At 36.5% G+C, this 286546-nt stretch overlaps 22 protein-coding genes, 1 long non-coding RNA gene and 1 pseudogene across 26 annotated transcripts in view; 12 read left to right on the top strand and 12 right to left on the bottom strand.

Annotated features, from left to right (window-relative positions):
• Positions 1-7131, top strand: part of LOC146133280 (sushi, von Willebrand factor type A, EGF and pentraxin domain-containing protein 1-like) — a 19198-nt gene extending 12067 nt beyond the window's left edge. Inside the window, exons 17-21 of the mRNA XM_083396481.1 lie at positions 2092-2205; positions 4837-5022; positions 5602-5805; positions 6036-6227; positions 6606-7131. Of these exons, the coding sequence (XP_083252607.1) occupies positions 2092-2205; positions 4837-5022; positions 5602-5805; positions 6036-6227; positions 6606-6796 (887 nt within the window). The 3' untranslated portion in view covers positions 6797-7131. The remainder of the gene's footprint in view (positions 1-2091; positions 2206-4836; positions 5023-5601; positions 5806-6035; positions 6228-6605) is intronic.
• An 860-nt stretch (positions 7132-7991) lies between these two features.
• On the top strand, positions 7992-15587 carry LOC146133279 (CUB and sushi domain-containing protein 3-like). The gene is made up of 9 exons (XM_083397708.1): positions 7992-8070; positions 8818-8964; positions 9486-9707; positions 10236-10376; positions 10916-11092; positions 11430-11627; positions 12360-12548; positions 14595-14833; positions 15573-15587. The coding sequence occupies exons 1-9, from the start codon at positions 7992-7994 to the stop codon at positions 15585-15587; spliced, it is 1407 nt and encodes a 468-aa protein (XP_083253834.1).
• Positions 15588-17390: 1803 nt separating this feature from the next.
• LOC146133278 (uncharacterized) lies at positions 17391-18853 on the top strand. Its single transcript, XR_014501649.1, has 4 exons — positions 17391-17483; positions 17648-17786; positions 17942-18020; positions 18154-18853. It is a non-coding gene; the product is annotated as an uncharacterized LOC146133278 (long non-coding RNA).
• A 2422-nt stretch (positions 18854-21275) lies between these two features.
• Positions 21276-22318, bottom strand: LOC146133277 (uncharacterized). The gene has a single exon (XM_083397707.1). The coding sequence runs from the start codon at positions 22068-22070 to the stop codon at positions 21276-21278; it is 795 nt and encodes a 264-aa protein (XP_083253833.1). The 5' UTR covers positions 22071-22318.
• A 12-nt stretch (positions 22319-22330) lies between these two features.
• Positions 22331-23359, bottom strand: LOC146133276 (uncharacterized; annotated as a pseudogene).
• Positions 23360-23383: 24 nt separating this feature from the next.
• On the top strand, positions 23384-51269 carry LOC146133275 (complement receptor type 2-like). Its single transcript, XM_083397706.1, has 26 exons — positions 23384-23440; positions 23894-24032; positions 24945-25073; positions 25556-25632; positions 25881-26037; positions 27587-27741; positions 28010-28136; positions 28281-28393; positions 29539-29719; positions 30229-30370; positions 30825-30954; positions 32641-32866; positions 33417-33554; positions 34593-34763; positions 35170-35340; positions 35869-36036; positions 36517-36687; positions 41463-41651; positions 44766-44924; positions 47694-47864; positions 48129-48227; positions 48790-48966; positions 49378-49458; positions 49729-49905; positions 50448-50633; positions 51088-51269. The coding sequence occupies exons 1-26, from the start codon at positions 23384-23386 to the stop codon at positions 51267-51269; spliced, it is 3873 nt and encodes a 1290-aa protein (XP_083253832.1).
• Positions 51270-52313: 1044 nt separating this feature from the next.
• LOC146133274 (inorganic pyrophosphatase-like) lies at positions 52314-59056 on the bottom strand. The gene is made up of 9 exons (XM_083396537.1): positions 58872-59056; positions 57636-57697; positions 56971-57144; positions 56562-56675; positions 55964-56063; positions 54153-54363; positions 53833-53902; positions 53545-53587; positions 52314-52523 (listed from the first exon to the last, which is right to left on the bottom strand). Exons 1-9 carry the CDS (start codon positions 59050-59052, stop codon positions 52495-52497), a joined length of 984 nt encoding a protein of 327 aa, XP_083252663.1. The 5' UTR covers positions 59053-59056; the 3' UTR covers positions 52314-52494.
• Positions 59057-62591: 3535 nt separating this feature from the next.
• Positions 62592-65725, top strand: LOC146133273 (phytanoyl-CoA dioxygenase domain-containing protein 1-like). The gene is made up of 2 exons (XM_083396440.1): positions 62592-64468; positions 64529-65725. Exons 1-2 carry the CDS (start codon positions 64103-64105, stop codon positions 64985-64987), a joined length of 825 nt encoding a protein of 274 aa, XP_083252566.1. The 5' UTR covers positions 62592-64102; the 3' UTR covers positions 64988-65725.
• A 10-nt stretch (positions 65726-65735) lies between these two features.
• Positions 65736-88899, top strand: LOC146133272 (DNA topoisomerase 2-alpha-like). The gene is made up of 37 exons (XM_083397445.1): positions 65736-65919; positions 67122-67280; positions 67784-67938; positions 68167-68312; positions 68602-68699; positions 69145-69228; positions 69586-69714; positions 70662-70766; positions 71207-71308; positions 71382-71450; positions 71726-71863; positions 72183-72285; positions 72498-72688; positions 73546-73671; positions 74156-74232; positions 74389-74528; positions 74858-74967; positions 75535-75748; positions 76361-76482; positions 76757-76905; positions 77397-77483; positions 77802-77946; positions 78677-78817; positions 79516-79719; positions 80590-80785; positions 81172-81263; positions 81743-81880; positions 82461-82556; positions 83048-83257; positions 84071-84149; positions 84397-84450; positions 85077-85253; positions 85652-85715; positions 85857-85950; positions 87970-88048; positions 88242-88300; positions 88433-88899. Exons 1-37 carry the CDS (start codon positions 65776-65778, stop codon positions 88664-88666), a joined length of 4710 nt encoding a protein of 1569 aa, XP_083253571.1. The 5' UTR covers positions 65736-65775; the 3' UTR covers positions 88667-88899.
• A 4133-nt stretch (positions 88900-93032) lies between these two features.
• Positions 93033-106145, top strand: LOC146133271 (dicarboxylate carrier UCP2-like). Of its 2 annotated transcripts, none has more exons than XM_083397544.1 (8): positions 93033-93182; positions 101151-101618; positions 101931-102504; positions 102832-103000; positions 103285-103466; positions 104494-104635; positions 104916-105035; positions 105421-106145. In XM_083397544.1, the coding sequence occupies exons 2-8, from the start codon at positions 101493-101495 to the stop codon at positions 105440-105442; spliced, it is 1335 nt and encodes a 444-aa protein (XP_083253670.1). In that variant the 5' UTR covers positions 93033-93182; positions 101151-101492; the 3' UTR covers positions 105443-106145. The 2 variants fall into 2 exon arrangements, with proteins under 2 accessions (XP_083253670.1, XP_083253671.1); XM_083397545.1 differs by lacking the exon at positions 93033-93182 and adding an exon at positions 94399-95223.
• Positions 106146-108351: 2206 nt separating this feature from the next.
• On the bottom strand, positions 108352-246052 carry LOC146133259 (acireductone dioxygenase-like). 2 transcript variants are annotated; one of them, XM_083396791.1, is made up of 6 exons: positions 246035-246052; positions 122433-122584; positions 114237-114356; positions 111575-111672; positions 110585-110666; positions 108352-109639 (listed from the first exon to the last, which is right to left on the bottom strand). In XM_083396791.1, the coding sequence occupies exons 2-6, from the start codon at positions 122550-122552 to the stop codon at positions 109517-109519; spliced, it is 543 nt and encodes a 180-aa protein (XP_083252917.1). In that variant the 5' UTR covers positions 122553-122584; positions 246035-246052; the 3' UTR covers positions 108352-109516. The 2 variants fall into 2 exon arrangements, with proteins under 2 accessions (XP_083252917.1, XP_083252918.1); XM_083396792.1 differs by lacking the exon at positions 246035-246052 and having other exon boundaries at positions 122433-122733.
• On the bottom strand, positions 138532-141820 carry LOC146133270 (cilia- and flagella-associated protein 77-like). The gene is made up of 5 exons (XM_083397104.1): positions 141672-141820; positions 140561-140773; positions 139714-139935; positions 139435-139539; positions 138532-138958 (listed from the first exon to the last, which is right to left on the bottom strand). Exons 1-5 carry the CDS (start codon positions 141732-141734, stop codon positions 138830-138832), a joined length of 732 nt encoding a protein of 243 aa, XP_083253230.1. The 5' UTR covers positions 141735-141820; the 3' UTR covers positions 138532-138829.
• Positions 142841-145490, top strand: LOC146133269 (uncharacterized). The gene has a single exon (XM_083396963.1). The coding sequence runs from the start codon at positions 142866-142868 to the stop codon at positions 145164-145166; it is 2301 nt and encodes a 766-aa protein (XP_083253089.1). The 5' UTR covers positions 142841-142865; the 3' UTR covers positions 145167-145490.
• LOC146133268 (peptidase inhibitor 16-like) lies at positions 145805-149981 on the bottom strand. The gene is made up of 6 exons (XM_083397705.1): positions 149968-149981; positions 149132-149318; positions 148292-148468; positions 147132-147261; positions 146751-146858; positions 145805-145878 (listed from the first exon to the last, which is right to left on the bottom strand). Exons 1-6 carry the CDS (start codon positions 149979-149981, stop codon positions 145805-145807), a joined length of 690 nt encoding a protein of 229 aa, XP_083253831.1.
• Positions 158523-162846, bottom strand: LOC146133267 (uncharacterized). Its single transcript, XM_083397704.1, has 7 exons — positions 162652-162846; positions 162109-162234; positions 161474-161635; positions 160468-160594; positions 159991-160089; positions 159095-159248; positions 158523-158636 (listed from the first exon to the last, which is right to left on the bottom strand). The coding sequence occupies exons 1-7, from the start codon at positions 162803-162805 to the stop codon at positions 158523-158525; spliced, it is 936 nt and encodes a 311-aa protein (XP_083253830.1). The 5' UTR covers positions 162806-162846.
• On the bottom strand, positions 165807-169434 carry LOC146133266 (putative methyltransferase DDB_G0268948). The gene has a single exon (XM_083396970.1). It carries the CDS (start codon positions 169278-169280, stop codon positions 168375-168377), a length of 906 nt encoding a protein of 301 aa, XP_083253096.1. The 5' UTR covers positions 169281-169434; the 3' UTR covers positions 165807-168374.
• LOC146133265 (uncharacterized) lies at positions 170652-181300 on the top strand. Its single transcript, XM_083396969.1, has 15 exons — positions 170652-170933; positions 171210-171332; positions 171969-172077; positions 172159-172238; positions 172327-172450; positions 172932-173066; positions 173457-173597; positions 174160-174326; positions 174568-174693; positions 174875-175027; positions 175629-175763; positions 175903-176052; positions 176189-176311; positions 176416-176482; positions 180740-181300. Exons 1-15 carry the CDS (start codon positions 170668-170670, stop codon positions 180932-180934), a joined length of 2094 nt encoding a protein of 697 aa, XP_083253095.1. The 5' UTR covers positions 170652-170667; the 3' UTR covers positions 180935-181300.
• Positions 183997-191057, top strand: LOC146133264 (sulfotransferase 6B1-like). The gene is made up of 7 exons (XM_083397703.1): positions 183997-184231; positions 185115-185225; positions 185848-185954; positions 187741-187882; positions 189143-189258; positions 190079-190247; positions 190948-191057. The coding sequence occupies exons 1-7, from the start codon at positions 183997-183999 to the stop codon at positions 191055-191057; spliced, it is 990 nt and encodes a 329-aa protein (XP_083253829.1).
• On the top strand, positions 192819-201182 carry LOC146133263 (cytochrome P450 2H1-like). The gene is made up of 10 exons (XM_083397702.1): positions 192819-193491; positions 193766-193911; positions 195254-195362; positions 196381-196490; positions 196553-196674; positions 197030-197037; positions 197785-197910; positions 198523-198667; positions 199111-199274; positions 199888-201182. Exons 1-10 carry the CDS (start codon positions 193198-193200, stop codon positions 200200-200202), a joined length of 1539 nt encoding a protein of 512 aa, XP_083253828.1. The 5' UTR covers positions 192819-193197; the 3' UTR covers positions 200203-201182.
• Positions 207533-214914, top strand: LOC146133262 (cytochrome P450 2U1-like). The gene is made up of 9 exons (XM_083397343.1): positions 207533-207714; positions 207988-208133; positions 209459-209567; positions 210610-210719; positions 210782-210903; positions 212010-212134; positions 212762-212906; positions 213350-213513; positions 214127-214914. Exons 1-9 carry the CDS (start codon positions 207652-207654, stop codon positions 214439-214441), a joined length of 1299 nt encoding a protein of 432 aa, XP_083253469.1. The 5' UTR covers positions 207533-207651; the 3' UTR covers positions 214442-214914.
• LOC146133261 (solute carrier family 22 member 21-like) lies at positions 216370-226031 on the bottom strand. The gene is made up of 13 exons (XM_083397701.1): positions 225886-226031; positions 222828-222932; positions 222203-222332; positions 221688-221791; positions 220653-220807; positions 220102-220226; positions 218934-219014; positions 218575-218684; positions 218342-218424; positions 217994-218138; positions 217387-217479; positions 216525-216758; positions 216370-216442 (listed from the first exon to the last, which is right to left on the bottom strand). The coding sequence occupies exons 1-13, from the start codon at positions 226029-226031 to the stop codon at positions 216370-216372; spliced, it is 1584 nt and encodes a 527-aa protein (XP_083253827.1).
• LOC146133260 (serine/threonine-protein phosphatase 1 regulatory subunit 10-like) lies at positions 228980-241909 on the bottom strand. Its single transcript, XM_083396815.1, has 13 exons — positions 241699-241909; positions 240792-240972; positions 240245-240338; positions 239354-239440; positions 239065-239208; positions 237760-237876; positions 237461-237622; positions 237019-237198; positions 231762-231918; positions 231040-231184; positions 230125-230266; positions 229657-230004; positions 228980-229266 (listed from the first exon to the last, which is right to left on the bottom strand). Exons 1-13 carry the CDS (start codon positions 241872-241874, stop codon positions 229220-229222), a joined length of 1980 nt encoding a protein of 659 aa, XP_083252941.1. The 5' UTR covers positions 241875-241909; the 3' UTR covers positions 228980-229219.
• Positions 246053-263502: 17450 nt separating the features above from the next.
• On the bottom strand, positions 263503-264858 carry LOC146133258 (uncharacterized). 2 transcript variants are annotated; one of them, XM_083397470.1, is made up of 3 exons: positions 264775-264858; positions 264544-264680; positions 263503-264070 (listed from the first exon to the last, which is right to left on the bottom strand). In XM_083397470.1, the coding sequence occupies exons 1-3, from the start codon at positions 264841-264843 to the stop codon at positions 263593-263595; spliced, it is 684 nt and encodes a 227-aa protein (XP_083253596.1). In that variant the 5' UTR covers positions 264844-264858; the 3' UTR covers positions 263503-263592. The 2 variants fall into 2 exon arrangements, with proteins under 2 accessions (XP_083253596.1, XP_083253597.1); XM_083397471.1 differs by having other exon boundaries at positions 264544-264727; positions 264802-264843.
• Positions 264859-264907: 49 nt separating this feature from the next.
• On the bottom strand, positions 264908-267130 carry LOC146133257 (uncharacterized). The gene is made up of 2 exons (XM_083397566.1): positions 266856-267130; positions 264908-265332 (listed from the first exon to the last, which is right to left on the bottom strand). The coding sequence occupies exons 1-2, from the start codon at positions 267015-267017 to the stop codon at positions 264946-264948; spliced, it is 549 nt and encodes a 182-aa protein (XP_083253692.1). The 5' UTR covers positions 267018-267130; the 3' UTR covers positions 264908-264945.
• Positions 267131-286546: the final 19416 nt, after the last annotated feature.

Genomic DNA, 286546 nt, shown 5'->3' with positions numbered 1-286546 from the left:
ACCGTCAGTATAGAGCAGGGGTTCTTAAACTATATATGGCCATGCCCCCCCCCCCCCCCCCCAAACTAAAAAATATGTGTATTTTTTTACTTATAGGCAGCTTATTTTCGTGGTTCCCTAGGTAGTATGGCCTATTTTCGCCAAAATAAGACATATTTTTAAGCTTTGTAGTGGTGTACGAGCTTATGGCGCCATATAATGAATATTTAAAAAAAATGGTAAAATTCGTTTCGCGCACTCGCGCAAAGCGGCGTTTTTCAGATTTGCAGAGACGGCTTAAGTGACCGTACGCTGACCTCGACTATATAATAACCCACTTAAATCCAAGTACAATTAAAAACTTTTTTGTTGTTAGTGCAAATCTGTATCAGAACCAGCCTGCCAATATACTTCATCCGGCCCGCCGCCTCTTTGACAAATTAGACACGAGTCCATTTTAAATACTTTTTGACTATTTTAAGTGTGTAAATGCGAAAAATTTTCGCGCTTCGCGCTAATGGTCTTTATACATCCAGCGTGTTTACGTTTTGATGGTATTTTTGAACTAGACCAGCGCTTCTTTATTGTTGCGCCGTGAAAAGCTGCCAAGTGGGTCGCGGACAAACGAAAAACGTATTCAAACATAATCGACAAATAGATTAACTATAAAATTTATCGCGTTTTCTCAAAGTAGTTTTATTACACTTTTTAATAGTAGTAGGGGGATGACGACGTGTGGACTCGAATTTTAAACCAAGTATACGCTTTTTTAGCGAATTTGCGCCAAGACTTTACTGCCTCCTTAAAAGTAATTATATACACTTTTATAAAGTGCAAAAAATCCGAGGCCCACCTGATTCACAAATGTTATAAAGTTGTAATAACACAAAATCTCATTTAACATATGTTGTGCGGCCCGCAGGAGTTTGGTTTTGGCCCGCGACTACTACACAAAGGTTGCCGACCCTTGTGTAAGGATTTGAATATCCTATCCAATGTTAGGATTAACTCTGCATAGAGTTTTGCTCGTTTCCGGAATCTTATTTGGCAAAAAACAACTACAGTAACTTAAAAATTGAGAGAAGTGTCATGAAAGAACCACAGCTGACCGCAGCAGACAACGCTGGTTTTATTGCGACGTGCCCTCGGCGCTTTTTCGGTGGCATGTGCGGTTGCTCTCGCCTTTTCGGGAAAAAGCAACATGTGTAGACAATAGACATGGTAGCGTCTTTCAGCGATATTCTTCATACCGGGTCAAACTAGGAAACCGGCCCACTGTAGAGGCTAACCTTATTACTTTTTCGTGCTTTCAAAAGGTCTGTTTTTCGCGTTATTTTGCAGGAGTTAGTTTATTCGGCCAGCCGATGTTATTTTTACCTGAATTTTGACGTTACGCAATGGTATGCTTTTGTGACGTCATATCTGAAAAAATTGTGATATCATATCTGAAAAAAATTCATGGCCCTCCCCAAACTGAAATCCTAGATCCGCGCCGGTTCATGGACCCCCTAAAACTAATTTACGGACCCCCAAAGGGTCCATGGACCCCAGTTTAAGAACCCCTGGTATAGAGTGTCCTCACTATAGCGATTCATTTAAAACAGCGACTGTCAAAAGAACAACATTTCCACTTTTTCAGTGTACAGTGCAGGATGGATTCGTACAATTTCTCCCCATTTTAGGTTGATTAACATAGGGTGTAAACAGCATTACCTGCCCTGAAAGTTAAAACGTTATATTCACCTTCGGGTGGGGGTACAGAAAGTAGAACCCAGGTGCACAAAAGTTAATCCACTGGCGAACGTAGAAATTTCAACCTTTGCAGTTGACAGTGCGACCAATCAGGATATTCACCCTATTAAACTTATCTTACGAAGAGAACACAAACACGAACACATAAACGCCAACAATTAAAACATAGGTCTGTTATGATCATGAAAACTATGTTTTTTTTTTACTTTACATAGAATATGTATCGCTAAAACAGGTTTACACACAAATCATAAGCTTCGCAGTGTGTTTTGTTTTTTTGATTGCATTAAAATTAAACCCTTAGTTTTGTCTAAAAATTACAATACTTTTGTAAAGACAAAAGTTTACTACCGATTATAGAATTCAATCCTTGTGCTGGCAAACCGTGTCGAAACGAAGGGAGGTGCATTGCAAACGGGGAACACTTCCGCTGCGATTGCCCTGCGAACAAGGACGGACAACTTTGCGAAAAAGGTACCGCAAATTTTGTAGAATTAATTTAATTCATTTCGTGTCTGTAAATGAATTACTCAATCCGTTTGTGAAAAAATGTTTTGACCTAACTTTAGTGTATCTAATGAGAAATTTTGAAAGATTTGTTCACGTGCAACAGTAGATAACTATTTAGTACTTTCGTGTGTTTGATTGTAATTTGTGCATTTTCTTTTTATATGCAAAATAACGTAATGAAATCAGTTGTTATTTTAAACACTTCGTTACTAATTCTTAATGACTTTTAAGAAAGTTAATTGTATTGGTAACTGTCTGAACTTTCACCTTAAGTTAGTAACCAATAATTTCAACTGGGAGAGGTGCGGCATGGCTCGATATTTAATAAAAATAAATTAATTAGGTATTTTTGCAAATAGAAAATTACCTTGGACTCCAACATTTTAAATTGAATTGTTTGCACAATTGCGCGTTATCATTGTGACGTGAAGGATTTTTCACAATACAACTTCGCTACACTCACTCTAAAACAATGGTTCTTAACCAGGGTTCGATCGAACGCTTGGGGTTCGACGAAGCTGTTTCAGGGGTTCGGCGAGAACGTCCTCTGAAACATAAATGCTGTTATTTCCAGCTAAATTTGAATCTCTTTTATGTGCCAAGGGCAGGCGTCATCGGACCTTTTAAATTGAAAGTTTGACCACTTCAACCTATATAAATGCTTTATAATTTGATTATGCCCAGTTTCAGTTGCATATTAGCGCACAAGTTGGCTACAGAACAACAGGTGTTTTAAGATTAAATGTATATGACGTCATGTTAGAGCAGGGGTCGGCAACCTTTTGTATGCAGTGTACCAGTTTATAAATAATATCAAAATATCAACAACTTATGTGCCAAGCATTTTTCTATGTTTGGTTTTGTACTGGCAAACAAGGCTCCGGAGACAGTTAAAAACAACCCGAGAGACGGTTAAAAACAACCCAAGTGTCCAACTTGGGCCAAAACGTTGAACCAGAGTCCAGTGGCGAAGCCAGCCAAATAATGTAGGGGGGGGGGGGAGACTTCGAACCTTTTTTGTTTAGCGTTTGCGATTGAACTGCCGTATGGAATAACGTTTCGAGCGGCAATTGACTGAGTTTTAATACAATACTCAAAAACTATTCAAAGAGCAAAAACAAAATGACTATAAAACAGTAGTAAAACTACATTAATCAGCATGGCAAACGTAATACCAACTACATCGTTTGTGTCGTTACAGTGCATGACAGTTAAAGGTGTGGCATGCCTGTGATCGACTGTTGTGGTACTGCTCATAAACGGTACGAAACAAATTATTAGGATTACAATATTTATAAAATTTTTGGAGGGCCAAGGCCCCCGTGGCCCTTCCCTGGCTACATCGTTACCAAAATTTTGCGCGGGCCGTATATTATATACAGACCTGCCTTAGTGGAAATTAAGGTTTTTGTTTTAAACATGCCAGTTGCAAATTTGTTCGATCACAACGGAACTAAAAAGGTGTTTCACAAGAATATAGCACAGAACAAAAACGTGCATGTAGGTTATATTTATTTCAACCTTGACCATCCTAAAATAAATGTAATCGGAAAAGCAACCCCAATTAAAAATACTTTTTTGAAAACACTGCTGCAAAAACCTCAATCAAGTTTGTTTTTCTACGCCTATATGCTCGAGTCCGACTTCGGCCAAATGTGCGATTTCTTTAAGTCGCGATTCTGGTTCGTACCTCACCACTTACGTAACTAAAATACAATGGATATACAGCAATCCACTTATAGGGCTCATGGACAATATTTGGCGCTGGCCTAGAATCCTAACACAACGAACATTATTTGGGTTTGGGTAGGTTAAGCAATATTATTAAATAATAATACTTGACCCACCCTAACCCAAATATTGTGCGTTGATTTAATAATTTTTTTAACGCTATGGTTGAATTCTGGAACAGCGCCATATAAATCGGCTTTCACAAACACAATACTGTGCCCCCTATTTTTTCCGCCGATAACTAGAAGTGGTAACTATCAGTTTCGCTTTTAGCTTGGTCTCTCAGTTGTCCAAAAACAAGCATTCTTACTTTTAATGTAATATACCCTGCTTATTGCAATAAACATCACGTCAATTTTAGGGCATTGTAACGTAATACCAACGGTTAGCCGTCACAAAAATAACGTTAAATACGACAGAGAGACACTAATTTGTGACACGAACACTTCTGATCGAACTGGAAATATGTGCAACCGAGCTAGTGTTAGTGATGTAACAAAAATGTTAATAATTTGGTAATGGTTGCATTTTGTTAAATCATGTGACGTGACCACATTGGCACACGTGCTAGGGGTTGCTGACCCCTGTGTTAAAGTCATCCATGACAACTTTCATGTTTACCCGAAACAAAAATTCTGATTCCGGCCAATTTGTTGAAGGCAATTGGGCGAAAATTTGGGGTTCGACAAAAGCTTGCAAAATAACATGGGGGTTCAACAGGTTACCAAAAGTTAAGAACCACTGCTCTAAAACAAACGTCTAACTACGTTTTATTTTGTGATCAGCAGTATAAAAACAAAACATTTTCGTTATTTTAAAAATACACAACACCGAAATCAAGTTCCTTATATTTCTTCTCAAAAGATCGTCCATGCCAATCGCCAAGGCTTCACAGCACGGTAACCACTCTAAATCCAATTGAGGCAATAGAGTATGACGTGGGCAGCATGTTTAGATTGCGATGCAAGAACCAAAACCATAGTTTGATCGGAGGACGAAACATGGTTTGCGTGATCGGATCGACCTGGTCGAATTTCGACACATTTTGCAGTAAGTTAAAGTGACTTACTAAGGTAAATTCAAAGTAATTCACTTTTTTCATTGTTCCGTTGTTGTGTAACATCGAAACAAAATATACGATAGGTCGTGCACTTAAGTATTTTACTGTTAGCTAGAGATGTCCGATGTCAAATGATAGTGTTATTTGACCACTATAGGAAACTACAGGTGCTAATCCGATGGCAAATTGTCATCGATGCGAAGCCATATTTAGTTTGCAATTCAACGAGGCAATTGCTACCGTGAAATACAAATTTCTATCAACAAATTCAATTACCAATAAAACACAACATTTTTTTACACGATTTAATAAGAGGATAAAGGCTTTGTAAATTGCCATTTTATTGCTTTTGTTGGCATCGAACTGGGAGGCCATGATGTTTGCCCCCCAAAACGGGTATGCCTATCAGAATACAGTACTAACTATTGTACATCCCGGCATGTATTTATGGTCGTAACACAAAACCAACTATTTCGATGACAGATTGCGAACAGGAATCCCTTTGTTATTTTACGTCTTTATAGTCACGTTTCAACGGTTAATTGTGGTCATTTTCCTTTATATGTCAGGAGCCCAATGCAATGATCCAAACCCGGTTTCTCCGATCCAACTCACATCCAACTCGAAACAATCCGGACCTTATTTGGTGAATGACGTCATTCGATTCAAGTGCAAGAACTCCACATCGCCACCGATTGGAAATTCTAAACTGCGATGTCTTGGAAGTGGTTTGTGGAGCGGGGAATTCCCTATACGATGCCCACCGCGACAAGGTAAATCACTTTTAAAATTACTATACGGCCTGGGATAAATTTGTACGGTTGGATTTAGCATATAACATTATAGCAAGCAAGATTTGTGGATTGTATAGACAATTCTGCTTTTGTTGGTCACGACAGATAGAGTTCTTTTGAAATTACTTTGTTAAACCTATCTTCCCCGCCCAGGCGTAGGTCTTGCAAAATGATATTGTAAAACGATAATCCAACATATTTTTACCCAGTTGTTGAGCAGAGGAGAGAATGCCCTGTAATCCCCCTGTCCGACCATCTAAGGGTGGAATATAATTCTGGACATCGCCGGGTCGGAAGCATTGCTATATTTTCATGCGAAACAAACTACAAACTAAAAGGAAGCTTCACGGCAGTTTGTAGGAATACTTACAGCTGGTCCGCGAATGCTCCTGTTTGTGAAGGTATGTCTATAGTACGAAAACATAAAAGCGGATGTTGTTTAGCTTAATTAGTAGCCTAAAGGCTTTTTGGCCAACAATATCGCTGTAAGTTGCAACAAAACTTGGGCTAATTTCGTTTCAACTTGAATACCTCAGAGCTATTATTGCCATTATACCGTACAATATTAGTTTGCAGACTAATATTAAGCCAAACGGTATAACAGATCCTTTTCACAATAGAACAGTGTATTCGACATTTGCAGGCGATAACTTTATTTTTTGAACTTAACTTTTGAATTTAACTTTATTATTTTTCAGTTTTAAAAACTCGTACAAGAACAAACTCCAGAAAAACTCCTAAGTGTAAAATGAAAATGGCTTGGTTCGTTTTTGTTGCAGCCAGAGGATGCCGAGTGACCGTCCAGATTCCAGATGGAGTAATTATCGACTTCTTTCCCGGACGAGATTACAGCACGAATCACCAACTCCCCGTGCGCTGTAAAAACAGCAGTCCGCCTACGAGCGACGTGATCACTTGTCAGGGTGCTGGTGTTTGGCGTCCTTCAATCAACAGCGACTTGTGCAATTGAGAATGCTGTATTCAGAACCAAATCCTTGCCTACACTCAACCCACCAAATTGCCGCCAAAGCGCTTAAATACCATTCCTTTAATAAAGTACTACATTAACAATTGCGCTGAGAGTTGCCACTCGCTATTTTAGGAATTGTTTTGCAATAAATGTTGATACATATTACTTTGAAAATAAAATATATATCCATATGTAATTGTAAGAGTTTTTGAACTCTTGTGCTGCTGTGTATATTTCGCCAAAATAGAGAAAATAAAGTTAACTAACAATAAAATGAGTGGCCTATAAAAACGTGTTTATAAGGATGATATCTTTGACTTTGGCATTCGTTTACCAGCTACATTACGATTCCGTGCGTACTGTACCCCAGAGAAAATTAGTTATGCTAAAATATCAAAGCAGGCGACAGCAACTGGACTGTAAAGTATTTCCTTTCTTTATTTATTTTTAAGTGTGTAATCATTGTTGGCTGACGTTGAAATGTTTTTTAACATAATGGATTTTATTGGGAAGCTTTCGTACTACGTGAAAATGTTTGTTACATGACACTTTCCAAATATTTTAAGCCATTTTTTATGGGTAAACAGCACTGTGAAATCACACATTTTAAGTGAAGACGGAAATGCAATTTTCTCAACAACAATTATATTAGGTTAACAGTTTTTAGTCGTTATGTTACCGTTTTAAAAAGGTTGAAGGTAAATAAAAACTCCAAGGGGGCGGTTCACAGAAGTCTCGGGATTATTGGTTTTAAACGTAAAATCGCGCACTTTTTTTTTAAAGTAAAATATGTGCTTAATCAATTAAAGTCACCGTCAGACCACTTATAGTTTGTTGTTTTAAGTAATTTGCTAAACAACATAACAGTGAAGAGTGGGCTCAGACTTAATTGCCGTCTAGTCGGCTAATCGCCAAGTTTCGTCACAGAAACCAACTTGCTTTCGTTTACATTCGCGTTGAATGCCTATTCTGAGTCATGCTGATGCTCGACGAAGCACGCGCCTTGCGCTGCCTCCAGGCGTGTAAGCATAACTTGGTGTAAACTGTAGCTTTTTCCATCTGTTTAAAATCCTCAGGCGCTTTCTGCGTTAGTCAGAACGAGTGTTTTCCTGCGCTGAAGAATAACCAATTCTTTAATTGAACATAAGAAGATTTATTGATGCATTTGTAGTTCAGGGTTTTCTTTTAACAACCAATGTTGCGTTTGCTGATCACCTTCGGTGGTTTTTCTGCACTGATAACCTTTTTCAATCACTTCCAGGCAGCTGCGGCAGGTAATAACTATTAGATTCCTAGTGAGTTGGGTTATTCAAATAGTGCAACTGTTTGATCAACAAATAGCCAGCGGGACACAAAAAAACTAAGTCATGTTTAAGATCAGTGGGCAGCGTTGTAACCTCAAGACAAAATTTAAATCGATGAAGGTTAGAATATCGTGGCAAATACTGATTACTGTAAGTACAATTATCCCTAAAAGCCAACTTTGTCATACATGTTCAATAAGACAAATGCTACTCTACCATTACTGACGTAACGTTTTGACTTGCATTACATCAAAAATATATTAAAAATAATAATTTTCGACATAAGCGTGCACACGAACGGCAATGCCACTAACGAAAATGGCCTTGACCTTAGTTTTAGTATTCATATGTCCTTCAAATGTTAATTGTTCGTCCAACAAAGATGCAAAATTTGTTGGAAAATTGTAACGACAAACAAAAAAGGGTTCAGCATATAATAAAAATGTTAGGCAGAAAATAGGTAAGTGCATGTTTCAGAAAGGTTTCGCGGCGTTGTTTTGATTTAATTTGATGGGGGAATATATATATATATAAACAACTTATATATATTGACGAATTTAACCGAACAAAGCGATTCCAGCTACATAACAAGTAATAAGGCAAATATATAATATCCTTTGTGGCTAAAAAATATATTTTGTTTGCATTGGGTTTGAGTAAAAAAAAAACCCGTAGCTAAACAATTGACGTTTATTTGTGTTTTTGTTGTTGGAGGAGTCACGTGTCAGGCAAGGAACGAAACAGCGGCCAATGAGGTTGCAAGGAAATGTCGCAAGCAATGTTATGTGGTGGGCGACAGAAGATGCAAGGCAGGAACAGTTTGTCTCTGCGACCAAGAGTGCGGCATGTCATGCATTCGACTGAGTAAGCTAAAAAAAAATATTTTTTTGAATATTTGTGCCTTGCTGTTCGTATGCTTATAGCTAACAGTCCGACTTTAAAAAGCCTCTAACGATTTTAAGCGTTGTCCGGTAATCTGCTATTAAAATTTTTTTTTGTTTTAATTTTTGTAAGCTAGAACTGCTAGATATAATGAATTGCAAAGCCCATAATCCTTGTTTCGTGCATAGTGTACCCTTGCTTAAGCTAATTTCAATATAAGGGGGGAATAAAAGTTAGATAATATTTCAATAGTTTCATTCCCAATAAAATTCTATGTTTTTTGAAAACCCGTGAAAAGCGTAACTGCAATAAACTACTGAATGAATTTAGTGTCTGTAAACGTTTAATGTTATTTCTTTTCTGCTAAACCTATACTATTTTTATATATTTTTGGGCGTTTTAGGTGAAAGATGATTTTCTATTTTCATAACATTCTGTACAAATATTACCCAAAACGACGAAAGCATTTTAAATCAAACTCTAGACAACTTTTTATGTTACAGCAAACTATTGTCCTCGGCCCAGAAAAATTGCCCTTTCGAGGCGAATTATAGTTACAAGGAAAGCTAAGAATGGTTCACACGTACCCGTACTCTTCCCGCCTTACAAGTACAATGACACGCTTCAATACCAGTGCGCGCCTGGTTACAAGCAAAAGTTCGTCAATTCCAAGCAGTTCTGCCATGGAAGAAGGAACTGGACCAAGACCAGCTCTTTTTGCATACGTAAGCTAAAGGGTTGATCGAACTATTGCAATGTAACCTGTTTGTTCGAGTGTTGCAAAAGTACCAGGAAAACAGATATTATATAGTTATTTATAGAAGGTGTGCAACTGTGCATTTTATCAGCTCGAAATTATCACCTAGTATTTTCAACTGCATATTATTACCATTGTGATAACTCCAGTTTATGCTACGTTAGAAATAGCATGTTACGACGTAAAATTACATCGTTTTCATTTAACAAGTGTTATTGCTTTTCTTGAAGAATTCGTAAGGGCAAAATTCACAATGTTGTTGTTATTAGTGATAAGAAATGAATGTTATATGCTTCTAGTTCACTGGGCTTTTTCATGGGAGAGTCTAACCAAGAATATGTCCACTGTGCCCTGTTCGTGCAACACTTATCAGTCATCGAAACTTATTAATTGACATGGGCAACAATTACTATGTCTGCAAAGGGCAAACGAAAGCCTTTGTAAGACTTTATCACTAAATTGATATAACAACAGTATTTAAATTTACTATTTTTAGGAGCTTGCTCAAAGCGTCACGATTTAAACATCGGGCCTTTCGGTTCAAAATGCGGAAATGAATGTGACCGAAACAGCGATTGCCCAGATGCGAAACTGTGCCTTTGTGATGGGAATTGCGGAAGGAGTTGTGTGGATCCGGGTGAGTATCGAAATTCATGCTCAATTTGGGCCAGAACCAAAAATATTTTTATAATTAATCGTGTAACGCAACTGAATGACAGCGCCGCATTAGGGAACGGTTTTGCCGAAATTAAAGTCTTAACTCCCACAACTTGTGAAGCTGTACAGTTGTTGTCTCTTGAGTTAAATAGAAAGTCACGATCTTTGCTCGTTACGTGACGCATTTCATTTGCCATTTTGCGTTGTTTGTGTAGTAGAAAGCTGCAATATCAATTATGTCCTTGTTTTCGTTGAAAGACCTTTGTACTGTTCGTTATGTTGCAGGGAAAATTGCAGTATATATTTCTGGCTTACCCAGGAATATGTTTGACCTTATCAGTTTCATAAACCAGGTAAAATTAAAAAAATCGAACCTTTCAAAGATTTTAAACATTGAAAATCAATGGAAAATCATGCCGGTTTAACTGTCACTTTTTAGAGTATATTTTTTTGTGGCCCCGATTCTTCATGAACCTCCAGGGGTCAAAGTTCGAACCTAATAACGTTTTTTTTTCACAGACACTGACTGCGGAAGTGCTGAGTCATCAAGCAATTGCGCAATCGAGTACACGGGACGGGGGATTCACCGAGTGGCGCATTACGTGTGCGACGAGGGATTCTACTTGCACTCGGGTTCTCCTTTCAGGAAATGCACGGGGGCTGGAAGGTTTGATGGAACCCTTGCTGTCTGTAAAAGTACGTTTTGGTAGGGCAGATAAATTTCATTTTACCAGCGTCAAATATATAACTATACTGCTAGTTTGTAAATAGAATACTTTTAGTTGTTTATTGTGTTATATTAGGCAATACATTTCTGTCACCTTGTACCAATCTTGAAGTAATTTGCAACACATTGTTTAAATGGATGCTTGTGAAAACAGCTTGGCTTTAAAGTTGTTGGATTACCAATAAACACCGTGAGGTGAAACAAACATCAGCTTGATGTGATTAGCAACATTTTCACAGCAGCTGTAATGCGTTAAATATATATCCCTGGCTTTATTTACGATTTATTATACCGCATTTCTCAAAGGAGTGAAATGTGGCAATCCAGTATATTCTATACGAGCCACGGGCGGGGAAATACTCGACAACGAACCTGTACCATACTACGTGGGTGATCGAGTAACCTTCACGTGTCCTCCAACGCATCGCCTATTGGGATATAGCAACCGAACTTGTGAGAACAGCGGACAGTGGGGCGGTGTGCTTGCAGCGTGCGATGTTAAAGGTAACTTTGTGTGAAGACGTGGCAGTATTTTCAAAGGGTTGCATCTAAAACACACAGGATCTCGCCATGATCTCTCGTATCGCAAGGGTCGCAAAGATTGACAAAATTGCACCGATTATATAGTCATCAGAATAAGGATCACTAAAATCAAACACTAGAGTCACAAGGATCGCTAGGGTTGATAGCAAGGACGGAGAGGACGTTTTCGTTTTAAAGTGTGTTTGTTTTTTGTTACCTTATTGCAATATTTGTCTTATCAAACATATGAAAACAAAACAATATCCAAATACCAAAGTGTCATAAGCCTACTTTTAGTGTAGCTTATAGACGCAGTATTCTTCTTTATCTGGAACGAACGAATTTTCAATTTTTTTAGGTTTGCTTATGTATAACTTTTTATCTTGCCGATAAAATACAATGAAAATCCAAATTACGTAAAAGTTCCCGGAACACATAATAAACTTTATAATATAACTTTACTGAAGCAGGACACATTTAAACTGATGTTACCACAGAATTAAAAAAAGAGAACAAAGTAATCACATAGTATAACGCCAACCCCTGTTCTGTTTCTAACCTCGCCCAAAACAGAGCGCAAACAGTCGTTTTGCCTTCTCTAAAAAGTCTTAAATATTTTGGTGTTAAAAAACCGTACTATCTGTTGCCTACTAAGTTAGGGTTCTTGTAGGCTTGTGACAACCAGTTACGACACTTTTTGTGTTAACTTTGCAGACAATTTTACACGCTGTCCGCATCCGGGAGTTCCGGTCAACGGTCGTCTTTTAACAATTGAAAGAAACTTTAGCGTGGGTTCGGTTGTGGAGTTCGAATGCGATCGAGGTTATCTTATGCAGGGCGACGCCCAACAGGAGTGCCTCTACTTTCTGCAGTGGAGCGACGGCGGCGCACCCAAGTGTTTTGGTTGGTTAAAAACATTAGTTGCGCTTTATTTAGGTCATTCGTTAAAAAATAGGAGATGTGACTCGCAGACCTTAAGCAAGTAATTAAGTTAATCAGTGAAATCCGATTTATAATTTAAGTAGGATGAACCAAATCCGTTCGAAAGAAACAGCAAGTTCGGACAACATATTTTCAAAAAGTTACATATTTTCAAAATAAGGGGGGAAATCACCCCTAAGGGGAATTTCCTTGTTTTAAGGGAGAAATTTGGGCGTTGGTCTAGAACAGGGGTATCCAACAAGCGGCACGCGTGCCAAATGTTGCACGCGACCTAATAAAAAATGGCACGCAAGCCCTCCCCAAAAAATACTAAAATTGTTATTTAGCCAATTGCCAAAAAAGCTCGATTTGTTATTCAGCCAATTGTCAGAAAATACTAAGTTTGTTATACAGCCAATTGCCATTGTTTGTCCACAATATAAAACAATCGCGGCAATTCACATAATATTATATAGCTTGGTGTGAAGAAACGAAAGCTCACCGAGATACACTTTGATGTAGTGATGCGCATTTCTACTAGACAGTTTTTTTTCAAGTTTAAATAAACCTTCTTATTTTTGGTAAAAAAGCGCTTTTATGATTAAAAAGAATTGGTTCGGCTACGAAACTTTGGCACGGGAAGAAGTTACAAGTTAAAAATTGGCACGCCGACATGTTTGGGTTGGACATCCCTGGTCTAGAATCTCACCACAACGCATATTATTTGGGTTAGGGTGGGTTAGCGTTTGAGTTTGGTTGGGTCAAGTATTAATAAATATTCTTATTATTGAACTGAATAATAATACTTGACCCACCCTCACCCAAACACTAACCGACACCTTAACCCAAATATTTGCGTTAAGTTTGAACGCTGCGGTAGGATTCTGAACCAGTGCCGGAATTTGTAGATTGTATGTTTGTGTTTTTTTTATCGACAGTGTTTTTGGTCTGTGCTCTACAGAGATAGTAAAATTAGAGTTAAAAACTACGAAGGAATAAGCATAACAGTATCATTCATAATAATACCAATTTAAACCAAATAAAGCATTATTTGTGGCGTAAAAATTGCGAACATATATGCAACATGGTTTATGAAAGCAAGTTATTAGCAGAGTTCACTACAGTTCAGGTGTTTTCGCAAGCGAAGCCAGCACTTGAGACTGAAGTGTACAGTTCGTATTATTACTTCACAAATGCGTTATGTGTAGTCTCTGTTATTATTTGCTACAACATATTGTTTTCATTTAAATATCATCGAGCGTATTTATTACTTTAGAACTTTATAGCAAATCAAAAGCTTACGATTTTGGAGAGGTTATACTTTATTTTGTATTGTTATTTATTAAAAAGTTTATTTGCAAGTACTAATTTTCGTAGGGAGGAATTGAGTCTTAGATAGAGGTAAAATGGGTCCACGATTAGCTATGCTCTGTAGACAGAAAAGTGCACATGTTACAGTAAAGATGCAGATTTAGGCCTGTAGGATTACAGTACACATGTAGATGTATATAAACCAGAAATTCATACCACGTTTTAAGTTTTTCTTTACCTAGGGAGAGACACATGTCAACATACACTGGCCATAACCAGAAACACACTTACAGAAAAAAGTATGTATTAAAGCAGGCGAATATAGGATTTTTTTTTTGAGAAGGGGCATGAAAATTATTTTAAAGATGACGACCCAAAGTTATACCTAAACCTGACGCCAAGATCTAATCTTAAGAAAACTACACAGTTCGTTTAGTTTGTTAAAGTTTTAGGTTAGAGAGATGTTACTTTCAATACGAAAGCTATATTACAAATATGTTATCCATTCACACAAAGGGACCATGATCCTTTGTATTGTTTAAGTTGGCAAACTTTTATTTTGGGAGGTGCGATGTGTAATCCAGACGCAAAACTCAAAAAAAATGAATTTACGTAGTAAAATAAGGCAAAAGTATCCAGTTTGGAGGAGGCCATAGCCACGTACTTTCAAAATGACCAAAGTATATACACCAAAGTATATATAAACAATGATTTCAGATCCAACTTACGCGGACCAACACTTTCAAGGAATCGACGGTTTTCTGCGAAACATCAGAGACCTGCAATCGCAACCCGCACCAAGGGCTTTGGCTGGGCGAAGCGCGAATGTGGCAAACGTTTTTAATCACGAGTTATACTTTGTGATCGACGCAACAAGATATCATGACCCTTTTCACGAACGGAGCGCCGGATTGGTGGATGAGTCTGTCGACGTGCTAATCAACATCCTTTCCGAGGTGTGTACCGTTTTCAGATATTTTTAATTTATCGTATACATATAGGTGACCTGAAATAAGCTATGTTGCCAGGCATAATATATAACAGAGTGTTGCTCTTCCAGCAGAATATATAATAGATTGACGTTTCGACGTGCTATACAGAACGTCTTCATCAGGATACTGACGTTACATGTAAAACAGATTCCTTATAAATCAAAAAGTAACAATTCGTGCGATTACCCAGTCAGAAATTTTAATGCGGGCCTTACTCGAACTATCATCGGTGTTAGTATGGCCCATTACCAGATTACCACAGAAACCCCATAGATATATCCCAGCTGGGAGACCGGAAAGGTAACATCGGCCCATGTTAGATTTTCTTTGATTTCCCATACATGGCATCCCACATATGATTCAAGCGTGAAACAAGCCTGGCCAATTATATTCCTGCTTTACACCAATTTTAAAATAGCAAGCAATCAATATTTATTGTCATTAAATTTCCGCGCACAGATGCACAATAACAGCACGTACAAAAATATCAAACGGTTATTTAAAAATAAATGTTAAAAACAATTGAATAAAACGGCTTAAAAGAATAACTTAGGAATGATTAAATATAAACACAAATAGAAAAAAAGAATTATAAACATTGCTGTAATAAAAAAAACATGGATACAACTTTTGACATTACACGAGTTACAAACCGCAAAATACTGAACAATTAAATCATAAGTTATGGCCAATTCTTTCACAGAGTTTTGACAGTTGATGGAATGCTTAACCAAGAGGTTCGTAAACAATAAATGGCTAAATGTAACTGTTGACGGTATACTCATAAGTAAACACATATTAATGCAATTTATGCCTGAGTTTTGGTTTTCATATCCACTTGTAATTGTTTCTTGGTGGTTACAAACACAATATTGAGTGTTGAGTGAGGATATGGAACATCTGTAATAACATAATTAGTGTTAATGTATGTGTATACATGTATATATACACATAAATATTAAAATTATGTGCTAGTAAAACGTTTGAACTAACTATGTTTACAAAAGCAACAAACCAAATAAAGCCTTTTTCTTAATAAAAATAATTCATAAAACATGTAATTATAATTTAAATTTATGTTAGTCACTGTATTTTAGAAAAAATCCTTACCTTGACAGTTTATTTTTGTTCTTTGATAGCATTTATGTAATATCTGCATCCCTGTGTGGATGTAGCCTGTTTAGCAAAAAAGTGCTTGCAGGAATGCTTGTCTGTAGATGACTTTTTGAAGTGGTGCACTTCAAGTTCTAAACAAAAACAGTTAAATGGCAACAATTTTTATAAAAATGATGTGCTTGTAGTTGTACCCTCCAAATAATTACACAAAACACATATTTAACAATATAGCACACAGGAAAGTATGGCAAGTGTACACACAATTTTTTTAGTAGACCTAACCTGCACCCCAATTTGCCTATGATTCATAAGTGGGGTGAATTTTAATATTTTATGCACTCTCATCAAAACATGCCATACTTTCCAGACTAGGTTATACTGAACCAAAAAATTCAATAAACACATTTAACACAATATATTATGTATGTAGAGACAATCATTTAAATCAAAATATTTATATAATGATATAAAACAACAAAACTTGGAATAATCCTCACAGTAACAAAAAAATAAACCATACCTTTTTGTACCTTTCATACTTTTTTCTGGCTTTCAATTATAAAGAGTATTCCACTTTCTGAAAATAAATACATGAAATATCTAAGGAATGTATATTTTTATACAGAAGTAAAATAATTGTTCTTGTGTAAACTGCTTCAATTATAACTTAAAACGAGGTCCTTGTAAGAATTATTTCTTCATTTTATAGGTATAGTAATAGTTTTTATGAACTTTCATTATGGATACTTAGTATTTTTCTGTTACAAAATCTTTAAAACCAAGTGGATTAACTCATAATTTGAGGAGGGGTCGTGACTTTTTTAGTGACACCTGTCACTACTACCTGTCAGTGACAGGTGTCAGTAAACTACTGACAGTTTGAGCCCAAACTGTCACTACTACTGCCAGCTGTCAGTAGGGTGACATGCGGCTGCTTTGAGACTAGTGACAGGTAAATGTTCTGTAGTGACAGGTAAAGTTTCTTAACGTCCTGTCACTACAATATTACAGTTTTTTTTATGGTAAAACGAAACTTTGAAGGAATAGTTTTGATAATTTACTTTGATAGAAGTGCTGGTTATCGCATCCCAGATCACATCAGTACGAAAAAGGTGAATACTATCCGTTAGGAAGGTAGTAAACTCTCGCAGTGACAGTTCAGCCGATGCGAACAACTTTTAACAGCCTGTCACTATGAAATTTAGCTCGTATTTGCGGCTTAATGCAACTTTTATCAGTTTATAGTAATGTTACACCTCATTACTATTATAGGTAATATATTTCACTAAAAAGTAGGATAAACATGTGTTTAAATGTCGATATTCTACAGTGACAGGTAAAAAACAGAAAGTTGGTTTATCTCCAAATAGGTTTGTTGCAATAATTTGATGCCCTGTTTGTTTTAGAATTAATTAACTAGGGTTTGGTAACTAAAAACATGTTTATGTTTTAACTTCATTAATAACACTGCTTCTGATTTGGATTAATTAGTTATATGGTAAGTGCTATTTTTATGCTTTTGAAATTACTTGGGTAAAATAATTTGTTCTTTTAGTAAAACCTAATCAAAAAGGTTTGGTTAATCTAATATTGTGTTTTTTAGTATTACAAGATTTGAATGACAATGCAGTGATACTATTGTTGTCATTTTATTTTATCCAGTTGGAGCAAATCAAGCTGAATTTGTTTTACAAAGCATTCCCAATCCCTTGAATGATGATCCTGGTCTAAGTTATCGAGTTTGGCTTTCTTAAAGTGCTTGGTTGCTACCAAAACTTTGTTTGTATCACGGAATGACAAGGTTTGTTTATTTTCCAGCTTTTAATGGGAATTTAAAAAATTATTTCAAATTGAATAATATTGCAATTTATCGTTGTAAATTAAACTACATATAAATTTAAAATCAGCTCCGCTCAAATAATCAACATTAAATTGAGACTTTTTTTGTGAAACTAGGTGGTGGTTGACTAGAAGAGGTTAAGAGCCGCTGCTGTACATCAAGAGAACCGCTGCTGTACATCAACCATAAATAAAGGTATAATAATACCATTTAATTTCCTAAACTGTAAAACAAAGTTTTAGCTGTTATTTAATTTTAAATAAACAGTATCCTTATATACTGATATATCTGTAAAACGAACCTCTAATTTTGCATTATGTATTTGTAGGAAGGTCTGGCTACTACTTTTAGTCTGAAGAATACTAACAAAATTCAATCAGATAAGAAGAGCATGCACAACTATTCAACTTTACAGGACCCACCTAAGCAGTTGTTTTTTGTGTAATGACTCTAACACTTTTTTTAATAATCTTGGGACTTCAAAGTTTATAAAAGAAACCCAAACTAAATTTGTTCATGTTTAATAATACTGTATTTTATTTATATGTTGTGTTTATGACAGACGCTGGTAATACCAACAGGGGTCGTGATTTTTTTTCCAGAATAAATATAATGTTATCCAAAATGCCCTTGAGAACTGAACTCATTATGCATCTGTTTTTCTGTTTGAAATAATGCACTATAGTAGTGTTAACCAACTCTTTTACCTTTCAATAAACAAAGTTAAATGGTGTAGCTATTCTTTTATTTCATGGACCATAACGAATAATAACAGAATCAACAATTGACATAATACAACATCTGCAGGGAAGAGGGCCAGAGGTTTTTAGTAGCGAGAGCAAAGTGCCATGCCGAAACTAATCGCTTGCTTTACCAAGAATGGTTATGTTTGCAGTAGTAAGCATCAAGATTCTGTAATAACTCTTAATCTCAAATCAATTAGGTCATCTTTGCTGAGATTGGCATCGCTAATGTTGTTCAAGTCAAAAAGAAAAGGATTTTGAATCCATGTTTCAACTTGCCAATCCTGATTTGATTGACATGCGTTGTGGTAGATGTAGTATTGTAGTGTAAACGTGCAAACGGTAGGCAGCAGCAGATTTATTATAATGCATACCGGTACAGTTTATTCTTGAGCTTGACACATGTGCATTGAGAGAAATCTCGCAGGTGCACTGCCGAAAAAATCCGGGTGACCGGGTGCAACAAACGTCAAAAAAGTACACTTGGGGTGCATTTTATGATTTTCCAAAACTCTCTGTATTGCACACATTGCACTGTAAACGTATGTGGGGTTCAGTTTCGATTAGTTTAGAAGTGCACTTTTGAAAGGTTAAAAAAAACTTGTGGGTGCACTTGCCATACTTTCCACAGTTGCCTGTCATTACAGAATATTGTATTTACAAAGTTGTATTGAACTGCAAAAGCAAGCTAAATATTAGAGTGACAGGCTGATAAAAGTTTTTGTTTACCTGTCACTACAGAATAATGTAGTTACAAAGTTGTATTAAACTGCAAAAGCAAGATAAATATTGTCGTGACAGTGCCACTGCATAATATCAAAGTTTAAAACACATGTTTTTTTAGTAAAATAGGCTAAATTCATAGTGACAGGCTGTTAAAAGTTGTTCGCATCGGCTGAACTGTCACTGCGAGAGTTTACTACCTTCCTAACGGATAGTATTCACCTTTTTCGTACTGGTGTGATCTGGGATGCGATAACCAGCACTTCTATCAAAGTAAATTATCAAAACTATTCCTTCAAAGTTTCGTTTTACTATAAAAAAAAACTGTAATATTGTAGTGACAGGACGTTAAGAAACTTTACCTGTCACTAGTCTCAAAGCAGCCGCATGTCACCCTACTGACAGCTGGCAGTAGTAGTGACAGTTTGGGCTCAAACTGTCAGTAGTTTACTGACACCTGTCACTGACAGGTAGTAGTGACAGGTGTCACTGAAAAAGTCACGACCCCTGTTGCATAATTTAGCTAAAACTGATAAGATGAAACAATATAGTTTGAAGTGGTATTGGGATATTTTCTAGTTAAACATTTTAACATACAAATTTAACATTAAAAAAAAGAAAAACAACAGACATTTTGACTTACCATATGGGGATTTGGTTTGAGATGGACTTTACATTTCTTCATCATTTTTTCTGTTCAAAGACAATGTAGCGAGCCCTACAACCTTCCTTAGCTGCATAGTAAGTTTCGTTGTCCACAAGCTACAACAACTGCACTTAGTTTCATAACATTTTCATGATACGCAAAAACTTAAAAACTTGCGCTGCTTCTTCAATGCATCCGTTTGGTAAAAGAAAACAGTTCACTTTTTGAAAAAGGTCGAACAACCCGCAACAATGGTTGTCATTGTGACGTAACGTTTCCCGCCAACAATTTTAAATTTTTTAACGGTGATTTTGAAAAGTGTTGCTGGTAATTTTAAATTTCATAACGACGAATTTTTTTTTAAGATTATAAAACATTTAAATAAATAAAAATGTTACACCTGGTAGTGGCCAAGAGCTTACACATAAAATGTTACGTTACGCTCGGTCGATTTTTATTTAAAAATCGATTTCCTGGCGGAGTCTCATTAAGAACAGTTTAGGTAACCAATATGTTTGGTATTATTAGTACAATGACATTTTCACGCTTGATCCATAAAACACACATTGGTTATATCACATGTTTTCCAAAAAAAATAGTTTATCCTCACCCTTTTGAGCTCATCGTAATTTGGTAAAACTTAGGAAGCTCAAAACATTGAACCCGTGATGAACAAGTAATATTAGATATTTAATTTGTTTAAAGTCATTGATGTGGGCTTAAAAACATGCAGGAAATACCATTGACCTATCTTCGATTTTTCCGCGGGTTATCATAGAATATCATAGACACAGTTTACAAAAACCTCAGCAATTTTTCCACTTACAATAAAAAACTACTTTTTTTGTCGCTAAAAATCTTTCTGCTTTGTTTAAAGTGAATTATTTGAGCTTAAAAACCATGCAAGAAATATCATGGGATAATCTTCGATTTACCCGTGGGCTATCATAGAATATCATAGAAACAGCTCATAAAAACCTTAGCAATTTTTGAATTTACAACAAAAAACTAACGTTTATGTATCAAAACATCTACTACACAACATCTTACACTAAATTTCGTTAAGATAAGTTATCTTAATTTATCTAAGATAGGCCACTGCTAATTCGAACATGCCTAGTTTATCTAAGATAGGCCACTGCTAATTCGAACATGCCTAGTTTATCTAAGATAGGCCACTGCTAATTCGAACATGCCTAGTTTATCTAAGATAGGCCACTGCTAATTCGAACATGCCTAGTTTATCTAAGATAGGCCACTGCTAATTCGAACATGCCTAGTAAGGCCCAGGGATAACTCCAAGATAATTTCTGACTGGGTAAAAACTCGTACCAACGCTCATTGGTGTAAGAGCGCGCGATAGCTAATCGGCATTAGAACGTCAGTTTTTACGTTCATGGTGCTGGCGCGTAAATGTATGTTCCACGACTCAAGAAAACCGCGCTTGTGGTAATCGGTTTCCTTCGTCAACACCTGAGCAGCAGAAAAGTTAATTCTGTGCTTGTGGGTAGTTGCATGGCTTGCCAACGCTGATTTTTTGGCATCCTTCTTGCCCACATCCCTTTCGTGCTCCTTCCGGCGCGTATTTAAACTTCTACCCGTCTCACCAATGTAAATTTCGTCACACTCACCGCACGGTATAGCATACACCACACCCCTTGTCACAGTTGCATCAACCGGGTCTTTTGGGTGCGACAGCATCTGACGTAGGGTGTTAATTGGTTTTATCCAAACCGATACACCGAAATCGGTCAGCATACGACGCATAACATCAGTTAACTTCGGTATGTAGGGTAAGGTGACGAAGGCTCGTTCTTTGCACTGGATCTGCTTACGCGAAACCTTTTTAGGATCACGAAGAATCCAGTCCGGGTAGCCATTTAACCGTAGGGCATCATGTACCCTGCGCAATTCGGTTTGAAGCATCGCAGGGTCCGTCGTCAAGCGTCTGGCCTGATCTTTAAGTGCTTTGACAACAGCTCTTTTCTGGTACAATGGATGACTAGAAGTAAAGTTCAAATAGCGCATGGTACTGGTCGGCTTGTGGTACACACGAGTAGAGAGTTTGCCATCCGCCGCTTTAAGAATCTCCACATCTAGGAAGGGAAGTCGATTCTTACTTTCCAGTTCCATAGTGAATGCAATTCCTTGTTGCACGTTGTTCAAATGATGAAGAAACTCTTTTACCTGACGTTTATCGATGATACAGAAAGTATCATTACGTAACGTCGCCAGAAACGTGGTGGTCTGGCAAAAACTCGTAAGGCACGTCCCTCCACAGACTCCATGACCATGTTGGCAACTGCCACTGACACAGGAGATCCCATAGCCGTGCCATACATTTGTTTGTAAAACGAACCTCTGAATATAAAGTAGGTTTGTTCCAAGCAAATGTTCAGCCCCAGATGGATGTCATTATGAGTCCATGTGGTCCTGTCTTTAAGGCTGTAATCCTCCAGTAACCTTGACTCGGTTATTTCCAATGCGAGATCGATTGGTACGTTGGTAAACTGGGATGTTACATCGAATGAGACCATCATTTCATCTTCGCACAGTGACTGCTGCGCTGCTAAAGCTTCTACAAACTCTGCAGAATTTCTGACAGTAAATTCTGTGCTTCCAAACAACGGCGCTAAAAGTCGAGCCAGATATTTGGCTAGGTTGTAAGTAGGGCTTCCAATAAACGACACGATTGGACGAAGGGGCACGTTCTTCATGTGGACTTTCGGCAATCCATATAAACGAGGGACAGAACCATCTGTACTATGCAGGTGATGAAACATCGCATATGAAATGCATTTTCTTTCCTTGTGCAAAACACCAACAAACTTGGTAAGCACTTGTTCCGTTTTTTGGGTGGGGTCACGTGGCAGTTTCTTGTAAGTACTGGAATCGCACAAATACTCGTAAATTTTGTCGTCATAAACCTTACGGTCTAAAATAACAGTACTATTACCTTTGTCAGCTGGTAGAATGGTAATATCGTCATTGGAGTTCTTTCACTGCACGACGCTCAGATGCCGAAAGATTGCAAGGGCTGGCCCTGTGACTCTTAATGCAATTAACTAGCTTGCTTTGTATTAAAGTTTTGATATGCGAAGGTCGTAAATATATACCCTTTTCCACACAAGCCAACATACGTGCCTTTGGAAATTCTTCTTCTGGAGCGTTCCGGTTGCATTCACGACTTCCTTACGCTTAGGGGCAATCGAACAGAGATGTCGTTCCGTGTTAATCGTGAGTTGACGGTGAAGGGCTTCATTACCCGATGTAACATACATTTCAAAGCGACACATGTGCTGGTGTGAAAGAATTGCGGTTGAACTGAGCAAAAGCTCTTCTGAGAGATCAGAGCATTCTTTTATCCGATGGTGAGAGAGGCCTATGTGCAGTCGAATGAAGGCCATTCCGCATTTCCACATTATCTTTTTACCTGCTGCCGAATTATGAGGCGATCTAAGCCGAAGCGATCGAGGCAATACATTGTCACTAAGGCATCTGTGGTTGAAAAAAAGATGCACTTTGTGTCTCACAATGGTACGTCTTAGATCAACGTATTTCCGCAACTGCGAAATGACGCTGGGTCCGTACAGACCTTTAAATTCATGAAATAAGCTATTGTTGCCAGGCATAATATATAACAGAGTGTTGCCCTTCCAGCAGAATATATTTTTTTAATCGCACGAATTGTTACTTTTTGATTTATAAGGAATCTGTTTTACATGTAACGTCAGTATCCTGATGAAGACGTTTTGTATAGCACGTCGAAACGTCGATCTATTATATATTCTGCTGGAAGAGCAACACTCTGTTATGTATAGGTGACCTATTTGTATTATTTTTAATAGCCTTTAAAAGTGTTTTGAACTCTTCGATAATTTTTGTTTTAGTAATATACGGAGTTCGGGTCTTTAGAATTACCCACATGGTATTAATGTTTGTCAAAATTGTTTCAGATTGCTCAAAAAGATAAGGCCATTCCCTACGACTTTAGTATTGTCGTGTACGGTGCTAAAGTTCGTATATTACAGCACGTCAACACCGACAACATTTCCGCCATTACCGAGTTTCTCCTCGAAGTCAAAGCCGACAGAGGTATTGGTCAATTTTTATTCTAGTCTAAACAAGTAAATAAGCCTTCGCTCAACATACTACCATTTATAGCAATTTTATTTCAAATTAAAAACACCGGAGTATATTTTTAAATAAACCTATTTTCTTTCTCATCAAGGCTTTTCACAGTAATCATTGCAATAAACACATGGAATAAAGTGGAAGTGTTAAAATGAGACGCGAAACGGAAACAAAAATATAATAGTGAAATATTAAGTTAACGAACTCTCATTTAAATTTTGTCTGTGATTTGCTCACCTTTGAGTTTCTGGACTATGAAATTGTTTTTATGAAATACCGGTAAGACTTAAAACCGGGGAATGGCCAAATCTCACCCCAGGGAACACAGACGTGTCGACAACGGGGTCGAGAATACACCAATATTCAAAAGTCATTTTTGGAAAGATAAAATCAAAGCCACCAGCCAAGTTCAATGGCGATGTATTCAAGATCAAGAACAGCATTATATTAAATTAATATTTAAAGTTTTACTTAGAAGTAACTTCCGAATGTGTTCGTTGGTTGGACTAATGTGGTAATTTGAGTATTTAAGTTTCAAGAGGGTTTTGAAATTTGACCCCCAAAACATTTATTAGTTGGGGATGAAATAATGAAGCAAGTTATGAACAGAGCCTACAAATCTAAACAGTGCAGATATTTTTCAAGCGAGACAAAACTTTTTTTTACTACAATTGCATATATTGTTTTTATTAAAATATGTTCAGCAAAGCAGATTGCTAATATTTTGGTTTTAAGGTAAAAAGCTTGCGATTTTTCTGAAATTATGTACTCGTTTCGTATTGACGAATTTACAGATATTGTTTTTTTAGTGGGAAACTGAGTTTTATTAGCGGTTAAAGAAGTCCACGGTATGACTAACGTTTTGTTTCACAGAAAATTTGCAGGAGCAGCTGGGCTCACCAAGTAACCTTTATGACGCTCTCGCCACACTCGAACGAATCATGGTTCGGGCGAGGCGCAAGGATGGCGACACCAAGCGAGCTGTTTACGTGACAGTCAATGGTGAGATGTTGCAAGTTACCGAGCGAATAAACGCCAAATACCTTTATGATATAATTTTGGTTCCTGTTTAATTTTTTTGGCTGGTTACTTTGAGACTTCAAAATTGGCTGTCTGCATAACACATCTAAAAGACATTGTTTCAAATTGTAAAAAAAAATGTTTCCACTTCATCTGTGTTCAACTATTTACGAAAATGAAAACTGGATAAAATACAACGAACCAGTCGCTTTTGAGTTAGCTATGTAAACAAGCTAATATACAACTGCAATTGGTAATTTATCAGGCCAAGACTGCAAAGTAAATCGTTAAGAAGTTCTGCGAAAGAAAGATTAAAAGGACCAAAGCCGAAGGTCATTAATACGGTTGCGCAACTCTCGATTTAAATGTTTTTAAATCATCAATATAGTTTAATGATAAGAAATATGATATTTGTCGCATTTCCTAAGGTGAAAAGATTAAACATTTTCTTGCTTTGCATTAAGGTGAAATCAACCGAGGTTCAGACATTTACGTTCTCATGCAAAGATTTATCGGCAGATTCAAAGACAATGCTCCAGATGTAAGACTTTTAACGTCATTCTTTAAACAAAAGTGTCTTTACTTTAAAGTATACTATTGGAAATATAACTCGCCTATTATATAGAGATTACCTAATTAGCAAAGTAAAAATTATTCCAATTCTAATTAATATTTATACGAGTGTTTTAAGTAGAGCAATATAGTTTGTTAAATCGTGTTGTTTCATGCTGAATTTGATCCAAAAGTGATACTAAAACGCCTTTTTTCACAAAAATATATTTACTCAAGTTCTCCGTCATCATCTCCTGTCTCGACTGCAAACGTGACGTCTCCTCTTTATCACACGACGTTCTTCACGTTGCTACGTCACCGAGTCACGTGCTGGTCAATAAGGACGCTTATAGGTTCAAAGAGTTTCTTCGGAAAGTGGAAACACATCAAAACGGTAGCTGTTTATATCCCTCACATGTTGTGCACCAGTGTTCCCTCTAATTTATTACCATGTGCGCAGGTGCCCAACATTTTGTCACAAGCCGAAAATATATGTTTTTGTGGTTGTTAATAAAAACGTGTATCGAAAAAATTAGTGCCTCACCATCTAGGAACCTCACCGCACGTCACTGGTCGTGGGTCTATAGACACCGAGAACTTATCAAAGTTCGTAGTTCAAAAACTTGCAAATACAAAATTACGAACCAAATTTCGCAGTTACTAAACTGCCATCCGATCCGTCAGAAACTAGTGCAGTTCTAAGCGAAAAGGTAAGACAATTAAGGCATCCAAAGGATGAAAAAGTTTGACTTTTCAATTTGGGCACATTTTTGGTTGTACGTACCTCAAACAAAACTAATTTGGGCACTTTTTTGTTCCGTACGTAGCTCGGATAAAGCCGAATTGGGCACTTTTTTGGTCGTACGTAGCTCGAATAAAACTAATTTGAGCACTTTTTGTTCCGTACGTAGCTCGGATAAAACTCATTTGGGCACTTTTTTGGTCTTACGTAGCTCGAATAACTAATTTGAGCACTTTTTTGGTCTTACGTAGCTCGAATAAAACTAATTTGAGCACTTTTTGTTCCGTACGTAGCTCGAATAAAACTCATTTGGGCACTTTTTTGGTCGTACGTAGCTCAAATAAAAGAAATTTGGGCACTTTTTGTCTGTACGTAGCTCAGATAAACCTAATTTGGGCATTTTTTTAAACTTTCGTGAAGCAAAAATGGGTACATAAGGTATTATTTGTAGTAATCTTGCAAAATAGTGGAGGGTCGAATTTAAGTAAAACAACTTTTATTTCATTTTTTTTGCTTGCGCACTAAAAAAAAAAAAAAAAAAAAAAAAAAAAAGTGCGCAAGTGCCCAAAGGTTTGCGCAAAAAATGCGCTTAACGGGAACACTGTAGTGCACTATGTTACACTTTTATCATTTTAGCCATAAACTGTATAGTATCATATTGTTGTCGAATCCGATGCCTGGTCTTGGTGTCGGTACATGTCCGGCACTATAGGGTGTTATAGGTGTCAATGGAATACTTAAATATTTGTGCATTCTAACATATTTTCACCTTAAAGGGTATCTAGAAAATAACTTAAAGAATAAAAACCAATTAAACCTAATTAGGTTTTCTAGCGGTGAAGAAAATTTTGGCCAACTTTCTTGAAAAACTTTACGTTTGCACGTTTGAAATTTGTTCATACTTATTTTATTTTTTTTTATCATATCGCTGAATTCATTCGGTATCAAATCAGAATGGCGTACATTTTGCCCAAAATATTTATTATCGGAATTGAGACAAAATACAAAGTATCCGTTATTCCTACAGTCACGCGAGGTCAACTTATTATGACGTATTCCTTTACCTAATAAAAGGTGGCGTTTTCGCTCACTTATATGTAGTGACGCTGTATCTTTTCAAAAACTTTCGGAAAGTCGCAACTGGCCTTTATTAAAATGTCACTGTTAATTTCGAACTTCATATTACCAATCCGATTTCAAGATACTGTAACCGACGCCTGCGGACTGGCGGGCAATGTTGGGGGTTTGAAGAAAAGCAGAAGCACAATTGGTCGCGTGATCCACGGCAACGACGCCCAAGATGGCGCCTGGCCTTGGCAAGTGGTGATTCTAATGGGGAGGTACCTGCCAAACAAAGTAAGACGAACTGTTTTGTGTATGACGACTTTTATAATATTGCGGTTTAATCTCCTTTCCCGGTGCAGCCTGACTTCATGTGCTGATAACGTAATGTGCGTGATTATTGGAATGTTAGACACTGGCGGCATCAAATACAGGCTTTTCTAATGGCAAATTAAAAGGTTTTTTATACTAGTAAAACTTTTTTTAAGTAATCGATTTTAAGATGTATTCATAAAATAACCACTCCGCTTTTAGATAAAACGTTTTTAACTTGCGCTTCTAGATTCGACAGGGTGTCTACGGTGGAGGATCTATTATAAACAACCAATGGGTCTTAACAGCCGCGCACATTTTCCGATATCTGTGGCAAGACAATCCTGACTGGTTTCTCCGTTTACGGGTCTTAATGGGTAAGTGCTGTGTTAACTCTCGTTGTACCAAAGCAAAGGTGGCCCATAAAATAACCTTAAACTCAGACTGCGAACGACCGATTCAGTTGAAAATTTTAAGTTATAAAACAGCAGAAGAAGCTTATACCGCAAATTCTTTTCCAGGCACAAGTGACCTGATACCTCATTCACACGGATATTCCACTCTGAAAGTTTATCAACCTCAACAGATTTTCATTCACCCCAAGTACAAAAATTTCGACTACGACGCCGCTTTGGTATTTAATTATAATTAATCCGTAAAAAGCATATTTATTCAATAGCAGTGGTTCTTAAAGGTATGAATCGTGCGAAAGTTTTAAAAAGGCAAAAGTTGTCATAGGTGCAAATGAGAGGGTGTTCGCGGACCAATTTGGGTAGGTGAATCAGTTTTAGGGAGTCCGCGAATTAAAATATTTCAGTTCTATATGTTTGCAATTTTCTTTTAAATCGGTTTTATGAGTGACGTTTTTTTCACCGCGAACCATTAGAAATGATAACGAATTTTGGAAAACACTGCTCTAACGGCTAGGGCAGCGGTTCTTAACCGTGGAGGCGCCAAGCAATTCTTAGGCGGGAGCGGGCTCTACTTCAATATTTCATTTTTTTGGCAGTGATTTTAATGGTTACGTTTGGGTTGGGCACCACTCCTACAGCTGTACAGACTCTTTTCGCGCTACGCGCAAATCTTTTGTTTTCTACTTTTGTTTACTTTTTTTTAGTATAAAGTAGATTTGAGTGCCATTACATGTTTTCATATCGTCGAAGGTATAATTGCTCTATTCAATTACAATTTTGCTAACTCATAGATAAACAATAAAAGTTATCCCTGTTTGAACAACTTTTTATAGATTTTATATATGATCACAGCCTCACAGACTACAACAGGGGATAATTTATAATGTTTTCGCAATATTGCCGTTGTCTTGTGTGTGTTGCATTTTTTGCATAACGCATTATTTAATATTTGGGCTGGATATTTTTAGTTGCGCTTGACAGTACAGCCTCACAGCTGTGTTTGTGGAGTAAATGCCCTTACAACACGTTTGTCAAAATCAACTCTATAAAATCAGTGTATCCAGCACAAGTAATTTCAGGTGTGCCCATTCCGAAACACCTCCTGAATTACAGTTTAGACAATTCAACCAAAATAAAACTCAATTTTTTTCGCGCTTTGCCTGACCAACAATACGCTTCACTAATTTCATGTTGTCTCAGCGATCTGAAAAAATATTAAGAACCACTGGTCTAGGATATTTAATTAATGTGGTAATAATTTGACTACCAACAGGTTAGAAATATCGACTGTGCATTACCGAACGTAAAATATGATCCATTAGGTGAAAAAGAACCATAATGGTTAAACATTCAATTAACTATATAGGTCCGCCTTGGTCGTGAATACGTCTTCCATGAAGGTGAATTTGTGCCCCACAGCACAGTGGGCTGGGTTAATTACACCCGGAACATCAAGCCTGTTTGCTTGCCCTGCATGAAAGGCTCCTGTCTCCGGCAGCAAGATTCTGGCGCCCGAAGCCCACCGAACGTTCAATGCGCAAATGAAGGTATGTCTCAAGCTTTACAAGCCTCCTTCCGAGGTTAATTACAATCTAAAATGAAACTGCTTTGATTGTTGCATATTAGAGTTCGACGTTCAGTTAAAAAAACTTAAAAAAAACATAAAGGTACAATAATGTGTTAAGCGCGTCTTTCGTTAGTCAAACTAAATTTATGAAATGCTAAATTTCCTTAGGTTTCATAAAATTTTGACTTCTAGTTTGCGGCACACTAACAAAATAAAAAAATCGCTGCTAACTTCCACAAAACAACAATATTGTACCTTGGCATCGCCCTTAGTGCACGAAACGCAATGGTTAGATATATAAAGAGCTAAATTATGAGCTTTCTAAAATATATAATGTGCATTCAAACCCTTTATGCCTGGGCGCATTTAGATTTCTTATATACAAATATGTGATTTTTCAAAATCAGACAGAAAGTTTCGCGAAACGCTTGGGAATCTTTCAAGGTATACAGTTTAGGAATCTATAATGTATTTTTGATTATTTTTAAGGAATGGAACTTTCTAGAACCAGGGACACGAGTATTCACGTGGTGACTGGGTTCGGCCATACCAGTCCCATCTCAGATGGAGAATTCACCTTTCTAACTGACTTTCTACAACAAGGCGTGGTGCGCGTCAAAAGCAACAAAGAGTATGATTACGCGTTAAATTTACGAAGTTAAACCGTTTAACTTTTTTCTTTCTTTTTTTCTAAGTTACGTTTTCTATTTTCAGTAAATGTAAAGTTTCATGCCATAATTAATCGTTTTAAAAACGTCAACTCATAGAAAACCACTGCAACTTTATTTTACATTTAGAAAAATTAATAAGGTTTGCTGCCGGAACGCCATTCCGGTAAAAACGTGTTTAAATGTTCAAAAAATTATTTTTATTTGGCTATCCCGCCAACTCTCTGAATGTGCTTTAACAATAATTTTAGTTGCATATTTGATTTGTGCATGGCATCGAACGATGGCCTCACGTTTCCTAAGGTTGCTTTTTTTTAGACGTCCCGATATGACGTAACTTAGTCTATGAAAATTTTCATACGTCCGGAAAAAAAAATTATTGTAAGAAAATTATTCCACTTTCACCCATGCATTTAGATGTAACGCTTCAACGAAGTACATGAACACCAAAATTCCATATACGAGTCGAATGTTGTGTGCAATTGGTGACCAAGGCCAAGTAGTAGATGCCTGTTCAGGGGATAGCGGAAGTCCGCTTGTTAGAGAGGTGAGTCCTTACGTGCTATACTGAGCTTAAAGCGTATTGTATTTACATTAGTTGGCAGTAATTGTTTTTTCTTTAAATGTTTAACTGTTAAGCCAATATTGTTCAATATAATTTTACTACTAATAGGTTAAAAAGACTGAGTGCATAACGTAAAGTTACCTGGTACCCATCATATTAGCTCAAATGAACAATCTAATTTATTGGAAAAACAAGGTTTTATAGGTCTACCATATGTCCTCTTTTAGGAGGATTTGTCCTCTGTTTGCAAGAAAAGTAAATGGTCCTCCGAGGACGCTCAAAAATGCCCAAATGTCCTTGTTTTCGCATTTCAAGTTAGTTGCTTAGACTTTCAACAAGACTTTTAGACGAGACGTTGTACTTTATTCCCAAAAATTGAAATATGCTGAATTGCTGGTTTATAAAACGTTTTCCAACACATTGCCCTATACCAGCCCTACCTTCTTAATTGTTATTGCAAACATTGCGCCATAAAAATATGTTAAAAATCGCGCAATTTTGCTTTTGCATTATGGTCCATAATGTAAATGTTTAACGCATTTTTTCTCTTTGATGCAGCCACAATAGTGCTAAGAAAGAGACAGCCTATTAGTTGGATAAGTTTCGAGCATCTTAACGGCTGTATATAATCTCAATGATATTTCGTGTAAACAATTTCACGATCTCGTTAAAAATGGTCATTCCTTATTGGCAAAAGTTAAGGAAATCGCAGGTATTCATGGAATGAATCTGAAAAATAAATTTGATTTGTTGTTTTGGTTACTTTTGCCTGCAACTACCAAGGAAATGTAAAACATAAGTAAACTCAAACGTAACAGTTCTACTTTCGTTCTACTTCCTGGCAAAAAATGTCCTCATTTTGGGTGATATAAATATGGTAGCCCTAAGGTTTTAGACCAGTGGTTTTTAACCTGAGGGTCGCAAGAGTTTGTCTAGGGTCTTTTAAGAAGAACTAGGCTTAAAAAAATAAACTTATAAAACTAAAGTCGTCAAAGCATAAGCACAGCGATTGTATTTGTAACGATTACTCTATAGTGAACTCGGGTTTATGATGTCGCCATTGCGTTTGTTTAGACTAAATTAGTAGCCCAAAATATGTACGATGTCCATTTTACGACCCTCGCACAGCACTTTTGCATAGGCCTACTCGATAACAAACATTTTTCCGCAATAAATTTCTCTGCATCGCCATACTCCCCCCCCCCCCCCCCCACCTAATTAACAAAGGAAAAAACAGCAAAATATTACTGACTTAAAAGATATCCTTGATCTTTGTTAAGATTAGTTTAGTTTTACACGTATGGAGTAACTGACGCGAATATACGTTTGCCCGCTTCTTTTTCCTTAAGTTATAAGACCATAGTATTTTTTTCTGTATTAGGCAAAAAGTTGTAATAATGCGAGTCGACGCTAAATTTAGTTGTTCAAACCGCCCAGATATCTGAACATTTTTTGGCAATTTAAATTAGATTCTGATTTACTCCATTGGGTAATGTAAACTAGGCCTAAAACAGTGGGTCGCGTACGTTTCCGAACAATATAAAAAGCGTTCCGACAATAAAAAGGTTGGGAACCACTGATTTAGACCAAAGCATTTAATCTGACAAAAAGTAGCTGCATGGTTGCAACGTTTTATTGTCAATTTTTAAAACCTAAACTTTTGTTAAGGTTTTTGACCAGACCAGTAAATCAAGTTGCTGGTTGCAAGTTGGCATCGTGAGTTGGGGATATGGCTGTGCAGACAACTACACAGACGCGGCCGGAAACAAAAGACACTTTCCTGGTTTCTATACCGACGTCTTCACCATTATTCCCTGGATCCGTTCTCTCCTCGTTCCTAGCACGTCACCGGAAGTGGAAGAGGTAGAAGGAAAGGTCGGAAGCATTTTGCAAGGTTTGTCTGACTTGTTTAGTGTTTGTAAACATTATACTGCGGTGTCCAACACCGATTTCACTGCCACGAATTTGGACCTCGTTTTATCGAACTATAGAAACCAAGCAGGCTAGCAAGCCATAAGATTTGGGGGGGCAATTGCAAAAGTGGCAAAACCTTGAATATAGCAATCTTAAAATTGATAAATGTGATTTTATTACCAATCTCACTACGCGTTTTTTATTTGTTTTAGTTAACAGGCTTAATTAAAATGTTTAGAAAATGTCAGTAAAAATTACAATTCAACAACATTGTCTTTTAGACTTGATTCAAAGTTACTAGAACTTGGGCATCAGTTGAGGGTATATGTATTTTTGCTATAGGGATACCATCAGGAAACAAACAATAATGTGTCAATTAGGTTGTTTCGTTTGTTACATTGTCAGGCGAAATAGTTTAAGGTTGAATACGGTAGATTGTGTTCAACGCGCCCAGTCTGTTTATTGTGCAAGAATTTAGGAATTCATTAATTAGGCAGTGATAACTGATTTGATGTTGCGCCTTTTTCTAGCACCGGCTTGCCAGGCCAACCACAGCTTGCTGGAGTCTGGGAGGATATGCCGCAAATCTTGCAAGCTCGATTCGGATTGCCCAGTGAAGAAAAAGTGTTTGTGTGACGGAGCGTGTGGAATTATTTGCTTCAATCCAAGTAGGATAATTATGCTATAAGTTTAATCCAATCTATAGTTGTTCCAGAACTATTTTAATTGGTAACCCTCTGTTTTGGAAAATAAGCGGGCCTAATAAACACAGTACAATTTTCCGTTAACGTTTAAATCAGTATTAATACAAAGCCGCTTGGGCATCACCCAAATCAAATGTATTAAATATGTTAAAATTAAATGGGTAATATATACTAGCCTACAGATAACAAAAAAAAAACAGTTAATTTGTTTCAAAGAAGTTGCTCTGGTAACCACTGATCTAAATTTTGTATGCTTGTATTATTCTAGCCTATATCAAAAAAGCAAAATGTTTATTTTTTTAGAATTGAAATTTTTGCTATAATTAAATTTAAAAAAAAATTTGAAAGATTTTATTTTTTAGCGCTACTTAGCTGGTTTTAAGTTACACCCAATGGCCAATGAAAAAATAATCGGCTGTTTTCGCAAAACAGCTATATGTTTAATCTAATCTAGTGGGTTTCAAACTTTTTTAATTGGTAACCCTTTTTTGAGAATAATGGCGGGCTTAGTCATTTTTTTCAAGCATGGCACAATTCTGTTAACGTTTAAAACAGTATTAATACAAAACCGCTTTCACTCCACCCAAGGACAGCACCCATTAAATGTATTTGATATAATAAAACTAAATGAGTATAATATACTACAGATAACAGAACTCATCAGTTAATTTATTTCAACGAAGTTGCCTTGGTAACCACTGATCTAAGTTTTGTGTGCTTATATTGTTCTAACTTGCCTAAGCGTCAAAAAAGCGAAGTGTTTATTTCATCTATTTGGAGCATTTTTCTATAAATGAGTTTAAAAAAAGTTGGATGATATTAATTTTTTACCGCCACTTAGCCGGTTCCAAGCTAAACCTTATGGCAAGGGGAAAAAAGTGTAAAACATCATTAAATTGTGTAAAAAATGTTTGGGGTTTTGACACAGATATTAAATGGAACAAAACTTAATATGCTAGGTAATTCGCAAAAAAAGCGAAATATTATTTATGTGTTCCTTAGACGCGCTTTGCGTTGAACCTTCGCCCCTTGCGAATGGTCGAATCATCGGAGAGAAAACGTACGGAAAGTCGGTGACGTATAAATGCAACCCTGGATATAAGTTGGTTGGACAGACGAACAGGACCTGTCGTTCGGACAAAAAATGGAGCGGAAAGGCGCCGGTTTGCCAAAGTAAGAATAAGTGCCGCGTAGATCGTCAATATACTTGCTCTCTGTGATAGAAAATGGCTGCTCAATAGCGCAAAATACTTGTCACGACAGCTCTGTTGCGGTGCTGAGGCATTTCTTTTATGGAAATTATGAATTCTTTCATTTAGTACTTAACCAAAGTTATATTTGTGGTTATTTCAACATAACAATATATAGTTACAAAAAGCATTAATTTCAATTATTTTTCTACCAGAAATTATCGGATAGAGACATATTTATTTCTTGTAAAGAACAGTGTAGCAACTATAATTGTTTGTTTCCCGATATGTAAACGTAAGCTGTCTCCACTCGAACTCTTACTGGTGACTAAAAATTAAGTTTTTTCATGAGATTCCACTATAGGTAAAGTTACTATTCGTTTTTTTAGGGTTGTTTTGCAGAGAATTACAACCGATCTTGAACGGCCGGGTAAAGGGCGAAAGAGGTGTGGGTGATGTCATGAGGTATTCGTGCAATCCGGGTTTTCAAATTGTCGGAAATGCAATCCGTCGTTGTCAAGCAGACTTTCAGTGGAACGGAACAACCCCATCCTGTCGCGGTAAATTTAATAGGAACAAATAACTTTGCGCTATGTTAAGGCGACACGTTTGTGTTCCACTTGACTTTTATTAATCATTTGCAGTTTTCCTTGGACGAACCGCTGGTGGCTCAGTATCGTTAAACGCGCGCTAAATTAAATATATAAACTGTAGGCGTTGCACGGGTTAAATGTAGTTGCAAAAACTTATTGCAATGTTTTAAAAAAGGCTATTTTTTTGCCTCAGAAACGCAAGTTGACGATTTCAGTTTTGGAAGATGGCACAGCTATTTTACTTCACTTTTTTTAAATACTTACACCTAAAAGTTGACTTTTCTGCTACAAAAAATATTTTAAAAACTTTTGTTTTTGCAAATAGTTTAATACCGACAAATCATATCGAAATGACTCGTTAACTGCAATCCCAGTTGATCGGTAAACGTTGAAGCCTATTGAAATTAATTTCAATTAAAAGAAAAAAAAAACTGTATATTAATAGTAATCCTATGAAAGAAACCATGATCGTTCAACTTCAATTTTTACATGTAGCAATGACGTGCACTAAGCTTAGCATCACAAATGGGCGTGTGCGAGGGGGACAAGCAGTTGACGATGTTGCCAGCTTTTCTTGCGACCCTGGTTTCAGACTAAGTAAAAACGCACGTCTTGTGTGCCGCGCGGACGGACAATGGATCGGCACAAAACCCATGTGCCTGAGTAAGTATATTTAATATATTTCTAGTATAAAATACGCTTGGAGCACTGACCCTAATGCGATGGTTGTCATGCAAACTAAGTAGCGACTGACAGGTTATATAGCTCAGTGTTTCCCAACCACTTTCAGTTTGCGAACCTCTTTTATTGCTAGTTTTTTTGTGCGACCTACAATGTGATACTGGCGTAGACTACGTACTGTAATAGTTAATGCGACACAACACATCTAGTTGTTACGTTACGTAATGATTATGCAGTAATTTCGTAATGTTAATGCAATAATATCCCGATCTAATTGAAATCTGTAACATTTAGAAATGATTCGCGACCCACTGGTTAGAAAGCACTGATATAGGTTAATATGTGTCACAACGTTGTATTTCTAGATGGTTGTAGCAGTGCTTCACAATTTAAACATGAGCATAAAATCATTAAAAATTATTCTTAACCTTTTACGGATATATGTTGCTCACGTCACCGCAGGAATAATTTGCGCGATTCTACCACGACTTTTAAACGGAAATATTCTGGGCGAGAGAAGAATAGGGCAGTCGGTCACCTATAGTTGCGGACAGGACTTTTCTCTGAATGGAAGCAGAACTAGAACATGCCTTAAAGATGGCAGCTGGACAGGGAATGCCCCAACGTGTGAACGTAAGTTATTGGCCCAAGAGATTTGTAATTTCATTGTGTTTAGGTGGTGTACACTCCTAACAGCCAAAAAAGAATTAGGATTGCAAATGCGAAACAAAAACTTAAAATAAGAATATTTGGACCAGTCAATTGTGGTACCCTGAACTCCTTTGACTTACAGCAATCTTCCAAGATTTTGACAATAGCATACACGAAAAGCATCGTAGCTTGAGAACTTTCCAATGTTCGTAGTTATTATTCATATCCCCCCAAAACATAAGAAAACCCGGCTCAAAGAGGTTTCGAAGACAATATAAGCACTTATACTGCTTTAAAAACTAGTAGGGTAGTTGACTCCATCACATAGATTTTTTCGTCAAGTTTATCAATGTGTTTTTCCTTCATGCACAAACTTCTGAGTGAGTTAAACGCATTTTGGACTCGGCTGTTTGTTACACCAGGGATTACCTGCTATAGTCTACAGCCACCTCAAAACGGAAAGGTCTTTGGCGGAAGAAAGATTGGACGTTCAGTAACGTACAGTTGTGATGGTAATTTCCAACTGATTGGGAGCAACACGAGAACTTGTCTAGCCAACGGTACCTGGACTGGAAGGCCCCCAATATGTAAACGTATGTTGAGGGTTACGATTTTGTTCGGTGTACTATACTTATCCTCCTTGTGTTGCATTTGCAGTAATATACATCTATTAAAGTCACGATAAATTGATAAGCATCATACCACTACTATTGTGTTTGTCATAACTCGTGTTTTGTACGAGATATTGTCAAGTTTGTTAGACAACTCGTGAATATTTTTGAATTATCGAAATCTAGTTAAATGAAATAAATACCTTCACTTTTCTACTTATAAAAACCTGGCCATTTTGATCTCGTGTAGATAAATTAAAATAAATATTGATTGGTCCTACCTTCATCGAATAGTTATCATTAAACTTATTCATGCGTTAATTAACCTAGGAATATTCTGCGCGATTCTACCTCGACTTTCAAACGGCTTTATTCTGGGAGAACGTAGAGTGGGACAGTCGGTCACGCACACATGTCGACCGGGTTTTACCCTAGCTGGACGCAGTACGAGAACATGCCTTAGAGATGGTAGCTGGACGAGAAAGCCCCCAAAGTGTAAAAGTAAGTTGGAGTCGCAGGACATCGGTTTTCCACCTTAAATTGCTCTGTGGTGCCCCCTGTTTAGCGCAACTGATTAAATCAATTAGGCGTACTTGTGTTTCGGACCCTCTGTTGTGCTAATCGACCGTTAAGCAAACTGATTGAAAACAGACAAACGATTTACCAACCTAGAGAGTTTTGCAAGCGATAACCACTTAACACAATATAAAAAACAGTCCAAAGGAGCTTAAACCATCGCTTACTCACCTTATTTTCATTGACTTATCGAACTTAAAAGATTAAATAAATATTTAATTACAAAAATGTATTTTTACCTCGGTTATTTGTGACACCAGAGACATACCCTGCGAAAGTCTACAGCTATTTTAAGATAGGACGTTCAGTAACGTACAGTTGTTATGGTAGTTTCTCACTGATTGTAAGTAACACCAGGACTTGTTTGGCCGACGGTACCTGGACCGGAAGGCCCACAACGTGTAAAAGTATGTTGAGGATTAGGTTTTTGTTCTGTTTGGTATCTAACGCCACCCAACGTCTAACATACTTGCGGTAGAATACGAGGGTTATATTCGTCAATCCTCTTAAGGTTGTCATTGGTTATAGAAATTTATTTGTGGTTGAGGTAAGTAACTATATTTTACAGTTTGTCCTGTTTTGCCCGCAAGGTTATGTCAACTTATTAGACAACCCATTTATGTGAACGAATAAACAGCAAAGTAAAGCCTAGTTACATAATTTAAATATATCGTGTATAGAATTCAACTTGATGTTATTATAAAAAGACGTTTTATTGGACTTTAGTGGAGAGCCTTAGTATGGTTTACCTTTATCAGATATACAGGCTTTAATTTAACTAATTTAGGTTTCAATTAACACAGGGATAATTTGCGCGTTTCTACCAAGACTTTTAAACGGAAATGTTCTGGGCCAAAGGAGAATGGGGCAGTCGGTCACCCATATTTGTGGACCGGGGTTTTCTCTGAGTGGAAGCAGAACGAGAACGTGCCTTAAAGATGGCAGCTGGACAGGGAATGCCCCAACGTGTAAACGTAAGTTATTTTTTACATAATTTGTACTTTTTATTAAATCGAGCATTGTGCTATAATATACACCATAATGGAATTATCGTTTACAAGGTTTATTACGATTAAATAAAATTTGAGACGTAAATAAACTTTCTTGACATGAGAATAGTTTATTGGATAGATTATACCTACTTTTTGCTGTGTACCAGTTTATTAAAACAATGCTATTTACAAATTCATTTTGTGATGAATCACCTTTTCCATAACGTGTTTGTAAAATCCTCTAATTTAACCCAATCTTAAGGCCCGTGTTTTTCTTATGGAGTCCCTTGCCCCTTGTTGGAAACAAGGGTCTCAAATTCAAGTGCTGGGTGTCAATGGAATTCTTTAGAGTGCATAACCAGCAACCTTATCTCGAGCGGCCTAAGGAACAGTCAAAATTGCGCCGAGATAAACATATTCGTTTATTTGGTATGATTTGACAATGCTTTTAATTAGAAGGAGTGTAAGGCTTAAGCACATAAAAATGTTTGTACATTTATCAAGATGATTTGCTTGGCCTGACCCGCACAAAAATCCTGTTGGTCGATACGACACCAGAAGGGTTTGATCACATACACACGGTGCAGGCCTATCTATATGAATGTATTTAAATTCGACAGTTATATTTTGGTTAATTTATTTTTCTTCAATACATTGAAAACACACCATAGCGGCGAATACCAAATAGTAGTTTTGGGAGAACAATTGCGCATGACCTGGTGCCGCACCCCTAAAACATTTCATGGGCACAACGTTAGTGTCTAGGTCAGGGATGACGAACCTTTTTATTGCGCGGGTCACAAACACGACCTTAATCCTTACAAAATGCACAATTGGGTCACAAATATAACTATATGCTAATTTTACGCAAAACTTTGCTGCTGCGTCGTTTTGAGTGTTATTGCTTGGGTTAGTATTTTAAGGTTATTGGACGATTTCCAAATTTGGATTCCCACGAATAGTACGAACCAAATAGTTAACAAATGCTTCAGTATTTTTTATGAATTCGGATGAGTTCAGCATAAAGCTTTTCAGCATGGTTTAATCATTTTTGTCAACATTTTTAGTTTACGGGCTCTTAATTTTCTTAAAGGGTCGCCACAAAACAAAATGCTTTTAGTTGTCTGCTTTACTGTACGTATTTGTTGGTTCCGTTGAAAGAATAGAACCTTTTGGATATTAAAAACTCCTACAAACGGATTCGCGCGAAGCGTCGAAAATTTGCTTTTATGTGTGTTAAAAAAGGAGCAAATACAGTGTTAGGAAAGCGATCGTGGCCGCGTGCCGTTTTATTTGTTATCATGCTGAAAAATAATAGCTTAGATTTTTCTGCAAGCATGAATCTTTTCAAGAGCCATACGTCGCCACTAAAAGAGCCATAGGTTCCCGACCCCTGCTATAGTGCTATCTAACCAACAATTGTTTTTTTTTAATTTATCCTTTCCTAAAAATGATTGATAACATTTTGGTAATTCTAGAGTGACAATTGGATTATTAAAAATGTGTGATGGGTCACTTCGTGACGCGGGTCAGTGGTTCTCCATCCCTGGTGTAGGTTGTTTGGACCTAACATGGGTCAAATTAGTGGCAAAATGTATGAAATGCAAATCATAAGTCGAAACACCACAAAAGTGTCAAAAATTTGGAAACCCCCCCCCCAAAAAAACCTGCAACATCTTGGAGTAGGTTCGAATTTATTGCAGAAGATAGGGCTATAACTAAGAATAATGAATCACATGAGGCTCTGAAAATGATAGTTAGCCTATAATTTTTGGAAATTCTTTGAGAGCATTGATTTAGTTTAGAGTTTCATTTGCGCGGTCTTGTCAGTTACGCAATTCATTTCACCGAATTGACTTTAATGCTAAAGTGCAAAATCAGAGTATTTTTTAAGAGCTTCGAGTTTCAAGTCGCTTTCAACTCGTTATTAATGTATCTGGAGATAGTTTTGAACTATAAAAAATATACAACATGGGTTGTCTAATGATGAATTTTGACTGTCAGATTTACACAGCTGGTATGATTTTTAGCCTTGTCTTGTCCTGACCACCCGCCATTCGAAAACGGCAAGGTAGAGGGCAGTTTAAGCTATGCATCGATCGCGACCTTCACTTGCAACGAAGGTTTCCGCATCGTCGGAAATGCGACACGCCGTTGTCAAAGCGACGGTCAGTGGAGCGAAACTGAGCCGTCGTGTGTTGGTAGGTATTTTTAATATAATTTTTTTTAATCGTGGGGGTCACCAAACATTTTTGGAGCTGGATAAGTGCAAGGTCGGATCAGCGCGGGCTGGATAACTGTTATGATTTACGATTGCGGACTGGAAATAAATTCTTATCGAACGTATGAACTTGATAAACTTTACACGAAGAAAATATAATAAAATATGCAGTTAAAACTGTAGTTTTATAATTTCGTCAAAATTTTGTTTTAAATTGCTTTCGACAACACGTTAACTGTACTTCATGTTCATCAAGGAAATATGCCGAGGGCTGGAGTAATTAACCCGGCGGGCCGGATCTAGCCCGCGAAAATTAAAAATCGCTAACACACTAAAATTAAAAATCGCTTTTTCCAGCTTCTTCCTGCAGCTTACAGCACCTTTCGATTGCAAATGGTTTTATCGGGATTAGCAGTTCCGTTAGCCCAGGGGGGACGAGTCAATCGGTGATCTACCGCTGTGGCAACGGATACACTTTGATAGGAGAGAAAAGGAGAACCTGTCTCAGCAACGGTCTTTGGAGCGGGAAAGCCCCGTCGTGTCAGCGTAAGTGGTAATTTGTTGCCAAAATTGCTCTTTATAAGCCAATACCGCCTGCCCGCTAGAGCGAAAACATATAAAGTTCAAAAAAACAACCGCCAACTACGATTTGTACAGATTTTACGTTTTATGTTGCTGTAATATCAAAAATCTATTTTAAAAGTTTACAACAAATTAACAGCGATAATAGTTATCTGTAAAGACAGTGCCTTGAGTCATTGACTTGACTCAAGTGCACTTAAGTCACTGTTTTCAAATGACTTGACTAGTCATAAGTCCTTTGAACAAAATGACTTGACTTGACTTAAGTCTTTTTAACAAATGATCCTTGACTTGAACTTAAATCATTTTGTCGAATAACTTGAAATTAAGTTAAAGGTTTTTTATTAAAATTTATCTCAAGTTTTGTACATTTAACACTTTTATTGCTGTATATTGCGTTTGTGGTATTTTTTTAGTTAAATTTTTGCTTATAATCGGACGAGTTTACCAATTTTAATAGTTTAACAATTCACTTTTATGTCAATGATATGACTTGAAATTGACGCTATCATAATGACTTGACTGGCACTTGACTTGGGCAACCGATGACTTGGACTGGGACTTGACTCGTTATTTTTGCAAAAGATTTGACTTGGACTTGAGTTATTTTTTTAATGACTTGACTAACTGGGACTTAAGTTATTTAAAAATGACTTGTTTACAACACTGTAAAAAAACACTTTGTGTCAGGACGATTTTGCCCGGAAATCCTGCCTCTCAAAAACGGATTCTTGATCCGTGGGAATCTGCTTTCGCCTGTTGCTTCGTTCACTTGCTTCAAGGGGTATATTCTTCGTGGGAGCAAAAAACGCTTTTGCAGTAATGGACGGTGGAGTGGAATCATGCCAAATTGCAAGAGTAAGTTGGGACTGCTGTGTTGTGTTTAATTTATTAATTACAAACATAATTTACAAAAATAAAGTCAGATTTAATTTTTATTGTTGAAACGGTTAAACCAAGGTCATCTATTTTAACAAAATACCTGTAATAGCGACTTAAAATGTATAAATTGATATTTAGTTAAATTCAATAATTTGATTTGTTTGCCAATTAAAACAGTTTATGTGGTGCAGCTGTAGCGCAACGCAAGCAGGGATTATTCTCATGCTTTGTAAAATAATACAGCTCAAGCAACATTAAACATATTTGCCCGAACAATTATAGCCCACAAAATAAGTGAAGATTTATCACACGCGCTGTTCTTCAGAGGCGAGCTGCCCCGAGCCAGTGCCCTTGCTGAATGGAGAGTTTAAACGGGACAAATCCAATTCCAACCTGGTGGTTTACAGTTGCAACAAACCCTTCACCCTGCGGGGAAACAATACCCGAGAGTGCCTTGCTGGAACTTGGTCGGGATTTCCTCCGTCGTGCGTTTGTAAGAATCACATCTGAAGCTATTTGGCTAGATACGTTTGGCGTAATTTTTTTCTAAATGGCTTGATATTAGGGATGCTCAAAGTAGAATATCGAATCCTTGGATTCGAATCCAGATGGGATTCGAATCCAATTCTGCCGTTTATTTCGGGTAAATGGAACCGATATAATTTAATGTTTTACCGCGGATTGTTTCCCCTAATTGCACAAACGCGTGTGGTAAGTTGGCCTGTCGCCGCGGCGACCAATGTATAGTGCTTGCTTTAAATGTAACCTGGTAGTGCAGTGTCAGCGTTTTTTCGGGCGACCAATTACCGCGTCTCGCGATAACGTTCGTCTAATAATTAAGTGTCAATCAAGCATTATTGGGCGAGCGGCCAACGTGTAATGTCTGGTGTGAAGTTCGCAATTTCCCTAAATACTGAAGTTGCAAAAGTAACATAGCGTTGCAAAACGTCCTGGCCGTCCACAAAATGCGCTATGGGGTTACTTAAGGTCAACTTTAGACCAATATTCAGGGAAGTTATGCAGTTATGCACCACGTAATTGTCAAAAATTCGTTATGTCAATAATAACTTTGTATTCTTCGCAGTACATTATTTGGCTGCATAACAGATCATGTTAGTCAAAAAAGAAGCAATAAGATTAACAATGCTTTCAAAATCAGGACCGAATTGCTTAAGACTTCTGTGTGCAGTGTTGCATTTTCTCACTATTGGCAAAAAATATAAGTTTTGGACACAACCTGGACAGTTGACATATTACAGTTTACAGAACGGCTTCAGATGACAGTTGTTAAGAATGTTAAACATATGAGAGATTTTTTTTATTATAATATACACATGTTAGCACATTGTTTGGGCGATTTATTGCTGTGATTGTAGGCCCTGTCCTGTGGGGTAGATTAAGATTAATCCCTTCCCCAAACAAAATCGAGGTTAAATAATTTAATAAAAATATACTAGGATTCGCTATTCTGGATTCGTTATTCTAGATTCGAAACCTATTATTCTAGAATACCTTGGGATTCTACTTTGAACATCCCTACTTGATATATATTGGTTAATGTATCGAAAAATGTTGAAGAGCAATAGGAATAGTAAAATAATTGTTTGAAACGAGGTAAAAGTGTGATTCGTACTTAAACTTGAACTTGTCATACTATTATTAAAAAACAAGTCGGTGGTTATTGCTCAAATTTATACATTTACTTTATAAATATTTTAGTTTTTTTTTTTTTTTTTTTTTTAAGTGCTATTGTTACGTTTTTCAATAACGTAGCGATTCCGATTGAAGTTCATGTTTTACACCAACATTTTTTTTGAAGTCCCAGTAAAAAATATAAATTATGCATTGAAATGGTTTGCACAAGGCTTCGACTTGTCTGGATCATCAATGACAAAATCTATTTATCGGTCCGATTTATAGTTGGCTATAGTACAAATCACTCCAATGCATGTTTATTCGTAAAATACTATTTGACAAAGTGTTGTTGCTCATACGCAAACCCTATACGCGTTGCCTAGGGAATTTAACCCTCCATCCACTTGACCCTCAACTTTACTTTGCAGTGCCATCTTTGTCTCTTTTACTATTTTATTCAGAGTATTGTTCTTCATATTTATATCCTATACGCATTGCCTACACCTACAGGAATTTAACCTTCCTTTAACCATCTACTTGACGCTAAACTGTACTTTGCAGTGCCTCTTTGTCCCGCCCTTCGGCCGATAGAGAACGGCAACGTGCTTCTCTACGCCGACGTGGCTGTGTACAGCTGTGACGAAGGCTTCTTTCTTAACAAGCCGACTCACCGCTATTGCAAGCAGGGCGTCTGGGTAGGCGACGACCCATCTTGTTTGGGTAAGTTGCTCCAATAGTCTTAATGCGCGTTTTGCAATTCTCAAACACCTACTATATATACGATACTCGTGTGAATTATTTGCGTGAAAGTTTGCTATAAGGATCGAGTATTAGGAATTCGAAGGCTTTGATAGCGGATATATAAAACTACTGTTTTTCCAAAGCTTTATTGGAAATAATCAGATGATATTGGAGTCTATAACTCGAATGTTTGATAGGCACGTTTCCTGTGAAAAGTTAAAATGACACAAAGAAAAAAAAAAGACCTGGCATATAAATAATGAAACAAACGATTTGCCTAAACCTGTGAATAGTAATAAAAAATCCATATATGTAGGCCTACTACAAAAAAATATAACAAAATTATTATGTGAATAGCCGTGACATCCTGTGATGTATGTGTTGCACACACAGATGTGTAGGCTAACTGCCGTTAGAATCCGTTAAAGTTAGTTGATATTAACTTTTTTGTTACTCGTCAAACAAAAATATCCCACAGAAAAAAGTCGTCTACGCAACTCTTGAAGAGTTTTTAGGTATTTTTGGTAAACGAACAGAACGTTTTGATGCACTTGTAAGATTACAGTGAATAGCACTAACTTAACTTTTCTCGACCTATTGGGCTTTTTCATTCATTTCCAAGCTACATTACAGATACACGCGGCATATATAGTTCACCTAAAACATATATAGTTCACCTAAAACAGTGGTCGGCAAACTTTTTTGTCGCAACCCAAATTACTCTTTTCAGAGTTATTAAAGGCCCACTACGCAAAACCACTATGAAACAGTGGCGGATTCGGGATATTTGATTTAAAGGTGAAATATTACAAGGCACCTTAAAGCCCAACTGTAATGTAAAACATGCTATAAAACGAAGAATGTACGCGCGAAGTGAAACATTTTTTTTAATTACATATATAGTTAAAGTTGGCCAAAAATATAGTTTTTGACAGGCTCTCAGGACCACATTTGCCACGATGGCCTTTCCTAGCTGAGTCAAATAAAATTCTATGCCACACTAACTTTTGAAATAAAGTGCAATGAATGTACATCTATCACGCGGCCCGCGACTACATTATAACACTAAGCTATTCAAAAGTAGCTCGAGGCCAACAATAAAAATGGATTTACGGTTCACATTTGCGCCGTCGCCTACAGATTGCCGACCACTGACCTAAAACATGTTGTATCGCGAAAATGGAAGTTCATTAAATGTGACTAGGCTACTTGGAGTTATTACTTTAAGCCTGGCAACTTTTGTTTCAAAGAAGTTAAAATATTGTAAAACAGGTGGTTTGAGGAATTACTTTTTTTCGTAACCAATTATAGGGTACAATTTAATTTATTATTATAAAATTCAAACCTGACACGGGTCAGATAGTGTTGGGAGGTTCGGATTAACTTTTTCTTAAATCATTACCGATATTTTTTAATCGTTACTATAATTGATTCACCAATTTAGTAAAGTTAATGTAGTGTAATTGCTAAGGTGTTTAATAAGTGCTGGTATGTTTTTGTTAATAAATTCTGAAAACGTTGGAACAAATGTGGGGTTAACAACAAACTAGTATTCTGTTTGTTCGGGTTTAAGAGCTTTTTCAAAAGCTGCAAATCAATCTCCAGAGCATAGGTAGCAATAATATATTTTTGCATTCAGTTGCAGTATGCCCGCCCCTTGCGCCAATAGCAAACGGTCGATTCAACTTTGTAATCCGGAGATCGTACAATTCCCTCAGTTATACCACATTTCTGTATACGTGCAACGAAGGCTATCAACTCCGGGGAAGTACCAATTCGAGATCCTGTGTAGCGGGAAATTGGACGGGAGAGGTCCCAACATGCGAAGGTTGAAAGCAGCAATTTAACTAACATTTATCCAGTGATAACAGTTGTTAGATGACCAGTTAATTAAATTTTGTTCTTTTAAACGATAGACATTAAGTGCGTTCTTTTGTAACTTGTTTAATCTTTTGCTTAACAATTTGGTTAATCACCGAATGGTGAAGTTTACGTAACAAATTATTGAAACTTGTTTGTTAACCTAGACAACCGTTACACGATAATTTATTTTTATTTCGATTTGACGTAGCGGGTAAATTAGTTTCCAATTAACATGCTTTAGACTTAATTTATTTGTAAATTTGCGCTACTTGCCAAAAATATTGGTGACTTAATTCATTTTATATGTGATTTTTATTAATGTCCAGCCTAGCACAACAAAACACAAAAATTCGTCGGTTTTATAGTTCCGTTTGTTTTTTGTCAAACCAGAAAAAAAACGTTCTTGTCCGCTTCCACAAAGAATTCCAAATGGGAGGGTAGAGGGACGGGGTTCAACAGTAGGGGAGACGATCTCGTACGTTTGCCAGCGGGGTTACAGAATGCGAGGAAATACTAAGCGAACTTGTCAGCTTGATCTGAGCTGGTCAGGAACAACTCCGTCATGTTACGGTGGGTGTTTGTAGTTTTTACGGTTTAACTTTGAAAAGTAATTTCATATGTTGATGAATCTTGATTGGTAAAGACTCGAGTTCAAAAACAGCATATGTCACAAAATACTAATTTGGACGTCTTTGTTCATACTTTTATATGATAAGGCACGTTTATGCAAAAAATTGTAAATTTGCACACAGTGACACTTCAGTTTCATTTATTTTGTTATTTGAACTTCTTTATCCAATATTTTAAATCAGCTGTTATTAAGTACCGGTATGATGAACATTGCGGAGTTTGCTCACTCTGTTGAAATTTTGCACTGTCTTTCAGCAACTAGTTGCGGAAGAATTCCTCCGATAGAGAACGGTCGTGCTGTCGGCGCGTCTCGGATCGGAAGCGCTGTGTCTTACATTTGCGACGAAGGGTTTTTGCTTAGTGGAAACGCCAAGATCTACTGCTTGAGAAGCGGGGGCTGGGCCGCCATACCTCCCTTATGCAGACGTAAGTGTCGGTCCAGGACCCTTTGAAAAGGCTAACCGCGAAGAAACATTCTCTTGTTAATTAGGACCAGTATTACATCTGCGCAAACATATTGTGTGTGTGTGTGTGTGTGTGTGTGCGCGCGCCTTTGTCGATGTGTATACTTACCCTATTTGCGTGTGCTCGTATATCGTTGTGCATATGCTTCGTACTGTATGGAAAAATAGATAAGGCGTGGCAACCCTATAAATCCGTTTTTTTCCTATTTTGCTTTTGTTTTTATAGGAGGGTGTTTGGCTGCGAAACAGATGTACAACGCGGTCCCGCAAAATCACAAAATAGTTTACCGACCTGAAGACAGGGTGACATATGTTTGTAAGAATGGTGAGTGTTCTGTTCCCTAACATCTTGTCTGTGTTCGGTTATACATTGTCGGTTTAGATCAGTTTTTCAATCTTTTCCCTTGCGGTACACTGATGAGGAATTAAATGTTTAACGGAATATTTACGAAAAAATACCTTTTTAGCATATTCGGATACGGTTAGCACAATAACACTTTTTTTTATAAGTATATAACGGACCTCCTGAAAGTGTCATGTCATAAACATCGAGATTCAGGTAACCCGTAATCCTCTCTGCGGTACGCAGGGAGCGGACATTGAAACCTTTTACAGTAATGTAATGAAATATATATATATTAAACTTCAACGTGTAAAGTGACTTTTAAAAATCGCCGCCTAACAGCGTATCTTATTTTCTTAATTTGCGTGTCTTACTTATTAACCGTTCGTACGTCAAATTTGCCGTTATATTTTAACGCAAATGGTATATGTGATTAAACTTTGTTGGTCTGTGTTTAGGTTTAGAAAACTATTGCAGGCTCTGTTTAAACTTTTATTAAAAATACATTTTTAATTATTCAACTTCGTAGTATTTTTGATCGTAGGTGGCGGAACTAGCACCGAGGTCACATGCTTGTCTTCGGGTGCCTGGAGTGAGTTCCCCCCTAATTTGTGTCAGGGTGACGTTTGCGAAAAGCCAACCACCCCACAAAATGCACGGGTCTTCTCGTATGGCGATCAATACGCTGTTGGATCTGTCGTTTACTTCACGTGTGACAGAGGTACAACACAGTAAATAAATTCAGGGTACATTATTCTCACGAAGGTGTGCGTTTTAATTTCACTGTTACTTTTGTGAAAAAAAAACACCATTAGTACTGAAACTAGACTTCTTTGCAAAAATAATATTTTTAAAACACTTTTTTATGAAACAAACACAAAACCTGAAACTGAGTTTTACCACTATAGAAAATATATGTTATAACAAATTATTTTAATGCGTAATGCATGAAAACTATATTCATGTATTGGTGTGAGTTTCCTAAACGAACTTTGTTAATGTGGCTAGGTTTTTGACTTACTCGGTGACCAAGTCCGTTACTTTAGTTGAGGATACATTACAAGACCAAATATTAAATCAGTTAAGCACCGATTTTGTGTTGAATATTATTTTTACTTCATGTGTTACATAGGATACCAACAGATTGGGGAATATTCGTTTATAACATGCTCTGTGAACGGGACGTGGATAGGAGAATACATCAATTGCCAAGGTCGGTTGATTGATCTACAATTTAAAAAAATATTGTAAAAAAATTTGGATTTTTTTTGTTTTTAAATAAAAGTAATATATTTTTTAAAAGTACTGTAGAATGTCAGCAAAAATATCGGTCTAAAAGTAACGATACCGATCTAAATTGTTATATTTAACGTTGTAGAAATGTAGAACCAGAAATGTAATAGTTAGAAAACTTGAATTAAAGTAGGCTAATACCTGATTTACTTTGATGAGGGTTGTTTTTTTTAACGCAAACGGTTTGTAGCGATTCAATGTTCGGCACCTCGGCCACCGGAAAACGGATTACTTAATGCCGGTCTCTCCAACTTTACCTACAAAAGTCAGGTGGCCTATTCCTGCCTGGAAGGCTTTAAACTGGTGGGAAACGCCACTGGCACATGCAGTGAGAACGGAACCTGGGGAGAGGTGCCGGAGTGCATTGGTAAGATTGTCAGGACTGCGTTTCTGTTAACACATGAGAAAAAAACAGAAAATCTTTAGGCAATTCAAAATAAAAAGAATGTGGTATTTACCTCTTTTTGAATTAGTAAAGATTGAAGATTTCTGGTAGGGTAGCTTGGATTATGTATTCACACTGTCAGCACGTAGATCAGTTTTGTGAAATATGTGAATGACTTAATTGTTTTATTTACTGCCATTTTACGCGATTATTTTTTGGTTTTAGTGTTGGCAGAATGAACTTATTGATTTTAATAGAATGAACTTATTGATTTAATAACTTTTTTATGCCAATGACTTGACTTTCAATAAACTTTCTATGACAATGACTTGAAATTGGGTATTTTTTTGTAAAATGTTACTATTTTTGTAAAATGTTTTGACTGGGGCTTTAGCGAATAAGTGAATAGCCTTTACAATAACATATATATTGAGTTGTTTGCCTATAAGTGGAGTTGTTCAATCGCGCAAATCTTAGAAGTTAGTTGCACATACTGTAACATCCGACTGTTTTCTTTAAAAAAGGAGCCAGTCAATGTCCTTCCATCCCAACGCCAACCAACGGTTCGTCTTGGGTGAGATCTGGAATAAACAACACGCCCGGTACAATTTTGCTCTTCGAGTGTAATTTGGGGTACGTTCTACGAGGATCGGCGACCACCATTTGCCAAGAAGATTTCACGTGGAGCAAACCAGCACCGATTTGTGAAGGTTAGTTTGATGTTCTTTTAATGATCCTCAAAAATGTACGGTTTTACTAGAAATTACTATAGCCACTATTAGGACAACATACCCCAAAAAATTAGTTTTAAAGATAAAGCTTATTAACAAGCCTCCAAACAACGCTGAGAGCCTTCAAGAGGGTCAAGGATTATTAAGAAAGAGCAGACTATAGATAAACCTGGCTAATTGTTAGGTTCGAACTTATAACATCGATTGTACTAGGTTTGTTGATAGTATCGCATAAAAGCCGACAGCCGGTGTCCTTCCGTAGCATTAGCATTCGTCTGATACGCCGGGGGTATCGGTGCATATTTACAGATTGCAACAAGTATTTGCTTGTTTTGTTTGGAAAATTGAAAAAAAGGTTGTATATAGGTGATTTATTTAATGGTAAGCTCCCAAATTCCTACTTATTGTTTTTCACCTTAATTTCATACTTCAGAACGGGGTTGTCGGGTTACAAGTCTTCCGACTGGAGTGCGGGTTGATTACTTTCCCGGGCGTGATTACGGCAGGGGAGAAACACTGTCGTACAACTGCTCCTACCGGGAGACGCCAGTAAATCACACGATCACATGCGTGGGCCGGAACAAGTGGAACCCGAGATTGTACACCTTGTGCTAATGGAAATCATTCTGTCGACTTTTCTTCCTGTGTCTTCTATTTATACGTAGGCCTACTATTGTGGCTGGCCCAGCAGACCTCAAATCTTTGTGCCCTGTTGAGATTTACGACAGCACAACTTTGATCGTGTTTTCTTTCAGTGTCGATTCCAGGAGGGTAAGTCATGCCCCGACCATTGTTTCTTCTGACCTAATGTTCTAATTTAAAAAAATGAGCATCGCAAGAATCGATTTTGCGCAATATAAGCACTTAAAAATCAACTAATTACCGCTTCAAAGGTACAGCATAATGATGTATTTTTTTAGTTCGTTTTATTAAATTGCACTTCTCACTAAATGTTGAGTTCAACCCCACCTGATGTTGCAGTTTCGTTGTACATTTAAACTCTCTTTTAAGTTAGTGTTAATAGCACAAAATAAAGTGTACATAGGCTACAAACCAGCGTTTGTTAATTGAACAGACGTTTGAGAAAAGTTTTTTCAAGGATGTTCTTTGTTTACTAGTTATATAGACAATATTCACAAAGATAGATTATAAGTCCGGAGTCCGACTCTGGCAAAATTAACCAACTCTGACGCGGTTTTGACTGGGTCGCCGAGTGCAATTGGTCACTTGTTCACATTTATTGATATAGGTTCTAAAAATAAACTACCAACTGCTCTTGGTAAAATCCGACAACATCGGTGACTTAACTTCTCTTAAGTCAACTGTAACAAACTTTAGGAACAAACTTGATTTGTCGTCGGAACACATTTTTACGGCAAGTTGTGATAGAACTTATTTAACGCTCGGCGAAATATAACTACTGTAGTTTGTCAAAACGTTTTACATTATATTGATTTTTACAAAGCGTGTCACTTTTAATTGGTCAAAGTAGCTCACGTTTTTTTTACAACAGAACTTGGTACATTATTATAACTGACAATATGCCGACAGTGAGACTGCTTGGCTTAACGCCACCTACATTTCTGCAATTTTAAGAAGACTGCTTTTGTCATTTCAATAGAACAGGATACATTCGACTTGGTAATACGGTGACTTTTTTAAGACGAAACACGGTGCGAGTGAATTCATCACGATAAAAATCTCGAAGTGTCAGTTTTACGTGTAGCGCATAGGATCGAATTGCAATTAAACAAATACGGAATAAGAAATATGATTTGACAAACATTTCGACGTCACAGCACATGACCCTGGCGTCATAGGGTTCGCGCGTAATTTGAAGTTACTTCTTCAAGTAGAACCAACGGAATGCTGCAAAATAAAATTTCAGAATTTTAGTTTTAATCAATGTTTAAATATAAAGGCGTGTGATTAGGAATTGGCAAGTAGGTCGGAACAGCCTGGAAAGGCGTTCTGGTAAAATATTATTTGCAGATACGCAGTAGCACAAAAAGCAACTGTTCTTTTTTACCAGGCTATCTCGGATACTTGCTTTAGAATATAGATGATTTTTCAAGGGTTCAGTTAAGCAAATTATTCTATTTTCTGGTTCAAAGTAAAATATCGGATCGTTAAGATTCAAATCCAATTGAGAATATATATAATTTTTTTCTTAGTTTTACCGAGGATGGTCAGGATACGCAATAAGTTTGGATAAATGCCTGCCGCTGAGGCGACATATTAATAATCTCCACTTTTAAATGTAGCTATGTTGTGGGGCGCCAGCATTTTTTTTGGCGACTATCTACTTGCCGTCAGCCTACAGGGTTACTTAAGGTTAAGTTTAGGCTAATAATCAGCGAGATTACACACAGCCTAATTGTCATTGGTTACGCAATTCTAGCGGCAGTAATGTTTTAAATTTTGCAGCAAAATGATTGAATGCCTAACAGATTACGTTTGTAGTAGAGCAGAACTGATTTATGAAACGGACATAGGTCATTAATAGTTTATTGTGTTGCATTGCACTCAATATATGGTGAAAAAATAAAAAATAAGTTTTCACAAGTATCTGGTATCCGGCTTTATGTTTTTATTTTAATGTAGGTGTGCATTATAATTTAAACAGCAGTTTAAAAAACACTTCTTCGGAATGTTAACCATTTGAAAGTTTATCCTTTTATTACAATCATACACTATAAATGTTAGCCAAAGTTATTTGAGATTAATTGCTATTGCTATACTAGGATTCGTTATTCTCGATTCGAAACTAGTATTTTAGATGTTCCTGGGATTATACGAACATCCCTCTATAAAGAAAACTTATTGTCCTTATCCCGAGAAATGCCAATCACAAAGAAAAAATACAGCATGCTATAAGTGCAGCACAAACCTTTTTGGTCGGTGACGGGAACAGCATCGCAACATTCTGGTTTCTGTTACAAAACAAAAAACAATTTTAAATACAGCAAAGAAAAGATTTTTTAAATGTTAAACGCAGTAACTTTAAAGTTGGGGCCTGTTAGAATACCAGTAAAATAAATAATATTGGCAACTTTTTGCTGACCTAGCTTCTCAAACGGTAAAATATAAGACAAGAATTACTAATTAATGGAAATAACAAGTCGGAAATAAAAAAACTATTGTGACTAGATATACACACAAAACACGGCCAACGTACCTGAGCAACAATGTTTGCCGCATCTTCGTGTTTGAGCTGACACGAAGTGCCGTCGCACTGTGTATTAGACCTAACAAATATACGTCGATTATAAGTAATGTATCTTTAACAACAACTGCCTTTGTTATACATAAAACAGGAGTCTCGATATGAAATAGAGGGTCAAATAAATCACACAAGCTCAAAACTTATCAGTATACTTTGTGCGACAGCGTAAGACACAGTCAACGAACAACAACTATATGCAAGCTCAAAACTTATCAGAATATACTTTATGCGACCGCGTAGGACACAGTTAATAAATAGCAACAAAATCTTACTTGTTCAAGTCGGTCTCGGCCTTGTCGTCGATCATATCCTTCCAGAAGCCGTTGGTCTCCTTGATGATCGCTTCGGCGAACGCTCGGTCCTTGAACTGGCCGTCGAAGGCGAACGTGTTGAGCGGCTTGCCATCGGCCACTTTGTAAATTCGGAACCAGTTGCGTGTGTCGTCCAAGTAGCCTGGCTTTAGTTTTTCCACGTCGTCGATATCTGAGGACGAAATAGCGGACTTTTTATGGTGATATTGGGATCTGATATTTTAGGCAACAAGTATATTGTAGTCCGATCATACCGAATGCCGTAATTATAATCGCCAGACAAGAAAATAGAATTTAAAACGTGTGAAGTTAACTCGTTATTTTTTAAGCTTTGTATAAGAAATGCACAAAAGTGTATAGGATTTACGAAGTTTGAGTTAAAATTACTAGATTTCTAATATTTATCGGTAGATTTATCTCCTAAGATGCAACACGCAAATTCACGTTGTAAAGCAATAAAAGAACAAGGCTTTTTAGTACTGTATTAATTCAGTACTGAGATCAACTAATAACATACCTACCCTAGCAGCGGGTATCGGCTTATTAAAGTATTATGGGTCACCTCTACCAACAAACAAACTCTATGACAATTTGTAACGCCGTTATCTTTATGGCCAATATGAGCCAAGTCATTTGAGTATGGGAATTTTTTTTACTGGTACACATTGCTCGTGTTAAGTGCTCGGTTATCCGTTGTTGTGATGTAGTTTTACCATAATTGGTAGCAAGATAAGTTGTTTTTCTGTAATATATTTCAACTTATTCAACATCAGAATGTGAACACATGACCTTTGACAATAATAATCGGGCTTAGTAATATACACGATTCAGTTAATAAATAATAATACTTTTGTGTATTTAATTCTTTCAAGTACTTTGGCACCCTTAATATCGGTGATACTTACTGTAATGTTTGTCTGCTCAATGCTCATGGGTAACGCTCAGCACATCAATGAGATATTCCCAAACAAAAAAAAAATCATTTAGAATTTTTTTTTAAAAGTAATCGGATGTTACATTGCGTCAATTTGAACTATTCAAATCGCCCGTCAATTTTATATCAACTATTTCTTTAATACTTGCTTACTATGTGAATCGCTTGAAAGCAAACGTCAGAGTTTGTTTATTCACAGGGCGGAACTGGTAAAAAATCATAAGACTTTGACCCTTGGTTGTTTAACTTTCAGTCTTGATCAATGAAACAAACTCAACTGCGAAATTCGCAACAAGCGTCAAACGTTTCGTGATTAAATTGCGAAACTAATGAGATATGGCTTACCAGTAATTTTATTTTATAGATAAAAGCCTAGAAAGTAGGGCCTTTCTAATAAAATACATGTACATAATGTTTAAAAAATATTATTTGTTATAATAGCATCGACAGATTTTACATGGGTATTGGAATGTTTTACTGGGATTACTTAAGCTTGTAATGCGTTGTCAGACGCGTATAAATCAATATTTTCAAGGTAATAATTAACTAATGGGAGATTCCAATCTCGTTCACCCATGTCAAGCACCTACTTCCATAGCTCTAATCTTAATTAAAAATGTAAAACTAATGTCAATCGATAAATCAACACAAGGCCATTACAAGTACACCTTTTACAGTTGCACTGTTATAGCTTTTCCAACAAGGTGAATCAAAATTTAGTTAACCATTTCTTAATATCACGAACATATCCAAATAAAACAGATATTAACCTGCATGTAGATAAGTTGCATAAACAACTATTAATATCTAAAAAAAACTTGTAGCCATGCAAATGTACCATTTAAATCTTTAGCGTCTGGGTCATTAACATCAATGGCAATCACTTTCCAGTCTGTTTCACCTTCATCAATCATTGCCAAAACTCCAAGCACTTTTACCTGTATGGCCAAGAAAAATATTATGATTTTAACAAACAGAGCAACCATCAGGTTTATGGCTATACAAAGAGTGTAGTAGTAGCAGTAGTAAACTACTATGGGGAGTTTCTCACTCAAATGATCTAAACAAAGTCAATGGCTGGTCTGAACTTTCAAAACCTGTCAAACCAGTTATGTGTATGGCCAACATGCGTTGTTCTTACAACAGTATCAAATCAATTTAATTTTAAGGTTGACTCTGTACCATGGGACGAATTCATATAATCCAAATGACACTGATTTAAAAATCAGTAGTTTTTGTAAACAATATTTACATGAAACTACTGAACACCAATAAACAGTTTTAAATATAATGTAGGTCAAAAATATGTATTACTGCAAATATTTAAAATGATACAACATTCTGTCGGATGTTTGTATTTTTTGTATGTGCTTACTCGTTTTGTATCGATACAACAAGTAAAACTGCAGTATTTTTGCATGATTGTAAGAAGTTACCTGAATGACATCACCGCGGTTGCAGACTCTAGATCCAATTTCGCAAACATCAATTGGGTCATTGTCCCCAGTTTGCTTGGTATTCTGATCAACGTGCTTAGGATTTTCCCATGTCTGTAAAATATAATTATACATATCACTCACTGCTACTGACCATGTAAGTTTCTTCAATATTATATGAATTTAGCGGATTTTTCTGTACAGCAACTTAAAAAAATATTAAAAACATATCCTTGTCTCAACACTAACAAAAAAGAGGGTTAAAAACACCAACGAAAAAGAGGGTATCTTATTTCATGCGGACACAATAAAGTTAGGTCAAAAAAAAAAAGAGGGGTAGATTTGTTTTCTTATTTTATGTACACATATTATAGTAAGGTTAACATCGGCCTGCCTGATAAAATATTACCTGTGGAATAGCACCATAATTCCAAATGTAGCCTTTGTATGGGTAAGTGTTGGCAACATATCGCAGGGCTCCCTTCTTAACATCCTGCTTAATTGGGTTAAGGTCTTCCTTAGTTGCAATTTCCATTTTAGGATTGGTCCACCTAGGCACTTCAACTACCATGTTGTAGATTTTCTAGACAAAAACAGCAATATTTCTAAATAAGGTTTATTGTTCTCTGTTTTACTTGACTTATCTGCCAGGTTAACACAGTGTTTAAGATTATTTTTAAGCCATACTAAACTTAGATTGGCTATCAAAATGTGTGAAGGGATATCAGTAATGTGACTGTTATGTAACACAGATGTGAAGTATCAATTTACAATGAACTGACCTATGACAAATGCAAATTGATTTGACATTTTAAAATTGGCACTAAATAGCTATAATGTATATATAAATCATTCAAATGAAATTATTTTTAAAGCATATTTTATGTTTTAACATATTTTTGAAATATTCACAAACTTATATTATAAGGTAGGTAGTTAATTTTTATTCATTTTTTGAACATTAGAAATGAAAACCAAGTAAAGAGTTTTTGTAGAAAGTACATTTTGTTATAAATGTTTTTATTTGCTCTAATGTTATTCAACATATTAACAATTCATGCATTTTATTGTAACCTTATCCCCATCTGCAAGCCATGGAATGTCATGGAGTGGTGAAACATACTTTCCATCCTTTTCTGAAAAAAAACATTTAGATATGGAGATAATGGTATTACAAATAGTTTATTTCCAAAAAAATGATTAAGGAAGATGTGTGAAGAAAAGCTTTACTGCTTTACACATGATATATTTATGGGTTACGGTTACACATAAGGGGTTATAAGGTTGAATCCTAACAATTAAAAACTGGATAAATTAGATTGTTAAATAACACCTTTTTATATTGCCATAGCACAAACCGAGGAATAGGATAAACGCACGCGCCAAAATTGTATGCGGTTTTGAAAACCCTATCAACCAAGAAAATAAGTACTTTCACTTGATGCCAGTCTGTATTCTGTGGCAGGTGCACATCCAAGATTTTTTTGAATCTAATTTGTGTGCACACTATAAACAGTAGTTTGCACAACCAGATTGAAAACTTTGAATTTTGCGCAGGGCAAACGATTTTACAGCTTAAAATTGCGAGGCTGTAATCAACTTGAACTGAAATTTGCCTGTTTGTAATAACGTTATTTCTAAAGCTTGCATGGCAGAAAATACAGAAATTTACTGAATTTTGTTAATATGACAGAAGTTTTGCACATTGAAGAAACTTTTCGCTTCTGCATTTTTTGTAGATTTTACACAAAATGCGCAGCCTTCGGGTGCGGCTGAGTGGGCAACTGCACGGGAGATTTATCCCAAATTTTCAATCTGGTTACCACCTAAATTCCAGCAAAAGGTTGAGTTGTGCTATATTCCCGAACATCAGTTATGCATACAGCCTTGATTACACATCTGTACCCCCCAAAATTTGGGCATAAAGTGTAACAAAAAGTGTAACAAAACGCAGACTGGACGTCAACAAATTGATCACTTAATTAATTTAAAACAACTTAACTTAGTTATTAGTATACAAAAGTAGTTCAGGTAGCGCAATAAAACATTTTTTTTAGTTAATCTGGTTAAAGTTTATAGCTTCTTCGGTATACCTCTTTGGAAAGATAAGATATACACATGGATGGGGGCTCTGTCTATTTGGTACCTTGAAAGCAATCCAAAAAATTGTCTACAAATACTAAATACCGCAACGCACGTAAGCATTAATATTTATATTAAGACCGTTTTTTTCCGTTACTTTCTACGTAGCATAACGATGGAGCGCTGTAAATAAACTTTTCCTGCAAATATAGCGGTAACACATCTCACTGTAATATATTCGGTAGTCCAGTGTATTAGGGGCTCCCCTTTCTTCGAGTTGATAAGCCATTCTTCTGGTTGAACTGCAAAGATGTGGTTCTGATGAACAAGACAATGCGGCTTTAAGACGAAGGATCCTCCGAGAAGCTGAAAGGGACGTGGCAAGTTTTCCAGAAAAAATCGTTGACATGTTGCCCGGCCAACCATGCGGAACGGTAGTAGTTTTCGCGCATCGTTGCGTTTAGCAAACCGATTAAAAATTTCCTCCTAGGCAGGACCAAAAAGATTACGGCACATAATCTTTTGGGAGGGCCGACTTTACTGATATTATAAAAAAATGGTTTGTATAGCTGACAATTTTTTTCAATATACTGCACGGAAATGTTGTCAACGAGCTACGGCGAAGTTTTACTTTACCATTAGGCCTATAACTACAGGTAATATATGTTGTAAGATTAGCAGTCTATGTTTCCTGCTTTTCTGTTGTGCCGTGGCAACGCGGCAAAACGTACCATTGGATAATGTTTAAACTGAAACATCTATTGTGTTTGCGAAAAGTTTTAGGCCTAATATGAAAAGCAAAATAATGCATGCCAACTTTAGTGTGTCTCTAAACCAGGGGTTCCCAACCTGTTTACGATCTCGTACCACTTGGACGCTCTGTACTGCCACGCGTACCACTTTGTTTAGAAGATTGGTTCTTAACCGTTTTTCTACCGCGCCCCCTTTGGTAATTGTCCTGTGCCTTGTACCACACTTATTAAACAATATTACTAAATAGATTCGGTATTTTTCAAATACATTATCACTCAGACAGCATAAAAATAGAAAAGTTAACTCCTCGTGGCGCGAAGCGCAAAAAAATTGCGCTTCTTGGTTTGTATTGGCTAAACTTTAATTTGGGAGACACAAAAGTTGCTCGGGCTCGAAATATTGGTTTACATCGAGCTGATTTTGACAGACATGATGTGAAAAAATAAAACATTGCGGTAATCGTGTTTTAAAAAGTGTGATGACATACAATAGGCTATTAACTGCAAATAACATTACAATTGTCGCAAAAAAGCATTTGCTAGTTTGCGCGAAGCGCAAAATGTTTTCGTAGTTTTGCTGTTAAAATTGACAAAACACAGTTTGTGGAGAGGGTGGCGTGGTGCACAACTTAGATCTTCTTCAACCATATCATACTGTTGTGACTAAACAAGTAGCAAATATTGTCCCAAAATTCGAGAAACTATACTAAAACATAAGTAGCCTCAAAGTTCGCAAATCGTAAAATTATAAACCGTTTTTCTTCAGTTTCTTTTCTAAACATGTGTAATTGTAATGTTATGCACAGGACAGCATACAAGCAGATTCAATAACTAACGCAACATGGAACTGATAAAATTATTATAAAAAGTTAAATATTTAAAGGTAGAGCTTGCGCCCACCAAAGAATTGCTTGGCGCCCCCCTATTGACAATCGGCATGACCTGTATTTTGAAAATCGTAATGGTACGAAAGAACAAGGTTAGTTACATAACTAGAATAGGCTTCAATAGGCTTTAATTTTTTTGTTGTTTGGAAAAAAAAACAGATAAACAAAATATAAAAGTTGTGAATCCAGGTTTTAGTGAAAAAACGGAAGCTACTCGCGTACCACCTGAAAGACCTTCGCGTACCACAGGTTGGGAACCCCTGCTCTAAACGCAACCACTGACAGACCTTCTTAACGCCGCCACCTAAAAGATTTCACGTTAGCCACAATAAAACGCAGCAGTCTATGGTTTTACGTGAAATACGTTCTCGAATTAATAATTATTTGGTAATAAATTTGGGGGTTAAGAGTTTTGTCGCCAAATTAGCACTAATTTCTAAACTAATACATCTGTTTGACATATACAGCTGGCCTGCACAACATGCGGCCCGCGCAACCTTTTAATGCGACCCACATGTAGCCCACGACCTATTATCATTTACAGTTTAACTATAAATAAATTTATTTTTATGTCAAGAAACGTGACATTTTAGAACAGTATTTCAACCTTGGGATACTGTCACCAGCGGGCGTTAAAATGTTACATGAACGCGAGTCTTTTCTCTAAATGGGGGGCATCAGGCGTTTATAATATATTTATCTATCACATTTAAAAAATGTATAGAGCACGCTACCGGTACCAGCTACATTTTCAGCCTTACATAGCAAATAGACGACGCTTTTTCATTCTCTGCAGTAATCACCCAGACGGTCTAGGCCAGTCGTTCTCAACCTTTTATAGTTCGTGGCCCCTTTGATAAGCTCTCGACCCTCTGCTTGTAAAAAATACTTAGCATTGTATTTACGTATTTTCATTCGTTTTACTTCTTCCATTAAACAAAATTTAACGAATAAATGCACTTACTATCTATGTACCGTTTTTAACAAATCAGTTACCACTTTAAATCAAACTAACTAATTAGTCAAGCTTGTTCTCGGACTCCGCCAAGGTATTCTTTGTATTCGACTCTGTTTTGTCACTACAATAGTCAAGATCAGACCTGGGCAAAATACGGCCCGCGGGCCAGTTCCGGCCTACCAAGCCATTTAATCCAGCCCGCGCATTTTTTGTACTTCGATCGAAAATATTTCGTAATAAAAATATGAACGAAAATTAGCATTAACGGCCGGTTTCAACCCTCTGAAACATACCGATTCACATTTTGCCAACCTAATTTTGCTATGCTTGTTTTTTCCCCGATTTATACCGTCTTTGCAATATGTCAATTGTTTCAAGGAACACATCGGCAACTTAGCTTCAACAAGCAAAAAAGGCATTGTGAATATTAGCGTAAAAGTTGACGTTGAGTAACTCCGTAAGCAAGCATACATTGCGCATTTAACGGTGGAATGGAACTCTTTAAGGACTGGCGAGTAAATCAAAGAACGTGACAAAAAATGAGTTACAATACGTTACAAAAAAGGTCAAGTAAAATCACATATTTTAAGTTAACTGGCAAGTTTCGCAATACTACGACCTAGCTAGAGAGTTATACCCGTGGCCCCCCAATGACAGCTTCGTGGCCCCCTTGAGGGGCCGAGGATCACGGTTGAGAACCCCTGGTCTAGAACCTAGGGGTACACCTCCCTACAAATAAATATAGATAATTATATAATTATATTATATATATATGTTTGGAGTACCGGTTTTAGCACGTTTTGCCTTACGATGACCATTAAAATGTTGATCAAATTATAGTATTTTTGATGTTATTTATTTTTAGACCATTATTGTTTTATAATTTATAGTCTTGTAAGCCTAGTGTTGGTTTTAGAAATCACATTTTAAATGTTTAAACTTTGAGTACATAATTTCCCGCCAAAGTTGTATTTCTCAATTTATTCCAAAATAGCACAATAATTTATTTTAGGGTATTACTGATAAAATCTAACAAACTCCAATTAGCATATTTGATAATTATTTACACAACATGTTCACTTAAAATTATCATGATTTAAATACGAGAAAAAATTAGAGTGTAAGGTGTTAAGCAAGTTGAAAATACTCTATCGGTTCGTTTTTACAATTTTTGTTCGAACGCTTTTCCTCACGTTTTTACAATCTGCTCTTCGCAGATTGCGGTTTACTTTAACTTTGTAAGGACTTTTAATTATTTAGCCTAATAATTACAATTGTTCGCTTGATATGCCTCGTGCTGTGCAATTACGTTGTATTTATAAATTTAAGACTTGCCTGAGCTATTATATCAACTAATGTGAATCAGTTTATGTCTATGTAAACATAATTTCTTCTTTTGTTTGTTTAAACTTCTTACTTCATCTTAGAACGATTGTTTTAAGTATCGTTTGAAATTGTAGGGTGCGAGTTAGCCTTTTGCTTTCGTTTGGTCGAGTGATATTATTATATTTATTCTCCCATATTTATTTATTGCAATTTTATTTTTGACAACTCGTTTTGTACTGTAAAAAAGTGGTAGGATTCCAGACCAGCGCCCTATAAAAAAATATTAACGTGCTACGTGCATTTAATTTTCATGAAGGTAAAACAATTACATATTGTTAACCTTTAAAAGTATAGTCAGTAAATCTACAGTTTGTTTCAACATACAACCTTTACGTATAATCCAGATTGGAATTTTTGGAATTACCGTTAGCGCGACGTAAGTTTTGCACCTGGGTGCATTTTAAGATTTTCTGATGCACTGTTTGCCACACAAGCATTTTACATATTTTGGGTGCAGTTTGGATTTTTTGTCAGGGTGTACTTTTAAAAGGAAAAACAAGCTCTAGGGTACACTTGCCATGTACTTTTCACAGTGGCTGATCGACAAGTGTGAATTCAACACATTAGCAAATAGAATACTTTATCCGGAATGAGGAATGTATTTTTATATTGGAATTGTGGATGTACCAAAATTAATCACACACATTTTGCTGCCTTGGTTTAGGTTTCCATCTAAGGTCTTTGGTTTAGGTGGTCTAACTATTTTATGACAACATACCTGTGACTATGAATTATTTATCGAATTTTTTCTTTCATTTTTGGCACCTATTTTTTCTGTTTTATGGCTGATTGTTTGGCCAACGTGGACTCCCATTCCGCCATACTGCAATTGAGAATTAAGTATGGAAGCAGTGTAAATAAACTTCATTACCTTATAAATGTTCATAAGCTTGACTTTTCAAAATTTTTCTAAATTAAAACATGTTTCTCAAAAATGTCCAATAAACTGCCTGTAGAATACATTGGTGGGCAATAGGTTGCTATAATGGAGTTATAACTGTGGGTTTAACTTTTTTCTGAAACAGTAACCCTTATTGTGTTGGTAGTGAAAACCTGTTTATATTTTAATCAGTCAATTTTGAAATGATTTTTAGTTTTTAAAACAACATGTTAGAGCTATAACGCAATGGTTCACTTTGCTCTATGCAACAAAAATAACTCTATTAATGTATTGCATTAGGCAACCCAATTTTAAGCTAAAAAAAATATACAAACCGAAAAAACTTCACTTAGTTTGCAAGTTTTACATTTAGGCGCCTCTTTGCAATGTCTGTACTATGTTGCTATTAATCTTAAAACACTGCTTGTATTATGTAGATAATTCAAATAATACTTTCCACTTTAAAATATTTAGTAAAATAATATGGGTTTGTGGCTACTAAACGCACTATTCAAACAGGAGGATACAGGGTTTAATAAATTTTTCGACGGCACTCAACCCGAAGGTTTAAGAAGCAGGTTATTTAAAAAGTAAAAATGGGTGAATTTATGTTTAGTGATAACCAAAAGCAAAAATTTGAAGAAGATGGTTTTCTTGTCTTGGAAAACTTTTTCACTGATCTGCAGTGTGACGAAATACAAAAAGAATGCTATAAGCTTGTTGAGGAGATGAAACCAGAAGAGCACACCGTGGCTTTTTCCACTGACAAACATGAGCAAATGAAATCCGATTATTTTCTACAGAGCAACGATAAAATTCGTTTCTTTTGGGAACCATTGGCAAAAGGTGCAGACGGAAAGCTGTTAAGAAACAAACATGAAGCACTGAATAAAATTGGTCATGCTCTTCATATTCTGAACCCTGTTTTTAAGGCTGCAACCTTTGACAATAGAATCAAAACAGTTCTTCGTCGCCTTGGCTTTGTTCACCCAGTTGTACCACAAAGTATGTACATATTCAAGCCCCCTGGCATTGGCGGAGAAGTGAATCGTCACATTGATGCAACTTTTCTTTATTCTGACCCACTAAAACTCATGGGGTTGTGGATACCGCTTGAAAATGCGACAGAGGAAAATGGCTGCCTGTGGTTTGTTCCTGGATCTCATAAAACCACACAGGTTACCAAGCGTATGGTTCGTAATCCCATTGAGGGTGCTACTCCAGCAACAATATTTGAAGGTGACATGGCAGACTATCCATTTGACCAGTACAAGATAACTCCAGCAAAACGAGGATCACTGGTTTTAATTGATGGAAAAGTGCACCACTTCAGCAAGCAAAACAATTCAGCTAAATCTCGGCATGTTTACACATTTCATGTTACAGAATCCAACAATACACAGTGGAGTCCACGCAACTGGCTACAGCCTCCAGATGGCAAAGCTTTTCCAACTGCCTATAATGATGCTACCATGTTGTAAACCAGCAATTTTTTATTTATTTTTTTTAATGAAGTTAGCAGTTTGTCAGTTTGTCTAATCCAAAATGGAATGACACTAAGAATTGTTCAAAAACACTTTTCCATGGTGATTGAGGTTTAGAACCAATTTACAAGTTTTATGCAAAATAAATGTATATTTTGCAATATTTTAATCTGTGTGTTCATGTTTCGCTGTTAAACAGCTATTTCTTATTTATTTAGTAGACTAAAAAGTAATTGGTATATTGGAGTTAAAGACAGGGTGTAGAAAGCTCCGCACCTTTGTAGTAAAAAAATATGTTTTTAGGTTGGGAACAGTTGTTGTATTAAAATATTGTATTTAGGGTGTTGTTCTTGAATATTTTTTCATAAATTTAAATATAAATAATGAAATTCAGTGAGCTGATAAATTTTCAGTAACTAAAACAAATTCTGAATATTTTTCTTAATTTTAGACACCCAATTTACGATGTAAAACAGGATGGGCCAGTGTTAATTATTTTGTTTCAGATATGTATATTCATGCTGAGTTATATTTTTTAAATGCAGTGTAAACATTAATTGTGCTATATTGTCACATAATTTATCACACTACTTATCATCTAGTTTTATGATAAACCCTTCATAGTTGTTTAAATTATCTAAACACAGTTTCAAATAATGTGTATTATGCTTTTTTGCCGCAGTAAGTGTAAAGTGTTCTTCAACTTAATTATGTTACCTCTATGAATTTTTCTTGTATAGATTTTTACAGTAATTGACGTGAAATTTGACTTGGATTTAATTTGTATGCTTACAAGAGGTATATTAAGATGTCCACAGCATAATTTAAACAAGTCATTTTTGCTGACACAAGCCAGTTACTTGCCTTGCCTGTTCGGCCAAAGCAATTCCTTCGTTTTATTTTCCTCATTTGTTGGAACGCATCAAAAGGTATATAAACAAGCTTAATTTATATTTTAAATTTTATCCAGATAGCTCACAAATTGTTTACGTTATATTGACAATATAGATTAGTTTATTAGAATTCAAAATGTTATTTAAAAAGTTTAAACACTACCTTGCTTTTCCTATTACATTTGTTTAAAATGTTGACAAAAAAAAAATATATATTAAAAACCTATCTTGAGCATTTCTAGACGAGCAGGAGGACATGCTATCCGGCAGCAACTAGTACAGGGGTCGGCAACCTTTTTCTAGTCGCGGGCCTAAACCAAACTAGAAAGATCTCTGCGGAGCGCACAATAAGTTAACTAAGAATTGTGTTATTAAAATGTTAGAACAACTGTAAATCAGGCGGGTATCGTTTATTGAACTTAAAGACATATTTAATTACATTTAAGGAGACAGTAAAGTGTTGGCGCAAAGCGCGAAAAAAAGCGTTTGTTTGGTTAAAATTAGAGTCCACACGTCTTCATCCATACTACTAATGAAAAGTGTAATAAAATTACTTTGAAGAAACGAGATAACTTAATTAGTTAGTCTTTATTCAATATTTACTAAGTTTTTAAAAGTCTGGGCCTGGCGAGCCAAGTGAGCACATTTTTTTGGTATACCGGTATTTCTTTCCAGTTTTTATTACGCTGCCGAAAATAATAAAATGTTTAAAAAAAGACAAAAAATTTAAATACGTTTTCTGTTTGTCTGTGACGCACTCGTCAGCTTTCCACGCCGCAACGGTAAAGAAGCTTTAATCTTTTGAAAAGACATTACAAAACGTAAACCACCGGATGTATGAAGATCAGCTCGTAGCGGGAACTCCCTTAGTTAAAATAGTCAAAAAGTATGTGAAATATACTCGTGTCTATTTTGTCAAATAGGCGGCGGGCCGGATAAATTACTTTGACGGGCCGTAGGTTGCCGACCCCTGAACTAGTACAACGACTTTGTAACTCACAAAACAACAAATTTTAAAGATTTAGCTACCGTAATCTGGGGATATTTTGGCCCAGACCGGTCAGTGTTGTTTTCACAGTATAAGGCCATTATTTTCCTGTTTCAATATCAAACTAAGATTGTTTTAAAAGTTTCCGAAAATTCCCGTTAATTCCCAAAATTTCCATGGAAAGTTTCCGCTCTGAAAATTCCCGGGAATTTTGCAACCCTAGTTGACATTTAAAAAAAATTCTATGTAGTCAAAGATGGAGTTTGAAGGTTTACCCACGACACCAGAAAAAAATTCTGGAAACAAGAAAAGACTTTCTGTTGAGAGAATCTACCAGAAAAAAACACAGCTCGAGCACATCTTGCTTCGACCAGACACCTACATTGGGTCTGTAGAACCTGTCACACAGGTAGAGTTTATGAATGGTTATTTAAATATTGATTTTACAGGAAAATTTGTTTTTGCCTTATACATTTTTTTTTTCTAAATTGAAGCTTTGCATAAATTGTTATTTTCTTGAAATTTGTTTTGCCTTGGTTTTTACTAAAAGTATAAAATGGCAAATTGTAAGTTGAAAGTTAGTCTTTATCAGTCAACAAACAATAAACACTTAACACAATAATGGTTACTAAACCTTAAGTTCCTTGATTCCAATGAATTACACAAAGTTATCAACACTAATAACAATTAACACAGAATAAATATAAAACTTAACTTACACCGCAACAGAGTAGATGTATGTTAACACTAACACAGGCGCGTCTCAAATGAAGGACAAAACGAGACATGTTTAAACGAGACAACATGTACGTGCTCTAGTCTCTGTTTAAATAAAATAAAACACTAAGGTTAACATAAGTGATAACTATATTTAATAATATTTTTGTAATTAAAATGCTTTGTTGTATTTAGCCTATGTGGGTTTGGGATGAGGGGAAGGGCATGAATTCTCGAGAAATAACTTTCGTTCCTGGTCTGTACAAGATCTTTGATGAAATTCTGGTTAATGCTGCTGACAACAAGCAAAGAGACAAAAACATGAGCACTATAAAGATCGACATTGACCCGTAAGTATTTTAGACAACTTTTTTAATATTTTACTACCTTTCATAGTCATTGAAGTATTATCTTTTTTATGTTAAAGTAAAACTTGTATATGCAAAATGTATTCGTAACAAGTATAAACAAGACTTGGTGTTTCTATGTTTAGAGGGAATCGTTGAATTAAACACGATCCTGAGTTTTCTGCAATTAAAACCTTATTAAATTTATTCATTTACCTTTTTTATATTCAGGGATAAAAATCGCATTGCGGTTTGGAATGATGGCAAAGGTATTCCCATTGTCGAACACAAAGATGAAAAAATGTATGTACCCGAAATGATTTTCGGTCACCTTCTCACCTCTAGCAACTATAATGACGATGAAAAAAAAGTCACAGGTTTGCATTTTACATAATGTGTGTTCTACTGACAGTTTCACAAGTTATTATAAAAACATTTAATATCTCTGACCTACCTTAATACAAAAAAGATACAATCGCTTCCTGTATACAAGTTTATGCTTTTAACTTTTATTTATCTTTCTTTGCACTGTGTGGATTCTAAGGATGGGCTTAAAGCAACTTTTATCTCATATTAATTTTGGTTTCTATATTTCACTCTTTTTTTATGTGTTACTTGAACATGTCTCACTTGAAAAAAATAGCACAATTTACATGTTTTTGGTAGGTGGACGAAATGGATATGGTGCAAAATTGTGCAATATCTTTAGCTCCAAGTTTACTGTGGAGACATCATGTAAGGAGTACAAAAAGAGGTTTAAGCAGGTTGGTTTAATTTTTAATTTAAAAAACACTGCATTTGTGTCTTGGTGTCAACAGTCACTTGTTTTTGGTGCTTTCTGACAACTGGTAGAATGCAAATCAGCTGTTTTTCCTATGTATGCCAAATAAAATGCTTTGCTGTTATTTGTGGCATTTATATTAAAAAGACAAACATCTAATAAAATACTAAATAACAAAATGCATTGATTTTGTAATATCATGGTCAACAGTTCAAAAGAAATGGCAAAACATTACCAAAACTAAGTATATTATCAAAATAAAAAATGGGATAATTACAAATCACCACTGAAAGTAGAAAGAGCTGTTAGTTTGTAAAACATTTTTTTATATAACGGGCACACACAGACTTTTGCCAAGTAAAAATATTTTCCGTAGTAATTACAGGTTAATATGACTGTTGTAAATACTTTACAAACTTCCTTTGCAGACCTGGTCAGGAAACATGTCAAAGAAGCATGAACGAAAGATCTCGGCCAGCAGCTCAAGTGATTTTACCTGTGTTACATTTTCTGTAAGTTAAAATTCATCTACAAGAAAATAAAAGATAACTTCAAACTAATGAACTTTGTAACTTGCTTACTTTCCTTTTATAGTGTTGCAACTTATTTTGAATCATTTTTTTTTATGCACGTTAAGTACCTTTTGGAAAGTTACTTATCGCAATAAACTAAAACCTAATATAATGAGCAACGCAACTGTATTGAGAAAAACAGCCACAAGAGCCCTTTACAAGATAAAAATATGATTGTAGTGTCAGATAAGGTTTTATTTTATTTAAAGAGATTTTAAATTTATGTTTTAACCCTTCATTTTATTTACATTTTTTACATCTTTTATGTGTTTTAACAAATTTGTTTGCTTTATTTAGCCTGACTTAGGTAAGTTTCATATGGAGTCTCTCGACAAGGACACAGTTGCACTTTTATCTCGAAGAGCTTATGATCTAGCTGGAACTAGCATGGGTGTTAAAGTTTACCTAAATGGAGAAAAACTTGCAGTAAGTTTAGTACATGTAAATCTCTCCATTTTTTAAACACTTTTTTGCTCAATGTTAAAATTTATGATCACTTCTAATGTATTTTGGTCCCGGCACTTTACTTTTGAAAAGACCATTTTTTTATCGCTTAATAATTAGAAACAGATTAACTGTTGTTGACTTGTTTCCCCCTATTCCATTTGTTGTTAAACAGGTAAGCGGGGTGTAGGGGAATTTATTATTTATGTTATTTATTTCAATTAAACCATCATGATTAAGTGAAATTGTTACTCAATGTTGTAATTATATAGAAAAACTAGTTTGTTTCCTTTAAACTTGGTTTCAATTCAACATAATTTTAGTACAAGGACAACCTTGAACCAAGCGCTTTAGGCAGGGGTGTAACAGACTAATCGGCTCAAAATGAAATGTCCATTGTACAAAGACATGTCATGTCCACTGTACAAAGATTTTCAAATATATGCTGTTTCAACTGAATGAAAGGGGTAAGGCAACTTTTCACCAGTTAGCATTATCAGCAAAGCCTAATTAAAAAATGAGGGCATGTCTGTATGAACCTGAAGCAACATAATTACCTTGCTGGACATACTATGTGACTGATTAAATTATAATTGCCCCTTAAATTCTGTCACACTGCGCTTTGTGTACTTTTTGTTTGTACATACGTGTGCACTGTACAGACATGTTCACTAAAGTATCATTTTACAAAGTTCATTACTAAGATTTATCGATTGTGCCCTAATATAGATCCTAAAACATTTGTCAATTTTTAGGAGGTCAGTGATCACATTATGTTTAAAGTGTACAGCTGTTTTTGTATGCATGGATAAATAAATCTAAAAACAGGTCTGTCGAACATATAAATATACCTAACAGTGGGTTTTAATAGCATTAGCTAGCTGAATTTCAGAGAATGATTATTCTAGTTAAAAATATTTATGTTTCAGGTGAAAACTTTTAAGGATTATGTCACACTTTACACAAAAGATGTGAAGTCAGAAACTGGGGAAGCTCTGCAAGTTATCCATGAGAAAGTTAACCCAAGATGGGAGGTATTTACATTTTGCCAACTATTCCCTTTTACTATGATGCTGTCAACAGTGTTGTACTAATTTGTACTTGACTTTCATGCACTTACTTCATTTGTTTTAAATGACTTGTCTTGCGTAATATGACTTGCAAGTTGCAATATACCACTAACTTGTTTTTGGACTTATTTTTTGGTTAAGTGGAGACTTTGACATTGACTTCACTATTTAATTGTTGAGAATTACTTGTCCGGGACTTCACTTTTTTTAAATGATTTCTTTACAACACAGTATGTTACTTCATGTTATTAATTATATTTTTGATTTAGCATTAATATTTTGTCTACTCGCTAAACTAAACAGATCAACTTGATGCTAAACGTTTTGTGAATTGAAGATCACAAATGTGGTCACTTTTGTTGTATGGTGTAAACTGATTTATCTTTGACTTTATTCTCTTATAGATTTGCTTGGCCCCTTCAGACAAAGGCTTCCAGCAAATGTCTTTTGTTAACAGCATCGCAACAACCAAAGGCGGGCGGCATGTTGACTATGTTATGGACCAGGTACAGTTGTTTTATTAGGAATTAAAATTTTACTAAGAACAAATACTGTTAAAAATTTACTTTGTTTATATAGGCCACTAAGAAACTGGTTGAGGTTATTAAGAGGAAGAATAAAGGCGGTGTTGAAGTCAAGCCTTTTCAGGTGTGAATATCTTATATCTTTTTATAAAGCCTTAATTATGAACTGGATTAGAAGGGGTAAATGAAAAGTCAACGATTTGCTATATCCATACCCACGTTCACTGAATTAAAGATGTAGTAAACACCCGCTTTGTAAATCATTTTTTTAATGCAGTTTTAAAAGATTGCTAAAAACAATATATACCTACCTCTAGTCTTGAATTGTTGATTAGGCTTTTCCAAGTTAAACCTATTACTTTGCATTCACACATTTTTTCTTTTTAATTGCGGTTTTAGATCAAGAATCACTGTTGGGTGTTTGTCAACTGTCTGATTGAAAACCCAACTTTCGACTCACAAACCAAAGAAAACATGACTTTGCAATCGAAGAAGTTTGGTTCCACTTGTTCGCTTAGCGAAAAGTTTCTCAAAACGGTTTGTCTTGTATTTTACAATAAAACATTTTATGACACTGTTCTAATATTTTAACTAATATTTATTGGATAATTGGTGTTATTACTCCACCTTTTTGTTTTGTTGTGTAACTCCAACTGAAAATTTGTCAGGTTTTACATTTTTGAACTTTAAGTTAACTTGAATCGGATTTTTAAAAATGCATAGGAATGTGTAGACAAGATTGTGAAAGGTTGTACTTCATAGAACATGCTCGGCATTGAACTTACAATGTCGTTTCCCTGCAATATTTGTTGTACATACGACTTCACGTTGTACTAATTCAATAACAACTTGTCAGGCATCCTCCAGTGGAATTGTCGACAACATTATGAACTGGGTTAAGTTTAAAGCGCAGAGTCAACTGCAAAAAAAGTCGGCCGGAAAATCAAACAAGCTTAAAGGTTTGTGTTTCACAATATTTAACTGTTCTAGATAATATCTGGAAATGATGACACAAATAATTAATGAAGCCACATTTGTCGGCTACTGAGTTTTATGTATTCATACACTGATTCAGATATTTCTACGTTATTGGTAAATTGTATATATCTAATAAAATCTTGTTAATAATATTCTTACGTGTTGTACCTAATATTCTTATGTGTTGTCAAAGGTGTACCGAAACTGGATGACGCGAATGACGCGGGGACTCGCAACTCGATGGACTGCACCCTAATCCTGACCGAGGGGGACTCGGCCAAGACCCTGGCCGTTTCGGGCCTCTCTGTGGTAGGGCGCGACAAGTACGGGGTATTCCCCCTTCGGGGTAAACTGCTCAACGTGAGGGATGCGTCACACTCTCAGGTAAACCTATTCCAACCTGAAATAAATGAATGCACAAACAAGCTGAACAATATCTCAAATTATTGTTGATCGCTAGTCGCTACACTATTTGTCATCAGTTGGACGAATATTTTTTAACCTAAAATATGTTCTACATTAGCGAATTAGAGTCGTTCGTCAGTCAGTCGTTTTTTTAAGATTTACGGACGACTATTAAATTCAAATCAAATAGTTAAAAAAATGTTGAGTAAATAGCTGCTAAAAATGGCAAACAAAAAGAGTTGAGAGAAGGGCCCTAACATCAAACCACCACCGAAAAAAGTTACAGCAAATACTGTTCAACACATCTGAAGCAAAATCGTTTGAGCTTAATCACGTTACAAACCAGGACTCCGTGTTAACCCTGTTGGCTTGCGTATGCCTTATGTTGCGCTATTAAAAGTGTAATACAGTTAAAATATTGTTAAATGTAATTAAAAGCTAAATTTAAAAAACAATCTTTTAAAAATCAGGTTTCTTTCGTTTTTGTAAATGATTTTGACTCGAAATAGTTTTTGACCTCACCTGTAATTTTTGACTGTTTGGCCAAGTCATAAAGAAATCGCCCTTGTCAACGCATTCGTTTTCGTTCGCCAATCAAACACGTCAAAACGGGATTTTAAATACCCCGTCACATGTTTTGTTTCCATGTTTTACCAGTTCTTCATATCTTAAAGCTGTGTAATGCTTGCAGGAACCCTAATATTTATTTATTTTCAAATGTGTTGCGCTCGCTTCAATGTTTTGGTTTTGGCGCTGCTGTTACAACAGTATTAAGAAGTCCCTATTGTGAGCTGCTAAACCTCTCTGACGTTATCTTCAATTGACAATGTTTGTAGATCATGGCAAATGCTGAAATTAACAACATTATCAAGATCATGGGCCTTAAGTACGGGAAAAAATATGACTCGGATGACGAACTGAAGACCCTGAGATATGGAAAGCTCATGATAATGACAGATCAGGTTTGTTTAAAAGAATGTCCAGTTACTGCATAAACTACATAATTGGGAGTGATGACAGACCTACTCAATGAAGCCATTTGTGGCAAATGTGGCTTTAAGTATTCATACTGTCTGACCCATATTTATGTTCATCGTACTGTATTTTCCACTTGAAAAATTTATCTTATTAAAGAAAAAGGTAACTACAATATAGAAAAAAAATATGACGTATTTTTATGTCTTAATATAAATTTAGCCTCGATCTAAATGTTTAAAAAAAAAATAAAGTTGTTTTGCCATTGCCAGAATTTGGGTTTTAGGTACATTACATAGACCGAAACAAAAGCAGAAAAGCTTTTACAAATATTAGATGATCTACATTATTATGTTACGTTTTAAACCCTTAAATGGCTGCAGTATCTATAGTGACTATACAGCCCTACCCCCAAGTTATTTAGAGTTAGTATTCGGGTTGTTCTTTAAAGCTGCTTCTTTTTAAAACCAGGACCACGATGGATCCCACATCAAAGGACTTTTGATAAACTTTATTCACAGCAACTGGCCGAACATGCTACAGAGAAGGTGACAACTAATTGCTGATTGCAAATTGAAGTTATTTATTGATCAGTTTTTATACCCGCTTGTTTTCCGCAAAAAATTAAACTCTAAAGACCGGTCCTTAAAAATTACGCGTCATGCAATTGCCTATAATAATTATTACATTACATGTTTAATCAGGCTTTTGGAGGAGTTCATCACGCCCATTGTAAAGGTTTCGAAGGGAACTCAGGTTCTTGCGTTTTACACCATTCCCGAGTTCGAGGAATGGCAGGATTCAACCGACAACTCGAAATCCTGGCGAGTAAAGTATTACAAAGGTATTTTCTCAATTCTCCCTTTTAGACAAGTACGTTAGCTTTACCGTTATTTTTAAATAGATAAATTTAAGTAAAATTATCCATCAATATATTATAATATAACCATGTTCGGGATAATATTTTTTAGCTCACGTCTACCAAAAAGCCAATAAATTGTATAATATTTATAATCGTGCAGACTTGTCATTGACAATATTTTGTCAAAAGCTAGTTTTGCCCTGACATCAAAAATCATATATTTAAAGCCTTGTCCTGACATAGACTAATAGATCACTCAGCGTGATTACATGTTTTGCCTAAATCTAAAAAAACGCTCACTTTTGTTTCAGGTTTGGGAACGTCGACCTCAAAAGAGGCGAAATCTTACTTTGCCGACATGGCGCGTCATCGCGTAAGGTTCAAGTACTCTGGTCCTGATGACGATGGCTGCATCGACATGGTGAGCTGTTTAGCTAAAAGGACAACAGTTGGATGAATGTTGCCCTTGCTGTTGATTTTGCAACACTATTCAATTGTAACACTGTTACAAATGATTTTTTTTGCGCACATACAACTTATTTTGCCGGTTTGGGTGTGATGACAGAGTAAATTAGAGAAGCCACTTGCGGCAAATGTGCCTTTGAGTATTCATACTGTCTGACCCGGATTTGCTTAATTTTTTCCTGTAGACAATCTGCAATTGTTTCAAGCAAATTTTCTCTATTTAAAACTGAAAGGTAGAAACATCGGCGCACAAGCTAAGAGATTACAAAGAGTGTACTGTACACTTATCGTTTAAACATAACATAACCACTGATTTCTAGTCTACCCTAAAATGAAACATTTCTTATTTCTGACCAAATGATATGAAATAGTACACCACACTGTAGCACACCTCTACAAACACATACGCTCAAACACCAACAAGATCGTACGAACACTCGCGCACACATACATACACTAAAAAATAATCATTAAAGCAATAACGACATTATTCCTTGCTTCACACCAAGTATTTTGTTGTCAGGCGTTCAACAAGAAGCGCGCCGACGACCGTAAGGAGTGGCTCTCCAACTACATGGCGGAGCGGAGAAGATGCAGGGAAGATGAACGTCCGGAGCCCGGATCCGACCTCTACTCCGCCTCCACGAGGCACCTCTCCTACACGGATTTTGTCAACAAGGAGCTGGTGATGTTCTCCTGTGCCGACTTGGAGCGCTCTATTCCTTCCATGGTGGACGGTAGGAGAAGTTATATAAGTATTTGACACCCTACATGGAGCGGAATTAGTTTATTTGTTTTGTGAGTTAAGGGCGCCCGTCCTTTTAATTAGAGCCGTGTACAACAGAGCTCGTTAAAATCGAAAGAGTGATCTTAAAAAATAGGTCTCGAGCGATAATTCCAGGCGTAAAACCTGTAGGGCACTGTGATATGTCAACGACAGATACGCCTCAAGTATTATTTACGCCTGAAAAGTGGCACACATTCAGAGTTTTCCTGTTAACTTTTGAAACTTTGCATTGTCCAAAAGATTGCAAAAATTATGTTTTTAAAAGTCTGCTGTGAAGTTTGTTACCCGACGTAAATTAGACAATTTTGTTTTGATAATGATCAACTCGGGAGTGATTACAGAACGAAAACAAGGAAGCCATTCGTGGCAAATGAGCCTTTAAGTATTCATACTGTCTGACCCGACTTTGTGAACATTTTTTGTTTTTTTGTTAAGAGAAATAACATACTGAGACTAGGATAAAGACGAGCTATATCGTATACAAAAAGCGTCTTTATATTTCTAACTAAACATAGCCTACTTGCTTTGTAATCCGAGTTGAAATCCAGTGTTCGTCTTTTAGGTTTGAAAGCAGGCCAGCGCAAAGTCTTGTACACCTGTTTGCGACGAAACGACAAACGGGAAATCAAAGTGGCGCAGTTGGCTGGTTCGGTTGCAGAACTATCGGCCTACCACCACGGAGAGGTATAACAATGATATTGCTTGTCTCGTAGCCACGCGCGCTTCGGGGGTTCAGGGATAGAATTAAAAAAACAACTTTAAATTTAAATTACTTACCTTTAAATCCTTTTAAATAAGACACCGGGAAACACTAAGTAGACATCTATAGTAGTTTGCACTAAGAAGAAAATATTCGTCTCTAATTTAAAAATCGCCTCCGTCTAAGAGAATATAAAACTTCCTTATTAGCATCAAAAAAATACCCGATTAGTCCTACATATAAGGTTGTTGTACCCAGACTTCTCTCAACTCCACAATCGTGAACATGGCGCAAAACTACGTGGGCTCCAACAACCTGAATCTGCTGCAGCCAATCGGACAGTTCGGCACCAGGTTACACGGAGGCAAGGACGCCGCCTCGCCCCGTTACATCTTCACCATGCTTAGGTATGACGCTGCAGCCGCCGCAGAGTTACCGGGTTTTTATAGGTCAGGCCTTACGTGAAAGAATCGCAAGGCTGAAAAATGGGCCGGCGTTAAGGTTTGAACATACGTCCTGGCCGTATCACAAACTTGTTTTGCCAGCTAAGCTATACACAGACTGAGAGGTGGAGCCGGCTTGGAATCCACCAAGCACTGTTATCTGGTTCATGCTGTTTGCAAAAGTCCAATTTCTTTGAGGTGATCTAGTTTGCAACTTAGATGACGGAGCATTGAAGCATTTATACTTATGTGGGCAATGGGCTTGGCTCAAGTGGTAGATCACACCTGTAGATACATTATGTAAGAATGCTTCAGGGAGTTGTAAGGTGTTAACAAATACTCCTACGCGAAAAAATCCACTGACTTGTTGCTTGCCTACCGGGTCCGATGGTTTTAATCACACTAGATTGTATTTTATCACATAAATACGTCATGTGTGCCACGTTTGCTTACAGTCCGTTGACTCGCCTGCTCTTCCCAACTGTTGACGACAATCTGCTAACGTGGCTGTACGACGACAACCAAAAAGTCGAGCCGAGCTGGTGAGTGCAGTGCTTAATCAAGTCTTTGATATTTAAAAAAAATATAAATGTGTTTGTTAAATGTCGAGCCTTCTGAATCGTCACATTATTTATAGTTTTAGGTCGTTAATTTTGTAGTTAAAAGCTGCATATCTTTTTTGAAACTACTGTTTTTAAAAAAATGTAAATGTTTTCTATTTTGTTTGATAATAATCGTCTGATTTATAAGATACCGCTTTAAAAAGCTCGTACACAAACGTCAACTTAAGTGAGATGAAGGTATATCAAGTGAAATGTTTGAAATCAATATATCTTTTTGCATTTTTATTTTTACCCCAGGTACTGTCCCATCATTCCTATGATCCTGGTGAACGGGTCGGACGGCATTGGGACCGGTTGGTCATCCAAGGTACCAAACCATGACGTCAGGGAAATCGTCGAGAACTGCCGCAGGATGATGCGTGGCGAAGAACCCCTGGAAATGGTGGGTTAGGCTTTTAAACTTGATGCATCGAATGATGTACAAATCCTAACCGTTTAAAACACGATTAAGTTATACTGTATTCTGTCGTTGGCAAAATTATGTTCGTAGTTTATTTGTCGCCTAATTTTTACATGTAGTTTTAACATAAAGTCTTCGAATATTTGTATTTATTTGAATAGTCTTTGTATTTGTTGGAAATTTAAACTATATCGTTAGAAAGTTTTTAAGCTATATCTTATTGCGGTGGGCTTTTCATTTATACAGTACTGTTTTTGTTTTCTTAATAATTTTGTTAAACCTATGGAGTGATTCAATTTTGGGCTTTTAAAACCTGTAATTTTTCTTTCAAAAGTTTTAATTTAGTTCATAAATGTGTGGCAACTGTGACATGTATGGGAGTGATGACATACCTGAATCGTGAAGCAATTTGCGAATGTAACTTTTTTGTATTCATACTGTCTGACCCATTTCGTCTTCTAAATTATATATTTGCATTGTTTCCGGATAAGCATCGGTAAAACTGCAAGTACTCTCTTGTGAGAAATAGTCTGTATTTTTGTCGCCTAGTGCATATATTTAATTTTGTTAGTTCAAATTTTTTAGGTCCGAAAATCGAGTCCGTATCACTTGTTGTGAACTGTAAGTAATATTTCAACATTAATTAAACGCCAAGCACTTTTAAATAGTAATGCTAAAATGTACTTTTATAACTTTGTAATTCGCTTGCCAGATTCCGAGCTACAAGAACTTCAAAGGCGACATTCAGGCGCTAGATTCCGAAGGAAATCGCTTCGTGGTAAACGGCGAGGTCTCGATATTGGACGACCAAAGTCTCGAGATCACCGAATTGCCGATCAGGACATGGACGCAGGTAAAACTAAGGCGTTTTATACAAGATTTAAAATGGTATTTAGTATTTATTAGCATGAGGCAAACAGATGTTGCGATTCGTTCACTTAACAAAAAATAAAAACCCAAGTTTTTGTACAATTTGTACAGCGTTAATTTCTCTGGGTTTATGGGAATCGTGGTCTGCGGTTTTTGTTGTATTTCAAATTATTACAAATACGTATTACTCTGCAAATTATATACTAAAGTGCTTTTTATGTCGCGGAAGGAAAATATTTAGGAAAAAACAAGCAAGAGATCGATGGTTAATGGCATTTACTGTAGTGAATCACTTGTGTTTATGACGTAACGTAACGATTACGCTTGACGAAGAAGCACGTATTTAGTCGGATAGCATTGGTTTCCCTTTTACGGCCTCCAGAAATTTCCACCACACTCGATAGCATTCAAAACTGAAAAGGGTAAGAACAAATCCACGAAAACAAAAAGGTTGTAGTCAAAAAACTATTTCCAAAAATAGACAATGATCAACAATACTGTAAGTGTACTACAATTGAGTATATAGATAAACTTCAGACTTACTTCAGCGTTTAATTGACGGCAAACCTAAAGACGATAACAATATCGCATGTCAAGTTTAGCACAAACTGTTTTTCGAACAGTACCGAACGTCATTTTTTGCGTCAAAAAACTCCACCCTATACTGTTTTCCACGCGCAGCCCTACAAAGAGACCGTCCTCGAGGCGATGGCGATGGGCACCGACAAGATCCCGCAGCAGATTACAGAATACAAGGAATACAACACCGACACCAGCGTGAAGTTCGTCGTCAAGATGTCGGCGGAAAAACTGAAGGACGCTGAGCGAAGAGGCCTCCATAAGCATTTCTCACTTCAGACCACACTTACTTTCACCAATACCCTGGTTTGTACTGCTGCTTGTTTATGTTTATTTAGGCACGTTTCAAGTTTTTATAGTTTCAAATGAAAAGCAGTAGGACCTTTGCTGAATCTAGTCATTGCTAAATCTTCGCCTCAGTAGATTTGGATTTAAAAGACATATTAAGCGGTTTTGGTAAATAAACAACGACAAATAAAGTTTACAAAAAAACGCAGCAGTGTATCTTGAAGCGAGGTTCAGGCGCTTTAAAACGAGCAAACTGAAAGTGAAATCAATAACACTAGTCACTTCATGTAAGTAAAACTACGTTTTCTTCGCATTTAAAACAAAACTCAAAACCTAGGCATTTATCCTAGCGAATAGCTTTAATCAATTTAATTCACCCGAAAATTGGAATGATTTTCTTTCTTAGCCTTTAAAGTAGCTGCAACGCTGCCTCTCTAACATTCAGCCAAACAATAATCTATTTCAGTGTTTCGCAACCTGTTTTGGCTTGCGACGCCCTACAGAAATTATAAATAGTTCGTGTCACAATTGCTCGGTTTTTGCTACATGGTTAACTGTAACGTTACAATAAACAAGATTGAAACAGCACATTAACTGTGCAACACAGTTAAAAAAATCTTTATAATTTTTTGCACTTTTATCGAACACAATAAAATGTATCAGGTATCGAACACAATAAAATGTATCAGGAAAGAATTTAAATTGCTTTAAATTTAAAAAAAAATGGCACCGTCCCAGTTGAAAACCACTGGTCTGATGAATAAACTCTATTCGACAAATCTGCCCCTGATGAATTAAATCCACATGCTAAAATTACTAATTAGCGACTTAACAAACTGCCCTCGACCCCAATCCACCCAAAGTCATTGAACCACTTTACGCTTCCAGGTGGTGTTTGACGAGTTCGGCTGCTTACGCAAGTTCAACAACGCCGGCGAAGTTATGCGCGAGTTCTTCAACCTGAGGCTTAGGCTCTACGTCAAGCGCAAGGACTTCGTGATCGGCCTTCTCACCGCCGAATCCAAGAAACTCAGCAACCAAGCGCGCTTTATCCTGGAGAAGATCGAAGGAAAGATTTCCATCTGTGAGTATCTTGTTGCCGCTTCGTTGTTGCGTTTACCGACGCGCTGTTGCGGAAACGGCTTTTCGCCGGTACGTAAAGCCGTTTGACTGGAACCCATAGCCCTTATACTTTTGAATTCCAATAAAGCGGTTGTTAATGAATTTCAATAAACTCACTTTCAAAATTCTATAATAACAAAAACTATGCCTAAAATGCTCAAATTGCAAATAGTAACATTTTTGTATAACATTATTAATTAGTTCGGTTAGTCTTCGTGGTTTCTTTTGGTGTGTTTGGTTGCGTGTGGTACTTCACCTACAAATCTTGTGGTAACGTATTTTCTATTTCTTTTAACATGGTTTATTTAAAAAAAAAACTTCTGTTGCTTATTTTTCTCCCGATTTTAGTCAACAAGGCCAAGAAGGTCTTGATCAAGTTGCTGGTCGATAATAAGTACGACTCGGATCCGGTCAAAGCTTGGAAACAGTCTGTTCAGAAGGTGACCGTTTTGTCCTCAAGGAAATGTAATCTATTTGTTTTAATATCAACGTAACATAACGCCGTTTTGCACGAGTAGAAGCATTGTCTAAAGCAGTGCTTCCCAACCTTTTTCAGTTCGCGACCCACTTTTAATGCTAGTTTTATTGTACGACCAACAATGAGATGACCAAACGAATAAAGTTACATAAAACCCCTTCATCTTCACTACTGGCGTCCGTACTGAAATAGTTGCCACCAAACACATCTAATTGTTACGTTTTGGTTACATTTTAGCATAAATGTTACGTAATAATAATGATGTAGTAAATCTAGTAGAAAGTAGTAACATTTAGAAATGCTTCGCGACCCACCTGAAATAGCTTTGCAACCCACCAATGGATCGCAACCCACTGGTTGGGAAGCACCGATCTAAAAGATACGGTCTTTTCCTGCCATTCATGTCTCGATTTCCTTAGTGGAGAAAATATTTTTCTTTAGGCCGTCGAAGAAGAAAAAGATGAAGAGGAAAGCGAAGGAGAGGTGGAAGAGAGCAACAAAGGTCCGGACTTCAACTACATCCTCAACATGCCTCTGTGGAGTTTGTCCAAGGAGCGAAAAGACGACATTCTCAAACAGGTCGGTATATTTGCTGTCAAACGTGTTTTATTGTTTTTGTGGGGTCAGATACTTTTCAAATTGTCCGCGACAATTTTTGGTTAAAATATTTTGGCAATTGACACGCGAAAAAGTCTATTATCGCCGCATCTAGAATAGTGTTGTTTGCTCTTAATTTTTTTGCCAATCTGGGTAATTATTTTTCATTACTGTTAGAATTGCTTGATTTAAGATAGTGGTTCCCAAACGTTTTTAGCTTGCGACACACTAAAGAAGTCTTAGATATTTCGTGAAACACTTTTAACAGAACAACAATAGAGCAATTTTACAATCGCCTCTAACACACGGCAAACTGTATGTAAATGTCTCAATATTATTAATTTGGAATGGATAGTGCGTATTTAAGTCTAGAAAGCTTGCGTGCATGCCTATTGATTAGTAATACAAATAATTTATCGGGAATCACTATTTTAAGATATCAAAGCGCCCCAAAAGATTCGACTTGTGTTTGAAGTTTTAATTAATGATGAAAATCAGTTAGTGTTTGACGGACCAATCGGTCGAAATGGACGTTTTTCTAACCAAACATTTCTGCCACCAGAGGGACGCAAAGCTGTCCGAGCTGGAGGACCTCAAGAAAAAGACTCCTAAAGATCTCTGGAAGGATGACCTGGATAAGTTCATGGAAGAACTCGATGTAAGTTATTTAAATTTCTGCTCGGACCTGAACTAATATTATCTAAAGCAAAAAATGATACTGGAAATTTTTAAACAGAACTATTTGTTTATATCATAATTATCATATACTTCGTTTATGCCAGCTGTAATTACTTTTCCGACCATAAAGAGCGCATATATAGTATTTCTTTTCAGTAAAACACTATTTTTCCTTTATACTAAATTAGTTAACCCGGCGCAACAAGTTAAAAAAGGATTATTAGAATTTGTTTTTCAATTAATTTCCAACATTTAAACATGACACAAGAAACAACAGAAATAAGGTCAAATCGAGTATTTTCTTGAGAAAGTTTGCTTGTTTAAAAACGCGCCCTCTTAACTTTAAAATCTACCCGGCACGCTTACAAGGTTAACATCTCAAAGTTAGCTTTAAACAACCTGACCAACAGAGGCGAATGCGACCGAAAGCGCATAAAATAAAACCTAAAATCCCCCATAATTTGCGCGCAGAAAGTGGAACAGAAGGAACGCGAGGACATGATGCTGAGCGACCAGGCGCAACAGGCCGGCAAGAAGAAAGCAGCAATGCTGGGCAAGGGAAGGCAGAAGGCAAAACTGAAGCAGCTTACCGAGACGAAGCCCTCTCCTCATGGCATCAGGGTCGTGCCAGTCATTGACCCTGCGCTTAAGAAGGTACCCGGTGGCGGCAAGTCCAAAAAGGTTCGCACTCAACATTAATTTTTTCTATTAGTGAGGGGTATTTTTATAGACCTAAATATATATTTTTTCCTTGTTCAGTGTACTTTGCTAGGTCAGTATACTTGGATTGTTTAAATCACTGCTTCCCAACCAGTGAGTCGCGACTCATTGGTAGGTAGCGAATCTATTTATTTATTTCAGGTGGGTCACGAAGCATTTGCAAATGTTACAGTTTTCTATTAGATCGGGAAATTATTGCAATATCATTACGTAACATTTATGCAACAATTTAACAACTACGTAACAATGGGATGCGTTTTTCCGCATTAACTATTTCAGTACGAACGTCAGTACTAAAGATGGAGGTTTTATGGAACTGTAAAACCTATTTCCAATTAGTTGCATTTTCAATTATTGCCTAACAATTTGACCATATCTTACTGTTGGTCGCGCAATAAAACTTGCATTAAAAGTGGGTCGCGAACTGAAAAGGGTTGGGAATCACTGGTTTAAAATATTGTTGGGTTTAAATATATATATATATATATATATATATATATAAATTATTTTTTCGGTTTCGCTGACAAGATAACCAGATGGAAAGACGTTTTCCATAAATTAAACATTATGACGTTTGTATCGTTCCGTTGGATATTTAATGAGAACACTTTCTTATATGGTTAAAGACGCAGACTTTCAGTTGTAAAATCGCAAAAACTGTAGAATTTTGCAGTCAAAACTATGCTGAGTAAATAAAAGTTGTCATTTTGCTGTTCTGCTGTTATTATAAACCCGATTACGATTTTTTATCAGGATTGATACTTTATATCACAGATAAAGAAGGAAGAAGACCCGACTGTGAAAAAACTTGATTCTTACTTCAAGGAAGCCGAGATAAAGAAAGAACCTGAAGGTTTGTATCTTTTGTTTATTTCAGATGTTTTTTGCGCATGCGGATGCACGAGTTTAGTTAATAGCTGTGATTCGTGAATCCGGAAGGAAAATATTAATTTTACCTGGCCATATTCTAACGTACAAAATTTTTACCAATATCTTTGTACCTTTGCTATAATCATTCCATCGACGCTTTACCATTGGAAATTCTAGTGTAATAAATAAAGGTATTTCAAAATTTATTTGTAAACTTGTTTTCTACTTAGACGAAATGGACGGCGATGCCCCTCCATCGCTTCTGAGCAGAATACACAAATCTGGTAAGTTTGAGTTTGACGCATTACTCACTGACCAAAATCCCGTAAAAGTAGCCACCGCCTAGATTAGTGATTCTTGAACCTTTTAAAGCTTCAATAAAGTAAATAAATTCAAATCGAATTTACTTACTCCAAAATATATTCACTTGAATATTGTTACTTTGTTTTTATCAAAACTAAGTGATCCACCCTAAGAAAATGTAATCCTTAGTTTATATTTCACATTATATTTCGAATACATCGCCCATTTTATAAAAGCGCTGCCCGCAAGGTTTTAAAAACTCTTTGCTGTAAGAGGCCTAATAACAAATAAACCAATTGACAAATATTATTAGGATTTGCACTAAGATTTTTTCCTAAACCGGACGCTTAATAGTGTATACTACGAACTTTACGACTACGGTCAAAATAAGTTAGAAATATATCAAGCAGGCATGCCTTGAGACTTGAATTTTATTTTGTGATTTAGACAAGAAAATACGTAAAAAAGCAAATACCGGGGTTCCCCAATTAATGTTTTATTTATCAGAGGCTGTTATTTAATTAAAAAGTCTGTCATGCAAATTCGTTCAAACAGTTTGTACCGACTGCGCTTTATTAACCACGAAAAACATACGCGTCGTTCGCAGCTGAAAAAGAAAAAAAGGCGACAGCGAAAACCAAGCAGTCAACGCTCAGCTTTAAACCTAAGCCAGCCGTAAAGAAGAATCCGTGGGACTCAAGCTCCGGATCGGACGCGTCCGAAAACAGCGACGCGTTGGTGGACGACGGATCCGACAGCGACGATTTTCTTTCCAAGCCTCTGAGTGAGTATAGAGCTAAAACTATTTGTTAAGTCGAAACCGTCGTTTAGGATGCCTTGATAGATGCTTATTGTAACCCGGAACGTTTCGTAATTTTTAAAAACAAGATGTTTGTATGCATTTGTGCTGCATTTAAAAAACTCACTGTTCATTGGTTGACTAAATTGTATTGCCTTGTCGCGTTAGGAGAGTTTTAGCAGTTTTGTTTTATAGAAGGTGTCCCGCGATTTTCTACAAGCTAAGAATTTTGAGAACAACTGGTCTTGGGCGTGCCTGTTGTTTGACTGATTTGCAATATCAACAGTTTATAAATTGTGTTTGTAGTTTAATTTTAATGAAAAATTAATTGTGTAATCCTATTTTGTTGTCACAAACCAATCATAACTGTATTTTTCTTTCAGAATCCAAGCCGAAATCCAACCAACTAAATATTTCTGATGATGAAAGCAGCCGCCAAGCCAGCGAGTAAGTTTGTTAATAATAACAAAATACAAATACACATATCGAGATGTGCCATTTTTGGGTGGTAAATATTAATGCAAAAACGAATTTCATACCTGATTCAAGAACTGTAATAACAAAACTTTGTTTTTTTGTGTGTTTCAGAAATCCCTCGGAGAACGAAGCACCTGTTCCGATCGAGGCTCCAGTTACAAACGGCGATTGGGACATGGTTATGGGAAACACATCAGTGCCGAAGGTACACGAATGACATTTATATGCTGTAAAAATCATTCGGCTTATTAGCCCGGGGTGGTAACCTAACATTAAACTTTGTTCGCGTGACTTTTTGTTTCCGATTGTCGACCCTTGTCTAACTGAGTCGGGGCTTTGCTCAAACATGAAACGACGACAAGGCTTCTTCTCGCCTAATCCATAAGGGCCCATGAGCTCGGCCTAGTAAAATCGAACCACCCGCAAAAATGTTTTTTTAATTGTGTTGACCATGACATTTATTTTATTTTTATTTTTTTTATTGTTTAAGAACAGAAGTTACAACGGATAAAATGAAAGTTACAGCGAAACGGGTAAATACCGAATTACACGGTTACCGGTTACGATTACATCGATTATGATTACGGTTAAGGGCTGGTGAAAAAGAAGAAGGAGCAGTATCGTGCTGTACGATTTCTCCCTCACAATTTTCACCAGGGCTAGTCTGGTTTGTCGTCGGTCCTTTGTTTTCCATCTTTTCTAGGTTTGTGGTGCCTGGGTTTTGGCTTCAGTGTGGGGTCTTGTAAATTTTTCTCACTTTTCTGTGGACTTACATGCTGTCTTTTGGTGGATTCAGTTCTCTCCGGCGTATCTTTTGGTTGTCGGCTTGTGCGGTTTCTGTCTTGTGATGATTGTTCCGGTGTGGTTCTTTTTCCTGTATTTGGTGTGAAGTGGAGGGTGGGACCTCCCTTCCTTTAGTTGTTTCTGTTGCAGATTTATTGACTTGTGCTGTGGTGTTGGAGGGGGTATTTTCAGTATTCTTTTGGGAGATTGTTAAGGGTGGAAAGTCCTTGTTGTTTAGCTTCCTGTGTTGGTTTTCTGTATTTTTTGCATTAGGACATGCTGTTGCCCAATGACCTGGTTTGTTGCACTTCTAGCAGTTTAGAGTGGATTCCTGTTCCCAAGATGGTAGGATTGTAATTTTCTGACCTTGTAATGTGATTTCTTTTGGGATGTTGTGACGATTTGCTTTTTCAAGGTAAATTCTTACGAAGGCATTGCGTATATTAGAGTATTTTGGGTGCGTACATCTTTCCGTTTGTTTTATATTTTCCATTTTGAATTCTTCAATCCATTCCATGATTTCTATATTCTCCCATTCACAAGGAACAGGATGTAGAGTGATGAGTTCCCATGGTTGGTGAGGATCCTGGGCAAAAACTGTCATACGTTGTCCTTTGAATTTAAAATAGGTGCGGTCTTTGAAATCGTCGGATAACTTTTGTTTAAATTTTTGCGTGGACGAGGTAATTTAAAAAATTTGGCGTTTTTTGTTAATCGTTCGGCATCCTAGTAGTTCATCCATAGGATATAGGTCGGACATAAAGTCGAGAAAATCCTCCACAGTAATCGGTTCATGACACAATACATGCATATAAATGGTTCTCGTATAGTAATACACCATGGTTGGGTATGTTTTACGTTGCGGATAGCGATGTATATTCATTAGGAAGAAGTTGACTTTTATCGGTCAGCGTTAGAGGGCGCTATATAGCAGAAAATTTGGCCAGGGCTTCGCCCTTTATCGGGTTGCCTACTACGGCGGGGCAATCATGTCCAATTAACTACGTCACTTGTGACAAGGAGGTCTAGTACCTCGTAACGTCACACATAATATTTCAACAAGTATATCTGTTCGGTTCGGCGATCGATCCTATGAAAATAAGGTCGTCCGGACGAACTTACCTTGCTCAAATAGAATTTATACTGTATGTATTACAATTACAACCGATATTAAAAAATCGTCGAGCGATCCAATTTTAGATCTTTAAATACCTACAAACTTTTTTTGATAAGTCTTGTATATCAGGTTTGTAGAGCTCTTCTGGCAAATGTCATTTTGCTGATATTATGCCTGGCAGCAATAGCTTATATAAGTCTTGTATATATCTTTGAATATAAGGACCACAAGGGCGCTCTGGTACTGCAATGCTCGTTCAAACCTTTTTCACCGCCGCGTCTATTTTACGACAAACGCAAAGTTTATCACTCTTTTATCTTTTAGAAAACCACTGCTAATACAAAACGCAAGAAGGTGAAAGGCAGCGTGGCAAGTGACAGCGATGGACTAGCGCCACCAAAAAGTAAGAATTACTGTTCGTCGCTAATTCTATTAAATAAATAAAACAATAAGCGAAAAAACGTAAACCTGTATATTTCATGTTAAATAAAAGCACCTGACGGCAACTTTTTAGCTATTTAACTGCACTTTGTCTTATTTACTCAAAGGGGAAAAAATGGTTTTAGTTCAAATCTTTATGTGGATGTTTTTTGTAGAAGTAGCGAAGGTGACGGCGGGCAGCAAAAAGGCCCCAGCTAAAAAGAAGGCTGTCCCTGTAAGTATAGTTGTGTTGTAAAAATGTTAGGTTAACCTTTGTATAGTTTAACTCCTGTTACCTAATATAATTCACACGTCGTTGTTAGCAATAATAGCCTTGCTCTTAATAAACAATTTACGGTCGCTGCAGGCACCCAAAGCGGCACCAAAGAAACCGGCCAAAAAGATGTCGTGGAACAGCGACGAAAGCGATAAAAGCGACGTAAGTGATGCCGGAAGCGACGGTGATGCCGGAAGCGACGGAGGCGATTACAGCGGCGAGGACGTTGATTTTGATACCCCAGTTAAGCCCCGGGCTGCCACTGGGCGCCAAAAGCCGAGAGCCAAGTACACATTTTCTGATGATGACGATAGCGACTTTTAAGCAGTTGTTATTTTCAAAGATGGCTAAGCTAGTTTATCGCTGTTTTCTAAGGTTCGGAGTAGACCATAGACAACGGTATGTGACCGAAGAAACACACACTTGACAACTGCCAGAACATTTTAGCATGATTTTGCGCGTTATCCCGTTTTTCGAAGTTTATTGTTCGTTTTGTAATATCAATTCAACAAGCGTTTGCGGTGTTACAACCTATAACGCTGTGCGAACAGATTTACTGTTCGGTTCTGGCGACTGTTGCTGACTATTGGTGACATTTTTGTGTCATTAGATATTGTTAATTTGGTTATCTTTTTTGTATACGAAAATTTATGAGAGCCGTTTCGTATTTTGAGTGCAAATGCGTGAAAAAATTAACTATAAACTGGCAACCTTTCGAAATTATTGTATTTTAAGTATTTTAATGAAGTTCTTTTATTTTAAAATATAACTTTATACAAGTTTATGGGGCTTATTCCTTCGTCAAACGCTTAAATTCAACTTTTGATTGTATAATTTTAATAATTTTAAATAGTAACTCTCTTCGTTAGCCTTTTTACATTTCTGATGAGACTATAACTTTCCGTGAATTGTAAATACTCCCTGCCTTTTCTGACACGTTCTTACGGCTTTTGCTTTCCACGTAAATTCACCTGAACCTATTTTATGTACAATTTATGGTTAAACGTTTGTATTCGTCGGCTGGTGTTGATTCAGAAAGTTTAGTCATAGAGTTTTGACGGCCTAGATTCCCAACTTGGTGTAATACAACGAGTTTTAGGGGTTTCGAGTGTTGCCAAACTAATGTAAAACGGAATCCCTTAATTAAGGTGTACCTTACTTCAGCAAATGTTTTGCAGAAATCAAAGAAATTTTTTTATGCATTAATTTAAATATAGCCTAAATGCTCGATGGACAAGCACTATGAAGAGTCGGCAAATACAGAAACATTTATTTTGTTCAGTATCCCGTGATTTATTGGCCTCTCAGACATTTTTAGACCAGGTCAATGTTATATACATTAAAAAACTTTTTTTACCAAACACATCGCTTCTCGCGCAAAGAAGACCGCTCAATATTATAAATATCTATTCGATATTTCGAAAAGTGAATATACGCACTAAACAGTTACTCAAAGGGCAGGGTAAACAACATTACTATGCAGCAAAATATAGTGTTGAAATTATACAAGTGAACCTAATTTACTGTTTTTATAGGTTTACTTCACTGTATTCAAGCAAATTACCTGGAGTGAAATCGAAGTGTTTCAAGTTGATATATTTTCAAATTGAAATATCTACTTTAATTGTGTGCTTAGCTTGAAAGCTAGGCCAGGGTTTCTCCACGGAGCGGTCATTGGGGTGCCGCGGGCATAACTCTCTAGCTAGACATTGAAAACCAAAGTGTCACTATTTTTAAAAATTACCAGTTAACTTAATTTTGTGTTTTTATTATGACTGTAAACCTTTCTTGCAACGTTATGTAACCCATTTTTCTAACACGCGCTTTGACTTGTCAGTAGGGATGTTTAAAGTGGAATATTAGATCATTTTTATTCGTTTTATCGCGGAAAGTTACGTCTTATTGGTCGTTCGCGACTGGCAAGTTTGGTTAAAGGCCTGTCGTTGTGGCGAAACAATTACTGTATTACTGCTTTATGCCAGTAGCCATGCAGTGTGGTGTCAGCGTTTTTTCGGACGGCCAATTATTACTTGCCGACCCTTGCCTAATCATCAAGTGTCAGAAAAATGCTAGGCGAGCACCAAAATAGTGTGCAATGCCAGGTGCAACGGTTTCGGGCGTTCAGTTGCAAAAGAAACATTCCATCGTAAAACGCATAAAGTACGCTACAGGGTTGTTCAAATATACAAGGTCATTTTTAGGCCAAACATCTCGACGAATGTAGTGACATCGCTTGGCACACTACAAAACAGAGCCGAATATAAAAAATAACCAGGTGGCGTCGAAGAACAAGATTTGTAATGACTGTTAATTTAAATTAAAATGCCTTATTTGTACAATTTTTAAAAGTAAGTGCATTTATTCGTTGATTAATGGCTGTATTTGTTATTAACGTGAAGAAGTAAAATAAGTAAATAGGCTACGTTAAACACAATGCTTGGTATTTTTTAAGCAGGGGGGCCACGAGGGTCGAGAGCCTTTCAAAGGGGGCCACGAATCTTAAAAGGTTGAAAACCACTGAGCTAGGCCTACTAAGCGCAAAGATTTTAGTATACCGGCGGGCACCATATATTGCAGTAGGCCTATCAGACAATGATAAATAAATAGAGATTAGTTTTATTGCAAGAGATCTTCCATTATCTTTAAAGTTTACACGTTTGAGCCAGGGCTGCGGAGTCGGTTAAAAATAAGCTGAGTCCGACTCCGGCGAAAAAAATAAACCCAAGTCCGACTCCGGTCAAATGTGCGATTTTGTCTAGTCCCGAGCCTCTACAGCTTGTATTTCACCAATCTACGTAACTAAAATAACGTGGATATTCAGCAATCCACTTATAGGGGGTTCGTGTAATTCATTCACTCACAATACATGGTTGGAAAATATTCCACCATATGCTATTCCACCTTTACAATTTCCTATTGGCGGCCATATCAATTTTAAAATTTGTTACTGCGCATGTGCATGTCGGGCTAGGGAATCGGGTAGTTTTACAAGGTCTCACTTGAGTCCCGAGTCCGACTCCGACTCCGCAGCCCTGGTTTGAGCAACTCTGCACCTGTTCGGCGCACATGGTACAGATAACTGACGTGAGGTGTTTTCAGGCTTCCAACAATACTATTTTTTTACGTATTCGACAGAGTCGGTTTGTTGCTAAAGTTCTATAGGTACTCGAATAAAACTACCCTAGTCCGGCGTACGCTTGTTCTTTACCAAATTCAAAACCGATAAGGCTGTAAAGCCACAGTGGGATATTTTCCAATCACGTATTGTGAGTGAATGAGCTAAATGACAACCCTATGAGTATAGCTGTGCCCCCTAACGGAACTAGATAATTTGGAAGGGTAGATCTAGGCCCAAGGGTTTTGTTAATTGGCTTTGTTAACTCGTTATTACGTGCTAGACGTTGTAATGTCATGTAGCTTTGTTTTGAGTAGCACTAAATATAAAGTATTTTTCTAACCAAACTACGCATGTGGGTAATTTACTTTATACGACTATTTGTTTTGATCTTGCGCATGCAAAGCAATTGTATCCCCGAAATTACTTTTGTGGACCCCTGTTGTAGCTTCATTTTTTGCCATAATAAATAATCATACTTTAGCTATTTATTGCGATAAAAATATTTTCTATATAGGCTACAGCTAAAAGGGTAAAGTGAAATGGTCTCATCGGCCTCTGTGAAGTAGGCTATAGGCCTATTTAATTTTACCTATATCGTTGTTCAATTTTTACAAATAAAGAAGATATATGACATCAGATTTGCAGCAAATCAATACTTTTGATCAAGTTTGGATATTGTTATTCCGTTGCCTGTGTTTGCGCTAGATATTTGGATATGTTTGGCATAAAAATATAGGCCAGTGATTTGCAAAAAATAGTGTGCCGCAGAACTTGTTATTTTGCAAAAGAACCTATTTGTACAATCAAATTTGCACAAAGCAAGTATGCCAGACTTAGATGAAAACATTATGGTGTTTGCCTGCTTGCCGTGTAGTTACTACCTTGTCGCGAAGTGCGTAATTGTGACACTAAACTGTATAGATTTGTATTAAGTTTGCCGCGCAGCCTATTTGTTTTTATTTATTAGTATGATGCAGGTTGAAAAATTTTGAGAACACTGATATTGTCGAATAAAAATTAAAAAAAAAAATAATAATAATAATACCGTGGTTGTACTTTGTTAAATTGTAAGATAATTACGTGAATTTAATTGCTGAAAATTTGTTGTCAAATCTGAATAAGAAAAATGTTTTGATTGGTCTGCCGTCATTTCAAAACGTCTTGTTTTCCTCGTTTTATAAACAGCAATAGTTACGCCAAGGCTGCAAATTCAAATATTTTGAACCTTTGTTACTATCCTTTATCCCAAACTCCGGTAAAGTAAGCCCTGCCAACAACCACTGTCAGCGCCCGTAGTCTGCCAGTACTGGAGCGTTGAACCAACCCAACCACGCCCACATCCACAAGCAGTGAAGCGATTGCCTTTTTCTTTTCGACCTTTGAACCATCCTTTGTGGGCTTCGCACATTTTGTAATGATGTAAGCGTGACTCAGGCAAGTGACAATGCTTTAATAAATCAGGAAAGGTTTAAAAGGTTTGCTGCGTCTCGTGCAAAGTATATAGCTATTGTTTAACCTTGTGCTGATATTAGACGTACCAGTGTCAGGAGAGTTTTGGACTTTTGCTAGTTGCTAAAACACCGATATAGCCGCGTTAATTTACACTGTCACACAATAACGTTTACTGTGCTTTTTTTACGTTGGATCTTGTTTTCTTGTAGAATCTACTAATTGGTTAAAATTTAATTCTGGTTGAAACCTTGAGACTATGAAAGACAAGGGGTAAGTGGTGTATAAATAAGTTCATAATATACCTATTTATTTTTATGTAACTTACAAAACTACTGACAAGTTAACCAATATAAGCTATTTTATAAAGCACGAACCTCTGAAAGTAGTATTTTATATGGGTCTGGTACTGCCGTCACATACATCACAAACCGATTTGCACTTTGGCGATAATTAAAGTCCACTCAAAGGACTGACATGTTGCAAGTGCATGTAATGTAAAACTTATTAGGACTTAAATATTTTTTACCTACCGTCTTTCGCCCCATCATTTAAACGTACCGTATAAGTTACGTAGAAACGGGTGAGTAATTATATACGATGCCCTATTTGTAAATTAGCCTATATTAAATCTCAGCCTGCGCCTAACTGTTTGTGTCCGGAAACGTATTAGGCTACGCCATCACTAGTGTATGTGCCAATACACCCGTGATTTAAGACAAAACGCCAGTTTCGTAAACAACCTGTTAGATCGTTTTGGAATTGCTATACCTTTTGTGTTCTGGCAAAGTTTCCCGCTTTTACGTCAATTCAACATATAATGAGTTGGCTACCTTAGTGAAGTTTTGACGATACTTGATAGGTTTGTTTTTCAAAAATACGCTTACAGTGCAACTTTCGTTTCGTTATTAGGTTGCAAATGTCCGTTGTCGTAATTTTCGACATCACAACCTAAAGCCCGTTCTTTTGTTCAAGTTTGCTTTTCCCCGAACGTCTAAAAGCAGCACCGGCTTTCAACAGACGCAACCATCCTGTTTGACTTGTTTCGCAATCTTTGTTTGTGCCAGCAGACCGGCGTCAGCTTGCTCGTGATTGGCTGAGACTTTATGGGCGTCGGTCGTCCCACGAACATTTGACCAATCACGTTTTAGTTCGGTGTGTTGCGCAAACACAAAGACTGAGCTGTAAGAGCTTTTCGTCACGTGCACAAGGATATTATTGCGAAACGGATTTTGGAGCAAACGCCCCCGATAAATGACGCACGTACCTTGGCAGGCTTTATGACCTTTGTTTGTCAAAACTAAAACGTAGACTATGGCTTCTATGTAGTCAACTCATATGAACCCTGATTTTTCAGGTTATTTACAGGCTAGAAACCAAACCATAAACTTTCAAGTCATCATCTGGGGGTTATTACAAAAAAAAAAAAACGGGTTTGCGTTTGATTCTCCCGTATTATTGCATGTGATAAATCAACATCATACACACGATAAATGTATTATATTGAATTTCTCCGAAAATCAAAAGCTGGCAAGCTTTTCAAACCAAAGTTAACGAATCTCGTCAAATTTTAATTGGAAATTCTGCTGGAATTCTTTGCAACGTATACCCGGATCTCTAAAATATAAACCTCACAAACAAACTCCGATGAGCTCACGAAATATAGTTCCGTGTAAAATGATACAGAATGTTACTGTAACATCCTGTATCGTATTATTATCCGCTTTTAACAAAGGGGCATTACTTTCATGAAACTCATAAACTTGTGCGCACGTAGTTTCCCAACCGAAACGAAAATTCAATATGCACATTAGCATTTTTTTGAAATAAACAAGTCGCAAAAAGTATAAATAAATGCGCTAGCCAATGTGGTTCGGTCAGTGAAAATAGCTTATGCAACCGTCAGATAAAACTTTAAGCATAATGAAGTTTGTAAATTATATTTCGCAAATAAATAGTCAGTCAACATAAAGCGTTTATAATACTTGGTCAAGGTGCGTCATTGATTTAATTAATGAAAATAAAACTCGAAAAACAGATATCTTGATTACTTCAAGATTACGTTTTGCGTTTAGCTTTTCTACTCAATTGTCAGGTCAACTGTTTTAAGTATTTTTAGAAGAGTATTTTTTGTTTTTAAACGAAACACTCAGATTAGGAATTGCTGAATCACTCAAAAATAGCGTGTATTTAATGCAGGGCATTGCTTTTGTTTTGTGTGTGCTTTATATTGTTGATAATAGTTTTAAAAAAATTATTGTTGATCGGAAGTACACAAAGAAAAAAATAAATAAAACAGTTTACAACATGACAGGTAAGCTAAAGCTAGTTTTAAAATTATATAGATCGACGTTAAAACGGAAAATTGCGAAACTTGGTAAAAGTTTGATGGGATGAGGAAAAATGAATTTTATTGTCCATATTAACTTTCACGCTTTAATGATTAATCTACTTGTTGCCTTTGTCCTTGAAATCCCTGTACCGAGCGCCGATAAACCTTTGCAACCCTTTCCAGACGGCGACAAACACTTGGATAATGTCGCAATTTTTCGTTGCTCACAACAATGGGCGTTGTCCAGGTCTCCTCCAATCAGGAGCCTTTATTGTCTGGCCGCATGACGTTAGACCCATCATATATAATATCTCAATATCGCTGGTGGTTATATGGAACAGTTATATTTCCTTTCAACGTTTTTCGAGCACGTTAACTTGACAGACACTATAATTCTTGCCGAAACTGATCGTGCTTTGAATTATATATTTTTCAATTTGAAGGGAGCATAGAATTGGTTTTATTTAGAGTTTGAAAAGCTACAATACTTAGAAAAACACATAAAATTGTTGACTTGCCTTCGTAACACTTCGCTCTCTGTAACACTTTATTTATATGTTCTAGTTGGTACTTAGTTCCTCTCAACACACCATGATAACAAAGTCGAAGGTATTAACTCATCTAACATGACGTATATGTGTGTCTATATACCTGCGTTCAGCTCTCTCAAATCATACTATGTTTAACCTGTGAATGCGTTGGCTGTATTTCGCTGCGGTTAGGTGTTATGGTAAACCAGACAACCTTGTCAAGCCAGTATTTTATCATTCATAACAAAGAAAATGAAAATGATTGTAGCTGCTTCAAACTCCGTGCGATCGCAATTTTATTTTATACTGATCCCGAAAAAACAAACGTCGGTTCACAGTGTAAGTAAAATATGCGCGGTTGGTCACTGAAGCGACAAATACTTACGCCCCTGAGCGCAAGGCTGATCTATAATTGGTTGGTAGGGCTTAACATCGAAGCCTCTGCGGGTTAGTTGAACTTAGTGCTACTGAAATGTTGTTGACCTGGGAAAAAGGTTGTGTCGTTTTTATGTGTCAGATTGTCAGTTCGCTGAACTGCACAGAGTAGTAAAGGTTTTGTTGCTGCAATTAGTTGATCAGCGCTAATAGTCGAGATGCTTGCTAGCCTAAACAGCTGAATATTTTGAAGCCTACTGAGATAAAACTCGTATAAAAGTAGGTAAAGCTTTTAAACTTACCAATAGGTTTGCATGGTACAGAATGCATTCGATTTTCAATTCAAGATGGTTTTGTGATGTGCGATTATCTTTAAAGCGAGCTACATGCCATAAATATGGTGCAAGCTAAAATTCGTATAAAGGTAGTTAAACCCTACCAACTTACGAACAGGTTGTCATGGTACAAGCAGAATGTATTCGCTTGGCAATGTAAGAAAGTTGTGTGGTGTGCGATTTATGTTTTAATGTGAGCTACATGCCCTACTGATTATAATGGTTTTAGCTGATATCTCGGTTTACAACTGAGTTTAATAAAACACGAAATTAAAAAGGTGCCAATCAAATTGCTGAATATCATTGCATTTGGAACACTCCCCCTCGCACAAACAGTCACGATTCTTCCGATTATATCTTGTTATGTTACACGCGACAATATTCACACGCGAAAACTGGCAATTTCTGATTTCGGGGGAAGGGGGTGTGTCGTTGAATTGCGCGTCACCAAATCTTATCCTGGCCCGTGATTGGACCATCGATGTGGGCGGCTGTTTTCTGATTACTGTAACGCAGTCAGCTTATTTGGGATGCTATGTCTCGAAATCGGGTCATTTGACTGTCTCGCCTTAAAGCTGCAGGAACGAAGGTTTACAGACCTTTATTCGATACCAGCGCACTGAAATTAATTAAAGGCGTCTACTGCGACTTGAATTAAATCAGCTATTCGCTAAACAATTTTTATAGTTTTAGTTTGAATGTCAACTTTTTTGAGTAAAATAGTGCACTTGTCATAAAGTTTGCCAACAAAATACACCAGAGATAAACTGTTACTTCTATCTAATGTGTGCAGAAAAATCGTTTTGTATTGGTGAGATACACACCAAAGTAGTTGATAGGCGCATGAACAGAGCGAGACGAACTCTTGTTTTAGTTTTTTATTTTCGATAACTTACAAAAAGAAGCAAATTGCACATTTTGCGAACCGAGGCATCTTTGCAAAACAGATTGAAAAAATATTATAGGCGAAAGCCAAGAAAATAGTAAAATGGCGCCGACTGAAACATAATCGGTAAAACCCAAAAGCGGTTTTCGTAAAAGGAAAAAGTACGTTAGAGACAGTTCAAAACATTGCATAGGGCTTGGCGACAATTTGAGCGAATGTCTTTGAAACCTCTTTGCTCACCGGCTGCTGAACCTGTTGCTGGTTTACCATCGGTGGGTTCAGGACGAACGGCGAACCACGGTCAGTATGCTTTTGCATCCTGGGCGGAACTCTAGAAGTTGCTTCCCCGAACCTGGCCTTTAGATGTCCGATGATTTCCCGGCGCTTGGGGTACGCAGGATTCGATTTCGGGTTTTCTGCTTCGAAATACCCCAGCTTGCTTACTGTGCTCTCAAAAAGGAATTGTTGGTGTTGCTGCTGCTGCTGTTGCTGTAAATTGTGTTGCTGTTGCTGTGTAGTTTGTTGCTGTTGCTGTTGAATTTTCATCAGGGACTCGATCACGCGGTGCTCCGGAATTCTGGGAAGTGCCGCTACTTTGGCCACTTGGGGCATGACGTTTGGGCATGACGTCATCGCCACTCCGGGGGCTTGTTGAAGTGCGTGAGTGTTGATTGGGTTCGAGACTTGGATTAAAACAAAAGCTTAACGGTTTTTAGGCAAACGTTAATATTTAAAAAAGTTTTAAAATCGAAGAAAACTTAAAAAAAGCGGCAACTAAGTTGTTTGCGCGTTTGCGAACCAAAATTTTAGCCCCAAATAATAGTCCAAATCAAACCTTGTAGCTGGGGAAACGCCGCAAGACCCGCGGGCAGGCGTATGGTGGTCGGTGATTGGTGGAAACCGGGTGCTGTTGCTGGCGTTTCGCCTGGGCGTAGCTTCAGAATCGGGTTCGACCTGCAATAAATCAAGCGTGGCGATTTAACGACTTTTTGCAGCGAGGCATAAACGATGTGCTAAACCATGACTTGGCAATGCAGCCAGAAAAAAGGGTTGTTTTCAATCAAACTCTTAAACTGTACTTAATTTAGTGGCACCATAACCGTTTACCCATTTACTCACCGTACTAAAGCAGTTAACGTGTTGCTGTGATTCTCTTTATTTATTTATTTATTTACATTTTTTTATATTTAATAAGTGACGTGTTTGTTGGGATTTTTTATGATTTTATAGAGACTGTTGGCACTATTACATAGCGAAATAAAACATTCGGAGTGTTTGCAACTAATTAAACTATGATTTATTTCTATTGCATGCTGAAACTAGGGTGCGAGGAATGGTGAAATGACGAATTGATTAATCCTGATTTAATTCAGGCCGAAACCGCATTGTGGACCAATTTTGGTATATAGCGTCGATTCGCATATGTCAGTTGGCTACCGTTGATTTAATCACACGCCGTATTTCGAAGCACGCTGTTGTTGACAACCTGTAGCTTATATTGTTACACGTAACGTATATACTCACTACCTACGTGTTACGTTTAAACCTACGCAATATTAAGAAAAAGCGTTAGTCACTCGCAAAGTGGTTGGACGTAATCTCTTATCACGGCCAGCTGTTATGCATGATGCAGATTTACTGCCTAGTGGTCAGCGGTGGAGATAAAAGTGTTTTTATATGCGATTCAGTTCTGATCGATTTCGTAAACTACTCTATGACACGGTCTTAATTGCCCAATACCTAGGGGATGCAGGTTATGTTTGCCTAATTTGTAAGTTATTTCCCAGAATTTGTTGCGTTGCGCACAATGCAGCGCTCAACATGTTTCCAAGCCTATTATAAGCTTCCGGTGAGCAGCGAGCAGCTAGTTCACCCCGGGTCGCCAAAGCCTCCCGCTCTACAACACGAGTTTTGCGGACAGTGCGTTATGTGGTCATGTTACTGGTTTATTAAAAGATTCGTGACTCTCTTATTTTTTTGCTTTTTGGTCGAGAAATTGCCCAACTGTTTTAAATTGCGTGCACGACTGGTAAACGCCCCGTTTGAAGGGTTTGCTTTCGACCCCGTGTCGCGTATGTTGGTTGTATCAAACGTAGTTTGAAATTACACCAAATTCGGAACAGAATTTGGTAACGTGGGAGAAATAAAAGGTACCATAAATTAATTGAAAACATTAAAGATCTTCGTTAAAATTATAGCGATATTAAATGGAACTGTGTTTTAAGATGGCTACAGAAAAGACAACCAACCCGTTCATGTTGTAGCCCAAGCTAAGCCAAGTCTTATCCTTTCTTTATAATTCTAAAGTTTAGATACAAAACTGAAACAAAGTTAGTCGAATCGCGAACTCGGTTGTTTTGCGAACTAACTTGACAAGGCCGGCAGGCAACGAAGGAGGTATAAAGTTGAAAGATGGAAAGTAGACCAGCGAGTTCTCACATCGGTTCGTACGCTCGCTTTCTTCGTCCAAAACGTTTCGCAAAATGTCGTCTTCCAATCGGTTGAAATCAAGGATCTAAAATAGTTTTTCAGAAACTAAAAAAGAGTTCAACATGCAAATGAGTATTTTTTTCTAAATCAGTATTTCCAGTATTTCCACGTTTTTTAATATTGTGTTGTTGAGAGTAATACTGTTTTTTTGTTGCGTGTTTTTCCATTAAAATAAATAAGGAATGATGTTTATATCCTTCCGAGTTGTGAACTGATAGGTCCTTCCTGGCTTATCTACAGGATTAATCGTTCATGCCACCTTATGTCGTACTAGTGGTGTCATTTTGACCTTTAATAATAATAGATTCAACAGCTTGTGGAGCCGCTATGCTCCACTTACAAACGAAGCAGTAGGCAATAGAGATTTATAGATGACAAAAAGCAATTGAACAGGCCTAAACAGTAATCAAAATTAGGTAGCATAGGGTTAAACTTGCCTAACTGATAAAATGATTTGCAAACGAACTGTAATTCTAAGACAAACAGGTGTTGAATTGTTATAGTTCAGTTTACCACACTTAGTTGAATGCTATAGTCCGTAAAACGTAGATCCTACAAACTGTCTGCCATTTTCGTCAATATTTGTTTGTAAATAGCCCTTCTAGCGACAAGCGAATCGAACTTACTTTGCTGGAATCGTCGTCCCACCGTCTATTGTACACATCGTTGTCTGTGTTAATATTATAGTTGCTGTTGAATCCAGGAAAGCTATTGGTAGTAGGGCCGCTATGCAAAAGCCAGCATCTTTGCGCCTCGTTCGGAAGAGCACACGAAGTCATCTGGTGGTAATTTGTTTAGTTCTTCTTGTAAACGGTTCTTGGTCGGTAGAAAATTAAATTGATTTGTGCAGAAATAAATGTTATTTTGTTGTGTTTTTAAGTCTGTTGCTGTTGTTGGCATGGCAGCTGTATTTTTGTTTTAGATATTGTGACGTCACAGCTTGCTGTACATTTGTGCATTTACTAGTTAATCATTTGCAAAACAGCATTTCATTTTATAAAAACAAACAAAGGGAGGCTTTTCCAGTTTTACCATCAGGTTGACTGTGTCGTCGTTTTCTTAGCTTTGTAATGTTGTGTAAGGTCAATCGTCAATGTTTCAAGTGAGTAAGTGTGGCTTCGTGTTTGTTTTAAATATTCGGGGAGATCTAATCCATATTCGACAAGTAGCTTGCAAAATGCAAATCAATGAAAATTGACGTAGAATAGGTATTGTATTAAGATATTAATAAACCCTAATCAAACCGTTGCAAATCTTGGGATCACCGCTAAATAATATTTATATTTTTTGCAGGTGGGTGCCAACGTTTAGCTTCCTTGGTAGCATGCGGACTGAAAACGTGTCTTCTCGCCTGAAAAGCGGTCTGAAGGACGACAACAACAACAACAGCAATCAAAACAACAGTAATCTAAGCAGAAATAACATACAATCTTTTCAAACCCAACAAGAAAAAATTACGAACACAAAACAGAGTACCCGAGACATGTGGGCCTTTTATTATTGTTAGTTAAGAATTCTATTTGTGTGAGTACGAAGTTTTCTGTTTACTGCTGCTATTTTGCGAACCGTTTTGCACTTACCTGAACCAAGTACGCCTTTTGTTACGTCACAAGCACTTACTTTACCAACTTAACAATGTCGCCTGGAGCGTCATCAGTCGACGGCTTAAGCCTGCCCATGAAAATAGCCAGCGCCGGACTTGCTGGCTGCACGGCGGACCTCTTTACATTTCCACTGGACACAGTCAAAGTTTGGCTACAAGTAAGTATGCATTGTAAAACAGCTGTTCGGCCGTTCCAAATGTTTACAGTTCCTTACTGGTTATAATTCGCTGCTGTTGTACCATCTATGTTTTATTTCAAAACTTGGTTTTCAAACCATTTATTTTACATATTTATGCCTTCCATGCTATTTCAACTTTGGCAACTGGTTTCGTTAGTGTTAAAAAAATTGTGGTAGGATTGTAGACCAGCACCCAAAACTTTACCAATCAGTCGCCTAATAAAAACGGATTAAAATATATACAATAACTGACAGTTGTCGAGAAGTTATCGCGAGTGTTGCCTGTTTCAGGTCAGGGGCGAATCCCAGGGTAACACGGCGGCACCGGCCGCGCGCCCGATGACGTCATCAATGACATCCCAAACGTCGATAATTAAGGATTCCAAAAAAGCGACCGCTACCGGCGGCGTAGCACTCAAGAAGTCGGCGAGCCGCGTCATCAACCCGGCACGGGTCCTGGGCGAAAAACACGGCATTGTCAGCAATGCCACAAAGAAGTTCCCCAGCAGCATGTTGCGCATGCCTGGGCCCATTGGCAAGCAAGTGGCCAACATGGGCAAGCCGATGCAGCAAAACCGGCACCTGACCGTGCATCCGAAGTACGCCGGCGTTGCCTCTATCAAGCGAGGCAGTGCGCTCGGCCTGTCACTCAGCAACGAGGTGGTCCGCGCCTCCATGAAAACCACCGCGTCCGTCGAAGCCCCTGCGACCCTTGTGGGGGCTGTCGTGCATGGGGTGCGCGCCAACGGGATACTGAGCCTGTACGGGGGCCTCGGCGCCGGCCTGCAGCGCCAAGTGGCTTTCTGCGCCGTGCGAATCGGCCTCTACGACACTGTTAAGGAGTTTTACCAGAAATTTATCCCCGGTAAGTCGACGACTTTGGTGTTATGGTTCTTTTTCTTGTTATTGATGGGCGAAAACGAAATTATAATTTTTTACATTAATACTTCCTCTCCCGCTTTGTATGTGCCACCATAGCAAACGTTTTTATGCTTTTCAAAAAAAGATTTACAATTAATTAGTTTGTCTGGGTATCATTAATTTCTTGTCTCATTTGTGGCCAGCGCTAATAGCAGGACTTCCGTTAAATTAATTGAGGAATCGGTTGTTAAACAAAACATCCAGTAATCTGCAAATGACTTTTATGTAAGTTTGCAAAGTTCTGTTTTTTTAACTTATTTACTGCCAACAGGAAATCCAGAGGGCAAGCAGATTCCACAGCGCATTCTGGCGGGTTCCTCTTCTGCCTTTATTGCCGTTGGCCTCTTTCAGCCGACAGAAGTCGTAAAGATTAGGATGCAGGCGCAAACCCGACAGCCAAAGGCCCAGCACATGTACAAGAACAGTCTGTCAGCGTACAGGTGAGCGTTTTGAATGGTCTCCGATCAATTTCCAACCAGTAGTTAATTGAATGCGCTTCGTTACAGTGGGAAAAAATGAGCCCAGACCGACTTTAATATTCTTTCTGTTTTGCTTATCGTGCAGATGAAGTAACTTTGAAAAGCCTGCATTAACAAATAAATATTCTCACCAAACCTACTTTGTTTGCTTTAGGCCGAAACTTTCCGCTTTGTCATGTTTTGACAAGTGTGAAAAGCCCCATTTATTATAACGCACAACAGAAACAAACGTCCGTTGCACGCAGGCAAGTGTTCAGAGCAGGCGGCATAAAGGAACTGTGGAAGGGCCTTGAAACAAACGCTGCTCGACTGGGCGTGGTCAACGTGTGCGAACTGGTCACCTACGACATTGTTAAGGAAACTATACTGGACTTGAAGTTGCTGCGGGACACGCCTGTCTGCCATTTTACTTCCGCCTTTATATCCGGTAAGAAATCCCTATATACCTAATGTTTTTTTCTGATACTAATGGTGCCCACACAATTGAAAGTTAATTTATAACCTAACAAGACTGCGTCTAAAATATAGATTTCGCTAGACTGATGTTTGCTTTATCAAAAATTAAGGTTGAAATTTATTCATGATGGTCCAGGCGATTCCTGTTGTATTTTAGAACCACTTTATGCTGTTTTGATCCGGTACTTTTAGAGCTCAGCAAAGCGAGAAATATGCTAAAAGTCTGTGTTTGTTTTTTACGTGGCTTGTGATTACACTCTAATCGTCACTTTTCGGATTTAAAATAACTATATACATGTCGCCAAATTGTAACAAAACATTGTGTACCCCGGGAGTATCCTAAACTGAATGCAGTATGAAATACCTATAGTCACTTTCATTCAGTAAGCGTTTTCCCCATACCCTACACCGAATTTTCAGGAAATGGTTTGACCGACAGCAGCTGCTTTCACTTGTAATCAAACACCAAGAGTTCGATCGAAGGTTAATTATTCATGGCCTTTTTGGTCGGCAGTTGATTTCATGGGATATTGTTCGTTGTAGTGAGGCCCGCTGCTGCGTAGCGATGTGTCCAGCTTCCAGAGCTGATATCGGTTTATTGATCGGTAGTTCCCTGGGATAAGTAAAACCTGTTATTGGTATTGTATCGACTATCGCCGCGTGGTTTTGACAGAAAATGGAAAGAAGATAGGCAGTGCGTTATTCGTTGCAAAATGGAATTTAGTATCTATAGACGAAAGCGACATTTAATCGATTAAAGCGTTACATTCCGTCAGACCAATACTATAAAGTGTTTTTTAAGGGTCACATGTCAATAAGTTGTTTTATAGATCAGGTACTATTGTCCAATTGAGACAATATCATTGTCAGTCATCAAAGAAATATAACTCACATTCGTCTGAAATAAATAAAAGGTCCGCAAAGTTTGGCAATTTCAAAGTACATATTTTCGCACAGTTTGTAAATCTGTTAATAAATCGTTGGTATCTTTCTTCCAGGCTTCATAACGACACTGGTGGCATCTCCTGTCGACGTTGTAAAGACTCGCTACATGAACTCGGGTCTGGGTCAGTACAGAGGACCGATACACTGCGCCAAGACCATGTTGCTCAACGAGGGACTTCGCTCCTTCTACAAGGGGTGGGTAGATTGTTGGGTGGTTTATAGGAAGTAAGCCTTTGTAACTCTTTGATCTGGTTACCTTGTTTGTCGTCGTTACACTAATACAGTATTTTGTGTACAAGGAAAACAGGAATGTTCAGTGATTTATCAAGTAAACAAAATATTGTGAAAACACAACAGTATTTGTTAAAAAAGGGCCACATATATTTCTCAATTTATTTTTATTTATTTTTTTTATGTGATACTCCTTGTGTTTTCAAAAACAATTATAGTAATCTTTTGCATTCTCCCTCGGCAGTTTCGTCCCTTCTTACCTTCGCCTTGGTTCTTGGAACATCGTCATGTTTGTGTCCTTCGAGCAGTACAAGATCCTCTCCAAGCGCCTCTCTAGCGCTTACGTCACCAGCGATCCCTCAGCGTACGTCACAATGGAATGATGCACGTGCTTGATATTTCCACCGCGTGGCGCTCTCTTTAGCGCCACCGGGCGTCTGTTTTTTCCTTTTTTTTATTTTGTTTTTTTCATATTGAGTTCTCCGTCCACAATCTTTCATCGACAATCTTACTGTCGTTTGTTCAAACTTCAAAGCATGATTTCACTATTAACAGCACATTTTAACCGAAAGTGCATGACACCGCTAAGGATTTTAAAGCGTACTAAAGTTAGATGCACTACCACAAAAAATGCGTTGGCTAAACTGAGAAAAATCGCATTTTATATAAACATAATATACTGGGCCTTTTGCTGGGGCGTTCAACGCTTGTACACTGTGTGTATAGTTACGCTACGTTCCATATTGTAGAAATCCAGATAGCACATCGTGATCTCCGGCCTAGTAAAGTGAGACAAGTACATCCCGGACCGGAGAAATCGACAAGAACCCAACAGGCGTTAACTTGCGTGGAAAATTGACCTTACTCTTATCTGCAGTATTTCGTTTTGGCTGATAAAAAATCTGTGTCGGCATTTTGGGTGTTTATTGCTTTACGAAGGTCGCGGGTTTGACGCCTATCTCTCCAAATTGGAGGGTTACAGTATCTGTCGCAGTAGCAAAATGTGCAACTTTGTGCGCGTTCATGGAATGATGCATATTGTAGCAAATTTGTCCTTTGTGATATCAAATTTTCAAAACTTTACATGGGTTTTCGTCTTTCTTTTGAATTTTGTTTTTTTTCGTTTGGGTTTGTACAGAATCGCTAGAAGCTATTCAGAATGGCTATACTCTCCGAAAATATTTTATTGGCTACGCCCAGTTTTACTTTTAAATCGTGTGCGACAACTTTTTATATATCCTAAGTCAAGGACTGTTTTTCTATTTTTATTTGTAAACGCTGAACACAAACTGTAATAGTCTTATGATGTTCAACTCTTACTAAAATGTATAAATCGCACTAAATTACGAGTTTCGCCATGCGAACAGGTTTTTTTGTGAGTTTACTGTTTAAACAAAATTTTACTCGTTAAAAAATAAATTTTAGCATTCCTAATGAAGTTTAGCACCCATGGAGTGTACTAATGTTTTATAATTCAGACCGGCTCCTGTCGTCTTTATATCGGCCTGAAATAACATTTCTTACCTTCTTCCTAATTTTTAATGATAGACTTTCGGGATATCGCGCTTGAACAAATGCGGAAATTATAACTCGATGATGGCGATTATAAATCATCGCATTTCTGTAGCCGGTCCATGTATAAAATATTTTACCCAAAAGGAGGTGTTAGGTGTCTTTCGTCATACCGAGTTGACTATAATTTCACTGATTTTTACGTCGCTGTATTTTTTCCACCTGCTTGAATATTTTACGCATTTTAAATTCGCCACAAAGAGAGTAATAAAAAACTTTTACTACAAAAACTTGTTTTCTGTTTCTGATAAACAATTTATTGAGCAAAGACCCGAAAATTTTGGCTTTATCGATAACAGAAAAAAATGAATGTTGGAATTCCGTTTGAATCTAAATTGAATGGTATATTTGTTAGGTTATTACCAAAATTTTGGTTTCCTAAAGTTGAATGATAATAAAAAAGCATCTGGCATTTTTTCGTTGTGTGTCAAATCCATTTTTCGTATTATAGGGTAGAGTGCAGGGTATGTATTGTTATTTGTTGGTATTATTCGAACTTAATGTTTTATAACAAACTTATTGACGTGGCCAAACCGCAGACCTCTCACCATTAAACATTTGACCGTGTCTATAAACAAATAACACGGCGATGTTACCCGTTACCACGCCTCTGCTAAATGCTTCGATGGCCAGACGATGTGTACAAAAGCTGTGGGCATTAAGCCAATCGAGGCTAACGAAACTAACCAACTGAAATAAGGTAACAGACTGAAGTTATTATACTGGACGGTTAGTACTGTGCATACTCCTGTAAGTTGATTGCCGTTCTGATGCTATTCAATAAAATCGGATCCGTTTTATATCTTGCTGTGGCTAAGCTGTTGGAACTCGCAAACTTCAAGCAACTTCAAGCATGGACTCGGTTCAATCTAGCATAAACCTGCATCAGTCTTCAAACCATTTCAGTTTAGCCTTGCAAGAGTCTAGACACACTGACATCAATTTCACATAATTTGTACGCAATAGATTAATGTGTTTACATGCGCTTGAGCAGGGTGAGACAACTATACCGTTTTTTTATTTGTAAATGAACTTTGAATAACGTTTGTTACTGACGAAGTGCATAATAAACATTTTGGAAGTTTTTCTGTTGGATTTTGAGAGGAAGGTAAGAATGAATCAAATATCTTTCCCTTTTTTCTTTGTTATATAGCCTACACTGTTAAATATTGTTGACATCTATTTCGTCAAAAAACACGAGACTCATTATAGTGCACCATCGTTCGTGCTATTTCCAAAATGATTGCTTTCTAATTCACGAGCCGTTTAAAGTTAATTATTGAATCTGAGATATTATCTAACGTGAAGCCTGGAATTGACATTCTTCAGCCAGAGGACCGCCGTGGCGCAACATATTGGCTACCTACGTATTACGGACATACGACGCGGCTTCGACAACAGGAGTAGGTTACATTATCGCTAATCTGCGAGGTGGCGACTCTTACCTTATGGTAGCCTACATTTAAAAATTGCTCCCCACAGTTTTGCTCTCGTTCTGAACGAAAATCAACAACAACGTGATTTGATGTTTATGCAGATATTAAATTGTAACTGCTCTTTCAGCATCTCTACACTTATTACACTGTTGTCGCAACAAATATACCTTATACTGTAAAGCCAAACCGGAAGTCGTATCGCTTTTAGTGCCAATCCACCGCATTGGCGTCTAGTTTACGATTTCGAATTTCAGTATTGAATCTCCTACTTAGCATTTATTTCTGTTTGCGGCGGCACGATATAAGATGCAGGCCTAATCAGGAGTACTAAAGCTTTAGTTTCGTTTTTAGATGTTCTGAAGTGTTCAATTGTCTGACAACGTTTCAAAAGGGAGATTTAGTCTTATTGTTTATTGGAAAACAACCACAAGGTAGGAGTACCAGTTTTCTTGGCCGTGTGGATTTTAAAAGATAACCTGCTATCTAGTATTTGGATTTAAGCTGCGTTAAATTCATGCACATCTAAGAGCAAATGGGTATAGTACTTTCTCTCTACAGTTAAATTTATTTTTTTATATTCTTTTTACATTCACCGTGGAAGATTGTCCAAAAATATTTCAACACATTTTAATGAATTTAATAGCTAGTTTCAAGTCATAAATTGCATACTGCATTTTCCTTTATTAGCAACTCGGATTACAGTCGTGCTTTTTTCTTCAATCTACGTCAGTCCATCGATGTGTACAAAGAATTAAATTGACAGTTTGTTTAATACATAATTCTTTCGCAAGCAGAAATGAAGAAACCTTTTTACACTATGGTGTTCTGTGGAACGAAATAAACGCAACACCAAAATGAACATAATTGGATGGCAGACATGAAAAATACACAGGAACTCAACATTTTAATCTTGTACCGACTAAAAGCTAAAAGAAGCTTTTTATTTGAAACAATGGTTCTTAACCTTTTTTTAGCCGCAACTCCCTTTGATAATTTTCCTAGTTCTAAGGCTGTGGTGTCGAGCACAAAAAAATGTCTAGCGCAAAAAATTAAACATTGCGTAATTGTTTTTTCAAAAGACGTCACGACACACAATACGACGGAAATATTGCAAAAACATAGATTCGCGCAAACAAGTCCAAGTCCCCCTGTTGCTAGCCTGTATGGATAAAAAATATATAGTTCGAAAGGGGGATAACCTTCATCGTTTATCTATAAGTTAGCAAAACTGTATTTAAATAGGGCCGTTATGCCTTCGATGATATGTGTATTACTAATAGATAGAAAAATTACCAATAGAACTCAAACAGCCTTTGGGCTCCAAAAAAGTCAACAAAACTGGAAACAAAAGATTTGCGATTTTTTTTTGCATTTTTATTGTTATAGTTGGCAAAAAACAGAGTTTGTACAGCTGTAGGAGTGGTGCCCAACCCAAGCTAAACCATTAAAATCTCTGCAAAAAAAATAAATATTAAAGTATAGAGCTCGTGCCGCCCTAAGAGTTGCTTGGCGCCACCCCGGTTAAGAACCTCAGATTTAAAACGTGTGGCCCAACAAAAAAAAAACATGTGACAACCATTTAAGCGCGCCAAAAAAAGAAATATGCGATGAGATAAAATCAAAGGCTCTGCGGAAAGTCTAAAATTAGTGTTAAACTAGTCAAAAATATAACAGTAAGCTTTAGACGCACAAATAGATATGTACTACAGTTTACACAAATAGATATGTACACTTTAACGAACAGGCTAATTTGTTAGCAGAGCTTTAACGAAAATGGTGATTTATTTTGCAAATAAGGCACTTCTTGTGGCTTTTATGGCGAGTTCATTTTTTTCTCTCAATAAGCGGTTTGTGCGAAAGTGCCCAAATACTTCTCTCTTGCAGGCATGCTGTCAGCAGGCCTGTTGTGTGGAGTCCAAACCGGTTCGCCAACAAACAAGCGAAGTGCCTTGATATAGTCCTGTGAACAAAACACATTCACTTATTGGGTTAACTATGGCGCGACAATCGTCGACATGCTGCTTATCGTTTCGTGTGCGTCAATTTAAATCTTTTATACGAGGTTTTTTCTTTGCGGCTATTGATTAATTATTAGTAGTAGGGCGATTATTTTTTGACCTAAAAATGAGAAATTTTGACCTGAAAAATTGAAATTTTGCCAAATTTTGACCTACTAAAAATACATTGATTTAAAGATCATATTGTTGTTTGAGGTACTGCATTAGTGTCCTGGCGTTGTCAACGAAATGTTTTTGATGTTTTGCTGACTACTGGTCGAACAGAAATCAGTTTTTTCGGGTTTATGCAAAACAAGACGCTGGTTATTTTAAAAAAAAGTTGTGTAAATCAGTTCAAATATTAGGTAAAAATAATTGCAGAAATTAAGAAAGACTGAGCATATTAATAAAATAGAAAATGGGAAAGTTGCAAATCACAAGCGGAAGACAGCAAATACTGGTCAATTCATTTGTCCAAATCAGAGATAAGCAACTATATAAAGCAAAAAACGAAATTCGAGCTGAGCCTGTTGCAATAAACTAGGCTTGGGTGGTTAATTGTGCCGGTTCGCGTATGCCGCATATTGCCCTAATGAAGATCAAATGCAATTAAAATGTCGTCGAGTCTAATTCAAAAATAAATTTAAGGTGTAAATTTTGACAAAATTTTGACTTTTTTGGACAAGTCAAAAAATAATCGCCCTAATTATCAGTCATTGTCAGTTGAAACCTTTGGTTGAGCATGGTTTGGTTGTATTTCCTGATGAAGGGATCTTGGATAGGGATAGTCGAATCGTAGGATAATTAAAAGTACCGGAAAACTTCTTTCAGTATATAAACGTTTTAAGTTAAAACTAAAATAAAGAGAAAAAACGATATATGGCTAGTTAAATTAATTGTCCACATACATCGTGGTCCAACGTGAAGCGGTGATATATACCGGCAGGTAGAATTAGCAAATCGCTTTTAGTCATCTTAATACGAATCCATCTGCAAAACAAAAATACATCACAAAGAGATCGATATCAAAAACCGTAATTTGCTTGGCAATTTGCAATAATGTGTACTCATCAGACGTATATATCTTAGTTGTTAGACGAACATGGTGTTTGCATTAACAATATCACCTTATTAAAGCACGATCTAAATTTTATAGACAAAGATACCTATTAGGTTGGTGATGTAATACTATATAAACTTTTACTCAGTAAAAAAAACGATTCATACGCCTATGTGCATATTTTGCAAACCATTTATGCCTAACGTTTTCCAAAAGCAAAAATAATTAATTTCACTAATTCAGTTTAACAAAAATAAGCTTGAATAGACATAAGGCTTCCAATTGTTGGTCAAAAATTATTAGTCGAGAGCAAGACAGTGACGATGAACGACAGAACAATTAAAGTTTGACTGAAGTCATTATTACTTGTTGGTTTGATATTTGCTATTGTTGTCGTTCATAAGTTATTTACAGAAAAAACAACCCCCAAAAATCGCTGTGGGAATTTACATAAATCGTAGTGCAAAGCAACCCTACTCGAATCTAAAATATTCAGACTTAAAAAAATCAATAAGCGACCCCATTTGAAAAACAAGCCTCATGAAACAGCTGCATAGCGCGATCTTTTAAATCACTGCAATAATATGCAAACCATGCGGCAACTTTGTGTGGTAAATCAGAGGTTCTCAAAATATGCGTCGCGACACCTGGGTACGTCGTTTCAATTTTCTAAATCAAGTCACAAAATGATTCCGTTTATTATACAAAAGTACAGGGTTAAACACTGGAAAGAATCCGCCAATTTTATTTGTTCGCTAAGTTTGGGAGGCTTTTTACCGTCTGTTGAATAACGTTCAGGAACCGCAAACATAAAGTTGTGCGAGTTTAACTCAGTTACCTGTCGTCAAAATCCCGCACGTCAAAGTATCCAGAACCGTCCAAAATCATGCGGATTTCTTCGTCCGTGTGTAAATGCTCTTCGAAGAAGCTCTTAATCTAAATTTACAAATGATGTTCTTAGTGAAGTGAACGCGATGTTCATGAATCACGCGCATTCGTGTTTCCTCTTTTTTAATGGGCGATTGCCCATTTGAGTTATGTCTAATGTAGGCCAAACAGACTCCAGCAAGAATACCGAAATTATAATAACACCAACGTGTGAATATTACATTGCTTATCACACAATAAGAACAAAACAGGACTATTACCTAATAGTCGGAATCAACACGGACACAGAATAAGAACTAAACCATCAGAATAAGATGTACATAACCTTTTGCCTAACCCTTAACCCACTCCTCTAACTTTTTCACTGCTCCAATAATCCAACCGTAATATTTTTTTCATCAATGGTGTAGAGTTGTAGACTGTAGGATAACTGATAAAAAAGATCCACAACAATCTCAACTTGAACTTGTGAAATCCTTAAAACTTTTCCCACTGATATACTCACTACTTAGAGTCTAAGTTCCCTTGCCATCGACTCGCGTTGAGCAGGTCATATAGACCAGCGGTTCTCAACCTCTTTAGCATAAGGACCGCTACAATTTTCAAAACAAATTTGGCCAGTGGACCTTCAAAAATCAAAATCAACCCTAAATTTAATAACGCGACAGTATGCATCTAAAACACTTCTTAGCTTTCACGTACAACTTTAAGACTTAAACGAGCTGTAGCCTACTTTTAAACAGCTGGCCAAAACACTTGCAGCATTGTGACGTAAAATAAAGTCCAACGTAGACCATTAACTCTATCTAACGTCACAATACTGCAAAGTAGCTAGCGAATTTCAAAATTTAATAGATAAGCGTTCAACACCATGAATTTTGCAATTGAGATATAAAATTGTAATATATTTGGCGGACCGGCAGGAATGTTGACGCGGACCGGCGGTTGAGAACCACTGAAATAGACCCAATTTGCTCTATTCACAATCTAGAGAGTTGGGTTTCCCCAACAGTATGCGAGGTGCATCACCTAACAATCTCATGCACAGAGGTTTGATGTCATACGGCAGCGTCCTATCGCCCCATACCTCACCCCACTTCTTGAGAGGTTACTAGGGCCATTTAAATATTATTCGGATGAGTTTAAGTCTTATTCCATACTAGATACTCCTGCTAATTTAATTTTTACATTATTTGCACATACTTGGTAACATAAATCTTGGTTTGGAACACACAATTAAATCAGAACAATCTATAATACCATGGCATTCGGACCAAAAACATAATTAACCAAATCCACAGTAATAATCACAACAGAATAAGATCTTAAATGGTCTAAATAGAATTTAAACCTGTCGGTTAAGTTACGAATTTATTGGAATAAGGCCTAAATAGACAATACAATGCCTAAAGTCCTAAACTATAGGGCAGTGGTTCTCAACCAGGGTTCGATGAGACAAAAAAACGAATACTGAACGAAAATTTGGGGTTCGAAAAACGCTTGCAGACTAACATGAGGGTTTGACAGGTTATCAAATGAAGCAATGCCAAAAAAGGGAGAAGGTATGTGATGATTGGAGCACACCGCCGGGTTTCAGACGTTTTGATGTCTACGCTTGGGTGTACCGTATATCCTACTGTATCGGCACTGGATTGTTTGGCCCTTTTTGGGGGGGTTAATAATGGGTGAGGCTAGAAGTTGGATAGGTGTGAAATTATTAGTGGAGTTAGTGGTGAAGTTAGAGGTGGCTTAGGGTTAGGTAGAAAGTTGTATAGGACTTTTCTGCCCATTTAGGTCCCAACCTGAAGGATTTAGGTCTTATTCCGATTTAGATGGTATTACAACACTTAGGTATTAGTCCTATTTTGGTCTTATTCCAAACTGTTTTTTAATCCACGTTGGAGTTGTTCTAATTTTTGGACCTATGGGTTGTGTAAGAGCCCTCTGAGGTGTGTAAACTATTTCAAACCAATGGCAAAACAAAAATATCTTGTTTGTTACGAGCATGATTTTCTTATTCCACTCTACTAGATCTACTTTTTCGAATTCACACAAACTACTCAAACTTTAGGTTGAAAATAGAATTGGATAACATGAAATAAAAAATATAATTTAAAAGGCCATTGGATGTGAACAAATTAAAAAATACTGCGAGCCGCATGCGGCTTGCCAGCATGGTTTTTGTGGCTCTTCTAGTCAAATCGTAAAATTCCAAAAAAATTGTAAAGGCTACCAAGAGTAATGTTTATGAACGTTTCTCTCCTTTTTATTTCTTTATTTAGGTAAGCATTTCCTTTATGACGTAACACTAGACATAGAATCCAAAGAATTAGTTAACAGCAAGTCAACGCAATTTCATTCCTAAGGTTTCAGAGACCAGCAAATCAAACAAACAACTGACATTGAAAAATATGGTGCGTGTTATTTTATTCTTACCGTTTTGTAACTTTTATTATATTACAACTCTGTTATTATTGCTGAATTTGCAGTATTTACCGTTTTTGTAGTGAGATAATTTTGAGGCCCTCTGGTACTTGTATTTTCTGCAAATGGCTCTTCCATTGAATACATTTGCCCACCCCTGATATATATATATACTCATGGTGTGTCACCTTTTCATCATAATTCGGCAACTTGTCTCGAGATATGCTGATAAGGTCATTGTAGGTGTAACCTCTTTCCTTTAACAGCTTCTGGTATTCTGTATTTGACTCGTAGGTGTCAGCATCAAACTAAAAAAGTTAAAACATAACAGAAAATATGCAGAAGCCATGATGCTCCCTGTTTGTACCATTATCCAAAACACCTAAAACATTTAGGTACACATGCAAGGATGTAACTTAAAAATGAATAACTTATAAGAGCCTGGGCATATACAGAAATTCCAAAAATGGGGGGGGGGGGGGGGAGCAGAAAAGTGTTCCCTCTAAGCCTAGGGTGTACAACTGTGAGATAGAGGCACAATTAGCACAGTAAAATTTGCTTTTTGTGCACTTACATCATCCCGAGTTTAAAATCTTAACATTTTTTTTTGCAAAAGCATTTGCATAGGCCATTGTCATTAAAGCTTGTAGTTGAATTCAAGTAAAAAAATCAAATCCTTATTAACGATAATGATGTAATACATGGCTGGAATTTACTTTGCCTAATCAGTTTTTTATCCTTTATGCCGTGGATTGTTTCTGTTGTGGAAGTACAATGTTTTTACATAAAAAACAAGGATAATTGGAAAACATGGGTTTACAGTAAGCTTGCTCAACACAGCAGTGGAGTGTTTGTCAATATTTTGGGATCATGAAACTGGAATTAATAAGCTAAAAACAAATTGATAAACAAATACACAACCTTTTTCACTTGCGACACACTAACATAAAGGGCAAGATTAAGGCTGGAGTGATGAGTCTGCAGACTATAGTCTATTGCCTTTAGTGTATGTTTGTTACTTGTCAGCTTAAAGGTACAATGCAACCAACGTTGGAAACACTCAAATTATGGGATACTATTTCAATCACACCATAGACTGCTACTATTTTTACAAAACCTTTGCTTTGTGCTGACTGATGAATATCTCCATATATGGACTTCAATTATACACTAATAAGTTTACCTGTTTACATAAGCAAAAATTCCGGGGTCAACCCCTGATAAGCAACTGTTAAGATGCTTAAAAACTAAACATTTTAACAAAAAAAAAAGTCATAAAATTCATGTCCCAACGTCGAACCGAGTTTGGTTTTGTCGCGCAACTAGACAAACCTACACCAGATCCACAGTTTAGCGTTGCCACTGTATGGATTAAGATTTAGATACTCTACAAATGCAAATTGCGCCAAATCATCTACCTAATGCTGTTTTTTGCTGTTAGTGTAAACTTATAAAATCTCAGCAATATAGCCCTTACATTGTTAGTAACACTGTTTCAACTTTATTTTGTAGACAAGATAAACACGCAAGATTTTTTATTGCGCTTCATGCAATTTTTAAGTTCGGTGCAGCCATTTAGCTGTTATGTCAATATTACTAATCGTTTTATGCACCCAATTAGCCTCCATCTATCTATAAGGTCAAAGTTCTTAACGCCAGAAAACGAATAAACAAAAAACTGTTGTCGCTCCGTGCAAACTTAGCTTTCGTTGCATAAAATTGCATATCACAGTTTGTTAGACAACGCACACTGCTTAATATTACTTAAACTATGAATTTACAGTCTGGCGTCAGTTGTGACTTTATAATTTTTTTAATAGTTTTATTTAATAGGAAATTAATAGGCCTCACACTAGGATAGCTGCAGGTCCACCAAACCTTAATTCAGCACTGCAAACAGAGCTAACAAAATTAGGCAGTGACCCCACAAATTTCATGTCAGTCGACAATAGACACATGAGCAAATAACCAACGCAGCCCATGGCAAATTGAATGTTTAAAGGCGCAAAAAGTATTGTGAATTTTGAATCCAGTTTAATAATAAACAAACATAAGTTATTATTAAAAATGGGTTCTGGAGAATGCTGACCGTGCAACATTATCCCGGTATATAAAAAAAATTAAGGTTACGTGTTAAGGCTGGTTCACACTAGACGCGTTAACGTCTAGCGCTAGTAGCTGGCGTCTAACGGCTTATGTCGGCCAGTTCACACATAACGCGTTGCCAGTGTTAACAGCAAATTTCCTCGCTTCTAACCGAAAGCGTTTTCGTTAACGCTAGACGTCTAGTCATCTAGTGTGAACCAGCCTTAAGAATTAAAAAAGAAGGAAAAAGTAGAATAACAAACAAAAGATATACAAAAAAGGAAGCAGAAGGGAGGTCATAAAGTTTTGGATTGGCATGGGGTTGGGAGTTGGACGGTTTAGCTTGGTAGAACAGGAGGGTTAAGTTGGTACTAAAGGAGGGAGGTTAGTTTAACGAACAGGTGCGGAAGGATGACACGCAAAATCGTGAAGCGTTCCTTATAAAAAAATATGTGGGGTGATTCGGGTTAAAACTTTCCCGATTATCGACTTGCGTACGCTAACTTGCCCTGATATATTATATAAGTGGCATCTGCTTTATGCTCACTTGCTCCGCTGATCTATAGTTTTAAACTGATCGTTCGTTTATTAATTAATACAATTCTAACCACTTCAGCATATTGTGGTTGGCTCGCGAGTAATAGTCATGCAACCTGACTTTGGTGCAAAGAAACCGTCAATTAGAACGCCCTTTATTGAATAAACAATATAAGTTCAACCAAACGTAATTTCGAGCCCTATAGATTCCCCATTTGCTGTAGGACGTTAATGATTAATATTTGAAATAGTGATATTAATGACGTCATTAACAGGAATAAAAGCTAGTCAGAAACAGCCAGTCAGCTCTAAGCGAATCTTTAAGACGCAAACGAAAAACAAAAAAACAAGGCGTTAGGGCAGACAGCGAACAGCCAGGCGCATTAACTACACCTAACTCAACCGTTTTCAAGGAGAAAAAGAAAACAGGGCGCTGGTTTAGAATCCTACCACAGCGTTGAAACAGTTACTAAAGCAACGCACAATATTTGTGTCAGGGTGTTGGTTAGTGTTTGGGTGAGGGTAGGTCAAGTGTTATTATTTAATATTATTGCTAACCTATCCAACTCCGCACCCCAACCCAAATAATGTGCATTGTGCGGTAGGATTCTAGACCAACGCCAAAAAAATACTTGATCTAATGTTGTCAATCGGAACTGTCCTTTATATTCTGTGTACATGAACTTCTGTTTTATTGCAAAATTGTTTCTGCATACAGATAAGAGATTGGTTTAAAACTAAGAGTTACCCGATTTCTTACATTGTTACCAACCGATACCCAGGAAATCTAACCGAACCCAACCCGTATTTGGGTGATGTTTCCAAACGTTTCTTTTAGAAATTTTAATAATGAGCTGCTTGCTTTTTAATACGTCACAAAACTTAGATTTTGAAAATCAAAATAAAAAAACATTTCAGTTTAACCAACTAACTCTATAAAACTATTTTTTGCATGTTAACTTTGTATGAAGCTAAACAAAATCAAAAATTTATTTGTATTTCAGGAACAACTATATCATTTTGTTTTATTAAAATATTGGCCAAAATTTACTCATACTGATACAACTGTAGAAGAGAAATATCAACTCTAATACAGAGCAGCTAACCTTAAAGAATAAAGAAAGGTAAAAAGAGAAAAATATTCTGCTGCTATGGTCGGCCCAGGTACAAACAAGAGACGATTTCGTTTTGCATCGGCTTAAGACATGTCACCAAACTACATTAAAAACATTGCCGCTTATAATAGCACTTACAAAAAAGGGGGGAGGGTGGTGTCTGAATCCAAATATGCTAAACTTGAATTAAAATTTAAAAAGATAAAAAAATAAAACAGGCTTTGACTAATCTTTATATAAATATGTTAAAATTATAAGACATGTATGACCAACCTTTTTTGGACAAAATATTTGTTTTTTAAGTTTCGGATGCAAAAAAATTATCACAGTTTCAACAGCCACGGTAACCCTGTCCCTTAACATTACTGCCAAGCTACATAACCCAAACTTACAACACTTTTTTGTTATCTCAAGACCACAAGTCATAACATAACTCCTTTTAACCAGGGCTGTGGAGTCGGACTCTGAACTCTAGTAAGACCACTTAAAACTGCTTGAGTCGACATATTGTAAAGGTGGAATAGCAAATGGTTGAATATTTTCCAACCATGTATTGTGAGTGCATGAATTAAACGACATTCCTATAAGTGGATTACTTATTTTCCACGTTATTTTAGTTACGTAAATTGGTGGAATACAGGCTGTAAAGTCAGTGCCAGACTTGAGACTGGACACAATCGCCCATTTGACCCGAGTTGGACTCAAGTTAATTGGTTTGGCAGGAGTCGGACTCAGGTTATTTTTTAACTCACTCTGCAGCCCTGTCTTAAATTACTGTAGTTATATGGTGGGTGAATAACTGGCAAAAAGTAGTTTATAAAGCTTGTAAAAACTTTATACTGTTTTAAGAGAATTGTTACAATAAGGGATTCATAGTACAAAATTTGCTTGGCAGGAAACAAATATACCTGATAACCAATGCGGTCAAACATTTTTAACTTATATCACGCTCGAACTACTTTAAAACAAGTCTAAAAACGTATGTAGATACAAAAATTCTGTTTATAAATGTTTTTTTTTTTTTCGCTCTTGTCAATCTGATTTTAGTTTGCCAAAAACAGCTTATCTATGTAACAGTGTTGGAGTAAGAAAAGCAGACAAGTGCAGCTGCTTTGGCACAACTTTTTGTTACCTAATTTACCTGTTAATAGCCTTGTTTATTGCCTAAGCATGTCAAGAATCATACATTCCTTAGGCCAACACATCATTAGTTTAGTGGCGTGTCCAAAAAAACGAAGGATTTAGGCAAAAAATGCTTGTCACCAGAGGGCTGGCAAGATTCTGCCAGCCTGTATTGTATGTTTGTTTGTAACATATACATCATTAAAATTGAACATATATATCACAAACCCATCTGCCTTTCTCATATGTTTTACATTTTTTTGGCATCTTCGCAGACAAAAGGCGTCCTCTGTACTGTGGCACTCAAAAAGTTTTTTTAAATTGAAATTTTATAAATGCATTTTTTGCGCTTAGAATGAATGTGTTTCATCTTTAAAATATGAATGAAAATTTGTATAATAGTCAGTTTGGATTCTCTAAAACAGTGGTTCTTAAACTTTTTGAGACACGTCCCCCTTTTACAATTTTAACCAAACTCGCGCCCCACCTTGTTTCAAAATAAAAAAACATTAAGCATAACAGCAACTTATTTCTAGGTAAGTTGCATTAATGCGAAGGATGTTTTTAACCCAGCCTAACCTAGGGTTGCCATATTTTGAAACGCGGAATTTCTGACAAAGTTACCGCGGTTTCAGTGGCCAATTCCAGATCAGGGACTTTAAAAACACTCAAAAATGATGTCAAAATCAAAATGGGATGGAGTATGGATTTGGGATCTTTAAGAATACATTTTAAGTTACATAAAACTGGAAAATAGATTAGTAATGCTTTCTTGCCATTGTTTAATATAAAAATTACAAGGCTTCTGTGTTTTTAAAGAAAAACGTACAGTATCGTGTTAGGGTAAGTCCCAGATTTTAGCTATTTTGGTGTTGTAATTTTGGAGTGTCTGTGGAGCCCCTAAATCTTGTCCAATTGTTTTGTAAACTTATGAAACTGATTTTTATGTGACACATAATGGGAAATCAAGCCGAAAACATAATTTTTAAAAAAAAAGGTAAATTTGAAACACGCAAAAACAAAAAATTAAACAAATTTTGATATTAACAAATAGGCTATCGTTTTTTATCGCATGCATGCGTGCGGCACACACCATGTTTTCCTTGAATGGCCGATCAGAGCGGGTAACTTAATCACGTGATTAATGCGTTAGCATAAAGTTTTTGTGGAATCATCTCCTCACAAAACAAAAATACTAACCTTAAAATCAACAGGAATATTCAACATGACATAAAAAACTAATGTGTGATAACTCGATGTTGTCCATTCAATGATCACCATAAAGTTTAGTCATAATTAATACAGATTTTGTCAATTTTCACGCCCCCCTTGTGAACCTCGCGCGACCCCCAGTTTAAGAACCACTGCTCTAAAATATCCTTATTCCCTTATTTGAACCTAGTCTAGTTTATACAATTATTTCATATAACCATTTCCCCTGTTTGCAATATAAACATTGTATTGAAAATCTCACATCTGCAACTGAAAATCACAATAAGTCAACGGTAAACATTTTATGTGCTATCTGTGCAACTTTTCCAGTGTTGGATCAATGCACCCGAACAACTTGATAAATGCCAGTTTATAGAGTAATTTGCAAATATTTTTTCTGTGCTTAATGCACTATCACCCTCATTCTAAATATAAATTATTTGTTTAACTTAAACCAAGTAGCGGCCATTTTTGGCGCTTCACGCACCGGCTTTTTGCAGTTACTTAAAATTAGACTCCGTTTGCAGGTTTCTTAAAGTCTGTTTTTTTAAAGTCGTACAGGATGACGGCATACTTTGTTTATTTGAGATCCTATTTCTGACACAACCCGTCACAACATTTGATGTTTCTCATGCGACCTCCTTGTAAAAAAATAATTGCCCACCCCTGTCATAACCTCTTAGTGGAGCAGTATGCAGGTGTAGATCATTATTCATCTACAATCTACATATTCAAACACACATCACATACACATATATTCTAGTTATACCAATCAAAAAACTCGTACAGTACAAAGTAAGGCTATGTATTAAATAATATTACTATATAATTAAAACTATGACCGATGTGTGTACAATTTTGTTTGGAATTTAAGGATTAAGGTTAGCTTGGTGACTGAAGCAATAAAAAAGTGTTACCACCCCTGTCATATGCCATGCAAAAATTGCTCAAAATTACAAGAGTTTAGCAGTTTTAACATGGATTTTCGATGACAATGAATCAACTGGAATTTTTTATGTTTTTTATAAATTATATTGTTTTAACACATTTCAACATGGACTTCTGTTATTTGAATATCATTTGACGGCGCTCTTTCACTATTGTACGTAAAAATTAATAAAAAAAAAAATTTCTTCAAATGCCGCATACCACAACACATATTACTTGGGTTAGGGTGCCGGTTAGCGTTTGGTTGAGGGTGGGTCAAGTTTAAGGATGTTCAAAGTAGAATATCGAATCCTTGGATTCGAATCCAGATGAGATTCGAATCCAATTCTGCCGTTTATTTCGGGTAATTGGAACCGATATAATTTAACGTTTTACCGCCGACCGTCGCGCCTAATTGTACAAAAAGTGTGGTAAGTTGGCCTGTCGCTGCGGCGCCAGTGATTGCTTTAAACGTAACCAGTTAGTGTAGCGTCAGCGTTTTATCGGGCGACCAATTACCGCGTCTCGCGATAAGGTTCGTCTAATAATTAGGTGTCAATCAAGCATTATTGGGCGAGCGACTAACGTGCAATTTCAGGTGGGGAGTTTTCTAAATGCGTTAAGTTGCAAACGTAACATTACGTTGTAAGAGGTGCTGGATGTCGACCAAATGCGCTATAGGGTTACTTAAGGTCAACTTTAGGCCAATATTCAGCGAGGTTATACAGTAATGCACAGCGTAATTGTGAAGTATTCGTTATGTCAATAGTAACTTATTCTTTGCAGTACATTATTTGACTGCATAACAGATCATTTTAGTCAAAAAAAGAACACAAAAACCCAACAATGCTTTAAAAACAGGGCCGAATTGCTAAAGAGTTCTGTGTTCGGTGTTGCATTGTACTCACTATTGGCAAAAATATAAGTTTTGGCAGCAACCTGGACAGTGGACATATTACAGTTTACACAACTGCTTCAAATGACAGTTGTTAAGAATGTTAAACATATGGGAGATTTTTTTATTATAATGTACACATGTTAGCAAAAAATCCCTTCCCCAAACAAAATCGAAGTTAAATAATTTAATAAAATTATACTATAGGATTCGATATTCTGGATTCGTTATTCTAGATTCGAAACCTATTATTCTAGAATACCTTGGTATTCTACTTTGAACATCCCTAGTCAAGTTATTATTAATAATAAACATAATATTACTTGACCCACCCTCACCCAAACGCTAACCCGCACCCTAACCCAAACAATATGCGTTGTGTTATGCGGTATTATTATTTTTTTGTTTTTGCATAACTTTTCACGTACAATAGTGAAAGAGCGCCCATTTGACTACAACACTGGCATGCATTGACAAGAGTAAACCCTTACATGGAAATATTCCACTCCAAGTTTCTTAAGTTGTTCAAGAGTAACACTTTCATCTGTCATTCCTGCATTTTTCTGGTTCTTTGCAACCTCTTCTTCATTTATGTACCAAGCCGTGATCATTTTTTTCAGATTTGGTTTAGGCTAAAGTAGTCTGCAATACTACGTACAATATTGCTGTAATGGGTTAAGTGACTACTAGCACTAAAGTCACTATTTGCTTAACTTGACTTGCCTTAAGTCAGGGCTGGGCGCTGGTTGGTAGGATTCTAGACCAGCGCCCAGGGCTGTCCAAATCAAACATGCTGGCTTGCTAATTTGTGTCTTATAACTTCTTCCTGTGCCCAAGTTTAGTACCTGATCCTTTCTAAAGGGATTTTTTACCAAAAATAAAAAATGTTCATTTACACATTAAAAACATTTGTTTATTTAATCAAGCAAACCAACCATAATTGACCACCAGATCCGTCAGAAATTAGTGTATTTCTAAGCAGAAAGGTCTCAAATAAAACTCAAAACCAAAACGTGCACATTGTGCGCACAATGTGAAATTGCGATATGTGCACGGTTCGGTGCACATTGAAAGGTACGTAGAGCAGTGGTTCTCAACCAGGGAGTCGAACCGTTCGAGTTTAGGGATTTTTTTTGGAATCCGGTTCAGTTTCGGCTAGGAGCAATTTAAAAGTTCCGGTTCAGCTCCGATTCGACCACCGTTATTTCAAAACCGGTTCATAAAGTTCCGGTTCGGCTATAATATAAGTTGCGTTAAATCTAAAAACGTGGGTAAACAAATGTAGAGAATAATCTTTGAATAGTAAGTCATTCAATCAAAGTTACCTGAAGCATTAAAAAACAGCAACTCATTATTGAAATATCTAAAAAGTAAAAAAATCAATGTTTTTTAATCAATATTCAAATTTGTGCATTAAATTTTAAACATGGCATAACCAATACCTATCATAACTTGAGGCTTTAAAATACAAGTTGTGACGTCATGCTGAAGTGAACCGCTTTTGTGAACAAGTTCGGGTTCTGTTAAGGTTCATGTTCTTTCAAATTATTCGGTTCAGTTCCGGTTCGGCTCCTTAAAATCGTTGAAACAACGGTTCAGGTTCGGTTACCGTACGGTGTGAAAAAAATTGACCCAAAACCGGTTCATAAAGTTCCGGTTCGACTTCCTGTTCTCAACCTTTTTATCTTACGGACTGGTAAAACTTCAAACAAATTTTGCGGACTGGTGAACCTTCAAAAATTACAATCAACTCAAAATGCAAATAACGCATAAGTATGCAACTTGACAGCAAAGAATGAAAATTTCCATTCAATGAAAAATTTGCTGCTGTCTCTTTAATATCATACATGTTTTTCGTGGTTTTATTAAAGTTTCACATAGGCTACAACTGGTCTTAAAATTTAAGACTTCAGTTGGGCACAACACTTGCATTGTGACGTACGAAAGTCCAAAGTAGACCATGAACTCTATGTTATGTCACAATGTTGCAAATTTACGAAGCTGACGGTGTGAGATTTAAGATTGTAATATATTTGGCGGACCGGCAGGAAAGTTGATGCGGACCGGCGGTTGAGAACCACTGGTGTAGAGGACTCAGCGTCTGAATTTGTTGTTTACTGTGTTCGTTGTGCGTGTGCTAAGGCTCTGTAAACGTTCTTGCGTATTTACTTTCCCATGCATCCGCTTTTACTGCAACGTTAGTCGTATCCGAATTCTACTAAAACACAGTCAACAAATGCATGCCTTTTGTGCGACACGCGCCTTACTTCGCTGTAAGCTATGTCGAATTATTTGAATATACAATAAATTATTAAGCGACCTGACAGTACGCACTTTGAAATGCAATGACAGTTTGTTTTAGTTTCGATATAGTGGAGTCCAGATAGCACGGTGGTCATGTCTCACCTGTTGAAATATACTTTGGTGATCCCGACGTTATCTGAACACGCATAAGCCCTTCTAACTTAAATTTTATGCATACTGTCGGGTTGCACAGAAAGTATGAATTAATTTGGTTTGCTAGCGCAGTTTCTCGCTTGTAAGTAACCTATTTTTATTGGTGCACATTTTCTCGGAACTGGTGCACATTGTGCACTTGCGATATTTGGCGATTAAGTGCATATTGTGCACTATCGCTCAATGTGCAAGTTACATTGTACCAGTGCACGTTATACAGTAAAGTAAGCTTAATATTAAACGATTTTTCCGATGATGTTTATTGTATTGAGAAGATCAAGTAATCCATGTTATCCTTCGTGCATTTCTTTTCACTAATATGTATTGTTTAATTGATTCCCAATTGTATGGATTTCCTATATGGCATGAATTTATTATGCATGTTATTTTCGTTCGATTTTTTTATAGGTATATTTTTTTAATTGAATCCCAGTTGTATAGATTTTTAATTAGGCTTTATGAGGTAAATTTACTAAAAAAATAAGGTAACAACTGAAGGTAACTAAACCTGCAAATTAAGATATTTGTATACGTTTATAATTTTTATCTATTCTGCTTATGTGGGCATCGTTATGGCGATATCGGGTATTGGGTGGTGGCTCTGTTTGTCCACGACAGGGCTGCGGAGTCGGACTCGGGACTCGACGGATTCGGACTCGGGACTCGACGGATTCGGACTCTGGACTCGACGGATTCGGACTCTGGACTCGAGTAAGACCGCGTAAAACTACCCGAGTCCGACGTGCGCATGCGCAGTATCAAATTTTAAAACTGTTAAGGCGGCAAAATATAAGTTGTATAAGTGTAATAGCAAATGTAAAATATTTATAAACCATGTAATGCGGCTGGATCAATTATGACACGAGTGGGTTGCAGAAAATCCACCTTAATTTAGTTGCGTAAATGGGTAAAATACAGGCTGTAGAGTAAGAGCTGGATTCGGGCTCGGCAAAATCTTACAAAACTCGGGTGTATTTTTTTGACCGGAGTCGGACTCGGGTTGTTTTTAACCAACTCCGCAGCCCTGGTCCACGATATTGGTTATCGTAATAAAGCGTCAAGTTTTGGGCACAACTACCCAAAAGCATGTTTGTAGAACCTTTTAAACATAAGGCAACACGTCTTGTTTTTAAAGATTCATGAAAAATTTGTTAGAATTAGTTGAACATTGAATAGCGATACGTCAGCGTATTGTTGTTGTTTTTTAAATGATCAATGACTCCTAAAAATGACTCGTAATTAGTGGCTCGATCGACCTCTCTGATTCGTCGCATTTAAAAAAAATACAAGCATTATTCTTTATTATAAAATACATTTAAAATGAGTAATTGTTGAACGTTAAGTGAGGCCATAATTCAGTAAATTTAAAAAACGTCAAAACAAAAGTTTATTTTACAAAACCAGAAAATTGAAGCATCATGGCACGCATATAGCACAATTCACAAAAACAACTGAGGGAACAAAAAATACTCACCACAGGGCGAAAACAATCGTAAGATAAAAAGTTGGAAATGTTAAATTTAAAAATTTTAAACGGAAAGCGGAAGCTAAACTGGAACATCAATTTTGCGAAATACTTTAAGCAAGATTATAAACGAAATACTGTCGATATATAGGTAATATGAAAATGCCACAGAAAAAAACGTAAATATAACCTCAAATGACAAAGGAATTATAGTAAAAACGATTAAAGATAAACAAAAAATGAAAGGCTATCGCCATAAAAAAATTAAAAATCAATTACACTGAAAGGAAATTAAAGACGAACGTAGAAATATGCTACAGAAACATAAAAATAAATATAATGCTATATTACAGAGAAAAATAATTACTGACAATAGAAAGTAAAGGCATACATTTATGCAACATCCAAAGGCAGGGGTGGCCAACAAGTGGCTCGCGAGCCGCATGCGGCTCTTCATCCAGTTTTATGCGGCTCTTACGTTCATGTTGCACTTACGATATCTTGGAATGTGTCGATTTCGTTTGGCAAAGTTATTTTCATTTGACGGTTTAACATCAGACTGATTTCCTTAAGGCAATGTATTGTTAGTAACACTTTCAAAACATGACAAACACAAAAAGAATGATTTTTGCACTTCGCAAAACATATTGGGTTTCTGTGCAGCCATAAAGCTGTGGGTCAATGACCCTCAAGTTATTTGATCAAATCATCTTGATAAAGGACATTATATCGATAAATTTGCATATTTTTAACCAAAGCGTAAAGCCTCCGTCTAAATTAAATATTTGTCTATTTAACCCAGGGGTTCCCAACCTTTTTTACACCGTGGCCCCCTTTGAAAATTTTGAGAATTCAATGACCCCCTATATTTTCAACCTTTTAAAAAAAATAAGAAAGGTGTACAACACACAATAAACACGATTGTTCAGTTAATGTAATGGTTGAGCTGGGAAAGGCAACAGCAATGCCATGAAGCTTAGGGTGAGCGAATTGCCTAGATTTGCCCAAAATGTGGTCAAACTATTTTTCTCAAAGCTCAATCGGGTTGTCATCTCTTCTTGAAGCTTCAAGAGTTCAATACATTTTAATTATTTCGTTTGTTATAGTAGAGTATACTAAGAGATATTAAACTGAAAAATATTATTTTTCAAATTTTTCATGGCCCCCTTGAAAAACGTTCATGGCCCACAGGTTGGGAACCCCTGATTTAACCGAATAAAGGCACTCTGTTTCACGGTTCGTGCGATCGCTTTGTGGAAGTGCGCAAGAAAAAGAGTGATGGGCTATACTTTTTTTTCTTTCTGACTGGTTGGTCAACCCTGCAACGAGGTAAAGAAGTTTGTGCAACACAAAACATAAACTGGACAACATTACCAGCTTTCGTTTGCAAATTTTTCCACATTAATTAATTGCAAATTTCAAACCTATTTATTTAACCACCATAATAGCATAAAAACCTTTACTGCAAAACTGCACGCCTAATTTTTTATCCCTGTACCTGAATGTATTTATTCTCCTTTTCGCCAAAGATTTTGAGCAATCAATGCTTGTCTAACACCCGTGCAGGTGACATTATCTGACGTGGCATGCCATAGCATTGTGATTTAACATTAAAATATTGCCTTTCGTGTTTGTAAATATATATTACAGAATTTCTGATACAATTAAAAGTAACAAAAAATCTGGCGAGACCTGCGCAGTCCTTCTCCACGGAGAACGTTTTTCATTTATCTTTATATCTTCTGGTAAGAAGAATCCCGACGAAAATTATACCTAAAATTTCGTCATTATGACGTTTAAAATTATTTCGTATTAGCTCCAAAGATTTAATTAAGCTCATTTATGTTCTGTCTTGTTTCTGCAATCTTACAAGACCTTCTCGCATTAAAGTCAGCACCTTTTTTGTTTTTATTTAAAAAAAAGCGCATTTTTTGGAGAATAAATTTAATTAAGTTTTTCCGCGGTTAATCGCAAATAAAGCAACTTAGGCAACGACTTTAATAGGGTTGGTAAACCTAATATTTTTTTCTTTATATCAGTTAAAAACGACAATTTTTTTTAACTTTTGCTATGTTGCCGAATAACCGGGATTAAAAATATTTCCCGGTATTCGGGATTGTTAATTCTCGGGAAATCCCGGGAATTTCTCGTCGAAACATTCCCGGAGAGGAACCCTAGTACAAATCCTACATCTGCATGTCTGTCTGTTGTTAATTTCGATAATAATCGGCTGCAGGACAAATAGCGGCTTACCATCACAAGCGGCGGAAAAAGTGATCACGGAAAACAAAGTGTGAACCTTTTTACCGACTTTCGGGGCACATACACATTAAGAGCACATCAAATTCACGAGAGGTGAACATTGGATGCAGATTTAGTGCACATTTAATGCACATATCGCATAGTGCACATTGTTAGCACAATATGCACATTTTGGTTTTGAGCTCTCTCAAGGTCTACGACAATTAGGGCATCCAAGGGCAGAAAAGTCTTATAGACCTTAAGGTTGTGGCAATACACTAATTTAGACCTTTAGGTAAACTCCCGGTGTAGATAAACTAAAAATATTTGCTGAAAATTCACAAAAGATAACAAAAAATGTGAGATAGTGTTAATAACACTTGACTCACCTAAACCCAAACGCTAATCCGAATCCTAAACCAAGGGGAAAAAGCCCAAACTCGGGTGGGGATATTAGTGGTAATGGATTGTTACGTCACAAATTGAGGTATTGCGACCTATAAAAAGCGTTTATAATCAGCGCACATTATTAGGCTTAGGGTGCTTGGTTTTTATACGTTGTACAGTACCTACTTTCAAAGATAAATTACACAACATAAGGATTTCAAAAGTTTTTGCTATCCAGTATCGTAAATCTTACTTGTTGCACCTTCATTGTAGTCAAAAAGTTACTTACGAACAAATTCTCATATTTCTCGTTTATGACGTAATAATATGTTCTTGTGTGAGAGTGTGAGAGAGCATTTTCAGCTCTTACCAACATGAAGACAAAATACAGGTCCAGACTTTCCGTGGATTCTGACTTTGCTTTTCACAAATAACTCCGAAAAATCGATGATTTATGCCGAAAGAAGCAATCGCATACGTCCCATTGATGTTGTCAGTTTTGTAAATAAATAAAATTCGGTTTTATTTTTGCTTGCTTTGTATGGTCCGCGAAAAAACAGATTTACAAATAGTATAGTCCGTGGTCAAAAAAAGTTTGGGAAACCCTGGGATAGGGTGCGGGTTAGCGTTTGCGTGAGGGTGGGTCAAGTGTTAATACTAATAATAGGTATAATACCACTTGACCCAAACGCTAACTCACACCTTAATCCAAATAATGTGCGTTGTGGTATGCGGTATTTTCTTGTTTTTTTGTATAACTTTCTGCGTACAAAAGTGAAGGAGCCAGCTGCGTACTGGTAGCAATGTGCATTAGTGCATTTAAGTGTACGTCGATGAGCTGACTTTTGCTTCTTGTTTTTTTTTTTACACTAAGCTATATAATTATTTGAATCCTAGCTGGGTTCGCTACAGAATAATGAGTATACACTATACTAGTGTTTCTCAACCTTTTTCACCCTAGGGCGCACTTGTAAACCGCGGCGGCGCACCTGACGAGCGAGTCGACTGCTAACTTTGTTTGGATATTTTGTTTTTCGCTGGCAGTTGTTATTACAACAGGCTCCGAATTTTATTATCTATAAAGAAGCCTGCGGAGTCGGTTAAAAATAACCCGACTCCAACTCTTGAGTTCGACTCCGGCCAAATGTGCAATTTCGTCAAATTCCGAGTCCGGCTGCCAATCTACAGCCTTTATTTCACCCATGTACGCAACTAAATTAAAGTGGATTTTCAACTATCCCCTCATAGGGGTGTCATATATCTCATCCACCCACAAACCATTGCTGGAAAATATCCACCATATGCTATTCCGCCTTTTCAATTTGCAGTTGGCGGCATTATCAGTTTTAAAATTGTTACTCAGCACTTCGGACTCGGGACGCAGGCAGTCCGACTTCAGAAAAATAAATCGACTACGGTACGTAGAGTCCCAAATCTGACTCCGACTCCACAGCCCTGTTTTAAAATACGATGTGCTTAATAAGAGTACAGGCCTAAATAAAAAGAAAAAAAAATTAAAATACGCCCTTTATATTGCAAATTATAAAAACACGCGGTATGTTAGTTAGAGTTCGATGGAAACATAGAATAAGGCCTGAAAGCAACAACATCTAACTCGGAATAAATCCAAAATTTTACGGAATACGACCTAAATGGACAAAAAAACGCCCAAAACAGTAAAAGCAGGGTGTGGCCTGGGACGGTTAAGGGACATCTTCTTGGCATCGGCCGTTTTGGTGTCGACGTTTGGGTGCCGTAGTTTAAAATGCCATTAGGGCCCCGCTGTTTTGCCACTGCATTGGTTGCCTCTGTTTGGGGTTAGGCGCGAGTAATGGGTAGAATAAGAATTTGGTTTGTGGTTCAAATTATTAGGGGAGTTAGTGTTGAAGTTATGGGTGAAGTTTGGGGTTTTAAAGGCCTTATTCTTGCAATTTAGACCTTATTTGGACGAATTTAGGTCTTATTTTGATTTAAACGTCATTACGAGTATTAGGTATTAGTCCTATTTTGGTCTTAATCCGAACTGTTTTTTATACCGAAGTTGATGTTGTTTTAATTGCGGTCTTATGGTGAAAGCCCCACTAGATATATGTTGCAATAGTTCCTCTTTCTTTGTTAGCGAAAAGCCAACATCAACCATTGCAACTTCAATAGGGGCTACGAATCCAGTCATATTGCTCAGGGTTTATTCACAGAAAATAGTGACTGGAGTTTATTTACAAATATAGTCCTTTATTAAAAAAGATAAATCTGAATGGTCGGATATGTTATCAATTTGTCCTTTTTCGATCTTATTCCGAACTGTGTTTAATTCCGATGTTAATGTTATTCTAATTTTGGTCTTATTGCTGGAATCCACTTTTAGTCGCAAATTCTAAAATAATACAGAATTTTTGTAACATTTTTTCCCATTTTCTCGCGGCGCACCTAGCAACCTTCCGCGGCGCACCGGTTGAGAAACGCTGCACTATACAATTATAATATCAGAAGTAATTTTTGGAGCATAATGGTTGGAGGTTGTAGCAAGACGTAATAAGAATATCAAAGCCCATACAGAAGTAGGTATCGTTTTGAATTTTTCTAATAACTCTTTATTCATTTTCAACATCGTTTTTCGCCATGCGTGTTGGACACCCCTGCCTTAAAATACTTTTGTACACAGGACTTTAAAGTTTCATTGTTTTACCGCGGACCACTTAATTATTGTTTCGCTACACGTGGACCATGGTAGGCGAATAAATTTTCAGAGATAAACGTCATAAATTGACGTCACAATATAAATAGACTTCAAAAATCTGCCGATTTTCTGTCCAAAAATGTGTTAGTGAAATGGGAGTCGAAATATATTCCGTTACTGAACGTTTTAATTTTAATTAATTTTTTTTTTTTGAAAAATTGATTACTTCTAATATATTTTAATGATTTCAATTAGGCCTTCACGGACCCCCATATCTAGTTTACGGACCCACAATGAGCCCATGTAGCCTACCCTAGTTTAAGAACCCCTGCCTAGGGCGTTATTGCCTAGTTTAGCATGTGTCAATATTCTGTATTTTTAGTCTCCCTGATAGCGAATCACCTGCGACGATGCAATGAACAGAAAACAGATAACGTTGGGTGTGTTTTTCTGGCCGCCATGCGCGACCAAACCAGTTTTCAAAATGCGTAGCTAATTGAAGAACAATTCAGCCAGCAAGCCTTCATTTTACAACTGTTTTAGGCCTAATGTAGCTGTACCGGCAATTAGGTATGTACATATCGGACCGGAGCCGATTTTCGATGCCAACTGATAGTATCAGAACTCGTCCGATACCAAAGAAAAAATGAATTTCAGCCATGGTTTGCGATCTATCGCAGTGATTCTACTTTAAACAATAAATTCATTAAAAAGTAATAGGTACAGCTCTAGGACTCAGGGGTCGGCAACCTTTTTAGCACTGCGGACCGGTCAAAAACTAAGATTTTATTACGGACTGGTCATCAAAGGCAAATGTTCAGTAAAGGAAATTAATTACAACTAACTTAATGAAACCCGCAATGCGCAATTAGGGTCGATTCACTTGTTTCGAAAATAAATCGATTACGGGTCCATTCATTTGCAGTTCTAGGGTTTGTAGCCTTTGGAAAATAGCGCTTGAACTCTAGTAATATAACACGCAAGTGACTGTTTACAAGTTCGGAGAACGCTTCTTCAGGTTCGTTCTCAGTCAAGGGTGTGACCCCCCTTTATTAAGTAAAAGAAAAGTTGAGTTGCTACTGCAAGAGGCCTTTTCCCCAGCGCGCTCTCTTAAGGTGCAATTTGACTAAAAAGGCCACATTCAGTATAAGGTTTTGATTTTTTGTATTGTTCCACTATAAATTGTAACACTGATGGTGCCTTAAGGGAATGCCTCCTTCAAATCGTACCACGTCGGAATGCTACGACATTACTGCCGATTATTCAGGCCAACATCATGCCTGGAACTGCAATTTGGTCTGATGAGTGGTAAGCCTACAATAATTTAACACGTAAGTTACCATTTTTTTAGCAACCGGTTATCGCCATGAGACCGTCAACCATTCGGTCTAATTTGTATCACCCTCCGGGGTGCACACTAATGACATCAAAAGTTTGTGGTGGGCGGCTATACGGTATCTGTAAAAGGTAAATGGCGCATTGGAGCAATTCATCCCCGGATATTTGGATGATTTATGTGGCGCCGACAGAAGAACAAACGAAAGATTTTTGAGGAGGTGATGGCTGCTGTCGCAAGAAACCCCAGGTACCTAGTGTAGGCCTAAATATGAAGCGGCTTTTACCTAGTTGGGTTGTTCTGTACCCAACCAAGGGTTTCCCTGCCTAAAAAGGAAACACCATTGCTTTGACTGGGTGGCGTGGTGCAATGGATTTTAATTAATACCAGTCAACAGAACTAAATCTTCAGGTTATTAGTGTCATGGCGTCGTCAGTCATTTGTTTTCGATGTTTTACTGACGTACGGTGGAACACAAATGAGTTATTTTAATTGTTGTTTATGCAAAATCTTGAGTTGATATTTCTGGCATATATAAAAGACAAACAACTATCAAAAGGCCGAAGAAAAATGACGCGGGTGATTTTTGTTGGGTCAGGTTCGGTCTGGGTTCAAGGATTTTGTCAAAATTCGGTTCAGTTTCGGTATCAGTTCGGAGCAATTCAAAAGTTCTGGTTCAACTCCGGTTCGATTAAATTTGTTCTCAAAATCGTTTTATAAAGTTCCGATTTGGATACAATAAGAGTTAAGTTAAACCTAAAATTGTTGTAACTCAAATTTAATTTAGGTTTTATGGCGTAGGCTGTTATAAACAATCAGTTCAAAAGATATCTGAAACATATAAAAAAAGTAAATAATATTATTTGAAAATGAAAAAAATCAACATTTAAAAAAAAGTGTAAATAAATATTTATTTTTTATAAAATTTCGAGTGTGGCATAACTTGACTCTGTGAAATACAACTTGTGACGTCAAGCTGGAGTGAAAGGCTTTTTTGACAGGTTCGAGTTCGGTTAAGGTTCAGGTTTTTGAAAATGTTGGCGCAAACAAGCGAGAAGGTAAGTTAACTCATAACGTGCGTGTTTTATTTTTGAGCTTTCCTTGAAAAATTTATTTACTAACGCCGAAATTTTTTTTTTTTATTTATGTTACTGATAAGCAAAAATTTAATTGCGTGAGAGTAAGGCCGAAAAATGTGTTTCCTATTTAAGGTGGAATTTATGCAAATTATTCTCCGTGTAAAACAGGAGACTACATATTTGCTAATGTTTTTTTAATATAATTGCCTACCCAACCGTCGAGATTAAAATAAGTAAAAATTTGCACAAAAAAAACTTACAGTGCTTTTTTTGCTTTTTAAGGCGTTAAGTTACCGATGTGTTAATTGCGGTAAAGCTGCCATATTGCAAAGAGAATACAAATCGGAAGAAACACACAAAATGGCATTACCTAAACTAGGTTGACAAAACGGTGTGTTTTCAGAGATAAGAAAACAGACGGTATTTCGTGCATATTTTAAAGATGGGATACTTTTGACCGAAGCGCAAAAATATTAATATTAAGCTAAGTTTTAACGAGCGTGATCCCATAAAACTCCTTTTGAAGGCGATTAAACTATATCAATGTCCTGAATGTGACACGACACTAAGTTACTAAACAGTGTGTCAAATTGGTCGTTTCTAAGTGCTAAACCAGGATCGGAAGCAGTAGCTATAGTGGCCATTTCCCCCAAACTATGTTTTTTACCGTATTTTACTTTATAAACGTAAAAAAATTCTCTCGACCTTTCAAACTGTTCTTTTTCCGGTTTAAGAAAATCTTTTCAGTCCAAACGCAACGCTAGTTCGCCCGAGAATCGCAGTTATTGAACGATTAGTTGTTTTTTGACTTGGCGTACTGACGCAACTTTGCGACATCATCACTAAAAAACATAATGCTCCCCACCAAACAAAAATCCTAGTCCGCCACTGGTCCTTTTATGGCCAGTTGTCCCATTTTTACTTCGGTTTTTATATTGTAAAACGCACAAGACTACTAAAAAGTAACCGCAGTAATTGCTTCGGGACCCAGAGCACTTGGTCGTTGTATGCATTTTGTAAAACAGTGGTTATAAAGCAGAAAGGTAAATTTTATAACGAATTAACCTAAAACTAAAAAAAATTAGGTTTCAAACATATTAGAGGCCAAATCCACATTTTGGACTTATATATTTGCCCTAATGTTTGACTTTGATTTTCCACAATTATTCGTCCACAAATTAGCTTAATACAGTTCATAATTGTGACATAACAAACTACTTTATGTGCTACAGATGTTGGTTTCCATGATTGCAATGCTAAACTAATATTTGGCTAAAAAAACACACTTAATTCGCATAATCTTACAGGTTTATTTTTAAGCGTTCATTTTCACTAAGCGTATGAAAATACTGCTCGTATATGATACATTGAAAGTAAAAGTTTAAGCACATGAGCTTTGTGGTCCAAAACATAATAATATTCGGAAAGGGAGGCGCGTGTTTCGCTAAATAGGGTCAGGAGCATTGTTCACTGTTGCTAATGTGCTCACTGCTCCATCAGTTTGGATACACCCAAGCATATCAAACAAACAGGAGGAATATAACTGCCACTTAGCGTTATAGGCCTATAGCCAGGGTTGCCATCTGCTCAGACCAAAAAATAAGTACGATGCTGTAATAAATTGTTTATTGAAAAGATTTTCTGTAATGCTTTAAATAGCAAGATTTTTGTGTTTTGTCGTAACATTGTGGGCTATAATTGTTCTTTTTAGCCTCTAAGTTGATTTCACAATCACAATAACAGCAATGATCGTAGCTCTTTCCCTTTCGACTTCGTTTGATATGAGGAAGTTCATTTTCTATTTTTCCTAAATTTAGCGGTTTCCTAAATTTAGGACTTGCCACTTTTTAGTATTTAAATGAAACACTTGCGGTCTCTTATAACTACTTAGTGGTCAGAAAATGACAGTTGTTTATTCCAGGATGCAGTGAAAGACCGTAAGGTACATCGAGTCCACTGCACCCTGTTTGTACAAATGTTCATTAGAAAAAACAAAAAACATATACCCAACACAAAACTAATTGACAATAAATATAAGATAACAAACGAAAAGTCATTAACGAAAACAAAAGTTTACTGTCGGAAATAACAAGAACGCAGTGATATATTTACAGCTTAAATAAAATAATACAATTACTCATACCAAAAGTTCAGGAGATTGAGGCAAAATTCACTGACAATAACAGCAAAAAGCGTACATAAGCTTTGCAAAAGCAAGATCAATGCAAAATAGTAAAAATAAATTACCAATTGCTAATCATTAAATTTTTAAATAAAAAATATTTTTCTTGGCTATAGGTTCAGTTGACCTATTCTTGCCTTGTGAAGGATATAGTTTTTACAATCCTGGATTTTTTACTTTTTACAAAAATTCAACTTACTTTACCAACAATCTGTTTTTGCGTTGTAGACTTGTCCTGTAGTGTCTTTGGCCAGGTTTGAGTTTTTTTCTCAGCCCAAATCCATGCCTAAAATAGTATTCTGTAATAAAGGTATTGGGGCGTCAAATCTGTTTCCGTTGGCTTCTAATTTTAACTTAAAGAATTTTGTGTCTTTGAAGTAATTTATTCAGCCTTCATTTTACAGTGTTGCAATATCTTAGGTGCTTTTAAGTCACGGTTTTTAAATGATTTGACTTGACTTAAGTCCTTGTGTCAAATAAGTTGGGTTAAATATAGGCCTAAGTGTTTTTATTAAATATATTTTTAAATAAAATACAAAAAATTATGTGATTTATCTCAATTTTTGCACGTAAAACAATTAGCTGGTTATACGTAGGGTTTTTGTTCTTTTTTAGTTGAGATATGTTTACCAATTTTATGAGTTTATACCGTTTTATTTTTATAACAACGACCTGAAGTTTACTTCCTCTAAAGAGTCTAAACTTTGACCAGGTTGACTGTGAACGTGCACTATTTTTACAGACGAGATTTGACGTTTTACGCTATATCAAAAAAACAGTTCAGTTTTTCCATTGCTATCGAAATGCTACAATCAGGAGCAAGTGGAGTCACCAGCAACGTTACAAAGCTCTTGGAATTAAAAAAGAAGACTGCCGTCTGGTTTGTAAGCAACTGCAAATCCGGTTCGAACGCAAAGAAACGATTGGCGCTGGCAGAGACACTTGTAATCGATGGACTGGCCGTGGATAGGTTTGGACGTTGTTTTGGAACAACAAAAGAGGTTCCGGATAAAAATCAATTTATTCGCACAGTTTAAAAGTACCGTTTTTACTTGGCTTTTGAAATTTCGTTTCATTGGCCAGACCAGTGGTTCACAATCTTTTCAGCTTACGGACCGGTAAAATTTCAAAATAAATTTTGCGGACCGGTGGATCTTCAAAATTCAAAATCATCCCAAAATGTAATTACGACAAAAGAATGCAACTTAAAAGCAAAGAATGGAGCAATTTGCAGCTTTATTTTTAATACATGGTTCTATCGAAGTTTTTGACGAACAAGTGGTGTAAAAGTTTGAGACTTAAACGAGATTTGTAGTCTATTTTTAAACAGTTGTGTACAACACTTGCAATATTGTGCCGTCCATAAAAGTCCAAAGTAGACCATTAACTCTATGTTACGTCACAATGCTGCAAATTACTGAATAGCGAAGTTTTTATTTAATGGACAATCCTTCGACATCTTGCGTCAATTGAGATATAAAATTGTAATATATTTGATGGGCCGGCAGGGAAGTTGACTCGGACCGGCACCGGTCCGTGGACCGGCGGTTGAGAACCACTGGTCCAGACTACATCACTGAGAATTTTTTTTACAACAGTTTGACATTAGGTGCAATTCCCGTTGTGTTTGGTGCTACCAGGGAGGATTATGCGGCTGTGGCTCCACCTCATTCCTACATTCACGTGGAGCTTTTTAATTCCACCACAGACTTAGTTGAGTAGGCTATTTGCACTATCTTGAGAAAAACGAAACCGCCTACGCTGAGTATTTTTCGTGGAGAAGAATGAAACCTAAGGATGTGCCGCCCTATGGAATGTACATGGGAGCTTGAGCGCTGTGTTGAAGTTTGTACAGAAATTTACGTGGAAGATGGCGCAATTGTAACAGTCATATCAATTTGAGTCAATCCATGCAAATAAAATCCATCAACGACTGGTGGTACGGCAAAGCGGGTAAAGAGTGTCTGGCAGAGTTTTAAATTCACTGGACTTGCTTTAACAACACTATATGCCTGCAGTGTTTTTTGTTCAAGGTGTTTTGTTAAATTTCTCCAGCGGTTTCCCAAATATTGGACTTGCAAGTTTTTGGTATTTAAATGAAACACTTGCGGTCTCTTAAAACTAATTAGCGGTCACCCAAACCAAACCTTAAAAAAAAACCTGCAGTGTTGTATGCTGCCTATAAACAGCCAGATGGACAAAACGTTTTTTACACTAATAGTTTAAAGTTTCTCTACTATAATTGTCTTTTAACAACATGGCTTGACATGGTCCACTGATAACTGGGCCGTGGCTTGACTTGTTATTTTTTTAAAATACTTGGACTTAAGTTGTTTTACTAATGACTTGACTGGGACAAAAAAGTTAAACTTACAATGACTTGTTTTTTGTCATCTTCTGAAAAACATACTTTGAAGTGAGCTATTTATCCTTTTAAAAACTATGTTGTGTTTTAATACTAAAAATTGGGAGAGCGTGGATGTTTTACCTAAATTGTTTAGCAATTAACTTACAAAAATGCATGTGAGCTAAACTGGGACGTTAAATATTTTATGAAATAAAGTTGACCGAAAGTCCTTAAAAGTGAAAATATTCTGAAAATTGTCAATACGCTGGTAATTGATTTCGCGTTTATGTTACCTACAAAGTAAAAACACCCGTTTTAAATAAGTGATCTTTATGATTGTCTGTGATTATGTCCAAGGCCGAGTTTCCGTATCCCCCACTAAAAAAACATTTCCAAACATGGTGATAATAATACACAAATAAACAGAATGCAGTTTAATATTTGACGAAAATCCGCGACATTTGGCACTTGGGTGGAAAATTTGTTAAGCCGACAAACAAAAGAACGATATCAAACACGTTCTATTCCGTAACAGCGAAATGCAATATAGCTTTCGGCTTTTGAATGGGATCAGCAACACGAATTGCCAAATTGCCAAGTGCACCAACAATCGCGAACATCGGAAATACAGTAACGGGGGCGGAGGACAACACGAGTAGAAACGAAACAAAAGTGACTATAAGTACAATCGGTGTGGTGCTGTTGTGGCGACGGCGCTTAGCTGCGGGCCGCTTCGTAAATGCCGTGCCCAAAGACCCCGGTGCGAGAAGTGGCGTCGGTCTGGTGATGCTGGAAGGCACGCAGGCGCTTCTCGGGGGTGCGGAAAGTCTCCAGATGAGCGGCACCCTGTTACAGCACAAAGGCAACCACTATGTATATTTTCGACTGAAATCGTCGCTATTTCAATTTTTTCGGCAAGGCCAACTTTGAGATATCATGAACCAAAATAGGATAGAATTTTCGATTTATTTATTATTTTTATAATCTGATGTTCTAATAAGGTATAATTAATTATCTATGGAGGTCCGATATTTGGCATTTTATTAAATACTGGTTCCCAGAAATTTAAAAAACACATAATAATATCTACTGTTTGGTGAAAAAAGTTACCGCTAGTAAGGATGAAACGATTTTCGTCGCTAGGTATCAGGCGCGGATTCAGGACTTTTGTTTAAGGGGCCATGAAAAACAAAGAATGACGTCACAAAGTTATGTCATAACGTGACGTCACAAAGTTACGTAAAAACGTTACACCACACAGTACGCTTATTTTGTTAAAAATGACGCCATGGTCACACCGCCCTGATATACTTATTACTTACCCTGCTAAACCTGGGCATTTGCCACAGCGGTGGGTTCTCAACGGTGGGCTGGTATTTTCTCAGCAGGGATGCCCGAGTCTCGTATATCCTACCGTCAATTTTTTTCTGAAAAATAAAAATGGCAGGGATTTTGGTTTTAACTAGCCACGCGCAAGTTTGAAAATCCAACTCGCTAATTTTTTAAATGCTCGGCCAATAAAATGTTTTTTGGTATTGACATTAAACTCAAAGCAATTTGAAACATTAAAAAGTTCGGCCAAAAATAAAACAACATCAGACCTGCTGCACGGTCCTCGCTCTTCGTGCTAACTCTGCCTCCCTCCTAGTGGCCAGCCACCTGTCCTGATACTTGTGTTCGAGAAGGTCAAACACAGGGGTTGAAGGTCGTGTGCTGATACCAAAGGTCATGTCCGGAGGAATTCTCTTGGTTAAAATCTTTTTCTTGTCTTCCTCGGTCACCCTTCTTCTTACATCATTTGTTGCTCTGTACTGAGCTTGTTCCTTTAAAAATAGAGACTTTTTTTAATAAGAACGTTCTTAAAACTAGAAAAGCCAACACTGTATACTGCATTGCAATCTCACTCAAAGAGTTCTTTATTTAAAACCAATCTACAGGAACTATATATGTATGTATATTTGTAAAGGGGGTTATTGAAATATATATATATATAACTTTATTCTACCTACTGAACAAGCAAATAAAGGCTAAATTAAATCTAAAATTAATATATTTTGTATATATATATATATTAAATTTCCTTAATAGGTACAGACAAAAAATGTGTTTACTGATCCCATTGTGAATCTTTGATTTCAATAGAACACATCTATTCTCATAAAGGTCTGTTTGAGAGTAAACACAACGCCCTTTAATAATAGGAATCAGTGACAAAGTCTCATCAAACAAAACTGTATTAAATAACATCAGTGTTTATGAAATATATACATGTTTTGTGATAAAACAAGGCCTAACAAAACCTATGAATAAAATGTCTACTTTTTGTGCAAAGAAAATGTAATATAATTAATAAAAGGTTAATATTTACAAAAACTTTGTAATAAAATAAAATTATTACTTTATTAGGAAGTAAATTTCCAATAATACTGCAAACAAACTCCTACTTACTTTTGCTGAAACCAGTCCAGATGAAACAGCTCCCTTATTGAGGGCAACAAAATCTCTTTGTAGTGGCTTTTCTCTTCTTCTATGAATGGGGATGGGTTCTTTGGTGATCATGGCTTCTGCAGCCCCACCGTCTAGTGTGACATTAGGGCGGCCATAAATAAAGCCATCATTTGGCAATGTAAAACATCTTTTCAGCGGCATTCCAAGTTCAGACTAGAATAAAATGAGTTTGTTTGATAATAAGACATAACCACTACAGATTATTTACTACAATCAAACAATTTTAAAATGAAAATCCTTGTTATCCACTATAGAAAGTGTAACAAGTGCACCTGTGATTTTATCAACAGACCACAACTGCACCAAAAAAACTCATATATGCACACCGATTTACAGTATGTTACATTTGCAAGGTTGAATTGTGACATCTGTTGCATACCATCACCCCAAATAAAGGTATGTCATACTTTCCAAATAAGTCTGATACTACATTTAATACCAAACCATGCATTTTTTTATGTAGAGCGGTAGTTGCATAGAAATAGCTATTTTCATTAAACCTATACGGTATTTAAGAAAAATGGACATTTTTAAAAGCCTCACCAAATGGATTTCCAAGAATTTTTATTTTTAAATGTAATTTAGTCTTGTACTACACCCTCATTTTAATACTGGAAATGTAGACTTATTAAAAGTTTGAGAGCTGGTCTAGAATCCTACCACAACGAGCATTACTTGGGTTAGTGTGCGGGTTAGCGTTTGGGTGAGGTTGGGTCAAGTAATGTTATGTTTATTATTAATAATAACTTGACCCACCCTCAACCAAACGCTAACCCTAACCCAAACAATATGCGTTGTGGTATGCGGCATTTGAAGAATGTTTTTTTTTTATTAATTTTCACGTACATAAGTGAAAGAGCGCCGGATTCCAGACCAGCGCCAAAGTTTGTAATTTGTTTTAGGTATGAAAATCGTTTGATAAGAATTTATCGATGTTCAGTATCACTTGAGTCTAGTATTCACAGACCATTGGGTTAGTTGTGACGACAAAGTAAAATAAACATGCTTAGACAGTTTCTACAAAGTACAAATAAATGCAAAATAAACAAACCTTCATTAAAAGGGGATTTTCGTACATGGAGTCGCGAAAAATACCTAGTCGATGTTCCCCCATCTTGCTGCGTTGTCTTGTGATGAAATTAAAACACCAAAACAACCTTATTTTTGGTATCTGGGCGAGGAAATACGCTGTCTACTATACAAAACAGGACAAGCTATACCAAGCTCGCTTACTTATTGGATTGTAACGTGTTGTCATAACAACCATTGTTTCCATTTTTTCTTGTATAATATAAATCTTTTTTGACCCACAAATTGTCGTTTTAATAGTAATTACATTACTGATAAGACCTCTTTTAAATATATCGCTTTTATAGTGCATTTTAATAGTGGTTGTCATCAAAACAAATATAGTTTATGTATCGGATGGGATAGGTACGGTTACCACGTTATTCCTAATGTTTACTTTTGTTGTTACCAGTCGACTAGTCTTGTGTAATTTTGAACGCAATTATGCTCTTGCTTTTATCTTGTTGAGGGTGGTTTTAAATAAGTTTTATGGTTAAAAGAAGGGGAATGTTGAATTATGTGCCTTATATTCGCACCAATATGTTACCCACTCACCATTTGAATTTTACTCCTGTAAAACATTGATAAATGTGATTTAATACATAAAAACACGGCTAGAACATTGCGCTCCAAAATGCTTCAGCTTTAACTAAATTGCTTGTGAAAGGGGAAACTTTGTATAAAATATCTATGTTGAATTTATCTACGCGATATAGACATCATTTTATCAAAATATATCAAAGTTAATTGCTTTAAAGCAGGGGCCGGCAACCTACAGCCCGCGGGCCCGTATACCAAGTCTGGAAAGTATGGCAGAGATCTCGCGGGTGCACGGCCGAAAAAATCCGGGTGACCGGGTGCAACAAAGGTCAAAAAAGTGCACCTCGGGTGCACTTTATGATTTTCCAATGCATTGTGTATTGCATACATTGCACTGTAAATGTATGCCGCACAAATTTTGTACATAATTGGGGTGCAGTTTAGATATTTTTCGGGGTGCACTTTTAAAAGGTTGAAAAAAACTTGCGGGTGCACTTGCCATACTTTCCACAGTGGCCGTAAGTAATACAGTATAACTTCACTGCACCTGCAAAAAGTTACAATTAATGGCAACTTTAAATCAATTTTGTTTTATATAGATAATTTAACAAACTGTTGTTCTACAGTTATTTTCAAAATGGACTTATTAAAAGATTATTATTCGACAATGCCAATATATACAGAAGCATGTCAAGAAGCAGAAGATATTGTTTCATCCTGGATGGCTAAAAAAGAGTGCTCTGAATTAACTGGATATGATTTAGACTGTAACGACATCTTAGCAGATGTGACAGAGCAACCTGTATCTGATTGTGAAGAATTTGCTAGAGGGACCAGCTCTATATCTACCAATAATCTGACAGATTCAAATGAAAGTGAGGTGGTCATGCAACATTTGTATGACTGCCTCTCCTTTGAAGGTAAAGATCTCTTGAAAGAAAAGAAGAAGGTTTTGAAACCAACATTCAGTCGCCCGATATTAACAATGGAAATGCGCCACCAACAGGTAAAAGAAGCACGCCGCAAAAGAGCAGAAGAAGCAGCAAAGCGTCATAACACCAAGCTACAAAAAGCAGAATTACAAAAAGTTGCAGAGGACATTATGCGACAGGAAGAAAAGGAGAAGCAGTTGAGGCACAAAATGGAGGAAGAGGCAATCTTACAGGAAATGGCTAAAATTAGGAAAACAGTACATGATCAGAAAAAGCTTGTTTTAATAACAAAACCAAAACATGTTACACCTCCGATGGAAGATTCTGAGCTGAAACCTGAAATTAGTTGTCACAACAGAAAGACTGTTTTAACAAATGAAACTAACATGAAAATTGACGTATTTGTGCGAAAACTTATTAAAAGAAAGCGACAACAGCTTCTGCAAAAATGCTTTTCTGGTTGGTTTAAGGTGGTTTTGAACAGAAATGCTCAAATGGGAAAAGCAAAGGCACTGGCTGATTGGAATTTAGTAATGAATGCCTGGAATGGATGGCGGAAGTTTTCCATGCTGCAGGTGTCCAAACGCTCAACGAAAATCCATGAGACCAATATGAAGCAGACCAAACTTCAAGGCCATTTGGCTGTACTCAAGTACAACAAAGTAATCATGAAAAAGTGTTTGCATGCATGGATTGAATTTGTCAAGACAAGCAACTACTGCAAAGATTTATGGAAAGAAAGAGAGTCAACTAAATTAAAAATGCAGGCCTTACTTGGTGCTGTTGCAGAAAAAAAACAACCTTTAGAAGATGACCTCATTGTTGAAAATTTTGAGGATGATGATTCTGAAATCAGTAGTGTTATTGAAGAAACACCACATGAATTTTCAAGAAAAGTCGTTAAAACCAAGCCACAAAGCAAACCTGCTTGGCAGTTAACAAAGGCAGATGTCAGAAAACTTTCAAAAAAAAGTATGTTGAATCTGCAAGCCAATTTGCACAAAAAAGATAACAAACAGCCTAATATCACAGTAGTAGAGAAAGTTAGTAAAACCATGGTTTCTCCAATGGATCATCAATACAACCACCCATTACAAGTTGTTGAGTTAAATACAGCTGACAGAAATGCTAGGACTGAGAAACAGAAGAATGAAATAGTTTCAGTGCGAAGTCCCAAAGTAATACCAATTAAAAAAATGCTTGACCAAAAGCCGAAAATTCTCACTGAAATGGAAAAACGTGCTCTTGAAAGAACAACCAGACGGCAGGAGATGCAAAGGCTTCGCCAGGAAAAGGAGAGGGTCAAATTAGAGCAGGAAGCAAAAGAAGAAGAGTCCAGGATCGAACATGAGAAAGCGGAAAAGCGCCACAAAGCTGCTGAAATGAGGAGGGCAAAGCAGAAAAAAGAACAGGAGGAGCTGGAGAGAAAGCAGTTTCAACTTCATATGCAAAATATGCGCAAGAAAGCTGATGCACACTTTATAAGGACAACTTTACGAAGGAAAGGCCTTGAACCTTGGAAACTATTTATTGTGCAAATCCATAAGCAAGCATCAGATGCATTGGCTTTCCAGCAGCGGAATGCTGTCCAAAACGGTTTTCAAACCTGGCATTCTAATTATAAAAAGAGTAGAACCAGAAAAGAAGGAATTGCTGATCTTTATAACTATAAACTAACTCTCAAAAGATCTTTCCACCAGTGGCTTTCTTATAGGGAAATTATCTCTATACAGGAGAAAAAAGCAGACATCCGGTGTTTTTTTGTGATGAAACAAAAATACTTGAAGCACTGGAAAGACTTTACTACTAGCCAGCAATTGGAGGGCTTTAAAAGGGAGGACATGGCAGTGCAACATAACAAGCTACGCCTATTGAAAATTGGCTTTAATATGTTTTTGCACCATCACCGAAACCTTGAAAGGGAGAAGGAACGATCCCGCCATGTGTCTGACTTGAGAAGAAAAGTTGCTCAACTTTTACCAGACTTTTGCCCTGGTAATTATTAATTAAAGCTCTATATAGTGGTCTGCAGGTGATGACGGTTTCAAATAGGTTAGCCTACTATAATCCCTGCAAAAGTATACGACCAATCACCCATGCTCTGGTTTATTATGATAAAAAAGTGTTTGATTTTTTAATAGCTGGAATACTATTCTTAATGGAATCTGTTTAAACATTTTATTATTGTACAACAAAGTGATGAACTCAAAACATGCATTGTAACAGTTGACACACTGAAATTACGTAGCCTTAACCGTATATTGTTATATTTTGTCTAATCTAAACAATAGTTAGTTTGCTTTTTTGTGCATATTTACCGAATGCTCTCTAGCAGTCTATACTGTACATTCGTCGGAGCAATTTTGATTTATTTGCTGTGTTTGCTGCTTGAATCCACACATCGCGCTATCTTTGAGTATTTTTACTACAAAATTTATTTATTTTGCGCGTAAGTTACGGGCAACACTCAACCTGTGCAAACCAGTTTTATGTAGTGATCTACAAATACTGCTTTTTGTCAAGGAAATATATGATGTCGATAACATAACAGCGACGAAGGTGACATTTCGAAATAAATTGTGCTTGTAAATGCGCCTATTGCCGCTCACTCTATAAGCAACGTTTGTTCCGCTGGGCAATCTGTCTACAAGGTGAAGGTTGCTTGGACAAAGGCGATCAGAAAAACCTCTATTCTCAAAGCAACAGATCGGACGGCGCCTGTAATAAAATATAAATTGTAAGGAACACCTAGTTTAAAACGTAGATGTTAAGAATTTCATCACACTCACTGCTTTCGAAACTGTGCATATTAGAACCAACTATCCACAAACAAGGCAAATATATGTTGGTGGGTGGCGTACATTTTTGCGGCTGGTCCCAGCGAGGTATGAACAAATAATAACAAGTCTATCGAATCAAATCGTCGTACCATAAGCCTGTCAATCACCCTGGCGAAGTTAAACTCTAATCCAGTGGTTCTCAATTTTTTTTCTGGCAAAGCCCTTGGAAAAGTTAATTGGTTGATCTTGCGACGCACTTAGCGATAGAAGTTTAGATGGTTTTCATACTACTATTTGGGTATAAAAAACGCTCAATACAAAACCCGCAAATGAACTACAGCGCAAAACATTAACAAAATTATAAGACAGCAAATTAGCTGTGACGTGTGATCTTTTTCATACAAAACACTAGTAATATTTCTTACTTTCCTAATGTAGCCTATTAAATACTAAATTGACGTCCCCATGTTGTTACTGACGAACAACTCGAGCCTTTATTTGCCGCGCCGGGGAGAGAATGAAAACTGAGAAATAGAACGGTAAATTTTTAATTAATTGCCACAGTTTCGTAATAATGAGTATAATGCACACCTCCAGACATGATAATCTCTGGAATAATTTTATTTCCGCAATTCAATTTGGGTGCAAAACTAAATCATTGTGGGACGCCCTTAAAAAAGAAACGACGCACCAGGGCGCACAGTTGAAAATCTCTGCTATAATCGACAAGGAAAACAATTCTTTTTCTGATCCACTTGGGCAACTTGCCAACACAGGCACAAGACTTTGTATGTACAAGTTTTGACTTACTGCTTCCCTTTGATAGCAGGGTCGAGTTGGGATTAGCGCACATGCCTTCCTTGCATTCATAGCCCGACAAACAATTGCTGCAAGGCACTCCCTTCTCGTAAGGCGCATCTGCAAACGGTCAAAACTATATTTTGTGTTTTTTTAATGTTTAAAACAACTCATAAAACTATACCGCAGGTACTTTCATACTCCCGGCCTTCTAACAAACACGGACGATCTTCGGTAACGTTGTTTTTCAAGTTACTCCTAATTACCATACAACTTACAATAAAATACGTGTTTTTCGGTTCGACTTAGTACAAATCGAGTCGGACATCGCTTACCATGTTGACTGGTAATGGCACTGTCAGCTCACTACGTAAAAAAAAACGGTAAACTTACAGTCGTAGTTTCCTCCCGGCATATAGTTGCAAACCACGATGGTTGGGTTAAGGCGCTCGACTCCTTCGATTTCGACGCGGTCACAGGTTGTCATTCCGCAGCCGAGCTTCTGCGAGATCGCCCATACCACCTGGAAGTGCCATGTTGTTTACACGCCACCAGAACGTTAGTTTAAATGAGCGTGGATTCTTTGAGTATAGGCAACATGACTTGCTTCGTTACTTTTTCGTTCTTGTTGCGAACAAGTAAGCTGACTCATTTTTTAAAGTGCGATATTGTAAACATGGCCCATATACGACGCTTGGCAACATAAAACATGCAGAAATAAGTCAAGGACTCAATGGTGGACTCTATTTAAGTTTAGTCTATAGATCACTTTTACCGTATACTAGGGATGCCGAACCTTTTCATCACGCGGGTCACAAACACGACCTTAATCCTTACAAAATGCTCAAGTGGGTCATATATTCCATTATTTGTTAATTTTAAGCGAAACTCTGCTGTTGCGTCGTTTTAAGTGTTATTGTCTGGGTTGGTAATTTTTGTATGATTTCCAAATTCGGATTCCCACACATATTAAGAAGCTAAATAGTTACCAAATGCTGCAGCATTTTTTACGGGAGTTCAGCAGAGATATTTTCAGCATGGTTTATTGCTTTAACTAGGGTTTTTAGAATTCTTGTTTGCAAACTCCTAATTTCACAGGATCGTCACCCTCAAAATGCTTTTAGTTGTCTGCTTTTCTGCACGCATTTGTTGAAGTGCAGTTAATGTAGACATAATCGTCACCCCTAAAAAACACTTTTGCACGATCCACAGATGGGCAGCCCTGATTTAAACAGTATAATGCTATCTAACTAAGAACTGTTTTATTGTACATTTATCCTTTCATGAAAATGATTAATAACATTTCGGTATTTCTAGAGAGACAAGTGGGTCATTAAAAATCTGTGGTGGGTCACGAAGTGACAGTGGTTCGCCATCCCTACCGTATACCGACCTGTTCTATATTATTTACCCTTTTTTATGTCAATACAATACCTTTTTGGTTTTATATACGTAGCCTTCAATAAAAAACGCTGATAAATTTATCAAGGTGAGTTGTGTGCAAAATGATCTCCCGAAATCTGTTCGTTAAAAAACTACTGATTTTTACCAACCTGCATGTAATGAAAACAAGGTTTGTTATCGTTTGGGCAGTGTTTCGACGACCAGGCGAAGTTCGAAATCTCGGCGTGCCACTTGTGTACAATGTTGGTTAAGTAGCTGCCATTCAAATAAAGGTTGGCGCTTATGTACATGTTCTCCCCCATCCAGTACTTTCCCTGGTTGCTTTTCTATCGATTAGAAACGGAAGATGCGTTAGTCCAGTGACTATATGAAAATTCTTGACACACACCAACTTTTAAAATACAGTGCAATGAATGTAAGGGTATTACGCGGCCCACAACTACAAAATAACACTAAAGTATTTATAGGTAACTCGCTGACCACTGCTTAGTCCTTCAATTTAAAAATGTCTGCAAGGAGGCGACAGAGAGCTACAAAAATATAATGTATGCAAAAGCTTTTCGTTTCCTATTTGTTGCGTTTCACGGCATTTTGCTGACATCTGAAGTAAACAGATTTAGAAACTTAGAAACCATTTAAAAAATCCTACAATCTGAATACAAATTCTCTTCAATGTAGCTTGCTAGTGTGCAAGGCCAATACTCAGCATTCCAGAGCAAACGTGGAACTGAGTAAGGTGTATGTCTTTACGGCCAACCAAGTAAGGATTTCGGACTTTTAGTGGCCATAATCATTGACACTTTTTAGCACGCCTGAATCATAAAAACAAAAAATATCAGCTATTTCTCATACTATAGTTTGAATAGAAGCTGTTAGCCTATTAAAATATGCTGTAGGCCTTTATTGCTTTATGTTATCTTTAGTTTCGTGATTACTCCTAACTTTAACGAGCCCAGTTGAGTTTTGCCCACTTAAAAACGTTTACTTGCCATGAGCGATGCAACGGGGCAAGTTCTCGAATAATCGCGGGCCATCTTTTCCAGATCGCGATCCCAGGTCAACCTGATCATGTTCGAAGCTGTGGGTGTCGCGTTTCTCCTGTACTCGTTGTGAAGTCGCAGTATTTCGAGTCGCTGTGTGTCGACCAAAGAGTGTTCGATCGTGGCTTTAGACTCGCTGTAACGCAGCCGATTTAGGTGAAATATTTGTTCAATGACAGAAAAAAAATAAACACATGCGCGTATTTGATTAGGTCTGCAAATGGCAGTAGTTTCGTGTTTTCCGCAGCCACCATATATTTGTGTAGTATTTGCGCCAGGACCGGATTAAGGGGACTGTAGGCCTAAGGCTATTTACCAGGAAAGGGCCTTATTTTGCAAACGAAGCTACAAAAAGTAGTAAAAATACATACACGAAATATTAAAATTATTTACTGCAAAATAACACAAACATAACATAAACATGTAATAAATGTAATTAAGTGTCATAGACACATCTGCAGATTTTAATTGCGTCGTAAAATAGGATTTGGAGGTCGTAACATGAAGCTTAATCTACCCTTCAACATACCACAGCGTTTAAACTCTAATTTATTTAACAATTTAGTCATTTTAAATTAAACTAACTTAGTTAGTCGGTGCAAACCTTGTTTTTGGACTCCGCCGAGGTATTTTTTGTATTCGATCTGTTTTGTCACTACATTCGTTGAGATGATTCCTAGATTTTTATTTTAACAATGCGTTACTATTATTCGCCAAATACGCTGTGCATTACCTATAGCTGAATATTGGCCTAAAAGTTGACCTTAAGTAACCCCGTAGCATACCTTGCGCGTTTCATGATGGAATGTTCATTTGCAAACTCTTTAAGGAAATTGGGAAATCTCTGCACCAGGCATTACAAGTTAGTTGCTTTCCCAGCAGCATTTGACAGAAACTTAAAGATTAGGCGAAGGTTATCGTCAAGTAATTGGCTGCCCGAAAAAACGCTGACGCCGCACCACATGTATGGCTACATATATAAAGCACTAGCAGCACAGTAATTGTTTCGCCACAGCGACAGGCCTTTACCCAATCTTGCCACTCGCAAACGTACGATTAGGCGTAAAACTTTGCGATAAAACGTAATAAAAGGATACAATGTTCTACTTTGAACATCCCTACTTGCGAGTAAATCAAACAACGTGTCAGAAAAATGTGTTACGATACGTTACAAGAAAGGTCATAATTAAAATCACAAATTTAAGTTAACAGGCAAATTTTATAAATGAAGACACATGTGTAGTTGGGTTTTGCAAACTACGACCTAGCTAGAGAGTTATGACCGTGGCTTCCCAATGACCTCTCAAACAAATTCTATTCGATGACACGATTTTACTTTTTTGCCTCAAAAATCGTTTTATTCTTTCAAATCTTCAAATATCTATTTTAAATGGAAATAGGAAAGCTACCGCGTCACTGGTCCCTATGACCTCCTGGTCCCACATCTTCCCTATTACAATGTGGCCTATATTTAAAATTACAATTTTCTTACCATACGTATACGTTTTGGTTCACACTAGACGCGTTTTGCTTTTAGCATTGGCGTCTGGCGTACAACGTCCAGTTTACACTGCCAGCGTCAACGGCAAATTTCCTCGCCCCTAACCGAAAGCGTCAAAGTTGAACTGTTTCAACTTCCTCAACCGAAAGCGTTTTTTTTAAAACGTTTAACGTCAACGCCAGGCGCGTCTAGTGTGAATCAACCTTATGAAAACATTCAAACCTCTAACAGAATCACTATCTATGCTTAAAAGTGACTTCAGTCATAAGTCGAAAATAAAAACAACATCAACGTCGCAATAAAACACACTTCTGAATAAGGACAAAATAAGACCAATACCTAAATAAGTCCAAAACCCGTCAGAATAAGACCTAAATGGCCAGAATCAGGCTACACAACACTTTACCTGACCTCAACCCTCACCCCTAAGTACATCACTAACTCCCCTAATAATTTTAACCCCTACCCATTTTCTTACCCCGCCCATTAACCACCAATAACCCCAAACAGGGCCAAAAATCCAATGCAAAAACAGCGGCGGCCGATCGACCCATACCCTCTCCCTACACTTTCAGGCGTTATTTTGGCCATTTAGGCAATATTACGATGAATTTAGGACGAATTTTGACAGATTTAAGTCTTAATCAGACGATTTTGATTTTATTCTGTACTGGGCAGTAAAAAATCTGCGTATTTGGCTTTATTGTGTCATTGGTCTTAATAATATGGGTTTAAAGATTTTTCTGCTTTTGTTATTGTTTCTTTTTAGGTTGTATTTTGTGTTCTCCTTAAAAGTGATAACACAGAACATAGATAGTTCTTAACTCGTTTGCAGCATAAATAACACGATTTATTTATGTACTCACACACAAGGCAGTTATTGACTCCACTCTGGACTCTGTCATTCGTTTTTAAGCAAAAACTATCCTGTACCAGTACTAGATCTGTATCACCATCAGTCTTACAAAAATTTACCCTCAAAAAATTGGGGGCGAATTTTTCCAGGGCCTAAGGCTATAGCCTTATTAGCCTATTGGTTAATCCGGCCCTGATTTGCGCCATTTATTTACGTCAATCTATTAAAAATATCAATATTACATATTACCTAAAAAATTGCTTGTCATAGTTTCCACACTGCTCGATCATTTACTTAACCGACAAAGGGATTTTATCATTGGTAAAATAAATCAGTAAAGTTTGTCACTTGTACGATAAACAGTGTTAATCAGCAGGTAAGTGCTGAAACAGATCGTTTCTGTACCGGTACTTAAATAGACAACACACCTTTGGAAATCATATGTTGCCTTAAGTTTGCACATTATAGGAAAAACGGGTCTCTTTCTATTTGTACGTGAAGAAAGTAAAGCAAAAACAAATAAAAGGTACGGTCTACAAACATCGCATACCGCAATGCACATTATTTAGGTTAGGCATTATTAAATATAATAATACTTGACTAACCCATACCCCAACGCCGACCGATACCTAAACCCAAATAATGTGAGTTGCGGTATGCGTTTTTGCATTAATTTCTACCTACCAAATGAAAAGAGCCCCGGAAAAACTGTATGCCATGCTTGTAAACTTTCACTGTCTATTCATTTTTTAATGCCATGGCTCCTATAGGTTGGGAACCCCTACTATATGCGATTCAGCTGTCTATGCAAGGTGCAAGGTAGGTTATTAGCGCCAAATCAAACTTTATAAGGTCAAAGTTTTTTTAGTTTTTTTAACTGCAATTTAGCCTACTTGTAAACACGCAAACAAACCTAGTTAATTTTAATTATGTCACTTATAAAGTGAACTGCATAAATTACAATAATGCTTACCTTTGCGTGCTGTCTTTCAAGAAGCAGAACCCGAGAAAAAATACTAACGCGAAATTCATTTGTAAATTTGTTTTGACCACTGCTAGAAAGTTAGAACGAAACGCAGCTGTAGCTAGTAAACGCAATCAGCTAGATCAGGTGATTATGACGAAATATAAGGCATTTTATGCCATGAAATATCCTTTTCGAACGAGTTTAGTCTACATTTTTTCTAACCATGTTTACGTGGTGTGAGGCTATGTTCCCCAAATATAGAATATCAATATAGCATCGATATAATAAATCTATGGCAGTTGCTGCTTACATAACATGACTGTGCATATTCCAGAGATTGTGATATAGCAATAGCAATATACACAGAAAACAACTTATTACGTCGTAAAATATGTGATAAGTGACGTCAGACTACAATGAAGTTCGCCATTATACTCCTATATGTTTAATTTTAAACAGAATAGGCCTACATCGCTTGAAGCACATTTAGTTTGCCAAACTTTTAATTTACAGGCGATCATGTTACACACGGCAGCGTTATCTGCATTTTTTATAATATCTGCATTTTTATAATTACAACTAGGCAAAACTTTGAGCGACATATCTTCTGGACCCGCATTTAAAGGTAACACAATGTACGCCCTTGTTTCTGAGTATGTGCTTTATACATACGTTTAAATTTAACATTTTTTGTAAAACTTGCTATATAAACGTTGTGAAATCTGGCGCAAAAGAAATTAAGAGAAAATAGGATACCCAACCATAAGACATAAGACCAAAACAAAGGCAATATCAACGTCGGAATAAAACACAGTTCGGAATAAGACCAAAAGAGGACTAATACCTGAGACATAAACAACATTTGACATAACCCCAAACCTAGGGCTACCATTTTTTCAGCATCCAAAAGAAGACATTTTTGCCGGTACCATAAGTAAAACGAAGTAGAATTCTTACGTTTGAGTTTGATGATGTTAATACTTTGCGTGAATACTTTGCGGTCCCGTTAACTTTTTCCAATTAGGAATGATCATTTTTAACGAGATCGTAAAATTGTTTACACGAAATATCATTGAAATGAATAAATCAAAGCATCTGCTGAGAACTACCTGTATGGCTGCTAAGAACCATACCCTTCAACATACCACAGCGTTTAAACTCTAATTTATTTAACAATTTAGTCATTTTAAATTAAACTAACTTAGTTAGTCGGTGCAAACCTTGTTTTTGGACTCCGCCGAGGTATTTTTTGTATTCGATCTGTTTTGTCACTACATTCGTTGAGATGATTCCTAGATTTTTATTTTAACAATGCGTTACTATTATTCGCCAAATACGCTGTGCATTACCTATAGCTGAATATTGGCCTAAAAGTTGACCTTAAGTAACCCCGTAGCATACCTTGCGCGTTTCATGATGGAATGTTCATTTGCAAACTCTTTAAGGAAATTGGGAAATCTCTGCACCAGGCATTACAAGTTAGTTGCTTTCCCAGCAGCATTTGACAGAAACTTAAAGATTAGGCGAAGGTTATCGTCAAGTAATTGGCTGCCCGAAAAAACGCTGACGCCGCACCACATGTATGGCTACATATATAAAGCACTAGCAGCACAGTAATTGTTTCGCCACAGCGACAGGCCTTTACCCAATCTTGCCACTCGCAAACGTACGATTAGGCGTAAAACTTTGCGATAAAACGTAATAAAAGGATACAATGTTCTACTTTGAACATCCCTACTTGCGAGTAAATCAAACAACGTGTCAGAAAAATGTGTTACGATACGTTACAAGAAAGGTCATAATTAAAATCACAAATTTAAGTTAACAGGCAAATTTTATAAATGAAGACACATGTGTAGTTGGGTTTTGCAAACTACGACCTAGCTAGAGAGTTATGACCGTGGCTTCCCAATGACCTCTCAAACAAATTCTATTCGATGACACGATTTTACTTTTTTGCCTCAAAAATCGTTTTATTCTTTCAAATCTTCAAATATCTATTTTAAATGGAAATAGGAAAGCTACCGCGTCACTGGTCCCTATGACCTCCTGGTCCCACATCTTCCCTATTACAATGTGGCCTATATTTAAAATTACAATTTTCTTACCATACGTATACGTTTTGGTTCACACTAGACGCGTTTTGCTTTTAGCATTGGCGTCTGGCGTACAACGTCCAGTTTACACTGCCAGCGTCAACGGCAAATTTCCTCGCCCCTAACCGAAAGCGTCAAAGTTGAACTGTTTCAACTTCCTCAACCGAAAGCGTTTTTTTTAAAACGTTTAACGTCAACGCCAGGCGCGTCTAGTGTGAATCAACCTTATGAAAACATTCAAACCTCTAACAGAATCACTATCTATGCTTAAAAGTGACTTCAGTCATAAGTCGAAAATAAAAACAACATCAACGTCGCAATAAAACACACTTCTGAATAAGGACAAAATAAGACCAATACCTAAATAAGTCCAAAACCCGTCAGAATAAGACCTAAATGGCCAGAATCAGGCTACACAACACTTTACCTGACCTCAACCCTCACCCCTAAGTACATCACTAACTCCCCTAATAATTTTAACCCCTACCCATTTTCTTACCCCGCCCATTAACCACCAATAACCCCAAACAGGGCCAAAAATCCAATGCAAAAACAGCGGCGGCCGATCGACCCATACCCTCTCCCTACACTTTCAGGCGTTATTTTGGCCATTTAGGCAATATTACGATGAATTTAGGACGAATTTTGACAGATTTAAGTCTTAATCAGACGATTTTGATTTTATTCTGTACTGGGCAGTAAAAAATCTGCGTATTTGGCTTTATTGTGTCATTGGTCTTAATAATATGGGTTTAAAGATTTTTCTGCTTTTGTTATTGTTTCTTTTTAGGTTGTATTTTGTGTTCTCCTTAAAAGTGATAACACAGAACATAGATAGTTCTTAACTCGTTTGCAGCATAAATAACACGATTTATTTATGTACTCACACACAAGGCAGTTATTGACTCCACTCTGGACTCTGTCATTCGTTTTTAAGCAAAAACTATCCTGTACCAGTACTAGATCTGTATCACCATCAGTCTTACAAAAATTTACCCTCAAAAAATTGGGGGCGAATTTTTCCAGGGCCTAAGGCTATAGCCTTATTAGCCTATTGGTTAATCCGGCCCTGATTTGCGCCATTTATTTACGTCAATCTATTAAAAATATCAATATTACATATTACCTAAAAAATTGCTTGTCATAGTTTCCACACTGCTCGATCATTTACTTAACCGACAAAGGGATTTTATCATTGGTAAAATAAATCAGTAAAGTTTGTCACTTGTACGATAAACAGTGTTAATCAGCAGGTAAGTGCTGAAACAGATCGTTTCTGTACCGGTACTTAAATAGACAACACACCTTTGGAAATCATATGTTGCCTTAAGTTTGCACATTATAGGAAAAACGGGTCTCTTTCTATTTGTACGTGAAGAAAGTAAAGCAAAAACAAATAAAAGGTACGGTCTACAAACATCGCATACCGCAATGCACATTATTTAGGTTAGGCATTATTAAATATAATAATACTTGACTAACCCATACCCCAACGCCGACCGATACCTAAACCCAAATAATGTGAGTTGCGGTATGCGTTTTTGCATTAATTTCTACCTACCAAATGAAAAGAGCCCCGGAAAAACTGTATGCCATGCTTGTAAACTTTCACTGTCTATTCATTTTTTAATGCCATGGCTCCTATAGGTTGGGAACCCCTACTATATGCGATTCAGCTGTCTATGCAAGGTGCAAGGTAGGTTATTAGCGCCAAATCAAACTTTATAAGGTCAAAGTTTTTTTAGTTTTTTTAACTGCAATTTAGCCTACTTGTAAACACGCAAACAAACCTAGTTAATTTTAATTATGTCACTTATAAAGTGAACTGCATAAATTACAATAATGCTTACCTTTGCGTGCTGTCTTTCAAGAAGCAGAACCCGAGAAAAAATACTAACGCGAAATTCATTTGTAAATTTGTTTTGACCACTGCTAGAAAGTTAGAACGAAACGCAGCTGTAGCTAGTAAACGCAATCAGCTAGATCAGGTGATTATGACGAAATATAAGGCATTTTATGCCATGAAATATCCTTTTCGAACGAGTTTAGTCTACATTTTTTCTAACCATGTTTACGTGGTGTGAGGCTATGTTCCCCAAATATAGAATATCAATATAGCATCGATATAATAAATCTATGGCAGTTGCTGCTTACATAACATGACTGTGCATATTCCAGAGATTGTGATATAGCAATAGCAATATACACAGAAAACAACTTATTACGTCGTAAAATATGTGATAAGTGACGTCAGACTACAATGAAGTTCGCCATTATACTCCTATATGTTTAATTTTAAACAGAATAGGCCTACATCGCTTGAAGCACATTTAGTTTGCCAAACTTTTAATTTACAGGCGATCATGTTACACACGGCAGCGTTATCTGCATTTTTTATAATATCTGCATTTTTATAATTACAACTAGGCAAAACTTTGAGCGACATATCTTCTGGACCCGCATTTAAAGGTAACACAATGTACGCCCTTGTTTCTGAGTATGTGCTTTATACATACGTTTAAATTTAACATTTTTTGTAAAACTTGCTATATAAACGTTGTGAAATCTGGCGCAAAAGAAATTAAGAGAAAATAGGATACCCAACCATAAGACATAAGACCAAAACAAAGGCAATATCAACGTCGGAATAAAACACAGTTCGGAATAAGACCAAAAGAGGACTAATACCTGAGACATAAACAACATTTGACATAACCCCAAACCTAGGGCTACCATTTTTTCAGCATCCAAAAGAAGACATTTTTGCCGGTACCATAAGTAAAACGAAGTAGAATTCTTACGTTTGAGTTTGATGATGTTAATACTTTGCGTGAATACTTTGCGGTCCCGTTAACTTTTTCCAATTAGGAATGATCATTTTTAACGAGATCGTAAAATTGTTTACACGAAATATCATTGAAATGAATAAATCAAAGCATCTGCTGAGAACTACCTGTATGGCTGCTAAGAACCATACAGTAACGCTGATAGTAGGCTATGCAAAACTCACGCCGTTGCTTTATTAATGGGCCTTTTTCCACGTGAGGTTCAGTTGCAATTTTTCTGGCGCAGGGTTTGCAACAATGTTTAAAAAAGACGACATTTGGAGCATTTTTAAGCGTCCTCGGAGGACCACTCACTTTTCTTGAGAAAAGAGGACAAATCCTCCTAAAGGAGGACACATGGTAGGCCTACCCAAACCCCAACGCTAAGTAGGCATACATCACTAACTCCTCTAATAATTTCAACCCTAACCCATTTTCCAACCCAGTGGTCGGCAAACTGTGGGCCGCGGCCCAAATGTGGGCCGCAGAGTGATTTTTAGTGGGCCGCGAGTTACTTTTGAATAGCAAAGTGTTATAAAGTAGTTGTGGGCCGCGTAATACTCGTAGCCTACATTCATTGCACTTTATTTTAAAAGTTGGTGTGGAATATTATTTTCTAATTGGCTCAGCTTGGAACGTGCCAAATATGGTCCTTGGAGCCTGTCGAACTATATTTTTTGCCAACTTAAACTGTGTGTAATTAAAAAAATTTCGCGCTTCGCGCGGATATTCCTCGTTTTGTACTAATTTTACATTATGGCAATGTTTTGGGCACCAAGGCGCCGTGTTATATATTTTATTTCTGATAATATCGCGTATGGGTTTAAAATACGAAGAATTTAAACATTTCTACAGAGGATGTTGTTTAAAAACGTATCCTTTCTAATTTTTGAGCTGAAATATTGCTCTTTTGCCAGTTGCCTTTTCTACGTGGACGATTTCCAAAATCATCTTTAGAACTGCTATTAAAATACCCAATATGCATAACGTCCTACAAATTATTTTTTTTTCAGTATAAACCATACAAACGAAAAGTCTTTCTGTCTTGCCCATGCACAAAAACATCACATAAGAGTTTTCATTTTTCTTAAAATTTTATTGCGACAAATCGCTACCGTAAAATGTTGGACCGCTCTGGGATCCAATTCGACTGTGATTTCCTATCAAGTGAAGTTCTTTGCCGGGCGACTTGGGAAATCTGACAGCAGTCTAAAATATACAACGGCATGCGCACATTTAGTAATGGCGAACAGTTGTGACTGGTAATTAGGCTACAATAAGAGGTTTGTAGTTCCTTCCTGTGTGGTTAAAAAATGCCTTATGGGCGTTTTAAAAAGAATTTTCGTAAAACTTGACCCAATGTGTTCAAACTATCGGGGCAACCAGCCAAATTTTTAGGAAAGTTAAATAGAGAACAAAACAATAAAAAGGATTTTTGTCAATGAAATTTATTCTACCTCATCTTAAATCACAGAAGCAAAACTACTATACGTGGATTATAGCCTTTACACAACAAATATAACGATACATTGGGTTTAGCCACTCTTCTTGTGTTCATGGGCTGAAAGTCGATTTAACACGAAGTCATTTTTTGGTTATAATATAGAACAGCGAATTTAGCTAAGATGAGCCTAAAGCCTCACGGCGCTGGCGTAGACTTAACCGACCTTAATGAACGAAGTGGCGCTTTCCAGAGTGGAAAGACCCGCTTTGCGTCCGTTTGTTTCCCCGTCGCTAACGTTGCCACTCGCTCTGTTTTTCTCCCTGAACAAATCCTTGGTCCTGTTGTCCCATGCGGTGTAGTCGTAGACCGAAACTCTTCTGCGACAAAAACACAATTCCAAATATAATATAAAAGTGGTCGTTAACAGCTGCTTGTGCTTCATTCCACTGGTTTTCTTTAATCCATCATGTCATAGCATGATGCACCTATAAAGTAAATAATTAAAAAGCGGCAAAAAAAACCTTCGTATTCACGTTGGTTCCGGGTAAAGTAGCTGAGCAATACATTGAATCTTCGTTAATCTGCACCACTTTTTTAAATTATAAAATATGAGTTTAGTGGCGTCACCGGATTTTAAACTCAAACGGATTTATATTCAATAAAGAAGACTGTCGAATAAGTTAAAACATGAATTCTGCTTTAATACCATGTGTAGATAATTAATCGACAATTGTATTCGTTTTGATCAAGCGCATTTGTTCCAAGATTTCTGTGTCGGATTCGGATAAATGGATATCCGGATTAAAGGCATGGAAATAAACATTTCCCAATCAGTTTGTGCCTGAGAACAGGGATTCCAGTTCTTCGGTGTCCGAATTGGCGAGCTGTCTATTTAAGTATTGTAATGATTTTAAGTTAAAGATTTCGCTTGAATGCACTGAAGTTAATGTTTTCAAAACACTTGACCTGGCTCAATTATTTTAGGCAAAATGACTTGACTTGACTTAAGTCTCTTGAACAAATGACTTGACTTGGAATTGCAGACTGCACTTGTACTTCAGTTATTTTACGTATTATACTTGACTGCAGGATGACGTGTTTACAACAGTAATATATTACGCTGATTTTTGTTTCTGTTTCCAAGTGTCGACGACAACCGTTGACAGCTTGCGTCGTTCCAATTCACGTTTCTCTTCCACACGATGTTTCGAGTAGAGCCTGAAAAAATGAGAAGGAATAAACGTTTATCGTTTGCTAAACGAATTTGAGTATGAAGGATAGGGCTAGGAAACTTGTCCGAGATAAGGTAAAATAAACTTGGCCATAAAGTAAAAGAATGGAAATCAGCATGTCGTACTTTAAACTGGCCTGTTTTACAATGCAGTAATGACAATACAAACAGTTTTATGCGTCAAACGTTTAAACTATCAATCAAGAATTGTTCCGGGGGCACATTACACATTTTTTTTTATACAAATTCAAGATTTGGGGTTATGATTCTTTATAATATTCTTCTCTTTGTTATCAGCAAATATAAGGTTAACGACAGCTTACCATATAACACTGCTGTACGTTATTGTCACACACAGAAATCACCTGCAGAATATGGTCAACGTTGCCAGAGCGCTTCCAGCACCAGACCCAAACAGAATCCAACCGAACGTGGTGACACGACGCCAAATGACGTCAATCGATTCGATCTCAATATCGATATCATTGTCTCCTGATTAACATGACAAAATTCATTGATCGGCCGAATTAATTTTCAACCATAACAATGGGGACCGATATTTTCTCAAAATATTGTTGTTGTTTTTTTGGATATTTCTAACAACAGTGAGATGATTAAAGCCCAAACTATAGTTTAACGTAGAGTTACTGACGAATGTTAAGTAATAATAATTTATTTAAGCCTTCCTAAACTGGAGGTCGTAACCTTACAAGGAATCGCGCAATGGGTTTATGTGTCGTAACGCAAGTGGGACGGCACCAATTTTACTTTAAGCATGTAGCCTATAGATTGACAACGAGAAATTATCTTCTTAAAAATGCCGAAAGGTCGCCGAAAAGTTTAATAATTTAAATGCGGTAGCGGACTAGAAAGCCCTGTCTCAGGCTTTCTAATGATCACAAACGCCTGATTTTTCTAGGTTTATAACATATACAATTATGTTTTTAAGTAAAAAAATAAAAAAAATCGGGTAGTGCTTTGGCACACGAAAATTAAAATATTATACACCGGCTTCCAAGGATGTTTAACACATTTTTATTGCATCAATATTTACAGAATCGATATTCACTACGATACAGTCAAATATTGATATCTCTTGTTTGGGGCCCACGACATTGATGTATAATTTTTCCAAAGAAGTCTGTTATAATTATATGTTTGGTACCGCATAAGTTGACACTATAACATTCGTGACAAACATAAATTAAAATATTTAGTAGTGTAGGATAATATATTTCAAATGCCATTTTTTAAATGCCATAGATCGGTTACAAGGTTACTTTAAACAAAATACTATTCCTTTCGACTCTGTATAAACTGTACCTGATTATAAGCTACCCCAAGCATAATTTTTTAGTACAGTTTGCCCACCTGAAGCGTTAACGCGCCAATTAATATTTGATGAGTCGGCTAACGGCGAGTCTCTGTAGCCAGGATCCAGGCTCTGAAATGACGATCTCGGAGCAGGTCCAAGTGAGAATGCGAACATGGTTCCCACCGGCAGGACGTGAGCCACTATCACCAGCGATGCACCTGTTGTGGATACAACAATCTAGGTGCTATAAGTCTTAGTATGTGCGGAAACACTTCTAAATATTCGCTCCGGCTTGTTTTTAGGTCAACAAAACAACACGAATGCTAAACAGGTGTGAACTTAAGGATTTCAGAGTTGTCTTTTAATTTTGTTAGCATTTTGTTGCAGGTTTTATCGCCAGTAAGCTGATTTAACATAAAAGCTACTCGCAATTTTATTATTTCGTGTTTTTTTTTGCTTTTGATATTTCTTTACATTTATTATAAAAGGACTTGGTGAATTACTTGCAAATTGTCAAGGTCGTCAGGTCAAATGGTGAGGTGGCTTGTTCTGCCTACAACATGCACCGTTTTACGAATGCCTCATAAATAATACATTCCAAGAGCGCTCGCTAAAACGAGTAAAGGTATAAGCCTAGCATACCAAGACATTAAAATTCAACGAAAAAGCAGTGTGACAACTATATACGCACCAATCATGGCGTAAAGACAATTGCTGCACACCGCCATCGGTCCGATAGAAAATTGCCTCGACGTTACAGCGGAGTAGATGAACACAATCCACATCACGAAAAAACTAACTGACAGCAGCCCTATGCCTGAAAAAAAAACAAATCCAAGAATTTGAAAGAAAAATAGGACATTTAAAGATACAATTGCAAATAAAAGAGAAGCAATTGATAAAGGAAATGCGTAAATGAAATATCATACTTTTCAATTATAATATTTATTGCTTTTTGTTTTAATAAGCTGTTTTGCAGAACGAAAAGTTTTATTTATTAGTTATACATTATAACTATTTTAGTTACTACTAAGGGATCCCTAAGAACTGCATTTTTAAGGGTTTTAAACATACTAAAAATTCAGTTATAAATTATTACACGTGTAAATGCGTTTATTATTTAGGGCTTAGGCCCTCAAACGTTGCTGGCTATTGAGTTGCATTACTCTTTTGCAAATAATAAAAGCTTGTTTTTGTGAGTCACGTACAAAAATGCAACCTTCACATTTCTCACCCAAATACGTTCGCACGTTCCATGCCGATATCTGGTACTTTGTCATTTCCACCGAAACAACGACTGTTCCGACCAAACCGACAATCGAGCTTAGCATTCCAATGCACAACAGCAGTCTCTTCAGTCGACGCTTTTTCATCACAAAATCGACCATTTTCCAATACACTAAGTTTATGACATGTTGTGACAGAATGGTATGAAAATTAATCTAAAAACAAGAAACGCAAATAAGCCACAGGTTGAAACGTTGGCAGATTTTGTACAATAACATATGACTTTTATTTATTTAAGTTACTAAAAACTGCCTGATCTGAACATTTAAGACTGCTTTTTATTTTTATTTGTAGCCTATTTCTAATCGTTCGTGATAATATACCCAGCAAATATCGACCAACCGCCATTTATTCGTTTGCCATTTGACTCGCAAATATATAATTGGTCATCTCTTGAAAGTTTGAAATTAAACCGTTAACGACAAACTCAGCAATGAAGTTGCGCTTTGTGGCTGCCGGTCGGCCATAGGCATTCGCGTATAGGGCCAAGCACGCAGGAAAGTTTGCGGATAAATAATTGATGCAGCGGAGACTTGGTGAGACGATATCGGCTTTCGCGCGATGGCCTTCGTTATTTTTTCACCCTAAACACTTGTTCTGCAGGAACGGAATCACGGAATCAGTAAAAAGGTCACGATTCCATACCTCAAAAAACTTTTTTAGTTAAGCATATCTACGAAATTCGTCGTACGAAAAACTATTTTGAATTTAAAAGGTTAAAATTGTTGTACGTTGGGACGTTCAGACGTCACAATGGGACGTTCGGAACAAACAAACTTAAGAAATCTGAGGTTATCCTTTGATATTATAGTATGCAAATCAATTCATAGGCTAAACACACTCAAAGCGATGGCAAATGGTCTGGTGAAATAGAGACATGGTCTGAAACAAAAACATTTAGTTTTACAGTGTACCTGCCGAAATTTCGTACCAGAACGGCGTTCGAGTAGAATAATTGATGCCCGTTCCGGCTTAATTTTACAAATGTGGGCTATAATATTCTAGCTGTCACATTTCTCCCCAAAGTCTATTATAAAACTTCAAATCTCTGTATTTATTTGAGTCGCTGCTATTCTGTTCATTCTGCCGCACTTGCTATGATACGAGCAACAATCACCACTCGCTGATACAACGAGCTAAAATTAATTGACACTTTCTCAAATATAATCGACTATATCTCTCTCATGAAGCGGGTCACCCCATCCATAGTAACCATTGCACCTATTCCACCTATTGAAGGTTATTCGATGACAGGACAATATACGTCTTGGAAATAATTTGCTACAATATGTGATTTAAATCAATATTGCCTATGCCTATAAAAACACAATGGAATATTGAAAATATGTCACAATTGTTTTCGCTGTGCCACACAAGCGCCGATGTTCATACAATGCTGGTTGCTCGGCATCCATTACGGTTTTTTGGTTTTTAAAGTAAACGGTTATTTTTTTAATGTTCATGTTTCGGTATGTCCTATATTTGCCATTTTATTTCGATTCCTATATTGTGGACAAAACGGATCGCAAACCGAACCGATAAAAGTTACGTTATTACCATGCTCAAACAAACCAGGGAGTCGAACCGTTTGACTTTTCCGGTTAAGGTTCGGTTCGGGTTTAAGGATTTTTCTGAATCCGGTTTCGGTTTCGAGCAATTTAAAAGTTCCGGTTTAGCTCCGGTTCGACCAGCATTATTCCAAAACCGGTTCATAAGTTCCGGTTCGGATACAATATAAGATGCGTTAATCTAAAAATGTGGGTAAATAAATGTAGAGAATCATCTTTGAATTGTAAGTCATTTAATCTAAGTTACGTGACGTATTACAAAAACAGCAACTGATTATTGAAATATCTTAAATATACAAAAGTCAACGTTTTATTTATTTAATATTTATATTTTTTCAAAAAATTCGAACATGGCGTAACTTGACTCTTTAAAATACAAGTTGTGACGTCATGCTGGAGTGAACCGTTTTTTTGGCAGGTTCGGTTAAGGTTCAGGTACTTTCAAATTATTCGGTTCAGTTCCTTAAAATCTTACATAAAACGGTTACGGTTCGGAAAAATTTGAACCAAAACCGGTTCATAAAGTTCCGGTTCGATTCCTGAAACAAACCAAGTAAATGAAATTGAAGCGCCCAAAAGTAATTTCTATTTGTTGTTAAACCCACTGTTATTTTGGACAAATTCACTGGTCAAGGTAGAATAGATGCTTTAATTTGCAAAGCAAGGCGAAAATTGCACCGATATCACTTTATTTTTTTATTTATATACCGTATATATATTTTTTTTTTTATTTTTATAAAATCAACTAAAACAAAATGTAGAACAGCAATCTTGTAAAAATCAGTTCGGTTATATAACACCAAAACATATGCGTTTATATTGTTGATTTAGGAGACGTGACACAAATGACACACAAAATAATTGTACAATTATATGGTATGTGTCTTGATTAGTTATGTGTCTGACAACATATTTTTAATGCATTAACTAATAAATTATTTTAGCAGAAGCACATCATTTTCAACAAATTCTGATAAATCATGATAATCAATATTTGGATTGCTTGTGCGCAGTGTAGCGTGGAGAGTTCGTGGGGAGGTGTAAGAGGTCTGCTGACTCTGTAGACGAGAGCCGACGGCTGCCTTAGTCTCTTACAAGTTCTTAATCCGACTCCAAAGGAGCAGGCCGTTAGAATACCGTCATTAACTTCTTGTACTCTAGGCAAAGACAATCCACTCAGTAGATAATTGTTCTTTGAGTACATTCACAAATCTCAGAAACACAACGATAAACAGAGCGGTGATTCAAGCCGCTAATCAGTAAGACGTATAAAATAGAATGAATACGAAACGTTCAAAGCGCACGATTCGGCGTTAGGTCACGCGTCAGTGAACAACGGTCACGTGTGTAGTGACGTCAAATTAGGCAATATCGAGTAATATTGCATGATAAACGCTACAGAATCCCCCTTCCAATGAACAAGTCAGACGTAGGAAGGGTTGTTCATTAAAGAAAAAAAGAGATCTGGAAGATTGATATTAGGATATGGTTTGGGTGCGTGTCAAAAACTGTGGGACACAAAGAGAAATGGCGAACAAAAAACAGGCGTGGCGTTACAAGAAAACAATATGTATACAACAGAGCAACATTTTATGGGTGTTTTTATAATTTTTTTGGAGGCGAGTTTTTAAAATATTTTTCTCTGCGATTAATGTGCACACAAACGATTTAAAATACAATACAGGAAGCAATAAATTATCGGCTGTGGATTCTATGACCACAGAAACTTAAATGGACAGCTAAGGCTGTCTGTTTTGTAAATAATAAATTGTGTTGGTTTCTCGAACCCTTTATAACACAAATACATTTTTGACGTACATTGATGAAATGCGATACATCGAATAATAGATACATGGCGATAAATTTCATGCACAATTCGGTAAGCTTAGCATTTGGCTTTGAGAGTATTTAGCAAACATATAATTTGGGCCCCTGTGTGGCTATGTCAGCGGCATTGCTGCGGACCGTGGTGTGTAAGAAGGGGGTATGGAAGGGGTTTGGGTTCGTTAGAGGCAAGGAGGTGTAGAAATGCGTCGTCTAGCAAATTTGCGTAGTCGAATGCTCCCCGGGATATAGTCCATTCCCGAAGGATGTTCATAGTTAGCAGGGCTGTCTCGCGTAGCTTGAGATTTCTTCAGTTAATCGACGTGATTCTTCAATACAATTTACATTACTGAAGCTGGTTGAACGGAAGCAAAGACGTGGCATCACGTATTCTTGTGCTGTGAAGTTCAACGCAGTGTTTGATGAAGTGCGTTCAGAGTTGCACTTAAGATTGAGATCATTTCCGATCACAATGAGCGGTCGGAAAGCTGTTCTCGTGACGAGCTGGTTCCGATGCGTAGTTGAGCTGTGAGGACGCCTGAAATCTTTTGAATTTGAGGAGCATGTTGATGTGAAAAAACCTTCGATATTGCAGAAGGACCATATATGTCTTGCCACCAAACAGCATGTTTGTATGGCAATGGTAGATGTGGGTTCACAAAGGGTAGGGTTAAAAGGTGAAGGGTAACGTTTGTACGGTGGGGCCGAGATTCGAACTCGGTTCGCGAACAATAAGTAAACTGCATAAATACAGCACCAATGTGGTCCCGGTCCCACAGCGCACAATGTAAGAAAAGCGTGAGAACAGGAAATGAATTAGTGGCGCTGCGGGCGAACATTTGAAAATGCTCTGTGTGAAACGTAATATCGGGACATGATATAAAAACTTTTTACAACACAATTTAGTACTTTGCACATAATATATTAAATATTACGTCATGAGAATACAAAATTGTCCCTTAATGGTATCAGAAAAGTTTAAACCTATTTGTAGAATTGCTATAGCATTTGTCGTGAAATTTACACGGTTAAACATTGCCTTTGTAGCGTCCAACGACTTAAATGTCTTACTGGGGTGTTGGGTTGTCGTGAAGAAATCCTAGCCGGTCCATTCCATTCGCATGAAGTTAACTTGCGCTTTATTCGAAGTAAGCGTTTCCTCCTGGGTCCCTCGCCGAGACCTCTGGAAAGCGAGAACATATTTGATGCGAAAAGAACACCGTTGAGGTGCAAGATTGCTGACGACCGCTGAAGAGGGCTGAGCATCTTCAGGACTGTTTTTGCACGGTATTCGATCCTGTGGCTGATATGAGAGCTATGTGGAGTCTTCGGAGAGAAACGATTGGCTGTCGATTCTCTAGTTTATTGTGGGTCAACTTGCCCATGGAATTTCCTTCTGTCATCTTGCAGATTGTTACATTGCAAATCTCAGAAACAACAGCGATAAACCGAGCGGTGATTCAAGCCGCTAATCAGTAAGACGTATAAAATAGAATGAATACGAAACGTTCAAAGCGCACGATTCGGCGTTAGGTCACGCGTCAGTGAACAACGGTCACGTGTATAGTGACGTCAAATTAGGCAATATCGAGTAATATTGCATGATAAATGCTACAGCAGTATGTAAGAATACTCATTTAAAAGATAAATAAATGTTTGCAACTTGTATTATTTTTTATTTTTTAAACATTGACTGGTACCATGTCAGCTGATCAAGGTAAAGATCCACCGATATAGATAATTTTGCAAAACATTTAATTGCCTTGATAAAAGAGCTGTATGGCTTCACAGAAACAACTCCACATATTATTTTCATAAAACACTTAAAAAAATAGTTTGTCATATAAAAGATATTAATAATTAAAAATACACAAATATAAAAAAAAAAGTCTTATCAGTAGAAATTTAGTACAAATTCATATATGTTATATAATAGATAAAAACAGAATGATTTAAGTATAATTTATAATTTTTTTGTAATATCATTGTTGTATGCTTAAGTCAATCACTGGACTTACAGTTTAATGTCAATTTTTGATGCCAATGTCGGAACTTCAATATGACTTGCAGAAGTACTGACTTTTCCAGGGACTTTTGAGTCATTTCAAAAAGACTTGTTCACAACACTGTTTAATACAAAAGTAATATTAGAAAAAAATTAGATGTTTTACAAAGAATTTGCAGTTAATGAATATTATCATATGTTTAAGTAATTATGAAGGTATATTTTCCTTAATATGTTAATTAAGTTGAACTTTTAGAGCAAAACAGTTAGCAGTCATTTGTCAATCGGGTTCGGTCTTTCTGATAAAATCATAAATAAGTTCCAGGCAACACAAACATTAACAGCTTTTGGATTCAAGTCTTGTATTTCCCACTCTGTCTGCAGGTTTTTGAGGAACTGATGCAAGATATCATGTTTTAAAACCATTTCCTCTGTTACATTTTCATGAGTTGCCCTTAATTTATCCTGGACTTTCTCCATGTAAGACCTGTATCCTGACCAAGTGGTTAAATAACATATGAAGTCGTGCAATGTACAAAACTTTTTCATTTCTATGGTTTCGTCTTTTGTTTTGTGGTTGCTCGAAACTAAATCAAAAATCTCAGAATAATGATCATCAATATGTTTTCTCCTGGGGTTAAAATCACAGGTGTTGTACATCTTCATAAGGAGTTCAGTCGCAGATGCTTTCAAATCACTTTTACTTCGGTTAGATCTGATTTCAACAGGAAAAATAGATGGAGTATCGTAACCATGCAGAATCAAGCAGCCATTTGGCAAAAGGACTCTGTTGCATTCCCGAAAAAATGCAGAAAAGTCAAACCAATGTACAGATTGTCCGCATGCCACCATGTTAACAGTTTCGTTTTTAACAGGCAAGTTTTCCGCTGTGGCAACCTTAAAGGTAATATTGTTATGCATATTTTCCTTTAATGCCATATCAATCTGACATGCACTAGGATCTAAACCAATTATGTTACTGAAATACTTGGAAAAAATTGAAGTTGACTGGCCACCTCCACACCCAACGTCTAGAAGTAGTCCTTGTTTGACATCTGTTTCTCTATTGAATCTTGAATTAAAGTATTTCATTGCAATGGTAGCAACCTCCGGTGGTGTGTGAGGTCTGAATAACGCATATGCTTCAGCGACAGCACCGCCCTCAAATAGTCGAATCATTTGGTAAAATTTAGGTAAGACAGTAGGCTACGAATATACTTCGCGACTGACAGTATAAAATTTCTACAAGTTTAATAACATTTCCGAGTAATGTCACTAGATAAAACAAGGTAATTTGAGATATAACAGTCCAGTTTGTACAGCTGACGAAACAGCCGGGGATGTTGTGTAAGGCTGAAATATTAAAAAGGGAAAACCCCATATTTTAAACCACTGTATTGTAAAACAGCGCTAAAGATTTGGCGCTCTATCGATTTGTTACGTAAAAAGTAAAGATTTGAACGGCCTATTTATGCGTATATGAAAGTATACGTTCCACAGAGATCAGTGGAATTAAATGTTTGTTTTTGAAATATTTACGAAAAATACGGATTTAAAAAATCGTGTTTTATATAGTGTAGTAAACAACTTAAATCTGTCGTCTGTTGCCCCAAAACATCACTTTTGTGAAATACGAGTTTTTTCCACTCAACCAGCTACGATTATACGATCAACCATGCCTAATCAGACGCTCGCGACCTACTCAAAGATCTTGGTAAGTTTGAGCCGTCCTTCCGGAAGTCATTTCTGAATGGTCTGACTGGGAAGTCGCAGCTGGCCTGCTATTGCCTGACAAGAAGCTGCGATAAAGAAAGCACGAGAACGACTTGATAGTTTGTTTGGTTTCAAGCAAGTAGGAGGCGGCTGTTAGGATTATTTGTTACTTGATGGCACAATGTGATTTTTTAGCGTTTAATTCATATTTGGGAATTGGTTACATCGTGATACCTTTAGGTGTTTAGACGTTTATCATACCTAAAGATTTTCCATTTTATCAAAAATGATGATTTAAAAAAAAGTTGATTTGAGCCTAAAGGAAAACCATTGTTTATTTTACTTTAGAAGTTTATACCTAAAATTCTATTTTGCTAATAATGTAAAATATATATTTTTTAATTTTGCTTTGGGAATAAACAATATAGGCCTACATCAGCTTCTTGTGCAATATGAAAATAATAAAGGGGTGTACAGAGTGTAGAGATTACAGAAACATTAAAATTATCTCTTTAAGTTTTCTTTAGTAATAGTTGTTGTTTTATTAAGCTTGTTAGCATAAAAAAGCTTAGTTAAATTTTTAAGTAGATATGTGTTAAATATTTAAATCTTTTATGTTTGTGCCTAACATTAGTAACTTCATGACGTTTACACCTCTTTAATATGTTGTTTTCCTTGCTAACACCTGTATTAAATATTTAATAATATGCACTATGAACTCGTTTAATAATAATTAGAAGTACATGTTTTGAGGCCTAATGTGATAAATGTTTTTAATGATAAAACTTTATCTTTTCTGCAACAATGAGCATTGATTTTTCTACATTTCAGGATATTTGTGTATCAGTAAAACATGCTTGATGTACTTTTCCTTGTTACTGTGCTGTTGGCAACATTAGCAAATGCAGATGTAATAAGCCATGCTGAAATTGTACGGAGGGACCCAGCTTATCACATAAAGTTTCCCAAACTTAACTTTCCTGGGGAAACGGTTAACCCAGATCCATTAGGGCATAATGAAGAAATTGGAATGCAAAGTCCCCCGATTGGTCAAATTCCAGAGTATTTTGAGGCACCAACTCCAAGAAAGTTATGGGATGAACATGTTAAACTTTACAGGTTAGTTTAAGTATCGTTATTTTTTATTTAATCCATGTTTATGATTTTTACCCAGCTATCAAAACCAAGCAAAATGTTTTTAAATAAATTTAGAGTAATTGTGAGTGTTTATATTTGTTGTAAATTAGGTTTGGCATGTTTAACAAAACTTGTTTTGGCCTGTTTAGTAATTATTTTTTGGGTTCAAATTGACTGTAGACTTATCAGTGGTTTAATGCTGGGTATTGGCTATTATATCTAAACATATATTTATAAATAAATAAATGTTTTTGATAGACCAGCTGTGTACCGTGGTCTTTTGAATGGGTCACCTGCAATTGATAACTGGACAAGTGATGAGTATCTTGCCAAAGAATACGGAGACCAAGAGGTTTTAGTTGAAAAGAAAACTGAAGACAGGTATCTATTATGCTTATTTTCTTTTGCAAAATGCAATTGTGAATGCTTGGATATAAAATAAATTATTTTTATGGTATAATGTATGTAGTACAAAATACCTATGTTTGCTTTTTGACTTCTTTGTGTACATTTTTTATTTGTTAAATAATAAATTATTGTTTTAATCAATATTTATCTAGAAATGTTGTAAAAATTCCAATGAACTATTTTTATATATTGATGTATTGTATTGCATAATACAAATTTAAGTACGTAAACAAAATTCAACAATTTTCATATTTAATTCTGTCAAACAGCTTCTATTTCACAGTATAAATGACAGGCCTGACTAGCCAACCAGCGAATTGTACCTGTTACTAGGATTTTGCTTATTACAGCCTATGAGCTTTGTAGCTGTATATATAACTCTTTTTCTGCAGTTATTGCAGTAAAGAAAAATATTGCCTCTCAGCCTTGACTGTCAGCCTTGTGGTTTTGACAGAGTTTCCAAAGAAAAAAAAATTGAAAAGTGATGTTATATGATGCAGTGTAAAACATAAAATACAATGTACTGTAGTAAATAAAAATGCTTAGCTTGGTATTCTAAGTTATAAATACACAAAAGTATTGGCATTATTTCTGATGTGGTTTTCTTAGAAAATCCGAACCCAAACGAATGACCATTGCTGGTTTCCTGGAGCAATATAAGTTACACAACTGGTATGTTGTAACAATTCTTCCGAATGCCATGCGTAAGGATTTAAAAGTAAGTTAATACATTGGGGTAGTGTATCATATGTTCCATTTTTTAATATTAACATTTTTTGAGACAACATTTTGTTCAAAGGTACCAAAACCACTGAAATGTAGCACCTTTCGGGAAAACCTGCAAGAGTTAAATTTGTGGATTGGTACACATGGAACAAGGTAGTATGTATATTGTATATATATAAATAAATATGCAAATAAAGTAGAAGCGTTTAGGTTTCAGTTTTTGAAATAAGAATTATTTTAGATCAATGTTACATTATGATGCGGACAACATTCTTCATTGTGTTGTTTCTGGAAGAAAGGATTGGGTATTGATTCACCCTAACAACAAGCCTAATGTTGACATGGTCATGAATAATCGTGGACAGGTTGTAACTGTACAAATATTGGCTTCTTCAGTATACTGGCTGTATTGCTATTATATACAATAAAATATTTTACCTTGTTTATCATTCAGTTACTTTACCTGTTGTCGGTAACATCCTAATTTATTTTTTTTTAGTTATGAGTATGATGTTTTGTTTTCATTTCAATGAAAGCAGTGCACATAGCATATATTCATAAAATCAGATAAACATTACATTCAAGCACCACAATATTATATAATACAAAAAGTACTGACTTTGCATGCATGAGAAAAAAGCTTTTTAGCCAATTATAATAAAACCCAATTCATTTAGGATATATATTCTTTTTTAAAACATTATTGCAATGATATAAAAGGAGTAGTGTTTGGATGAGAATTTGGATGATTTTAGGGGTAACCGTATATTGCCAAATTTGATTAGAATTATTACGGAAACCCTTAAATAAGCAAAAAATAATTTAATAATATTTATTTACCAAAAGGGTTCTGGATTTTCACATCTTTATGTAGATGGTATAAATTTGGCTGAGAATCCAGAGCTTACCCAGTTACCCTGGGAATATGTGACATTGTATGGAGGAGATTGTCTTTACTTGCCTCCGCAATATTTACACCAGGTTAGTTTCTCCCTAAAGTGTTTATCTAATGTTTAGCAATGTTGCTATTGAGTCCACTTCTATCACATAAAAGCCTGATGCATCTCGAACTTTAGTGTTGTATTAAATGTTATTTTCTTTCTGGGCAACTATGCTTCAATTTTAATATGTAATAAAAAACTAGTGTAAACAAGCCAGTCCAGTCGTACATAAATTAGTGGCAAGTTAAGTTATTTTAAACAAATTCTATGTAAAAAAACATTTTTAGTGAATGTGTCAAATTCTAAGCAAACACAAAAAATAGCAAGTTAACATTTTTACATTGATTAAATCACCTTACATACCCAAATTTACTAATATTATTGACTTAAGTCATTTCATGATTCTTAAAACCTTTATGTATATAACTAGGTTCGATCATACAATAGGTCAGTGTCAGCTACCTATTTGTTTTACCCAAGAGATTCTTTCAACGATGATGATTGTAAAGATGTTGATTTGGAAAAGTATATGAGTCTTGATGATGTATTTGTGTACTGGGTTTACGAAAAGGTGCGAGAATAAAATCTTTATGACAATATTTTTTTAAATATACACTCATAAGTAGGGCGATTATTTTTTGACCTAAAAAATAGAAAATTTTGACCTGAAAAATTGAAATTTGGACAAATTTGGACCTTAAAAATAGTTTATTTTGACAAATTTTTGACCTGTTAAAAATACATTGATATAAATAACCTAGGCCTCGTTAATCATGCATTTTTTATATTGTATATTGCTCTAATAAAGATATAATACGGTTAAAATGACTTTGAGCATAACTCAAAACTAAAATTTTTTGATAAAATTGAACGATAATTTTCAAAACAACTAAAAGAACAGTTTTAAAAAGCTGACTATAGTTATTTTTTTATTTTTAGACGATTTATGTGCATTTTTATTCGATTTTGATTTTAAAAATTTTGACAAATTTTGATCTAACAGGTAAATTTTGACAAAATTTTGACTTTTTTTGACAAGTCAAAAAATAATCGCTCTGATTGTTTATGTATTGGTTTATAAAGCGTTGTGAATTAAGATGCAAAAAGTTTTAAATCTTTAACATTTGCAACAGGGCCAAGAGACTGTGGATATGGGCTACCAGAATCCTGTTAATATTAGAAAAGATGTATTAGACAATTTTATCAGTATTGGAATAAAATCATTTACATGGACTGAGTTTTTGTACAGCCTATATGCCATAAAAGGTGAAGAAATTATGTCTCGGCCTAACGTAATAAAGTAAGTCATCTTAAATAGTCTTGTGAGTTGTTTTTTTAATACCTGAATAATCTTTTGAGCGCTATTTTGCAATAACAAAAATATTGAAAGGAACTACTGCACAGATTTACTGTTGATTTTTTAAGTTATTTACTATAATCCAAATCCTTCGGGACTGCTCTTATTAATTTATCGTAACACAACATACATATTACATAAAATTTAAGAAACATCATGACTAGATTTTTTTTAATTGGTCCAGGAAATTTTTTCTGGACGTTGACTCAAACAATGATGGCAAAGCCACTATAGAAGAGATGACCTCGTTAGGGTTAGAAACTTGGAAAGATTACTGTCGGAACACAGATGACCCCCATGGTCCTACGAAGTATGTGGCTCCAATCTGCTACATTAGTTCTGTGTAATACAATTGATGATAACAAATAAATACATATATGAAAGTCATCAATAGTTTTTAATAAACCTTACAATCAAGTTTTAGTATAAAGCTTTTTATTATTCACATATTTCTTCTTTAAATTAGTTGTTAATATCTATAAACATTTCAGATCTCAAATGGGAATAAATCCAGAAAAGACAAATGCATCAGCGGCCTTCAACCCAAGATTAAATGACTATTTTTCTGATATTAAAAATGCTAAACAATTTTTAAAAACAATTGTAAGAAAGCATGGAAAGAACAACAAATTGCTTTATCCACAGTAAGTTCCCAAACCCTATTCAATGAGTATATATATTTGTTTGTTAAGTTGACAAGACCTTTTGATATCTGTCCATTGATCATTCTATTTTAATAAAAAACACCTCACATGAAAAGCTTCTAAATCAGTGGTTCTTAACCGGGGGCGCTCTAACCAATTCTCAATGGCAAAAGGTCTACTGTAATTTTTACCTTTTAATTGTCGTTAATGGCTCTATGCTGTCCTCTTGCTGTTAGGTCTTATATGTTGTAGTGTACTTTACATATGCCCGTCAAGCTATTCTTTTTTGAGCTGTCACAAAGCAAATGCAAGTTTATTCGCAGTCCAGACTAGTATTTTATTTTCTACTTGTTTATCCTTTCAAGGACATCTTTTCAGTTTCAAGGGCGTTTTAGACAAAAAAAAACTAAATGTTGAATGTTTTTTTGCAATCATTTATGCAATTGAAATTTTTACTTCTACTAAAACCTTTTTTTAGGTCAGTTTTACCTTAATGGTGTTGGCTATAGTGGTGCTTATTTTCATTAGCTGATCCGCAGAAAATAAATATATTATTGTTGCACAATGGAGTAAGTATGACATCTAGACATTAAAACTATAGGTTTAAGAAGCTGATCAGGGTTATAAATGGTGACATCACCAATGCTTTTCTTCTCCTTGATGTGAATATGAACGGAGTTTTGTCGCTGGATGAAGTTGAGAGCATTCCTGACCCTTCATTGAGAAAATTTTCAAGGTTTTTTTTTGCAATGTATTTTTAGTTTTAAAACAGTCTATTTTGCTTAAACATGTTTAAGTAACTTTCGTAACTAAAATATAACTGTTTCTATTACGTTTGTGATTTTTTTGTGTTTTTATTGTGTGTTTTTTAAAAGAATGGGTTATGTCTACACACTAAATGAAGATTTCCATGGAGGCGGCTTGTATGAAGATGAAGATATTCTTGAAGCAGGAGAGTCTGAAGAAGCGGAAAGCGTCGAGTTTTTTCCAGAGCAATTTCAATTTGTAGAAGATGCCTTGAAAAAGTAGTTGTAGTAGTTATTCTATACGGTTTTGCACTACAGACTACTGATAGTTTGTAAACCTAATGTCTTTGTTTAAATTTCTAATGTTTTTGTTTAAAAAAGTTTTTTTACTGATAGTTAAAATGTTTATGTTTAGGGGACTAAAAATTGTCAAAGAGTCTTCCAGTCAAAAGATGAACCTGGAAGAATTTAAAAAGTTACTTGAAAATAGCCGTGAAGCAGAAAACTTGGATCTCGATTTTATTTTTAGGTTTATAAGGTATTGCTCATAAATATATAGTTTGGTTTAAATGTGAAATAAACTAAACATATTTGTACATTTTTTTTTTCTTTCTAGTATTAATAGAATATATTTATTTACAGTGCATCGAGCGAATACATTACACCAGAAAACTTCAATCAGATTCTGCATTGGAAAAAGCCTTTACAGGTTTGTCAAGTAAACACATTTTAGCCATTCGTATAAATTGCACTCGTGTTTCAACAAAAGGCCATATCCTAACGTGTTGGGTTTTTCCTAATTTATGTGTCATATAATTGTGCTCATCTTTAGCAATCGCATTCAATCCCATGGATAGATAAGCCGACCAGTTACATGACCACTGAATTTATAATATATTTATTTGCATTCCTAGTATCTGTGCAAAAAAAAAAGACACCTTTACAGAAGTTTGCAAAACAATCAAAAAATTGACATTAAGTGGTGATGAAACAAGCAGGTTTTGAAACGTCTTAATCAAAATGATGTCGATTTACGCGACCTCTTTTGCTTTAAAATTCATTAATAGAAAAGTAGTATATAAAAAAAATTGTATAGAGAAGCAAACGACGAACACAAAATCTGCGCACACACGTTTTACAAATAGTTTTCGTGCGAAGCGAATGTAGGGATGATAAATAGTGAATCAAAAACGAGTTAGCTCAAGTCCCGCAGACCGACGTCCATATGGCCACAGGCAAAGGCCGAAGCCAGCACACATCCGCGATTTGCCAGCAACTAACTTCCAGCCAGGAAACTATATTGACTGCCAAACACCCCAGCACGCCCTCCCAAGCATATTGTTGCCCGTCTACGTGCCTGATGTCACGAATCGAGTTTATTTTTACTAAACTGGTTAATCTGGTGCGTTCGATGAATCGATTGCATGCTCTGAAATTAAAAAGGCTTCTGTATACAGGTTTTCATTATTTACCAGCTGTCAAAGCGAGTGACGAACCCCCTTTTAAAATATCGTCCGGATTCGGATCTCAATCCACACTGTACACTTCAGAGTGTATTTTTTTTAAATTTAGTAAAAATATTTTATGCGATAAACAAAATTATGTTAGGACTTCCAAAAATATTAACTTTTATTTTACAATTTCCAGTTTTATGCTTTTTTCTTGTTTATAGTTCTCTTTAAATAACAACAATGTAATTATGTTTGGTAAAATAGCTTACACAAAATAGTAATAAGCCGCTTTAAAATTCAACGTTTGAAATAACAAGTAGAACATATTTTGGGCTCAAATTGAATACGTTACTTTAGTTATATTGCCCCTAAAACAGTCACCTTTGTTAAACAATCCATGCGATATTAATTTAATACTACTGATTTTGATTAACACTACTCGGACTACTCATCAGTGTCGCTAAGAAGTCTTTTAAAAATGACTCGAGAAATCGAGGGCAAGGCATTGGCACTAAAAATTAATGTTAAACATGTAAAATTGTCGAACACGTTACATTCTAAGCACAATTTCGCATAAAAACACTTAAAGCCGAAGCACATGGGAAGGTAACAACTTTTCATAAATTTTATATTTGGTTTAAGACTAATATAATTGGTTTAAAACTAATTTTCTCAACTGTTTTCGATGAAGGCACCTCGATTTAAGTCATTTGCGTAAATGACTTGTGTTCAATTTAAGTAATTTTTCCCAAAAGAAGTCATTTCAAACAGGAACTTGAGTGCACTTAAATCGTTGTTTCTCAACCTTTTTTGCGTTGACCCAAATACCAAGCGTAAGCATAACAGCGAAGCTTTGGCGACCCAATCCTCTACAGTCTAAACTATACTTTTATAAGCCTAAAATTAACAAAACACAATGAAGACAATAGCAATAATATAAGCAAATTTATTAAATATGAGCCCAGTCTTCGTGTTGCTTTCGCAATTTTCTTAAATTTTGGAGAACTCTTACTCAGAATTAATCTCGAAAAATATAACCATGTGAATAACTGCAGTCGGCGACCAAAGCAAATAATATGGCGAATCAAATTGGGTCGCCGACTCATATCTTGAGACACACTGCCTTGTCATTGAAGGAATGTGGCACCGCTCATCATCCTTAAACATTTAGCAGATATTGATTTGCAGTGATAAGTTTCTTCATTTATGAATTTTTGAATGAATATTAATACCAGCCTATCAAATGATTAGCGGTTATAACAAGGCTCTTTTAAATAATAAACTTTTGTAGGCTTTATTTTAAATGGACCTTTTTCTGCTCTCCCTGTTTATGGGCGATCTGAGTATGGTGATTTACTTTAATTTTAGAAAACTAATAATTTATTACTTTTTGTAACAAAAGTGTGATTGCTACTGGTTATCAGGACTAACGTTTAACAACATCTGACCTGCTATACATACAGGGATATTAAACGTTGCACTTTAAGTTGTTAAACTTTGTTCTAGTTCTGTGTTGCGCATCCTTTTTTTCAATTGCAACCATCAAACAAGGTTCGATACAACATCCCAAAAAACATAACTAGAACGACAATAGAAGCATGAATGAATATCCAAGAAAGCAAATAGCAAAGGAACTTATCGTTATTAATTTACCAAAAGAGTTGTCAACGTCTTGCATTCATAAAAAAGCCTATTACATTCATATTTCTTTACGTTTTTATGGTCTTTCGTAGCATATTAGGTTTATTATCTTGCGTAGCTCAAGCAACAATACGCAGGGTTATTCACTATAGGGTCTGTATATGGATATAGTGTTTTCTGTGTTTCATTCTGGCTTGAAGATGGAAAACCGTTAGAATATAGTCTTGGTGAGCTAATAGAATGAGAATCGTTTGTATTACATTTTTTTAGAATATTGACTTCCGAGGAAAATTAACATTACCTTTGTAATGCGAAGGTAAAAAAATAGACGTTGTGTCCGATTGTTGTATATTTTGCTAGGGCGGTTATGCGCATTCGGATTCGGGACTTGGGACTCGAGTAAGATCACTTAAAAGTACCCTAGACCAGTGGTTCTCAACCTTTTTTATCTTACGGACCGGTAAAATTTCAAAACAAATTTTGCGGACCGGTGGACCTTCAAAGATCAAAATCAACCCAAAATGCAAATATGACAAAAGTATCCAACTTAAAAGCAAAGAATGGAAACTTAAATTCAATGAGCAATTTGCTGCTGTCTCTTTGATATCATACGTGTTATACGTGGTTCTATTAAAGTTTTTCACATACAACTGGTCCTAAAATTTAAGACTTAAACGATCTGTAGCCTACTTTTAAACAGTTGGACACAACACTTGCGTTGTGTCTTACGATAAAGTCCAAAGTAGACCATTAACTCTATGTTACGTCACAATGTTGCAAATTACGAAGCTGGCGAAGTTCTAAATTTGATGGACATCATGCATTTTGTCCTTGAGATTTAAGATTGTAATATATTTGGCGGACCGGCGGTTGAGAACCACTATCCTAGACCAAAGTCCGACGTCCGCATGCGCAGTATTGAATTTTGAAACTGATATGGCCTGTCAATTGTAAAGGCGGAATAGCATATGGGGGATACTTTCCAACCATATATTGTGAGTGGATGAATTATATGACACCTCTAAAGGGGGTTGCTGAATATCCACCTTATTTAGTTACGTAAATTGGCGGAATATTGGGTACAGTCTGAGCCGGTCTCAGGACGAAATCGCATATTTGGCGGGAGTCGGACTCTGGTTATTTTTAACCGACTTCGCAGCCCTGGTTATACCGTGGTCATACAATGGGATTTGTTTGGTATATATTATTTAAAAGAAAAGCTAACATTTTTCAAAAACGTACAACTTAATAACATGCGATCATTGTAATACTACAACCCTTTAATCAATCGTTATTCATTTCTTAGTTATACAACGGAGAACCAAAATATTACATCGACTTTTACGGGCCCCACCTGAAAGCATACTTTATGATTGTGCACAACATCAATTTATGTTTGACTAAAGACCATTGCGTTAAAAGTTCCATCCACTGCATTGAAACCTACATATTATTTTTGAAAGAAAAACTGGCGAATAATTGCACTTATACATAAACGACTGCCTAAAATTACATCTCTTTTAGATTCATAACCTAACTTATAGAACCTCCAATAAAACTGTTGGTCATTGCCTGGCCATACCCCTCTGGTTTGTGTCAATTTGGTTGTTGTTCTGCATAAAAAAGGGAAATATTCTTCATAAAACGAACATGTTTGTCCTGATTTTGTAGCGTAGCCTTGGCAAATGCTTTATTTCATGTTTGCGACCCAAGCTTGTAAATTGGTTGTTTTGGAACGCTGGTTCTTGTCAGATTAAAGAATCGTGCTGCTGAAACCACACTACCATTTTTTTTACACTCCCACTGCTATTAGAAAACACGATTTACGAATCGCGAGATTTTCCCGACAATTATCGCGTATCGATTTGTCACAGGTTGACAAGGAACCGGAGAACGAAGACGCCCCGTTAGTGAAAAAAGACAGATCGTCCCAAGATACATCATCGATAACCAACAAGCGACGTGTCCTGATCCAGTTAATCGATGGCATGAACACTATAGCGAAATTAAGAGAGAAGATGATGCAAAGGAAACAACAGAAAGAACAAATTAAACGCGACGAGCTTTAAAAAATGAACTAGTGCTTTTATTTAAAAAATAAAGATAGTAAAAATAGTTCGTTTTTCTATTTTTCTTTGTAAAATAAAACTATCTGGTGAAAAAAAGGTCATCGCGTGCCTGGGTAAACTAGGTCACCGATTTTTGTTCTTGGTTTGTGTTGTATATAAAAACCTCGCAAAATGCGCGTCGTTAGCTTTGTTACACTAGTTCCTACGCTGTTTTAAAATCCAGCGTTTTTAACCAGACACGGAATGTTTTTAAGGGGTCCTCGAAAACTGTCTCTCTTTACTTCACTGCACCTTTCTCTCCACAACATCATTTTCGTATATTATAAGACGTTTTTTGTTACCGGTACTATTAAGTAAATCCTGGTTTGTTATCTACTGTAGTTCGGAGTTTCCTAACCAATCTGCGGCCCTGTTTAAGTAATTAAGATGATTCCGCACCTTTCTGTTAAAGCAAAACAGTTCTGCATCTACGCTTGTAAGAAAAATATGAAACTCAGAGTGGTACTATTTGCAAATCGATAGCATAACATTGATAGATGTAACAGATCCTTAGATCTGGCAATTTGGGAAAGCGTTGCATATAAATAATATAGTCACCCAAGCCGAGGCTAGGCAAACTTTATGTATTTCTTTTACCTTATCTTCAATTCCACCATGTTCGCCACATTGTAGATGCTTTTATTTGCCATTTGTTTGTTTTTCCTTTCCTGTGACCAGACCCACGAGGGGAAGTTTTCAAGTTGGTTTAGAGTCATAACTTTTCAAGATTTATTGGCGTAAACCAATGTTCCCTATGGAAGCGCATTCTGCTCGTGGGTCCTGTATGTAAAAAGTCGATATTTATAATCCAGAGCTGTTTTCACGCGTTGCCAAATGAGATTATTAGACGACTTTGCAACATCTCCGAATCTGTGCAATGTTCATTGTGTGCGTATATGTGCGCGACTGTACCAGTGTACCTATTTGCTAAGTGAGTTTGGGGCGATGAGGTTACAACGAGTATTCATCGCATTTGGCACGACACTATGTAAAATAGATTTCTTATCCATATAATGCCGGGCCTAAATTTTGTCTCCGGTGAAATTTTGGTAAGATTTTCATCAGTTATGTTGATTTACGTTTTATAAATAGAAACTTACCTTGTACGAAGCGGCATGACTTTCCACGAGAATAAGTTCCTAAAAAAACGAACGTCATACGCATGTTTTACTCATATTTTTTAACGAAGTAATTTTGCCTTTTTCTGTATAATGATTTGTCAAATACTTAGACAAGTGTGGTTTTGTTTGCCTTTACTGCTATTTTAGGCGTGTCTCGCTGTTTTGTTTAATTACTGTGGAAACTGCCAAGGAATAAAAGTTTTACTGAAGTTGTTATTTGTTTGGTTTTACAGCTGTTGACAACGCACAAAATCGCATGTAACGAATTATTTATTAGTGGTGTTGCAATCTAGTAAACGTGAAGCTAAATGATATTGCAGAATTTCTACTCACTGTTTTAGATTTACTCACTGTTTTAGCACAGACCTTAGTAAAGCAGATATTCTATTCAGGAAGTACTCAAATCATCCGTTTCCTTCTATTAAATGCTCCTACTCTTCGACACACAAGCGAACGCCGTGCGGCCAAATTTACCATGTAAACAAGCCTAATGACGAAACATGTGCGGTGGAAAAACTAGTGAATAAATGGTAGTATCAAATAGCTGTCAGCACTGTCACCAATTTCGCAACTTATTAACCAACTCCAGAAATATACAACGCTTCGGCGGAAATATGCCTAAAGTTTTCGAGGACTTAGGAATGATTGAAGGCAACATATCAGGTAGCCTACGACAATTGTTAAAACAGTATTTCGAACGGTGCGCTTACCAGAGACGTATGTCAGATTTTGACTACTGTCATTTAAAATATAGTGTTTAAAAAATAGATCTGGGGTTACAGCACGATGCGTATTTGGTTTAGTTGTGTTTCGCACAGAAAAGATCCATAAAATTTTCATACGTAAGATTAGCACTCGAGTTATGTATCAAGAAATGTGACTAAGATGGCAAGGAAATTGAATGGCAGTGTTAAATATACTTAAGCCATAAGACCAAAATTAGAACAACATCAACGTCGGAATAAGAACTTATAGGACTAATATAATTAAATAGTCGTAATAACGTATAAATCAGAAATAGACCAAACCCGTCAAAATGGGACCCAAACTTAACCAAACCCCTAACCCCACTCATAACTGTATCAGTAACAAGACTAATGCTCTAACCCAAATTATAACGCCGTCCATAACCCTAACAGGGCCAAACAATCCGATGCCAAAACAACGGCGCCGTTCAAACTATATCGTGTGTCAAAACGTCGACACCAAAGCAGTTAAGACGCAAGACAGGTGTCCTCCGAACATCTAACATAATAATCTTCCCTCTACACCAGTTTTAGCGTTATTTTGTAACATTGTACTACAGCTGTGATCTAGCGGTCATGAAGTCTCTTTTTGATTCAACTATTACGGCTTACGTATCATACACCGGAAACCAGCATGGCAGACTAACCGAATTTATCGTTCGTTTTTTTTAGTTTTTTTTTAATTTTTCGATCATTGATGCAAGCAAGGCAGGCTAGAATAATAACTAGCTTGCAATAAGATTTGAACTCACGACCTAGGGCCATACTGGGACCGTCGCTCTACGAACTGAGTTAAATCGACTCAGAGGTGTAAGTCGAGAAACAACCTTGAATGCTTGCTACATTCTGTTAGTACAAGCAACTTCACATTGAAGGGAATTTCTTGTAGCATATCATTCAATAAAAGATACACACACATATGTAGAACAACTATGATCTTTAGCCCTTCTGGAGTCGCTTTTTGTCCAACGATAACGGCTTACGCGTTATATAATTCGATCTTTAGTTGAATGATTTGGTACTGTATTCTATGTTACCGTTAAAATGAAAAGTTTTTTTTTAAACTTAACTTTGCCTTGAAGGTATTATTTAATACAATGAAATGATAAACATACTTTCGGTTCATATATTAGCTTAAGTTGTTTTCGAGTGCGCTATGGGTGACGTTTTTGCGCTCTTTGACGTCACTAAAACCAGCCATGAAGATCTAACTCGCGAGTTAAAAGAAATACAAAACTCCTTCGATGCCTTTTCCAAAGACGTAGTGATGGTACAGGAATACAAAGGGTATCGAATAATCCCGAATTTTTCGATTTCGGCAATCGAATACCTTCTTACAAACTGGCAGGCAAGAAGAGGCGATGTAATTATTGCATCCTTCCCCAAAACCGGTGAGTTTCTATCCATAGTACAGTGGTTTAACCTGTGGTAACCTTATACATTTACCGCTGACCAGACACGGCTTTTCACGTCTAGGAAAAAACATCGCTGTTAAATTCTCTTTTGACCCATATCGAGGTCTAAAATCTGCATCGATGTGAGCAAGTATGTTTTTATATTTACTATTCGGTATAATTCTATGCCATTTCCCAAAGCTATGCAACGCATGGCTTTAGATATCCAAATGGCAGGTGATGGCGTACATCACGGTGGCCGTATCGTATAGTTGTGCTTTCCCCAACACACCTTCAATTTGGATCGTTTAAATACACAGTTGAAGTGTGAGCTAAGCTCACGCCGACTTTTTTGCAAAGCAGTGTCCAAATTTTTTGAGTTATTTGCTTTTAGTGCTGTTCTTGTTCCGCCTGAAACAAAATAATGGGGTCCATAGCTTCTCCTTATAGTTTTAGAGGTATTTCTGTAAAAATTTAAAATATGTTTTCTGTAAAATGCGGCTGTGTGAATAAAAATTCGCTAAATTTAGTTTGCGCATTAAAATCTTGCTGAGCAAAGGTGTGGCCCTTGGTCTCCGACTGGTCGAATACTTTATATATTTGTTTATTCAACTACAAAACAACTGGCGAAAAGCAGCTTACAAGTTATCAACAAATTTGGCGCTGGGTATCTCATATACGTTGCTAAAAATACAATACCGGGATAAAAGGTTTTCCGAAGTATCTGCCTTTTAAGGATTTTTAAGGAAACAGGGCACGCTTAAAGTAGAATATATAAAAAAAAAAACTTAGTTGGTTGTCTGATTTCAATAAGATTTCGAAGGAAACCAGGTTATTCCATTAAATTTTAACTATTTTAAGTGTTTTAACGTCAATCAAGGTACAAATTGGACGGTGGAAATTGTTCGACATGTTCTGTTTCGAGACACGAAAACCTTCTACAACTTGAAGAAGCTTCCCTTAGCGATGCAATTCCTCGAAACAGGAAATCGTGAGTACCAAACCCAAGTAGTATAATATACATAATATTTTGCTACATTTTCATTGAGTCAGTCTTTCTAAATCAACTTGACATTGACTGTCACCTTATATGTTTTTGGCTTAACTTTTTTCGAAAATGTATAAATCTCACTGCACCACAAAAAACAACTAGTATCCCGCTAAACTTTTTAACAAGCTTCTCGGTCAAAAGGTTGATGTGCTGCGAAGTTTAACAATACCGGTACGTAAAGTGAAGAAACAAAATACAATGCATTGTCTTAACTACAGCTGGATGTGCACGTTGTTACATCCAGCAGTAAAATACAAAACTAAAACGCAAAACCTTGTTTTAGCGGGTTATATTTAACTGTTAAACGTCTGAAATGCTTTTCATATTTTTGGTGTTTTTTAAATATAGATGGATCGCTTTTATCATGAACTTGGGTTAAACACCTATAGTTGCCCAACATGTTCGCCTGCATGCAATTAAGTAGCCTTAAAATAATAATTTGACGAAATAGGCAGTGTGAAAATCATAATAATTTCAAATAAGCTTCGAGTTTTAAAACTATTCGATATATTTAATTGTCACCTGAAACCCATAAAATTACAAAAATGCATGTAAATTTTAGCTGAAAAGTTCGCTACAATTGACAAGATGAGGGGACGACGGCTGTTTTTCACTCATTTGCCAAGTGATCTCGTCAACCACCAGCAAATGCAGAAAGTCGGTGCCAAGGTAAATGTTGTTTGTTGTAAACCAGTGGTTCCTAACCTATAGGGATCGCAAGGTCACCGGTTTTAAATCACGAATTTCGTTTAAATCATCACGTAAAAGCTTGCATTGAAGAATAATATTTTTTTTTAAACCAGAAAATTGTATTGTAAATCAGGAAATCCAACCAGTTAATACGTTTTTTTTAATTTGTAAAGGGGCCTCAGGTGCAAAAAACACCGCGTCTCAAGTGCAAAAAAATGAAAATATTTCGCGTGTGTGTAAAGGGTAACAAAGCCGCAACATAAAGACGGCAGGATGCATGTTTGACACAACTTACCTAGACCGATTTTCCCAGTTTTAAAAAAGACAATTGAGTTTGTACTAAACATTTAGGTAAAGTTTTAATCAGTTAATTGTACTACATGACAATATTGCTGAAAACACACCTCTGCGATTTTATTGGTGTGTTGATAATTATGGGCTTTACTTGGTTATAAAAGTTTGGCTCCGAAACGTTTCTTAAACGTTTTAAAATAAACACTGCAAACGTCTTTTTATAATTAATTTTCTAAAATAACGTTTTGTAGTCGTTTTACGTAAAACGTTAAAAAGGTTCAGAAATAAATAGTTTGTGTTCAGAACTTTTAAACAACGTTTTGTCAATGCAAAGGTAAAAACCACTTTATTACCTGTTAAGTGTGGTTCCGACGTAGAAATATTGATGTCGTAAACTCGGAAAGTCGCTTTAACGAAACAATAATTAGAAATTACCGATTTACTTCACTTTTGTTAAGTAACTAAAGTAATCGTAATATAGAGAAGAGATGCTATATTATAACAATAGGCTATATTTTCATCTATATTTAAATCTTATCTCTTTTTTCTAGAATTATTTTACCTAAGGTAATATTGTTGCAGAGAATTTAATTGTACACAAATGGTGTTACTTTGAGTTTTATCAAGTGTCGCAAAAACAGGGCTGCCACTCTAAATTTTCGTTTATCTAACTTCACAGTAGGCCTACACGTAAGGACTTTTTTTACCTTAGCAGGCAAAGACCATAATAAAAGCATTTTAAGTAGTACAGTAGAACAAATAGATGTCTTAAATTGATCGCCAAATATTACGTAAGTCGTGAATGAGGTAATATTATCTAACTGCGAGGCGTAAAACGCTAAATGACGAATATCAACAAGACTATGGCGTTTGGAAACGGGTAAATTTTGTACCAAATAGCAGGTAAAGACAATAAAAGTGATTCTGGTTAGACAGAATCCCACTAGTTAGTTCAAATCGCCGTGTGGTGGCATATGGAAAAATTCTCTCATGATATTTTCAGACGATTAGGCTAAGTTGTATTCTGTCTTATATATTACTGAGTATTAGGCTTTATTATGTCATTGGTTTTAATGCTGTGGTATTATAGATTTTTCTCCTTGGTATTGTTGGTTTTCATAGGTCTTATGGTTCCCGTCTAAATATCAGTGTAATAATAAACACGTCTTTTTGAAATGACTTCTCCACAAATAAAACGACTTAAAAATTGAAAAACTCAAACAAATGACTATTGCGTAGGAAAACTTTTTTTTATTATTTCATATTCTTAAGGTTTACGATTTTAGGTTATCACTGATTTTATCGTTGATACTGAAATTGTCCATGGTAAAGTTTGAAAAGTTGTATAGCCGTATTTTACTAAAAAATAATGTTATGGGAATCAGAAACGTAACTCCTATAGAAAGAATTATTTTATTAAAACTCCTTTTTTGCAATTACGCGTACAGTCGATTGCAATTATGTATTACAGGTGATATACGTTCTTCGTAACCCAAAGGACCAGATGGTTTCGTGGTACCACTTTTACCAAAAGCTTCCCAAATCTCACAATGAGCCGGTTAAGCAAATGCTTTACAACGGATGGGATAACTTTGTCGAAAATTATTTAAACGGTGAAAAACATTTACGCACTTTATCGCTGATGATATGCCTAACAATTTTTTATGTCATAATTTTAAACATGTTAATGTAAGACAAGAAGCTGTAAGGCAATAAAAATTAATTTAGTAATTTCCTTTTTGATCCAATTTTGTATTTTGTTTGCTGCGAATGACAATTTGTGTTGTTGATCATAAAATATTCCCATGGACGCCGGAGAGGGGGGGCGCGGGGGAGCAAGCGCCCCTCCTGCCCTTTGCTAAGAGGGGCAAGGGGGGAAAATTGCCCTTTTCATGAAAAATGATATACTGCTTTCACAACGTTAAATATTCTAGTAGCCAAACAAAAGATATATAGAAGACCCTAGTTTAAACTTTTTATTTGATTGCTCAATTTTGTCCTATATAGTTTTATAACTCAGAAAAAAACAAATGGACCAGGGAGAGTGCTGGTGAAAAAGTGTACAATTTTTAATAAACGTTTTTTGTATGCATAAGAAACCGCAATACCAGTATAATTTAGGGTAAATTACAATGGATTCGCCTGCTCTCCTGTTTAACTTAAAAATAGAAAAATTAGAAAATTCAAGTAACTTTTACTAGTCCACAGGGCCGACAGGAGTAGGGCTTGAGCTACGGAAAAATGCAAAAAAAATCGTAAAATGACATGGTTGACATTTGTTAAAACATTTTTGGTACCATTTTAAGTCAATCTAGAGGGCGTGGCCGCAAAAATTTTTCAGGGGGGGTACCCCCGGACCCCCAATTTCGGCTCGCTACGCTCGCCTGCGGTCTATGTTGCCCTTACCAAAAAAGTTGCTCCCCTTGCCCTGAAATCGCTCCGGCGTCCCTGAATATTCCCAGATCGGACAGCAGACTAAACAAAACTGCTTATAAATAAACTGTTGTTACAAGGCATATTAATAATGAAAAACCAAGGAGAGCTGTGTTCTTTTTATATAATATACCATTTACTGACATATATAGCTTGTTGTTGCTTGGAATAAAAAGTGTTAAAATCTAAACTAAAAATAACTATTTTAGCGTGCTATGAAAAAAATTAAATCACAACTTGTAGCTTGTACATCATATAACGCCTTTCCTCAGTTGATCGTCTTTAGATTTGTAGATTTTACCTTGTGCTATATAAACAAGCTTTTGTAGATAGAAAACGTTTAGATTTTGTTTGTTATGACAGTCAAAAATTTTTTACGATTTTAAGAAGTTGCGATAGAATAGATGATTCGTATGAGTATCAAATATATTGCTTTGCAGGAAGATTTTCGTGGCATCTCAAGCCGGGCGATTGGTATCCCGATCATATTCTGTCCTGGTATAAGTTGCGCGAAAACAAATTTGTTTACTTTCTCTACTATGAAGATTTACAAAAGGTATATTCTCAGAGTACCACTTTTTCTTATTTCTAAGAGTTGTGCTTATTTTTAGGTGTATAAAATTTCATTAGACGCATATCACATATAAGCTTGCACTAAATATTGTTTTACAAGTTGTACACCAGCGTTTCTCAACCGGTGCGCCGCGGCGCACTGGTGCGCCATGGAAGGCTACCAGGTGCGCCGCGAGCAAAAGGAAAAAAAATAACCGACATAACAACGCCTAATTCGCAATAATAACCACGACATAATAAGATCTAAAATAGTCCAGATAAGACCTAAACATGTCGAAATAAGATTAAAATTAATCGGAATAAGACTTAAATGACAAAATAACGTTTTTAATCTTAAAGGCTGAAGTCCCTTAACAAAAATGCAGGCAATTTAAGAGAAATACCGGTACACCTAAAAAATTTCCCGCTCGCTCCGCTCGCAAGGTGCTTCATGCGTGTCTAAGTGCGCCCCCAAGTAAAAAAGGTTAAGAAACACTGTTGTAAACTATAGCCTACTATGTCATCGCAAAGCGACGTGGCGAATTTTAAGCTTAGAAAATGTTACGTTATAAGTTACTTTTAATTAAACGATTTATTTTATTATAGTCTTATCCTATTGTATAGAAAGAATGTACAACTAAATATTTTCTTATAGTATAAAGCGATCCAGAGAAATACTTTTTTCATATCTTCGACTGATTTTATTGTCTTTCCACTATAAGCCCCAGTACACTTCCTGAGTTATACGTTGGTTCTAATCACTTATGAACGCATAATTGGTAGTTATCTTTTCGACTAACATCAATTAAAACAATTCTTTAAAGGACCTTGCGAGTGAAATCAAAAAATTGGCCGCGTTCCTTGAAGTTGAACTTGCGCCCGAAGCGGCAAAGTCGATAGGAGAAAGTTGCTCGATCGAAACGATGAAGAGTGATGTCAAAGCTACAAGCGACGGACAGCTTCACCAAGCTCACTCTGTCATCTTAAGGAAAGGTGCGTGTTGCTTGTGCTACAAAACAATAACCCTATCTATTTTGTAATCTAAAAAAACGTGTCTTATTTTTAAACAAGGAAAGCGATAGAAGTGCGTTATACAGTTACATATTAAACAAATTAAGTCGACAACTTAAAGTAGTAAGGCCAACTCTAAATTATTCTATAGATCATAGTTAAAAAAATATTTGCCGATAAAAAAAATATTGCCGATAAAACAATTTCTGTCATTAAATATTTTGCTATTGTTCGGGCTATGTACTAATTGTTGTGTTATCTTGGGTTATGTGAAACCTTCCGACTTCATTTTAATAACCTTTATTGCTGCTAAAATTTATACCGCGAATGCGTTCTCTTCTCCGCGTTAAAGAAATACTTTTCGCTAAAAGAATTTTCAAATATTCTAACCATGGTGGTTTTATGTTATAAAATGGTTAAAGAATTATTATAAGTGTTACAACTACACAAAAAATCCGTCCTTTAAATGAACTTAAAATATTAAAATAATTTTTAACCAGTAGCTTTATGAGATCTTTATGTTTTTTACTCGAAGGAACGATCTTTAATGAGAGTAATCAGTGCGCACAAGTTTAGGAGTTGCATGACTAAAATTTTTTTAAATATTTTACAATAGTTTAACGTTGTCCTTTGCCGATAAAAGGTAAAACAAAATTAAACACCTTATAATTCTTTTATATAGGAAAAGTCGGCGATTGGAAGAATTATTTTAGCAGTGAACAATCCAAAGAAATTGACGAAATTTTTCAATCCAAACTTCAAGGAACAAATATACGTTTTTCTTATGACTAATGCATTTTTTTCGTCTTGATTTAACAAGTATTTGTCTTGTATCGCACCGTCAACCTTATTTGTTAACAATTTAGATTCCTAATGGAAAAGTATTTTAAAAGCTCTGCGTTCACACAAGGAACACTCTACGAAAGTCTGTTTGTATGTTTGATTTTCAAAGAAGTTTTTCAAATTTTGTAATAAGACAGCGTCAATATAAAGACTATGTGCTTTACTAATCACACGTGATAGATTTACGGTGTGCGTAGAATTATTTTTAAGCAAGCTTCGAAAGAGTACTCGACAAGCTTGATGATCGCAGAACCCTGTTGCAGATGGTTAATTAAGAGTCATATACTCAAATTGTCAAAACTTTAACATTTTTAAGTACTGTTTCAATGTAATGAAAAAACAAATAAACTCACTGATTAAGCCGTATTCATTCACATCACTACCCCGAAAATGTGTAATTACGACCTAACAACGGAAAATTAAGTTCACGTAAACTCGTAAAGTAACTTGAACAAAATAGTAAGGGTTTAGTTACTGCAGGTATAAAATTGAAGGTTTAAAAATAATATTGAAATAAATATAGATTAGGAAGACATTTTTTAGAGCCGTTATTGAGGGGGTGGGAGGCATGGAAAATATTTTCAGAATTTACCTTGAACAAACTGCATGGTGTGCAATTATGCAACTAAACCTAAGTTGCACGAATTCGTCTATTTGTTTTCTTTTCTATTTTGCAAAACCTTGTACTTGACTCATTGGTCGCATAAAATTATGCACTAGGCTATGTGATCTCACCCTAATAGTTCGAACAAACAGATAAAAGCTTACATTGCGCTTATCTAGGCTGTGGAGGGTGGATACACAGAAAAGGTAAAAATATAACACAGTATAACACAGTTCCTCAATGCTGAAAATATTGGCTTGCCATAATGCTGGTGTAGGCAAAGTATGTTTGATTGCGATCAAGGTTAATTTGTTACGTTTTGCATGCTTGTTAGGCTTGTCCAGACAACAATTGGTCATTTCAATCTGTGCGACAGCACGGTAATGACGCTGTACGACAGCTACCGCGGTGCTACAGCTACTGTAATGACGCGGTGCTTCAGCTACTGTAATGACGCTGTGCGACAGCTACCGCGGTGCTACAGCTACTGTAATGACGCGGTGCTACAGCTACTGTAATGACGCTGTGCGACAGCTACCGCGGTGCGACAGCTACTGTAATGACGTAAGACATTTTCGACGCGATCGAGCAGGTATTATGCGGCGATCAACAGGTTGTCTACCCCATAATGCATAATATACTATAAAATGAAAGAATATTTGAGCAAAGCGTGAAAGAAAATTAGTTTACATGTTAAAAGTTGGCAGAGTTTGCGGGGCACTTACACCATAGGCGAAGTAAAAAAGAAACAAATGCAGCAAAGTGTGGTCCAGTTCTTTGATAGCGAGCCTTTTGAAAATAATTCTTGGTTTCTTTAGTGGCCTAAAAAATTAGATGGGCCGATTAAAAAAAAATTGCGGTCCACATTTGGCCTCCGATCCTGTAGTTGGATCTCGTGTGATCTTGCGTTAAATCGTCGGAAGTCAAGTATTAAAATTTTAATTTTTTCGTCAAGCTAAACTACCAGAAGACTAGTGCTGTCAGGATTTTTAAGGGCCTAATATATTCCATGAAGAACCGCAAAATCATAAGATCAATGTTTCAAATACTTCAAATTGTTGGCACCTTCGCAGCATTTAAGCATTAAACGGTATTGTTCTTAAGTGCCTTGGACATTTAATCATTTAGTTTATTGTCGAATGACATATGTTTTGGAGCTTTGCAACTGAATTGCTTTAGCTACCTTGATGTGCCCTAAGTGAAAAAAGGGTGCACGGCACGGCTCTACTGCACAAAAACAGCTCGGCTCTACTGCACAAAAACAGCTCAGCTCAGCCGTTACACTTGATCACGTACAGGAAATAGTTACGTACGACAAACACCATACAGCGCCCGTAACATGATATGTGATAAGTCTGAATTGCAGCGTTTTCTCGTTTCACGTTAGACATACGTTTGGCAAAAAGAGAAGTTGAAGTTTAATCAACAAAGTTGACAGCAGAAACACTTTTCTGCTGACAGTACCAGTTACCTAAAGCCCAAAGAATGGAGTCGCACGCAATTTTACAAGGCCTGGTTGACTTGGTTTCTTACCGAAATAGTTGGGTTTATCTTAGCTTTGTTGCATGTTTGCTGTATATGTACTGGCGGTCACAGACAGAGGTTAAATTCCCACCTGGACCAATCGGCTTTCCAGTTGTTGGGGTGCTGCCATACTTGTCAAAATCTCCTGCAAAGGTTTTGAAAAAGTGGAGTCTTGAAAAATATGGACCTATCATGTCAGTGCGCTTGGGAATGAAAAAAGTTGTCGTTTTAAACACGTTTGAAGTTATTAACAAGGTAATTTTTATGACAAACACTATAATTCGAAATTCATTAAGAGTTGTTCTCACATGAAAAATGAAGGTAGTTTTTTCAAGTTTTACTAAAGCTACCATAAAAATGTTACTTTGCCATAAGGTTCATCAAATCGTTTTCCTTGCGCCTTAGGAAAACAATAATTCCCGTTTTTCTGGCATTAATAAGAGAACGTAACACGAAGTGCAGTTCGAAAAATGTTTGTGAACACTTTTCAGTTATATATTGGGATTTTACTGTACTAAATATTGTTTAGGCTTTCGTAAAGCAAGGAAGCATGTTTTCTGACCGTCCATGGACGTACCTATTCTGCAGATTGGCAGATCAATGTGGTCTTATTTGCAAAAAATATGATGATGATTTCAAAACTCAAAAGCATTTTGCTTTAAAATATCTACGAGAGTGAGTATTATGCTATTTGAAACAGTAAAATACGCTCAAGAGTTTCTCTTATTTAATTGGCAATATTTTGTCAGTGCTGTCGGAGATAATTCAGTCTCATAAGTGAGCAACAGAAATCGGTCTGGTTTAAACCTGGAGCCGGAGCTAATGCTCTTTAACAGGGCTTCCAAGCCCTGTTAGGAAAGCATTTAAATTGATTAATGATATTTGTTCGAAATGACAAAACAAAAGATCACTAAATAATTGTATTTTACAGGGACCGATTATTGTGGATAAAAAAACTAACAACTTGCCAAAAGCATAATCATTCAATATGACTAACAAATTGTGTGGTAAAATGGATCACTATCCGTTTTATCCTTAGGCAGGTTAAATCATTGAAAAACAGTTTAAAAGGACCATAATTTACAGACGCGTTCGGCATTTCGATCGTGTGTAATTTCGTTGGCGTGTGCGGGGTGGTATTAGACACATCCGGCTCCTGCAAAATTTAATTCAATTTCAACCCTTAATATACTAGTTGGATAAAGTTTGCACAACTTCACGGTTTATTCAAGGAATACAAAATGCTATATCACTTGCGCTAATGTAAACAAGCACATCTATAGTTGTTATATTATGCACTGTAGAAAATGTATGTGATCATAGATTTATGCAAAGTATTCATAGATTTATGCAAAGTAACTTTTAATTAGGAAGTTATTATAAAGCTGTTAATTGTCGCGTAAAGCGTTAGGCCATTATGTGAAAATACCATGTAACTTATCTCAATAACCTGTGCTTTCGGTTTTTATATAAATTGATGTGTGTAAGGGTGATTATCATTATGTTATAGTACCTTCATTTGTGGGTTTAAACGTTGTACAATATACTGTAGGCCTACTTCTTACACATAAAATATGTCATTGAACAACTGTTTGAACAGAATAGTTAGGGATTTGACAGTTTCTTAATCTTATAATATGACAAATAAGTCGTTTTAAAATGCCTTTCTTCCCATTCAAGTTATTTGCAAAACAACTTTAGTTTAAGTCAAACCATTTGCAACAAAAATAACAAGTTCAATCGTTTATTGGATCGAGTTAACTTCAAGTCAATTCAATCACATAATAATAAACGTTAAACTATAAAAAATAAAAAATGGAAAACTTGTCAGTTTATGGTCAAAGTCATAACTCATAAGTCAAAAGACTTAACTTGAGTCAAGGTTTTAAACACTATAAGAATGTAAAATCTGTATATATAAGTAATGCAATACCTTCAGTATTGTGTGTTGTAGTATGAATGCCATTAGTTAACTATTTAATTTCCAATACATTCAATTTAATTGAAATTTCGGTAGGAAGGGCCTTGGAAAGAAAGAGTTGGAAATGCAAATTAACGAGGAAGGGGATAAATTGGTGGAATATTTGAAGAACACACATAAACCTGGTGACGTTATAAATTTAAAGGTAATCAAGTAAAGTAAGTAAAATATTTTGGTTAAAAGTGTGAATTGTTCTGCTGTGCATTTCAAAATGTGTAGCATATAAAACATTTTTTCATTGAACTTTAAGCCTATGCTATATAGAATTTCGTAAGTGCCATAAATTATTTTTTATTCAAAATATAGGTTTTGTCTGTGTAAAGCCAAGTTTTTGTAACAAAAATTGTAGAATATTGGTGTGTAAGCCCTAGTTATTCATTTTTATAATGTTCGCGTCACGTTACCTATCCTATGACGTCACCGTAAAAAAGTTGATAAATTTAAACAGCAAATCTCGTAACAATTAAGTAACTAAGGGATAAGGATGCTGCCAATAAACTAAAAAAGTATCAATTAGCGAAGAATAACCTTACCGACACAAGACGATAAAGAATCAATAGGCTATTAGGCTAGCTTCAAATTAGGAGTTAATTCGAACTAGAAATGTAGGCTACCAAGAAAAGTTAAGAAAAGGCTTTTTAGAGTATAGAGGATCGGAAGACATTGAACGTTTAAACGAAATAGAATTCAGAAGTTGAAACCATAAAATTATACAACTATCCTGTTTAGGTAAGAATATAGATATAGTGCATGACAAAACCATTTTCTATTTGTGTGAAATGCGAAGGAGAAGGTATTAATAAGTTGTAGGTTGAAGAGCACTGCGCTAGACTATACATAAATTGTTGCCGTTAGACTACTGTGAAGAAACAATATATGATTATGGTCTTTACATTGTACAACAGCATTCACTACAAAGAAGCATTTTTATTGCATATATAAAAACGGAATTTTCTTTCCGATTCCTCTCTGGTAAACAAATTGTTCCACAAAGTTAAAAGTTCCTTCCTTAGGGAGCCAGGTTCTCCTCATTTTACAACCACTTGTCCAACCAGTACGAATACTATCACTTTACATAGGGTATCTGCTGAAATCCGTCATTAATGGATACATCGTATCATAAAACACATAAAAAAGAAATATAATAATGATTATTTTTAAAGAAATACTTGTTTTTGCTGACGTCGAACGTGATTTTGCAAACCACATTGGGAAGGCGGTACGAATATGCTGATAAGGAGTTCAACAATGTAGTCAATACGGTGGAAATGCTGTACGTCGACATCATTCAATTTATTGTGTTTTTGTTCGAGCAATATTCCTTTGTTTTTTCAGATTTTCTGATCGAAAATACGCAAAAAGATTAAGGATGATATTTGGTTTGAGTTTTCTCGCACGAATCCCACCATTTGCAGAAGCTGTTCGGATATTTGATAAAAGACTCCTGTACATAACAGGTATAGATTCCAACAGAACGTTAGGCTAATTTTCAAAAATTATATGGTAAAAAATAGGGAAAGTCTTTCGAATAATCTTCAGTTTATATATTTTTTTTAAATATAGTAACTGACGTTGCGACTTAGGAGTAAATACATGTGACAGCTAATGTCTACAACAGTGTTGTAAAGTTAAGTTCCAGTCGAGTCATTTGTGAAATAACTTAAATCCAAGTCAAGTCATCCAAAAATAACAATTCAATTCCCACTCCAAGTCATCAGTTGCCCAAGTCCAGTCCCAGTCAAGTCATTATTACAGCAAGTCGTCTCCGAGTCAAACCACTAACAATAATAAAGCGATAAACCATTATAATAGGTAAACTCGTACGATTATAAGCAATAATAATTCAACTAAAAAATTCCAAAAAAACAACATGTAGGAATCTAATCGTTTTATGTGCAAAACTCAATTTTATACTAAAATGGTAAATAAAATCCTTTTATTTCAACCCAAGTCATTTAACTCAATAAATTAAGCCTAAGTCAAGTAATTTGTCTAAAAGACTTATGTCAAGTCAAGTCATTTGAAAGCAGTGACTTAAGTGCACTTAAGTCAAGTCATTGACTTTAAGTTATTAAAACAAAATTGATTAACAAATTGTTATGTTATAAGATCGAAAAGACATATTTTTATGTTATCAGATTAGTTCTGTAAAGTATTGTTGATCCTCTCCGCTCTATACTGAACAAAATAACACGTTCCTTCTAACCCGGAACCGTACCATTTACTTTCATATTCAAGTGCGCAGCAATAATGCGAAATTGTACTATGTGACTAAAAATGTTACAGTTTATTAAACAAACCCCTTTAAAGCCCTAAACGGCGGATCACAATACAAACGGCGGAAAATTCCACCCTTTGTTTATATCAAACAATATAAGTTCAATCTTGACACTAAATCTACGCTAAGGGGTAAGCAGTCTAAATATTTGATAGGTCAATCCCCAAGTGTTCAAACAAGGTTATATAGTGTTTTTAGTATAACTATAAGCGAAAAAGTTTCCCCCCTAACAATCAGGCCTAATAAGCATGCTTGCCAATATCACGATAACAACTTTGCAAAATTACAGATTTTTTTGAGAGATAGAGTTGAAGAGCATCGGAAACAGTTTGATCCCGACAATGTGAACGATTTTATCGACGCATATTTGTATGAGCAACGAAAGAGTAAAACAACCGAACAGTCAGGATTTTCAGTAAGCAGCAGTGAAATACCAATGAAGCATTGTATTGGCTTTTTACAACTGAATAGAAATTGCTATATTTTACCCTGTTGTGTTTGAAAACTTTTATACAACAACATCAATTCATACGATTTTCATTGGCAATAAGTCTGTGAGGCAGCACACCTACACTTTTGATATATTAGAAACCTATCTGGGATATTCGTAAATCTTTATAATTATACAATCAATAGTTTTCGCAACTCCATTGCTTAAAGTAAAAACGGCCATCCATGTTTGATGTGCACAGTGTTCTCAAACCTTTTGATCGAGGCCTTTGGAGACGTTTGCTTGACTTGCGACAGAACACAAGCGATATCAATTTCACTAAATTTCATTTACATTTTACAGAAAAGGCAATTTATCTGTATGTTTCACAAAATCAAAAGCGATTGCTGCCGTTTTTTTCATAAGAATTTGTTCAAACACATATGCCAGAGTACAAAATTTCTTATCTCTTAAGTAGAGATAAGAAAAGGAAATATTGTGCGACGCCCTCAAACCACGACCAGGGCGCCACGAAGCACAGTTTGAAAGCACAGCGTTATGTGAAATGTAGAGCTTTAAACAGTATTTTGTTTGTAGGATGTACAGTTAATAACGCTCTGTCAAGATTTTTTATTGGCTGGGTCAGACACAACCAGCACAACCTTGACTTGGTTGTTTGTTTACTACTTGAATTATCCGGATTACCAGAAACAGATCAACAAAGAAATCGATCAAATTTTGGGTAAAGCAGTTAATTTTAAGTTTGCTACCGTTGAAATCAGAAAAATGGCGACTTATTAATAAATAATAAGGAATTTACAATCACCACGAACGTTAATCTTAACTGTTACATAAAGCCAACTTTGTTACTTGTATTTATCTATAAAAGTGGCCATATTGGTTTTACTGTAGGCTACAACGTTTAAGGAACGGTCCATCGCTCGTGATTCATTATAACATACTAAAATAGTTTGTTCTCGGAAAGGATCCACAAAACCCAAACTTTTTAGAACTCAAATGTAATAGGTAGATTGTCTCTAAACCTAATGTATACATATCTCGCAAAAAAATCTTGTCTGATTCCCTGAATCTTTAATCAAAATTATTTTTTTGTAATGTTTTTTAACTAAAGCAAAGTAGGCTACACAAAATATATGTATTAAATTGCCATATATTTTTTACCAGGAATGTCAGGTATTCCTACGATGTCGAAAAGACGTGACATGCCGGTTACGTGCGCCTTTATTCAAGAAGTGATGAGAATAAAGACTCTTCTCCCGTTAGCCTTACACCACCGCACTTCGGAACAAGTCACATTGAAAGGCTTTGTACTGCCGAAAGGCACCACTGTGAGTTTCCATGGTGTCAGTCTGAGTTGCGTATAGTAACAATTACCATGGTTATATTAAGTGTTGTAATGACATAAGCTAATGGCTTGACTTAAGTGCACTTAAGTCACTGTTTTCAAATGACTTTAATTGACTTAAATCGTTTGGGCTAATGACTTGACTTAATGACTTCAGTCATTTGGACCAATGACTTGGGTTAAATATTTATAAATTGTTTTCATTAAATATTTATAAAATTGGGTTATTCATCCTAATATTTGCACGTAAAACAATTTGCTTGCTAAATGTTGCGTTCATGTTATTCTTTACTTATATGCTATTGCTTATAATCGGAGGAGTTAGTCAGTTTTATTAGTTTAAAGGTTTACATTTGAGACTTGACTTGAAGTTGACTTGATCTTACTATAACTTGACTGGGACTTGACTTGGGCAACCGATGACTTGGACTGGGACTTGACTTGTTTTTTTATTCAAAAAGACTTGACTTGGACTTAAGTCATTTCAAAACGACTTGTTTACATCATGTAGTTGAGGTTTCTTCTAAGAATCTAAGTCATAAAGGCCAAAATGAATGCAGATTATTTTTTTACCATATGTATTGTCCACTTCATAGGTTACTGCAAATTTGTACGGGGTGCATATGGATCCAGAGACCTGGCCCGATCCGGAAAAGTTTGATCCGAACAGACACGTAGACGACACCGGAAAGTTCATTTTCTCTAACAAGATTATTCCGTTTTCCATCGGTCCACGGTTTTGCCTTGGCGAGAGCTTGGCTCGGGTTGAAATCTTCATCTTTTTTGTGAAGTTACTCCAAAGGTTTACTGTTCGTTGTGCCCACGCGGATTTGCCACCACTCGACAAAGAGATCTTTTTTACTGTCGTGGCGCCAACACTGTGCGACATTAAGCTGGAAATTCGCAGCTAACTTTGCAAAATGGTTTGGTATAAGAAAATTGCATCAGTTTAATATTCGTTAAATTTGTGATCTTACAACTTCTATTATTTACTTTAAGCGTTTAAATAGAAGCCGTTAGACTAAAATTTTGAACAGCAAAAGCGGGGATTTTTTGGGAAACGTCTGTTGTTTACACATTTGAAGGCTACTTCTTAGCCCTTTTTTGGAAAATAATTATGCATTTTTGGATTAAATTAGGCTGAATGTCAATCAGATTTTTTCCAATGTTAGTGGTCAATTCCTAATACATTTTTTTGAAAAACACACAGTCTCTTGGTGAGTCACACTTTGTATAGCTATATAATGTTGCACCGATTTTATCGTTTGTGTGTGCGTTATTGTTTCTCAGCTTTATCGTTTGGTATACGCGTGTTTTCGTTTTCCTCCTTCTTTCTCACTCATGTAAATCATATCGCTTCTCGACTTTTGCACCTAACCTTTCACGCTTTATTTCTTATCTTATCAGGTTTTCCGTTGGCACCTAATAATTAATTACGTTTGACACACACACCTTAGAGTGAAATCAAGCCTAATTGAAAACATCATCAAAATTCAAAATTTTAGTATGTTTTCTCATTTCTGCCCAATTTTAGTTATCGCTTTTCTGTTGTAAATAATACAGTGCGACCCCTGGTCTAAACCAACATGTGATTCGACATCGTAATACATTTTTCAGACCTTTGTTTACTATTACAAGATCGTGAAAAACAAAAATAGAAACAGTTTCTACAGATAACAAATATAAATTCTAGAGATTCTTGGTTGTAAAAAACGACTTGACTTATCTCGCTTTATTACCACACAGTGATAGCCTATCTTGTTCAGCTTAAAATTTCATAAAATTTCGGGACTTAAGTAAGACTACATAAAACTCAAGACTACGAGTCCCAAGTCCGACGTGCGCATGCGCATTACCAATTCGAAACTGATAAGGAAGCTAACAGTAAATTGTAAAAGTGTAGTAGCAAATGGTCGAATATTTTCTAATCATGTATTGTGGGTTTAAGGTGGAAAAAATCAATGAAAAAGTGCATCCAATTCCATTCTATAGGTATTGTATTGCCTTGCGTCATCCACAATTCCGTGCTGCGCCACCTTGTAAAAAATATTTGCTATGGTTTGAGCCCAATGTGTATTGCAAAAGTATTAAAATACTTTATATGTTTGATTTCCGTTCCGGATTTGTGTACAATACTTATTTTTTACCAGGCTTCTCGAACAAAATAACGGGATCCATCCATGATTAGATCCTATTACTTTTTATACAGCCAAGTCAATACATTTTAGAAACTTTGACAGCATTATGACATTTATTTGTTCCATTGTCAATAACTATATAGTCGCTTATGTATACTTATAACATTGTAAGTGTGCAACCTCAATAATTATTAAAATCTAGCCGAGAAAAGACATGTGTGTCAGTGAATAATGAACAGGGTGTTATTAATTCCTGTTATTAACATTCGTAACGTTTGTTACTTGTTGCGGTTAATCAAGTAAAAACGTAGCTCTTGGTCTCTGGCTTGGCTGGCCACCCCTGCAATATGGGTAATACTTTGGAAAAAATAGGGTAACAGGGTAGCCCCAAAAAACCTTATCAAAATGTGTGGCGTGCTTGATATGTGATGAGATAAAACGTGTGAATGACGCTTACAACAAAACAATAAAACATTTGGCTATATATAACTTTATCAGTATAGAACATACTTTTTACAAATACATTTTTTATATTTAATATACCTTTATTGTATATTTATTCTGTACAATATGGAAGAAACTGTTAAATTTGTGTGCATTGAAGACGTATTGCTTATTATGAAGCAAATAATTAAATTAAAGATGCTGGCGTTAGGTTATAAGAAAATACACAATTAACAAGTTACACAAATAAAAATAGTGTTCACTACAGCTTGGTCGCAGTCGCAATTTCTTTGCTGCTTTCCCAGAATGCCTCGTTTTCTTTTCCTTCCGTATTGCTAAAAATAAATCGAAACAACGCGTACTCCTGTAGTTGAATGTAACACTTGCAAAAGTGGAAAATACGCCACGATGTCTTACCCATTTGTCTGCAGTGATTTTCCTGCGTAAAAAAGCTCAGCGTCCGCTAAGTTCTCCAACATGTCGATGTGATTGGTTTCAGGAAAGCGAAAGGCCAGGACGGCGGTGAAAAGGGTAACAACGCCGAAGATAACGTTGGGAAGCCAGAAGATGTTGGATTGAAGCGCGATGATAAACGGGGTTATAATACTACCAATCGCTCCCGCAGTAGTACCCATTGCCACAGCGTTGCTTCTATTGACATATACGGTAGAATACAGCCAGGGCTGCGGATTCGGAGTCGGACTCCGGACTCGAGTAAGACCACATAAAACTACCCGAGTCCAGAGTCCGACATGGGTGCTTGATACCAAATTTTAAAACTGATATGGCCGTCATTTAGAAATTGTTGCTGAGTATCCACGTTATTTCAGTTACGTGAATTGGCGGAATACAAGCTGTAGAGTCAGGTCCGGACTCGGGACTCGACAAAATCGTACATTTGACCGGAGTCGGACTCGGGCTATTTTTAACCGACTCCGCAGCCCTGCATACAGCGGGACCATGTAATTGGTATTTTAATGTTCCATAGGAGGTGGTGATATATCCTCAAAGATACCAAAGCAAAAGACATATTCTGATTCGGTTAAGTAATATTGGTTTAAAATCAAATAAAGAATTATTGAGTTTTCCAATGAATATATAGTACGCATACGAAAAAGTTTAATAAATTGGTGTTTCTGATACCAAATGTCGTTTTGGAAATGTTTTAAGTCGCATACGAAGTTTTATTCAAAATTAGCTGTGCAGAGCTGCGCCTACCATAAAACAAGTCAAGCTACACGTTTTGAACGTTTAAACTTAAAGTTTACGCAGTTCCTACCTGACGACGGTTGGAAACAATTCTGATGTGTAGTTGTACATGATCGCGTACGCACCGGCAATGCCCCCTTTTCCTGCCAGTCCGAATACCACGCTCAGTGTGTCAAGGCCTGCGACGTTTCCGGTAGTTATTTCAGAGAATACACTATTGCACCGTCACACTTAATTTACATTGATTTGATTGTTAGCTGTAGGCAAATTAATATTATAGTTACTATGCATTAAGGTATTTCCAGATTTTTGCGCGTGCGTTTTGGCGTAACCGCGATGCGTATTAGCACATTCATGGTTCAACTCTGCGTTTGTTATGGTTCCGCTCTTAAGGTTAGAAACATTTCTGATTCGTACAAAATACGAAAAGTTTTTAAATGCTGTTTAGGAAAAAATAGTTTTCTTGAAATTTCTCGCTTGCACTAAATATTTTTTTCCAAGTTGTAAACCAGCGTTTCTCAACCAGTGCGCCATGGAAGGCTGCCAGGTGCGCCGCGAGCAAAAGGAAAAAAATAACCGACATAACATCACCAAATTCGCAATAATAACCACGACATAATAAGATCTAAAATAGTCCAGATAAGACCTAAACATGTCGAAATAAGTTTAAAATTAATCGGAATAAGACTTAAATGACAAAATAACGTTTTTAATCTTAAAGGCTGAAGTCCCTTAACAAAAATGCAGGCAATTTAAGAGAAATACCGGTACACCTAAAAAATTTTCCGTTCGCTCCGCTCGCAAGGTGCGCCGCAACGTTTTCATACTTCTCTAAGTGCGCTCCCAAGTAAAAAAGTTAAGAAACACTGTTGTAAACTATAGCCTACTATGTCATCGCAAAGCGACGTGCCGAATTTTAGGCTTAGAAAATGTTACGTTATAAGTTACTTTTAATTAAACGGTTTATTTTATTATAGTCTTATCCTATTGTATAGAAAGAATGTACAACTAAATATTTTCTTATAGTATAAAGCGATCCATAGAAATACATTTTTCATATCTTCGACTGATTTTATTGTCTTTCCACTATAAGCCCCAGTACACTTCCTGAGTTATACGTTGGTTCTAATCACTTATGAACGCATAATTGGTAGTTATCTTTTCGACTAACATCAATTAAAACAATTCTTTAAAGGACCTTGCGCGTGAAATCAAAAAATTGGCCGCGTTCCTTGAAGTTGAACTTGCGCCCGAAGCGGCAAAGTCGATAGGAGAAAGTTGCACGATCGAAACGATGAAGAGTGATGTCAAAGCTACAAGCGACGGACAGCTTCACCAAGCTCACTCTGTCATCTTAAGGAAAGGTGCGTGTTGCTTGTGCTACAAAACAATAACCCTATCTATTTTGCAATCTAAAAAAACGTGTCTTATTTTTAAACAAGGAAAGCGATAGAAGTGCGTTATACAGTTACATATTAAACAAATTAAGTCGACAATTTAAAGTAGTAAGGCCAACTCTAAATTATTCTATAGATCATAGTTAAAAAAAAAAAAAAAAAAAAAAAAAAATATTTGCCGATAAAAAAAATATTGCCGACAAAACGATTTCTGTCATTAAATATTTTGCTATTGTTCGGGCTATGTACTAATTGTAGTGTTATCTTGGGTTATGTGAAACCTTCCGACTTCATTTTAATAACCTTTATTGCTGCTAAAATTTATACCGCGAATGCGTTCTCTTCTCCGCGTTAAAGAAATACTTTTCGCTAAAAGAATTTTCAAATATTTTAACCATGGTGGTTTTATGTTATAAAATGGTTAAAGAATTATTATAAGTGGTACAACTACACAAAAAAACGTCCTTTAAATGAACTTAAAATATTAAAATAATTTTTAACCAGTAGCTTTATGAGATCTTTATGTTTTTTACTCGAAGGAACAATCTTTAATGAGAGTAATCAGTGCGCACAAGTTTAGGAATTGCATGACTAAAATTTTTTTAAATATTTTACAATAGTTTCACGATGTCCTTTGCCGATAAAAGGTAAAACAAAATTAAACACCTTATAATTCTTTTATATAGGAAAAGTCGGCGATTGGAAGAATTATTTTAGCAGTGAACAACCCAAAGAAATTGACGAAATTTTTCAATCCAAACTTCAAGGAACAAATATACGTTTTTCTTATGACTAATGCATTTTTTTCGTCTTGATTTAACAAGTATTTGTCTTGTATCGCACCGTCAACCTTATTTGTTAACAATTTAGATTCCTAATGGAAAAGTATTTTAAAAGCTCTGTGTTCACACAAGGAACACTCTACGAAAGTCTGTTTGTATGTTTGATTTTCAGTTTTTCAAATTTTGTAATAAGACAGCGTCAATATAAAGACTATGTGCTTTACTAATCACACGTGATAGATTTACGGTGTGCGTAGAATTATTTTTAAGCAAGCTTCGAAAAAGTACTCGACAAGCTTGATGATCGCAGAACCCTGTTGCAGATGGTTAATTAAGAGTCATATACTCAAATTGTCAAAACTTTAACATTTTTAAGTACTGTTTCGATGTAGTGAAAAAACAAATAAACTCACTGATTAAGCCGTATTCATTCACATCACTACCCCGAAAATGTGTAATTACGACCTAACAACGGAAAATTAAGTTCACGTAAACTCGTAAAGTAACTTGAACAAAATAGTAAGGGGTTTAGTTACTGCAGGTATAAAATTGAAGGTTTAAAAATAATATTGAAATAAATATAGATTAGGAAGACATTTTTTAGAGCCGTTATTGAGGGGGTGGGAGGCATGGAAAATATTTTCAGAATTTACCTTGAACAAACTGCATGGTGTGCAATTATGCAACTAAACCTAAGTTGCACGAATTCGTTTATTTGTTTTCTTTTCTAATTTGCAAAACCTTGTACTTGACTCATTGGTCGCATAAAATTATGCACTAGGCTATGTGATCTCACCCTAATAGTTCGAACAAACAGATAAAAGCTTACATTGCGCTTATCTAGGCTGTGGAGGATGGATACACAGAAAAGGTAAAAATAGAACACAGTATAACACAGTTCCTCAATGCTGAAAATATTGGCTTGCCATAATGCTGGTGTAGGCAAAGTATGTTTGATTGCGATCAAGGTTAATTTGTTACGTTTTGCATGCTTGTTAGGCTTGTCCAGACAACAATTGGTCATTTCAATCTGTGCGACAGCTACTGTAATGACGCTGTACGACAGCTACCGGGGTGCTACAGCTACTGTAATGACGCGGTGCTCCAGCTACTGTAATGACGCTGTGCGACAGCCGACAGCTACCGCGGTGCTACAGCTACTGTAATGACGCGGTGCTACAGCTACTGTCACGACGCTGTGCGACAGCTACCGCGGTGCGACAGCTACTGTAATGACGTAAGACATTTTCGACGCGATCGAGCAGGTATTATGCGGCGATCAACAGGTTGGCTACCCCATAATGCATAATATACTATAAAATCAAAGAATATTTTAGCAAAGCGTGAAAGAAAATTAGTTTACATGTTAAAAGTTGGCAAAGTTTGCGGGGCACTTACACCATAGGCGAAGTAAAAAAGAAACAAATGCAGCAAAGTGTGGTCCGGTTCTTTGATAGCGAGCCATTTGAAAATAATTCTTGGTTTCTTTAGTGGCCTAAAAAATAAGAAAAAAAAATTGCGGTCCACATTTGGCCTCCGATCCTGTAGTTGGATCTCGTGTGATCTTGCGTTAAATCGTCGGAAGTCAAGTATTAAAATTTTAATTTTTTCGTCAAGCTAAACCACCAGAAGACTAGTGCTGTCAGGATTTTTAAGGGCCTAATATATTCCATGAAGAACCGCAAAATCATAAGATCAATGTTTCAAATACTTCAAATTGTTGGCACCTTCGCAGCATTTAAGGTATTGTTCTTAAGTGCCTTGAAAACGGTATTGTTCTTAAGTGCCTTGGACATTTAATCATTTAGTTTATTGTCGAATGACATATGTTTGGAGCTTTGCAACTGAATTGCTTTAGCTACCTTGATGTGCCCCAAGTGAAAAAAGGGTGCACGGCACGGCTCTACTGCACAAAAACAGCTCGGCTCTACTGCACAAAAACAGCTCAGCCGTTACACTTGATCACGTACAGGAAATAGTTACGTACGACAAACACCATACAGCGCCCGTAACATGATATGTGATAAGTCTGAATTTCAGCGTTTTCTCGTTTCACGTTAGACATACGTTTGGCAAAAAGAGAAGGTGAAGTTTAATCAACAAAGTTGACAACAGAAACACTTTTCTGCTGACAGTACCAGTTACCTAAAGCCCAAAGAATGGAGTCGCACGCAATTTTACAAGGCCTGGTTGACTTGGTTTCTTACCGAAATAGTTGGGTTTATCTTAGCTTTGTGGCATGTTTGCTGTATATATACTGGCGGTCACAGACAGAGGTTAAATTCCCACCTGGACCAATCGGCTTTCCAGTTGTTGGGGTGCTGCCATACTTGTCAAAATCTCCTGCAAAGGTTTTGAAAAAGTGGAGTCTTGAAAAATATGGACCTATCATGTCAGTGCGCTTGGGAATGAAAAAAGTTGTCGTTTTAAACACGTTTGAAGTTATTAACAAGGTAATTTTTATGACAAACACTATAATTCGAAATTCATTAAGAGTTGTTCTCACATGAAAAATGAAGGTAGTTTTTTCAAGTTTTACTAAAGCTACCATAAAAATGTTACTTTGCCATTAGGTTCATCAAATCGTTTTCCTTGCGCCTTAGGAAAACAATAATCCCGTTTTTCTGGCATTAATAAGAGAACGTAACACGAAGTGCAGTTCGAAAAATGTTTGTGAACACTTTTCAGTTATATATTGGGATTTTACTGTACTAAATATTGTTTAGGCTTTCGTAAAGCAAGGAAACATGTTTTCTGACCGTCCATGGACGTACCTGTTCTGCAGATTGGCAGATCAATGTGGTATTGCTTGCAAAAAATATGATGATGATTTCAAAACACAAAAGCATTTTGCTTTAAAATATCTACGAGAGTGAGTATTATGCTATTTGAAACAGTAAAATACGCTCAAGAGTTTCTCTTATTTAATTGGCAATATTTTGTCAGTGCTGTCGGAGATAATTCAGTCTCATAAGTGAGCAACAGAAATCGGTCTGGTTTAAACCTGGAGCCGGAGCTAATGCTCTTTAACAGGGCTTCCAAGCCCTGTTAGGAAAGCATTTAAATCGATTAATGATATTTGTTCGAAATGACAAAACAAAAGATCACTAAATAATTGTATTTTACAGGGACCGATTATTGTGGATAAAAAAACTAACAACTTGCCAAAAGCATAATCATTCAATATGACTAACAAATTGTGTGGTAAAATGGATCACTATCCGTTTTATCCTTAGGCAGGTTAAATCATTGAAAAACAGTTTAAAAGGACCATAATTTACAGACGCGTTCGGCATTTCGATCGTGTGTAATTTCGTTGGCGTGTGCGGGGTGGTATTAGACACATCCGGCTCCTGCAAAATTTAATTCAATTTCAACCCTTAATATACTAGTTGGATAAAGTTTGCACAACTTCACGGTTTATTCAAGGAATACAAAATGCTATATCGCTTGCGCTAATGTAAACAAGCACATCTATAGTTGTTATATTATGCACTGTAGAAAATGTCTGTGATCATAGATTTATGCAAAGTATTAACTTTTAATTAGGAAGTTATTATAAAGTTGTTAATTGTCGCGTAAAGCGTTAGGCCATTATGTGAAATTACCATGTAACTTATCTCAATAACCTGTGCTTTCGGTTTTTATATAAATTGATGTGTGTAAGGGTGATTATCATTATGTTATAGTACCTTCATTTGTGGGTTTAAACGTTGTACAATATACTGTAGGCCTACTTCTTACACATAAAATATGTCATTGAACAACTGTTTGAACAGAATAGTTAGGGATTTGACAGTTTCTTAATCTTATAATATGACAAATAAGTCGTTTTAAAATGCCTTTCTTCCCATTCAAGTTATTTGCAAAACAACTTTAGTTTAAGTCAAACCATTTGCAACAAAAATAACAAGTTCAATCGTTTATTGGATCGAGTTAACTTCAAGTCAATTCAATCACATAATAATAAACGTTAAACTATAAAAAATAAAAAATGGAAAACTTGTCAGTTTATGGTCAAAGTCATAACTCATAAGTCAAAAGACTTAACTTGAGTCAAGGTTTTAAACACTATAATAATGTAAAATCTGTATATATAAGTAATGCAATACCTTCAGTATTGTGTGTTTTAGTATGATATGCCATTAGTTAACTATTTAATTTCCAATACATTCAATTTAATTGCAATTTCGGTAGGAAGGGCCTTGGAAAGAAAGAGTTGGAAATGCAAATTAACGAGGAAGGGGATAAATTGGTGGAATATTTGAAGAACACACATAAACCTGGTGACGTTATAAACTTAAAGGTAATCAAGTAAAGTAATTGAAATATTTTGGTTAAAAGTGTGAATTTTTCTGCTGTGCATTTCAAAATCTGTAGCATATAAAACATTTTTTCATTCAACTTTAAGCCTATGCTATATAGAATTTCGTAAGTGCCATAAATTATTTTTTATTCAAAATATAGGTTTTTCTGTGTAAAGCCAAGTTTTTGTAACAAAAATTGTAGAATATTGGTGTGTAAGCTCTAGTTATTCATTTTATACTATAATGTTCGCGTCACGTTACCTAACCTATGCCGTCACCGTAAAAAAGTTGATAAATTTAAACAGCAAATCTCGTAACAATTAAGTAACTAAGGGATAAGGATGCTGCCAATAAACTAAAAAAGTATCAATTTGCGAAGAATAACGTTACCGACACAAGACAATAAAGAATCAATAGGCTATTAGGCTAGCTTCAAATTAGGAGTTAATTCGAACTAGAAATGTAGGCTACCAAGAAAAGTTAAGAAAAGGCTTTTTAGAGTATAGAGGATCGGAAGACATTGAACGTTTAAACGAAATAGAATTCAGAAGTTGAAACCATAAAATTATACAACTATACTGTTTAGGTAAGAATATAGATATAGTGCATGACAAAACCATTTTCTATTTGTGTGAAATGCGAAGGAGAAGGTATTATTTTTTTTTATTTTTTAATTTATAAGTTGTAGGTTGAAGAGCACTGCGCTAGACTATACATAAATTGTTGCCGTTAGACTACTGTGAAGAAACAATATATGATTATGGTCTTTACATTGTACAACAGCATTCACTACAGAGAAGCATTTTTATTGCATATATAAAAACGGAATTTTCTTTCCGATTCCTCTCTGGTAAACAAATTGTTCCACAAAGTTAAAAGTTCCTTCCTTAGGGAGCCAGGTTCTCCTCATTTTACAACCACTTGTCCAACCAGTACGAATACTATCACTTTACATAGGGTATCTGCTGAAATCCGTCATTAATGGATACATCGTATCATAAAACACATAAAAAAGAAATATAATAATGATTATTTTTAAAGAAATACTTGTTTTTGCTGACGTCGAACGTGATTTTGCAAACCACATTGGGAAGGCGGTACGAATATGCTGATAAGGAGTTCAACAATGTAGTCAATACGGTGGAAATGCTGTACGTCGACATCATTCAATTTATTGTGTTTTTGTTCGAGCAATATTCCTTTGTTTTTTCAGATTTTCTGATCGAAAATACGCAAAAAGATTAAGGATGATATTTGGTTTGAGTTTTCTCGCACGAATCCCACCATTTGCAGAAGCTGTTCGGATATTTGATAAAAGACTCCTGTACATAACAGGTATAGATTCCAACAGAACGTTAGGCTAATTTTCAAAAATTATATGGTAAAAAATAGGGAAAGTCTTTCGAATAATCTTCAGTTTACATATTTTTTTTAAATATAGTAACTGACGTTGCGACTTAGGAGTAAATACATGTGACAGCTAATGTCTACAACAGTGTTGTAAAGTTAAGTCCCAGTCGAGTCATTTGTGAAATAACTTAAGTCCAAGTCAAGTCATCCAAAAATAACAATTCAATTCCCAGTCCAAGTCATCAGTTGCCCAAGTCCAGTCCCAGTCAAGTCATTATTACAGCAAGTCGTCTCCGAGTCAAACCACTAACAATAATAAAACGATAAACCATTATAATAGGTAAACTCGTACGATTATAAGCAATAATAATTCAACTAAAAAATTCCAAAAAAACAACATGTAGGAATCTAATCGTTTTATGTGCAAAACTCAATTTTATACTAAAATGGTAAATAAAATCCTTTTATTTCAACCCAAGTCATTTAACTCAATAAATTAAGCCTAAGTCAAGTAATTTGTCTAAAAGACTTATGACAAGTCAAGTCATTTGAAAGCAGTGACTTAAGTGCACTTAAGTCAAGTCATTGACTTTAAGTCATTAAAACAAAATTGATTAACAAATTGTTATGTTATAAGATCGAAAAGACATATTTTTATGTTATCGATTAGTTCTGTAAAGTATTGTTTATCCTCTCCGCTCTATACTGAACAAAATAACACGTTCCTTCTAACCCGGAACCGTACCATTTACTTTCATATTCAAGTGCGCAGCAATAATGCGAAATTGTACTATGTGACTAAAAATGTTACAGTTTATTAAACAAACCCCTTTAAAGCCCTAAACGGCGGATCACAATACAAACGGCGGAAAATTCCACCCTTTGTTTATATCAAACAATATAAGTTCAATCTTGACACTAAATCTACGTTAAGGGGTAAGCAGTATAAATATTTGATAGGTCAATCCCCAAGTGTTCAAACAAGGTTATATAGTGTTTTTAGTATAACTAAGCGAAAACGTTTCCCCCCTAACAATCAGGCCTAATAAGCATGCTTGCCAATATCACGATAACAACTTTAAAATTTACAGATTTTTTGAGAGATAGAGTTGAAGAGCATCGGAAACAGTTTGATCCCGACAATGTGAACGATTTTATCGACGCATATTTGTATGAGCAACGAAAGAGTAAAACAACCGAACAGTCAGGATTTTCAGTAAGCAGCAGTGAAATACCAATGAAGCATTGTATTGGCTTTTTACAACTGAATAGAAATTGCTATATTTTACCCTGTTGTGTTTGAAAACTTTTATACAACAACATCAATTCATACGATTTTCATTGGCAATAAGTCTGTGAGGCAGCACACCTACACTTTTGATATATTAGAAACCTATCTGGGATATTCGTAAATCTTTATAATTATACAATCAATAGTTTTCGCAACTCCATTGCTTAAAGTAAAAACGGCCATCCATGTTTGATGTGCACAGTGTTCTCAAACCTTTTGATCGAGGCCTTTGGAGACGTTTGCTTGACTTGCGACAGAACACAAGCGATATCAATTTCACTAAATTTCATTTACATTTTACAGAAAAGGCAATTTATCTGTATGTTTCACAAAATCAAAAGCGATTGCTGCCGTTTTTTTCATAAGAATTTGTTCAAACACATATGCCAGAGTACAAAAATTTTGCAAGAATTGTATTACTGCAATTAAGTAGAGATAAGAAAAGGAAATATTGTGCGACGCCCTCAAACCACGACCAGGGCGCCACGAAGCACAGTTTAAAAGCACAGCGTTATGTGAAATGTAGAGCTTTAAACAGTATTTTGTTTGTAGGATGTACAGTTAATAACGCTCTGTCAAGATTTTTTATTGGGTGGGTCAGACACAACCAGCACAACCTTGACTTGGTTGTTTGTTTACTACTTGAATTATCCGGATTACCAGAAACAGATCAACAAAGAAATCGATCAAATTTTGGGTAAAGCAGTTAATTTTAAGTTTGCTACCGTTGAAATCAGAAAAATGGCGACTTATTAATAAATAATAAGGAATTTACAATCACCTCGAACGTTAATCTTAACTGTTACATAAAGCCAACTTTGTTACTTGTATTTATCTATAAAAGTGGCCATATTGGTTTTACTGTAGGCTACAACGTTTAAGGAACGGTCCATCGCTCGTGATTCATTATAACATACTAAAATAGTTTGTTCTCGGAAAGGATCCACAAAACCCAAACTTTTTAGAACTCAAATGTAATTGGTAGATTGTCTCTAAACCTAATGTATACATATCTCGCAAAAAAATCTTGTCTGATTCCCTGAATCTTTAATCAAAATTATTTTTTTGTAATGTTTTTTAACTAAAGCAAAGTAGGCTACACAAAATATATGCATTAAATTGCCATATATTTTTTACCAGGAATGTCAGGTATTCCTACGATGTCGAAAAGACGTGACATGCCGGTTACGTGCGCCTTTATTCAAGAAGTGATGAGAATAAAGACTCTTCTCCCGTTAGCCTTACACCACCGCACTTCGGAACAAGTCACATTGAAAGGCTTTGTACTGCCGAAAGGCACCACTGTGAGTTTCCATGGTGTCAGTCTGAGCTGCGTATATTAACAATTACCATGGTTATATTCAGTGTTGTAATGACATAAGCTAATGGCTTGACTTAAGTGCACTTAAGTCACTGTTTTCAAATGACTTTAATTGACTTAAATCGTTTGGGCTAATGACTTGACTTAATGACTTAAGTCATTTGGACCAATGACTTGGGTTAAATATTTATAAATTGTTTTCATTAAATATTTATAAAATTGGGTTATTCATCCTAATAGTTGCACGTAAAACAATTTGCTTGCTAAATGTTGCGTTCATGTTATTCTTTACTTATATGCTATTGCTTATAATCGGAGGAGTTAGTCAGTTTTAATAGTTTAAAGGTTTACTTTTGAGACTTGACTTGAAGTTGACTTGATCTTACTATAACTTGACTGGGACTTGACTTGGGCAACCGATGACTTGGACTGGGACTTGACTTGTTTTTTTATTCAAAAAGACTTGACTTGGACTTAAGTCATTTCAAAACGACTTGTTTACATTACGTAGTTGAGGTTTCTTCTAAGAATCTAAGTCATAAAGGCCAAAATGAATGCAGATTATTTTTTTACCATATGTATTGTCCACTTCATAGGTTACTGCAAATTTGTACGGGGTGCATATGGATCCAGAGACCTGGCCCGATCCGGAAAAGTTTAATCCGAACAGACACGTAGACGACACCGGAAAGTTCATTTTCTCTAACAAGATTATTCCGTTTTCCATCGGTCCACGGTTTTGCCTTGGCGAGAGCTTGGCTCGGGTTGAAATCTTCATCTTTTTTGTGAAGTTACTCCAAAGGTTTACTGTTCGTTGTGCCCACGCGGATTTGCCACCACTCGACAAAGAGATCTTTTTTACTGTCGTGGCGCCAACACTGTGCGACATTAAGCTGGAAATTCGCAGCTAACTTTGCAAAATGGTTTGGTATAAGAAAATTGCATCAGTTTAATATTCGTTAAATTTGTGATCTTACAACTTCTATTATTTACTTTAAGCGTTTAAATAGAAGCCGTTAGACTAAAATTTTGAACAGCAAAAGCGGGGATTTTTTGGGAAACGTCTGTTGTTTATACATTTGAAGGCTACTTCTTAGCCCTTTTTTGGAAAAAAATTATGCATTTTTGGATTAAATTAGGCTGAATGTCAATCAGATTTTTTCCAATGTTAGTGGTCAATTCCTAATACATTTTTTTGAAAAACACACAGTCTCTTGGTGAGTCACACTTTGTATAGCTATATAATGTTGCACCGATTTTATCGTTTGTGTGTGCGTTATTGTTTCTCAGCTTTATCGTTTGGTATACGCGTGTTTTCGCTTTCCTCCTTCTTTCTCACTCATGTAAATCATATCGCGTCTCGACTTTTGCACCTAACCTTTCACGCTTTATTTCTCATCTTATCAGGTTGTTGGCACCTAATAATTAATTACGTTTGACACACACACCTTAGAGTGAAATCAAGCCTAATTGAAAACATCATCAAAATTCAAAATTTTAGTATGTTTTCTCATTTCTGCCCAATTTTAGTTATCGCTTTTCTGTTGTAAATAATACAGTGCGACCCCTGGTCTAAACCAACATGTGATTCGACACCGTAATAAATTTTTCAGACCTTTGTTTACTATTGCAAGATCGTGAAAAACAAAAATAGAAACAGTTTCTACAGATAACAAATATAAATTCTAGAGATTCTTGGTTGTAAAAGCGACTTGACTTATCTCGCTTTATTACCACACAGTGATAGCCTACCTTGTTCAGCTTAAAATTTCATAAAATTTCGGGACTTAAGTAAGACTACATAAAACTCAAGACTACGAGTCCCAAGTCCGACGTGCGCATGCGCATTACCAATTCGAAACTGATAAGGAAGCTAGCTGTAAATTGAAAAAGTGTAGTAGCAAATGGTCGAATATTTTCTTATCATGTATTGTGGGTTTAAGGTGGAAAAAATCAATGAAAAAGTGCATCTAATTCCATTCTATAGGTATTGTATTGCCTTGCGTCATCCACAATTCCGTGCTGCGCCACCTTGTAAAAAATATTTGCTATGGTTTGAGCCCAATGTGTATTGCAAAAGTATTAGAATACTTTATATGTTTGATTTCCGTTCCGGATTTGTGTACAAGACTTATTTTTTACCAGGCTTCTCGAACAAAATAACGGGATCCATCCATGATTAGATCCTATAACTTTTTATACAGCCAAGTCAATATATTTTAGTAACTTTGACAGCATTATGACATTTATTTGTTCCATTGTCAATAACTATATAGTCGCTTATGTATACTTATAACATTGTAAGTGTGCAACCTCAATAATTATTAAAATCTAGCCGAGAAAAGACATGTGTGTCAGTGAATAATGAACAGGGTGTTATTAATTCCTGTTATTAACATGCGTAACGTTTGTGACTTGTTGCGGTTAATCAAGTAAAAACGTGGCTCTTGGTCTCTGGCTTGGCTGGCCACCCCTGCAATATGGGTAATACTTTGGAAAAAATATGGTAACAGGGTAGCCCCAAAAAGCCTTATCAAAATGTTTGGCGTGCTTGATATGTGATGAGATAAAACATGTGAATGACGCTTACAACAAAACAATAAAACATTTGGCTATATATAACTTTATCAGTATAGAACATACTTTTTACAAATACATTTTTTATATTTAATATACCTTTATTGTATATTTCTTCTGTACAATATGGAAGAAACTGTTAAATTTGTGTGCATTGAAGACGTATTGCTTATTATGAAGCAAATAATTAAATTAAAGATGCTGGCGTTAGGTTATAAGAAAATACACAATTAACAAGTTACACAAATAAAAATAGTGTTCACTACAGCTTGGTCGCAGTCGCAATTTCTTTGCTGCTTTCCCAGAATGCCTCGTTTTCTTTTCCTTCCGTATTGCTAAAAATAAATCGAAACAACGCGTACTCCTGTAGTTGAATGTAACACTTGCAAAAGTGGAAAATACGCCACGATGTCTTACCCATTTGTCTGCAGTGATTTTCCTGCGTAAAAAAGCTCAGCGTCCGCTAAGTTCTCCAACATGTCGATGTGATTGGTTTCAGGAAAGCGAAAGGCCAGGACGGCGGTGAAAAGGGTAACAACGCCGAAGATAACGTTGGGAAGCCAGAAGATGTTGGATTGAAGCGCGATGATAAACGGGGTTATAATACTACCAATCGCTCCCGCAGTAGTACCCATTGCCACAGCGTTGCTTCTATTGACATATACGGTAGAATACAGCCAGGGCTGCGGATTCGGAGTCGGACTCCGGACTCGAGTAAGACCACATAAAACTACCCGAGTCCAGAGACCGACATGGGTGCTTGATACCAAATTTTAAAACTGATATGGCCGTCATTTAGAAATTGTTGCTGAGTATCCACGTTATTTCAGTTACGTGAATTGGCGGAATACAAGCTGTAGAGTCAGGTCCGGACTCGGGACTCGACAAAATCGTACATTTGACCGGAGTCGGACTCGGGCTATTTTTAACCGACTCCGCAGCCCTGCATACAGCGGGACTATGTAATTGGTATTTTAATGTTCCATAGGAGGTGGTGATATATCCTCAAAGATACAAAAGCAAAAGACATATTCTGATTCGGTTAAGTAATATTGGTTTAAAATCAAATAAAGAATTATTGAGTTTTCCAATGAATATATAGTACGCATACGAAAAAGTTTAATAAATTGGTGTTTCTGATACCAAATGTCGTTTTGGAAATGTTTTAAGTCGCATACGAAGTTTTATTCAAAATTAGCTGTGCAGAGCTGCGCCTACCATAGAACAAGTCAAGCTACACGTTTTGAACGTTTAAACTTAAAGTTTACACAGTTCCTACCTGACGACGGTTGGAAACAATTCTGATGTGTAGTTGTACATGATCGCGTACGCACCGGCAATGCCCCCTTTTCCTGCCAGTCCGAACACCACGCTCAGTGTGTCAAGGCCTGCGACGTTTCCGGTAGTTATTTCAGAGAATACACTATTGCACCGTCACACTTAATTTACATTGATTTGATTGTTAGCTATACGCAAATTAATATTATAGTTACTATACATTAAGGTATTTCCGGATTTTTGCGCGTGCGTTTTAGCGTAACCGCGATGCGTATTAGCACATTCATGGTTCAACTCTGCATTTTTTATGGTTCCGCTCTTAAGGTTAGAAACATTTCTGATTCGAACGAAATACGAAAAGTTTTTTAAATGCTGTTTAGGAAAAAATAGTTTCCTTGGTATTTCTCGTTAAAGTCTTTCAAATGTTAACGTACGGTACTTATATTACAATTGAATGTTAATCAGTTAACAAGTAAAAACACCCCATCGCGGCACACTGGCAGCGGAGCAGTGGACCACATGGCGTAACGTAATATGTTGTGCTTTTAATTCATCTCGTCACAGACGCTCTTTTATTTTGGTAAGTAATTAGTTTATTCTTACTTTGCCTGTCATCGGCGTATTCCTGTACCACAGTGGAACACAGCAAACCCACGCCCGCCAAAGTAAGCGAGAATATCAGTAAAGGCTTGCGGCCAGTCTTGTTCATGAGCAGAATTACGGAAATGTAGGCTACAAGCTCAACAACTCCACCTTCGAAAACAATATTTGTGATTTTAATATCATTCAAGAAAGCCAAGCCAAAAGCGGACGAAAACTAGCATTTAAGAAACTGAAAACGTTCATCGGGTATGATATGCGCCTTACGAGTCGTAGCCACTAGTATACGCAAACAGGTACCATATAGTTGCTGAGATTGCGTGTTGGAGGCTAACGTAGCGAAAGTTATAACTCACTCAATACATTGTTGATGAATATATCCCCAGATAGCGATCCGACGTTGAAAGAAATACCGAAATAAACCAAACCGCAGCAAAACCTAAAATACAAAAGTTAAAGATGGGTCTAAAGCTAATACCAAGGCAATATAACGCTCAACTCTACCATAAAATCGATATTATTATAACCGATCGAGATAGATGATATACCTATAGCTTGCAACCGCTTTAGGTAATACAGAATGATTTACCAAGTGCACATCGTAAGGATAGCCTGAATTCTAATTTTCGAAGTTCGAAACAAGTCAAATGTCGAGTATGTTTTCTCCGATTCTGGGTTTTGTTTTTCCTTGATTGTAACCTGCGTAAACGGTTAACAATACAACGAACATTAGCAGAAGCAATGGTGTTTAAAAGTAATTTAAACCCAGTCCGTGAAAGCAGCGTATTTATACTTTATATCGATAGCAATACTTTTTAGTTTTTATACGTATTGCGTTTGAATCCTAATATTTTTCTTAGGGCAATGTTTTATTGCGTGACGTTTTCTGAGCGATTTTGCTGCACGTAAAATATCTGTGGTGTTCGACAGGAGTTTAGTTCGCCATACCTCGCAAGCTTTTTCCGCCTCTTTCCAAATCGTGTCTTCGTTTAAAACCACGCCGTTGAACCTTGACATTTTTCGCGTGATCTAAAAGATAGGGTCTACACGTGAAAGAAGGACATTGAAATTGCGAATAATTCAAAGAGTTAGAAATACACTGGACTTCTGCTACCCATTGCATAACAAAATAAAAACAAAAAATTATAATTATTTTCTAAAAAAAAGTATGTAAATGATAGGAAACCGACCAAATTATGTGAAAACAGGTAAACGGTTTGCGGCTAAAACCATATCACACCTTTCCAATTTATATAAAAAACACATTTCAGGCAAACAAAATCAATAATAGGGGTATATGGTTAACAACAGCTGCAAATCATTATGCTAAAGAGAGTTAGATACGTTTCATTTTACTTGCCAATTTCCCTTGTTCGTCGCGTTCAACTGCAAACAACCACCTCGGCGACTCAGGGATTAAAATAAACAGCAGGCTCAATGGAGCGAGGTAAATGCTCAACACGAACTGCAAAATTTAAAACGATGAAGGCCAAGATTAACAATTCCAAGTTTGACTTGTCTTTGGAGGTGCTTTTCTCAATCATTTAGAGTCGCAAAGTAAAATTTTGTACAATAACAGATGTAGTATTTGTCGTCTGGCAGGATACGTTATTATAACCCCTTTTGGGATTCTCTGTAATTTGCAAGTGATAACAAACAAATTTGATAATTTTTTTCTCGTTTATAATGGCACTTGTTTGTCGGCAATAACAACCTTACCCCTCTAGTGAGCAATAAGATTCAAGATGTTTTTAACGTTTCACGTGTTTTACAAAAAATGGTATAGTGCTGTTTCTATTAAAAATCCGCAGTGTCTAACCAAAATAAATTGAACTGTGTCTGCACGTAAACATAACATTGTCATTGCAGATGTGTAGTTTAGGCTAACAGATGGTTGGCTCAGAAAATTGACAGTTTTTACTATGGATATTTTTAGCAAACGTTGTACCAAAATGAACAAAAAGGTGTCAATTATTATTATTGCTGAGCTACTCTGTACACTGTAGAGATTGGTTGCAGTAAACATTTTAAACGACATAACGATGTCTTTGATTGCATCTATATCAATTCTTGAAACCAAATAAAACATACTACTTATGTCCAATATTGCGTATACCATCATATCATGCCAATTATTCCAGTAAAATGCCACCCCGGACAGAGACATATATCCAATTGCGTAACCCAATTGAAGTCCAACACCAACTAATGTCCTCCATTTAGTTGCCGTGATCTCTAAACCTGAAATGTCACCTTTTAAAATTAGAGATTTGTTTTGAAAAGAAAAAATGTAAAAAAATATGACATAGCAATAAACACATATTCGCTAACAGCGACTCTTGGCTTCTGACTCTTTATTAAAAAAACATTTCAATAGGATATCTTGTACCTAAAACATCATCACGTGGTGAATCGAGTGACACGTAATTTTTAAATGTCGCTTGCGAAACAAAACACCAAATAAACCAATCGCAATAAATAACTCACAACTAGTTTGGATCTTGGCTTTTGAATACATGAAATTAATATTAAATATGTCACAAGGAATTAAGCGCTTTTTTAAGCGGCAAACTGATAAGCGTCAGCATTATTACTTTGATGCTCAAACAAACAGTCACCGAAACCTAAAATCGGATAAGTTTGACGTAAACTGGTAGACAACTTAACTGTAAACGAAGCAGGCGATGTACAGGGCGATGGAGAAGAGGCTCATGCTGAAGCGACAGACCAAGAAGAGCCAGTAGGTGTGGACAAAAGCGCAGCCCAAGGTCGCGCAAAAATTTGCCAGCAGGAAAAACACAGCCGCCGGTTTCCGTCCTAACCTGAAGAAAATTCGGGCTATAGTATTTTCCAGTAGAGTAACAACTTGTATCAATGACATGACAACTTAAGACATTGTTGTTAATTAAGTAACTTGACTTGACTTGAGTAGCCTATATTGGGTGGAATGACTTGAGCTGTTATAAAGTGATTTTTTTTAAAGCCTTTTATTGTATAAAATTGGGTCATTTTTTATAAAAACAATTTATTTGCTGTAAGTTGCGTTTTTTATTATTTTTAGTTATATTATGATATTGATGCACGCATTAGTTTGCCAATTTAATAGTTTAACGCTTTATTTCTTGTAAAAAGAACTAAACTTGGAGAAGTTGACTTGCTCAAATTATTATTTGACTGTGGCAATTGACTTGGGCAACTGATGTATTGGACTTGAACTCCTTATAATTAAAAATACTTGATTTAAAGTTTACATATGACTTGAATGGAAGGTTATTTCGAATTGACTTGTTTACAACACTGATAATATATTTTACAACAAATGAACCCGCCAAGAAAGAAAAGGGTGAAAACTACACACTCATGAAAACATTATCCTACTTTCATTCGTACTAATTATAACTTAAGCACTTTATACGACATTTTATTTGTACAATAGAATTACACTATAACGATCTAAACTTAAAGCTACTGTAGGCCTATATGGCTGGCAGGCAGTTTAATGGGAACGAAGGAGGCCAGGCATCAAACATAAGTTTAAAGTTCAAATCCAAAATTCGATTATAATTAAAGTATAACTTTCTACAAAATTATTTTTCGCAGCTGGCGCCATTATGCGCTATTGACAATACAGTACTTATAATTGGACATAATTATGTATTAACGTCTTAACACATCACCAACTATATAGTTAATTTAATTTACCTGTCACTGATGTATCCTGAAAGCAACGCTCCAGCCAATGCTCCGACCATAAATATCGAGGTTGCGACCGTGTTCAGAAACATTTTGTCACAAACCAAGTTAAACTACAAAAACAACAGCTTATTTAGTGCCAAGCGGTTAACAAAATCCCAATGAATATGCAATTTAATTATAGGTCGCTTTCCAACAAAAAACCTCGAACACGACTTCGGATGAGTTGCTTTGATTTCCAACTTGATGTCACTTAGTGACTTCATTAATTCGAAAAATAAAGTAGGAGAAATTTGCTAACATCGCCATCCGACCGAAAGCGTGTATTAATAATAGCTGACAGAAAAACGCCAGAGTATGAATAAAGTAGAATCTTAACGAGAACGATCGGCTTTGAAAGAGTGGTTGTGGCCTGCTGCCCGAATAACCTATTGTCCAACGCAAGAGCTTATCATGACTTTGTTGAACTTGTTTACTAGTATTTTACCGCTGTATACTAAACTATACCTAAAACCTCTACTCACCTCAGTAACGACAGTTTCCGTAAATAAAGTTCTGTCGAAGACGTACCCTTCCTCGCACGAAGTCGTCGCATTTTCCTTCAAGCAATCGCACGATATTGAACATTGTGATGTGTCGTTGTTGTACTGGAATCTAACATACGGTTTTAAGAAACGCTTTTACCAATCATTTATATCTTTAAACAAGTCAGTCTGGTAATATGTTTTTCATGATTAATGGATCATCCATTCTTATATGTGCACATGGTTTAAATTAAAAATTATTTTCACGTACCGTATAAAGAGTTGCAAAAATCTTGGCACGCTTTAATACTTCGCTAAACTTTAAATTTAAATGCGAAACAAAACTATTTTCTAAACTGTAAAATAATTTTTTCGTTCTATAAAAACCAGAAGACAAACCTAAGGAATTCTTATTTTAAAGATAACTGAGTAAGTAATCACACAAATGTTTTTTAGGCACATATTCACATAAAAACTTTTTAAACCCTAAAGACAATACATAAAACGTAAAATCATGCCGAAGTGAAAATTACGCTGTTTTTGAAATAGGCTATCCGGGTGGGCTTATTGCCAAACCACAGTGATACCTTAGCAAGAATTAGGACTTTACTTAAAAAAGACTCGCCTTCTGCAGACGTCGTAGTCGCCTCCGTCATTTGGAGTTGTCAGTTCTAGTATTTGTGATTCGTTCCAACCAGACGTGCAATTTTCCAACTGGGAAACCCGACATCTGGACGTAACAAAACGTCGGGTAGACTGGTTACAATAATGTGATTAATAATCTTTTGTTGACTGCCAACCTAAATCCGGCGTAAAACATGTATAATATATATTTTAAAATATTATAGAATTAAACTTTCTCGATTAGAAAGTCTCTTTAAAGAGAAAAATAAATGTTTTTCTGCATTGTATAACGCGGATGTGTGTTGTTTCCACTTTGTGATATTACTGAAAATCACTATGCGAAAACGCAACAGGCCCAAGAGTATTATAACATATTTATCTTTTCTGCAGCGTGCCGCAAGCCTAAACGTTTGAAACCCACTGCAATAGATTGTACTGGACGATTAGGCGCCAAATCAGGACTGTTTGTCAATGGTTAGTTTTACTTGAGTAATGGGTGTAGATAAAGGTGTGGTTACGAGTGAATTTATATATGGAACTTGTGGTTCAAGTAATGTTGGGCAACGGGGATAGGTTAGACAAGTGTTTTTCAATTCTTCATGGGTTGAGTCATTGTGTCAGCCTTTCTTATAGGCATAACAATTTGTACTAACTCTGTTTATTAATAAAAATGCTTCGCTTTATTGGTAACAACGAACCAACGTCAAAGAATAAATTCAATCACATTAAAATAATAATCCTTTAAATCACAGTCAAATGATAGATAGACAGAAAACTGTGTCGCTGTACGTTACAAGGGAGTATTATGAGGTCATAATAAAAACCACAAGATAACAGAGGTGCCTATAGTGCAGGGGTCGGCAACCCCCGTGCCACTTGTTGCACGCAAGATGATTTTGCATGGCACGCCAATTGATTTAACGCGCACGTTATATTACCTTAAGAAAGTGCAACCATTACATCACTACCGCATCATTAACATTACTATTACATCACTAACACTAGCACTAACTAAATGGTTGAACACATTGCCAGTTCGTGTCACAAATAAGTGTCTTAACTGTGTTGTGTTTAATATTATTTTTTTGTGAGCGTCAACCTTGTTAACCGTTCGTATTACGTCACATAGGCCCAAATTTGGCGTAACGTTTAGGCCTACTACGTTAAAGCAGGGCATTCTACATCAGTGGTTCTCAACCGCCGGTCCGCGTCAACTTTCCTGTCGGTCCGCCAAATATATTGCAAATTTATATCTCAATTGCAAAAAGCAGGATGTTGAAGGCGGCTTGTCTATCAAATTTAGAACTTAGCCAGTTCCGTAATTTGCAGCATGTGACGTAACATAGAGTTAACGGCCTACTTTGGACTTCTTACGTCACAATGCTGCAAGGGTTGTGCCCAACTATTTAAAAGTAGGCTACAACTCGTTTAAATCCTAAACTTTAAGACCAGTTGTACGTGAAAAACTTCAATAAAACAACTTATAACACGTATGATATCAAAAAGACAGCAGCAAATTTCTCATTACATAGAAGTTTTCGTTATTTGCTTTTAAGTTGCATAATTGTGTCATAATTACATTTTGGGTTGATTTTAATTTTTGAAGGTCCATCAGTTCGCAAAAATTGTTTTAAAATTTTAGCGGCCCGTAAGCTAAAAAGGTTGAGAACCACTGTTCTACATCAAAAGTAACCACGTGTGTTTTTGTGCGACAGAGAAACCAACAAAAAGCGAAACTAATAGTTAACACTTCTGGGTATCGGCTTAAAAGCATCCAAGTATATTTCAAATAATATACGTAAATTAGAAGTCAGATCACAGCAGGGCTGCTGAGTCGGACTCGGGAGTCGAGTAAGACCAGGTAAAACTACCCGAGTCCGACGTGTGCGGCATGGCCAGTACCAAATTTCGAAACTGATAAGGCAGCAAACTATAAATTGTTAAGGTGGATTAGCATATGCTCGTGGCATATTTTCCATGACCCTAGAATGGATTGCGGAATATCCACCTTAATTTAGTTACGTAAATTGGTGAAATACAAAGGCTGAGTCGGACTCGGGGCGTGATGAAATCTCATATTTGGCCGGTGTCGGACTCTGGTTGGTTTTACCCAACTCTGCAGCCCTGATTGGCAGTGCGAAACCAAACATAGAAAACTGTTTGGCACGCGAGTTGATAATATTTTGACTTTATTCATAAACTGGCACACTGCGTACGAAAGGTTGCCGACCCCTGCTATAGTAAATACATGGCCCAGGCCTATTTTGTTTTCGTAAAAATCTCAGGCTTCACAAGAGCCCTACATGTTATAAGACCTGTATTTTTTATTACCACTACTATGTCATTAAAAATAATAAAAATATTTAGTTAACAACGACCACAATTTTAAGACAAAGTTTCGTGGACGAGCAGTACGATTTAAGTTTTAGCCGGCAAGAATCTTTCAAGCTATTTCGTAACTTTAGGTACTATAACAGATTATGTTGTACCATGACCGGTTGACCGTGTTTGTGCAATAATTTTGTTTGAGAGGTTTTGTGCTAGTGTGTCAAAATCTTTTAAGCTGTTATAACAATTTGGCGGTTAAGGTTCTTCACAGCTGTAGTTTAAATTGGTCACTAAAATCGGGAAACAACTGTGATAGGCGCTGCGGTTCGCTAACATGTTTCAGCGGGTTCTGCACAGCCAATTATACTCCTTTCCAAAGGTAGTCGACCGACCAAAGCGCTCCAGACATAAGAAGTGCTAGCCTACTGCCTTTCACTTATCGTTCGAAGTTATTCTATATTTCAACGCTTGGCGTGATCACACACTTAGACTTAATAATACTAGTTATTCAATTCCTAGATTTGAAGAATTGGTAACTCCGAACCTACGCCAGTTTTGAAAAATACCAAAAAGCTATAAAGATATGTCCGACAATATCAATCGAAGGCGATACCTGATGCCATATGATAGTATTAGCACTCGTTTGCATTTGGTGCAATTAAAATGCCTAATTTCAGATCAAGATTAATTATACTAAAGCAGAATCGTCCATATTTATAGAAGAGGCTTACCTGTAATCAGGAATATAGTTGACAAAGACTGGCGAAATTGAGATGTAACCATTAGGAATGCTGCTAAACCAAACTAGAGAAATCAAAAGGATTTGAAAGCGCCCAAGTCCACCAATTTTCGTCAAAATGTAGTCAAAATCAATCATGACGTTTCCTTTCAAAAAAACATATAACTTTACGTTGGAAAAGCGTACTTGACTTTGCTAGCTAAAAGTTATTTAAAGTAATTCAATGTGCGCTTAGCTATGTTACACAAATCACAGAGTGTTTAAATAAAATCGCTATATAGTATACAGTATATACTGTATACTGTCTCTAATTTTCTACTGTGCTCAACAAGTTTGCTAAGAAAAACAGCCAAAGTTAGGAATTACGCAGTTCATAACTGTTTCATGAAATGTATAAAATAATTAAAAAAGTCAATTCAGTTCTACCCACAACAAAGTCAAATATTTAATGACTTTGGTTTTGCTATATGCCTACTCAAGTTAGATCTTAGCTTACAGAACATGAACGAGGCAAATTTAGATATAACTAAAACTGAAATATGTATAGTTTATCCATTGGCACAAAAAAACGTTTCAGGAATCTAAACATAGAATTGAACTATTCCAGACACCAATGACATAACCAGTGCTAGTTCGTTTTGAATACCAGTACTGTCTTTTGTCTGCACTGCCATAAGCAGCTGGAAGTGCAAATACGTCGGGGCTGTGTCAACACTTTAACATGATTAAAAGCAATAATTAACTTATGTCCTGAAGAGGCTTGTTTTTGACAACAACACGCGAGTTTCAATAAATTGAAAATTGAAAACGCGTCAATAAGAAAATTAGAAAATTAAATTTAACATACTTCTTTGCCATACATATTTTACACTATAATCTAGCAATGCGTCCCCCTGGTTCTGGGGCCCCGGTGCACTGCACCAGCTAAAACGGTGTAGTTACGGCTCTGGCAGTGGTTCTTAAAGTAGAATTCGCTGACCACCTTATAAAAATTGTCTTAAAATTCAACACAAAATTTTTTTTAAGTGTCAGTAAATTACTTAAAATTTTTGGTTCGCCATGTAAATTGTTTAAAGTTTGGAAACCAATATTGCATTGTGAAGTGGATGCATTTTGAGCAGATGCTTACTAATATGATTTATAGGCCTAATTTTTTTCTATATACACTGGTTTTGTGGCCCGGGTGAATTACATACAGTATCTCAGTCTTTTTTGGGGAAAGAGCAAAAAATGAAAAAAAAAACGAAAGGTGCTAAGGAACGTAATAGAAGATAATGACTATATCGTATTGTTAACGACGGATAACAACAAATTTCCTATGCAACGTAAGTGTTAATTTGTGACCCAAAAGAGGGCCGGCTTTGGAGACAACGCGCTTGATGTCGGAGGATTAATGAATACATATCACATAAGTTTGTTGAAGCAATACATCGCGCGAACAGACGAACTAGTTTTGTTTTTATGAAGCTGACCAACGATAATACATGTTGCTCGACGCTTCACAACAAAGAAAAACGAATGCCGCTTTGCTGGAGCTGTTTGCATTAGCCGAAAAAAGGAACTATATAATACAGATATAACTTGACGTAAGAATTACAATAGCGATGTCCCACAATATCGCTTCCACCCGATACCCGACGCCATGTATTGCAATCGATTTTGATTTTACACTATATAGGTTGGTATGGGTGACACTATATAGGTTGGTATACCAATGCGATGCTTAATTAAGAGTTTAGCAATGGATAGATAGATTTAAATTTATTTCGGAACAACGTTACCGGTACATGCATGCAAAATTTGAAATAATAAAGAAGTGTCCGTAGTTCCCAGGGGGCGGCGAAAGATTGTGAAGTCATCTAGTCAATGGGTTGTAATTGAATTCGTCGCTTATCACCACGATTTTGTTTTAGAAATTAACAACCTGGAAAACATTACTTTTGGTGGTCTAAATTGTTTTTATTCGGCAAAACCTACAACGCTTGTCTTTGTTTTGCAGTACTATTCGTTTACTTTAATTTGTCCACTGTTGACAGAAATCATGGTGACTCTCCTAAAAGACTTATGAATTAGTATAGCTGTTGTATCGAACATTACTTGAAGGTATTTAGCTTGTTGTTTACTTAAAAGTTTGTATTGTGTCGCGATAACATAAATTTGGCGGGACGCTTGCACGCCATTCTAATCTATAGAAAGATGCAAGAAAAAAAACAAAACAACATATTTCTAAAATAAGCACACAACAATTTTTTTAATTTTTATCTTTATTTTTTCATTGAAAAAGAATTCCGCGAAATACATCTCAACAACCATTCAACATGCTAAAATCAGATGAATGTCTTTTTTAGTACTTTGGACAATGAGGGATCTCAGGAAAATCGTTCACACCCAGTTGCTATTGACGAATCAGTAAATCATTAGTTACAGCGATCTAATTTGAACAGGTGATGTTCTTTAAGCACTAATTACTCTTTTATGTTAACGTAAAGGTGGGCTGCTTGTATGGTTTATTGGGAAGTGACAAAAATATACAACGCACCTTTCGGTCGCCAAATAAACTTCGAGCGCGGACAAAATGTGAAAATGTGGTTTGAAAGAACTTTAAAATGTTTGATGGGTGTTTTATTTATAGCTTAAAAATGTTTTATAGGTTTGTAACATTTGGTCTATTTGTTGAACACTTCGTTCTTCAAGGTGTTGCGTCATGCCTAAACTAAGATAGGTGTCCCTAGAGTTTTGTTGTTATGTTTCATGTAAGTAAACAAGCTACAAATGCCAACTTTCCTGGTAGCCAAAACAGCTGAAATTGCCTAAACAAACGTGTAATATTCACCTAGCGTTGTTCGCAAATCTTCATAAACACTTACTTTATCTTATATTGCTCTCATATTTTAGTGTGAGTTAGCAAACTGATTCAGCTGTTTGAAAGCTTTCTTCTGACCTATATTAAATGTGTAGGACGAAAGCGAGTTCTGTAGCCCGAATAAAAATAGAAATAATTTAATGTCTTTTGGCAACTGGGGTGTTCGGAGGAGCAGCAGGGACGGGCGATCGCGACGAAAAAATAACAGAAAAAAGAAAGGAAAAGCGACGAGTCAGCTCCGCGCGAGCGTAAACGTCAAAGTGACGTCACAGTGAGAAAAAGGAGCATAATTTTGTGAGGGTGAAACAAAAGGAATGTGTCGTACACACGTCGGTGAAGGCAACATACACGCGAACACTTGTAAATGAAAACCAAACCGCCGAGCATCGTACACTCTCTTGGGACACCCAGCGGGATAAGGCATCTTCGTTGGGAAACCACTGAGGGCGCCAAAGGTACAGCGCTACCTTCTGTAGGGTGCTCGAGGATGATTCCAACGCCCCCGGGATTCTGGAAATTTAGAAATACAATTATTTTTAAAAATATATTCGTTAGAATAATGTGATGATAAAGTTAAAAACAGCTATATTGATGATGTCCATTTAAGAGATTTAAAAAGGATTAATATTGAAATGCTGAAATCAATCCTGTCACATTTTCTACTACAGGTTTTCTAGCTTCCAAACGTGCCATTCTGACTAAATTCCATTTCAATTTTATTATTTTGAAAGATATTGTACATATACACGTAAAACATTGGAATCATTGTGCTGTAATATCGATACAATTCGAAACACGTTGTTTTAATTGCCTTCAGTACGAAAACAATTGACGCCATAACGCGTTTGTAATTAACGACCAAAGAAAATGTTGTCGACAGCAAAATGTTGTGTAACTCACCGTGGCGGGGGCCTCTCCAGGGGCCTCGAGGGCGCCAATTATCGTTACGCCCGTACATGGGTGGAAAATGTGATCTTGGCCCCCCATTTCGCTCCATCGGGGGTGGTTGCATATTGGGTGGGGGCATGTTCCAGTCCATTGGGTACTGTTCATTGGGTGGCATCATGCCAGGTGGGGGCATCATCATGGGGCCACCGTGGGGAAAGTACCCGTTGCCGCCCGGCGGAACCATGAACATGACATTGGGGTCGACCCCGTTCGGGGGCATTTGTTGTTGTGGGGGTGGCTGGAGGTAAGCGTCCGGAGGTGGGGTCGTTGGGGCTGCAGTGTGAGGGTCTGGCTTTTTACCTAGAAAAAAGTTCAAAGTGTAAAATTTTCGAAGCAAATAAAAAAATTATAAAGAGTTTTTAATGCGTATCGAAACATAATTTTTTTAGGTATGGCATTAGTCGCTCTTATCGTACAAACCTGTAGCATTTTGAATGATTTCCCGCAATTTATCTGTTATGTCGTCTTTTCCTTTTTTGTCGCCTCCAAAGCCGTTGGGGGAGGCTTTAAGGGGGTCTTTTTCCGGGACAGGGGAAATTGCCGGCGGGCCGGGGTCGTTAGGCTGTAAAGAAGGGGCAGTATTGATTAAACACACCGACAAAGTGACAGACCGAAAAATACATTTTTTAATAATTTTGTTGCCATGGAAACTATTTCGATCACGGGGATGCGGTGTCCGGGGTTATATTTTAAAGTCATATATCCTAATTTATATATATCAACCGTGGTAATTAATGAAAAAATACTAAAAACTACTTGCGTTATCCAATATGTTATAATGAAATTAGTTTTATGTGTTTCGAAATATGGTAATATCTAGTGCAGCGGTTCCCAAAATTTTTGTTGTTGACAACGCCCTTTGAAAACATATCAAAATTCGCGGCGCCGTAAGGAATTGAAAAATTGCAAATTTTAAGTTATAAGAAAGTTAAAAAAAACATCGCAATCGACCGAAACAAAACACCTTACACGGGAAAGTGGAGAACCGCGAAACCCCATAAACGTAGCAATTTTTCACAGCGCTCCTGGCAAAGTTTCGCGGCGCACCTATAGTGGGTCCTTATATATGTCATCTATAACGGTATTCTTTTGTTTTCGTTTTGCTACTGTGCCAACTAAGGGTTGTTTGTTTCGACGTTGTGTTTTGTCCCTAAATAACGTTTCCAGACGCACGCGTTTGCGTTCAATGTTTAGTTTGTTTGTTTGTTTGTTTGGTGGTCAGGTTGTAAATATTTTTCAGTTGGGTAAAGGATGCGTCACAATCAGAAACACATCGAAAACAATTCTTCGAAGTCGTTTATTTCTGACGTAACAAAGGCGAAAGCGCTCGCTTACATCGTCAATGGGGATAATCTTGGGGGGTATCATGTCGTAGGGTTCTGGGTCGGGTTCCATGGGCGAGTCCGGAACCATCTCGATTGTGAGGAAGATGGATTGAAGCACAGTCTTCTCTCGCTCGGTTTGGATGTCTTTCTCAACACTGCGCAAGAAAATTGCCAACGTTATTATTGGAAATCGCGTTTTCACCTGTGGCCGTTTTGAAGTGTGGAGAATTTTATCGCGTAGTTTTAGACGTTGCGTTTGTTCAGTAGTTAAAGAGTGGTGACATAGTACTTTGCTGTAGAACAAAGAACCATTTCCCGCTACACTTATCGATATTATATTTTTTGACTTTCCATTTTTATTTGAAGTAACGAACTTGAAATAAATATTTACGCCGGAGCTTTAAAGTGCACAAACTCTTAGTTTACACGTGTCAAAACTTAGTTCTATAGTGGAATGTAACCGCTTGAAATACATTAATCAATAACCTAATACTGTTGGCACGTCAAGCTACAATTTTTTTATTGCAACAACACTTCGATAATCAACGTATGCGTATTCTTGTCTTATGTTGTGTTATGTTTTTAAATACTGAAGATGCTTTATAGCGAAATATATTTATCTTTTTATTACATACAAACAAACTGATTTTCGGTTTGCTAAGTTCTATACTTAGTTTAATCTTTAACAACACTTCAAAGCCACTTTTATTCCTACACCGAATAGCTGCTTACCTGTTCGCGCCAAATTCCACCAAGGGTGCTGGAAGGTCGATTGGTGTTGGTTTCTTCCAGGAACTTTCCCCTTTGTGATGAAAGTCACCCAGCGTTTCGCGTTCCTGTAATCTTTCGCGTACAAGCGCGTCCTTGAAGTTTTGCGTGGCTACGTTGACTGTAAGGTTAACAGAAGAAAGAGTGAGTAATTTCCACTTGTTCGGTTGCCGTTACCCATTTGGATTTGGGTTGTGTACAAATATGTAGCTACGCAATTTTATATATGTATAACTTATTGTTAAGCAAGGCAAGCAAGGTCAAATAATGGTGAACATCAAAGGATTTTATATCCGATTTTTAAACGCTGGCTACATACGTTTTAACTGACTAAGCTAATTGCTTTCACAGTAGAACTTCTAATGCTGAAACACCATTTTGTGCTTTTTTTCCCTTCGGTCGATGCAAGCAGGGCGACTGTTCGCAGTGCCCAGAACTCGGAATAGACAAACTGGCAGTTGGTATATAATGCAGCATACAATACAGTACGATGTTCTGTAAATTGCAATTGCGTTGCAAGTTTTGCAGTCTGGGCACTACGAGCACTGAACACTAGTTACCGAAACTACTATATTAACAATTTAAAGTTGGTTGTCAGAGACTTCTTTACAGCGTTGTTATATTACAAAGAAAAAGCCGGCTTAATTCAGTCGCTCACTATTATATAAAAATGGCTGCATTGTTACATAGGTGCATCACCCGTTTTAACATTTTGCACCATGTACAGTACACGTTTGTCCAGACAAAAAGCGATGACGATTTGGAGGTATGGTGCGTATGCATTGATCACAATCGTCAAGTTGCCATGGCCGTTTTATTTAGTACATAACTAAAAAGTAAGTGTCGGCGAGGAAGTAGATGCTTTTTCCAACGGAAACTAGTAAAAAACGCTACAAACATATAAAAGGGCAACTAGAAACTAGAGGGCAACATGTAAGAGTTTGCCGATTTTGTGGTTAAATTGTACACTGTGGCGTAGCCTAATAGAAATTCTAACTGAGGTGTAAATATGTTTGGTGTTCTCTACGTTAAGGGTCCAAAAGAAGCAATGCCGTGTAGAGAACATGAAGGCAACAAGTCACGAATAAAACGCAGCTCGATACAATGGCTATAAATCTGTCTATTTCGTCTTTTTGCCAAAAAATCAAAAGGAAAATTGGCTTATGTCAATCGTTTAAACACGACAATCGTATAAATACAAAAGGGGAAACGCAAATGAGGCTACGGCGCTTTTTTGACGAATAGAGGAAGTAATTAATACAAAAACGCAGTGCGTCAGTCTTAGCCAGCTGCCGAACGATTATAATGTATTTTTCAACAGTAGCGAAATACATTTTTGTTCTTAGTTAGCTGCTGTTGATAGAACGTGACTGCGTGAAATTTCATGTTAAACGTCGACGTCATTATCAACTGACAGCACAACACAAAATATAATAAGCTAAAATGTACAAATCTCATACAGCCAACACGAACGTGAGAGACTAAACCGTTCAACAAACAAGGGGTATTAGTCGCAAAACTTTTGTGCCAAAAAGTGATGCGCAACAGTTTTGTATAACGGTACCTTAACGACAGTAAACTTTGTTTTGTTTTTTAGTTTCACGCTAATCATTACTTTTAAAATTCTGTATAATACTTTTAATTGGAACGAACAGGCAGCCATTTTGCCAAGCAAATGTGTACCATTGTGCCTCTTAACTCCGCCAAAGAGGGTAACTATTACGGCGAAATGAGTTGAAAAAACAATTGTTCCATTTTGTCTTAAAAGAGTTATTCAGTTGTCTTGTGGCCATCCAAAAACCGACCGGTTAATCAACATTAAACGTTGGAGAGTCCCGCCATTCAACGAAGCAATGAGTGCTTAAAACAGCGGCCATCGCAAAGTAAAGCGAGCGCGACCTTCGCAGCAGCCGTTTCGGCTCACTAGTTCCAGTCTTTTTTCTTTTGTGCCGTATCACGACGTGATGAGCGGGTAACGGGCGAGCGGCATCACGTGACGCAATGACGTGTAATGCGCTCCAAGCAATAGAACGAGAAAAACGTTTACTGACGCCACTCTCGGAGAACTACGTGGCCATCTGCCTAACGAAATTGCTTTGGCGTTTACCAACTGACGATAGCTACTGGAGATACGTTTATAACTTCTAAAATCACACAGCGCATACCCTTTTTTTAATTGACATATGCAAATTTAAATTTACGGTTTGTGTCGGCTTTCATCGCTTTCACAACCGAAAGGTCGAGTTGTTAAACAAATGAAGCGAACAAAACATCAACATTAGAAAACCTATCGTGATTTTACCAGCTTGATTTATTGCTTGTGGCTCTTATCAAATGTATTGCATAAGATTAAGACCTGCCAAACTATTAAATATTACAGATTTACATTGAACTTTGGTGTAATTTCTTGCTCTGCTGACTATAAAAAAACGTTTTTCCTTAGTTGTAACGTGAACCCAAACTTAAACGTGAAGTCATTTACTCCTACTTTTTCACCCAGAGAGGTAGGCCTACATGTCAATTGGGGATTTCTGTATTCAGATTTGTTGCGACAATCTTGCGACAAAAAACGCCTAAAACAGACGAAAAACATACTTTTGAGGTATAGGACAAATGATTTACATTCGAAATGTTGTACCTTTTTAAACATTAATTTAAACACTGGCAATACCAATACGCCATAAAAGGAAGCAATAAGTTTCCTAAAAAGCTTAATAACAAAATCGGCAAAAAAACGTTTCACCGATCAACGTGCAAAACAGAAGACACATCAGTTTGTCAACAAAAGAAAACGAAACCGAAAGTTGTTTAGGTCAAGTCGCTGTAGGTTGCGACTAACGCCAACACGTCGGTGAATGGCAAGCTGATTAAAACCTACAATGACAACAACTTTTTTCCGATTGTGTTTTCAGCTGGACAACAGGACTATATAACGCAGCAGACGATGTAAAAACGTTTTTCATTATTACACAGTTTGTTAAGTTTGAATTGCATTATCTAAATAAGAGGGTTTTCTTCCTAACCCGGCGATATCGACTTTACAAATGAACACAGGTTCTAATAGTTACAACAACGTTAGTATAATGCCTACGAAAATTGGCTTGCCATGGCCGTTGGTATGTTTTTGAGAGTGCACGCCTGCTTTTCAAGTAAGAAAACGAAGCTATACATCGCCCGTAAAGTATCCGATTTGCGTGATAATTTGTATAATTGTTTTTTCAGCATCAAGGTGAATACTATACTATCGTTAGAGGCGGATACAGAAGTTCTGTCCAAAGAGGAGCTTAACAATTTTCCATGAAACAATTTATGTTAAAACATATGTGGTTCTCAACGATCACGTGTGCAAATATAGTTCAATGGCGCTAAGCGTGAAAAAATAATTTTATTGGGTTGAAATTCAAAAAAAAAAAAAACTTTTGTTTAGAGAATGCATAACGCTAAGCCTAAGGAAACATAAAAGATTCGCATGTTCGAAATAACGGAATTTATAGTCTACTTACTTTAACAATTTTTTTTAACAAGCTTTATAGATTAAGGGTTCACACGGCGGAAAATGTCATATAGTATGCATAACACCATTGGACTAAATAGATTTCAAAGAACACAAAGTAAAGGGTAAGTTGAGATTTTTGGTTTATTTATATTATAAAAGTTAGGAAAATATAGTTTGGAGGGGGCATGGCCTGTTGCCCGACACCATCTGGCTGTCACTAAAAATAATTGAAGTCCGCGCGGCGAGCCAAGTGCCTAAAACTAGAATGATTGCGATGCCATTTTATTCATATAATGTAATTATTTGTTTGATAATTTAGTTATCAGTCATCATCAATCACTAGAATTTACATTTAGTTGATTGGGTTAATGGATAAAAACATTGGTCGGATTGCAGTAAGAGTGACATATTTTGTCACCGTGCAATAGAAGCAAATTTAGACGTGTAACTAGTTTTTGTAAGTGAACGACGGTTTAATAATTGCTTTAAAAAATCTGGATAGAACTCGCAAGCCAGCAAAAATCTGTACTACTCTTTAGCGCTTTTTGGTTATTTTATAGTGTGCAATTCAAGATTTTTTTTTAAATCTCGTTGATAGCTACACTCGCGTGTTACCTTATTAAGAGCTGCAATGTAGAATATTTGTTATTCTTTACAATAAAATAGAGGTTCCTTCTCAGAAAACGTTTATACGAGTTAGGAGATAAGGTTGAACTTTTCTTCCAAAATGTACTTAAATTACGAAGAATGTATAATAAAGTTATTTTTTGTCAGGTCCTTTCAAATGTTAAGTACATTAGGTGATAAATAACCTACAAATTGGTAAGAATGAAATACACCGAGATGTCTTGTTATTTCTTTGTACTTTTCTAGTGTTCGTATTCCTGGCATACGACAGTTTGCACTGATACATGAAAGGACAAATAGCAACTTGCTGAAGTATCCAATCCTGTGTTGAAACAAAGTTTCATTTATTATTTTTAGTTTTACACTTGTTTTAACAACATTGAAAAAGAACAAAAACATCTTTTACAATTGTTGAATATATCCAAAATGTCCGGACCCTAACTTATAATTGTTTTTTTTTTCTTTATTTAAAAATTAATAACTGTTGAGTTAGTATTATTAAATTGGTAATTAACTGAAGATCTATCGCAATTCCGAGTAAAAAGTTTTATAAGAATACAAAACATCTAGCCTGTTCCCAGATATTCTTGACGTCAGGTGTTCTCTGGTTTTTCTTCGAACAAAGGATTTCAAACTGGATCAGCCGTGCGTAGTTGAACTCTCTCAAACAGACGCGGGTTATTTGTTGTCAGCGTTCTTGCTTTTTATTGCACAATGTCGGAACATGTTCGGGGCACGCACAAGTGTACACAAGCCTCGGAACAGAGTGCAATAAATAACAGCGGCGAAACATGATCTCTACGAGAAAAAAACGCCAAAAAGCAACAAGTATGGTACCTCACATTTCGTTAAACTTGTCTGAACTCTCCCTTTTCTGCCCTGTTTTTCGGTTTACCTCTTAAATCTTAACTTACTAGACCTCGGCTGTACACAACTTGATCTAACCTAATCAGCTGTTTTCTACGGGCAATTCCAGGGCGATACCTTACCTATATCGACACCTTTACCCGAAGGCCGACCACTTGAGCAGATGTGACCACCATGTGTTAAATTTGACCTTGCTATAACCTTGCAACGCGCCATGCGTCGTTGCTTCACCTCTCTCGCCCTCCTCGACTTCAAAATAACGGACAGACTGCAAGAGCTCTTCAGTAGCCCAACGGACGCTCTTTTGTGGCCTTCCATATTTGTCGAGTTTCGGCTTCTTCGGCTCCGTGTCTACGGGAACAGGCGAGGGACTCTTCGATCGCGCCTCCATCAGTGCTCCGAAGTCGGCAGCTAAAATGCAACGCCTGTTTTTGTACTGTTTGCCTATGCATGCATGCGCAAGACGGTTCTTGGTTAGATTGGAATTTAATACACACTTTCCATGTTGGTTAATCAAGTAAAATTTTGCTCAACTCGATCAACATATTTCTTCAAAAACGAATGGCTACAAATTAATGTAAAATAAGGTAACCTAAATCATAAAAATATTACCTAGTCTTCAGATTTACTATTTAAGACAGGTATTGGTAAGTTAATAATAAGACGTACAAACCTTCTCCAGCTAATGGGTCATGTACTGGGCTTGTTTTGTGGACAGGTGAACTCGATGAAGTTTTTGTCTTGGATGAAGGGGCAGGTTTTCTTTTGACAGTTCTTTTTATTGGGATCACAGGAACCGAGTTAAGGGCGTCCATGAAACCTCCAGACATTGTAACTAAACATGAATAAAATTAAAGTGATTGAGTATCCTAAAGTCATTCTCGGGTTTCAGTTACCAGGGTTTTTCAGTTTCAGTGTCAAGTTACACTGTACATTTAGTTTGCGAACAAAACAAAGTCATCAACAACTTACTTTTTTTGGGGTGTTTGGATTCCTGTTTAATTTTTTTATCGGGAACATTGGAGTCTTCACTGTCAATGCTGCTTCGTTTTCCTGCCTTTTTAGGCATTTCTTGATCTGTTTCCAATCCTAAAGCAATAGAAATATTAAGTAAAATTACATTTTCAACTAACTATATGATCCCAGCAGGGCAGGCTGGCAATTAGTCATACCAGTTTTATATGATAAAGTGGCAGTTGAAAAGTGATAAATTGGACGTACAAATTTCCCTTTTTGGTATTAAAACTACAATTAACATGAACAGATTTATTTTATCAAGAATCCATTTAAAAAAATATTCTTAATGACGCCATTTAGCTTGTTGTGGTCCCATTGCTGCTCTTTGACCATGGCGGCAGTTAACAGCACGGCGAATAGTCTTTACTTATATTCAAATTTGTCGAATTACTCATCTTGATACAATTCATAAATGTGATATAACAAAAACAATCTTAGTGGTTTTTTAGCTTTAGGAAACCATCAATACTAAACAACATTAAGCATAATTTGGAAGTTTGAAATTTTAAACGCCTCTTCAGTGAATGCATATGTTCTATTGGGTGTATTAAACATTATTCAACGATAGAGACCCTCTAAAAATAATGTCTAAAACCCCTAAAATGAATTTCTTTGAATATAAGCAAGATTGTGCCAACATCTCAACAAAAAGGAATACCGGGGAACCGGAGTAATCTTATTTCTTAAACACATATCAATTAGTTCTTAACTAACAGAATACAATAAACAAACAATTTATTGGATATTATTAACAACACTTTCATTCACATGGACAATTATAATATTTGATTATGTAAAATCATTTAAAAATATTGAAACATAATTAAATTAAACAGAAAAATTAAATTTGAATTTTGAAAATAAAAAGCTACACATATAAGATTGCCCGAATATTATCGTACCTTTAGTAGCAATAAGAGCTCTATATGTCTTTAACACTTTTATTTACATTTTAACAGCTGTGAGAAACCAACTTATTTTATAAAACAATTGAGACACAAACATTTTAGGTTGTTTGGAAATAAAATTTTAAACACAGACACCTGTAGTTTATTTTTTTTAATTCAATTCGCAGCAAAAAAGTAAAACTAAAAGAAATTGATGTCGAAGAAAACATTTTTTTAACAACAGGAATTAAGTTGTTATACGTTTTTGTTCATATAACCTGGAAAACCATTGTAGAGATATTCAGATAACATAGTATTAAAATTTAATATAACAGAAATGGATAAGGTAGTGAAGTTATATAGTTTTAACTACCTGTCTTTCTGAATTTTGTAAATGATGGAGCTCGTGAAACTGGAGGCGGTTTTGAGGTATTTTTACTTGGCTCCTTTTTAGCAGCCTTATCCACTTTTGCTCTTTGTATTTTTAATTTTTCTTTCTTCTTTTTCATTGCTTCCGCTAAATAAATTATATGATTTTATACATCTTAAACTTCATATGAAACATATAACAAATCTGTGTTTGAATAAATATAGTCTAGGAAGGTCCATACTAACAAACCCAAGGTTTATGACAAAACCGAACCATTTAAAAATTTACTTACATGTTGTCGTTGCAGTTTGGTTTCCAGAGGAGTCTCTTATAATGGACAGCCAATTGTTCATCAACGAACCAGAGGTAGATTTGATTTCTAAATTGCAAAATACACTTTAAATGTTTAGGAAGTTTATTATTTATTAACTACCCAACAAATTATAAATAGAAATAAAGTGAGATAATTGTTTTAACCAAAATAAGATATTTGTTTGTGTATGGATGGTTAAGTGAGGTGCTTTTGAATCTACAAAGCTCTAGGCTCAGTTGAAGCCACATTTTTTTTTGAGTAAAAATTTAAAAATCAGAGTTTATTCAATACAATTATATGACCAAACTTTATCCCCCACACAAGTCCGGCCTTATGGAAGTTTCCACCAACTTTTAACTAAGATTTCCATATACAATAAAAACAATTTTGCAATTTTAAATTGTCAGTAGACATACATCCTATACATAGGCACGGGGCATGGGTGTGCAGAGCATTTTTAGACACCCCAGATTTTTGTAGGGTGTCAAAATGCCCTGGAATTCGTCTAAGTTAATCAAAATGTGTTTAAAGCTTTACTGAATTACCATTATGAGACCATAAAATCTTCAAACAATGTTTTTTATGTTTTATGCTGATTTTTTTTAAATGTTTTGCCCATTTAAATAGAAACTTTTTTAGCCCAAAGATGTGAAAATAATTTTTGAAAGGCGAAATGTTTGGCTCAGTGATAACAGGCAACAGCTGTCATTTAAGAGCTCACATTTTTATCTAACTATAAAGTAAGTTTTCCCTGTCTAGAAAATAACGCCCTGCAATTTTGAAAGTTCGGCGTCATATTTATATACAGTACAAAGGAAATTTAATTTAAGTTTATAAAAACAGCCATCGTAGCAAATAAGTTATACTTACTTGGACAAGAAGCGGACTTGGCAAATGACTTTATTATTTTTGGTGTATTGTTCTGTTTGAGATGGTCAATCTTTAGAGGTAATCTTTGCAAAAGCTAAACGCAATTCAAAATCAAAGTTAAATACATGGGACTGCTACGAAGAATTTATTTTTTGGCAAAGTGTTGTTAGTACAAGGTGTAAAATGTTATTGAGTTCTTAGAACTATTAGTCAGTGGGTTTGATCTTAATTATTAGCGTTAGATTTCAGCAATAACATTTTTGAGGGCTAGACATAGTAATCATTGTAACCAATGCAAGAACTAAAACATTCAACATAGTTGTATAACCACACTTACATATATATTCACGAATTGTGCATTAAAATATGAATTTTGTAAACGGGTGTGTAAGTAAAAAAGCATATGAAGGCGTTCTGCAAAAATTTATTAAATTTTAAAAGTACACATTAACCCATAAGACTGTTTCAGAGCGCATTTGATTATATCTCAAATGATAAATATCTAATACAAAGTAGTAATAGAAACTATAAATTTGTAAAGACCCACCTTGATAATTTCTAAAACAAGTGGCATGTTGTCAGTTTTCTTGGCATCACTTAGCCATGAATTCATCAATGTCCAGCCCCCAATAGTTAAAAACTTCTCAAGGAGCTCTGTTGATTCCGTGACTCTTAGAATATTGAGATAGACGCATCGACTGACAAGTTGTTCTGCATCTTTCATTAACCTGAAATAAAATCATTTTTTAATAGTGGCACAACTAACAAATAACTACCAGTTACAATTCATCTAAATCTGGGTTCTCAAACCTTTTCAAATGAGGACCCCTAAAAACTTTTTGTTAGTGTTGACCAGGGTTAGCAGGACTTTTTTCAAAATGACATCTTAAAACATAGACCTAAATAAACCTGCTGTTTTTTCGGTCTAACAAATGTGAAACTGAAATTTTGTCCAAATAGATTTAAGGCACCAAAGCATTGTTTCAATTAAACTTTCTTTAAACAAATCTATTTTAATTTTCAAGTTATACAATAAGATTAGATTAAGGACTTCATCAGACCCTAAAACTGGTTCATTTAAACCCCAAGGGTTCACGCGTCCCAGTTTAAAAACCACCAACCTAAATAGACATGAAGCAATTTAGTACTGTTACATTTAAGAACTTTTATAGTTAATAAAAAAGGTATTGATTTTTTTCAATAGCAAACGATACATTTATCATGATATAACGATGCAAAATTTAGATGTTGAAGAATCCTAAGTTCTGCATTCACGAGAGTCGACACAATACATAGTTAACAAATGAAGCTATTCATTTTTACAAATATCAAATAATATAATTAGCAAAACATGCCAATAAAAAAGGTTTAAAACCTGAGTTTACAGTGTGTAATAAAGCAGAATCCAAACATGTTAAGCATAACATCAACTTCAATTTAATGGAAAAACTTACTTCATTATATGAACCATGTCTTCTTTCTCATTTACACCACCATTGTGGTCTAGAAGTGCAGAAAGGGCCTTAAGCAGAGTTAATGGGTCCATTGGGTTACCCATTGTGTTGATACCCGAAAAGCTCTTTGTAACAAAATGAGGGTTACAAGGCTTATAAACAGCTGAAGTCACCATATAGTTAACATGTGTTTCTTTTATTAAAGCTTATCAAATCTGTTAAAAATAGAGGTACAGAGGTAAGAGCAAACAGTCTAAAAAAATATTAGTTTAATTGCCTTATTTTAGTTATAATTGTTAACTCCACAAACATAATGTACCAATTTACTGACATATCAATTAATACTTGACCACTATTTAACTATGAATTTATGATTTAGCGTTTTAATAAAACAAACAAATTCTTTATTTTTTAAATTAAGAATATGCTATTTGCTTTTATTTTCAATGACAGATCGATTTAATAGTGTTTAGTTAATAATATGGAAAATAAAGATTGAAAAATTAAATTAGAAGATTATCTCACTTATATTACCAGAATCTGGTATAGTTCGGCAAAAACATAAAAAAATCAGTGTGTGATAAAAATTGCAATGGATCAATTTTTTTTAGATATAAACATCTATGTTGCCCCAGCATCTAATATTATAATGAAAAGTATGGTTAACTAATTTTTTTATCTTCAGAAAGAATGTGTGTGGAAATATTTTATTTTTGCAATTTGAATTTCCCCACAACCTTTGGGAATTTATTAGCTTGTGGATGTGAATACTTCGCTTTACATGCACATGAACAATAGTTAACTAATTAAGGGGGTATGTCAAAAATAATCTAGGTTTGTTTCAAATAACTTAACCCAAACCAGAATTAAGTCCAATAAACGAAATTTTGTGTTATAATTGTTTTTAATCTGAGTAACATTTTATATTTTGTTTACTCTACGACCATAAATATAGGTTATAAGGGGTCCATTTGTATATTTGTTTTGTATAAGCCATAAATAAAGGCTATAGGGGTCCACCATGCAAATAAAAAGGTAAAAAACAGTAATGTTAGTATAGCACAAAATTACAGTTTCAAACATAAAAATGCTTCAAGAATTGAAAGTAATTTAGTTTTATACTTTAGTCTACGATGATGACAATAAGAAAATATAAAACATTGCAATACATTTAACTCTTTATCGAATTATTTAACACAAAAAAGGCAACAACAACAGAAATAAACAAATCACTTAAAAGTTTGAATAAAATTTGCTCAGCAAGTTGTTTATGCAAATTTAGGTTTATTTTCACCTGAAAATCAAGGTGCAAAAAATGTGATAACAAAATCTCTCAATTTTAGGTTACATATTGTTAACCACAAACCGATAATTTGTTTCAATTTAACAAATATATATTAAAAGCAACAAATATTTAAAAATCAGCACAAGATACTATTGCAGCTTACGAAAAGGTTTTGGCTATGTACAATATTAAAAACTATCAAATTATGTTGGTAAAATAGCAGGTTCATACTGCCCACATTTGAATTATAGAATAGCTAAAATATGTATATTAGCAACCAACTTGTTTGCTTTTTAAAAAATATTTCAGCTTACAGGTAACCGTAAATTAGCCTCCTAAATACAAAATGGTGAATACAACTTAAATATCCAATACCCAAAAGTATGAAGTGCAGTAAAAAAACTTGCAATTTTGCAAATCTGCCTACATTACGGTATGGTATCTTGCTAAAAATACAGATGATGGCATATTTACATTAATTTTTGATTGATTAATATACAACTAAGAAGCCTTAGGATGCAGTTGTGAATTTTTAATTTTTGAATAGCTATTATTTCAGCGAATAAAAAGTTTTATGTTTTTAACAGTTTTTTCTTAGCAGTAACAAAACTGGGTAATCTGCTAAAGTCTGAAAGCAATTGTATATCTCTTGAGATGTGTGCACAGCCAAAAAATTGGGGTGAACACAAGGTCAAATGTTTACCTAGCTAGCTTAATTAATAGGAAAAATAGGGTGCCGATTTTGTCTGTTTAAAATTACATGTGGGTTTACTTGGTACTTTTCAGTAAATACTGAGCTAATTAATTTTTCACAAGTTACTAAGTTTTATGCCTAATTCTAATGACTAAAACACTTGTAATAAACGTTTGAACCCTTATTTGTTGAAAAATATACCATATAAATGCTTACAATTTTTGATTTGCTAAAACATAACTAATCTAAACCAAAATATGAAGAAAAAGCAGGTAACCTACCTAAGTATACAAGGGTCGATCTCAATTAGGTTACGGATTAAATATATAAACTTATCTGTAGTTTTGCTATCTGCACTCCTAAACTTTCCAAAAGTCAGATGTGTTTTTAGGACCTTAATATAATATTTTAACTAGTTAAATTATCAAACCTTACGAAACATTTGAAAAAGTGGTGCTAGTGTTAAATCCTGCTACTTTCAAACAAGTTGTCAAAAAATAAATGAATTGTATAAATATGTTAGAACAAATATAATAATCCTTGCGCCACACAAACCCAAATACCAACTCTCACCCTAAAGCAGTTGGTTGAGACCAATTGGTGAATCGGAAAGCACTTCTAAATGTTACAGTTTTGTATTAGATCGCTAAATTATTGCATTATGATGACTTAAAATTTATACAATAATGTAACAAATACTTACATTAACTATTTTAGTACTTACACTAGTAGTAAAAGCTCCGGTTGTATGTTAATCTTATTTGTAATAAGTTGTATAATAAATTCTTGCTAAAAAAATTGGTCATATGTCATTGTGAGTCGCACAATAAAACTTTCATTAAAAGTGAGTTGCAAACTGACAGGGTTGGGAAGCACTGTCCTAACCCATATATTGTTGGTAATGAAAAAACCCTAACAAAAAATGTGGTAGGATTTTAAATCAGTGCAAAAAAGTTAATTTTACTGAAAAAAACATAACTATATATTGTTTATAGTAATTCAGCTAAATAACTCAAAGAAAAGAGTTTATTTTCACGAAAAACAGCAATAACATAATAATTTAAAGCTCTGTAGATATACATGCAAGAATTGTTATGTAGAAATTGAAAAACTACTGTTTTTACGGTCCTATTTAAAGTCTACTAACTAAGAAAAAAAATAAGTTTGTTTTAAATCTGACCTTGCTATTACACGCAAATATCCACAGTAAGTCAGCATACCACTATACCACTGTCAACAAGATTAAAATGATTTAGAATACTACTACAGCTATAGTGCGTATCGAAGAGGACAGAATTTAAAAAAATATAACATTTTTTTTATATTTCATAAATGTTTTAGTTATACGAGATAATGGAGAATTAAAAAACGTCGTTAAGTGGTAAAAAACAGTCGTTAAATGCATTAATATATACTATACGATCAAAACGTTCCTATCAAAGATGGCGGCCGACCAACAAGCAAAAAATTCATATCAATGAAGAATAAAACATAAACTTTTTAACAATTTAAATTACACTAATAGCTTGTTCAAACCTTCTTGGAGAATCATTAATTTTAAGACTTCTTGTAAGTTTTAAAGAACGCCTTGAAAATTTCAGCATAAACCGACCTTCGTCCGTCTTCGTTGCTTATGGCAAAGAAACGAGGCTCGTCGTGAGACAAAAACAATGCGGGCCATTCATTGGTCTAATTACACACGTGACCTGCTGTGATCAACAATTCATTATTCAAGCGTATCCGTGAATAGAACGTCATTGTGTGAAAAACAAATGAAGCAGTAATAATAACAATTAAATATTAGGGGATTGTCAGCATTCATATAAGCGTTTTTTCAATTAAATTATGGCTGAAAGCAGTGTAGATAAAAAGCATAGTAATCATGTTAATATAAAATATAGTAGTTATGTGGATAAAAACGAAGTAATAATTTGTGACGATATAATAGCCATAATATATTGTTTTTTTTTTGCAATGAAAAAATAAACATGATTGAGTGATTATTTACTTTAATTAGTATCATTATCGATGGTTGCTATAATACGGCAGTATAATGTTAAATATCGGTAGGTTATATATGACTCAAAGGTAGCCTGTTCCAGTCACAGATGTAGCACCCGATTCGTCGGCAAATTTGGCTTAGCCATGCCACAGCATACTGCATTTTTGCCGCAAAGATAAGCCAAAGGAATATGATTTCCTGATTCCAGGATCACGCCTGTTAGCATAGAAAGAGAAATGTCTGATTCCCGTTGGATGGGGACTCCCCTTTACCTTTTTGCGACTGATACGCGGGAAAACGCGAATCTAGGCTAAAAGGCGCTTTTTTCAAGCAACATAGTTTTATAAATTTCATTGGCGCTGGTCTAGAATCCTACAACGATTTTGCAGCTTGAAATTGCGCGGCTGTAATTCCTGTAATAACGTTATTTGTAAAATTAGCGCGACTGATAATGGAGTACAAGACTGAAAACCGTTATCGCGACGAAAGCTTTGCGCGTTTGAGCGATTTTTAGTGGCTGGCCGCATTATACGTTGATTTTACATGGAATGCGTGGCTATGACCGCGGCTGAGCGGGCTTTGGGCGTGCGTGTGGGTGGGTTAAGTGTTGTTATATTCATTATTTAATTATTATACTTGACGTACCCTAACCCAAATAATGTGCGTTTTGGTAGGATTCTAGACCAGCCCAGTAACTTCTTGTACTTGTAGTGTAGGTTAGTTATAATGAAATGTAATAAATTGGCACAGAAGGGGCATATGCAGGGTTTCTGTAGTTTATGTAATTGGCTGCCCTCTCAACAAACAACAGGGAAGCTCTTTTAACACTGTAGCTTTATGTGTTTTCTCATGGAAAGGTGCCATTAAGCGTACAAAATGGTAGCTTGCTATACAAACTTAGCAACGTTTAGGGGAAGTAGCAAATGTCTCGTTTACCCATTGCAGTACATAAGCCACCATGCAGTACATAAGCACCAGTCTGCTGTTTGAATTTCAGTGCACTTTACGCCAAGATCTCTGGCATACAGAAACAACTTTCAAGGTGTGCAATTATGTTTTTACACACCTTGTGTTGGAAATCCTACCACAAAAGCTTTTTTCAATATTTAAGCGTACAGTATACCAATTTAGAAGTTGGAAACTCTGGTTGTTGCAGTGCTAAAATACAGCTACGTCTAAAATTTGTTGTCGTTTTATAACTGACATGCACAGGCTCAGTGGGCAAATTAACACAGATGCCTGCTGCAATTTGTTGTTACATACAACTTTATTTGAAGGGGATCAACAGCCCATATACAACAAATAAAACAATTTACAATTTGTGACCAAGCCCTTCTGGAGCTGTGCTGACTAGGGTTCCTCTTGTTCCCAGATCTTTTCACTCCTGGGAAACAGGATTGAAAAATGAAAATCCTGACGAAAATATTTGTGCCCAATTTCATCATTATGATGTTTGGTTAAGCCAGTGGTTCTCAAACTGGGGTCCACAAGATAATTTTCTGTGACCGCAAAGCACGTAACATTACATAACACGACGCTCCCAAAGAAGGAAATTTTTTGTGCAACTTACTTTTCCAAACCAAGCTGATTAGTTTAGGTTATTGCTCGCTTTAAGTTGAATTGTCCATTGTGACGTCATGGTGTTGCGTTGCCGTTATGCTTATAAGAATTACGTTTTTACACTTTGCAGCACTGACACTGTGGGCTATACGGTCACGGTTTTAAAACTGTCCGTGATTTCTTCACTCAAATAAAGTGATTCGTTAGAGGTTAACACAGCCGAGCTAATACCAAAGAAGCAAGTGCGCCGTCTCATTGATACCATTAAAAACAACGTATAATTTTGTGTTTATTTGTGTATATTTTTAAGGAACCGTGAGCGATTAAAAAAATTGCAGGGGAAACGTTGCGAAATTTCTGTAAAAAAATTTAACAACTACTGGGTTAAGTTATGGAATATTGCCGGTTCCGACTCCCGACTGTTTGCCTTAAGGCCATTGTATTTTTAGTAACACTTTTTAAAGAAGTTAAACGCAAATATATGCCCAAATAATATTGATAAATCACATTAGATCGAGAAATGTGTAATTTATCATGCAATGTGTCGCGTCTCCTTTTAAATTAATATTTTGTCTATTTAACAAAATAAAGGCATTTTTTGTGGGAGTGAATAAGAAATGGAGTGATACGCCTTTTTTTCGTTTCATGTGTGTTAAGTGTGGCTCTTTGAGGTTAACCAAGTAACAAATGCGGCTCTTGGTATGTGATTGGTTGGCCACCCCTGTTATATACCTTGCATCATGCCTTCGGAAGGCTTACTGAAATTAGTTGGATCAGGATTTTAGTGCAAGCAAAGAAAGGCCATTTTCTAGCCTTGCTTGCATGCAAATCCTGATTAAGCTAACTGATTTTGGGGCACCAATTTTTTTCAATTTGGTAAATGGTAAACGCAAAGTAAAAAAGAGTAACGCAAAGAAATATGGTTTGCAAACACTGCAACGCACATTGTTTGGGTTACCCTGCAGGTTGGGGTTTCAAGAGTTCACACATTTTTTTATTTACTATTAATAATAATGATGTTTTTTTTACTATTAAAAATAATCACATTTTTTTTATTTACTATATAAAATAATGATTTATGGAACTACTGAATGTATAGTACTTTTAGCCATATCCAAAGCACAGGTATTTCAATAACTTGCATTAATTATTTTCTCTAATTTGTCAAAGATCTTATCATTGGGTTAAAAATACCGTGAAACAAACACCACATACACTAATTTAATGGATTTCGACCAGCCTTTATCTATTTTAAAAATACCTCATAATTTTTGCATTTGATTGCAGTTTAGTCCGAGCCCATCCGCAGATGTTTCAGTTTGAATGTTGTCTGGTTAAATATTCCCTAATTTGATTTTTCATTATATTATATTCTAAGATTTAGTCTCACAGTTATTAATTTTTGTGATTACTTAGCCTTTCTTAATCCATAGAACAGTGAATCAACCAATACATCCACACAGGAGACCATTTTATATATTATGAGAGTTACCTATTAAAGTAATCTCTTAAAGTATTTTTCCATATTTCCTTCTTTAAAGGGTTATGTTGATCAGCATTGTGACATGGTAATCCCAAAGCATTTGTTTTTTGCCCCTTTACTATTTGTGCTATTGTTGTAGAACGACACACCTGTTCAATCACACTACTTACAAGACATGTTTGTGCTATGCTGTGAGCTATATTCACTAAAATCCTAGCAGGGCCATCTCTTTAGTTACCTAATGTGAACTTTCTTAAGGGAATCTGGCGCTAAATAAACCAATACAGTTTAGTCTTGAGAACGACCTCAGCTACACAGCCCCTAAACCTAGTGTGCTAAGTTATTTTAATGGTAAATAAATTCTGCAATATGTTAATGTGCACATAAAACTTTCAAGTTTAATCAGCTTCTAGGAATTTTGCATCATATTAAATTTCTAATGAGTCTCAATAACTGCCTTCTTTTTGGATTTTTTTAGCTTTAAGTTTAGTATCGAAGCAAATTCCTAAACCCAGTTTAGATAGGGTATATATAATCGTTTTTTATCGCAATTTTTTTCAATTTGCATTTCAGAATTTTAAAGCAATAGTATATCATAATATAGTGTGGTTTATGTAAAGTACTGACAGTCAATGATAAACATGGTTATGAAAAAAAAGATGAGATGGATTTGGAGGATAAATCTTTGAAAAAGCATTGATTAATACAACCAGGTATTTTAAAGTTAAAATGTCTTAACTTTTATTATTTATATATTTCACAATAAAATTTATAGTGCCTAAAATATAACAAATTGTATTTTTTAACTACATACTAAATTCATTTCTTTACCAAAACAGTTATCAATATCTTACAGTCCTCTAGCTGTTACTTAATGATAAACCAATTTTTTTTCTGTGTTTGAAAGCACAACTCTAAAAGTTAAAGTGTAACCCTCATGGATATTAATATGTTTGCATAACATAATACATTACTTTTCATTGTAGTATATTAACAACTTTTATATATAGAGAACAACTTTACGGATCCCAATGTCAACTTCACAAAGACAACTGCTTTTAAGTTTAGCACAAATCATGAGCTTACAGACTATGTTGAAAATGAAAAAAATGTAACAACAGTATCCAGCGATTATGCCTAAAGCTCTAGATAGATTAATATGCTGTGTGGATTGTTTTTAATCAAAAATACACCAAAAAATTTGGAACTTTAATCAATATCTAATAGTTTATTTTATAATAACTTTATTGAAGCTTTTGGACTCGGACAATTGTTGAATGCCCATATCCATAACATAACCTAAATCAGGGGTTCTTAACCTTTTTTATATGGTTTACCCTTTTAAACGAAAGTAGCAAACTATATCAGTTGTGACGTAACAATGAAGTAACTAAGAAATAAGGATGTTGCCAATTAACTAACATAGCTATCAATTCGGCTGACCTAAATCCATGTGTTTTAAATGTTCTGGCCCATAAACACTTTGGGGCAGTGGTTCTTAACCAGGGTTCAATTAAACACCTGGGGTTCGACGAGAACAGCCTCTGAAACATTACCACACTGTTTACTTAGCTCCACGGGACCTTCAAACCTACTTTCTCTCTTTGTATATTTTAAGGAATCTATTAATGCTAATGTCATGTTTCTCCGCATGACTCATAAAAAATGTTTTATAGGCAAACATATGTCGAGTGGAAATTGGGTTTAACAATGCTTGCAGAGTAACACAGGGGTTGACAGGGTATCAAAGGTTAAGAACCTCTGCTTTAGGGTTCAACAAATGTCCTTAAAATGGAATTGTGCACAGGGAAACTGTAAACCTGCGTATGTGTTGTAATGCTATACACACTTAAATTATATTATATCCAACCTAAAATGTCCTTTGTCACTCACATTTCAGGGCTAATTTTTATAAATCTGTTGTTTTCTGAATAGTACAATATGTTTCTTTATATGGGCTGTAGCATTTCTTAAACTTTTCCAATTCTGTTAACCCCTGTGTCAGAATTCTGCATTCCATTCACTCCTATTTAAAACATAATGCAAAGCCATATATTGTACTGAAGATTGTGAATAGGTCTGTGTTTAGTGTTCCTACATATAGACTATTTTTTGCATTTTATGTAAAAATATATGGTATATTTGAGGAAAGCCCTAAATATTTGCCGACTAGGGATGCTTTTTTGTTTTGCAGTGTAGTATTTGTTACAAATGTGTAGTCTGTTGTTCGTGTATATTGTATTTTTAGAATTTTGGCCGCCGTGACTTTACATTGGTTCACATTTTTTAAGAAATTCATCTTTTTCTTTTAAGAATTAAAACAAAACTATGCCCAGTGAAAATTATTTACTAATTTGAATATTGGGTTTAGTTTATATTGCTAAATATTTGTTATGTTTGTCTTGTTTTCAACCTCTTTTAGGCCTTTTAGATGGTTATCTATTTCTTGTGACCTTTTTCTTAAACCGTGTTTTGAATATGCTTATTTCCAAAAATAACGAAACAATACAACTGTATTTGCTAACTTAATCTATTTATACTGTCTTTACGAAACATTTTTTCTTGTTTAACTTGTGAATTTTCAAGTTTACAATTGATTAGTTTCTAATGAGTTTGTTTTTGCACTATAATATGTAATAAACAAAAAAAGATTTTATTGAAAGGTGGTGATAGTGTTTTTGCAATATTGTAAAAAGTTAACAAAATGCTTTACATTATAAAAATCATGTAAACAACGCAATGTTATCAATAAAAAAGTTGATAAAACACTAATGACTAAGCTAAGCCAAGTCATTTAAAGCAAAACGTTAATGCACCCATAAAGTCATTGAATTACGGTACTAAAGCACGGATGCGTTTTACGTATATTGTGTCAAATAAAGGGGGAGGGGCTGTTTAGGAAAGAAATTGTTATATGGAATGTTGCGTTCCAGTTGACTGGACGACGTTGAGTTGTTCTAGCCAAGTTAAAAAAAAAAAAATTTAAAATGGCTAAACGTATTTTGTTAAATAGAATCGGGTTTATTCGCCATCCTTCCAACACTATAGTGTTAAATACGAAACAAGGTGTTGGCTGCTTATCTATTTGCTTTCCTCTGAGCATCCTTAGCTCAACTTATAGAGCGAAGTTGTGGGGACGAGGTCAAAAGTTCGAAACTCGCCGCAGGCTACATTTTTCTAATCTTGCCTTGCCTGCATAATTAATAGACTGATTTGGTTAGTCACTTGAAGGTTCCTGGTTTGCTATTAGGTTATCTCTGATCAAAAGACGGCTTCAGAAGGGATCGCAGTGGTTGTAATGTACACGTATGTCGTATGTGTGTGTTTATTGAAAATATGAAAACATTTTGACCGATGAGTGTCTTCATCACTGGACATTCTGACTACTAATTGTATATCTGCTCCTGTATTTGCCTTTTGTTTTCGATTGATACTGTCCTCACCAAACTTTCTACTTTTTACCTTAATTCATCAGCTATTAGCTTCTTTAGGATCCACATGATCGCTTTGTCTTGCGTAATGTTAAAAGTTAAACAAAAAACAATTAATATTGGAAGACGGTGTTAGTTGTTGATACATATTTTGTATCAAACCACGGTTATGCCACGTTTAAAAATAATAACTAACCTTAGGTTTGGTAAAATGTGATGTGGTGGTCCAGTGACCAGAGTAAAGACATGTAACTTGCCCTAGAAATTTGTTAATAACGACTTTGCAATTTTGAAGAATACTAGCGCCACCTTACGGGTATGCTTCAATCACAATGTTAAGTCTAAGCATTATAACTAATAAACAGAAATAATCAGAAAGGTGGTACAACTAACAAGCTATTAAGTTAGCAGTCGAGATCCTTGCGAGACTAGAATTTTGAGGCCAAAATATACACTTTAGTCTTACCTCATTCACATTACATTCGACATGTTGATTTGTAATATCAATAATTACAATTTAAATCAAAATACAAATTTTTAGTTTAATTTTAATTTATTTCCCAACCGAAACGAAACATAGGATTACCTTGAGACACAGATTTCAGTTCGAACAGGGTGATCTAAAGTTGACAGCATCGCGGGCAACAATATTTCATGCATATTCATTGTGGACCACAAACATAAGGTCACAGGAGCGGATCAACGATTTTGTTTGATCGGGGCAAGAAATGTTAAAAAATGACGTCACAAAGCACCGTCAAAGACTTAAAAGTTCCAGAAGTATGCTGCATTAGTCCGACTTGTGCGCAAATGAAACGGAGTATTATTGATACTGGGAAAAATGGTGCGCGAAGCGCGAAAAATTTGCGTATTTGACAAAACTTTCAATTTAGAAGACTGCTTTTTATAAGCTTGGAATGTTCGCGGAAACCGTATGAATCTTAATAAAGTTTAAAGAGCGATGCTGCATAGGCTTCTAATCGCTAAATTACAAAGACGTTATCATTCCGCGAAAAAATGTATTAACCAGATAAATTTGGGTAAAATTGCATCTTAGAAAGGGACGCGTTAGCCTAAAGTCACATGAAAACCTTTAAAACAATGCTTTTCAGCAGCGTGATATATTTACGGTCTATTTTTTTTCATTAATAATAATTTATATAGGGTCATACTTTTTATTTAATCTTCATATCATAAAAACGACAAACAAAGCGCAAATATATCTTATAAGTTTGCAAAACATCCATTTTACAAAGTTACATATTATAGGACGCACTGCGGCTTTTCCTAAACCGGTCATACAAAATGTAAGCATTCTTGCCACCCCTTGGGTCTGAATTTTGTGAGCGATGAGAAACTGGTTTATTTAACGATATGACAGAAAAATGTAATCATACACAAACAATTGCAGTATGCTTACTGTTCGTTGCTCGACGCATAGTTTTCATGTTCGAAGTAAAGATTTCGAGATCGACTTATTACGTTCGCGATTGAGATATGAATTTCGAGTTCGAATTATTTACTTCATAAACTGTACGAACAATTTAGATTGACGCATAACTTTTATGTTCGAAGTAAACATTTGAGATCGACTTATTACATTCGCGATCGAGATATGAATTTCGAGTTCGAATTATTTACTTCATAAACTGTACGAACAATTTAGATCGACGCATAACTTTCATGTTCGAACTAAAGATTTCGAGTTGGACTTATTACGTTCGCGATTGAGATATGGATTTCGAGTTCGAATTATTTACTTCACAAACTGTACGAACAGTTTAGATCGACGCATAACTTTCATGTTCGAAGTAAAGATTTGAGATCGACTTATTACGTTTGCGATCGTGATATGGATTTCGAGTTCGAATTATTTACTTCACAAACTGTACGAACAGTTTAGATCGACGCATAACTTTCATGTTCGAAGTAAAGATTTGAGATCGACTTATTACGTTCGCGATCGAGATATGGATTTCGAGTTCGAATTATTTACTTCACAAACTGTACGAACAGGTTAGGACGACGCATAACTTTCATGTTCGAAGTAAAGATTTGAGATCGACTTATTACGTTCGCGATTGAGATATGAATTTCGAGTTCGAATTATTTACTTCACAAACTGTCCGAACATTTTAGGTCGACGCATTGCTTTCATGCTCGAAGTAAAGATTTCGAGATCGACTTATTACGTTCGCGATCGAGATATGGATTTCGAGTTCGAATTATTTACTTCACAAACTGTACGAACAGGTTAGATCGACGCATAACTTTCATGTTCGAAGTAAAGATTTCGAGATCGACTTATTACGTTGGCGATTGAGATATGGATTTTAAGTTCGAATTATTTACTTCACATACAGACGAACATTTTAGATTGATTTTTTAGATTGATGTGCGTAGGTCGCAGTAAATATTTAATGTCAAATTGTAAACTTTTTTCTGTTAAAACTGTTAAAAATGTAACAAAACACATCAAATATTACTTAAACACTTATTAACACATAACCTAGAGAAGAAGCTTTCGCTAAAACTTGCTTTTTAATATTTTATTTTGTGTTAAAGGAAGTTTTTGGCATAATTAACACTAAACGTTATAACTCTTAGTTGAATACTAATCCTGGCATTAAGCAACAGTGGAGTGCGCTGTAAGCCTGTGCTGAATATATTTACGTGTTATAATCTTTAATCACAAAAATATGGCAAAAATATTTTAACTAAATTTAATTTACAGCAGAATTGTCATACCCGCTAGGTGGCGCTAGAACCTATTAATATAACAAAGTCGTTTTTAATAAATAAGAAAGGTAAATTAAACGTCTTCGCTCAGGTTATTGAACCACCATGGCAAATCAGCATGATTTGAAAACAAATATGTATTAATTACTAGTACCGTCTTCCATTATTAATTGTTGTTTCGCTTAACATTACGCAAGTTAGAAAGTCTTTCGCAACCTGATACCGATATAAAACAAATTTCACTAGAAAATACTTATTTTTCGTATTGGCAGTATCCATCGAAAACGTTTGCGTAAACACAGCAGAATGTTTAGGACGTGTCGTATTTGTTAAGTGATCAGTTGGAAATGACCTACCATCTACTATACGTTCAATAATATGTGAACAAATATGTGAATTGCTGCATTTAAAACAACGTTTTGTGAAAACGACCTGATTCATTAATAATTATTTACGATTTTTTTTTTAATTACGATGTTAGTCGAAGTTATGAAACACGTTTTAAACTTGGCTCACACCACTCAAGTGTCGTCCATTGTACAACATACTCTTTACTATTTGTTAAACCTTAAAACTTTGGGTTGCCTCAAAATTGCACTTAAACTTTTGCCTAAAATGATTTCACATTAAGTATTTTGAAAAAATGATTTGTCTTAAACTTAATGTTTTAGTTGAATACATTTTTAGCAAAGGAGCATTATTCTCTTGTTTAAAGCAGTTTTCTTAACTTAAATTGGACTTGGGAGACTTTCTAAATGACTTGCTTGCCTTGACAACACTGTAAACACAACATCACCGCCTTTTAATAATAACTGATTTGTTTATTATCACTATGTCGCAAAAAATAACTCTTTTGAAACTCTTAATGTTATAAATAAAAAATACCAATCTTACAATTGATAAAGTTACCAAATATGGTTGTATTGTTTTGTTTTTTAGAGAGGAACATGGTCAACTGATTACGTTTGTGGTACTATTCTAAATAGAACGACAGGAAAAAGACAAACGCGAGAAATTTTCACAAATAGACGAAAAGTATTTTCCAAAGCAACACAAAATAAATCCAATATTCAAATTTGCAAATAATAACTAGGCATAGTTTTATTTCTAATTGTAGATGCAAAATATGCACTTATTTTATAAGTGAGAAACAATTTAGTCAAAATAACAAACGTCCAAAATTCTGTTATACCAATGATAGATACCTGCTAATTTTATAACGTTATACATACAAAGTGGAAACAACGTCACCAGTGTGACAAAGCAGTAAAAATACGTTTTCATAAAAAACATATTCAATGACGGAGTAGGCCGTGACCAGCAGAAATACCCAAGCTCAAAATAAAAACAAAGAAGAATTATAAGAGCCACTGAATATGACAATTGCGCACGGAACTGTTTGTCATTTAGAACAGATCCAATGTTTTAAAAAAAACATGGGTTATGTCACTGGTTTTGAACCTTTTATGAGCTGTGGTTTCCTTCCATAAAATCACAACAACTTGTGACCTTTACGCTTACATTTCAGTGTTTCGGAAACAAATATTTTAAATATAAAATGACTGACACTTCCCAAAGACTGTTCTTACAGCCACTCTACACAACAAATAAGTCAATGCGTTTGGGCAGAAAAACGATGGAGGTTGTAGTTAGATTTATACAGAAGTAGGTAGGAAATGATGAATCTTTAAAATAATCTTTACTAATTTTTAAACATTGAAAGGAGTTGTCTTCGTGGCGTTGACAATGGAATCTGTAAAGTTGTTCAGTATATATAAAAGTTGTTAATATGTATGAAGTGGCAAACATGCCAATATTCATAGATTAACACTGAAATAGAAACAAATGTGCTATCACATTGTGAAAAAATCGATTATGTCTCTATTAGGGTTAAAGCTTAAGATAATGCAGTTCGAAAATACAATTAGTTATTTTTAGACACTCTAATTTTTATCCTAAAACTATGTTTTAAGGAAATAATAAAATTTAGACCATTGTTATTTCATAATACCTGTTTTTACTGATCAATCTTTTTTAAACGATTTATCCTCCATAGTCATCGACTCATCTCATTTGGTTTTTAAATTATCATGTTTATTTTTGACTTTCAGTATTTCATATAAACATTATAATATACTATTGCTATTTCTGAAAAACAAATTAGAGAAATAATCATGTGTAATTAAAAAACATTGCTAAACCTTCTTAAACTGGGGTTTTAGAGGTGATTTGCAGGATTTGTTATGTAAACAATTTTGAAAAATTATATGTTTTTAGAAAGAAGGTGGTATTTACGTAACATTTAGAAATTTGGTACACTAGAGACTAGACTGGTACACCAAAATATGCATGGGGTGCACCAGTACGAAAAGGTATACACTGGTGCATCACAAAATTTTAATGAACCATTAATACCACAATTTTTTTGATAAAACAGTCATTAAATAGCTTCTTTGCTATTTTTTTTGTTGGAATGGGTTTGTTGGAATGCTGTTTTATGACATTCAATAGGACTCGCAAGCAGCCTACAGGCAAGCTCTCACCAAGAGTGTATAGAACTTCGGCAGATTTGCTCAGTTTAATTGACATCAACTTTAGGGGTCACCAAATCAAAAAAGGTTGAAGAGCACTGCACTAGACCACAAAGAAGGAAAACTGGGAAAATAATTTAAATGAGATAACTTTAGGTAACTATCCTAATACATAAAATGGTCTCTGTTCGCATGTATTGGTTGATTCACACTTTTATGTGTTAATATTCACAAAAATGAAAAACTGGAATACCATATCTTACTATATTTTTTAACCTATCTTATCTTTAATTTTTTTAACCTCCCATAATATTTAACCTACCTGAACCCAACCAGAATATTGTGCATTGTTATAATAAACTATTTAAACCAGGGCTGCGAAGTCGGTCAAAAATACCCCAAATCCAACCTGGTCAATTGTGCGATTTCGTTGAGCCCCGAGTCCGGCCCTAACTCTACATGGTTGGAAAATATTCCACCTTTACAATTTCCAGTTAGGGCCATATCAGTTTCAATATTTGGTTCTGCGCATGCGCATGTCGGATTCGGGGCTCTGGTCGTTTTACGTGGTTTTACTCCTCTTGAGTCCGACTCCAGCAAAACAAACAGAGTCCTCAAATCCAGAGTCCTAGTCTGACTCTGATTAAAACACTGGAAAAATGCTCGAGTGGACATAATTGTATTCAGACATTGTTACTTAACACACCTGATATTTTAGGTACAGGGGTATTAATAAAGAGAAAAATCAAATTAAGGAATATTTAGCCGGACAACATTCAAACTGAAACATCTGCAAATTAGCTCTGACTAAACTGCAATCAAAAGCAAATATTGTGAGGCATTATAAAAAACAATAAATGTTGGTTGAAGTCCATTTAATCAGTAGATGCGGTGTTTGTTTCACGGTATTTTTAATCCCATGATAAGATCTTGACAAATTATAGAAAAGAATGAATGCAAGTTGTTGAAATAGAAAAATACCTGTGCTTTAGATATGGCAAAAAGTACTATGCATTCAGTAGTTCCATAAACCAGGGGTCTACAAATAGTTAGATTGAAATTTAGGTCACAAGTAAGTTTGGGTTGCGCCAAAAAGTATTTGCGGACCCCTGGCGTAAACAATTGGGGTTGATTACATTGACAACATCTAAGTCACCGTTTCTCAACCGGTGCACTGCGAGAAAATGGGGAAAAAATGTTACAAAATTCTGTATTAGGCCTATTTGTAAAATTTGCGAATACTTTTAGAATAAAATCTAGTCACTATTTTCTGTGAATAAACACTGAGCAATATGACTGGATTCGTAGCCCTTATTGAAATCCCAATAGTTGATGTTGGCTCTTCGCTAACAAAGAAAGAGGAACTATTGCAATCTAGTGGGGCTTCCGCCTTAAGACCACAATTAAAACAACAGCAACTTCGGCATAAAAAACAGTTCGGAGTAAGACCGAAATAGGACTGATACCTAATACTCGTAATAGCGTTTAAATCAAAATAAGACCTAAATTCGTCCGAATAAGGCCTAAATGGCAAGAATAAGGCCTTTGCTACCTTTTACTTAACCCCAAACCCCACCCATAACTTCAACATAAACTCCCCTAATAATTTTTACCATAACCCAAATTCTAATTCTACCCATTACTCGCGCCTAACTCCAAACAGAGGTAAACAATCCTGTGCCAAAACACTATGGCACCCAACCGACGACACCAAAAGGCCGATGCCAAGAATATGTCCTTTAATTCTCTTTAGGCATGTCTTATTGAGCACATCGTATTTTATAGCAGGTCTGTGGAGTCGGGAGTCATATTTGAGACTCGGCGTACCATAATCGATTTATTTTGCTGAAATCGGACTGATGGAGTCCCGAGTCTGACGTGCGCAGTACCAATTTTAAAACTAATAATCCCGCCAAATGCAAATTAAAAAGGCAAAATAGCATATGGTGGATATTTTCCAGCAATGTATTGTGGTTGGATGAGATATATGACACCCCTATGAGGGGATTGTTGAAAATCCACCTTAATTTAGATACGTAAATGGGAAATTTAAATGCTGTAGGATTGCAGACGAGTCGGACTCGGGAGTTGGAGTCGGGTTATTTTTAACCGACTCCGCAAGCTGCTTAATAGATAATGGAATTGGGAGCCTGATGTAATAAAAAATTGCCAGCAAAAAACAAAGTTAGCAGTCGACTCGCTCGTCAGGTGCGCCGCCACGTTTTGAAAGGTTTACAAGTGCGCCCTGGGGTGAAAAAGGTCGAGAAACACTGATCTAAGTAAACTCTCCGAAATACAAGGCAGGTTAAATCATTGCTTAAACAATGGCATAAAATGTGAACTTGCAGATGACAGACTGTAATTTTTGGCATGTGGCATTTTGTCCAGGTGAGTACTGATTTGTTTGCACTTACCAGACTGACAGGGCTGCGGAGTTGGTTAAAAACAACCTGAATCCGACTCCCGACTTAGACTCAGTCAAAAGAGCGATTTTGTTAAGTACCGAGCCTGGCCCGGACTATACAGCCTGTATTTCACCAAATTGCGTAACTCTTATAACGTGGATATTCAGCAATCCACCTATAGGGGTATCTAATAATTCATTCACTCACAATACATGGTTGGAAAATATTACACCATTACAATTTCCATTTGGCGGCCATATCAGTCTACTTGGGTAGATTTACAAGGTCTTACCCGAGTCCAGAGTCCGACTCCAACCAAAACAAATCGACTCCCCGAGTCCGACTTCGCAGCCCTGCTGGCGAGTGAAAATTTTACTTCAAAATCAACCCTGGATCACTTTGTAATTTTGCAGATCCGTGGACAGCATTGCAAATTTCAAAATTTGATGCCAAGAAAACACAACTTTCAATAGTATTAAGAGCACTTATTTGTTGTATGTTATGCAATAAATTTAGGAATTTGAAAAAATGAATCTAACAGACCAAGAGCCATAACAAAATGATTGATTCTACAAATGTACACATGCCTTTAGAAAGGTTTCTAAAAATTGGGGGCTCTTTTAATTTGGTACATCAAAAAAGGCAAAAAATTACAAAAGGTACGGCCTACAAATACCACATACTGCAACGCACATTATTTGAGTTAGCGTTTGGGTTAGTGTTAGCCAAGCATTATTATTAATAGTAAATAAAAAAATGTGTGAACTCTTGAAACCCCAACCTGCAGGGTAACCCAAACAATGTGTATTGCAGTGTTTGCAGACCATTTTTCTTTGCGTTACTCTTTACCTACCAAATTGAAAAAAATTGGTGCCCCAAAATCAGTTAGCTTAATCAGGATTTGCATGCAAGCAAGGCTTGAAAATAGCCTTTGTTTGCTTGCACTAAAATCCTGATCCAACTAATTTCAGTAAGCCTTCCCGAAGGCCATGATGCATGGTATATAATGTGTGGAAATATCATTGGTCAGCACTAGGGTTGTTGGTCAGCACTAGGAAGAATTAATTAAATGCTTGGAGCTAAAATAAAATAGTTTTAAACATCATAATGATGAAATTAGGCACAAATATATTCGTCAGGATTTTCATTTTTCAATCCTGTTTCTCAGGAGTGAAAAAATCTGGGAAAAAGAGGACTCTAGTCAGCACAGTTCCAGAAGGGCTTGTTCACAAATTGTAAATTGTTTTATTTGTTGTATATGGGCTGTTGATCCTCTTCAAATAAAGTTGTATTTACCAACAAAATGCAGCAGGCGTCTGTGTTAATTGTCATGTTTCAAACAGCTCCCACTGAGCCTGTGCAGGTCAGTTGTAAAACGACCACAAATTTTAGACGTAGTTTTATTTTAGCACTGCAATAACCAGAGTTTCCAACTTCTAAATTGGTATACTGTACACTTAAATATTGGTAGGATTTCCAACACAAGGTGTGTAAAAACATAATTGCACACCTTAAAAGTTGTTTCTGTATGCCAGAGATCTCGGCGTAAAGTGCAATGAAATTCAAACAGCAGACTGGTGCTTATGTACTGCATGGTAGCTAATGGGTAAACAAGACATTTGCTACTTCCCCTAAATGTTGCTAAGTTTGTATAGCAAGCTACCATTTTGTACGCTTAATGGCACCTTTCCATGAGAAAACATATAAAGCTACAATGTTAAAAGAGCTTCCCTGTTGTTTGTTGAGAGGGCAGCCAATTACATAAACTACAGAAACCCTGCATATGCCCTTTCTGTGCCAATTTATTACATTTCATTATAATTATAACCTACACTACAAGTACAAGAAGTTACTGGCGCTGGTCTAGAATCCTACCAAAACGCACATTATTTGGGTTAGGGTGGGTCACGTATAATAATTAAATAATGAAGATAACAACACAAAACTCACCCATACGCACGCCCAAACGCTAACACGCACGCTCAGGTTCGAAGTAAGGCCAGTTTCCCGCTCATAGCCGCGCATTCCATGTAAAATCAACGTATAATGCGGCCAGCCACTAAAAATCGCTGGCGCTGGTCTAGAATCCTACCACAACGAAACACCATTTGGGTTAGGGTGCGGGTTAGCGTTTGGGTTAAGGTGGGTCAAGTATTATTATTAAACAAAGAATATAATAATACTTGACCCACCCACACCCAAACGATAACCTGCACCCTAACTCAAATTTTGTGCGTTGATTTTAGAACTGTGGTAGGATTCTAGACCAGCACCAAATCGCTCAAACGCGCAAAACTTTTGTCGCGTTAACGGTTTTCAGTCTTGTACTCCATTATCAGTCGCGCTAAATTTACAGATAACGTTATTACAAGAATTAAAGCCGCGCAATTTCAAGCTGCAAAATCGTGGTAGGATTCTAGACCAGCGCCAATTTACTTTTCCAGGCTATTTTGCTTTTGTCTGTTTTATTAGTTTATAAAATTATGTTGCTTGAAAAAAGCGCCTTTTAGCCTAGATTCGCGTTTTCCCGCGTTTCAGTCGCAAAAAGGTAAAGGGGAGTCCCCATCCAACGGGAATCAGACATTTCTCTTTCTATGCTAACAGGCGTGATCCTGGAATCAGGAAATCATATTCCTTTGGCTTATCTTTGCGACAAAAATGCAGTATGCTGTGGCATGGCTAAGCCAAACTTGCCGACGAATCGGGTGGATGTAGCCTACTGATTTGTTTAATCTTAAACTGTACTAAGTCAATTTAAATTTTAAACACAAATGGCAATGCTTAAAACTTGATTTACTCTAGAATTTTTAAGTTTTGAAAACGGATCATCGCCCCTTTTGCCCCATAACACAAAATTAAATCTATAATTTTACTTTTTTTGAGGATCTACACATTTTAAACCTGGGGTTCTTAAACTTTTCAGGCAGAATGTCCCCTTGACACAATTTATAGAACGCCTTCCTATGCGAATAACATGTTTCAAAGTCACAATGATCAGAATTGTACAGGCAGTGTTTTTGTTTAAATGTATAACCTGGAAATTATTCGAAAGTTGTTTGATATTTGTGGTTTTCATACTAATCGTTAGTAAGTTAGCGTATGTCACAATTACGAGTGGTATGAAGCTGAGTTGTAGATTGCTAGGTGTAAAATTCGTTGCCAATCCAGAAAATATGAGTTTAGTTTTGCACATCTCAAGCCATATTGTGCAGAAATCTTTTTTGGATTTGCATAGAAACGACGCATGTCTGTTTGTGCTTGTAATTATAGCGTGTTCTTCTGGTAAAGTGTTAAATATTTCACTTCGATTCTCCTTTCCTTGCCTGGCAGGTCTAGCAAATCCAGCCGACATTTGTCTCAGCTAATCCCCAACGCAGTCGCTCATATGCTATATAGTTTCACGCGGCTGCTGGATAAAAAACAATATAGCATAACAGCGACTGCGTTGGGGATTAGCTGAGACAAATGTCGGCTGAACTTTCCAGATCGGCCAGGCAAAAAAAAGAAATTCTGCGCAAAATAGGAAACATCATAAACTATAACGTGACGTCTTGATACAAGTTACCCTTAACAACTCGCCGTTTCTGCTCGAACTGGTGCGAAAATGTGCATTTGAATTAAACTTAGGCGAAATATATTAAACGAGATAAGAAAATGGATTTTTCGTTTATTAGGCGAAACTAAAAAGCGAAATCAACAAACTTCGTTTTTTTGTCCTAAAATACATTAAAATTGACCTAAAACACGAAGGCGACGTCCGGCAACTACCACACAAGCTTCTTCTCAATTTCTTTGGTAGGGCGCCTCTCGTGCGGGATTTCCCCCTTTAAGAAAACGAGGTCCTGCGAGCCGAAGAGGGCCATTCGGGCGGCGGCGCCAAAGACATTGTCCATTACGCGTAATTCCTCCTCGCCAGAGTTTAGGATAGCCTTATGATAGGGCCGGTGGCAACGGCGCGGGTGGACGTGCAAAAAGTATTTGTCGGAAATGTCGAAGTTATCGCTGGTAGTCGCGTTAATGCCGTCAACATATGGGCTGGGTCGCAACAAAGAGAACTCCTCGACGTGCAAGTGGCGCTGCCAGTAGTCCACGTTCTTGTGATACATCGCATAGGGCGCCTTCATGCCCCAGTTTACGAAGTGTTTTGGGTCGAGGTCGCGGTAGAGCTCCAGCCAACGCTCCAGAAAGTAGGCGTGCGGTTTGGAAAATATGGCCCCGTTTCCGTAGCGCTTGTCCTCAAGCCTTGGAACGATTGTAGAACAAAAGAGGGGTTACGTAATGCAGTGATACACGTTGAAAAGAAGGGGAACACTTCTATAGGTTTTCCACTTATTTAGGGCTGTCAACCAGGCTTACGCAAGGGAATGTATACTTAAAACTCGATTTGATGCATTTACCCCTTCCAACTCAACTTGAAATATTTAATCGCCAAAAAACATACCACGTTCAGTATGGTATTTAAATGAAAGCTACCATACAACAATGTGGTAAACATTACACTTTCTGAACACAAAAATTACAACAATTAACTTGAACGTTGGTCGGTTACCAAGGTTCAAAGCAAAGCTAAGACCATTTTTGCAGACCATTTTCGAAATATATATTAACAAATATTTTGGTTGCGTGTATGTGAATGTTTTACATACTATTTAAACTGACAGGCCTCAGCGTCGACAAAATGTTTCGCGATACTATTTTAAAACAGTTTCCTGTACCTTCCAAGCGTAAAAGGATATATTCGAATGGGATTGATCGAGTTCACCATGATTGCGTCCATATCCATGTACATGCCTCCTTGTTGTTGAAGAACAAGCAATCGATAAAAATCAGCCGACGAAATCGCGTTGATAAACTATAGATTTTGAATTTTTTTTTGTAGCACGTATTCATATATAAACACTGTGGATAATAGATGAAATTTACAATGATATATTGTTTACGTTTACCTTGTGGCCGAATGCATTGTCGGGTACCTTTGCTTTAACAAATTTAAGGCAAGGAATTTCCCGTTTCATTCTTCTCCAAAGTTTCGTCTGCGCTGTATGGTACACCAAAGATTATTTTTTTGGTTGTATTTATTATACCCTTCGTTAGAAATAAGATAAACAAAAACAGATTTAGAATCGGTAAACTGGTAAGAGAGAAGCTACGATGCTTTTAACAAAATTCAATATGTTGAAGGGCTTACGCATTTCCGATTCGGCAAAGCTTAGATGGAAATAAATTGCTGTTGGGCGTTGAATGCTGGCAACGGCGCGGACAGTGAGATATTCCAATATTTTTTCCATAGAGTACTTCTTTGGTCCAACATAGACCAGATGGACAATATTAGGGACGAGAAAAGGCCGCCCCTCGCCATCTTGGGCGGAACTTAGTCCTTGATCCTCACCGCACAGAACTTTTGTGAAGGGCAAACGTTCGCACACAACATGGGTCGCAGCCGGGTTAGGCTTCTCGCATTTGCCGGACCTTCGCGCGTCATCCACCAGTTGTTGCATCATTTTCTGCAAAACACCCAACGATCACATGCTTCTGTCAAACTTACGAAACCGATCCCTTATTGGCAGGAGTAGCCAACTTATGTTTGATTGAGATCGACTGATTCCGTAAAAAAATTACAAGAATACTTATTAAACATTTTAAGCGTTAATTGCTTACCAAGCCAGCAATGTAGGTTAATTTGTTGCGTCAAAGAACGCACTATTAATCTAGTCCAGACAACACCTGGTCATTTTAATGTTTTGCTTGTGTGCGAATGCGATACTGTAATTACGTAACACATGCAGGAGATGTGTGGCGATCGACCGGTCGATCGGGATCGACGTGTTGGCTACCCCTTTCCTTTGGTAAGATTTGCATCTACAGGGCACATTCTTATTTTTTGTCGCAAGAGTTTTTTTTAAACTTTCGTAAATAGATTACGACCAAGGATGTTTAAGGGACAGCAAATAAATTGTGGGGAACAGCAACTATTACATCGCAGTACGAAGCTAATCCCTGTCGCAGTTCTAAAAGTAGGCTATATAAAGGTGAATTTAACGACCGATTAGGTTCTTCAAAACACCTTACTGAAATGTTTAAATTCCTTAAAGAAAATCAGTTCATGTATGTGTTTCCTTATTTTTTTTCTGTTTAACCAAAAATCTATATTTGTTTGTGATTAATACTTTATAGTTTAAGTAAGTGCTCACTTTCGAGAGTAAAATAATTAATCAACTACGTTCGATGCCGTTTTTGTATGGGCCTAAAACTTTTTATATTTAAAAGAAGATTTTAGAAAATAAAGACAGCAACTACGTTAAAGGTTATATCTATATTATGAAATCGAATTAATATAATAATCAAATAAAGGTTATCATGTTAATTTTAGTTCAACTATGAACATAACGAAATATATTATCAATAGACCCCAGGTCAATTAAAACCTTATTACCCTGTGCAGGGCTGGATTAAGGGTACTGTAGGCCTAAGGCTGTTTACTAGAGAGGGCCTAATTTTGCAAACCAAGCTACAAAATGTAATAAAAATACTCACACACAAGACACATATTTGACTCGACTCAGTCATTCGTTTTCAAGCAAAAACTGTACTGTACTGTAGCCTACTGTACTGGATCGCTATCAGCCTTACAAAATATTAACCTTAAAAAAATTGAGGGCTGAATTTTTCCAGGGCTCAAGGCCTTAGTAGCTTAATGGTTAATCCGGCACTAACCCTGTGAACACTGCAGCTAAAAACAGGAAAATTGTTACTACAATACATTTCACGAGTATAGAAATAAGCCGAAAGTTCTTTGACGTTTCTGTTGATACTGTTAACTAAAATTAAGCTAAGTTGTTACCTTGGTGGACATCAAATGCCACTTGTAATACACAAAACTAAAAATGGAATAAAACCTACAACTAAACAACCAGTGAGAACGTAGGCCTAATGCGGCAAAACCAAAACGTGGAATTCACATATGGATAGATAACAGGATCGCCAGTTTGTGCATTATCGACGTAAGTTTTACTACAAATTTACCAACCTGGGTTTGGAAAACTTCTTCTTCAACTCTGCCACTCGTTAGTGACTGGTGCAGCCTGAACAAGTCGTCGGCATCGAAGTTGAACAACATAACGAATCCAATCATGATCATCAAAAGCACGTTGCGCTTGGCAAAAATCTGATGGCCTAGTCCTGGAGCCATTACGTCTGCTCGCAAACCACTGCACTTTCTGTGTCAAAACCAACGTACCGCTATTTTTTGTTGGCGAATTAGATCCATACCGTTCGAATGAGCGACATTAAAACACCTATAACATTGACTAATTCTGCAGTAAATAAAGCGACGTAGTCATCGAGAGACAAAACAGCAGGCAATTTTTGTTACATGGTACGAACGCCTCGGGGTTTTGGAAACGGCAATTTGCGTGCTATTCGAGCAAAGCGAGAAAGAAATATGCCAATAAAGTCAGTTGTTTTTTCTTGAACATAAGAACAGCAAGACGGGATTTTTGACCAAAACTAAACAAATGAAATCCATTAAACATTTGCACCATAATTTAGAACATATCATATATTTGCCAGTCATGGTCGTGTTATCAATAGACTATAAAAGAAATACAACTACTTACAACTTATGAATTTGTCTCTAACATATAGTGCTTACTAAGCAATATACCACAGGTTTAAAACAAAGTGATTTGTACACATAAAATTATACTTGTTTTTTAGGGGACGATCTTTAACAGAACCCTAAATGTTAAGCAGATCATGATTGCTAAGCCAATACATATACAAGCCTTGGCTAAGCCAATCACCTACACAAGGGGTCGGCAACCTACGGCCCGCGGGCCGAATCCGGCCCGCCAAAGTAATTCATCCGGCCCGCCGCCTATTTGACAAAATAGACACGAGTTCATTTCATATACTTTTGATTATTTTAACTACATAAGGGCAAAAAAAGCTTCGCGCGCATAATATTTACACACCCGACTAGTATACTGGTTGATGTCTTTTCAAATAGATCAGTGCTTGTTTACCCTTGCGGCGTGGAAGGCTGACAAGTGCGTCACGGACAAACGGAAAACGTATCAAAAATTTTTGGACATGTGTTTTTTCACATTTTATTATTTTAAGCAGTGTAAAAAACCCTTGAAAGGAATTCAAAAGAAATACCGGTATACCAAAACAAAAATCGCGCTCGCTTCGCTCGCCAGGTACAACCAGACTGAAACGACCAAACCCCATAATTAGATTAATCAATAAAGTTATCGCGATTCTTCAAAGTAGTTTTATTACACTTTTTGTTAGTAGGATGGATGACGACGTCTGCACTCGAATTTTACACCAAAAAACGCTTTTGCGCCTACACTTTAATGCCTCCTTAAATGTAATTAAACTTCTGTAAGTGCAAAATATTCCGATACTCGCCTGGTTCACAGTTGTTCTAACATTTTAATAACACAATTCTTGGCTAACTTTTGTGCGGCCCGCAGCGACCTTTCTAGTTTGGTTTAGGCCCGCGACTAAAAAAAGGTTGCCGATTCCTGACCAACACAGTGGATTAAGTTTCATGTCTTCACTTGGGGAATCACTTTGTTGTTGTAAATCAGTGGTTCCCAACCCGGGGGTTGCAACAAAAAATTTGGTGGTAGAAGTAGCAAAAACAAATACAAATTTATGATAATGGCATTTACTTTAGAGAACCAGTCGTGTTTATGACTTCACCGTTAGTATTATTTTCAATCAATGGCCGAAGCATAGTTTTAGTGTAAAGACCTTGTTTAATATAAATAGGAAAGGTGACCATTCGCCAACCGAAGACATTTTTGCCACAACTGATAAAACTTCATGTAACCGCATTTTCCCCACTTAAACAACTTAGATATATTAAGACTACATTTTCTATATTAACATCATAAATTTAAAAAGTAACATAAACCAATTCTAATTGTTTTGTTCGAGGTATTCTTACGATATAATTAGGAAGTCGATTGTTAACTGTTATGTCATAATAGCACAAAAAAATGTGACGAAAATAGACTTTAAATCAGTGGTTCTTAACCTATGGGTAATACCCACATGTGGGTAATTTTAGGATAACAGTTGGGTAATTAGCTGAACCTGGAACTTTAGAATTATGGATGGAACAAACAATGTCACAGCTGTAAGTGGTAAAGTTTCTATATTACTTGATGTTCAAAAGAACAAAACAAGCACTGTGATATTTTATTATTTTTAGAATTGTTTCGTCATAATGATCATAGAAATTTCAACTCTGTATCGTCACAACGTTCGGAGATATTGCCCAAAAACTATATGGCCCTGCGTTGCTGCTAATGTTTATTTTTTAGGGAATTCTTAGTTTAGTTGTTTGTAGTAGTATAGGCGAATAACTAAGTGTACATTTAGAGTTAGTGTTGATACACGCGAGCTATATATTTTGTTATATATTTTGAACGGTGTTTTATACTTTTTAGTATGGCAAAATAGCAAAATAGACGAAATAAGATTTTGGGTAATGTGACTTGGATCTGGACAGAAATGGGTAATAAGGGAAAAAATGTTAAGAACCCCTGCTTTAAATTGTAACTTTTATAGTTACTTGTATATGCTTTTGACAAAAATCCGGATATTCTTGTCAAATTTTGAAACAATTTGTCTATAAATTTGAACATATTGCAAATTGTATATGATTGTAATATGGTTTATGTGTAATACACTACTTTGGGGGGTCGCGTATATTTATTAAGACTAAAAAAAGGTTGCAAAAAGTTGGAACCACCGTTGTAAATCGAGTGTTTAGGAGAGATAACCGTGAGCAGTAAACTCTTTAGTCTCATTTTTTCAATTGATATGTGTGTTTTAGGTTTTTGTCACCAATAGGCGCTGTAAATTTTTAAGCAAATGCCGTTATGTGACATTGCAGAATCATAAATTACTGCGACACACAATCTTTCAAATTTTCGTTTTTCGACAATTACTTATCCTTTTCTTGCTGCAAATTAAAGACTTAGATTAAAAAAGTCAAGATATTTCCCGAAAATACTATTTTGCTCGCCTAATTTACGCATATGCAACAGCAATACAAAAAATACACTAGAAATGAAACAAATGGTGCAAATTCTACAAGTTATAAAAATGTAAACGAAGCGCCGTAAAAACGTTGTATTACTGTTTTTCGTGCTATTTAAACATAGATCTAATAATGATATTTTTTTATTACTCTTTTGTCAAGTAATTAATCGGCGGAGGTAAACGGCGGTAGGAAATATAGCAGTTTATTTGGCATTCTAGGAAACGCATTTAATCTAATAAGTAAACGTAATGCGTTTGCAAAATGTTTTTTGTGCTATATTTTGTTTTTTTAAACCTACCTCCTACTTCAAACTTAATATTGTTGTTATTCATCAACGTCATGCTCGATTGGGTGAAATGAACGTCTGAAACATGTGGTATCTGCATTAATCATAATTTGTCCTACTCGATATGTGGTGGTGGTGGTGGTGATTATGCCTATGGAAAAATGTTGATTTATCGCGCTTAAATAAATATCTAGAGAGCTTAGGAATATATATTCCTCACAGCAATGAAGGACCGGTAATTTAAAGTATTATCATTTAAAAATATTTCGAATAAGCTGAACAGCAGCAATAATTTACAGTGTTTGTGAGATTGCTTCATCCGACAGCACTGCCTTTACACAGAACGAAATTAATTCGGTTACTAAATATTTTACTATGAAGTACACCTTTGTATTTGTCGCTAGCTATCAAAAACTTGGTTATTGCTGTTGTATACTGTTGCAATTAAATACGAAAAGTTAGCTGAATGGTCATTGTTTGGCTTGCATTTCGATCGGTCAAAAACGTTTAACCGTTAGGTGTCAGTAGAGTATTTAGCAGGTTTAGACTTTGTGAGCTTTCATGTCGTTTTCTTTCGTCACCTTTATCTCCTTGTTAAGTGGTAATTTTGCTCATTTTTTTGCTTCGGACCTTGAAACATTGAGTTAAACTCGCTATGTTCTATCTTCAGCTAAAACTGGGCCGCCTTAAAAAGTGGAATGTTGTGTTAGGGGTGAAATATTATCTTGTTACCGCGGGTAGATGCCCTTGTGCTTGTTTTCCTACGATTAAATATAAGAAATAATTTCTCTTCTTGATATGTTTTCACATTGAATAGAAAATTAAAATATAACTTCACTATCCTTTTGGTGTTATCCGCTTTTAAAAAACTTTTATGCAATAAATATAATCATTCAACCATAATGTTAAAGCCCTTGTACCACGAAAGCATCCGGGTAGATGTGGTGTCAGGAAATTGCTTGACCCCGCAGTACTTCAGCGTGTTGAGCGAAGTTTCGATTATGTTTTTACCGCAGCTTAGTACGGACACTCTCGGCCGTTCAAAAGAGCCTATTTTAGGCATTGAGCGGCAACACTGGTGGGCACGCCTCTTGAGCCCCCTCGAGCGGTAAAAGTAAACAGTTTGGAGGGCCGTCCATTGGGTTACGGGCGTGATTTAAATTTAACCAAATTCGCAGCCGCGCACTAGCTGGATAGCCGAAAGTGCTTGGTGTTGTTTCTCTTTGTGCGCCCTCACTTACCCCTTTTGTGATTACGCCAACCCTAAATTGAGTTTCAATTGCGCTACATAGAGCACTAGTAGGGCGCTCGTGTTTTCCCAGTTGCCATGGTATATCGCAAGTGTGCATCAGTGAGGCAGATAATAATTAAACGCACCAAGGTGTACTATCGCCTATTATCAAACAGTAGTTGTTAACTTGTGATGTTGTAGGTACCACTATATAGTCATATAGCAGTTTGCCTGTCTTAAGCATTTGCCAGCCTGTCGTAAGTTGTTATTCCTTTGTAAGATAGAGCAGATGTGTTATGTAAAATTGAATTGCTGCACTTGAACTTTTAGCGGTTTTGTGTTTATTAATATTTCTTAAATACAAAACAAATTGCGGATGGCATCTTTATTTTGATTGTATCAAAGCGAATCAATCGCATTTATTGTAAAACGAACGTATTGCTTTATATAACTAAGTTTAGAACCGTAAACTATGGTTTGGCGAATCGAGTAAAAATAGTTTTGAGAAAAAATCGCGAACTTATTTTACTCTCAACAAATGAAAGATAACTTAAACAGACATTTGCCTAAACATTTGCCAAAAGCGATATACCCACTATTGTGTAGAGCACGTGCGCACAGTAAAACACATGCAATAGCATGTCGCCAGGCATCTTAAACATTTTGTTGCGTGCGGCCTCCCGCCCACGTAATGGATTAATGATGACGAACGGTGTAACATGATCTACCTATTTCAATTCAACCGACTGCGTAAAAAATGTTTTCGCCACTCTTCAACATCAATATTTTTTCATGCACTCGCGGTAACATTGATTTCGCAGAACTCGAGAGAAATTTTATACAAATGATCTTCGACCTAAAAACTTTAGCAGTAGCTTACGATTTTGGTCTGACGCACATCAAAATGACGATGTATTGAGTCACTTGCAGTTTCTATGCGATGAAATGTAAACCCAGTTTTCAACCTGGGCCTTCCAATATTAGGTAATACGCTATCATGTGACCACAAAGGTGTGGTCGGACATTAGCGCCGGGCGCATAAACTTACTGTTAGGAGTAAACAACGCTGATTTAGCGACACATTTTTGCATTTCATGCATGATAACAATAAATAAATAAATTAGTACAATATAGTCTGCGCCTTTTACTTTCGATTTGTGTCGTTTTGTTAAAATTAGTTTAACTTGTATCAGCATCCGAAAGCATATATGCTGCTATATACGCGCACTTAAATTTACAGCGAAAAACTTCAAACAATACTGCAATATTTGACATATCATAAATACTTTATTGAAAAACTGTGTTATTGATTCAGTCCAAGAAACATTTTTTTGTTTTCTATATAATATGGTTTATACCCGTAATATAATTGTATCAATAGTTTATTTATTCGCTTTTGCCTCAAATTGGCGTTGTAATGAAGTTTGTTTGTTTAATTACACTTAACTATTCCCGCTGAACGCAATCGTACAGAGGAGGGGTCGGAAACCTATGACTAGCGACTTGCGAGCCATGGCTCTTTTGATGAAAGAATATTGCTTGCATTAAATCTAATCTAAGCTATCATTTCTTAGCATGATTTGAATAAAAGTCAACGCGGCCACGACCGCTTTCCTAACTTTATTTTTCCTTTTTTAACACACATTAGTAGCAAAATTTTCGGCGATATGTACGAATCCCATTTGTATTTTCGGGACTGTTTTTTTTTCGTGCTTAGTATGTGCTGTCTTTTAAATGAGAACAAAATAAGGGGCCTTGTTCAAATTGCTATTTTTTCCAAACTATAACTAGATGTAAAAAAATATTATATGGCTCTCATGTAAATACGACCAAGAATATTTGGCCTTATGGCTCTCTAAGCCAAAAAGGTTCCTGGCCCCTGGTGTAGAGTGTAGACGCTAACACATCTTTAATTAATATTAGTCGACAAAAATATATTGAAGTAAAACACCCAAAATTTGACCTTATATTTTCGTAATACGGCAATACAATCGACGTTTCGGGCACGAGTATGACAGCCCTCTCTTACAGTTTTTCAAGATACCGGATCGAAATTGTGATGATGAGCCGAACGGGGATTTCCGAGAGAATCACCAACTTGTTGTTATTTTTCGATTTCTCGCTGGTATGGGGAAACGAACTACCTTAAAAAAAACGAACAGAAAACTCGCACCCCGATCAAGATATCGCAGGAAACGTGTGTATATATACACAGAAGTCTGTCGCAACCAAATAAGGCTTTGTATACGCGCAGATGTCCGCGCAGTTTCGTTTGTAGGCCACGGAAAACGTGCCGCGAGTCGAATCATCGTGGAACAGTCCATCTTTGATCAGTTAGATGCTCCTGATAAAGATATGGTATATGGGCGTGTGAGGTGTTGCTTGTATAATGTGACGCAACTAGCGCCTTGTCCGATCTTCGCCACAATCTGCACAGATCTAAGAGCGGCCGATGCGGTTTGTTGATAGCTAAACGTTGCTAAGCGTTCTAACATCCGACGACAACAAATCGCTGGCCGTGACTCGTGAGAGGATCTAGGGCATTAATGTGTCTTTCACACCTGAGCTTTAAAGCTGCATAAGACAGAATTAAACAATGTATAAGACGTAATAAGATTATCAAAGCCCATACAGAAGTAGGTATCATTTTGAACGTTTCGAATAACTCTTTATTCATTTTAAACGTTATTCGAAACGTTCAAAATGATACCTACTTCTGTATGAGCCTTGGTATTCTTATTACGTCTTACTACAACCTCTAACCATTATGCTCCGAAACATTGTTATTCAGAATATCCAAAAAGTGGCCCTTTTTAATATCATCTCCAAAAAAGACTATAACCCACAAAGGGTAAAAGTTGATGGTTTTAATACAAGTTTAGGGATTAGGCTATTTATCTTTATTTCGAAAGGCAACTTAAATGGCGAGTAAATTGCCGAGCTCTTTCGAGGCACTTCCTGTGGGAAAGCACCTTTCGTGCAGCAAATAGAAAGCAAAGAGTTGGTTGTTTACATCTTCCGTAAAGCTTCCCTCTAATGTCTGCCTTACCGCAATGACGCTTCACAAACACGTTCTCGTTACCAGGCAACCTGGCGAGGTAAACACACACTAAACGCCGCGCGACCGCGTAAATGATTAGCCATCTTACCCGTGAAAAGCATCGCCGGCCAGCCACAAAAGGGAGGACAAAACAATTCTCATTTTTAGTATGTCAGTATTAAATCTCACGTATAGTTTGCCTTCATGACAATCCCAAGCTTTCAATTTTTTCCAATAGTTGTTTAAAACCACATGAAACTGCTCGAAATCCTCGGTTTCATGGAACATATATCTTTAAAGTTTGTTTTAAGCAAAATAGGGAAGATCTCCATATTTAGTTGTTGTGAGTAGAAGAAATATATATGCTCACGTTAAGTCGGAATTATTTATCATTGTAAACAAAGTTTGAAATTGCTTTCCTTATCAACGAACATGGCGTAGTCCATGTTATGGGAGGGACTAGTCTAGATCTGCGAAATGTCAGACTCCATTGCATGACATGCGGCTGGGAATACTTTCAATCTAATTCCAAATCGGGACCATGGCATAGCTGCACGGTACAGCCAGAAAACCTTAAAATAATTTATTCAGGGGCATGGTGGTTTTTTAAACCGTTTAAAATTTACGTTGTTTAAGATACAGAGGGAGCTGATAGACCCCAGAGCTAGTTGGCTCCTCGCCAAGGCATCTGGAATGCGTGTTTGATTCCAAATCGATGAGTGACCAAGCGATTGCGGTCAGTTTAAACAAGGAGTTTCTGATAAATGTAGGCGCCGGTTGTCTGACACCGATGCCTGTTACTTGTTCAGAAGGCGCTTTGAGCTGGTTAGAACTAAACGGAGTTCCATTTTGATATAAAAAATGTCCAAACATTTGTGTAGCTGAGAAAAAGGGACAGTGGTAAATGTTTAATCATAAAGACGTAATAAACGAAAGGCTTACTTTGCCAAACGAAAATCTTAGGGTATAGTTTTTTTTCTTTTCCATTTTATAAGCTTTAAAACCGTTATAAGTTTGCAGTTTCAGTTGTTTTATGTAAGTAGTCTAATGTGGCCGTCGTTTATTTTGTTTGTAAGCAAAGACGTTGCACTCGAGAAAATTAAACCGCTCGTAGAGGTGAACACTGTTTGTAACACCTTCTAACTTACACATCCGGAAAAGCTTTATAGGGTTTACGAAACTGTTAAGCTAAATAACCACTCGACCGGTAATTCGGAAAAGGCAATTATTATATTTAAAGTGTTTGTATAGTACCAGAGGACAGAGGTGTGGCATGTTAACCCGCTCAAACCCTAACCGCAGCCAATTGTGTTTTTTCATTTTAATGTAAGAAGAACGTTTTTTTTAATCTTTGTCATATAAAAAAAATTAAAAAATTTATTTGGGGCAAAAGAATTTTTTTAAGCCGCGGAAAGCGAACACCAATATATTTAATTTATATTAGTTAAAGATATTTATTGGAACAACCAGGATCTAATCTGTGCCGTTAACTTTTTCAGGCATTCTGAAAAAAAAAAATGAACAAAAATTGCATCACATGCTGTTTTAACGAACAACTAAAATGTATAGGACTATATTGGGACACTCGTTTCTTTTTGACGAGCCAATGCACGTAGGTTAGCGATTAAACGAGACTGAAAGTTTGCACAAGCTGCGATTGATCAGCGCCGAGATTTATTGCTTAATTTGTTTGCTGTTGCCAAGCAAAGACGAATGGTGTTTATCAATACAGACGTTATTCTGATTGTTAAATCGCCTATTAGTCGTCAAACAATACAAACAGCTCCGTTATAAAAGCTTCAGCATGTTAAACAGATGAAAAGGGAGAAAATAGACAAGAAACGTGAATTTTTATGATAAATCTACGAGAAGGACATGGACAATGCCAGCTAAATTCCAAGGATGATTCGTTTACTTGCATTTTGTTCTTAGAACAGGAACATATATTAAGATTTGTAGAGTGTTTGTGTTATTAATATTGGAGACTGGTTGATATATGTTAGCCGTGGACCAACTTCCATTTGCTTCTTTTTTGCATTAACTACTGTGGTGAAGCAGCCGTGTCTAAAAATACGTGTAGTCTAAAAAACGACCGCTAATTCGACGCCATGAACAAACGTCGTCCTAAAAATAGACCCAACTTGACACACGAAGGTTAAGGCCACATAATGAAACCGCCTATACGAGCAATTTTACAAATGACGCTTATATACGCTTCATCCGGCAGTTACATAATATTGGCGCAGATGTCTTTTACGGTGGTTTCTTGCAAGCGGGTGAGTGCGCTGACCTTTCGCGGGCACCTGCAGAAAAGCACCTGATCGATTGGCCACCCTTTGTCGCGTCTGACAGTTTATTTGCGCCGGCGAGTCGAGAACACAAAATCGCGCGTCGCTCTGATCGCAGCACAGCAAGATCTTTTGTTCCGGAGTTTGCCCTTGCCCGGCGTCGCGATTCAACCGAGTTTGTCGATCGAACGGAGACGCAGTTGCCAGTGTGGGCACAGCGCCGTCGAGTCGGGACAAGCCCCCCTTAAAAAGTGTTGTTTTCGAGCCTGTATAGCGCGTTATTTCGGTTTGCGAGCGAAACGGATTCCCAACTAGGAGGCCGTATAGTGTTGTTACTTTGGTGGATTTGTTTTTCTGCTGAAGAAGATTCGTGGAGGTATAAGTTTTAAAGTAGAGTAAACGACTACAAACGTGTTTTTAACTAGAAGTTGTGAATCAATGACACTTTTTATGAAAAATCATTCAATTACATAGTGTAGCTTTTGATAATCTCAGGTCAAGACTAGCCAAAAGTTAGTGACACAAGTAGGAACAGCTTTTTTATGTATAGACAAAACTAGATTAACTAATTTGGAAGGCAAAGTTATCTTAAAAATTAACATCGTTTTTGAATAAAGTGTGTTTTTACATGAAATTAGTTAGTATACAATGTTTTAGGAAACAAAAATCGTGTGCGGACAAGTTTGATTCACACAGCATATTTGTAAAAACATGTTTGTGCAATGAGCAGCAAACGTCAATGTGTAATTGTTCAAAAGTATAACAAATTTGTAGCGAAAGCGATTTTCCAAGGGCGCGAAAACACACAATTTCTTTCAAGTGCCATTCAAACGCAAGACACAAGCAATAAACGTGGTTCCTTGGAGAATCTGAACAAAAGGCGAAGGCCGTTTTTCGGCCGGTCTGCAATAATAGTCGACGGGGGGACAAGTCGCTCAATCTTAATGCGGCACATTGTTCGCTGTATAGACTACAAGGTTCGTGGTGTGTTCGCAAAGCAAATGGAATATACTACCCCGTTGATTCCAAGGGCCCACCTGAAAGGCACTTGACACGTGAAAGTTTCCACCGGTCGCGAAAGATCTCGGGTCTTTCAAGTGGGTTTGGCTTACGTTAGAGTTTGGCGAGCGACTGATACGAGTACCCACTCGCTGGGCGCGGGACACGCAAACAATCACATATTGATCTTTTTCGATTGCCTGGTTATTGCGTCAGGGGGCAGATGTCGCCACGTGAAAAAACAAACGGGGCTTTGCTCTCAAACAAATAAGGCCAAGCCTCGTTGCGATTTATTTTAAGACGCGTGATACCAGCATCAGAAGTAATTAAATTCATACATGTAAATTTTCTGGTAAGAATAAAATGACGCTTTTTTAAAAACTGAGAAATCTAGAAGAATAATAGGGTTGGCCAAGGGGTTTACGTTGTACTAAAACTATTATTAAAATGTATTATCTCTTTTATCACTACATTTTTTTATCTGTGAAATAGTTTGTTTATAGTGGTTACAGTAGAAAAAAGATAAGAAAGAGATTAACTATTTTAAAGTGAAGAATAATCCCATCACCCGAGGCTTTGCATGTAACAATACTATGCGTTGTTTAAGTATTTGGAAAAAAATGCTGTTTCAAGATTTGTCTTTGCGATATCGCAAAAGCGGTGTCCTATTTTCAATCTCAACAGACAGCGGTAACAACACTCGTCTCCTCCAAATGAAAAACTACGCCAATTTTAAACGGGCGATCAAATTAAGGGGAATGACGAGAAAAGGTTTCGCTACTATAAATCCGATTCCGTAATTTCCCGCGATGGTGTTTTAGATGGCCACGGCTAAATTGGCGCTGACATTGTGTATATGCGCCGTGACGATTTATAGTTTGCAATTGGCCACGATTTGTTCGGAGATTCGGCGATAAGGCGAAATCGTTGCGGCGTCGATTGGCTGGAAGTCCCCATAGGGAAAGGGCTCATTTCGGAGAGACGACAGGTACTTATTGGATAGTTTTATGGAAACCACACAGGGATTGTTTTTCCTTTTTGAACTTAACCTTTTTGACCCTGTTTTTGAAATAGGCCACAAATCGGTGGCGATGATTTGTGGTGAGGACTACCACGAAACTTTGTGATAAAATCAATACCCGCAACGACAAAATAGAGATTATACCAATTGGGAAGTGAAAGTTTGATTGCATAAAGGCCCTTTTTCACCTAATAAACCTTGAAAAACAAGGATTGTAAGACAAATTTGTATATTTGGATAACTTATTATCGTTTTAGTCGTTTTTTGGGAACATCACGGCTCAAACTAAGCTAAAAACGATGTTGAATAACGATCAGTCGTTCGAAATACTACCCAACGTCTGACAACCCAACACGGAAGTCCACACTATTCGCCGACCGCCAAAACCAAAGCGGTGGTGGCTGCGGAGACGGCTAGAACTCGCCAGTCGTCAATCAGGCGAGGGACGACCCCGGCAATTTCGGCGCTGTTTATTTATCCGCTGTCACAGCTCACAGTTGGCGCGACATGGCGAGAATTACACGCACAGCGATAGTGTGCAGCGGGCTTAACTACGTGGAGGTCGCGCCGTTTGCATGGCATGTGGCTTTCGTGACGACGTTGAAACGCCAGGTCGCGAACCTGGGTCAGCACTAAGTGGCGATTTTAAGGGCTCAGAGTGCCCTGCTTTTCCCCGTAGTGACGCGAGCGCCCCTGCTATCTGCACATGTCGCTTGTCATAAAGTCAGAAACGCATGGGCGATTTATTGACGCACCTGCATGCCAGTTGTCGGCGCTATTTGAGCAATTTGTCAAAAGTGCACGCGCAACGTGCGGTGAATGATGCATTTGCGACGAGAACGCGGCACGTTTGTTTTTTAAAATACCCAATTTCAATCGTATTTAAACGTATTTTTGTTATGCTAGCTGTATAAAAGGTTGCCAGCATAAGATAATGCGGCACAACAAGCCTGATATATAGGCAAGAGCATCTTCGTTTGTTTATTTTTCGCAAGCAAAACAAGAAGTTTAAAGATTGTTTTACTCAAAAGTTTTATTTTTTATTCCTTGTGTTTTACGTGTGGAAGATTTTGCTTGGGTTAATGTATAGCGATTGGTGACATAGGAAACCCATGTCGCGTGTTTTGTTTTGAGGATAACTTTACTCCTTTAGTTTGCCAACGTAGATGTTGCGCCTGTGTAGTTTTGCGACGGAAAATGATAGGCATTTAACCCCAATAAAATCCAATTACTTGTAAGTTAACCTCAATTCAACTGGTAGCGAGAATAATATTATTTATGATCAATTTTTTGTTCTAATTTGCACTTTTATAAATAGCACCACCCAAGTGATACAAGATCAAGGATGGCAAAATAAAGTATTGATTATAAAAGCGTAATAGGCCTGCTGTTAAAAACGATATATCGCGTGGCGTTGTCACTAATGGCGTCGGAAACAATCTTAACAAGTCTTGTGAAAATTGCGAATAGCACTTATCGAACTGAGGTGAGTGAGGTTAAAGAAAAGTAGCAAAGGGTTAGTTGAAATCGATGAGGTTAAAAAGGTATAGTTTAACAGTAGAGAGAAAGTGACGAGCAATCGTGAGGGATGTGACAAACTATACCGCAAAAATCTTTTCTTTCGCGTTGTTGGCATTGAGATAAAAAAAACACTTCCAAGAGAAATTGCCTTGCTCAACAGGATATCAGTAGAAGTCCTGTAGCACATTGTGTGAAGTTGACTTTGGAATAAGATGAAACCATATGCCAGAAAAGAGAAACTACCCTATGCCTGTATCGGTGTACGACTGTACGGGTTCCTATTGCCATTGCGGTGTCTAAGAAATAAAGAAAAGGGTGGCTAAACTGCGTTGGGTGGTTAACAACCCCTAGATCTGCATAGAAGACTGTGTCACTTTCAAGGGTCATCACCGATCAAAGCAGACCCCCTGTTGAGTGTGACCAACACGGGGTCGGTCGCGTTTGCGTGTTTGAACAGACGCCCAAACCCACAGACGCTACACTTTCGGAGTTGGGCTCTCTGTGTTCTCGCGCGAAAGCAAGGGACCGCGTTGCGCCGAAGCCGAAAATTATGGTGATTCACCATGGCGAAGATGGTGACGTCACAATGGGTCGCGTCGCTCGTTAAATCGATGGCGTATACACAACTCGAGGCGGGGGGCCACGGCTGCTTCTTTATTTAGCGGCGGAAGATGGCCATTGGCCATTCGAGCATGTCTTTGGAATACAGTGGGCATAGGCCAGACTCGGCTAGTCAGTTGTTGTTGTTGTCGACTTGTCTCTTTTTTGCGTAAGTTAAGTTGCCTCCAGTTTTAAGCAATTGTAGACAAGCAGGCGGAGAAAAGCCTGTCGTTAATTATTAATATTTCCGGGTAACTTACGCCACTTAGCACCGCTTTCAATGTATAGAGGTTATGTACACAATCGTTAGTTTTTGTTGCGTTTGTCCCGAAGGAGGCCATTTTACAGTGGAATTAGAGAAGATACAATGAATTATTTTTCAAGTGGTTTTGTAGCAGAACAGAGTTTCTACTGGAAAAGTCAATTTATCAACGAAGGCCTTATGGGCGTTTAAACAAGTAACGTGAAAAATTAGATTACCGCATTGATGGTAAAGTTGACTTTGCAAATTGAACGTTAAACTTTTAGGTTGTGATAAATTTATGAACAGTATCGTGCTTAGAAATCGTTGTAAAGCAGTGACGAACGACGAGAAACCAAACGCTGTACGTTTTGAGTTAAATAATTTCCGTACGTCAGTAGTAAAGTTCCCAGTTGAAATCCGAGTCAGAATGAAAAGAATTTTGTTGATGACCACCAACAGTTAGTTAAGCATCGGTGACACGCCATACCGAGCCACTGCGCAGGTGCTGTGACTAAAATTCCTTGAAGTGCAGCCGAGTCTGTATGGATTGACTCCGGTTCGACGGCGTATAGTATCAGTTTGCGACGGAGCTTGAGCCCGGGCTAAGCCGGATTTGTCGTGACCATGTTTGCGCGATCGGCCTAGAGAGCTTAAACTCGGGATCAGCGTCGCATGCTGCTGTGCCCGGAAAAGTTTTCCTCGCACGACCACTTCGTTAGCCTTGCCTTCGACTTGTTACGCAGGTAAACATAAGGTTAGATCGGTATTTAGTGTCAGTCCCGGTCAAGACCGATCACGCACTTTATCCGTGTTTCGAAATAGTTTGACCGCCTTGGCTACAAGACTTTCAAAGCCAAACATGATGCTTGATGTAGCAACTGATTACTAAACGGAGAGATGAATGCACAACGTGATACAGAAAGAGTGCCGAGTAATATTTTGGAAAACAGAAGTGGCCAAAAAAGTATCAGTTGTATACAAAATCATTTAAACATTGCAACCGGTTTTACACAATGGAGACTTTTTACGCAATTTAGTCAACTATATAGCTGTTGTTTCTGTGTTTACGGTAATGTTTTATGCGAAGCGTAGGTCATAAACTAAATAATCTGCTTGCATAACGATTATGTGAATATTATTTACATATTTATATCAACTAACAATAGGTGAGTGTATGGATATACGCCTGTAATACGCTTATTCGCCAAGAAGCGTTAAAGAGATTAAAAGCGAAAGCCAATCAATATCTGTCAATCTGCCTATTGTAGTAGAGTAAAGCAATATCGAGTCTGTAAAGCATTCAAAGGTATAGGTCAATAGCAGCCGTCAAGCCAATCAGTGCTAAACGGTTCTATTTCGTCTGCAATGAAAATAAAGGATACGAAGCAGCGACGAGAGGTCAGCGTGGTGTGACAGAGCGTAGCTTGACACGCTAATCCCGTGTCCTCGGAGCTGCATAGTTTGGGAATTACGTTTCCTCGCGGAGGCGCAGCCTACATGTGGAGCGCTAATCTTGCCCAAGAGAGACCTTAACCAGCGTCAGCAATTGCGCGCAAACTGCACCGCTTTTGGCCTTTTCGCGCAAGTGCGAGCGCGGGTTACGAACTCTGGCGCGTTGTTGGCAGGCTTAGCGACAAATAGGCCTCCTCGCCTTGGCGAATTGCGCGCGCGAATGCATAAATAGGTGCTCGGCGAAGGACAAGCCCTGTCGAGAGCACGTGCGCCGAGAAACTAATCGCAAAACAATTGCAGCAATTGTGTGAGCGGTTTGGGATGCTCTTTGGCGATTGTCAATAATCTACCAGGCGGGGTGTTGCGTAAAACACAACGAAACTTGGTATATTGGTTGCCGTATAGCTCACACATCGGTTATTATGACTTTTTAGACTATCAAGTTTTTTAATTGTCAGTATTATTTAGCAAACTGAGTAAAGCAAAGGTTTGATTTTTTAGTTGAGCGACAGAACAGACTAGGTTGAAAATCGTATTCCCTGTTTTACCGTAAGAAAGATAAAACGAGCCTATCCTACCCGGAATATACAAGTTGAAGACCCCAGGGCTTCTGATAGCATCGTGCCAAAAACATTGACAGGAAAATCTACTCAAATAATTTGTTGTTGTAGCAGGTGTTGAACAAGAAACACTGTACACCTGCATTGAACATGACTGGATTTAAAAAAAAAAACGGTTTCAGAGTGAAACCTAAGGCGATATTAATGCCTGTTAAAGAAAATAATGTCGATTGAAATCTTTAGTTTACATTGAATCGACCCGATAAGGTTGCAAAGTGGATATTCTATAAACGAGGTATGCTCGTGGCACGCGCATTTCACCTACCGCTTTTGAAAAATACCTAAAAACGAGATGAATGATTTGAAGATTTCCATCATTTTCTCCATTCGGCACCTGTTCTGACGCAACAGCTTGTTTCCGGGAAAGGAATTGTTGTGTAGCATCGCTGAGCGCGGTTTTCGACCATCAATGCAATTGAAGGCGCTGCTTTCGCTTTGCTGGAAAGGGCAAAAATCACAAGTAATTGCCACACTGGGCGTTTTTTTCTTGCAGAGGGCGTGCAAAGGCCAAGTGACGATTTCACACCTTTCATCCAACTGGCTTATGTCGTTCCGCTAAACCGAAGGCTAAGCGGCCAAGTGGTGCCGTTGTCGCAACGTGCAATTTCTTGTATTAAGCTCTGGGTTAACATACATCAACTATCCACCTTGATTAGCAGAAGTTCATATTGATGCGCGTCGCCTTAAATGGACAGGCATGAGAGGCGACTTTGATGCGACCAGCACGGAAGGTAGCAATTTTCGCGCATCGCAGTCGCAAAGCCAAATAGGCAGAAGGTTGGGAATTTACTGCAGCAGCAAGATCTTCGATTTAAGGCTATTATGACGTTCAGAAAAAATTAAACGCCAGCGTTATTTTGCCGCGAGGAATTAGGCGCCACCTTAAAGCTGCGATGACGTGCTCTTGACAATATTTGCTTGGTATCTAGCCCAAAAATGCCCCGATCCAAAAAATCCTAATCTTCTTATGCACTGGATGCGGTTAATTATGCAGGAATTGAACTTTGGAGCAAACTAATCTGACGTGGGATCACACATACCGTTTTTTTCTGACAGAGCTTTAAATGGACTTTACGCTTTGCAATTATAAGTAAAAGTTAATGAAGAGCGCTGTTTGATTGATGCGTTTGTTTAATCCAAAGTATGACGGGTGTGTCTTGATAGTTTGTGGTTGCTTAGTACAAAGCTTCCAAAAACTTGAAAAACAAACGGTATGTGTGATCCCACGTCAGATTAGTTTGCTCCAAAGTTCAATTCCTGCATAATTAACCGCAAAAACTAAAAAAAAAAATGTTCTTTAAAAAATACTCGTGTCTTGTGCGTAGCTATTTTGGTGATGAATTTGTGAAATCAAATATCAGTATTTTATGAGCTGTACCAGTTTCACTTGCTTTTCCATTTTTGCAAGCACCCGTGCATTCATTATTGCGCAATTAAAATGCCATAAAATAACCAGCCACAGCCCTTTCCGATGTCATTATCATCCCTTAAAACGCTGCCCGTAAAATCTCACGCGTTGCCCATGGTCATAAGCAGTTACGAAAAAAGAGCTAGGTGGGTGTGACCGATGCGTATACAGGATGGTTTACAGGCGAGCCGTGTCGTATCAATGGCGAGCATCCCCGTCGCGTCGGGGTCTTGGTACGCAACGCTTTGCAGGTACGCACCCAGTTTCATGATTAAAAGTGTGGCCCGCCCGCAACTGGATATTAACCCGCTGCAGTGTCGACCGTTCCTTGACGCCCATCCTGTGCGAACGATAGGCAGGCCGAGGGAAAAAAGGCTGGGATTTCTTAAAGGGCACGCGGCCTTCTAACCGACGATCACTCGCGCTTAAGACATCCTGTGCTCGGGCTCGCACGCGTGTTGGGTTAGGCCCGTTACGCCCGCGGTTGGCGGACGGAGCTTACAGCTTTCCGAGAAAGATAAATATTTTGCGCAGAGCGTTGTGAGAGGCTGAAGCCAAGGAGACAGCGGATCTTGCTATATTAAAAATTGAGAAAGAAATTAAAGGGGCGAATGAAAAGGTGAATTCAATACAGAAACAGAGAAAAATAGCTTTTGGTCATCGTCAGCATGTGCGAGAAACAGATTTCCGGTCCGCTAGAAATGTTGCAAAGAAATAGAGCTTTTTAAAGTACAAGGCTTTGTTTTTGTAAAAATCTAGCAGTTTAAAACTTGATTTAGGTAATAAAGAGAGACAAACAGCATTTTAATCAGTAAAATATATGTCTCGCGTTAGAAATCCATAGCTTTAAGCTGTACAAGTTTTGCTCGTGTCTTTACTGAAAACAATCAATTCGCACGGCGCAAATTCGCAGCGAAAACACGGTGGAGATAAACTGAACACAAAACGCAAATCGCGAGGGCGATCTGCCCCCTCCTAGGCACGGACCAACTCGGAGTTGTGTTAAACGCAGCGTCCCCCGCGCCGAGGTGTGTACACACGCACTGGAACTCGAGTGGCGTTGTATTTACCACGCGGCCTAATCGCCACTGTTTTCTTCCGCCGCAGCCAACGCACTTGCGAGGAAAAGTGAACGCAGCAGCGTTGTGTTTTCGAGAGAGGCGAAAGCGACTAAAGGAAGCGTAAGGAAGCGTAAGGAGGCGGTCGCCTTGTCACACGGTCTCGGACCTGGCCGAGAGTATTGCGCTCAAGTGGCGCGCTTGACTGCTAATTTCGGATTTCGACTTAACCCGGTCACGATTCGGAGGCGGAATGTCACCGCGGATGGCCCGCTTAAGTGGCGAGCGAGCGTACGAGAAGCACGACAATATATTAAACGTTTCTTTCTGTGTCGTTTCGCCCGCGATGCACCGCTTACCGATGCTAACAGCTCTGGATATTTTTGTTTTCGAGAGATTAAGTGTCAGCTAGCTGGTTCTGTTTACGTTGCATATAGCCTCGGCTTTGCCTGCGTTGCACAAGCGGGGTTCTTGACTTGCGCAAGAGGCCAGTGGAAAAGAGTGCCCAGTGCAGCGCAGTAGATTATCAGCTTGCGCCGCGCTTGTGAAACAAAAAGGCGCGATTGTTTTAACTTCATGGTCGCAAAAACGTTCTTGGTTTATAGCCATGTGAACCGAAATTTCCTCATATACTGACTACTTTGGTTAAAGCGTATTGCGTGGGCGCTAAGCTTTGTGCCAAAATTAGGTGCTCCCGTGTATCGCTTACTAACGTCGTTTCCACGATTTGGATTACACACGAAACGTTTGAACTATCTGTTTTGCGTAACAACTTTGGTTTTTCGTTCGGTACTATAGGCTTTTCGTTTATAAGCAATTAATGTGGAGAAACGGGTTTCGATGACTATAGGCAGTGGGATTAAACTGTCGTTTGCAGGTCGATAGCA

Source organism: Ascidiella aspersa, chromosome 9 (assembly GCF_963924565.1).
Source record: "Ascidiella aspersa chromosome 9, kaAscAspe10.2, whole genome shotgun sequence".
In the NCBI taxonomy this organism is placed as follows: Eukaryota; Metazoa; Chordata; class Ascidiacea; order Phlebobranchia; family Ascidiidae; genus Ascidiella; species Ascidiella aspersa.
The sequence above is the reverse complement of the archived record's forward strand: the minus strand, read 5'-3'. Positions and strand labels throughout refer to the sequence as shown.

What these genes read in the sequence shown, in the direction of transcription:
- LOC146133279 (XM_083397708.1), top strand. Translation starts at nt 7,992, where the DNA reads ATGTTGCGTTTGCTGATCACCTTCGGTGGTTTTTCTGCACTGATAACC. An exon ending in CATGTCATGCATTCGACTGA is followed by an intron (nt 8,965 to 9,485) that starts GTAAGCTAAAAA and finishes TTTATGTTACAG; the next exon opens with CAAACTATTGTCCTCGGCCC. An exon ending in AACCCTTGCTGTCTGTAAAA is followed by an intron (nt 11,093 to 11,429) that starts GTACGTTTTGGT and finishes CATTTCTCAAAG; the next exon opens with GAGTGAAATGTGGCAATCCA.
- LOC146133277 (XM_083397707.1), bottom strand. Translation starts at nt 22,070, where the DNA reads ATGGAACTGGAAAGTAAGAATCGACTTCCCTTCCTAGATGTGGAGATT.
- LOC146133275 (XM_083397706.1), top strand. Translation starts at nt 23,384, where the DNA reads ATGAGGCGATCTAAGCCGAAGCGATCGAGGCAATACATTGTCACTAAG. An exon ending in GGAGGTACCTGCCAAACAAA is followed by an intron (nt 27,742 to 28,009) that starts GTAAGACGAACT and finishes TTGCGCTTCTAG; the next exon opens with ATTCGACAGGGTGTCTACGG. An exon ending in CGCGTCAAAAGCAACAAAGA is followed by an intron (nt 30,371 to 30,824) that starts GTATGATTACGC and finishes CCATGCATTTAG; the next exon opens with ATGTAACGCTTCAACGAAGT.
- LOC146133274 (XM_083396537.1), bottom strand. Translation starts at nt 59,052, where the DNA reads ATGTCAACGATTTTTTCTGGAAAACTTGCCACGTCCCTTTCAGCTTCT. An exon ending in AGACGCTAAAGATTTAAATG is followed by an intron (nt 54,364 to 55,963) that starts GTACATTTGCAT and finishes TTTCGTCCTCAG; the next exon opens with ATATCGACGACGTGGAAAAA. An exon ending in GCCGAGACCGACTTGAACAA is followed by an intron (nt 53,903 to 54,152) that starts GTAAGATTTTGT and finishes TATATTTGTTAG; the next exon opens with GTCTAATACACAGTGCGACG.
- LOC146133273 (XM_083396440.1), top strand. Translation starts at nt 64,103, where the DNA reads ATGGGTGAATTTATGTTTAGTGATAACCAAAAGCAAAAATTTGAAGAA. An exon ending in TTGACAATAGAATCAAAACA is followed by an intron (nt 64,469 to 64,528) that starts GTTCTTCGTCGC and finishes TACATATTCAAG; the next exon opens with CCCCCTGGCATTGGCGGAGA.
- LOC146133272 (XM_083397445.1), top strand. Translation starts at nt 65,776, where the DNA reads ATGCTTACAAGAGGTATATTAAGATGTCCACAGCATAATTTAAACAAG. An exon ending in CGATGAAAAAAAAGTCACAG is followed by an intron (nt 68,313 to 68,601) that starts GTTTGCATTTTA and finishes TGTTTTTGGTAG; the next exon opens with GTGGACGAAATGGATATGGT. An exon ending in TTTTCTTTCCAAGCCTCTGA is followed by an intron (nt 85,254 to 85,651) that starts GTGAGTATAGAG and finishes TTTTTCTTTCAG; the next exon opens with AATCCAAGCCGAAATCCAAC.
- LOC146133271 (XM_083397544.1), top strand. Translation starts at nt 101,493, where the DNA reads ATGTCGCCTGGAGCGTCATCAGTCGACGGCTTAAGCCTGCCCATGAAA. An exon ending in CAGTCAAAGTTTGGCTACAA is followed by an intron (nt 101,619 to 101,930) that starts GTAAGTATGCAT and finishes TGCCTGTTTCAG; the next exon opens with GTCAGGGGCGAATCCCAGGG. An exon ending in CTTCGCTCCTTCTACAAGGG is followed by an intron (nt 104,636 to 104,915) that starts GTGGGTAGATTG and finishes CTCCCTCGGCAG; the next exon opens with TTTCGTCCCTTCTTACCTTC.
- LOC146133259 (XM_083396791.1), bottom strand. Translation starts at nt 122,552, where the DNA reads ATGATCACGGCTTGGTACATAAATGAAGAAGAGGTTGCAAAGAACCAG. An exon ending in TGCCGAATTATGATGAAAAG is followed by an intron (nt 111,673 to 114,236) that starts GTGACACACCAT and finishes TTGTAAATTTAG; the next exon opens with ATTAAGAGCTTCTTCGAAGA. An exon ending in GTGCGGGATTTTGACGACAG is followed by an intron (nt 110,667 to 111,574) that starts GTAACTGAGTTA and finishes TTTGTTTTGCAG; the next exon opens with ATGGATTCGTATTAAGATGA.
- LOC146133270 (XM_083397104.1), bottom strand. Translation starts at nt 141,734, where the DNA reads ATGGGGGAACATCGACTAGGTATTTTTCGCGACTCCATGTACGAAAAT. An exon ending in AAAATCCCCTTTTAATGAAG is followed by an intron (nt 140,774 to 141,671) that starts GTTTGTTTATTT and finishes ATTTTATTCTAG; the next exon opens with TCTGAACTTGGAATGCCGCT. An exon ending in CTGGACTGGTTTCAGCAAAA is followed by an intron (nt 139,936 to 140,560) that starts GTAAGTAGGAGT and finishes CTATTTTTAAAG; the next exon opens with GAACAAGCTCAGTACAGAGC.
- LOC146133269 (XM_083396963.1), top strand. Translation starts at nt 142,866, where the DNA reads ATGGACTTATTAAAAGATTATTATTCGACAATGCCAATATATACAGAA.
- LOC146133268 (XM_083397705.1), bottom strand. An exon ending in GCCCCGTTGCATCGCTCATG is followed by an intron (nt 148,469 to 149,131) that starts GCAAGTAAACGT and finishes TCTAATCGATAG; the next exon opens with AAAAGCAACCAGGGAAAGTA. An exon ending in GCCGGGAGGAAACTACGACT is followed by an intron (nt 146,859 to 147,131) that starts GTAAGTTTACCG and finishes GACCGTTTGCAG; the next exon opens with ATGCGCCTTACGAGAAGGGA.
- LOC146133267 (XM_083397704.1), bottom strand. Translation starts at nt 162,805, where the DNA reads ATGGTCGATTTTGTGATGAAAAAGCGTCGACTGAAGAGACTGCTGTTG. An exon ending in TTGGCGCGTTAACGCTTCAG is followed by an intron (nt 160,595 to 161,473) that starts GTGGGCAAACTG and finishes CATGTTAATCAG; the next exon opens with GAGACAATGATATCGATATT. An exon ending in ACGTTGACCATATTCTGCAG is followed by an intron (nt 160,090 to 160,467) that starts GTGATTTCTGTG and finishes TCATTTTTTCAG; the next exon opens with GCTCTACTCGAAACATCGTG.
- LOC146133266 (XM_083396970.1), bottom strand. Translation starts at nt 169,280, where the DNA reads ATGATTCGACTATTTGAGGGCGGTGCTGTCGCTGAAGCATATGCGTTA.
- LOC146133265 (XM_083396969.1), top strand. Translation starts at nt 170,668, where the DNA reads ATGCTTGATGTACTTTTCCTTGTTACTGTGCTGTTGGCAACATTAGCA. An exon ending in GACCCCCATGGTCCTACGAA is followed by an intron (nt 174,694 to 174,874) that starts GTATGTGGCTCC and finishes TAAACATTTCAG; the next exon opens with ATCTCAAATGGGAATAAATC. An exon ending in TCATTGAGAAAATTTTCAAG is followed by an intron (nt 175,764 to 175,902) that starts GTTTTTTTTTGC and finishes GTTTTTTAAAAG; the next exon opens with AATGGGTTATGTCTACACAC.
- LOC146133264 (XM_083397703.1), top strand. Translation starts at nt 183,997, where the DNA reads ATGGGTGACGTTTTTGCGCTCTTTGACGTCACTAAAACCAGCCATGAA. An exon ending in TGTCGAAAATTATTTAAACG is followed by an intron (nt 187,883 to 189,142) that starts GTGAAAAACATT and finishes ATTGCTTTGCAG; the next exon opens with GAAGATTTTCGTGGCATCTC. An exon ending in ACTATGAAGATTTACAAAAG is followed by an intron (nt 189,259 to 190,078) that starts GTATATTCTCAG and finishes AATTCTTTAAAG; the next exon opens with GACCTTGCGAGTGAAATCAA.
- LOC146133263 (XM_083397702.1), top strand. Translation starts at nt 193,198, where the DNA reads ATGGAGTCGCACGCAATTTTACAAGGCCTGGTTGACTTGGTTTCTTAC. An exon ending in CGTTTGAAGTTATTAACAAG is followed by an intron (nt 193,492 to 193,765) that starts GTAATTTTTATG and finishes AATATTGTTTAG; the next exon opens with GCTTTCGTAAAGCAAGGAAG. An exon ending in GTCAATACGGTGGAAATGCT is followed by an intron (nt 196,491 to 196,552) that starts GTACGTCGACAT and finishes TTGTTTTTTCAG; the next exon opens with ATTTTCTGATCGAAAATACG.
- LOC146133262 (XM_083397343.1), top strand. Translation starts at nt 207,652, where the DNA reads ATGTCAGTGCGCTTGGGAATGAAAAAAGTTGTCGTTTTAAACACGTTT. An exon ending in AAGACTCCTGTACATAACAG is followed by an intron (nt 210,904 to 212,009) that starts GTATAGATTCCA and finishes TAAAATTTACAG; the next exon opens with ATTTTTTGAGAGATAGAGTT. An exon ending in AGAAATCGATCAAATTTTGG is followed by an intron (nt 212,907 to 213,349) that starts GTAAAGCAGTTA and finishes ATTTTTTACCAG; the next exon opens with GAATGTCAGGTATTCCTACG.
- LOC146133261 (XM_083397701.1), bottom strand. Translation starts at nt 226,031, where the DNA reads ATGATTGATTTTGACTACATTTTGACGAAAATTGGTGGACTTGGGCGC. An exon ending in AACTATATTCCTGATTACAG is followed by an intron (nt 222,933 to 225,885) that starts GTAAGCCTCTTC and finishes TGTTACGTCCAG; the next exon opens with ATGTCGGGTTTCCCAGTTGG. An exon ending in CGGAAACTGTCGTTACTGAG is followed by an intron (nt 221,792 to 222,202) that starts GTGAGTAGAGGT and finishes TTGTTTTTGTAG; the next exon opens with TTTAACTTGGTTTGTGACAA.
- LOC146133260 (XM_083396815.1), bottom strand. Translation starts at nt 241,874, where the DNA reads ATGGTGACTTCAGCTGTTTATAAGCCTTGTAACCCTCATTTTGTTACA. An exon ending in ATCCAAACACCCCAAAAAAA is followed by an intron (nt 237,623 to 237,759) that starts GTAAGTTGTTGA and finishes ATTCATGTTTAG; the next exon opens with TTACAATGTCTGGAGGTTTC. An exon ending in TGACCCATTAGCTGGAGAAG is followed by an intron (nt 237,199 to 237,460) that starts GTTTGTACGTCT and finishes GTTGCATTTTAG; the next exon opens with CTGCCGACTTCGGAGCACTG.
- LOC146133258 (XM_083397470.1), bottom strand. Translation starts at nt 264,843, where the DNA reads ATGAAACGGGAAATTCCTTGCCTTAAATTTGTTAAAGCAAAGGTACCC. An exon ending in ACAATGCATTCGGCCACAAG is followed by an intron (nt 264,681 to 264,774) that starts GTAAACGTAAAC and finishes CAAAATCTATAG; the next exon opens with TTTATCAACGCGATTTCGTC. An exon ending in TATCCTTTTACGCTTGGAAG is followed by an intron (nt 264,071 to 264,543) that starts GTACAGGAAACT and finishes AATCGTTCCAAG; the next exon opens with GCTTGAGGACAAGCGCTACG.
- LOC146133257 (XM_083397566.1), bottom strand. Translation starts at nt 267,017, where the DNA reads ATGGCTCCAGGACTAGGCCATCAGATTTTTGCCAAGCGCAACGTGCTT. An exon ending in AAGAAGTTTTCCAAACCCAG is followed by an intron (nt 265,333 to 266,855) that starts GTTGGTAAATTT and finishes GGTGTTTTGCAG; the next exon opens with AAAATGATGCAACAACTGGT.